Raw genomic sequence first — 288,358 nt, forward strand, 5'->3', positions numbered from 1 at the left:
TTTATTCTTCTAATGTTGCATGGAAAAATACATTAAATGATAATAATTTTTTATGCACAAAGGATTTACATAATGCTTTCCATTATTTAGGCAAAACTTTCAAAGTCACATTCCCTTTTGTTTCTCCTGCTATTTGCAAGGACAAGCATTTATGGTCCTCATTTTTAAAATAGTCTGGTCAATGGGATAAAATGCCATTAAATTCTTGCTTGGAGAAGAGACTCAGCTTTTTGAAGTTCTCTTAACTCTTAGATGATTTAGTTTAAGGCATTTGCCATGTGAGGAAAAGGTTCAAATGAACAAAGGTTTTTAATTATTTAAAAATTATGAATACGTTCATATACCCCAAAAATCATGCTAATTGGACAACTAAGTTCCAAAATTCCAGAAATATAAACACTCAAACAGCTTGTTTCCTTTCTACTTGATTTCTCAGAGTTGGGATCACTATTATTTTTCTGACTGCATTTCTGCTGTTATTATCATTTGCTTTGATCAAAGTGAGGCAATGAGGATAATTTCCTCTTCACTGTTTTCTCATGTTCACGAAATTTTCCTGTGAAATTTTGAAATTGTAAATCATAAATAAATGCATGCATCAAAAAAAAAAGTTTATTCTGAGTTAAAGACTTCTATTTTTTACAGCAACTTTTATGACCCTTTCACACCTCAGACATATCACTTAATAAATAATCAAGGGTCACATCATTATCATGTCTTCATGAAGATTAAAAGGAAGAAATATGGGATAGGAAATTATTATCCTGAAAACTGACATTCTTACTAAGACAAACTTTAATATTAAAGTAGTGACTGATAAGGGAAATTGAAATACAGTAAAAAATCAAGTCAAAATATGTTTGACAAAATGGACAGACTGTAAGTTTGAAGAAGTTTCTGTAATTTCAAAGACATGCAATGGAATGGAGGAGCAGATTTTGAAAAATATTGTCAACAATTTTGACTTCTCATCGGAGAGTTTAAAAATGATAAAGTTTTTAATGGATGTGCTTTTTACTGTTTCTGTATTCATAGGTACAGGATTCAAGGATTATATCCCGAATCTTTAACTGCATATGCGCTTCAGCACTAAAATTCTAATGGACTTAACACTGCCCTAATGAAATGGTGCATTCTCTGAAACAAAACTCCTTATAGAGGAGGAAAACGTAAACAGACAAGCTAGCTAATTTTTATCTACTATATAGCAGATTATATTTTTTTAGGTGATGTGGTCTGATCTAATTGCTCATATACCTCTGCATGCTAAACTGAGATGTCAGGTGCACATCAGATGTCTAAAACTCTTACCATGCCGTGTTTTATGAAAAGCCACTATTTGGTGGTTGGAGCAATTTCTATTTGTAGCAGTAATACATAGAGTTTTCCTGTATCTGAGGCATATTCTTTCCTTTCCAAGCTAAGCAAAATGAGGACATAAAAAAATATTAAAAAATAAAACCTGTCCAGCTCACTTGATAACAATTGATGAAATGAAAAATTGGTTAAATGTAATGCAATTAGATTTCAGTAACTATATGAAAGTCAGAAAACCAGAAAATCATCATGATACACATTACTCATGTGCATCTCTGAATAACCAGAAAGTCTCAAAATATAATTAATTCTCAACAAAAGATCTTGGTGAGTGGGTGTGCATCTTAGCACCCCACAGGGAACAATTCCTGGTTCTGTTTATAAGGTTGTTAGCCAGCAAAACAATGAATTCCTTACTGAATAATTTTGAAAATGGCACAAATGCAAAATACAAAAAGGAATGGGTAACACATAAAGAATGGCTTTTTTTTTTTCAGTCAGGTGGTTAAAACCAAACTTTGCATGGCATTATGGCAAAGCTTAACAAAGCAGGAAGTACTTACAGAATGGAGAATAGTGATAAGCAGTGGCTCCGAAGAGTTAAAACTCGTGATACAGAAAGATCTTACAAACTTTATATCTGCTTTGAAGGTGATAGTTACTAAAATTCTGCATCCAGTTTTAATGTTCAAAACTGAAAAAAACTAGAGAATGGATAATGGACTAGAAAAGTGAGATGAAATACTTCCATTCATTTTTTCTGCTGAAAAAAGAATTTTTGTTACTTTGTTTACAGTTTCTTTATCAGAATGTATTTGTAAAAATATTCATATATTGCATTCTGAATTGATAACATACTAAACTTATTGGTGATGGCAGATGAAATATTTTTCATGGCAGTCATATTGACTAAAAGGAGTTATCTTGTTCCAGCTAATAACTAGGAAGATATATTGATTTCTTTTTTTTTTAACATAGCATTAAAACCCCTGCTCATAGCCTCTTATTTGGTTTATTTGTGTTTACCAGCACAAAGGATCCAAACTAATTATCTATGAAATGACAATATTTCTTAGACCTCCTAAAGTCTGCCACATGTATGTCATCCACAAATAAATAAATAAATTTTGACTTTTCATCTTCGTTACAAACACAAATTAACATACCTGTTTCTAAGATAAAACTAATTATTATCAGCCTAGAGAAATACCATAGATAAAATTAATTCCCCACTGTTAAGAATTTAAAAATAAATACAGATTTAAAATAAATACTTTTCAGAAAAATATTTCTACTCAAGGCTCAGGTCCCAGGCTTAAAAAGGCATGTATAAAGCAGAAAACCTTATGCGTTTCAAAAAGTGAGAATAAGTCATGGTGCTTCTTCCTTAACTTCAAAAGGATTTTTAAAAAAAATTTAAAGAAAAATACACCTGTTATGTTGGTACAGAACTTTTCCTTCACTTTCCTTCATATTTTTTCATTGTACTCTGAGGAGAAGCTTTGTAGTATCTAATAGGAGTATAATGACCTGTCAGGCCTCTAAGGCAGCAAGAAAGGAAAAGAAAGGCAAGCAGGCACTGCCTCTTTTTCCTTATGAGTATGGATATTGGTTTTAGAGTTCCTTCTTCTAAGCTGAATTTGGAGTAAAATTTTGTTCTCTCTCTTTTCCCTGTGCAATATAACTGAAAAGACAAACAGAATAATTCTGTCTTCTCCTAACACTTGTGATTCCACAACCAGACGGTGAAGGAGCCCCTCAAGGTAAGCATCCTCCTGAAACTTCCTTGCTTCTGCCACCGAATTGTTCAAAGATATCGTGTCTGGTTGCTGTCTTTTGCACTACCTTTATGTAAAACACATAGATGCCATACCTCTTCAATTCTAATCTTCAACTGCAGTTCAGTTATTTTATGAAAAATTTCCAAGAATTTCAGGTAATTATAAGATGCCTGTGTGAACAGTTTTAGACGAATGGTTGAAGCTTAACATCATCAGAAGAAACCAAAAGATAAGATTTTCAATGAAAACTATTTAAAATAAAATATAATATTGTAAATTTCAAACAAAACCCCAAACACTCAAATGATTCAGTATTTTAAAAGAAAATCAGTTGTCATCATTATAGTTTTTATTCTAAGCCTGAATACAACATCCAAAAACTCAGGATTTTTAATTTCTTTTATGTTTTGGTTTCTGAAATTTCTCATTTTCTTCCTACCAGCTGGCCTAATTAGTCAATATTCAGTGTCACAGATCCATAATAAGGACGACTATGATTGAAATCTGAATTTTTCTTTTCTTTATTAATCATTAGTCTTCAGCATCACAAAACTTATTGCTTATTAGTGTTATGAAACCCAGAATGGATATTTAGCTATTTATTGGATTTTGACAATATAAAATTCAAAGACTTTCACACCCTTCTCAAGGCAAAGTGACTAACACAGCAGTCACTGACCTGCAGTTAATGGCTCCATTATTGGCAACTGTACTTCAACAAGATCCTATATCTCACCCAAAGAACAGCCAATATTTATGTCCTGCCCACTTGAACAGGACAGCCCCGACACAAAATGAGAAAAATGGTTTGAAAGAGAAGTAAGCAGACAATTTCATACAGGAATAGCAGCAGCAAATTTAGATGCCAGGTCCATAGCCCTTCCAGGTCTAAGAACTCATTGGCTAAGTTAATTTTTGCTTCTTAATCAGCATGGCACACTTCATTTTACATTTGCAACTTCAGCCTTCTTTACTGGAGTCCAGAACTAATTATCTATTTGTATTATATTCCTGCCTGTAACTTCTCTCACAAGCTACGATGCCATTGTAAGTAATACTTGAAAAGCACAGAGCATGATGGATCCCACTTAGGACTTTACAAAAAGTTTGCAACTTTCACAAGTAAGTGATGGATATCCAGCAGAGGAATACAGATTGCCAGGGGACTGCACGGAAATAATGAGATGGTAATGATTAGAGCAATGGGGAGCAATGTTGCAGAATTCATAGATTCATTGTAGGAAAGGGAAACTTGAGCAGAAATTTGAAGGAATCAGCTTTGTGGGTGCTTCTCTTCAGGTCCTGTGGAAGGCGTCAGAGAGAAAAGCTACTAGTAAAAGACAGTTATCTCTTGGTTAATAAGATTGAGGTTGAGGGCTGATCAGAGGGGAGGTTAAATAGTGAGATAAAAGTAGGAAAACTACAAAGGAGATCTGTCATCTAAGGTTTCGTGCAAAAGATTACAGGATAGGAGGGAACAATGAAATTGAAGTAGAAAACAAGATAAAATTTGGCTCGTCCTGAGGTATGGAAGTACTAGAAATTAAGACACCTATTGATGGGAGTTTTACCTGTAGAACTGTCAACTCAAGCATTAAAATTAAAACAGTCTGATCACAGCAAATGTGTATATAGAAGCCTGAGAAATCAGGTAAACACTTAATAGCATGGAGTCATAAAGGGAAAAATCTCAAAAACAGATTCCTTACCCAAATTCACACCTCCAGCGCACCTCAGAATACTGCATAATACAGTCCTTTCCTCACACAAAGCAGTCCCTTCTTTATGAACTTATTACATCACTTCCACCTGTCTACTTATTGGACAGGGAGTGACATAAAACTGACAGACTGCCTGGTTCTCTTCCCACTTTTGGAGTTGATGGATTCCTCTTGACTACATTGATTTCTAAAGTTTAGAATGTATTTCTGGGTTCACCATCAAAAATTGATTTTATACTTTTAAGCAGTCATACCTTACAAATTATTGGGATAAGGATCCCAAAGAAATTTTCAGGTGTTGCAACCACCTCCCAAGACTCATAAAACTTTCCACATGTCCATGCCTCTTCTGCCGCCTAAGTCTCTCAGACTGATCCAAAGAGAAAAGAAATGCAATTACTGTCTTTAAAACAAAGTGATTTGTTATTATATCTTTAAATTTTCCTGATTCTCTGAATTAAACATCTCTGAAATATCCAGGGAACAATATCATGATTTCTGGGAACAGTGGTTTACCTTTCATATTATATTTGAAGTGGTAACTTTGATGGCGGTGTACAGCATAGCCTGAGACTGGTAGTTTAAACTGAGTATGCAGTAAATGCAGAGAGTAAATTCCAATGGTAATTTAGCGTAGGCAACAAGGACTCTGTTGATTTGCAGCTGAAGAATTTGGACTTCTGCCTTGGGACTGACTGAAGGCAGTTTCAAAAATCTCATGATTGCATAAATTTATAGGAAGTTATTTTGTGATTGTCTCCAGTTGATATGGTAGCTTGGCAATAAAGATATGATAGAAATTTTCAGGAGCTTTAACAGCTAACGCAAAGTGGAACAGGAAAAGGCAGAATACTAACTTACATTTGAGAACCATCCTTGCAGCGTAAGGCAATGATTCTTCCAGCACATCAAAGTGACAGAATTTTGGAAATATCTCTCAGTTTGGAAATTTGGGCAGCATATTTTGCAAAATAAAAGTTGAGCTTAGTTTTTAAGAGTATCTTCCCTAATTAAAATTAAGGTTGCAGCCTCTTACAGCAGAATGTGTTGGTATTTGTTTTGAAGAAAGAGAGAGGAACTTCCCCATGATTTATAGGTAAGAGCTGGTTTAATTACTTGTGTAACTAACTGTTCTGTCTCTCTGAGGCAGTGTGAGCCACTCCAAACAAAACAAGGAGCAACATTTCTAATGAGAGGATAGTGACAGTTCACCTTCAGCTGGCGCCAAAGTTTAGGACGCTTTGTCAGATGTGGGAATCCACACACAGACATGGATGACCACAAAGTCTCCTGGGGTTCTCAACTGGGCACTGCAAAATGCATGGAGCCTGACATCAGTACCTGCCCAGCAGCAGCATCTGCCAGTAAAACCAATCAGTGGATCTGGGCTTTCTCTTTTACTGAACATGTCTTACTGTCTGTGATCTTAGTTGCATCATATGTGGCTTTGTTTTGGGAGAATCATTATAGAACAAAAGGATTTAAAATGCTGTCAGGTTCTCTGGGCTAATAATGATCCTATTATTACACATAAACACATTGTAGCCTGTGCTGCTATGTAGAAGGTTATGCAATCCTCTTATCTGTTCTATATAACAAATAAGAAAGAGAAATCAACTTCCACTGTCCCTATCAGAAAATCCAGTTTTATTAATTTATCTCCATTAGTAATTTATCAAATACTAGTCATATTCATAGGCAAGTCACACAATTTACACATTCTGGTAGAATTTGCTGACCATGCCAATCCATATTTTTCTGGCAACATAAGAAGAAGTGAATGGGCAAGGCAAGTGCAACAGAATCAAAAGAAAATTGAGGACTTTATCAGTCTAAAATTGGTTTCTTTGAGAAATTCTTAAGAAAGCCAAAGATAAGTTACTTTCCTATTCCAAATTTATGGCCGTCTGTTTTACAGATAGGTGATGATACTCTATAAATAAAATTTTAAGAACTTCTTCTAAAACATTTTCTTTCTATTCTTTGGGACATAATTTCTGCTACTCATTGCCATCAACCACAGCCTGGATGCAACTTTCAGTGGTTAGAGTCTTTGAAGTTTTTGTTTTGCAACAGTTTTTATGAGGAAGTTAATCAGACCTTTTTTACTTTGATTTTAAAACATTCAATTATCATTCATTTTTTTTCCTCCTTATCCTTCTGTGGAGGTCTGAATACTTAATGACAGTGATATTGGCTGTGCAACAACAGATGACAGGGTAAAGAGAAATTTTTCTTTATTTACAGCACTTTGCTGAAAGAGGATGCAAATTATTTGTTTCAATAAAAATGGGAAACAGCATTTCAAAAGCTTGTGTCTGGATTCTGAACTACTGCAGTCACCTATAGGAAATTTGTTCCCTGGAGACTGACAGAAGAGGAAGATAACTAGCAAACACTGAGAGCAGTGGAACTAAAGGAGTTTTGGATCGAGGAGTGCAATTTCTGTTTGAGCAACAAAAGGACAATAAGTCAGTGAAAATCTTTCCCTCACCATTTGCCATGTTGCTAACCCCTGAGAGTTCACCCTAGTCCTTTGACATTTGGCTCTTTTGCAAGGTTATGCTGCCATTCTTTCCTGAATCAGCATAAGTCTGCCAAGAGATCTGTTTTTATAAATTTACATTTAAAAGTAAGCACAGGCCTGAGATGCAGTTGATACTTCAGGTGCAAGAGTTTGAAAAACCTCAGTCATATAAGTGCCTTGTAGGGACTATCATGAACTTGGCAGAGAGCAGAGATGATGCTCATAGTGGTACTGTGCTACATGTTCTTAGGGGTTCTAGGCATCAGGAAGCTGCATCCCTGCACAGGGACCCAGTATTCTATAATTTGGTAAGGAAAAGGTTTGTGTGACTTTTAATGAAGTTGTAGCTGATGGAAACAACTGGAAATAAAACAGGGAATAGGAGAAGTGGACTGGTAAGGGAGATGGGCCAGGCCTAAGTCGCACAAGACACATACAGATAAAACAGGTTGTAGATAGAACAATCCATTACAAGGAATAAGAACTGTAAGAAAAAACCAAAAGTAATAAACAGTAAAACACATTCATGCAAGTCACAAAAGCAGTGCATGATAGCTTCACATTTTCTGATTTCTGGTAAATTTTATTTGAACTGCTTTTATTCTTCTAACATAGGAATTTAAAAGATTTTTTATAGAGTATTGGTACATGTGAAATACCGTAGAAACTGGTCCTCTGACAAGTAGCTTGCAGCCTGGCTGAATATGCTACTCCAGGATTCCTTCTACACTGCAGAAATTACTTAGGCAATCTTATCTCCAATTTCTGTCCTCCATAATCTTTGTTCCAAACGATGTCTTTTCTACTGAAGTTGAGTTGCTAAGCTTTCTATAGCTGTTACAGTAAAAAATAGTTACGAGGCTATGATACATGAATATTGTACTGAAACCAGCTACTTAATAACAATGGTTAATCAGCTGCAGCATTGGTTCAAGTGCATTAATTGCCAAAAACCATAACCAGATGCTTAATAGAGCCTTCTAGTCATTATCAGACATTAATTGCTTTGATTCACAAGCACTTTTCTCTTACATAACATTACTTAGAGCATCAGTATAGGTGTGCTGAAACATCATTTTTGAACAATATCAGTGCTTCATGTTGTTGCTGTAAAAAAAGGCCAAAAAAGTGAGGCTTCAATAACTAAATGATAGACAGACTCTCAGATTTTTCATGTTCCCAAGTGGCAGAGGTTGAAGTTTCAGGGTATAGATGAAATATACATGATACATTTCTCAGCTAATTATTTGTCAGTATATTAATAAATCACACCATTCCCTGCAAGGCTATCTAAATTTAGAAGGTTCATGAAATGTAATACATAATTAATACCCTTAGATTGGATGGCTTAAAGGCAAGTGATTTCCTGATCTCATATGAAGTAGAGAACATTTATCATTGTCCAAGTCATGAATTGCCATCATGCCTGCTTTTTGGGACTGTATATAAATGTTTCAGTCATTTATTCTGCTTCATGAGGAGAAAACAGAAAATACATAACAAGCAGAGCTAGATTTTTTTTTTTAACTCATTAAGTTGTGTTAATGAATGATAAAGGAATAAAATCCAATATGTGCACATAAGGGTAATGAATTGACATTTGATCAAAATCATCAATGGGAGACTTACCACTGATATCACAAGATTGTTGTCAGGTTACAAATGTATGTGTGCAAATACCTGCATGCAAAATTCCCCAATTATTCAGGCATGTGACTTCACGCTCTCCAATCTCTTCTCAAAATGTTCATCCATAACATTACAGGAAGATGGTCTTCACAGCTTTCCACACTGCACCTCTCTTGCCCTTTGCTCTGTGGCTCTCCTTAGGAGTCTTTACCTGGTCTCATTCTCTCTACTTGTATGTTTTATTTCTGCATGTCATTATTCAAGTGGGAAGAACCACAGTGTACAGAATTCATCTTTCCCCACAGGCAAAGAAACTCAGTTCTTGCACAGTTTGCTAAACCTTGCTAGAGTGACACGCTCTGCAATGGCTTTTACATATCTGCAAGGCTTTTACAGGCAGGACTGCAGACAAATGTACAGGTTGACAGGAGAAAGTGTCTTTGTACACTTCTCCTCCACCTTCCTATCATCCACAAAGGCAAGCTTTACTTCTGAGAAAAATTGCCAAAGAGTACAAAGTTACAGAATCACACAGAATCACAGAATAGAGTTCTACAATAATGCATCTGCTTTTCTCCATAGACATGAACTTTCCTGTCCGAATAGAATAATACCTGACTAGGAAAAGCATGCCTTCAGTATCAGGTTACCAGAAGCAGACCTCTCTCCTCTCCTTCAGACATTCTCCAGTATCTTTCTGACCACTGTGAATAGCACAACCATACAGTCTTTCCCACTGTGGAGAAAAGAAGCAAAACCTACACTGATGAGGTTACTTTTCCCCTGGTCTGTGACAAAATGTAAGCCATCATTTATCTAGTATTATTTACACAATTAATTTCTCAAAACTCCATCAAGCAGATGACTTAAAATCTACTGAAAAATCAGTGGTTAGCATAATCTGTAAGTCCAACTGCAACAGAGCCGACCCTTTTTATCCTGTCTCTTGGGTCACATGTGACCCACTCCACTCAGAAAAGGTAGAGTGCAAGCAGAAAAGGTAGAGGACATCAAGAACCAGAGGTAGAAAATTAAGTTGGTAAATTTTTTATCACATAATAAAAGAGGAGAAAAAGTAACCATCTCCAGGCCAAGGAAAAGGAAAATAAATACACAGCAAATGGCTCCATAGTGACAAGTGTGAAAAACCAGATTTTGAAGTGGAAATTCCTTTCAAGCTAACTAATTCCTTGAAATATTTCCCAAAATATCTCTTCTGAAATTGAACATATCTTTAAAATTGCAACTTAGGCCACTTCTTGCCTGTGCAGACAGATAACCAGGCAATATTGAATATAGACTCAGTACCACTGGAGAGGAGGGCTACCTGGATAAAATCCTGTATCAGTCTGGTGTGTAGCTTTAGTATGAATCTCATCTCTGACTACACCTGATGTCCTGGTAGCAGCTGGGATGGAATTCATTTTCTTCTCAGTAGCTGTTGCAATGCTGTGCTTCAGATTTAGTACGAGAATGATATTTATAATACATTGAAGTCTTTGGTGTTGGTCAGTAGTGCTTACCCAAAGTCAAGGACTTTTCAGTGTCATGATATGTCAGTGAAGAGGTTCACAAGTAGCTGGGGGTGAGCAAAGATAGGACAGCTGTTCCAAACTGGCCAAAGGGATATTCCATGCCTTAGAATGTCATGCTCAGCATATGAACTGAGGGGAATTGGCCATGCGTCAAGGACAGCTGCTCAGGAACAAGATGGGCATTGGTCATTGTATGGTGAACAATGGTATTGTGCATCACTTGTTCTTCTTGGGTTTTATTTCTCTCTCTCTCCCTCTTTTTCATTATTATCATTTTTATCATTAGTATTATTATATTTTACTTTGTTTTGATTATTAAACTATTACTGTCTTAACACAACAGCATGGGAAAGAGGGAGCAAGAGCAGAGGTAGGGCACTTCATTGCCAGCTGGAGTTAGGGCAGGACACCTGCTTTCATGGCACCTATTTTCCTGGCTTTCACATACATAAATTTATTCCAAAAATATTCATAGATAAATGATCAGAAGAAAATTTGTTCCTGTGGGTTTTTTTTCACTGGATCCTTACTTTTTACCTCAGAAAACCCAATATATGGGTAACAACAAAACATTGATTTCAGGTAGGAAAAGGGCCCTGTTTCCATGTTACCTCCTTGCTGTCTTTACTTTGAAAGATGTTTTGCCATATGTGCAAAATAGAATTATGTTTTTTATCACCTCCCTTCTGACATCTTCAATATCTGTTTGTTTCAGGACTTCAGGACTATAGTAAAACTAATGATGGCCTCACTGTTGTCTGTTACTCAGTGTTCTAGGGTGACTTTATGATGCTTATGATGCTCAATTGTCTGTCCTGCTTATGCTGGGTATTGAGTTCTGTGCTTTTAAAACTAGAGCTGAGGATGAAGGCAGGGGGAGACGGAGAAGTAGTGGAATGTCTGGGGCAGCTGTATTCAAAAACACAGTGATAAGAGCTTCAGCTTTCTTTCTCATGGACTGTGTTGTCTGTAGTACAGACAGTGGGAGAGAGCTCTCCTTTTCTTCTTTAGTTGTTTTTGTTTGTTTGTTTGTTTGTTTTGGGGGGTTTTAGGGGTTTTTTTTTAGCTAGCTGAGGCAGAAACACTCCCTAGACTGTGGTTTTTCTTTTTCTTGGAACTGATCAGCCCTGCTCTGGACCAAAAACCCAGAAGAACACCTGGAGCTCACACCTGTGGACCACCAGGGCTGGGATGCAGAATTTTCCAGTGCAGGAGGGATTGATGAGAGACTGAGCGAGCCGAGCTGCACCCCATGGCAAGGACTTTCTGAATTTGCCATCTCTTCAGAACAGCGAGAAGTTCCATATTACTCATTATTCCATGTTTGGGAGTACTTTGCTTGTTAAATAAACAGGTTTTTCCACTTCTCTCAAAGGAGGTTTATGTCTCCCCAACCGGGGGGGAGTGGCCTCTTGAATTTGCTTTCTAGAGGGACCCCATTCAGAGGCTTCCTCCCAAATTTGCCCTAAACCAGGACACTCAGAAAGTGCTCCTTGCTGAATGTAGAGGCAAAGACTACAGGGGGAATCATTGACATATTCTGTCAAAGACGTCATCTTCAGTATCCCTGCCTACAAACTTATCTTGCCCATATTATGGGTGAAAAATTTATCATCCTGCCTTTCTTCTCATGTATTTCATGAACATGCTTCTTATTCTTTTATGCAACTGATGCTGGAACTTTGAGAGGGTTTTCTGTAATTCCCTCCTTGTTTCCATCAGTATTTTCAGAAGACTCTGCCATAATCTATTAGTCTAGCATCGATATTATGCAAAGAATGTTTTTATCTGTTACCCTTATTTGGTATTGTTATACAAAATAGAAATATTAGTTTGTTGTTATATTTATTATATTTGATTAGTCTTATTGTAATGTAAAGAATTGAATGTACAAATCTAAGATAAACATATTTGAACGGATTAGTTGCTGCTTCTTCAATGATCTACTGCTTTTGCAATGTTCTAAATGGTTATGTGATTTGTATATCTATCACACACTAATCAACATTGAATACCTTGTTATTTGAAATAAATGCCTATATATCTGGTCAGTAGAGAAACAAAGGATAAAATATTAAAAGCATGAAAATTACTTTTCCTCTTCCTAAAACAGCCATAAGTCTATATGTCAGTCTATAATGCCATTGCTTTTTTGAATGCAGAATTTCTTGTTATAGTAATTACAATAATCAGACTGAAACAATTACAGTAATCACATCTTGAACTTTACATATTTCATTATAGAAAAGGGAAAAAAATTCCTTCGAGAACTTGCAAGCAGCCTCAAACATATATTTTAAAAAAGTTATTTCATTTTTATAATTTAAAAATTATAAAAATTTCTCTGGTCAAACAGGTCAGAAATGTTTTTCTTACTATAGGAATATTTTGTATGAATGACATATCTCTTGCCCAAATTTCTCTTGAACATAAAATTGTTTGTGCACTGATAAAACAGTAAAAAATATTTCTTAAGGGGTTCTTATATTTTCCAACATATTGATTTAAATTTTTATTTCTCTTCTATGGTTTAACTCTGGAGATTTTACTACAGAATTACAAAAATGTTTAAAACTAGATATTCAGTAATATTTTAAGAGATATATCTTTAGAGATATCAGCACGTACACTTGGAATGTTTTAAAATTACAAAAGTACTGTACCTGAAGGTGATAGACTGAGTTCCTTGATCTCTCCTCCCCTTTTTGGTTGAAGGGTAAGATCAGACACTTCAAATGTTCCAGTAGACCCAGGGGAAAAATAGAATGCTTGTTCTATTACGTACTTGAAAAGTGGAAGATTTATTTTAAGAGAGATTGATGGTTAACACCACAAGGAAAGGGCAAGAATAATACCTAAAAGTAATGTGAAAGAAAGGGTGATAGATTTAAGATATTTTGTTTCAGATTTTTGTATGGAGGGAAAGCATGCCAATCTTTTTAAATTGTTTGCCTGTCCTTGGGTTTACATTTTGTCTTATTGTACTACTTAGGATCATTCAGATCAGCGCTGAATGCATGTATTGTTTAACAGCATCTGTGGATTATTTTTCCTATCCAGAACACATCACCAAAACAAGCAAGGTGCTCAATCAAACCAGAGACAATGCATCACGGAAATGCAATCTAGACAGTGAACAAGTTCATAGGAAAAAAAAAGATCATCTTTCATTCCAGCTTTATAATCTTTGAATAACAATTGCTAATTCAAATTTGTTGTACTGCAGCTCCAACAAGGTAAAATAGCTGAAGTTAAAAAGAAAAAACAACTCTGAAATTATATACTTACATAATTTTTCTCAGCTTCCAATTTGCAGGAAACTGTTCTATAAAAAAATACATTACCTTGTAAACAATCTGTCCTTTTTTTCTGAAAAATCAATCTGACAGAAAATCATAAAGAAGTCATAGAGGTCTTTTTAATCAAGAGACACAATTTTTTGTATTCACATTGTGATGATAGTCACAGCCACACTGTGAGGACGGGTTTCTTCTCAGACAGATCACATCCTAAGTATGCGCTAACACTCCAGTCCCATGGTGCCTACACTCTGATCCAAGGTAGAGTCATACCAGTATAAATCTTCTGCATATTCTGATGTGTTGATTTTGGCATAGCTAAATAGATATAATTTTTGTTTTAATGAAATAAAAATATTACACAGGAAAAAACATTATTACCATTTATAAGCTTGAGACCCCTTGTTTCCGTCCTTCATAGGTAGAAACAGACAAAAGTTAGTAACAAAGAGTGAAGAATAATTAAATTTTTGGGCATGTAACTCCAACAGGAAAGGAGCTATGGACAGGATGACTACTCCAAAGAACATTGCAACTTCATGAGTGGCAAAGGGAATTCCATGTACTCCCCTATAAAGTCAAGGTCAGACAAAGAAAAATGCTTCCTGCAAAAACTGGTTATGGAGTACATAAAATATTTTGAATATTTTTAAGAAGATTTAAAAAATAAACCAGCATGGAAGGATGGAGCAAATTTATTTTGTATTACTTTAATCCCTCCTTTCATGGTATGATTACTTTGTGATCCTGAGCTATCAATTTACTGAATGTTCAGTCTTGAATAGGGATTAAAGTATAATAAACTATTCAACACAAGCACCCTGTTTGAGGACCAGCTTTGGATTTCATATTCAGGACTGTGAAGCAGAATGAGAGACAGAGATTCCTCCTCTGACCTGTTCCAGTTCTACCATCCTGCACCATACTGCTCAATTTCATCCATGGCTGAGAAAAGACGATAGTCACTTCAGACTGTGCTTCACAATGATAATTGTATGGTGTATTCCAATTTATACTTGTGATAAAAATTATTATTTACCTTTGTTTCAGTCACTCTATAACTTTCCAACAGTGAAATCATATACTCAGTTTTACATAGAACAGCCATTTAGGGAAATACAATACAACACCTGTAAATTTATAGTTGTAAAATTCTTGCAGTGAAGAATATGATTGTTTTAAATTCAATTTATCATTGAGTATGTGTGGCTTTCTTTTCCATACTATTTTTTATCTGTTTGATTTATAGTTTCAGACCCATAATCAATAGCAAGTAACTGTCTAGAAAAAAATGTCCTGCCATTGTTGGAATTTTTGGAGGAAGAAAAGTCTCTCTCTCACAAGTATTTTATTTAGATTTTTCTTGCTTTTGCTAAACTGAAATCAATACCTATTAGAACCGGAAGCCAAAATTAGGATGCACTCACCAAGAGTGAGACTGGTGGCCCTCATTGCACAAAACACAATTTGTGTGTTTCCTGAGAAAAACAGGAGGGAGAGACAAGAGCCTCTCACAGCTCTTACCCACACAAGCAGCTAACAGGGAATTTGTGAGGAAATACATATTTTGTATTATTTGTATATATATGAGGTACGTATTCATGCAGTCCACAGGCTGCTGGGAAGGCTCCACACACAGCCTCTCCGCACTCAGCCCTTGGAGACTGTGGGGATGGCTGCACCCCTGGCTGATGCACACCTTGTTGGTGAGAAAACCAAAGTTCACATTTTCTAAACAAAACAACTTAACTTTGTCAGACAATTGGGTACTTGTCAACAGAAGAAAGTCAAAACACATGAGCTGATTTGAGGTGGCCTCATGCCATTTCCAGGCACACAGAACTTTTCCAGATATTTGGACTAATACAGCTAAAAGTGATAACCATAACGACAGCATAACTGTAACTAAGCTTTTCTGTATCCACATTGTATCTGCTGGGTCAAATACACTGAAAAATTGATTTCTAGATGCCCTCAAGTGATACTGGGCAAATTTCCTCATTTTGCTGGGAGAAGGAGAGGTTCAATAGGGAACTTGCTTCATTTATACAGTAGCATGGCCAGATATATAAGCCAGAAACATCACAGCTTGTCTGCCAGTCTGAAGTGAGCACTTGAAGAGTTTATATCATGTTAATGGCAAGTAAAATAGCAGCTTTTCAACCTTACCAGAGTGATTCCAGATGAAACATATAAACAACAGTGCTTTCTTAATAAACAAGAAAATGCTGTACTTGCCCACATTTTCTCTTTCCCTATATTCTTAAAACCTTGTCAGAAGCCATATTAATTTTCTCAAATAAAGAGATCAGGGCTAGGAAATTAACTCTCACCAACAATGAAACCAAGAGATAAAATAGTAGGGAAATGCTCTACAAAATATTTCAATTATAACAGCTTAAGAATTTGAAATAATCAAGCTTTTAATTATTGCTGGCTCTAAGCAAAACTGTTGCTCATTCATAGTTTGCTATCCCAAACAAACTAATAAAATTGGTGCCTTAGGACATATCAGAGCTAGCTAGCACCAGCTGGGAAGTAACATAGTCAGTTTAATCCAGTACTGAAGCTGAGTTTTCAGCTGACTTGGAATACAAACAGATAAAGCTTATACCTGATTAGGATGTGGGTCATATCAATATGAAGGGCCATGTAAGTTTGTCATCCTAGAATATGTGATACAGACATTCTCTTTCTGAGGTGTACAGTCCATCCTCTTACATCTTTTTTTAGACTTATAATTTTTCCTAAGCTCTCTAATTTTCCTCCCTGTTCCTTTCTAGATTCCTCCAAGTAAATGCTACATATGGTGCATTATTTCTTTCTTATCACATCATAGAACTTATTTTGTCTACACTTTCTCATCTGGTATTCTTTGCTTCAGGTTGAAAATCCTGTGCCCTTCCAGCCAACTGCAGCCTTGAAACACGTGGCTGCTTGCACATGCCTGCAATGAGGCAGAAGGAAGATATAAACAAAGAGGTTCGTATTCAGACACCTTCAACAAATAAGCCAGATATAGAGAGACCAAAATTACACAGACAAGTATTTCATGGGGCATAAATCTGCGCCCACACAATAAAAGTTAAGGTTGAGTGCTCTTTAAAAATGTGTTCAGAATAAATCTGAAAGCTGGAAAACAGTAAGTGAATCCTTAATGTGTCATTAGAAACAAAGATTTTAAAACTTACAAAAATATATACTGTTATCAGGAGCACTCAACACAGACGACTTAATCCATTTAGAGGTATATCTTCATACTGTCTTTCTTTTTGCCCATCTGTGCCTGCACAAATCTTTTCCTGTGGGATTGTAAAAAGCACCATCAATGCTTTTGGAAATGATCAGTTCATTAATACGAAGCCCACCCAGGTAGTATGTGTGCATAAATCCTAGAAATAGGTTTTCCCCTCTCATGGATTTAAGAAGCATCATGTCTATTCTGCATACAGAATTAGGGACAGTGATCACTGTTTAAAATGGAGTCTTTAAAAGCATAGCAAACTGCTATAGAGTAACTTACTAAAATAAATAATACTAGCCACATTAACAAATTCTCATGTTATTGTCTGTGTCTGTTTGAGTTTGGATTTAGGTTTAGGGAGGGGGGGTTGTATTTTTATTTTTTAAATTTTAACTACAGACACTAATTTTTAACAAACATTTTTAATTAGCTGTTAGGAGGACTTAAGCATATATGCAGACAGTTCTGCTACCAGAGCATGCAGGGCCTGAATTCTATCTAAATTCATAATAAATAATTGCGTACTTCTATATTGCTAAACCATGACTGGAATAACAAACTTCAATTATAGCCATATTTTGAAATAGATATAATCTGTGTTTTTGGATGAGCTGTTATTTCTCATAGTTCAATTTCCTGTAATGATACTTAATTTAACCCAAGTACTTTAAAAGCAGATTTTTTGATGGATACACACTAGTAATTGAAATAGCAATCATTTAGTTTAAAAATGAGAATTTTAAGTTCATTATCTGTCCCCTGCAGAATATGCATGGATAATTTAGTCCTACCCATAACTCACTCCTTGAAAAACTCTCATTTTTACTATGAGAGACTATAAGAACCATATGTCCTGCTTTTATTTAGACTTTGATACAAAACACCTAATTTCTGGCACAATCAGTTATAGTCTCTCTAAAAATTAGATCCTCCTTCCTTTTCTTTCCATGTGCCTTCATTTGTGCATGGGAAAAATTATTTTTCAGATCAATATTTGCTGAGTGGCATTTCTGTCTTCTTCAGTTTTCATTTTGGAGCTAAGCTATTTACAGAATTTTTGTTGTTAAAAAACACGTTTAATGATCCTAACGATGTTGATCTATGTGTACAAGAATAGATGGATATAAAATTATCTGCCTACAGAATTTAATAGCTTTCAATAAAATTAGGTCCCCTGACTTTATGGATACCAAAGAAGATTACTGAAACAAGCAGACATCTCAAGTCCATCACATAGACAGAGAATTTAAGGCTCTGCATCTCAGAAGTCAAGTCAGTGCCAAAAAAACAGAACTCAAGTGTCTGGAATTTCTTTTTCACACATTTAAGTCTTGATAAAATAAAACCAGGGCCATCCTATGGAATCACTGCATGTTTGGGGTTGGAAGAAACCTGTGGAGATCATCTAGTACAACAGCGCTGCTGAAGCAGGGTCACCCAGAGGAGACTGCACAGGATCGCATCCAAGCAGGTTTTGAATATTTTTAGAGGGGACTCCAGAACTTCCTGGGGCAGCCTGTTCCAGTGTCCTACCACTCTCACAAAAGGGATTGCTCTCCTCACATTCATATGGAGCCTCTCTTTCAGTTTGTGCCCCCTCTCCCACAACTTGTTGCTGGGCACCACTGAAAAGAGACTGGTCTGTCCTCTTGACATCTGTCCTTAAGGTATTTGTATGCATAAATCCTCTCTCATTCATCTCTTCTTCAGGCTAAAAAAGCCCAACTCTCTCCCGCTTTTCTCATAAAAAAAGGGATTCCAGTCCCCTCATCATCTTCACAGCATTCTGCTGGAATCTCTGCAGTAGTTTCTTGCACTTCTTGTACTGGAGAGCCCAGACACGGACACATGACTCACAAACAGCCTAACCAGGTCAGAGTGAAAAGGTAGGATTGTTTCCTTCAGCAATGCTCTTCCTAGTGCAGGCCAGGATGCCATTTACCTTCTTGGTCACAAGGGCACACTGCTCTTGGACAGATCATTATCCACCAGGACACCCCAGCTCCTTCTGAAAAGAGCTGATTTAATGGTCAACCCTGAATTATGATGAGTTTGTCTTGCATAAATTTAAATACACATTAAACACTCTAGGGTGGGAGAGAACAACTGTCCTTCTGCCAATCACAGGTGTTTCATTATGGTATGTATGCACGGAGCAGCTATATGTAACTTTTCTTTCAAATTCTTGTATTATCAGGTTTTCAGGATCTGATTGAGGAAAGCCCTAGGCAACCAGGTCTAATTTCAGAGCTGGTTCTTTTACAAGCAGGCCTTGGACACCTCTTGAGCACCCTCCCAGCTGGGACTAACCAATGAGTGCATGGAAAACAGAATCTTGGAGCTTGTAGAATTTAGTGGAGGAAATTGCATAACCTCTTTTACACTGGAGGGCAGCATAAAAATCCCCCCTGAACCTGAACTTTACAAATCTATGAATCTCAAGAGCTGAGTCTAAATAAGCACTTTGGTTCAGAGTACTACTGTTTTGAACTTCATTTCCTGAACATATCCCCTCTTACAGTGCCTTAGCTTGGTTCACAGGGCAGTTTTAATTTATGCAAACTATATTCCTTTAGGAGGAAAATGGAGAGAGAGCTCCATAACAGGCATGCACCAAATACAATCTAAGAAGTAATGGGATCATTAGTGTTCCAATCAGAGGTCTGTGCTTCAAATGACTTGAAACTGTATGTGGGGTGAAGACGTTTGAATCAGGGAATCAGACTAAATCTGCTTTAAAAAATGCCCCAGAACAGTGGACAGGACAGCACTAACTAGTTTGATCTGATGATGTGTTTCTCCTTTGTACTGCTGATCTAGACATAGCCAGTACCAGAAAAGTTAAGCTGCCTGGCAAACGTACAGCTGGAAATCAATGCATCAAAAGAAAGAGAAATTAAAGGAATACTAATAACCTAGGTGAAGACCATAGCAAAATTCTAAAACTCCAGTCTTACAGAGTTTTAGGATATTTATTAATTTGAAGTTAGGAATGGGAATTAGTTCTCTGTTTTTCCAGAACAGTAACACCAGCTAATGAAAGTTTTGGGTTTAATTTTTATGTCCTTTCTCTTTTGTATTTTCAGAAACTCCTCAAATATAAAAAACACTGAAAGCAAATCAATGTAAAAATTCTGAGTTCTACAGGGAGAAAAATATGCAGATAAGCAAAGTTTCAATTATGATTTCAATGTTATAATGTTTAGGAATATAATAACCATCCATTTGAAGTTCCATGTTAAAAAGAAGTACTTAACCCAGAACGTGGGTCAAGATGTGCCCTTATGTCCTATTTATTTCATTTTATGTTTACAGAGAGTATTTCAAATTAATACCAAAGCATATAAGCACAGCATAACAAATAAATGTAGCATGCTAAGAACTGTTGTAAAATAGTAGAAAAGGAGGTGGGGCAGGAGGACAGAAGGGAGTGTGCTTCTTAGGAGCAATAGGTAATCTTTATAAAATTTCCAAAGTTTCACACATGTTATTTCAGTAGGTTAATAGGTGTCACAATCAAACCTAAATCACTTTATATATCATACAAACATATGATACATGGCATATCCTTCTCTACCCTTATCCTTCCAGAAATCAACAAAAACACCATTAGTGACTCTGGAGTAGCTTCTCTGCAAAGAATTGTTTGCATCACCCTGTTGAATATGAATCCACAGCAGGAAATACATTTGTCCTAACTTTACTACCAACTCACTTTCAATGATGTCTTGAATGAACAAAAATTGTAAAAACTTTTCTTGACCTTAATTTTTTCTGGTGGCTGAGGATGGACTCAGTGACAGAAAGTGAATGGAACTTCCCATCCATCCAGTGCCTCAAACTAACACAGTCCACAGTCTATTAACAATTAAGCAATTTCTGTCAGTAGTGATTCTAACAGTGTTCACAGCAGCTTTTATAAAAACTAAATTTTCTTTACTTACCTTAAAGGTAAGGAGAGACTGACACAAAACTCAGAAATTTTGGGCAACATTACAGTTGTCAGAAATTTACTTTATCTCCACTGAGTGGATCTTTTTTAATTCTAGCGTTTTCTATAACATTAAAAAAATCCCCAAAACAATTAATTTAAAACTGTTTTTAAATATTAAGATTTTTTTCCAGTTTTCTGCATAGATTAGAGTGGCACCTAATCAAGATAAGTAAGTTCCATTTCAGTAAAAAATTTAAGGTTCTGCATGGTCTTAGGCAAATCCTTACTAGTCACTGAATTACTTTGTATGCTTAAAGTAAAATATGCTGATGGTGTTTTGCTGAATTGAGACTGCTTTTTTTAGGCATTCAGTAGGGTTATAGCAGAGGAATTAGAGGTAGCATCTTATTTCTTGATGTAAACATCAGAAGAGGGAAGATGTGCAACCAAGAATGCAGAAACACGTAAATCATCAATAAATTAATATAAATATTACCAATTTTTCATAATAATAATAATAGGAACCATCTTTACAGACCTATTAGAAGATAATTTTTTTCTGCTCTGATGACTTAAAATTGGTTTTTATTTCTTTCCTTTTCCCTTTTCCCTCTACTGATCCTTCCACAACACTGATGATGTTAATCATCATAGTACTGTTGATTAGTGCTGTTGTATATTTTTGGTTAAGAGACAAATAAATGTGAGCCATCTTCACTTTCAGCAAGTAAATTAAATACAGTTTGTTAAAAAATAAGCTTAATATATAAAAACTTTAAGAACATGCTAAAATTTGTAGGTCACTGCTTTACCATCCATGCATCTTTCCAAGACAACCTGTTTATCCATCAAAAGATCCTATGGGCTGGCTGAAACATTGTGAACCAAGTGTGTGAGCGTTGAGGACAGAGTGAACTTCACAGTCCTGAAACTTAGTATATTCATCATTATCTTCAATGTAAAATTTATCAGTCAAAAATCCTTCCGCTTTCAGTTTAGTCAGTTTACACTGACTGAAATATTTTTCAAATCTAGAGAAGACTGGACAGTAATTTCCACTATACAACTAAGTACACTTTGGTGTTATTTAAAAAAAAAATCTTTATTTATTTTATGATTTATCAAAAATCATTTTTCTTAATTTTTTTAAAAAACTGAAACCATCTTTTGTTCACACAACTGCAAACTCCTTTCTATATTGTTATGAAAATTACATTCCATAATAAATATCTTTCAAATGTATGTAATAGGTATAAGATTGATAGCTCTGAGAAGTTATTTAGCACAAAATTTTTTAACTAATATATAGATGAAGATGGTAAGACTCATGTATATATGGAGTTACAAAAATGTAATGTAATAGGAACCTAGAGACAACAATAAATATATCTCAACTAAATAAATCCTCCATACTTTTACATTCTGAATTCCTATAATTTTCTACGCCTGAAGTACAGGTATGCCCATAATCCTGAAAATGCAAGTTGTGGCCTTACTGAACCAGAAGAACTCATTCACTCAGTAAATAGGAAACAAAGAGACCCTTGTGTAAAATACTTCAGCCCTACAGGTTCATCTAATTCTAAAATGAAAAGCTAGTGACCTAATAGGTTCTTATTTACTTTCTCCTTTTGTTTTTAATGGATTTTTAATATCTGACATTGGAGAAAAACTGGTCCCAACCATTCTTTTGTCACCTGAAGTTCAGTGTTGGTATTGATATAAGAGTATTGTCCAGTGTTTATCACAAGTAGCTAACATTGTTTCCTTGCCCAGACCATGGCTGGAGTTCATAACGCTGTAATATCTTCTTCCCATTTACTTCTTTGTTTAGTGGCAATATAAAACTGCAACTTTTTTCCCCCCGAAAATCAAACTAGATGATACTATACTTGTAATTCAACACAAGCCAAGGAAAATTAAAACCAGCAGAATGTGGGTTTAATTAAGCTTCCTTCTCCCCATTAAAGGGGTTCAGAGGCCCTGGATCACTGCCTGAGACACCCTACAGTAAAATGGACACTGCCAGGGAAGCTCCCAGACAGACATAATAGCCATCTGAAATTTAATAATTCCCAAGAAATTCCACCAACTATGAAAATAGCATGTGTCATTAGTCTAGGCACATTTCTTTTTGTTCTTGTTTATATTAAATTTCCAGGGAGACTTATCTAAACTGCTAGTATAAAATATGAGATTATAAGAAAAATACTTCATAGAAATGAACATCATTGTCTACACAGACTGACTACCCAAAAAGAAAGACATTTGTCTCTTTTCTGGTTGTTTCTTTATTCTTGTACCTCTTTATAGCAAAATTCCCTCCGGAATCGCAGTCTTATTAAAATTTATTCCTTTCTTTTCTTTTGTCATAGTGAAATAGAAGTATTACATTTTTACATAAATTATTATCCACAACATTCCCCATACGCTGAAAAAAACCCGATTTCTATTGATGATTCAGTACAATACAAACGGTTTTGTACAAAATCTTTTATGTAGCACTAAAGATTTTTTTTAATGTGGTAATTTTTTACATAAGCTCAATATTTTGAATTCAGCTGAGGAATCACTTTGCTGTTTATTCAATAGCTTTCTATTTTCTTTAAGGAACAAAAGCTTTCTCCTCTTTGCATGATTTACTACCAAAAAGTTCATCTGTTACTAAGGACAGTATTATTCACAAAGCCCAATGGTGAAAATATTCATTGTGTCCTCAAGACAGAAGTACACTCTCAATAAATTGTATTCCTTAATACCATTTTTTAGTCTCACAATAAAATCAGTACTTATTTCATCGAGTTGAGATCAGTTTATAACTTTTTAATTAGATACACAATCACTAAATCCAAAATAATTTTGGAATCTTTCCCGAAAAAAATTTAAAAATTAAACCTTTGTGCCTTATGCTGGACAGCACTGGCTCCTCAAAATTTCAGTGCAAATCTTTGAGAATTGACTGCTTATGTCACTGCTTTGTTGTAAAAGTAACTCAAACCAAGTAGCAAGAAGAGGATTGTCATGATCCAAAGAGCACCAAAAAACACACACATGAATTTTCTACATCTGGACTTTCAAGATATCTCAGGTTTTCAAAATTGCAATAAAATTGATATCATAGTAGATCTCTACTGCTTTTCTAGAGCTTCATTAGGATAGAAATCTTTGTACCTTTACAATTCTGTAATACAGGGAAAGAGTGAAGAATGAAAGAATAAAGCTGTTAAAACTTACATATTCCTTCAAATTCAGTTGAAGATGAGATATTTCTCAAATAAATGCTTCCATCAAAATACATGTCCACACCCCATCCCTGCAAATTTTATGTTGTCATTACATAGTTCCATCATGAAATTTGTCAGTGGAAGCAGTAAAAGCCGCTGACGCTTGCTGTTTAGGGAACTCACTTGGACCACAGAGCAGCTCTTCTGAGAGAAGAGTACTACGTTACCAGAATCACTGTCATTGTCTGAATAACTCACAATCAGTCATAACTTTTGTCTTTAGTCTTTAGTTAGATAATTTTTGCTTCAGAAAAGATTCCAAGAATATTAATGCAATGTTTTATTATGTTGCCGATTCTTGAATGGTTGCCCAACCAACAATGGATGTTGCATTTCAAATTGTTTGAGAGAGGGCTGGGGAGGGCAGTTGAAGACAGCAAGATCAGTGGAGGGAAGGCAATCCAAGTTAATCCAGCTTGTTTATTCTCTTTCATAAAACCATTCTGCTGCACAGATCTTGTGAAGAAGCAGTTAAGTACACCAGGGTATTCACGGACTTATATGCACTGCCTAACTCAATAGGGAGTATTGCTGGATCTGCAGTCTAGAAAATACGTGGCCTATTCCATAACACTAAATATAAATGAGCAAAGGCGCAGATACACACACGTATACCTCAGTGAAGTGGATTGGCAGATGGGAAGAAATGGGCCTGAGAGCAAAAGCTCTGGGACAAAACAGAACTGACCACATTCTTTGGCCAGTGAACCTGACCTGTGTCAGGTCTAGCAGAAGTCAACTCCTCAAAAACTTAACTGACTGTTGGCCAGGGTCCCTTACACCAAGGAACAATGTTTAAAAATGGCACAGAAACTGTACAGAAAGTAACTGAAAGACATATGAGACTGCTAATCCAAGAAAAATCTCTGCTGTTAAAAAAATGGGGAAAAAACCTCTAGGTTCCAAACACTGGTTCAGAATTCAAAAGTATGCCTAAAGATAAAAACGAATCAAATTAAAATTGAATTTGATAATAACATCTTAACTGAGGCATGGTCAAAACCACGGAATCACACCCATCCCCAAAACATCATTCATTCTCCCCTAGAGCAAAATCAGAAAAATATCAGAGAAACAGGAAGGCAGAAAGGAAGACTATTATTTGTGTTATATTGTTAATCACTAGTGAGGCTGAAAGGCAAGTTCTCCGTGGAACAAATCTTTATATGAACATACATTAACTACATGCCTATTGTGTGCATGTCTGCTCTAGGGAGTTCTACTATATAAAGGTTGTTGTTGATTTTCTCTGTATGCTTTATTGTGGAAAATACCATTATAATACACTAAAATCTGAGATTTTGAGACCTTTAACTTCATCTGACACTGTAAATTTTCATTTTTTCTATGTAATAAAAGCTTCAATTTTCTTATTAAAACTTGCTTACTTTATTGTGCACTCAGATTACCCAAATTGACATTTTGAATTCTGTAGTCATCTTTGTATCCCTTTCTATCCTTTTCACTCCTTGGTATTTCTGTCTTCCAGCATGCCATATTTTGGAGGTCACATCTGGAAGTAAGATGGAATTTGAAACTAAAATGAGTAAAACTGGTCTGCTTAGCTCAAAAATGAGCTGAAGTCATGTACAATTTGCAACTGTGAGCAAATATATGGTAAACTCATTCAAGATTGTATAGAGCAATACATCATCGGTTTGAGAACCAACATCTGCTTGCTTTCAACAAATGACTGCATAGAATCTGCTCCTTTATACACATGAAATTCTTAAAACAAATGTTGCAAAATGCCTTTTGAAGCAAGTGTTAAATTCTATTTCTCTGAATTGATCAGTTCTTTGTGGGACACTCTATCTATTTTCCTGGATTTGATTTTTCCATTCCACCCTTAAAAAATTGTTTGGAGTGTCAAATGAATTATTTTATTCTCTGACTCCTCCCATTATTAATCTTTACCTGTCAGCTGCCTTTGGACAGATTTGCCCTGGATTTTGGTCACAACATCATTGTCTGTTGGTTCACCTCTTTCTTCTCAGGTTAATATTTAATTTCTTATTTCTCTAACCAGCTTTCTTAAAAGACCTCTTATGATTTTTCCCCATGCTCAGAAAAAAAGCATACTGAAGAAAGAAGTACCTATGGAGAGAAAGAACGGAGAATGTCTCATTTAACGAGGTGGAATTTGCTCTGATTCTGGTTAAGGTAACATGAAGAAGAGGATGAACTTTTTTATGAGACACTAGTCTCATTAAAAGATGCAAAATATGGAAAAATTATAGTACGCATAATCTTCGTACAGTGTTCAACCATGAAAGGCATTTTTGAAACCAGTAATATTTTATTTGTTTATGATTTTAACATTTTATGATTTTATATGCCACCTATGGTGGTCTCCATGGTCCAATCCACTTGAAACTTAAACTAGTCTAGGACTATTAGACCTCATGCTCACCAGTTTAATTGGACAATGACTATGTATCATTTATTTCCAGTGATATTTCCTTAACCATTTTCATTTAGATTACAATTTTTAGTAATTTTTAAGTACCCCAGAGAAAGAAGCCAAGTTTCACCATCACAGGGATTTAAATAAGCAGCATACTAGATTATATTACAAGTGGGATGGTTTTGAAAAAGCACTTTTCCATGTCTACAAAGAAAAACTGTCAGTGTTTCATAATGTCAAAGCCTGCTTCGTAAATTATCAAAATTAATGAGGTAAACACACCCTAGTGCATAAAGACTAGCACTTTCTTTCTGCTACCTTGCAACATTTTCTTCTCTGTAAGAGAAAAGGAGTAGTTCAGAGAACAGCGGTAAATATGACTTCAAAATATCAGTGATGAAGTGGTATGTTATAATTTTACTTTCTTATTATAAATAATGGAAATTCTAGTGCCCTTAGACTTACTTAATTAATAAATTAAGAAAGGCAATTTAAAACTATCATTTGTGATCTGATCACACTGTTCAAGAAAGTACTGTGGAATGGGGGAATACGTTCATTTACCTGGGCACAGACATTCATGGGCTTTCTGGATGACACAGGATGGAGCAATTGTTGAGTGACAGAGCTTAAACTGACATTTTTGAGTAATGCTAGGATGAAAGTTTAAATTTATGTACTGCTCTACCACCTCCTCCTGCTCACACACACACACACACAATGAATGCAAGTAAATAATGAACTTTTAAATAAAAATTTATAATACCATATTACTTTATTAAGTGGAATCAGTATCAGGACCACACGGTCTGAAATTATGAACCTACTAATAAAAAGAAAATATATCAATTTCAGATGAAGAATTATGCGTGGAAATAAGAAAATAATTTTCTCTTAATATCTAAGCAACAGAAATCATACAAAATCTTTTGCCTGCTTCATGCTAACTGACCTAGTGAAGTCAATAGAATTAGTTGTGCAAGGAAGGAAAGCAGATTTTTTTGATAGCCTAGATCATCAGAACAGAAATTGATGATCTTAACTGATGATCTTAAAACAGAACATGGTCCCTCAAACTGAGGGTAAAATATTAAATAAATTCAACATACTGAATATTGACTAAAAATGCATAACCCAAAGTTAACAGAAATGGTCACATTAACTTATAATAATTGACCTTTGCCATGAAGTTTTTGCTAGGACTTTTATTGCCACATGCATCTTTTTACAGCACAAAATAATTGTGCTTTGCTTACATCCTAACAAGTTACCATTAATGTTCCTAGCTAAAAATCCCCACCCACGCTGGCTAAAGAATCTGATTCAGACATGGATGATTTCCTTGTGGTGACTTAGTGGTTTTGATTCTCCTCTCTCTGGTTAGCATGAATGCATGAAGCTAATTAACAGTCATTTTGCATTCATAGTTGGTGACTCATTCTTACTTTATTTTGATATTTGTAACATTAATATCTGAATATCACACAAGTTTCCACATACTTATTTTTACAATGGTCCTAAAACTGAAAAGTGATTTATTTTATTTTTTTTTCTCTATTTTTCCTCTGGAAAATGAAGAAGAGAAATACTGAAAACTAAATCCACAAAGGGTTTGTATTGCCAGTCAAAACTCGCAGCCTGAAGTTAGACTAATTATCCCTTCTAGAAACACAGGCTTCACAAATGCTAGTGAGGTGACAGGGTACTATTTGTGCTAGCCTGCAGGTGTTTGGTCTTTGCTTGAGCATCCCAGTCATAGCATAGTATCACAGAAATTCAGATACTCACCCCATGACCCAGGCAAGAGAGCACTTGTCTTGAAGATCATGCCAAGTGCCACCTTCCTGCTTGATGAGAAACACTTGATTTAATCTCAGAACAAGTATTTGATCTCAGCTTTTTTATGTCTGAGGAGAGTACCCCAGCACCACATCTGTCAGGCATTTCTCTAAAAGGAATTCATTCCCACTTCACATGAATGAATAGGTGATCCTATCACTCAGATGAATCTCTTTAATATGAAGCTCTGCCACTATTTTGGGGTCTTTTAGTCTATGTACCTTAGCGAATGATTATTAATACAATGTAAAACATTCTCACCCAAACAGGCTGAGGTAATATCTTTAGAGTCTGAGGACAAGTCAAAACAGAAAATGTCTAAAATAGGTCAATGGAGATCTCTCTGACCAGATAGTTATTGACTTTCAAAGCTGGTGAGAGGCCTGAAGCGACACAAAACAACCTTTTAGGTCAACTTCTCCAGATAACATCTAGTTCTGGGAAAAATGTTTTGATTTCAGTGTAAGGAAGAATTAATTTTGTGGCAGCAGGTTATTCAGTCACTTAGCCATCTAGGAATTCAGATTAATGAAAACATGGAGTATACTTCCTCATAGTACAGTGCTTCATGTCAGAACAGCATCACTCCTTCTGCTGGGCAGTTCAGCTCAGGCAGAGCAGTGAACAATATGGCTTTTCTCAAAGATTCCAGACAGTTCATTAGCAATGAGCTGAAATACCTCTGCATATCCAGTAAGTGAACTTTTTCTCCTGTATTTATGTTCTAGAGAAGACACTGAATCACACTCAACAGTCAACTAACCATGGATCCATTTAACTGAACATGTGAAGAATCATGCTCACTAAAAGAGAACCAGAAGAAACCATAATTCATTATAAGGGATTAGAAGTGACAATGCAGCACACTGATTTTTTATCACAGAATTCCTCTTCACCCATTAGCCTTATATTACCGTGATTATTTTAGGTCACTTTATCCAAAAACTCTTAAAAAATCATTTGTATTCTAACCAAAAGAGGCAGTTATCATTCATGTTTTAAATGGAAAAACTGGCTACAAAAATGCAATTTTACCAGTTAAACTTATCCTCATTACATCTTTCTTTCTTATCCTACAAACCAGCAAACACCTTTTCCTCTTTTAATCATAACTGCAGGTGGCACTAGTAACTCTTGTTGTTCTTAGATGTTCAGTGCCAATGATTCAGCCTGCATAATTTGAGTTGGAAAATGAGAATGTACAATTTAATAAGTCTGCACTCTGAAAAGATTCCAAAGTAGTTTATTCTCTTGCAAAATAGGTAGATATCCAAATAAAAATAATTTTTTTAAAAAAGAGAAAAAAGTGGTCAATTCAGCCTCTGAGGCAGCAATGGAAGTGTCTCTTTCTTCTATAGCCAAGCAGAACAGGTTTTTGTACATGTATTTCTTACCAAGATTATAAGTGGGAATAGAAAGACTAGGGATCTGCCAGTGTATGTTTGCATTTGTGGACATGAATGCACATGAAACAATAAAAAAAAATTAAATATGCTGTTAAAGTAAATATTTCTGTTTGACACTCCACCAGGAATGCACTGTTTCACTTGACTATCATTATTACTGAAACACTTCATAATTTTCTCACCATTTCTCAATGGAAAAACCTAATTGCAATTCAAAGAAGTGCTTATTGATAAAATTACTAATCAAGGAATTATATGATGATTATATCATGCAGGATGATTATAACATGCGAAATAAACTCCCTAACAATTTCCAATCCTTACTAAGATTCACTAAAAGAAAGGGAATTAAGAGGCAGCTCTGCTTAGTCTTAGCAGTCAACAGTGAAGATGCATGCACATGATTTATTAAGACTTCATAAAAACTTCTCCCAGAAGGTACAAACACAGAGACTATTTTGACTAAATTCACTAGATGATCCATAAAAGTCACACATTTCTTCATTCTGAGCTTTATCTGAAGAGGAATGTCTAAGTCATCATGAGCACAAAAAAAAAAACCAAACTTGTACACAAGCCCTTTGCCTTTTTCCCCTCTGTGGATCTGACATTCAAAATCATACAACTCATTGGAAAAGGAGTAGTTGAAGGAAGAAAAATTAGCGACAATTTCCTTTCTCTGTTAAAATTTATGGGAAATATTTCTATTTCAAAGGGTTCTCAGCACTCTGAAAGCAAATATCTTTGTAGGAAGGAAAATTATTTTTTTTTTATCTTCAAGATATTCCAAAATGATGGTGCTATCTGAATGAACTCATCTGCTTTGTTTATCTCGACAAAGGAAAAAATATCAATTGCAAGAGCAGCCTGAAGAATTTATGATTTACTGTGGTACTCTGAGAAGACAGCTCATTGGTCTAAGTAGGAAATGACTCCATGTGAAAAAGAATAAGACAGTGGGGTAGTACACAAAGTACTGATTACATTCTTAGGTCCCCAATTTGAAATATTCATCACTTATTCCCCTCCCATGAGTGCAGGCCAATCTAGAACACAGCAGGCACATCCTTTTGAGTAAATTTGCCAGTGCCAGCCACATGTCAGAGATGATTAGTGAGGCAGAGATGCCAGCCACCTTCTCTGACATCAGAGGTCAGACAAAGGAGAGTGCGACAAAAGCTAAAAAGCATCAACCCTGTAATGACGATGTGGCTGACCTGGCACACCTACTATTCCCATCATTTCTCAGTATTCCTTTTATTGGCATTACCTGCTGTGAGAAGAGTCTCTCTGGAACTAGCAGCTTGATTTTGGTCTTAGGAAAATAATCATAATATGGAAGGACTCAATCAGACTGCCAACTCCTGCCTTTCAAGTAGTGAAATGCACGAACTGCAAAAGGGCAGATAATATTCAACTCACAAGTTTCTCAGATGGAGCAAACATTCCAGATAGGTGTGAACCAGGCGGGTTCAGCCTGCTGCTTTAAAAGCATGCATGGTTTTCCCCTCTTTGTGAAAAACAGTCTGCAAAACAGATAAGGAAAACAGATATCTTCCTGGGTGGCTAAGAATTCCATTAAAAATCTATGTTAGGGCTTCTGGGCTACCAACATTTGCCAACAAATGAGATTATTTAATTTTATGCTATGAGAAAGCTGCTGCTTCTACTGTGGAAATCATCTTTTATACATGGGTTGTATAAGTAATGTGCATATAATTTATAATATTTTTCCTAGAAGTTCTTTTTCCTGAGTAGTTTTTCTTTTGTTTCCTTTTCCATTAAAAGTCAATTCTTAGGCATTACAGAGTGTTGTTTTATCAATAATTGTGGCATAACAGGGTGTTTTCTCCTAAGGGGATGACAACCTGGTGTAGAGCCTTGCGTTTAATTCCATTCAGAAGGTCTGAACACACTGGCTCAAATGTCATTCTTGTGTACAAATCTGAACAGGCTTGTTTGCAAATCTGCAGTCTCAGAAAATACTGACACTAAATAGGTATTCCAAAGGCCAGCATTACAGTTCATGAGACATTTTCAAACTTTGCAATGATTAGAGGGGGGAGAAAGAGAAGGTCATTCCCTCTGGAAATTTTTTGTGTTTGGGAAGTAATAGGGTCACAACTTCCTGAAATGTCCTTTTCTATTTGTTTGTGAAAATTTAGATTCAAGAGAGGTACCAAAAATTAAGTCATCTTAGTGTTACTTTACTTTTCATATTCTTCAAAACTCACAGCACAAAAGTATCTTATTTGCAAACAGAACTCCAAGCAGTGATCATCACAAGCGATTGTTGAAATTCATCATTAGTATATAATTATCTTAAATCCATATTCATACCAATCAGATTCCAGCAGCAGTATAAACCATTTAATCAACACATTTATATAAAGATATTGGTAATTTCAAAATTATTTTGAAGTTACTAGAGAATGAGATGGAAGGAATTGGCTGGATATTGCATATCTATTTTTAATTAACCCACTGCAGAGGTTATTTAAACTGAGTAAGCCTTTCTTGCTATATAGTGTTGAGCTCAGAGAAACAAGAAGTGCTTTGTGCTCTTTGCTGTCTCTGCAGAATTAGTCCATTAGCAAGCACTATTTCTTCAGATTGTGCCAACCTCACTGGTGCTGTTGGTCAAAAATACCTTTTCACCATATGTCTGTGCTGCTGTTTATGAAGGCAAATATTTTCATATCAGCTCCATTCAGATTAAAGAAAATAGCTTACAAATTACTATCTCTAAAGTAGATAATGTGTTTTTTCTTGTACATTAGCTTAGCTGTCTCTGGGTTAAAAAAAAATAAATCTGTGAAGTCCTAGCTTTCAGCTTCTAAGATGCAGTAAGTTCTCATAGTGACTCCATATTGCAGTAAGCAAATGCAGGATGCATAACTCAATTTTAATTAAAATATTTATCATATTTCAAAATAACTTGGTTTTCAGACCTTACGCATATGCCCTGGGTTTTGTTCTCATGGCTAATATTTCTTTTAAAAGCTTTTCCCTGGAATCATCTCAAAATGCTGTGCTCATACAGTTAATTAGTTGTCCTATCACTTCCTTTCTCCATTCTGTCCTTTAGCAGACCCAAAATTCCCTGAGGATGCACATAAACATCTAACATGGGGAACATTCACATAACTTCAATAGTACCTTTCAAAGTCCTAATCACATTTTTACTTTAAGGCACATTCTGAAAAGTCAGTTCCATTTTTCCACATTCACACTGGCTCAAGTTCCTTAATGCTGCTGCTGCTGAGACAGAGACAGCTTTATTTGAACTGTAAACATGAAACACATTGGCATAAGAAATAAAATTATTTTGATTGCACATGCTCAGCCAGGAGTCCCATAAGAACTCAGTAAAATTGCTTATATTTGCTTATATAAAAGAAAGATGATAGCAGGCAAGATTGCTGCAAAATATTCAGTAGGTGACTTTTTAAGGAAATATTATATTCTTAAAATACATTGTAACAGCAGGTATAATGATAGGTATCTGTAACAATAAGTATCTCACAGTGAAACTCCTAATCATCTCTAATTATATAATATTTCTAAATCTCTTAATTTAGCAGCTTTTTTTCTTTGATTAAAGTCATCTCAAAGAAGATGGTACTGACACAATTAAACAAAGTGCACACAGACAAAATAAGCTATCCTGATGTTATTACAATGTGGAATCTAGAGGTTATCTTGAAGGAAACACTAAGTTGCAGCTTATTTTCCCAACACAATTTGTAAGCATCAGTGCCTTTTTATGTTTTTTCACTCCTGAGTGTCAGTAGACACAATTAACCTATTGAGAATGGTTTCTTTTTTACAGCATACATGATTGTGCATTTTTCTGCAAGCACCATGTATTTAATAAACCTGCAGATAAATACATTAAAAATGAAAAAGGGTTTTAAAAGCAAACAATGTTAGGAAACAATCAAAGAACATGAAAGTATGCAAAATTCATAACTCAAATAAAATAGTACAGATTTTGAAGTCAGATAGGGTTTGTTTGTTTTGGAAACATCTGGAAAGATATATTCTTCCCTCAATCTTTTCTTCGGATATAGATGAAGAATTTTGCAGCAATTAAAATAATAAAGAACGTAATAAACACAGACAGATGAAAGAATTTGGTTTGGAAAATTCTTTTTCAAGTGTTAAAGGTGGCAAAGCGATAGACCATTAAAATGGAATTTCATAATTCTCACCATATATCTTACCAGATTTTGTATTACAACTGGCACTTGTAGTAATAAACAAGGGGAACTATTTCTTGTCTCCCTTCATGCACAACTTCTCAGGCTTCCCAGAGAAGCTGTGGATGCACCATCACTAGAATTATTCAAGGGCAGGCCAGGCAGGGATTTGAGTGACCGGATCTAGTGGATGATGTCCCTGTCCATGACCAGGGGGGCGGATTGGCAGGGAGTGGGATGGAGAGTGGTGGGGGGTGGATTTGGACTAGGTGATCTGTCAAAGTCCCTTCCAACTCAAATAATTCTGTTAGTCTATTTATGTTTACCTGTGGCTCCTTTTGGTGGAAAAGATGTAATGCACTCATAGGGTTCCTAGACAACAGAAATTATAAGCTTCCTGTTTGATATCCTATTGACATCTCGTAGCAGTGCCATAAATCACAACAAGGGATTCTTGACTATTACTAAAATCTCTCCAAATAATCATATCTGAAAAAGGTAGGAGTTCTATAATAGCTGTACAAAAAAAATGTCAAATAAGGCCCAACAGTAGCAGCACAAAACTCACCTTTTCTCTTCTTGTATAAGAGAACAGAATTTTGGCTCTCGTTTTATAAATTTGAATATTTCATCCTGAATTATGGCCCCAAAAATATTTTACAATGCTACTCCTCCTCTGTGTCTAATTCTAAATTTAATGTTGGACAAAGATTATCACTCAGAAATTTACTTATTCCTTGATGCGGCCAGCAAGGACTTAAAATCCATAAAAAATATGATTTTGTGAGCTGTTTCCATAGCCTTGCTGCCACATCCAAATAATTTCATAATTATGGTGCTCCCTCAACAAACCCTTATCATTCCTTGTTTCTGCTTACACAGATGCTGTGGATGTCTATTTTTATAGTCATTCTTACTTGGAGATTTGCCCACAGTTAACAACTTTGGGTCTCTGTTAGTAACTGAAGGCATTTTCCATGTCAAACTCCACATTTCTGAGACCGTAACACTTGCCAGTTTGAGAAGATTTTTAGTTGCGAACTTTATTGGTGAAATTTAACACTGTAGAAGAAATTTCCTTTGTCATAGATATGTGAGGGGCTGAAGTGAAAGTCCATCCATCTTACATAGAGAAAAGTTTCCAGAGAATGCAACTTACTTTTGAGAAAACTTGAAATACCAAGTGTCAGATAATCAATGCTACACTGGAAAGAGATGCATTAGGGAGATAGCATGGCCTAACAAACTGAAGGCTTTATAAATCAATGCAAGAATCCTGCAGTAGACCTGGTAGTGCAAAAGGAATTAACAGTTCACCAAATAATGATGTAAAAGACTCTGCATGGGACACACTAAGCCAGCAGTCAGGTACATTGGCTGAACGAGATCAGCCCAACAGCATTTCCCTGAAGGGCAGGGAAATGTCAAGTTCAAAGATGAAATGCTCTGCCAAGAGCTCTATGGCTTCACAGAAAATCAGCAAGCATAGAGACAGAAGCTTTTGTCACTCTCAGCAAATCGGAAGATGAGGATGTATATCACCATCTGGAATGGGGAAAAGGAGCAACCTCACTGTGGAGGGTTGACTTTGGCTGAATTCCAGGTGCTCACCAAGCCACTTTATCACTCCCTCCTATCAACTGAACAGGGGAAAATATGGCAAAAGCCTTATGGGAATTGCTGTCAGTTCATCATACATTCTCTCTGCTGCTCCTTCCCCCTCACTTGTCTTCCACTTTTCCAACATGGGGTTCCTCCCATGGAAGAGAGCACACCATGAACTTCTCCAACATGAGTCCTTCTCCCAGGCTACACGTCTGCATTAACTGTTCCAGCTGTCCCTTCCACAAGGTCCATTCCTCCAGGACCAGGCTGCTCCAATGTGGATTCCCCAGGGGGTCACAAGCCATGCCAGCAAACCTGCTCCAGTGTGAGCTCCTCTATCCACAGGGCCACAGGTCTTGCAAGAAGCCTACTCCTGTTGACACTTCCCCTAGACTCACAGCCCCCTTTCAGATGTCCACATGTTCCAGGGTAGGGTCCTCCATGGGCTGCAGGTGGATCTCTGCTCCACCATGGATCTCCATAGGCTGCACAATAGCTTGTAGGGAAACCTCTGCTCTGGTGTCTGGAGACCTCCTCCCCCTCTTTCTACTCTGACCCTGCTATCTGCAGGGCCATTTCTCACACATGTTCTCACTCCTATCTCCTGGCTGCTGTTGCACTGCATTTTTTTTTTCCTCCTAAATATCTCTATCCCAGAGACTCTATCACCATCACAGATGGGCTCAGCCTTGGCCAGCAGCAGGTTCATCTTGGAACCAACTGACATTTTCTTTGTTGGAGAAGGGGGAACCTTCTGGCATCTTCTCACAAAAGTCACCTCTGTAGCCCTCCACTATGAAAACCTTGACACACAAACCCATTATACTCATCTTGCTTGCAACTACATGAAAATATAAAAACCTAAGAAATCAATAGGGAAGTGTGAAAAGGAAGAACTTGCTGTTGTTGCCACAGCCATGCAGCAAGATAAACACTCAAGCTGACATCTAAACCTAAGCTACTCTGAATCAGATTTTCCATTCTCATAATTGAATTTTATAACAAAAATAAATAGTTTCTTTAAAAGTATTCATTATTTTCACACAACTCTGCTAATCATAATGAGAACAGTAATTGCTTGACATAGGATAAAGCTCTATGTCTCCCTCGTGTGTAGATAATAAATACTGAACTGCTCCACTAAGACTTTACACTCCATCTCAGCTACTTGTCTAACTGCTGCTCAGCTTAGAAAATATCACAAATCACCCATTCCACATCTTTATCATTATACAGGAAATAAAATATTTTCCTATTATCTGATAACAAATTTAAGGTGAGTCTTGTGCAGGCTGCTGTCTCCTGTACTAGACTTCTTCAAGAGAAACCTTTAGAAGAAATTGATACCACAGAAATATCAAAACCTATGTAAAGAGAGGGGAATATGGGGGAGTAGGAAGCTCTACTCATAGATATTTTTACATTTAAAAGGTGTAACAGACAAGGCCAAGGAAAAGTAAACAAACTTTAGAAAAAATATTGTAAAATCTCCTCCATCATATTATTTCTGTGAAATTTTGGGCAAATTCAATAGGTTACCAATACCTCCAATTCTTCAGTGAAGTAGCATAGCAATTCTTGCAGCATGTTACTCAGAAAGCAAGGAAAAACTAGGAAATAAGACAGATAGACAGATTTGCAAGTATGGATAGATATTTAACCTGAATCAGTTTAATACAGTGTTACATTTATAGGTGTTTGGAAATCAGATTACTAATTTGCCTAAAACTAAATCTGAGCTGGTAAAAATTAGTGGTGATCTCTCATTAATACTTTTAATATATGCAAGAGAAGTGGAACTCTCAGAGACTATGAGCTGGAGCCCCTATATGAAACATCAGAATCCATCTCCAAGCAACTTCAGCTGAGATGGAAGGATGAAAAGAAAAAATTCATCATTTTTTATATTACAAGGCTAATAATTAATAAGGACTTAAAATGCCATTGAGAATATGGAAACATCTACTTTGCATGCAGTCAGAAGAGAGAATTTGGTTTAACAACTGTAATTACCCATGATGAATCCTCCTCCTGTTACTGTAATTTCTTCAGAGGATTATAATGTACCTGTTGGCCTTTTCCTATGCAATAAACCTTTTCTGGGGAAACCTGTAGTTACAGTGGATTCATAATACTAAAATAAACTTTGTTATCCAGCCCCTTTGGCCCCATTAAACTATCTAAAGTATCTGGATTGATCTCTTAGTAAAATAAAGACTTTGGCATTCTCTGGAATCTGTTCCCTGCAGCAGACTCTTGGCTGTATCTCAAAGTCATTTCTTCTCTCACCCTTCCTTGACTTGGAGGTCACTTTTTCATCAGATTCAGTTGAGAAACTACCATGAGGCATGTTTTTATTCGACAATCTGTATTGTCACATAGATCACAGGTGTAGTTCAATCCTTGTGCAAAAGAAGTTTCAAAACTTAAGTCTTCAGAGCTTACAACTTGTCTCTATGAAATAGATGGTATTAAATATTTCTAGAAGAGTAAATATTTTATGAGAAGAGAAGAGAAGAGAAGAGAAGAGAAGAGAAGAGAAGAGAAGAGAAGAGAAGAGGAAAGGTAAAGAATGGATAAATTGAAACTGGTCTTCAACCTGCAGGCTATCCTCTAATACCAAGGACATTTTAAATATATGGAAAAAAATTTCTTCTCATATTTAAAAACATTAAAAGCAGCTAATTTTAAATATCAAACAAAACTGACCTCAATATTTTAAAATTTCAGTGCAAATTGAGCCACTACTCTCATTTTGCAAATTAAGATATCCTAAGAACACTGCATAATAAGAAGCCCTAATATACATGAACTTTTGAACAACTATTTTTATTACTGATTATATTTTTAATCCTGTCCCTGAATTATTTAAGAATTAAGTTTAAATGAAATTAAAAAAACCTATGCAAATAACATGACCCATTAAAGAAATATACAGCTAATCTCTTAGCAAAAGTATGCCTTCACATTATTGGTAATAAAAGTATTCTTTTATTTTTATGTAAACTAAGTTTGGTTTCAGCACATCATAGAATTAACTGATATATATTTTTAGAGTAGTAATTAAATGCATAGATTTCTTTTATTGAGTCTAAATCTATGGAGAAATTATGTAACACCTTCAAAAATAATCAAAAATATTATAATTACAAATTAAGTTCTGCAGGGATAGCAGCTGGGTTATTTCGTGCATACAGTGTGCAAAGACCACCTGGCAGGAACTGAAGCACATATTTTTAAATACCTAACACACTTCAGAAATAGTGGCACTGTTTTCCCCCGGGTCTTCTCTCCGTAATTTCCATGTTTAGATATAAATTGTCAGGGTAGGAGCCTTTGTGTTCACTAAGATGAAGTTTACCATACTGAAAAATTAGTATGTTCACTACTTCTATGTTAGAACTATATTTAAATAGACATTAAGAGGAAATGTCCTCGGATGAAAGAAATTCTGCTTACCTCAGGGACACCATGAAGACTACCACAGCCTGAAGGTTAAAACCCAGTGACCCTACAGTGTAACTTCTCAAGTTAAAACTCATGAACAATTATTTTTTTCAGGCTTATCTTCATCACAGATGATTTTCAGATGCCCCGCTCTGTTCCCCATACATCTCCACACAAGTCAACACTTAGAAAATGAGAGATATCTTCTTCAAAACTTTTTACTCATCTCCATTTCTCTCTTAAATTGACCACAACTAGTCTCTTCTTTACTGGTCTTCACCTGGGTTTTCATTTTTTCACTCAATTTTAAATGCTCAGGCATTTTAGCACACACTGCTTACCTTCTCCTGAATCTCTGAAGTCTTGTGCAGTGTTATGTGACTCTGATTATCTTGCACATTGCTTTCAAATGATCTTTAAAAAGAGTGCAGTGGAGAGCCTGATGGAAAAGGCTAAAACATAATTAGCTTTTTTCTCTAACACATTTTGGTGTAAAGAGCCTGTAGAGAACACCCGACTCACGAGTAGCTATGTGGGATCAAGTGATCTCAAGGTGTCAAACTGAGGAATAGCACACATGTCAGCTCTCCAGCTGCTGTCACCAAACACCCTCATGGGCAGATTTTACAGTTTCTAAGATTTTCCAAGGCAGAGAGCAATTTGAGAGCCTACTTTTCCATTTAAATGTGTGAAAATATCAATAACAACCTTGGTATTATCACAAGTCCACCAAGTCCCTTAAAGATGTCTCCCTGCTTCAAGTTTCCCAGGGAGATGGTGCAGTCACTGTCTCTGGAAGTGCTCGAGAGGTGTCTGGATGTGGCACTTGGCGATGTGGTTTAGAGGTAATTAAGGTGATGCTGGGTTGATACTTGGACTAGATGATCTTGAAGGTCTCTTTCAGCCCTGATGATTCTGTGATTTAGTGATTTGATGTTAAGTTTTTGAACAGAACACAAAGAAATCTAAGAAAACCCGTTATAGAAATGCACTCCGCTAGCATTTTCACTAGAGTAATATGTTGCACTGCAAAGGAAATGAGAGAAATTTGTAGTTTTCAGGATATAGAAATCAAGAATGTTTTTCCCTTAGGACAGATGGGGAAAATAACAATTTATTTAAAAAGAAAGTTAAAGCAACAACAAAAAAAATAAGAACAAAACCACTATTACAGCCAGATTTTAAAAAATAAAGCTTAATAACCTAATTTTCAGGCTTAGACATCTACATTAGTATTTTAATTCTATAATGAGAAATGTACTCACAATGGGACCTTAATTACATGTATCTCTTACTCCTAATTCCCTTTCATTTTACCCTGCACTTTAAAGAGAGTTGAAGGGTATTACAGAATTCCAGGGAACAGGAGATAATTCAACAAATGGCAGTAAATTGGATTTTTACCTATAAAAAAGCTGAGCTTAATTCAGCTTCATAACAATTGCTGTAAAATACTCAATGTGGCGTAAAAAAATATATCTGTCCAGTTCCTCAGGGAAATAATTTTTAGAATTTAACAGTCTAGATGGCAAGCACAACAGGAAAATGGGTGACTTAAATGGCTTGTCAATTGAACAATATCTTCAGCATTGTGGTTTACATACACAGCAAGTGAGCAGAAAGAAGCTTTCACTATACTCATCTATGTTGTTTGCACTCTGCAGCATCACAGAAGATTTAGCCTCAAGTACTGTCTATTTTCATTTCTACAAATCATAAGCTGTTGAAAAGGTAGACATTAACAATAGGAGAGAAAAGAATATTACTCCTCTTTCTCAACTTTTATTAATATTTGTGCCTACAGCCAGAGTGAAGGTCAGCATACTACCAGGAGAGATTCTGTTTGAGCAATACAGACACACTACAGCCTGGCAGTGGAAAACAATCCAAACATTAGGGTGACAGAGTGCATGGGGTAAAAGCACTGCATTATTCTCAACAGTTCATTCAATTTACTTTTTGAAAAGGTACAGCAAATAATGATGTTTCATTTCCACAGAAAAGAATACAAATACCAAACCATGCAACTGGTAAAGCAAGCAAAGAAAAAATTAAAGTGGTGACAAAATCAACAGGGAATTTTTTCGTGAAAAATGCTAAATCACTTCAGGCCTTTTGGGAACCTGAACACTGAAAATAAAAACATTTCCTGAGATACATCAGTGGTGGTTTTACAGGGAAGTACCACACCTTTTCAGCAGGTGAAATGCCTGATTATCATAACATTGCTGGTTTTTAACTCTCCTGTTCCATTTGAATGTCTAGGAGTTCCTGGCTTCATTAGCACTTGGATAGAAAACTACTTCATGGGTGGGTTCAGTAAAAGTAAGGACGCATAGTAATAGAAATCTATTGCCATTTTTTTCTCCATTGTCTCCTTTCTCCTCTTACGAATACTATAGAATCTAGATGAGTTAGAAAAATGGGACTCTTACTATTTGTCAAAACAGAACGTTTGGAGTTAGAAAAGTTAGAAGGGGTAGCCCCAGTGTTCTTTTTAAATTACAATTACGTTTCAAGTCATTGCATTCTGCTTAACTGAGATCCTACAGTAGTTTCAGTCAGGTAAGCCACTCCTCATTTTACGTTCCAGGGCAGAGCTCATAGAAATGACCACAGATGAAGCCATTCACACATACATAAACCAGTTTTTCACTGACCTGTAAGTAAAATAGTCACATTGATCTTATTTGGGTAATTATATTAAAAAGTTGAAATCCACAGGAGTTGTTTTACCTTTGGCAGCAGGGGGCTGCAGGAGTGTCTGTGTGAGAAGAGGATAGATGTCTGTCAGATATTACCAGTTCCACAGCAAAACCACGGGCATTGATAAAGCTGATGGCCCCTCTAGGAAAACACAGTTATGATCAAAAAAAGTTCCAGAGAGAAGAGAGAAGAGTGAGTAGGAAAAAAGTATGAGAAATCACCCTGAAAACACATTGGGGAAGAAGGGGAATGAGGTGCCCCAGGCATCAGAGAAGGTATTCATGTGCAGCCCATGAAGGAGACCAGAGTAGGGACAGCATTTCTCCCCAGCAGGCAGAGAGGATCCAGGCTGGTGCGGATATCCACACTGAAGTCCATACTCAAACACATGGATATTTCCTCAAGGAACTGGGGCCTGTAAAAACTGAAAAAAAACCCTGCTGTTTCTGAAGCAGTTTCAACCTAAAACCCCCAGCTTTTGTGAAGCTAGCAAACACTTCAGGTTTATCTTCAAGGATTGTGCATGAAAGCCCCTGACAGAGTAGGGCAATAGTGTTAGGAGGAAAGAGCAGCAGAGAGAAATGCCAAAAACTGAACGTATTGCTCACATTCTCCATCTTCCCCTGTGTGGTTCATCAGGGGGAAGAGCAGAAGAGACAGAAATGAGGAAAGAGTTTGAGTCTGGGATGAAATGGGGTTGGGGTGAAAGAGTTTTAATTTTTGCATTTGCTCCTCACTCTTTAAATCTATTTTCATTGGCAATACATTAAACAAATTTTCACCGAACTGTCTCTTTTGCCTATGGTGGTAACTGGTGGGTCATCTCCTTGTCTTCTTCCCTACCCATAGTTAATTCACCTCAGTTTCTGCCCCTGTCCCATTGAAGAGAGGGAGTGACCGATTTGGCAGCTGGCAAAGTCAATCCTCCACAACCTTAAACTTTTGCTTCAAATTTGGTAGTGATTCAATCATCTTCATATTAAATTACATTTTTATTAAGCAGCACTTGCATTCATGTGTATAGGAATTTACACTGTGACTGCAAGTCTTGTTGATTGAATTAAATCAGTCACACTAAGTTTATTTATGTGAACCGTTCTGTTTGAAGATCAAATCATTATCAATGTCTTGAATTTTTTTCCTTTCCATGTTTTTCAGGCCACGGTTGTGTTTTCAGTATGACAAGTGTTTCTCACAGATGTTTTCCATTTTTAGCTCCAAATATATTCTAGATAGGTAAATAGAGACATACTCAGACCAGAAGTGTAAAAAAATTGAAATGTCTACTCACTAACACGTGAACAAAAGCACCACATTTTTCAAGTGAATTTATAACAAGTTCATGTGGGGAAAATCTTCATATTTTGTGAAAAAACTCCTATTTGAACATTGGCAATTTAGCCCAATGTTTAGAAGACATAACGTAAAATTGCCAGAAATTCAAGGGGCAAAGCATTATTTACCTCCTCTGCTTGGTCAAGAAGTGAATAGGGCTTTCAAGTGGCTTAATGTACAGTCTACCTACCTAATTCTCTTGAAGCCATGACAAGTATGCACAGATTGTGGCCTTGGAGAGAAGCATTTCAAAGGGTAGGGGAAGGGGAAAAACCAACATCACCAAAACAACAACAAAAAAATTACTCCTCTAAGATGGTTAGAAGGCAGTGTCTTCCTGTGACATGAGACAAGTAGCTGTCAGAACTGGATATAGCTTGACTATTTGGATTTTGTTATGTGACTGCAAGGGGTGATGGGTGGGTGAGATGTAATCAGTCAAGGAACTGATGGCTACCTCTGGAATACTTCTAACTGAACATAGAAAATAGTATTAAATTTTTGATTTAGTGAAAACTCTTCAGTTATGGAAGTTTATGCATTTCCAAGTTTCGGCCACAATCCTTTCCCCAAATATTTTCTTCACTCCTACAGAGTCTATGAAGGGAAAATTCAAAGGAGCAACATTCAGGATTTTCCAGTTTATGGAGAGCATTTAGGCTAAACTCATGTTTTTCAAGGAGCAGCATGACAACATTGTTATTGGCTCTTGCTGTGAAACAACTACCTGAAAGGTTATCAATAAAAAATACTTTGCATAGCAAGTGTTAAACAAGGTCTCTTTCAATGTGCATTAAAAACATCCTGGAAATTTTGTGCTTTTTATCGCTGTGGTGTTTATAGAAGCAATTAATTTTTGGTGGCCCTGGGGATGTAGTTTCATCAAGAATGCTGGAGAACACACTGAAGAAAATGCAGTCAAAAGCAAGAAAATCTCCTGCATTCCATGTAATATTATTGAAGAAATTCTTGCCGACCATTGCCTGCATGTGAGTTCTTCACATTTCCAAAATGTTCAGGGATGCAAACAATTGGGATATTAAAATATACCAAAAAGGCCTACATCTCTTGGAACTTTTCTCCCTACTGTTCTTTGTCTTTGATGAAAATGAAGAATACTCAAAAACTCTCAGAATCAAGCTTCTTTGCCCTTTATATTTCTTTTATTTTCTTTCTTCCCAAAGAGAGCTATGGACCTTACGTTATGCTATTTACACTTAAAAAAAAAAAGGCAAAGAAAAAGAAGCTAAAAGATACTTACATGAAGCAGAGTCAAGACAAATCTTAGAGAGTAAAAATAAAATGTTTCATTGCAATAATAAGCTCCTCTTCTATGCAATTTATGAAAAGCCAACTGTCAACAAAATTCTTAATTTATAATGTTCAACAAAATGCTACTAACTGAAAAGCATTAATCAACATCACCAACCTAATGTGCTTTTGTCAAACTTCTCAGTCTCTTCTGTCAAAGAAGAACATTTTTGACAAGTAGATTGATTGGTGAACTAACAGTGTTTGACTGAGGGGGGAGTGTACAACAAGAACTTTTAAAAAAAGATGGTAGCAGTATGAGCAAATAGAATTTGCTCATACAGAACAATATTATTATTTTGCAAAATACGTGTCAATAAGACTGATAAATTATTATTTGGTTATAGGAAATTTTGTTTCAAATTGGATTTCATTTTCCTTGTGAAATAATTCATAAAGAGTCAAGATGTGCAACTAATATGAAAGATGCCCATTAGACCTGACTAATAATCAACTAGAGTGCTTTGCTAGCTCAAGTGCTTAAAAAATTTATTGAGATTCTGTCTTTCAAGCTTAAGTAAGTAAAATGAAAAATAGTATGCTTGCTTCTCCTTTGTTAAGTGTAATAGATACTGCAGATTTAAGATAGAGAACAGCTCCTTTTAAAAAGAAGGACTAACTGAGAATCCCATACTTCCTCAGAAAACAAACCACCATTATGTCTTGTTTTTCCTAATTCTCAAGTATTCCAGCTATTGCAACTGGACTTTTTTTCTGAAAGTGGGTTGGAGGAAGGTACTGAATTTTATCACAAGAGGATTATAAACAAGATCATACACCTGTCTCCTCATGTAATGCTCCTGCTGTTTGGAACAAAGACTTGCCCACATGCATTTTCCAAGACTGAGTGGAAATAAGTGGCATAGAATTGACATAGGAAATTTTGCGCCAGACACATGTATCTGTGTGAGTAAGCATGGGAGAGTGTGGCACTGAAGTGTCTCTCTGTTGATCCTGAGGCAAAAGGACAGCACACGAGGTAAAGCATTACTCCACTGATGTATTTCAAGTATCTCCCAAGTCAAAAGAAAAACCTTTCTGGATCAGACCCAGGGATTTACCTAGCTTTCTTTGCCTTCAATAGGAGCCATAAAAAGGTGTCAAGGAAAAAAAAAACACCAAACAACTATGCAATGCTTTAGCATATTTCTTCCTGTCCTCTGAACCAGTTTTGGTTCAAATTTCCTGAGCATGTTGTAGTTTGTCTACTTAGTAACTCCCAACAATGTCTCATTCCAAGTCTTTTTACCCTCATGCCTTTGAGACCACATAAATTTTCACATCTCTTAGGAAGGTGTTGAACAGGTAAAGGATCAGTGTGGGAAGTCCTACAACACTTTTCAGGCATCATCCCACATGGCAAGTGAACAGCAGTCTTTCCTCTAGCCACACTACTTGTATTATATGCAGGGTTTTTTGTAATGTAGCCATACGAAGTAAAAGTTTGTAGGCATTTATTTATCTGTCCGTCTACTAGAATGCCATACTAGTTTTCAGTTTAATTAGTATTTACTCTTTTTTTTTTTCCCCTTGGCTTTTGCTCTTTGGCTCATCATTAAAACTCATCAATGAATATATCGAAAATCTATTTTTGGTATTTAAAATTCCTCCAAAAATTGTTTGCATTGGTTTTTAGCTCTCAGTATATTAAAATGGAAAAAAACAGCGTTTTTCTACATTTTAATCATAGCACATAGCATGTGTTCCTGCAGAGTCTGAGTGCTCACAATTTTGGCACAATTTTTAATAACAAAACACAAGAGACAACTCATGTCAGCTGGCAGCAGCAGAAGGCTCCCAGTGAAGGGCAAGAGGCGCTGGGAAACAAGGTTCTTGGGAGGGAGGCTGGTGTAGGGCAACCCCTTCATCTACAGTACTTCATCAACAGAGCTGTTCTTCAACAAAGAACCTATCTGATATTCCTAGCACTGCACATACTTTTGCAATTGAAGTCTCCGTGAAGAGATTTTCTGTTTAGTCCTCCTGGAAGGAGAGGATAAGATTGGAAATCAAACAAGATAAATGATTTTACACAATTAAATGAGCCAACCATGGGCAATAGACCATAATGCATACCTGTGTGCATGGTTATCAAGGTAGACTTTCATAATAACACTTGTATTATTTTATGTTAGCCCTGAGCTAATAGTTTTGGTAGTCCCAATTACAGTGAGTTAACTGACTTGTCCAACTTTGTTAACCTCTAATGAATGAGTTGTTCACGTGCCCCAGCCCCAGGACAAGGTCAGCAAAACTTCCCAGGAAAAGATCACAATTCACCTTCAGCCTCTGCCTCTCACTCCACCAAATTACAGAGGTTTGCCGCTGATAATGGAAACCTCAAGTTACCCAAGAGGAAAAGAAACATCTGTCAGAGAAGATAATGTTAGGTAACTACGTGGCTATTAGGAGGCTTAGAATACTGGAAAAAGAGCAAAGGAGATCATTATTGCAAGTGAGAAATTTGAGTGTTCTGTCTTTTTTTAAGTTCTAGTGTCACCAATTATTACAAGCCTTACACAATTATGAAAAATTTGAAATCTCTCATTCGCTGAATCAATGCCTAAGGACATTCTCAGAAGAGAAGTTAAGAAAGCCATTCAAGTTAACAAGAAGTAGAAAACATCAGAAAACCAATCTTCTCACAAGTGTTTAAAATCAAATACTTTTAATTTGATCTTGGAATGGAAGAATAGTTTGAATTACTATTTATGAAAGCTAGAAGTTTGTTAATTTTGTTAGGTTTATGTGTGGTTTTAATCAGCAGTCTTTCACATAAATAAGTCAAACCCTTCTTTAGTCTCTAGCAGAATTTAAACTTCTTTGCTCTTTCAGTGAGAAAAAATAATCAAATATATGCATTTCAGCTTTTTCTGGAAATTGGTTCCAGAAACTACCACCTTTTAATTCTCTTTCAATGGAAAATATATCCCAGTATTTTTTCTGAGTAAGAAGTAATGACAGGACAAGACCTCAAATATTGGGATATGTCAATAAGTCATATTGCTTTCTTTAGGATAATCATTTTCTTAGCTTCAATAGGATAGTTGTAAAAATATTTGAGGTCTAGGAGAGGCAGCTACATGAGTCATAAGGAATGCATGTGCTTCACATACACTCGGCATTTTTGTTTCATCTTCTGAGCTGCATCAAAAGAAGCATGAACAGCAGCTCCAGGGAGGTGGTTCTCCCCTCTACTCCACTGTTATGAGGCCCTTCCTGGAACGCTGCATCCAGCTCTGGGGGCCCCAACATAAGAAGGTCATGGACCTGCTGGAGTGAGTACAGGGAACAGCTGTGATGTCCAGATGATCAGGGGGTCAGAGTATCTCTCCTGTGAAGACAGGCTGAGAAAGTAGAGGTTGTTCAGCCTGGAGAAGCAAAGGCTCCAAGGTGACCTTAGAGGACCTTCCTAAAAGGTGACTACAGGAAAGCTGGGGAGGGACTTTTTATATAGGCCTGGAGTGACGGGATAAGAGGGAATGGCTTTAAACTGAAAGGGTGGGTTTACATTAGACATTGGAAAGAAATTCTTTATTGTGAGGGTGGTGAGGCACTGGAATAGACTGTTCAGAGAAGTTGTGGATGTCCCAACCCTGGAAGAGGCCAGGTTGGATGAGGCTTTCAGCAACCTTGTCTAGTAATAGGTGTCTCTGAACATGGAAGGTAGGTTGGAAGTTTAAAGTCCCTTCTATTCAAAACCATTCTACAATTCTGTGATGTAAAGACATACTGGAAAAATATGGTAATGACAGGAAATACAGATATTATTGTTTTACTTCATATTAGTCTACCTGAAGCACTGTAAAAAGAAAATTAATTGAACTATTTTTCCCATAACACTACATGTATCTTATTACTCTACACATTTTATGTTTCATATAATACTTAAGGGGACTTATTAACAATGAAAAATACATTATCCTTAAAAAAGAAAGTTATGAAGTACTGAACTTGTACAACTAAATATGGAGTTAAAAGTAGCAGCAAAGACTTCCTTCTTCAATCTTATATTTAAATAAGAACACCAAGTGGGCAGCAAGGAAGGATCCTGCAATATCTTTAAAAGGGTAGAGCTACAAAATTTTCGTGACTCACAACTCACAAAATTACAGTACAGAAAAAAAGTAACCTTATGATTCAGACTGTAATTAGCGGCTTAGAAAATGCAGAAGAGAAAATGAGTCAAAAACCACAGCCATTCAGGGCCTTAAAAATAAGGGAAAGAACTTTAAAATCACTGCTCTAAATTTACAGTAAGCCTGCAGTGAAGAGAATTTTTAAAAGGGAGATATTTATGGAAAAGAAATCATATACAAGTTAGAGATGAGAGACTTTTCATTGAAAAAAAAATCCTTTTCCTCCAAATAATATGACCTGGAAATTCAGAAAATAAGGCAATCCTTTCACTGATCAACAGTTTCAATTTGTTTACATTAGGACAGCAAAATCAGATACCAATAATTTTTCCAGAATCAGCATTTCTTATGGCAAAAAAATACCATTAGGCTGCACAGAAAGTATGACACAAGAGTTTTATATTTGAGCAAAAAGAAACAATTGTTTATTAAGGAGCGTACCTGTCATTAAAAGTCTACTCCACTAGCAAAATAAGGAGTGAAAGCTAACAAGAACTGTGCAGCTGAAGAGGTGAAATTGCTCAGCTCTTCATCTGAGTCTGAGAGGATACACAGAAAATTCTCTTGAATACTGTTTTCAATTCCTCAGCACTGAGAGGAGATAGGAAACCAAGGCCTCATACTTACCTCATTTAAGAGTAGCAGTGTTTCTTCATTGCAAGGGAGAGGCTTCCTCAAGGCCTTTCACAGTCAAGACACAGAAAAGTCACAGCGACTAGAAGGGATTTTCAGCAAACAAACTAATAAAAAAGAGTCCTGCAAGCTATTTCCCACTGCTTTCTAGGGCAAGCCTAGACTTTTCCTTATAAGTAATCCAAACAGCACGATTCTGTGCCTGAAAAACTTTCTACTGTTTTTCTATACAGTTAGTTTGTCTGTGTCTGAGGTCATCTCCCAAAGGTTTACTCTCCACCTTGTTTTTAGAGGGCATGAAAATCATTAATCACAACAAAGAAACAAGGGATGGTGTTAACTTTGTAGTGACTTAACATACATAAATTCATACCAGTATTTTCAGGAACTTGTAGGTGTCTATAGGATAGGACAAAACCATTTTCCACTAGGTCCTGATTCTCTACACTTAGTTATTCTTTAATCTGTTTCATGCATCATCTTGGGTACTAGAATATGTACACGTACAACATAAGTCTTTCCCTAGTTGGCTATGAGTTGCTACCCTCTGCAATCAAAACCAACCGTCAGTGACTACAAAACAACAAACAAACAAACACCACACTTTTTTTCTTTTCCTTTTTTTTTAAAGATTTCCATGGTTTTATGTGATATCCACTGAGCTAGGGGCAGCTGGTGATACTCTTGTGATGCATTGCCTATAATGAAATGGATTTACTGAGACCAGACATTTCCCAAAAATCACAGGGGGTTTTTGTATGGATTTTTTCCAAACATGACAATGTGTATTTAACATAGCATGATTATATCAAAGAGAAATAAGAAATGGGGATTTTTTTGATATGACATTAGGCCTAGAAAACATTTCAAGAAAAGGAAACTCAGATATACACAAACTGCTCCAATTTTCAGTGGGGATTTCTGAAGATATACTAAAAGATAAACCTAATTAGCTTCAAGGAAATGACAATAAGAGATCAGAGGAGTGAATAGACTGGGTAAATCTACACAGACTTCAAAAGATCCTCCACAGAAAAATGCAAGAAAAAGACTAATGAAGGAAATTAGCAACTGTGATATAGATAGCAAAATTCAAATTGGATTCCAGAATACCACTGTTAGGTTAATGATTTGTTGTATAGCACATGTAGGGAGCAAGGGTTTCTGAATTATAAAAGGTCTAACATTTAGCTCAAAGCTGTTGGAATTACATTATGTATATGCTGCTTTCCACCCCACTTTTTGCTCTAGTGGATCAGGGTTGTGAGTTTACCCGATCTTGGTTCCTGCAGCTGCTTATTAGCTGTATACTAGTAATTATTGGATCAAAACTGGAGCCTGGCATTTACAAAAAATTACCTGAGGAACCTGGAGAGCTCCAAGTTTAAACAGTGATGTGATGGCAATCCTGAAAACCTGCTAAGAGGTAAGTGAACTATACAGATTAGGGTAAAACAGAAGTTGGAGCACAGTCAGCCAGGGAGGGAGTCCATCAAAAAGACAGAAGGATATGAAGGAAAGAAAAAAAATAACAATTTTGCATGTTCTGCCTAAAGCAAAATATTAAAATTACTTTAAAACAAGTAACAATTAAAAATAGCAAGCAAAGGAGATAGTACAAAATGGGCAAAAAAAGAGATTGTTTATCAAATCTTAGTTCAAAATTTAAGAAAAACATGGCTTTTTAATGGAAAAAGATATCATGAGGACTGCTCTACAGCTATTATTTTGGGGCACAGAGCCATCAACGTAGGACATGCCATTCCATATGAGTTCATAGCCACGGACTGAAATATCATTGTTGTTTCTGTCTGAACAAAATGAAAACCTGGTCTTTCTTTTAAGTTGAAAATTCACATAATCTTCAGTTCAAGGTACTTCAGTCCAAGCAGTGCCCACAGAAAATTATTCAGTTGCCTAAATCTGTATTTATATTAAAGAGCACCCAAATTTCAAGGTGCCAAATAATGAGGTAGAGTTATACTAGCATCAGCATTAGTCAACTCAAATTATGTTTGAAAATGGATTAGATTTTTTATAGTGGTCTGCAAACAATATTAAATTATGTACACTTTGCATATTCTGGACTTATGACATGCCCAGCTTTCCAAGGAGGTGCTGTACACAGAGGTAACATGATCTAAGCAAAAGGCAGCACAGTGGGAAAAGGAATGGCAAGGTGAGAGGAAAACAGACCCAAAGTCCTACATGGGGATCCTTATCTTCAGCTCCTGGACAGGTTACAACAGTACTAATCAAACCAATACAACAGTACAGGTATCAAACCAATTTTTGATACCTGAAATCAATCCAACATTTATTATACTAAGGTTAAAGACAATCTAAAAAGTAATTATGACAAATTCTCTCTCAGGTGTAGCCAAGCAGTAAACCCAATGTGATTAACCAAATCAGTTGTAGCTGAACACTTGAATGGAAATTTCCAGCTTTCACTAGTGGCAAAGAGCAGCATAATGCAACAGCTTATCCCGGAGAATGTCTCCTTTTAGCACCACAAAAGAGAAGGAAGCTCATCAGATGTACACTGGAAAATGCATACAATAGAGACTTTAAAACCTCTCAAAAACTGTAAATAAATATGCAATGCCAATTTATAACTGTTCTAGAAGACAATCATGGGAAGAAAAATAAGGAATTAATAACTTTTCCAGAGTGAGAAAGAGTTAATCTTTGATATATAGAGAGAACACCTTTTCCCCCTATCAAGCTTTCTCATATAAAGACAGAAAAAGCTAAGGACTCAAATATATGCTTAATTTTGATGGTACAATAATTAACATCAGACGCAGAGAACATTGGCTCAGTGCATGAACCATGACATATCCCATAAAGCCGTAGCATAATTGTATGTGAGCTCTGTAGAAATGTCAGTCTGCTGAGTTCTGTAGAAGTTAGCAGAGAAACACTCTCAAACATGCTATTAGAAGTCCTCAAGCATTAGAAAAGCTTCTAAACCACTCAGCTGAAAACCTGTCATTCTTGAATAACTATAACAAGCACAATAATAGGTGTATAGTCTCTGAGGCTGTTTGGAAAACTACAAGATACTTTGTTATTTTTTTCTGTGAATGATAAACCTCCAGTAATGTGTTGTTGGCCATTTATATCACACACAAAATAAAGAAATCAGTTTAAGGAACCACGTTTTCCACACAAGTCCATTAGCAAAGAATAGATGTAGAAAGACATAATGGACTGTCCATGACACTTTACGTTGAGAAAAAAAGCAGTTACCTGGGGACAAGCAGCTGTATTAAGCATTGAATAAGATTCAGACAGCCTTTTATTGCATCATTTTGCATTCTCACAACACCACACACCCTGACCTAATTAAGGTTCACAGTTACTTCTTCATTATCTTTGGGGGTTTAATCGTAAGTTTATAAACACAGAACAGAGATATAATGAGGACAATATCAGTTTAGTAGCAGGTCTCCAATTAAAAATTTTCAAGATATCATGAAGGATTCAGAAACACAAATCATATTGAAAAACAGGCCCTTTCACTGACAAGCCACCATCCTGTGGGATATCTAGCTCATAGATATTTTATTGATGTACCCTAGGCATGTCTTTTTAGATGCTGAAAGGTTTACGACAAAAGCAAGTCACTTTACCCTTTTGACTGTATGGTGTATTTCATTTTCAGGTACTACATTAGTTATAATACTGGCCTTAATAAATCACACACAGAATCACACACACAGAATCACTAGGCTGGAAGAGACCTTTAAGACCATTGATTCCAGCCCAGCCCTAACACCTCAACTAAACCATGACACCCAGTGCCACATCCAGTCTTTTTTTTAAACACATCCAGGGATGGTGACTCCCTCATCTCCCCAGTCAGGAAATCCTGATACTTCATCACTCTTTCCATAAAATTATTTTCCTAATATCCAACCTAAATTTCCCCCGGTACAAGGTACAACTTAAGGCTGTGTCCTCTCATTCTGTCAGTTGCTGCCTGGAGAAAGTGACCAACCTCCACCTGGCTACAACCACATTTCAGGGAGTTGTAGAGTGTGATAAGGTCACCTCTGAGTCTCCTTTTCTCCAGACTAAACAACCCCAGCTCCCTCAGCTGTTCGTTGCAGGGTTTGTGTTCCAAGCCCCTCACCAGTCTCGTTGCCTCCTCTGGACATGCGCAAGCATCTCAACGTCCTTCCTAAACTGAGGAGGCCAGAACAGGACACAGCACTCACATCTGTCACAAAACACAATGCAACTGAGCAAACATCTTTTACAGCTTCAGTTATTTTCCCTGGGTCACCAACACTGCAAAAGAATTAAGGTTACTAAAATCTGTCTACCTTTAACCAAGTTAAAGCATCACATCTAATAAGCATTGGTTGTGTGTGTGAAGAAGATATACAATCAATCTAGAGTCTGTGATTTTTCAGTTTATTGTTCCTCTTGCCATTATGTCAGCTGTTCTGCAATCACAGAAGTGAATCATGTCTGTCAGTGCAAGTGAAGTCTGAGCAATCATCTTAAAGCATCTGTCTGCAGCATTGCTTAAAGGTTGTTTATATATTTATATATATGATACCAAGATTAAAATTAGATTTTTGTCCTTTACAGATATTTCCCATTGTATAACTGTCTTCTCTCTCAGCATATCTGCCAGGATATAGTGTGATATGTTAGAGTAACCAGCTGTAGAAACCAGAAGTTTGCATTGCTCCAGTCCCTAATGTATTTTGTTCTGTAAATGAGAAAATGAACATTTCAGTGTCAGTCACTTGAAAAGCTTTCTATCACTTCTTTTAGTGATTCATGTAGTCTGGGATTGTAGATATGGATTAATTACACATTTTGGAGAAGCCAGATGCAGAAGCTCCCATGAATGAACACTCCACTATATATGTTTAACATGAGGCAACCTTGTTCAAAATCATTTTTTTACATTATGATTAGAATTCTGATATTTCACCCACTTTCACTCTTTTTTTGGTCTTTTTCAAACTGTGGGTCACACCTAATAAAAAGTTAATTGGGAATAATCATATGTTGGATTATGGACTGTCATCAAGATGTGCTGGTTCCAAGTAACTTACATCTCCATGTTTTCATGCCTACATTAGCACTAAAATCAGCAAAAGAGACATCTGGGCTTGCATAACTGAGAGTAGTTTAAATACTCAGTATCATTATTTTACAGTATGCTAAGTTTCTTATATTTGAATACTTTCTTTCAGCATAAATATTTAGGCTTTTTAAATAAAATTTTTCATATTAGGCTAGTGTCATGAGGGATGGAAAAGATATAAAACTTTGGTCAGCTTTATATCTACAATGTACAAGTCCAACAGAAAGCTTGTTAACACAACATTTAACAGGAGAGTAACATACCTCATCCTTACAAGTGATTTTATTCAGGTAGTACAGGGAATTCAGTCTGTATCTCCCATGCCCTATAAAGTCTTTTAAATTACTGTATTTCCTCTCAATATGATTAATGGAAAGTGTTTTCTTCTAACAGAAATATTCCAAGATATAAATTACTGTGTTAACAATTTTAATTAATATTCCTAAGCAAACAGTTAGGCCTATTTGGACTCATTAAGTATATCAGTTTCAGATTAGTTCAAACCCAACACATTAAAAGAACTTCATCTGCTCAAAGCTACCACAGACCACTGTAACATTATAATACAATGGACTCAATCCTGCATTATTTTCTGCTCTGCATATCCAAGGTTTCTTAGGTTGAATAAAAAACTCTCTATTGACTTGAATGATTTTCAGGTACCAATGGAAAAAACGTTGTGTTTGATAACAATACTGACTTTGTATCTAATCCAGTTTTCCCAGAATTATCATCATCAATGACATATTTCAGGGCAGTTCATTTATAAGATTTTAAACTTTTAAAGATTAGCACTGATATTTCACTTGCTCAGACTTCATACTATACAGTTCTCGCAAGCTTTAATCTAGAACATAATATGTCCTTATTTCCACTAATTCTTAGCAACTTAACATTACTTGTGACAACAAGAAAAGAAGAAGGAAAAGAGCTATAAGCCCTGAATACTTCACAATGTTTTAGAATGAAGAAAAAAAAGTAAAGTTTCCGCATCACATTAAAACTCAGCTGGGGAGAGTTGCAAGTCTGAGCTCACTCATTTCACACACATTCCAACAGTTTAGCACTTTCCTCTCATACATTAGCTTTCATCAGAGTGTTTGCATGTACAAAAGTCAGGATGTATCCCAGTAATGAAGTGTACTCTAATGTGGAAGTTTATGGACTAAGGAAAGTATGCTGGGAACTTACTTACTGTATAATACATACTGCACCCTGAAAGTCAAAAATTATTTCTATTTCCTCAGATCTGTGAAGCATTAAAAATGGATAACTAATAGCTAAACAATTTCAAAAAAATTTATGCAGAAAAATAAATAATTATATTAAACATGGGCTATAGGAATTTCAGAACATATACAGAGTTCTGAATACATTAGACCATAATTTAGAAAATTGAATTATATGAAATAAACATAGAAGGCTGAGAAGAAAAATTTTTTGTAATTGAAGAATCCTGCATTTGTTTGACAGTCATGTTATCACTTTGAATAGCATCTAAAACACATCTATGTTGGCCACACTTGCTTTGCTCTTTACTGCTATTTACTTTAAAAGAATAAATATTTGTTTCCACCATACATTCTATTCCTTTTCCACTTCTTTTCTTTTTTCAAAACCTTTTTACAGAATTTCACTACTTGGTCATTTTTCTTTGATGTTCAAAATTATCCACTGATATTTTATTCTTTTTATTATATGTACAAACGTTTTCCATTTTAAAATTGTTCTTCGTAATATGCCCAGAATATCAGGACTGAGCCATTTCCACATAAAATTTCTCATAATTTCAACTAGAAGACATTACTATTCGACGTTTATTGTGGCCCTCCAGCAACTCTCATGGGAGGTCATACAGAACTGCATGACAGCCATGAAATTATGCTGCATCATTAATAAATAACTTACCATAAATGTCAAAATCCCTCAGCTTCTAAAGACTGCTTTAGAAATTATGTTACACTAATCTTAAAACAGTGGAATTCTGTCTTTCCTTTCTTCTTTTCTGTACCTCAAATTGTTGGAATATCTCCTACTTATCAGCAATTTATTGTGAATGAGACTACAGAGGTTTAAAATTGTTAATGCAAATTAAGTCACTTGACAGCTTTAGAGTGAACAAACACTAATATTTTTTTCTAATTGCCTAATACTTTCTCTTGAATAACTTGCAAACATTTGAAACACACTTCTATCATTAGCATAATATAATCATAATGTTTCCATTTAATTACAATTTTTTTGAATGACTAATCATCAGTTTCATGTTTTAAAATAATGGAAACATTTTAGAAACTGTAATGTAATATCTGCCTATCAAAGCATTAGTATAAAGACAAGCTGTGATACATATGGCTTTTATTAGCCATTGTCTTTAAAAATATTTTCTACTTCTTTTGCAACCTCCGTGACAGACTTAGAAAAAAAAAGTAAGTTTGATGCATGTCCATGAATGATGCAAAGAGAACTGTCTCCCAAGAACAATTTATCCAAACTGTTGGGTTTCTTCCAGACTATGCCACTAATAACCTCAGTTACTGGCATCGTCCCAGTAAGAATGACTCATCTTAAATTTGAAGGATATCAGCTGCATTTTTATAGCCGTGTTAAAATGAAGGACTTTATATTCAAACACAGCATCCTTTCAATTGCATCTTTGCAAATTTATTTAAATGATAGAAGAGCAAGACATAGAATGTCAGCTGGGAGAATTGAAAGAAAACTGTCAGGATCAAATCTTCCATATTTTTCATTCAAGCTGTCACTCCTGTTTCAGCTTAGATGCATGTGCATCAATGCCTGTTTTTTGCTATTTGCAACATATTCCAAATGCCTATGTTGCCACATGCAAGTGAGAAAGAGCATTGCAGGTCAGCACTTTTTCCCCTACACCCCTTTCTCTCATGTCCTTCCCTCTTCCACATGCTCATCCTCTTCATTATCACATCTGTGCGGGGACATGCACCAAGGAGCTGTCAGCAAGATTCTTGCTAAGAGAAAATGCTGCTTGTAGCCTTGTTGTGAAAGCCAGACACAAAGTCTACTCATAGGAGAAGTTTACCACAGTGACTAAGGAAGTAAAGGATCACATTTTTCTTGTTTATCCAAAGACTTCTGCACGTGAGAGAGAATATTAAATGGTGGTGAAAAAACTCTCTCTCAGTAAGAGATTCAAGCCCAAATCTAAAATCTCAGTCAAAATATTTGCTAAAAGTGAATCTCCTTGAACAGAATACAAGCCAGAAGCCTGACTGTTATTCAAGGAGCTTCCAAAACCTGCAGATGAAAAAAGGCATGTATTTACTATATGTTTTAAAACTACTTAAACAGTTACTTGTTAATAAAAACTGTCCCTGCTGCTGGCAAGTATGATTTCAATGTTCAACCTCTTAGCAACTTTTGCTACAAGAATGTCTTTCCTACTAAAAAATATAAATAATGGGTTAACAGATGGAAAGTTAAAGCAATTTATATGTCTGAAATATATAGATCCCTAATCACTTTATGTTATCTTATTGTGAATTGCCCATTCATACAACAAAGGCTGTAGAATTACAAAATTGACTGTCATAGTGCATTCCCCACTAGTAATTCAGATCATGTCCAAGTTGTAGCCATTAGCATAAACTCTTTTAATAAATCTACCAGTTCCGTATGGCTTCTGTAGGGGAATAACTGTCTCCCTTAAGCACTACTAAAAGTCTTTAATCAATCTCAGAAAGCTATCACACATTTATTGCTCTTATTCTTCTTATTAGAAGTAAGATTTCTCCCATCATAATTTGGGGTGGGTTTTTTTTGTGTGGGCAGGAAAATTCTTCATAGATAATTTGTTTGCTAGGGTAAATTTTCTTATTATGCCTGTGTGATAAGTAAGGACAAACAGAGGTGGGGTTTTTTGCTATTGATCTTTGTTCTGTTTCACCAACATAATTTAGTTGCTTTTTACTCCATGCATATTCATATCCAAGAAAAAGTTGGTCTGGACTTTTCACTCACTCTCTCCCCTCCTCTACTCCCTCTTTTGGTATATTTTTATTTTAAAGGCAAAATACATATAGTTCTGAAAATTAAAATTATAGTAATGGAACAAGTATCTTCTCTAAAGGAATTGAAAGTATTACTATTTCTGTTAGAAGATAAGGGGCCATTTTCCATGTTCAAAGATACAAAACAAGAAGGAAAAATAAGCTAAAGCATGACAGCAAATGACTGATGTGTTAGAAACAACAAAACAAGCCACTCAATTCCTCCAGGTTCTTCAGTCTCAGCTTCCATTTACACAGATTCTAGAAGAGAAAATCTTCCCATTTAGATCTAATTGCAGCCAATACAACTGCCCTATTTATGATTTTTGTGTCAATCTAGAACAAGAAAGTTCTGGACTAAAACATTATTTTTTTTGTTGAAGGGACATCTGGATGTTAGCTTCCTGCTCAAAGTAAGATCAAAATTAAAGGCAAGAACAAAATTGGATTTGGTTGCTTGAGGCTTTGTCTGGTCAAGTTCTGAAGATCTCCAAACACAGAGATGCAAGAATCTTTATGAGGAATTGTCCTACTTATAAGCAGTCTCATTGAAAAATAAAGGTAGGGATGATTAAGCTAATTTTGGGCATAGTTTCTGAAGTCTGATGATGGTGTTCAAACATAGCCTACTTGGGTTCAGATATTTTGGTACTTACTCTTTTTGTGGATAAATAAGAGTGTGAAGCCTGTAGCAGCTGGAAATAAACATCTGTAACAGAACAAATGGTGAGAAAAGTACAGAAAATCATATACAAAAGAGATAAAAGAGAAGAATAGGAAAATAAAAACAAGGAACAGAAATACGATTGTTCTGATAGGATAAACGTACAGAAATATATTTTCATTGTGTAAGAGAAAGTAACAGCTGGAATACATAATCCTACTCTGCAGCAAAGTTGTGTATTTAATTTCTTGTGGAAACTTCCTAGAGCTTGATTTTATATTCAGGACATTTCAAATATTAGAACAACCTGTTGTAGTCCACTGCTTGAGTCTGTTTCCCTACACTGGCTGTTTGCAGCCGGTTTATGGGGGTTTTTTTTGATCCATTACACATCCTTCCCCTGGTCAATGATGTCCTCCCTACCAACCCAGTCACAAAACTCAACAGTTATTTCCTAAAGCCTAGTTTTGAACTGTATTTTTTGCAACCAAATTCGCTTGATTCCAATATTTATCCTTAGCCTCCAGGAAGCCTTAGCCTGACACGGGATGACTTTAAGTCTCTACCCTTAAAAGTCAATTATAATGCATGGCAGTCAAATTAGACAAATTGTGGCTTCTCTTTCTGAGTACATATAGTGCCTGTCCAAGGTGAGTATCTCCTTTGATGGCTTTGACAACTCTGATTTTTCCCTTCTGGCTGTTCAGAGATGCAAAAAATAAATCCATCTGATCACATTCTCCTTTGTAGTGCCATTGACTCGAATACCTTGTATCTGTGTTTCTGCCATATTTGACTTCAAAAGACAATGACACTGTACACATGAAAAGTTTGCCTCATATGCCTTTTTTGAAGATCAAATCGAACTCTAGGCATTAGTATTACAATTTTGATATATGCTACTTGCAAGAAATAATGGAAGAAAATCACTACTTCACTGTAATAGATTTTTCCTTTTAAGAAAAATACCAGGTCTTTTGTTCAAATGAACATGGTTTCTTTTAAGACTGAAATGCCAAACAAAATCTGAAATGAATGTATACACCATGACAGGCCTCTGCATTAGCAGAAACTTGCAGATTCCAACCAATTTCACTTTTTTTGTAGAATTTGCCTTTCATGTAGTAACTATATTGACTATATTTCCACAGCTACTTCTACAACCTGTGGTTCTGCCTACTTTTTCAGAGCAAGAAACAACACTTTACATATTCTTTTTCCCCCCTCAATTCAGCCACAGCTATAAGTTACTAAGAGTAGGGTAAAAATAGTGAAGATTTTAAGTATTTGAATTCCTAGAAGGAAAGGATTAATTTGACTTTCAGTTAAAAATAAGTTGCTTTTAATATTTCTTATCGTTGGGTATTGCCTCCCATTCATCAGTCCTCATTTCTAATCTGCAACATTACTGCTGCAACAGGGATCAGCAAATGGCAATACACATTATGTTTCACTTGGTAAACAATTCAACTTTCAAGTATGAATTAGTTAATTAGTAGTGACATTTGAGGTAGAAACTCACTTCTGTGGATAGAAAATATTTGCCACAATCATTAGATAGAAAGCAAAGTATAAAAGTTTCTAATATATCTATTTGTGACATCCCATCCCCAAGGGGAAAGAGGTACCCAAGATTCATAGATGCTCATGGTTGAAAGGAACAATGTAAGTCAAAGGGTCTGCAAAGCTCACAAAGTTTTATAAGTTAATTACACAGGTGGCATGGAAACTGGGATATTAGTCCCTGCACTCTGAGTATAAGCACACTACAATGGGCCGTGGATAAAACTGTAGGGTGAGAAAGAAAAAAAGAAAGAAAATATTAATTAAAGATGAGGGAGAGAGAGTCACTGTATGAGGGATGGAGAGTTCTGAAAAAGAGTATTGCCCTTGCAGCTGTAAACCTACACAAGTACAAGGGCTATTCAAAGTAAGATACTTGTTTCAGTCCATTCAAACATGGGGACTACTGAAATAACATTAAGAGCAAAAGAACACTGGATGTGCCATTTCCCTCACAAAATGTAGAACAGCAATGACCTCAAATAGTCCTAATCAAAAATAAACAGGCAATAATTGAGATCTATAATTGCCTTTAGTGGTTTACCTTGCAACAGTATGAAAGCCGGATGATTCCCTCAAAAACAGGTAACAGGCTAAAAAATTGGCTAATCACTTTAGAAAGAGTAAAAGCCTGCCCAGAAACGAAATATTTAGAAATTGATGAAGAAAAAAGAGATCAGTGCAATCTTAGAAGGCAGAAATTTACATTCTCAAGCCACTAGCACAAAGGTCCTGCTTCCTGCCATGTGATTCCACCACTGAAAATAGAAAACTGTGTTAGTCTATTCTGCTCAGTTGAAGAAAAAGAAAATATTGCAGGAATCAGATATTCTGTTTCAAAAGAAGTCCAATCAAAATTTAAAAAATGTGGTAACGTTCTATAATCATAAACAGACTGCTTTCTTGAAGAAACCAGGCATCATACTTTAGTGCTTGAAAAAACTACTTGTATAGCACAGTCTCCTTCTAAGAGCTCATCTGTGGGGCACAAATTATTCCTACTTTAAAAACCTTCTGTTGTTCTAATAATTTTGAGAACAAACCAAGAGAACTCACCTGCCAACAGACTTCAATTCCTGAAATTGCTGCCAAAGAAAACCAACAGTGACACTTCCCTGTTATTGTCGATGAAAAGGTCAAGGATCCTGCTACAGGATGACTACAGGTCATGCACCCTGTTGCAGAATGACAATTCTTGCAGAACCCTGCTGCACGTTGTAGATAAGTTCTGGATTTTTGCAAGTTGATCCTCCTTTGTCAGTGTTAATTTCAGTTGAAGTGGCATTAGACCTGTATGAAGGGCTTTTATAACTGTCATCCATCAATACCTCACAGTTTATCTTGCTCTTGGCTCTGAGGAACCCTACCAAACTCTTGGACTCTGCTTTTGCATTTTTCTTGTCCGCTTTTCCTTCCATACACATTCTTGATTTCTGCCAACAGTACAAAACCACTCTGAAACTAAAGAAATAATTACAGAAATGTCCAAGTTGACTCTATTCTTGTGACCTCATCTGTATGACAAAATAGCAATGAAATGTGAATTTTTTGTTCAGATATGTTTATATTCAGCAAGATATGTTGAATTATGTTCCATAAACTTCTTGTTTACTATGAGCAAAGTAGCTGGATTAAAACTGGATTTAAATTGCCCAGCCAACTGCAGCACATACCTGTCCATGGTGAACACAAAAAGTAGTTGTTTCTGGAAGCTGTTGAAGAAATAGAAAAGAAATCCAGACATCCTAGCTTCTGTTAACATTGTGAAAAAAGAATTTCTACATTGTGAAAAAGATTCAGAGTTTCTTGGCTGTCGTGTCATCCATGACAGTTTTCTATACCCTTCTAAAGATTAAAAACTTGCCCAGTCCCATCATACTTTTTCAGTCAAAACATTTTACCAAGTCTTCATACTTCAGAAGTATCTCTCCCAGAAATATAACAACAGCATGAATGTAGGGAGAAAAAAGAAGATATTTGGTTTCAGTGTAAATAAATGTAATGGAAAAAAGACCCTTTTTGAATAAATAAATTCTAAATGCCTTATGTTGAAAGGACACTGCATAATTCAATTTTCCCAGTGTTCACACTCTGAATTAGTTTATGAACACATATAAATCTCTTTATGTTTGTTGTGGCATGATCTACTGAATATTACGAACATTTTATTTTAATTAAACTCCACCCCCCAATAATAGATTATTTATATTTATCTTCCATCCTTCCATGTATTTAATGTCTCTTTAAATTAAATATTTTTAAGAAATAAGTGCCCTTATTTCTCACTATGAAAAATATCATGCTATCTGTAAAAGGCATATATCAGATTTATCTGTAGCTTTATACATTTTGCCCTTTAAAAACTCAGATAATTGCTACTCATGTATGACAGAAAGATTGGTCTCAGCCACCAAAATGCATATATATCTTTCCCCTAGTTCAACCCCTTTGTGTTCCCAGAGAGTAGAAAAAATTTCCCAATGACACTGGTCACCAGTACCAAAACCTCTTCTATAGATCACTGGAAAATCCTCTCCAAATACCCTCTTCATTTCAGATACAAGACCAACAGAATGACCAAACATGACTCCTGAATAACCCAGATAAATTAAATTTGTATGATCTCCACCTCCTTCATGTACAAGCTGCTTTCTATATCATTTAACTAGCAGGGCTGAAACTCTCCAGACAAATGCTGGGATGTATCTCACTTTTCCTACTCTATGGAGAAAACTGCAACTCAATAGGAATCTACTGCCATCTTCCCCTCCTTCACCTGACTGTAATCACTCCGTCTGATCCTGCTGTTTATGTCATGATGGTCATGTTTTGCATCCCATGAAGAAATTGGAAGAAAACCAGAGTTTCTGGATCACAATTAGACTAAGGCATTAGGCCAGAAGCTTAACTATGCATCACTGCTAAGACTGGAGTTGTTCTGCAAATGTTTACAGAAACAGCACTTGGAATCTGGGAAAATACTTGTGTCCAGTATTAAATGCCAGCTGAGAAAACTCTTTCTAAAATTTGGCTTGGGACATAGACATCTGTATCCAATAAAAATTCTAGCCATTTTTATGCTACAGCAGAAGTCTGACTTGAAAGGCAAGAATTTGTGTTATACACATGACAATGTATTTGGGAGTATATGGCAAGCTAGTGGACAAGAAGTGTACTAAGCCTGTAAGGCAGGATAGCATGGAACAGACTTTCTACTAATACTAAAGAATAAACTTTCTTCATCAGGCTGCATTTACGAGATACAGTAAATAGAACATAAGACATCCTTATAGGCACCCCTTTAATAAAGAACATGTAAGTTTACATCATCTAATAAGTAGATATGCACACTTTAAAATGTTGAGGCTGAAACTTCACTGCAAAAAAAAAATGTTTTAAATTAAATAGACATGACTGTTCAACTAATGTGTTTAGAATTATGCATATTTACATCCATTATCATTTGCATATATTTAGTGAATATTTATGGGCTAATTAGTTGCATAACAATACTGAGCATTTAACTGCATTTACATGATCACTGAGCTGTAAAAATATTGACTCATTTTTATCAAGTAGATCCTAATGAAGGGCAAGAAAATGAAGTGTAACATGTATCATAAATATCTGCTTATGAGACCTGATATAACACCACCTGTTTATTTATCTGATTTATACAACACTTCTCACACCTGAAACTATGAAGCAAAACCAGAGCATTGTAAGAGAAAAGTTTATGATGCATTAGAAAAATTCCATTCCTACCAATGTCTGTCACCCATAAATAAGTTCCTGGCTCAGTTGGGTTCAATTGGGAATCACTTCATCCACCAAATGTACACTGCAAAATAGATATTTCTAGGAGGATGGCTGCAGATATTCTTATTCTTTATTCTTTCATTTTAATTTGTATACATCATTTCCCCCTGCATTACAGAATAGTTTCTAAAATACAAGTTACATGAGAAAGAGACATAATATTATGGTCCACATATGCATTGTTAGGAATGCCAAACAAAAAAAAAAATGAATGTGCTGGGAAAAAATGTGGAAAAATACATTTACAGAAATAAATATTTTTCATTCTATATGACACCCTCATTTTCAATGAATATTCTTCATTTTTCTTGGAGGGTGGAGAAGGATATAGAAAGGAGAGGTTCACGTTTATATGGATTATTTTAAATACCAACATCCAAGGCCTCTTTGAAATATATTAATTTTCTTCACAGCATGTTATTTGGTATCCTCATTTATATCCTGCCACTGTGACTGCACTCATACTTGCTTTACTTTAAGCATGTGACTAATGGAATTTTGTAGGTACTTAAGTAACTAAAAAAAAAATAAAGCCCAAAAGGACGAGTCTTACTAGACTGTCATGAGAAAGATAATACTAGTAATAGTGCTGAAAAAATACAGTTAACTACTTAATATTAACATGGGCAGAGTTGAGGCTCCAAATCTCATTATAAAATGACTTTGTAAAAACAAAATAAATAAAATGGGAAAAACTTCAGTCATGTAAATAACCAACAAATAAGACATAGTAAAAAAAAAGCATGGGTGCTGATATTAGAACTAATCTCCCACAAGCCCATTCCCCTCGCCCACTATTCATGTGGAAGATCAAAGGAAGGACATTTCCAGGAAGCTTAGAGCTCAACAACTGCAATATTCTAAGTATTTTGTAGTAATATGGTGGCACTTGCACAGTAAGTCATATCACTTCAGAGTTTTGTGCTGCCTCAGAGCTTATTATCCAGTCTGGTCCCTTTCCTTCCTTTACCAAGAAACAGGGTGATTTGCTCAGGCAGCAACAGCAGCTATGCTACATCCACATTGCAGCTAAAGGTAAGGTCTCAATTACCCAGCAATCGTATAATTCTGCTCCCAGAGTGCTGTCAGTACTCTGCTTTTCCTGGAACTGCCAGGACAAATGTGTTGCATGCCGGATATAAACCTAATTTGTAGATATAAACTCTGGAAACAACCCTCAAACCGAATGCAACTCTACGTAAATCTAATGAATTTTCCTACAGAGAAGAAAAAGTACCTTTAATTGCCAAAATGAAGTCTGTGAATTCATAACACCCAATAAAATTATATGTGCAAGACTCTTATTATACAGTCTTTGCACATATCAAAATGCGAAGAAGAGCCTATCAAAGCCAATCCTATTAAAATTAATTGGTATCTTGTCTCAAATACAGTAGGTCACAAGGAAAAGCTCAGGCTATATATAAAATGTTTGAGACATTCATACAACATACCATTTTTCACTGCTTTTTGCAATCCCTAAGTGGCTTAAGCAATCAGTGACACACACTAAACTGCCAGTGAATTCACGGCTGCATTCCTATTAATTGTGACTAAAGCATGATCAAAGGATTTTTTAAATGGTATAGACTGTGAAACTGCTTCATAATCCCAGGATCCATACAGAAAGAATCTCCAGCTTTAAATGCACTTTACACAGACCAATTTGAAGGGATTGTCTGTTCCCAGTTCAACCACGTTCCTTTCACATATCATATGCATGAGAAAAATCAACAGAAGAATGAAATAAACACTTGAACTTGAGCACTGAAGTGAATATGCAAATAATTTCACTATTGGACAGTGCAATAAACTTCATCATTCCCAACAAAAGTATAAGAAATTTGTTACATCTGGGAAAATCTACTTCAAACATCATTCCATATAATAATTTAAATATCATTTCACATTATATTTTTGGTCTGTCATTTGAAAAATTGAATTGACCATCCAGTAAAGCATTCATGGGACTATTCTATCACTGCTTAAGTGTCTTTAGTAATATAAAAAGAATTTAGTACTGGATGCATAGACCTTAATTGAAAAGATTGGCAAAGATCTCAAAGAGTTGAATGGTCCAGACTTCATATAACATGTCTGGCATGCTTTCAGTGAATTTTGTTTTGTTGTGCAGAGTGATATATTTATCAAAGACCACACATACATCTTTCATCCGTTCCGTAAAAATTGATCTCGTCTCTTTGGTTTTGCTTTTAAACATCTTCAGTGAATGCAGAATTAAAAGTTGGGAGAATCCAACCATAAAGACATATGCCTTGGAACTAAAATGAAAAAGCCAAAATGATTCTAATAAAAAATTTAATTAAAAAAAAATCTCCAGTAAAAACATTATGTACCAGACTTTTTAACTGCACAATCAGAAGTCATCAACCATGGGAAGAAAAGGATGGAGAAATACAAAAGCAGAAACCACCATCCACAAAACTTCTATGCCAGACATACATAGCTCCTGAAATTTTGATGTTTACACCAGAGACAAATCTGAATCATACTACCTCTACAAAACCTACTAAAAAATACTTTCAATTTTCACCAGTGTCTTTAAAATTCCTACAAATTATAGGCATCTGGAGAAGTCAAGATATCATCCCAAAATATCTTTAGTTAGTGAATTTCAGTAACAGAGTGTTGGAATTCTCAGACATCCACTAAATGCTCTTTAGTTTTAGGCTGTCTCTGAGCCTCTCTACTGTTATGTCAGTCCAGAACAATGATACATTTGCCTGGAGAAGAGAAAGAAAGGAGAGAGAAAAGGGAAGGAAAGGGAAAGGGAAAGGGAAGAGAATAGATTTTAGTTGAACAGGGTACACAGTGATTATTTAGTTCAATTTTCTGATCACTTCAGATCTGACCAGAAGTTATAGCATTTTGTTAAGGGCATTGTACAAATGTGTCTTAAACACTGACAGGCTTGGGGTGTCAACCACCCCTCTAGGAAACCTGTTCCAGCATTTCAACTCCCTCTCACCAAAGGGGAAAAACCCCAGTTCTGTAGAGTTTTAAAAAATGAAAGGACTGCTTGCGTAAAACTGCAGGCGGAATAGTGCATGATTGATTTTGAGTTACTGAGCTTGAAGCAATATACAAGGTTTCACTTCGAGTGTCAGTGACGAATCATGCTGAGCCTGGCCTGGGCTCCCCATCTGCATGCAGGGGAGAGTGTGTGTTCCCTGTTCTGCAGAGCTCTTGTTCTGTTTCGGCAGAAATCTGGTCTCAGAGATGGGGGAAAGACAGTGTTGTGAACCATGTCAGATTTGTATCTCCTGATGCTGCCCTCAGACACCACGTACTGTCTTGAGGCAGACAAGACTGGTTACACAAGAGGTGTCTGTCAGAGGAATGTCAGAACACAAAACTGGCTCAGAGAAGTAAGTATCTCGTTTCCTCTGATGTGCAACAGTAACCTCTGATTTTCATTCAGTGTTGCCATGTACTTGCAGGAAAAACACATGTTCTGGGTTTTGAGCGTATTAGATTTGTATGGAAGGTTTTGGTAGCAGGGGGAGCTATAAAGGTGGCTTCTGTGAGAAACTGCCAGAAGCATCCCCTATGGCCAACACAGACAGTGCCAGCCAACTTCAGGACTGACTGGCCACTGGCCAAGGCTGAGCCCAGCAGCAACAGTGGTAACACCTCCGGGATAACATGACTAAGAATGGGCAAAACTGCTGTGCAGCAGCAATCACAGCTGGAGAGAGGAGTGACAATATGTGAGAGAAGCAGATTCCCCTGCAGGCCATGGTGCAGACCATGGTGCAGCAGCTGTCCCACTGCAGCCCATGGAGGCCCACAGCAGAGCAAAGATCCACCTGTAGCCCATGGAGGATCCATACTGGAGCATACGAATGACCAAAGGAGTCTGTGACCCTGTGGGGAGCCCACGCTATAGCCTCCAGGCAGGAGGTAGAGTAAATGGGGAATAAATTTGAGCCCAGAAAGAAGGGAGAGAAGAGGAAACTTGTTTTTAAAATTTCGGCTTTTTTTCACATTATCTGACTCTGATTTGATAGGTAGTAAGTAAAATTATTTTTTTCCCAAGTCAAGTCTGGTTTGCCTGTGACAGTAATTGATAAGCAATCTCTCCCTGTCCTTATCTCAGCTCCCATAAGGCATTAATGATATTTTTGTCCTGGTCGTGTTAAGAAGAGGGAGTGATAGAGCAGCTTTGGTAAGGATCTGGCATTCAGCCAGCATCAACCCACCACAGTCCTGTTAGTTAAAGTAGCAACAGTTGCACAGAATTAGCATACAATGCATTTTCTGGAAAAACACACACACATGCTCAAAAAAAAATATATACAGTCCCTGTTTCTGAAAGACTGCAATTAAAGGTGCTAATCGTGCACTTAGCTTTACAGAGACAAATCTCAAAAAAAAAAAAAAAAAAAAAAAAAGAAAAAAAAAAAAAAAAAGTAGAAACTCTCCTTGAACTCAGAAGCACTCCTTGCAGCTGCGCAATTCCAGCCACCTGAAAATTGCTGCATGTTTAAGGGGGAAGGCTGAAGAGGCTTCAGGAGTCACTGAAACATCACAAAAGGGATGACATTTACACATGTGACTAGGAACAGGACAGGAATGGAATGAGAGAGAAGACTGAGAATAATATTAGGTGTTAGAAGCCAACAAATAGTGCACATAGGCAAAATGTAATGATTCCAAGCTAAAAAGACAGAAGATGGAAACCTCAGGGCATAGGAGATTATCTTGACAAAGCCAACATGTAGAACATGCACTGAGATACTACAGCACTACGATGTCTAGAGTTGAAAGAGAAATGCAAAGCTTAAGTTGACTGAAGAAGCTGTACAAGGCCCATAGGGGGGTTAAGAAGAGAGCTACCAGTGTAGGCAGCAGGCATACAAGTGATGGAGAAAGACTGCTAGGCACCCTTTACATAAGGATGCTGCTGAGATAAACTGTGGGAAAGGGGAGCCTGCAGAGGAATGTTGGCAGCCCACATAACATTGTGATGATGTTTCTAATGTTTCCTTCATTTCTATGATAAAGCAGCAGCAACAGAGTCAGAACTGCTGAGAATGAACGTGAAGAACAATAGCATGTCACTGAATCTGTAATGGATCTAATGGATCACTTTCATCACTGAAGGAAGTAACAGCAGAAGAACCCTTTATCATTCTGTGGTTCCTCCCAGCATCATCTCTTGTACTGACCAAACTGCACAGTTCAACACATTTTTGATTTAGCCTTACACAAGTAATCTCTTAAACTAAACACAAACATCATAGCCTAATGATAGCCTTCATAGTGTTTTTGTACAACTATAAGGTGCACAACATAGTAATGGTGCAAATAAAAATAACTGCAGTGATCAAAAGAAAGCTTTTGAAGTGGAGAAAAAGTCAACCTTCCCCCCACCCAAATGCTTTTCAAAGCTGAAATTCATGACCTGAGTTAACGTAATGATAAATGTTTTCAAAATATAGTTTATGGGGTGATGGAACTAAAAGAATGTTTGAAAAACCACTTTAAAAGGAGCTAAGACATAAAATGTTTCTAGCGTTATGACTTTTCTTTTCCAATTCTAGTCAGAATAGAAAAGGAATGAAGACTAAAACAGAAGAGACAAAAGAAGCATATTTTTCTTCAAAAGGTCATTATGGTACTTTGCTACATTTTTATACAGAAGCAATTTCCTTAGCAAATAATATGTTCTTCGTGTCAACTCCTTAGCAAATTGAATTAAGGTTCCTTCTGTAAATACAGTTATTCACATTAAGTCAACTCATTAAAAACATGGCTGAAGAGTTCCATTAGTAATGAAAACCATTTATGGTGCAGTTTGCCAAGTAGCCTAAATTTGTGAGCTGGGCTCAACCCAAAAAAATGCTACCACAAACCACCCCAACTCAGGTATTTGCATTGCTTTATTAACATTGACACTTCCCCATACTAGCTGATGTACAGTGTGCAATAAGGAATTTTACTTTTGCTATCTACTGTAGCTGAAAGCATTTCCTTCTTAATTCAAGAAATAATGAAAAAAATTATGATCTGAATTTCATAAAGTGCACACAATGTCTAATGCCAGGACACTAACAGATGGTCAGATCTCATTACAGCAGTGTAAGATGTAACTGCTCTCAGCTCTCTCCCCACAGACATGATCTTTCCTCTGCTGTTTCACAGCAGAAGCAAACACACTGTAGATGCTCAGCCTAGTCAGCCATTCACAGGCTGAAGCAGCATATAACAATCAAGCTGGAAATAGAACGCCAAGAGAGGTTTTCGAACAGTGAACTTCACGTGGCAAAAAGAATACTCAGCAGCATGAACCAAAATCCCTTTGTTGATCCTGTGTGAAGTAGACTGTACTAATATTCTTGTACTAATGTTTTTATACTCATGTTTAGACTAGAAATCCCAGTGCCAGCACATCCAAAACAAGCAGGGTGCTTTCTAGGAGTGGATGGGTATTTGGGGGATGAAAGCCTTAGACAACTAAAACTTAGAAAACTAAAACTAGAGTTCAAAAACATACTACCAGAAAAAAAATAGTTTTACAGAAACAGGAGGAGACAGCTGGGAGGCAGTGTGGGAAATAATTCATAAGAAGCCTAAAGAAAGGTTTTAGTGCAGCCACAAAAGGAAGAGACCAAGGTGTGGACAGCAGAGTCATCAAAATCTTGGGGAATGACCTCTCATTTCATGATGCAACTTTGCACATCTACTTTCTGTTAGATAATCCACTCCTCTGTTTCTATGTACTCTGCTTAAACCCTGGTTTGATGAAAATTGGTGTTATTCCAGTTGATGTAATCTGTTCTTTTTATTTGTTTCATTTTAGTGGCTATTCCTGTTACTTTTGCTCAGATCAAATTTCTAGTCTTTGTTCCAAGAAACTACTACTTGCTGAACCATGTCTTTAGAAAGATAAAGAGTAATTTTGACATTTTTCTGTTCCATTAGTGCAGTAAGTCATCCCACAAACAGAAACTTGTTGGGGGGAGATTTGGCAAATCATTCTGTCATTTTAATTTTAGTAGGAGTTATTATACTAGCCCTATTACTGAACAATTCAGCCTCCATCTGTGTGATTTCTGTATTAAATATTGCCAGTTCCACATGGATGTCGTACAAAGCTGTGCATTAAAACAATCATTTCTTCTACTTACTGGTGCCTGCACTGGGCTATTTTATCCCCTTCTTCCACACCCCTTTCACAAGACGCATATGCCCTGAATCCATCCAACTGCTTCTTCCCTTTTCCATTCCAACAATTTTTTCTCAAGGTCACCAATCAAGAACTTAAAATTGCTTTTTTGACTTAAACAAACCAGCAGCTTTCTAGTGCTATCTGAGGGGGAATAAATAGGACCAAAAGTGGTTAGGAATTGCTTATTACATTCAGCAACTCTGAATTATTTTACCAGCGTCATATTTAATACTAGTTTGTTTTAGTTTGGTTTGGTTTGGTTTTTTTAGCTTGCTTAAATTAATGTTTTTATGCTTCTGCAGTAGGTTTTGAGAGTTAGAGTGGGGGGTTTGGTTTTGTTTTAATAAGGTAGTTATGACAATCCACATTTATAAAGTAGCATGCTCTTTCATCATGGCCTTCTCAAACAACAATTTTTCTATTGATTTATCATAGAAGTTACTGGAAAAAAAATTCTAGGCTTTTAGCAGGAAATGTCAGGTACTGAATTAAAACAAGGTGCTCTGAGTTTTCTTCCTGACTGCAAAGTTTCTGTTGGTTTATTCTTAGCTATCCACTACATCTGATGAAGTTTATCTTAAGGAATACTATTCATCCTTGAACTTCCATTTATGATACTGAGAATTCTTTATAGAAATGACCACAGGAGGATACAACAGCGCCAAAGCATATTAGACTGTGGCTCCCTCTAGACATGCCATTTGTTTTGCAAGCAGCTAAGTAAGCCATATATTCTTTTCAGGCCTCTTTAAGCTCACAGGTGCTCAAAAAAATTGTTGGAGAATTCTCAGGGCTCATATCTCTATGCAAAAAAGCTATTTTTATATATTTTATTTCTATTTGACAGATGAAAACACAAAGCACTGTGGCTAAATCCCTACAGATACTGAATTAAAACTGCTCTGCCAGCTTTTTTGAATAAGTACTGAGGCTGAAGCTCACATTTTTATTTGCACTGTGAAAGCAACACACAAAGAAATTTCACTAACAGAGCCCAATAAGGTAGAAGAGCAGTCTCCAAGGGCAGAGAGACACTACTTACTTTTATTTCAGTAAATACCACATTTAAATACCACACTTTCAAGATACACAGCAGGAACACCAAATCAGCAGCAACAATTGTCATCCAGAGGTCAGCATTATTCTGAAGTCCCTGGAGGAGCTCTCAAGCTGTCCTCCTCTCTGCATCTCTGCCAGCAAGTGGTTCCCTATCAGAGGACTCTGCAAGCAGAGCTAAAAAGAGAAAGAATCAGGAGTGCTCCTGCTGTACTAAGTAAATTAACTCAGGAGGACATTGATGATTACTAATTTATTTAACACATACATTGCATTCAGAATGGGAATACAACTTCATCTGTTACCATTCATCAGTTACATATTGCCTAGGGCCATAAGCCTGCTCATAGCCTCTTCTTTCTCCTTGTTTTTGCCCAATTTAGTTTCACTTTTATTATTCTCTCCTCTCCTGTACTTCATTTTGGACTGAAATACTTCTAACATGAATGGTCTGGTTTGTAACAGTCAATGTACTGTCACAACATTTACAATGACAGATGCCACGGTTTTTTTAAGTAGAAACAGGTTTTTTATTAGCAGCTCTAAAAGTCCTCTACACTGTTAAAAGAACTTCTTTCTGTTAAACAACAGTGAGAAAATACCTTTTCACTAGCAGCACTACCTTGACAGTCTAGATAACCTTCCTCAAGGAGGAAATATACTTATATGAGTGAGTACTTGAGCTACAACTGACCAGTGACTCCTTACCTTGTGACTTTCATCAGGTAGGCTGGAAATTCCTGAAGAGACCCATGTCAACAAAGGCAAAGCAACAAACATTCACCACTAATCCCTGCAGCTTTCAATGTCCTTTTTGTGTTCAGAGGTCTGCAGAATAAATTATCACCTGAATATGTAGATCAGTCTTCAGCTACAGGTTTTAATAAATTATTTTGTTTTATCAAGGATTGTGGTAGAGGAATCGCTAATGTTGTTTAGCTTGGGAGTCCTGAAGGGCATGCAGCATGCAGCCAAAGTGGCAAAATCCAGAGAGGACTGGCATATTCAGGTAAAAGAAGAGAAACCAGCTCAGACCCACCTTCTCCTCTCTCAGATCAAACATTACTCTACAGGCACGGTTGCCATACCAAGCAGGATCCCACTTCTGCACAGAAATATTTTTGCTTTCCTCGCCTGATACTGTTATCTAGTAAGTCAAATTACAGAAGAAAACATTGATCAGCGGGTGCCTCTACACCAAATAACACAGTTTTCTGTTGGATGGAAAAGGGACTTCAAACTCCAGAGAAGAATGGAAACAAGTCTGAAGACTGAAAATTAGAAAAATAATTTTAAAAGAAGATGTGTAAAGTAGCATAAAACAGAAAACCAATGGGGAAAATAAACAGCAAGCAACTGAAAAGGGTTAGAACAGAGAGAGGAAGAGAACACAGCTACCTGCCAGCATCAGGGATGCTAAGAAAGGCAGAATGGCCCTTCTTCTGCCATATACACCTCCCTTAAACACGAGCTGAAGGAAATGAACTTTTCCTTCTAGTACTACTGCTTTCAGTGAATCAATATGAATGTAGTACCACCTTCTCTAAGAAAGCACATCACTCTGAGGGTTTCTTATATCTTTCTTGTGCTCAACAGCTACAAAAATTCAATTTCTTTGAAGACAGTAATTTTCTGATCAACTTTTCAATATTTGCTTTCCCTCTACTCCTTTTACAGCTACTTCCTTTCAGGTCCTCCTTGCCTTCTTCCTTTTCTCAAATTTCTTGTGTTTATTCCAGTGCTCCCAGGTCTTTTCCACTCTGCTTCAAGACAGTATTATCAACTTATCTTGAAACACATACACTTGTGACACCAACAAGAATTCACTGCCTGTTCTATCACAAGGAAGAGATTTTTATGTAGTATTAACTTTAAAAGGAAATCAGAACAGGCAATTCATTAAAAAGTTTACTTTTCCAATCAAATGGAAGGTTAATGAAGATAACATTAGAAGGAAACATCCTGAAGACAAAAACCAGGTCACCGAGTTCTGATTATTGCTTTTTATGCAGCCTGCCCCTTTTCAGCAGAGTAATTATTCTTAGATGTCTATGGCTTATAAAATGTTTATGTGATTCAGTTCAAGAATAAACAATGTAAAGAACAAGGTTTTTGCTTTCACTCTTCATTCACGGGAGTGAGGTACTTTTATGTGTGGGATTAGAATATGGGAATAGATTAAAACCATAAGACAAAGCTTATTTTTTGTCTTATCACAGCAAATTGCGAAAATTCAAAATTCAGCTTGAATGAAAATTTACCAAAAACCTGTTTCTGAGGGCAGTAGAAAAGCTTTTGGAAATGGTAAAGGATTTTTTTGATTTATTTTTTAATGTTGTAATATAAGTACCTTAAAACACACAGCAATCTAGTGACCTTTGTGACTTCAGCCTAATGTTTTCACTTTATTCAATGTATGCAGGAAAAATTGAGTGCCATCATATCCACTTTTCCAGAAATATGCATATTTCAATGATGCTGCCTTGTTTGTGATTTCCTTGAGTTTGCATTATTTTTTGACAATTTTATGAGAAAAAACAATAGATTCCTGAATTTATAAACAAAAAGGAGACAAAACAAAACAACAAAACCACCTGCATTTCTCAGTTGAAAGCCATTAACGAGAATGCATTTACTTTTACCCAAGTGCTCTAATTTTAGTCGTTATCCCTGGGTCTGTCATAATATACAACCTATGAATTTCTCTTAATCCATTTGATGAACCTGCACAGAAAAAGATTGTTTCAGTTGGTCATAGACAACATGTCCCTCTCTTTCTCCATTAGCTGTAGAAAGCCCAACAAATCTAGGCTAGGGAGACTTGACTGACATGTCTCTAGCTGGATAATAATGTTCTTCTCTACCCATTGAATCAGAACAGTTTTTCTATTCCATCTATTTATATCTGCAATACTCTGAAATGAAAGATGTCTTACTATGGAAGTCTCCAGTCTTGCAAAGAAATATACCCCTACAATTGGCATGCCTGGTGCAGTGCAGCTCCTAAAGGCAGGAACACCAATACAAAGAATTCCTGATCTTGGTTGTTGCTTTTAATATTTTATCTCACCTAACACAACTACCATCCCAAGTTTAACATGGGACTTTCTGTCACAATAGCTGTATGTAACTCTGTATTTTTACCTCATTATTATAATTTTGATTACTTCAGTTATTCTGGAATTGTCACAAAATTTTACTCACTCAATGATATTTAGTTTTTGCCTTTGTGATCTCAGAAAATAAGCCATGCTCTACCTGAGTACAGTAAATTATTAAAATGTAATTCCTCTCCTTTCTCCCAAGATATTAAATGTTATTTTGCATTTGACAAGACCTCAGGCTAGCTCAGTGATTGCCTTTGTACCTGCCCATGACTGGGAGAACAGAAGATTTTCTGATTGTTTTCTCTACCAGTACTTACACTGTTGAGGTGGGATCACTTCCAGTTTGGCAAAGAGACAGCAGGCAAGCATCTGTATAGAGTCCCAGAACAGATGCACTGTTGAATATAAACTGATACCGAAAGATTAATTTATAATAAAAATTTTAAATCATCAGATTAAGACCTCCTTCACCTGCCGAGGTTTTGATGTATAAATGGAATGTTAAATGGGCTGCATTAATATAATTAATTTACCATCATTATAAAAGTACATTTAGTTTGTAGCTCCATTTTCTAATCTGATTTTTCTTATTAAATTGACATCTCCAGATGACTTTCACATTTCCACTTGGAATAACTAACTTTTTTTGGGTTTTAACCTTTAAAATCTACAAGCAAATTAAATTTTTCATAATCCTGTAACCTCCAAAATTATTTTTTATTCAGTGAAAGTATGAATAGGAGGAGAAAAAGGAAATGTCACTTTGCTTTTCACTGCAAGAACTAGAAGAAAAAGTCTAGTAACATATGCAACCTGATAGGCTTTCATCATGCTCTTAAAACAGTTAATTCAACTGGATCTCATGCATGCATTACCCCTAGATAGATTTCCCTCATTAACTTAAATAACAGCAGACATAAATCTTGACATAATCTTCTCCCTGAACTTTACTGTCCATAAAGCATATGGAGCCTTCTTTGCCAGAGACAAACTCAGTCATTTTTACACTCCTGGTGTGGAGCCAGGTTTTTGTATCTGTGTGGCTGGCAGGATGAATCAGCAAAATAACTCTACCTCTGTGACTTTTATTTAATATTATCAAATTACCAAGTTTTTAAAGGTTCACCAACTAGGCCATAAATTTATAATTGAGGATAAACAGACTGTCAGTCACCATCAGTGACAAACCCATACTTGCGTACCAATGTGAACATGACATGACGAACATCATCAAGATCTAATAGTCCCTCTCTTGGCATTCATACACCTGAATCAGGGCTACCAGAGGGGCTGCAACCAAAACATTAATTTCCTATCGTATAACCTTTCACTGAGTTGTGTACCTGCGCATGTAACTCATTTATCATTTCCGTGTCATGTTATTTGTGGCAAGAAACAAAGTTTTCTCAGCTGGAAGAGGGAAGGAATTCTGCCTTCAACATGAGTGAAGGAAAGTTTAAGTATTTACTATAGTCATCAGCTAGTTGCACTGTGAGAAAGTTAAGTCAAGAATCCACAAATAAAAGACATACAGGAGTATGTGAAGATCAGGGAAAAGTCCGGAAAAAGCAAGCCCAGAAAAAAAAGTAAATTTAAAAGGCTTAGAGACACTATCTGGAAAAGACTAAGAAAATACCCAAAGCAGTCGAGGATTTCAGTAATATGTTATACTTGGAATTCTGCCAGAAGCCAGTGTGCAAGCAAGAGCAGGGGCTGACAGATGCTCACTGGGGACAACCCTTTATTATCAGTTCCAGCGGATTACCTTTCTCACTGATTGGATGGCCAATCTGAATTTTCCAATGGTTTAACCATCAGAATCCTGAGGACATCTGAATTTCTATAATCTATTACATTCTCTAGATATATTTCTAAATTTTTAAGACTCCAGAAAATGAATGAGACTTAAGTATCACTATCATTTCATGGGAAAGACTGTCATGATCCTGTTGCCTCGTATAAATAGACAGATATTTGGGCAGACATTTATATCAATTGCAGTTTCCCTTCCATGTCCCCACAGACCACCTTTTAAGAAAACTGTAAAGTATATAGAGACAGCACATAGGCAGATTTGTAAAACAAATTAGACAAATCTTTTTTGTTCATCTTTTCCACAGCTCAAGAATGCTCATATCATCACTGCTCTAGGTAAAACCTGTAGACAAGATAATTTTTTGTTTAATTTATACCCCAAGCCCTCTGGGCACACGGAGAATAAACAGTAATAAATGAGGATTTCTCTTCTCAGTGAGACACAGACACACAACAAATCACAAAAGGAAAGTTCCATTGCAAAAACTGGAAAGTTAATAGGTTTTCTCAATGTCTTTGTTGAAAATTAATCTTCCACTTAATCAAACCTTTATGGATAAATAATACTTTTCCTTTCAAGCAGACTAGATATATTCAGATTTCTTATCTGGAAATGGCAACCTGGAAAATTTAGGCACTTTTTTTCTATTTTCACTTTTATTGTAACATAATTTTTTGTGTCCTATATCATCTCTTGGTCTTACACTCAGGCCAGACCTCTTAAGCAATTTTGACCTACATGATTCTCAAGTCAGAATGTTTCTGCCTATTTAGAGCAGAATTAGTGAGGGACCTGTCAGCAGAAATCTCATGAGTTTGATGTGCCCGTTGAGTAGAGGGCCTTTCAGAGCACAGGTTAAGACTCAAGTCCTTAAATTTTACCTGTTTTAGGTGGAAGTCCTTTGTTTCAAGTGGTCATCACTAACAAAAAGATGTACATCGCCCTCTCTAGTTGAAAGCTCCCTGTTGCAATACATGATGGGTATTGCAAACTTACAAGCCTTAGAAACTTTCAGGTTTAGTATTGCATTCTTGCATGGCTTGAAAATTTTGTTTCTTTTCTTCCTGTCCAACTTGCTGTGGGTCAAACTCTGCCTACATTTGTTTTGTTTCAGATTTTCTACATCTTCACATGTGCTTTATGTGGTTTCACAAGGCTGAAAGAGGAAAGCTAAATTTGATTTTTCAGATACGTGGGGTAGAGATTCACCCCATCACACTTTTGAAGCTGGCATAATCAGCAATGGTTTTACTGAAGGATATGTTCTGAATAAAACTAGGCTGTATGCTTACAGGATAAAAATACTTTATAAATACAAATATAAATAATATAAATATGTGCCATCTGTGTGAATGTAAAATATCACAAGGATTCCATTCAAGATATAATTTTAGACAACAAAATATTTGTCAAATTCCTGACTATGCTCTTTAAATATCGAGAATATAGGGATCAGGAACAAAAAAGCATGAGCATGAAGTCGATTCAAATAATTTTCCACCTAAATTTTTTCTCTATGTGATATGATAAAATGATAAATATGATAAATATTATAGATATTATAAAAGCTTAAGAGAAAAAAATATATCAACAGAGTAGCTAACTGAAATACTTCTAACTGTGTCCAATAAAATACATTGCAACAGCATCCCAGTAAATATTTGTTTTCCACAAGCAGTTTGTAGATATGGCACCAGTTTCTAAAGTGAAACAATGGGACAGAATAGTAAGTCAGGAACAGATTAATGCTAAGAACTGTGATGGAGGAAATACAGTAAAGCTCCCACTGAAAAGGCTTTCTATATTGGTTTTCTTGGCTGTAATTGCTTGTTGTCATACTCACAAAGTTCCCAACAAGAAAAAAATAGATTGAAAACTTTAGACTTGATCTCACGACAGGCTCTTACATCTTTAGGTAAATATTGCAGAACTGAACTTAAAATTTTAATTTTTTTTTTTTTTTTTTTTTTTTTTTTTTAGAATTCCTCATATTTTTTCAGATATTTTACCTCCTACATAGACACAGTGACAAGCAATCTTCAGATATGAACTCACATATAATTTCCTCTGCATTCCCATCTCATTTACTATACAGGCGGTGGATTATAAATCTGCACAAAGTTTACAGATGTCATTTAATATTCCTCAGATTTCATCTGTTTGGTACTGTAAACAAAGCAACATTCTTTCAAATGCCTCATACATATGTATCATAATTTTTATTTTCCAGTAAATAATCATCTTTTTAAAAAAGAGATTTTTCCCATTTTTTCATGAGCATTCTGCTTAATTTTCTCCACATTTACAGATAATATGGCTTTTATTTTTCAATACTTTTCAATCACCTGTTGAATTATTACAATTACAATACTTCATATTTTACATACAATCCTGGAAATCTCTATTTTTTTTTAAGCACTTGGAGTGATTTACAGATACTTTTGAAAATACCTATCACGGGAAAAAATAAGCAAACTATGAATTAAAAGTGAAAAATACAAAAAAAATAATAATTAAAAAATCTCAGCTTTTATCAGGTCATGTAGACTGAGGCTTTAGGGGAAAAATCTTTTCTAATTGCAGCTCAGAAGACAAGTTTGTGACATCAGAATTGAAAGAAACTCTGAATCAAGCAATTATCTAACTTTCTGTAGCAGGCCAGCATTTGATTTTGTCTTTTATTTCTCCAAGATTAACTGAAGAAACTGTAAAAAGGAGGCTTTCTGAATTAAACATTAAAATGCATGGCAGTCCAAACTGTATGCAGCAATTTCACTTACTTTAATATTTAATTCAGCACCAGAACTACGTTGCTAACTTAGTTCATTCTGCCACATAAATTTTCATTCACTGTGGCATTTATCTTGGACTATACTTCATTCCTCTGCAGTGCTCATCCAAATGGAAGAGAAAGTCACAGAATCCCTGTGCTAGGCAGGATATTGAGTTTGTGCCACAGGAGCAGGAATTATCTGTGATTTATTTATCCCTGTGTTGGTAAATTAGTGAGAGGTCTGCTTATGTGGATCTCTGCTGAGGAAACAGCAGAGTCAGACCATGGAGGTTTGGAATGAAATATTTTATATGGCACACATCTCCTCTGCACTTGAGCAAACCATCCATTTCCCTTTGTCTTGATTCCACTCTCTAAAAGACAGGGTAAGCGGTCCCTAGTAACTTTCAGTACTACAAGGTACTATAGTACTGTAATACTTCTTTTGCATTTAAAAATACAAAAAAAAAAAAAAATCCTAGTTCTTTCTAACAGAGATGGGAATGATACACAGCTTGAAAATAGCAGCAGTTGTTTATACCACACAGAAGGAAGAACAGTGCCACTCTGGGCTGTTCCAGGCAAAATATTTCCCATCCCCTTTGCACTATTTTTTACCCCAAAGCCCTTCACAAATATGAAGCTTCAAGCATTTAGTGTAAACTGGGAAAAATGGCAGGAGGTTGTGAGCTGATGCGTTAATATGGGGGAGGTACTGTGCTTCTTTTTTTCCTTCTTACTCTTGGGACCCAACCCTCTAGCTATCTCTTTCTCCCCTTTCCTTTTCTTCCTCTTCCTCTTCCTTTTCCATTCTTTCTTCCTCTTTATCATCTAAAATTCTTCAGGAAGGCAATTTCCAAGTCTTCTTGTTTATATTTGTATTAGGTTGGGCCAGGCAACCTTGGCCTCTGCTCTTAGGTGCAACTCAAAGCATCCTGCAGACACTCCGTCTGCCAGTTTGGCCATCCCAGGGCTGGGAGCCTTGCAGCTGCCTGGGCACCACTCCACACTTGTGTTAATTAACCCAGACACATGCTGATGAAGCTGTAATGCTTTCAGAGCCTGACAATTATCTCTGTTGCGCTGTGTAGTTAGAGCTGTTATAGTCTGTTACTCCTCATTGTCACAAATATCTTTGCATTATACTTTATAATGCTTTCATTGATTAGTTGCTGCATGATCCACTTGGTTTTATCTTTTTTTTGTAATGTCAGTCTTCCTATCTTTTCTGACTTCATCATTAAATTTTTCTTTTCTTCTATGACTTACTCTCAGTCTTCCTTCTCTAGTTTTGGTATATTTGTTCCATTGACACCTCACTCTTCTTTTCTTCTTTCAGCACTTTTAAAATTGATTAATTTATTTTATTATTACTAATTTTAACCTTCTCTACACTCTGGTCTTTTTGAAAAAAAAGCTGAGTACAGGAGCACAACTGACAAAAACAACACTGTTTTTCAAGAGGAAGTCAGCACTTGAGATCTGTAGTGCCATTAACCACTGCAACACATATGACTTAACAGCAACCTTTTTTCTCTCTTTTATAGTTATGAAACTCAGTTTCTGCTTTCCTGGAAAGTGAGTCTTAAGGCAAGAGGGGAAGTCCTAACACTAGACCTGCTGCCTTCCATAATTTGGAGTATTTCTAGACTAAGAAGACAAAAAATCCTTGTTCCCTGGTACCTTATGGTGTTTCTCACAGACAGAGAGAAGGCTGCTGGCAGCTGCTTCCTGTGTTTGCACCAGCTCTTGGCAGTTCTCTGCTCCCAAGGAGCGTTAGTTGCATGCATCACTCTCCACAGGCTCTCTGATGATGGAAGAGCACTGCTAAAAGCACAGCAAAGAAAGCTGTCTCTAAGGGCCTCATACATTCAATAGCTAAAGGACAGTCTGCAGCTCCTTTTATTACTGTTGAATTAAGAATTTCAGAGAAATTATTAAACTATCCTAGCAATTTCCATTCTACTTTTGCTCTACCCCTACCAATCTTTCTCTGTATGGTGCACGGACCACAAACATGGCAAATCAACAACTTCTTCTTTCTCTGCAGAGGTATTTGTAATAGAAATGTTAAAATTTCTAGGAAGGGAGAATGCATGGGTGTGGAGGCCCCAGAAGGAATAATAGAAATGGATTAAAGGATGAAAATTTTGAATGACACAGCCCATCATGAAGATCCCAGAAGATCTATCTACACATGATTTCTCAATAACATCCAGAGTGGGAAAACAAAGGACACTGTAAAAGAAAGGACAGACCATAGCCATTGGAGAGGATGGCATGAGACACAAAGAGAAAAAAGAGTTTGTCAGCAGTGCCCTCTGAAGATTCTCAGGGGTTGAACACGATGGAGACACGTCATCCACAATTCACATCCAGAAACCAGCCCATGGTTGCCGAATATGCTAACTAAATGTTTCTTCTCTCTTCTCCTTCTCCAGCCCACTCCACACAAAAGGAAGGCAGTCATCTCCATAGAGACTGCCCGGCCCAAGTGTTCACCATCTTAAACACATAGAAAAGATATTTTAAGGAAAGCAATCTATCAAAACACAAATCCAGACACAGCAATTTAAACCAATACACTTCCACAGGTGTTAGCACTTTTCTAATTTTACTCCCCTTGGAGCAAATACAAAAGATACAATAGGAAGTTTGAAGAAAAACTAATCAAAACTTTGTTTACTAAAGGTTTTAACATTAACTGGAACAGCAAAATGAGAAATAAGTCCAACTCTGAATATGGCTAAAACAGTCTCAAATATGAATACTTAGAGAAAAGACTTCTACCAGGCATTTATAGAGTCTCTGTAAAAGTCAGGACTCAGTCAACCATTTACACAAATAGGCTACAGTGTCAGAAAAGCAAAGATGGCTGGCCAATAACTTCTGGCACAGCTCTTACACTGTAATGAAAAAATTTTCCAAATGGTTGTTTACATGGTAGAAATCATTTCTCTGTGCAGATATTTTGCAGGATTTTTTTTTCCCTTAATCAACCCCTGTGGGTGATTTCAATAATTTATATCAGGCTGAAAGACAGGTTCAAACCCCAGCAAAGATCTGAATGCAATATTTTTAACAAATTTACAGCAAGTGCTCTAAACTAATGGTGAACCTATATCTAATGACAAACCCATTCAGTAATTAACTCCTCTGCTTTTCACTTTAGGCAAAACCTTTTATGTGATGCACTGGTGCTGAGTGGATGCCTTGTTGCAGGGTACTGACTGGGTCTGTTTCACAGATATCATTGTAGTTCTGGTTTCAATTGTTTGGTTCTCAGAAAACTTACCTGAAAATAGGTTGCAAATAACAGAATTTGGAGAGCAGGGCAAGAATGCGTGGGTGTATTTTTGAACCTGCATTTAGGTAAATTCTTCCATCACAGTGCAAGATTTTGATGGCACTAAAGAAAACTTGCATCACAGAATACTGTGAGAATGCCTGGGTATTGGAGTAGCCTCCTGAAAAATGTCTGTAAACATATATCCCCCAAAAGACCTATTATTGGGCACCTTCAGAATCAAAATTAATTCTCTCATATCTTTGGCCAACACACTAGCTGCTTTAGAGGTTAGAACCAAGACCCAAAATTAACATCAGAAGCTTGAAATCAATGACAAATAAAAGAAAATAGATATTATAAAGATAGCATTGTAGGGAAATATGCAGAACAATTACGGATTCAGAAGGTCTTAAAGACTTGAATAATTATCATTACTCTAAAGATGTGGTTATAGAGAAATTAAGTCTGAAAAGGACATGCAGACATCAGTAACAGAATTATGTAAAGACGAGGAAAATTTCAGAGCACTGAAATCTTACAATTACATCAGGGAAACTAGAATTCAGCTTCCTAAACTACTTCTATGAGACAAGAATATTAAAAAAAATAAATAAATAAAACACCAAACACTAAAGAGATGAAAAAAAAACTAGTAGTCAAACACTTAAATTAGAATACCAGAGAGAAGATGGTGCATCTTGCACCTCTCCAGGTTAAAACCGGTTTGCTTTTCCTGAAGTTTTTGCAACTAGTTTTTTTTTTCACCAAATAAACATTGAAAAGCAATCATTCACCACCATCACCACCACCTCCATCCTCAGTTCCCAAGGGTAGCACTACCAAGGTGAGAACTCCATAGACAAAGCTTACTCACGTGTGTATTGTTTGAGGGTAAGAAGCCTCCTACTCTACACACTTTGGAAAGGACCTTGACAGTCTGTTGAGGTACTGGGTGACATGCTGCTGCAGGACAAAAAAAAAATTGCTAAATGGTACCCGCTCCCCCACAACATTTAGTACAAGTAAATTTTACATCCCATTGAGTTCTCATTCTTTCTATAACAACACAGAGCCTGGCATTTCTGAAGAAAACATTTACAGCACAATTGGAAAAGGGCTTCCATCTTCCGTCATCTATGTAACACAGAAGTGTAGCTCCATTTATAAGCTCCTTACCTCAATCTACTAGTGAGCAAGTTGCAACTGTGGGACTGCACACATGGGTGCTTTAGACTATGCTGAAACTGAGATATATACCTTGGCTCACTAGGTATGCAGTTTTAAAGAGGAAAATATCCTTAATCCCATTTGCAATAAAGTGTTCCCAAGAGAAGTTATGGTTGAAATGTTGACTGATAGCCCAAATCTTAGTCCTTTGGGATAATTTGGAGAGGGTGCTGTTTCTGAAGAATTTAAAGGAGAGAAAGTTTTTCCATTTTTTTGTCCTGAAGCTGATGAGTTAAAGGGAAGTAGAAGATATATGAACTCAACTGAGTTCTCATTGATTTATACCTCACAACTGACCCTAAAATGTGGCTATCTCCAGGAGGATTTGGCAGCCTCAGGCTGAAATAGCATGAATTCATCCAGAAAGAGCATTTTGACAAAAATTGGTTTACAAGAAATCACCTTAAAGGTAGTTTTCTTATTCTCTGTTTCTGTAGAAGCAGAGACAATATTTACAAGTCCAAATGGTAAAGTAATATAAAATACAAATATGCAAGTCGTCTGTCCTGGGGTGACATTGTGAGGTTTGTATCCCCAATTGTCTGTTAGGTCTCTGTTGGATATTGCCCTGTGTGCCTTTGGCGTTGGGTTTGGGAGCAGGGGGAAGGGAGAGGCGGGCGGTTTGTTTTCAGAAACTTTCCTCCGCTGGCTGCCCTTGATAGTCAGATTCAGCAACACACGGCAAGGGACGGAGAGATTTTTTTTTCCTTCAGTAGTTAGCTAGTTAGGCAGTAGCTAGCAGAGGAGGAGAAGCTTCACTTCTTTTTCCTCTCCTCCTGTTTTTTTTTTCTTTTTTTTCTTTCCTGTTTTTTTTTCCCTCTTTTTTTTTGTCTTCCCTTGGAACTATTAAAATCTCTCTGCACTGAGGACTCGGGGGAGCACCGTGGGGGCCCGCACCTGGAACCCACCAAGATCCATCCTGTGCAGCATTTCCCAGTGCCAGAGGGACTGAGACAGAACAACCACCTCCAGGAAGGACTTCTTTTTTAATCCTGTCATCTCTCCAGATCGGCACAAAGTTCTTGTCATCTGGTATTGTCGAATTTATTGTGCTGGGGAGTGCTTTGTCTGTTTAATAAACAGGGTTCTTTCCACTTCTCTTGGAAGAGGGTTTTTCTTCCCTGAACTGGTTGGGGGAGGGGAGCGAGGGCCCCCTTAGGAGGTTTCCTCCCAAAAATCTGCCTTAAACTTCTACATTGTCATAGCCTGTATCGTTAATATGAAATTTCTAAGTTATTTCCTCTAAGAGAAACATTTAATACTAGTATTTGTAATAGTTGTCTAAAGCATTATCTCCTGTATAAATCCACCAGATTGACAGAAAAGGCAACTCTTCAATTTGTTTCAAGAACTGTAGACATATTTGAAACTTTAATATGTTATAATAACTTAAGGGGTTTTTTTTTAACCTCTGTGTAATTCTCTGGTATTTCCCTAGCTTATTTAAAAACTGTTTGTTACCAGAACTACCAGAGTCTTCACAAAAGGGTTATTTTGTTTTGGTCTGACTTTTTTGTTTGAAGTCAGTACATTCCAAATCAGTTGAAATATCAAGGGGACAAAAAAGTGATTGTATATAGCCCAATATTTTGGGATTTATTTTGTACAATAGATTAATATATCCCTGAAATATTAATTTTCATTTAAGACTTCCACAGCAGAAATTTAAACTCAAAACAAATTATGCAAAACGTAGTAATGATACCCTTTAATACGCTTAAGTCTTATTTCTTTCTGTATACTTTCCTGCACTAAGATCAGGCAGAAATACTCAATATCATCAGTAGATAGCAAAATACACATGACAACACTTTATCAAATTTTCATACATACTTTGCATGGCAATAATAATGGAGAGAAAAGGTGAAATTCAAATCTATTTCCTACCGTATATTCTGTTGATATTTATCTCTCTTTAATATTTAGGTAAAATTACATAGTTGCTTATCTTACACCATGGAATCTTTGATAACATGAGGTATTTTCCTGCATAAATACTGACTACAATGACAATGTACTTGCCGTCATCCCACACAAGTCATTGTGTGTTCTGAATTATTGAACATACTGTTCTTCTTACAAAAGTTCTGTCAGTAGTTTTAACAGGAGAACTTATCCTGAAAGGTAAGAAACACCCTCTGAATATGGAAAAACTTAGGGCTGGAAGAGGCCTCAAGATCCACAAGTCTGCCATTCAGTAGGAAAGGAAATTAATGTAGATCATCTCTGAACAATATCATATTCTTTTACTCTATACAGCATGAACTGAAGGAGGTTCCTTGGTAGGCTATTTCAGTGGTTTATGAGCCTTACCATTTAAAAGTGGTTTCTTCATTTGTTAACAATATCTACAGATTATTTCTATTTTCTCCTGGGGTGTGGGGAAGCAATTTCCATCTTTTTATAAGGGATATGCATATCTTGCAAGAGAGATTATCTCTTTTTAAACTTACCAGAGTGGAATTCTTCCATGATTTTCACTGTTTTCCACCTGTTGTATTTCTTTTCTTCTGGATATCCTTCACTTTAGGTATACATTCCTTCAAGGATGATACTTAAAGCTTCACACACTGTTCCAGCTGAGAGTTTTATTCACATCAGAGAATAATAATTAACTCCCATGTGTTACAAGCAAAACTCCTGCTACTTCATTTCAATTTAAGACCTGTGATTTTACTCTTACAATAAAAAGAAAAACGTTCATATGACCTTTTCCTTATTCCAGACGTTCGGCTGACCATCTGTTGCAAGCTGCAATCCTCCGCTGCAGTACCAGTGATTAACTGGTTCATCATTTCTCAAAGTTTATTCTGATGATTTCTTTTAATATTTAATATATATCCAACACAGATAAATCCAGAGATGCACTGGACATCTATATGTTGCATTCTAACAACAAACTTGAATGTGAAAACATTAGACAGAGCTGTGCTGAGGAAGACCCTTTCGATTTGAGAGAAAACCAAAACCACAGAGTGTGGGGTGGGGAGCAGGGGATCAGCCAGTTGCACACATACTGATCAGCAGTTTCACCTGGGCAAAGTCACTGGTCATTTTGCTCTTATCACATTAGGCAATACCAGAATTCTTATGGGGGAAAATGTCACAGACTGCTCTATTTCTTTATCCACTAGATGAGCACTTTCCTCTGAAGAAAGTAAACAGATTTTTTTTTTTTTGACACTCTTTGCTCTTGTCAAATTCATCTGGTAGTTTTTTCTTATTTCATTATCCTCTAAGTCCTAAAAATTGTTCCTAAATTCATTTAGAGCATGTTTTTTCTTCCCTAGCACTTCATATTGTGCTCATTTTCTCTTTGCCCTAAACTACATTTTCTATGTACTGTTTGTTCTTCTTCAGTCCCCTAGGATCTAACCTGTCTTCCATCATTTCTCAAAAGTAATTAATGATTCAAAAAGTTCCTCTTTCTTTTTTTTAGCCCTTGAAGAGAAAAAGACACTACAGTTTCCCAATTAAAAACCGCCAAGTTAACAAAAATCTTAAAACTGTTTTTTCTCTGCCCATATTAAAAATTAATGCATTAGAAATCTAATTACCATGTATCTTCATTCTTCCAAAACAAATGCTTTAATGCTATCATTTGTTTGAAGAGTGATGGATGCTTTCCTTTTTTTCTCCAATTTTTCCATGAATCTTTTAATCTTTTTGCCACTTAGGAAGCTTACATACTAGTTTGGTTCTCTGTATTATGTATTCACTTATATTATCTCTTTATTATAATCTTTAGCCTTTCTTCTGCCCCTCAGATAAAATCCAGATGCAGAAAAATGATTTTTGAGCACACAGAAAGTAAAGGAAATACATTCTCAGTCATTACTGATTAAATTTGAGAAGCAATGGAAGAAGGGTGAATGGCCAAGAACTCCAAAAGAGTAGACAAAACACATTGAAAGTATAATCAAGAAATGAGGACCACAGGAAGCACTGTGGAAATACTGAAAAGACCCAAACCAAAGCCAACCGACCAACCAGAAAAGCGACAAAATAGAAGAGAATAAAACAGACCCAAAATAACAAATCTTCCAACCTCTCCCTATGCTTTCATATACCTACTTCTGCACTAGTATAGATTGTCACTGTTTTTTTTTAACATATTCCATTTTCTCATAACATATTTAGAGAAGGCGTGAAGAGAGAGCTTTATTACTTAGCTGTTTTTCCCAAGAGACCCTGCCTGTCATTTCCAAAAGACAGATTTTCCCAAGTTTATTAACTTTACTCTGCCACTCTATTCCTTTCTGTGAGATTGGGAATGTTGTCATTTCAGAAACTCTTCCAACATTTTAATAGGTCACTTATATTCTCACTCCACAGGGAGAATGCAGGGAGAAGTTAAACTTAAAATAGACACATTCTGTACCTCCTCCACCTTCTGAAACAAAAGCCGAACTGTCAGTGTGGCTTTACGGTGCCACTCAGACTTGCTGTGACCTGTCAGCCTGTTTTCCCTCAATAATTGAAGTCTAACATTGTCATTATCTTCTGTGCTTCGGATAGCTCTTTAAATTTTTCACAATCAGACATATGACAAATAGAGGAACTTCTTGTTCTTCTTATGTTTAACCAGTGATGTGTACTTGAGTAAGTTTGAAGAGCAGATCAAAGTCTTGATGAGCTAGTGAATATAACAAGTGGAAAAACCTGCCGTTTAGACAGACTTTTCCATTTTTATTTATGTTGATAGTACTTTATTCCATAACTGATTGCATTAATTTAGCTCATTACTCCAGGTTTAGGGATAAATAGTGCCAGAAAGAAAACTTTGGCTGAAATAACGAGGGGAGGTGAGAGTGTGTGAAACCAGTGACATGGCACTTTACATTTCTTAATTAAACCGTTCTCTCTGTAGCTCCAATTATGGGACTTGCAATTAAAGACTGTAAAACCACGTTAATGATTTATTCATGTCCAATGAGTAATTTAAACTGCTTAGACTAAGTATTTTTAATAAAATACAAATAGAGGATGAAAACACATTAGATAAAGCAAACCAAGATGGATAGCTACTGCTATTTACATAGAAGTATGCTGCAGCACAGTTGATAAACATGTGTAACATACAATATTTAATTAAAAATTTAATTGGGGAATACAAACTTTCACTAGAAAATTCAAAGGTAGGATTCTCTTCAGTGTGACTTGACTCTTATAAACATAAAATGTAAGAGAATAGAGATCAGCTAGGCACCAGAATGACACATATAATAGGATACTCCGGAGACATTTTTGTCCTTCACTACACAATACCTACAAATAGAAAAGAAATAGAATGCTGCCTAAAATATTTATCTAAAGTAAAAAATTAATTTTGAAGCATTCTTTTCTCTCTATTCACTATAAAAGACATCTAAACTAGTTTCAGGGCGGACATGAAAGTCCTCCAAATTATGATGAAATCAGCCCTCTACAAATTACCAGTTTTTCAGGTGTCTTCTTCAAAGCTCACACATAGCTCAAATAATAATTTCAACCCAAAAGGATAATTTCAAGTGCATACACAAAATAAAGCAATAACTGATTAATAGAAGTCTGTGTAATCCTAGGAGTATAAAGACTCCCACAGGGTGAGCAGCAGTGAAGCAGCATGAAGTAAAATGCTAAGGTGCAGATGTCAATGTAGGCAGGTAGTTGAGAAAGAGAGCATAACATGAAAAAGCTGCTGATAAATGAAGAACACTTGGTCTGAAGCCATACCTGTGCATCAAGTCTAACTAGGAGAGTCTGTAGTTTTCTGCAGTGTTTGTTACCACAACCAAAGGGGTAGTGCTCTCCATCTGTGTGCAGATGCTATTGCACTACAGCTCCATGTGGAGATTTGGCTCACAAAGCATAGATCTTCTCTGCTGACAGGACATGGCAACCACCTCTTGGTTGTTCTCTTGCCTGAGGGCCCAGCTGACATAGGAAAAGCCTCAGTACAGTAAATGCATACATCATATCATGAAGAGGAAACGTGTACACCAGGAAAGTTGGAAGCTACACTGGTAACTTGCTCCTGAGACTTATTGGAGCAACATGGAAAAGTAGCAGAAAAAAGCTGAGGCAAATGTTATGGGCTAGAAATAGCCACGGCCGAATGGCTGCTTCTCCCTGTTCTCCATATTCAATAACAAATTAAAGCAATTTTAATGACCTACTGTGAGAAACTGAAATGCTATGGCTAATGGCTTAAATATTGTTATAAAGGATCTTTTGCCCATTATGACAAAGCTGTATAAAGAAGCTGTGACCACCAAAGGCTGCCCTTTTCTGGATCTGACTCCTTTCTGGAACGTTGGACTGTGAACGAAGCCACCTAAGGGAACTTGAGATAAGATAAAAGTGATACATACTATTGTCCAATTATCTCAGGTCTGGGGAGAAGCAAACAAGACTGAGAGAGAAGAATGTATCCACAAGAAAGCCATGCCCAGCATCTGTCATGAAAATCATCTCTGGCCTGGTTCAGGGTGGGGGAGTCCATAGCCCATCTGCAGAGGCCAGGTTTGCACACACTTCCCCCCAGCCAGGAGGGGGGAGGAGATGTTGCGTAGGGGACTTTTTGAACTATCTATCAGATGTAAATAATATTTTCTTATTTTCAGTACTGGACAGAAGAACTTAGAACAAGATAATATTCAGGGCACAAAGTAGTGAGCTAATCATCATTAAGAGCACACTCAAACGTGGGGCAAGGGAGCAAAGCAATTGTGTGAGAATTTATAAACATCTTCCATAGGTTAATGAAGCTGTTGGAACTTGTTGCATATGACAGAAACAAGGGCCAAGCTAAATCCTTTTTATATTTTAAGGTCTTAGAAGTAGGGAACATTAACAGTGACAGACATTTGAAGAATAATAGGGCTATTTAGGAAAATGTTTCCCTTCGATTCATATGCAAAGGCTTTGAGTTGTGCATAATACATAAAGGTAGAGCACACTAATGAGCTAAGCTGATAGACTGATATTAATGACAACCATCAGCTTTCACTGATGCAACCACACTGTCACATCTAAATTTCAATAAAAACTAAAAAAACACTCTTAGCCCATACTATAGTATGCCATCATATTTCCACCGCATGGTCAAGTATAGTGCAGAGAACTCTGCTTTTGCAGAGTCAAAGGCACTGTGTTGACAGTGATTCAAACAGACATTCTTAACAACTTGTACTGAAGCTAATTGTCCCTTTAAAAGGCAATAGCACTTGTGACTCTTTAGAATTCTAGGATGCGTATTTCTACAACCTATTTTGGAGTAGACTTCAAAACAGGCATCCACAACGTACATACATAGAAAATTTGAATGGGCAGAAAGATCCATAGAAAACAAGAAGCTTAAACACATTTTGTCTACTACTATCAGCTAAATTCAGAGCATGTTTCAAATGCAGACTGCTTTTTTAGTCTCAGCTAAATTCCACCTCATAGTAGAGTTATATTAAGAGACCTACCAAAACTGAACACTCCACTTCCAAGTGAACTTTAATAGTCCAAATTTAGAATTCTATAGATTTAAATTGCTGACAGAACTTTGAAAATAAGATTAAAAAAGAAAAAAAATATAGTGGACATCAGAGCGGTTACTTTGCATACACAACTACCAGACATAAATGCACTCCTTCAAATTTACTTATAATTAAACCAGTATTGGGGTATCAATACAGGCTGAGGGATGAAGGGATGGAGAGCAGCCCTGGGAAGCAGGTCTTAGGGCTAATAATGGATAAAAATCTGGACATGGGCCAGCAACGGGCACTATCAGCCCAGAAGACCAACACACCCTGGGCTGCATTCAAAGCAGTGTGGCCATCAGGGTGACAGAGGTGATTCTGCCCTTCTCCTCTTCTCTGGTGGGACCCACCTGGAGTGCGGTATCCAGGTCTGGCGTCCCAGCACAAGAAAGACATGGAACTGTTGGAGTCCAGAGGGGAGCCACAAAACTGGTCAGGGGGGTTGAACAGTTCTCTTATGAAAAACATCTCTGTGCTGAGAGAGTTGAGGCTGCTCATCCTGGAGAAGAGAAGGCTCTGGGGAGACCGCATCGCAGCCTTTCAGTGTTTAATAAGAATTTAGTAAGATGGGGACAAACATTTTAGCAGGGCCTATGGAGATAGAACAAGAGGGAATGAACTTAAAATAAAGAGGACAGATTTAGACTAGAAATAAGGAAGAAATTCTTTACTGTGAGGGTGATGAAACACTGGAACAGGTTGCCCAGAGAGGTGGTAGATGTTCTATCCCTGGAAACATTCAGTCAAGTTGGACAGGGCTTTCAGCAACCTGATGCAGTGGAACATGTTAGTTCCCATGGCAGGGAGGTTGGAGTAGATGTTCTTTAAAGGTCCCTTCCAACCCAAACTATGTTATGATTCTGTAGTCTGGTAATACCTAACTTCCTAATTGCTGGCCTTTGCTCAAGTCTCACATTCTGAAAACTGATTGCTCTCTGTATGTTTTCTCCCATGACAGTTCTATGGTTCTCTCATACTGTTCCAGAGGATACCATAAGTCAGTAGATTTTATATAAACAGTGGTGTTTACTTGCATTTTTTGGTGTGGTTGGTTCTAATAAAAATCTGCCTGGTGCTTCACCCTGTGTTTATTCTTTGTCTGCCTTAGCTAGGAATGCCCCACAGCTGAGGAAAAAAAGCAAGATGGGTGAACCACAACTAAACTTCATGTTAACCTCCATGAGCCTCCTTCTCCTACTTCCCATAAGGTCTCTTCAAACTTTTTTGAGGCTTGCCAGCAAGTACAAAAAACCTGAAATACATACATTAGTGCCTGCACTACTTAAGTAACCAAGTGAAAAAAAATTCCATACCATTTCAGTTGCCTCTGAAGTGTTACTTCAACACTCCAGATCAGGGTACTACAGCAATTTAGGTAATGACCCTGTTGGGCTCTGTGACTCTTTGTGACTCTTTTTGACCTTCTTAAGTTTCTAACAGTATGAACGGAACTGCCAGCTTCTGTGGCAAAAGCAGTGATCATTCCCCATTTATCTACAAAGGTTTTTGTGCACTTAGCTGTTCACACGTAGACCACACTATTCTTAGACCACATTTTGAATGGCAGGCTGTAAGTCAACACCAGGGTAGCATTTATATATTTCAGAGTTTCTACCTATGAAAATATTCATACAACAAATTTCTCATGTGGCATCCTCCAGAGATGTTCAAAAGTGTTGTGCTTTGCTGCTGGGTATGTTACAGTTTAATGGGACTATACACTCATCAGTAAAATGGCTACCTACCGAAAAACATTAATAAACCTTCAATCAGACATCACACTTCTCTAACAAACATATTTCAAAGCCTTAGTTGCCAGTTAAAAGCCTTAAAAATTGCAAAATCTACAATGAGCTTTGCAGTACAGCAACTTACAAAATCTACAATGAGCTTTGCAGTACAGCAATACAATTTGTTTTCTTCTCTCAGTGATCTACTTCTCATGAATTGCCTGGCATTTGAGAAAGACCATCATGGTAGCAACAGCAGGAATATATTTTGTTTTGTTGTTTTTCTGAAAGCTATTCATTTCTCAGCCACAGATTCGCAGCTAAATTTCTCTCTTTTACTCATAACAACATCAAATGGCAAGAAAAAAAAAAAAAAAAGGCATTGTTCCATGAAATTTGGGAAAATATGGATCATCCTTTTCACCACGTTCCCAATACAAAATTTATCAAGATACAAGAAAATTGTAGGCAATCCCTGTATTTCAGGTCCAACATATGTGTTTGTGTATGTTCTGGAGCAATTTGGATGTGCTGCAGTGATACATCAACAGTTTAACATATTAAACATGAATAGGTCAGTTTGTATATTGCATGTTAATAACAGGAATAAACAAGGGAGACCTTTGTATACTACGCAAATCTAGTAAATAGTAATAAAATAACTAACTCCTTGGAACATATTTGGCAAAAAATATGTAATATTACTTACTATTTCTACATTAAAACTTATCAGCCACACCAATAACTGTGTACCATATTGCCTTAGGGCCATGTTTTAGACAAAAATTTTTAGATACCCAAAGTGTATATGCCTACCTTTTGTGACTCTACTTTCTTCACGTGTCATTCGGTGTTCAATATCCAGTTCCAATTCCATTAATCTAAATTGTCTCCGAACTATTATTTAGTGACAGAAAGACTGGAGATTTTTGTTAAATCCACCTTCCTTTCCTAGAGTGACAATGAAGATAGTTGAAAGATTAATTATGGCTCAGTTAAACCATCTCTAATAGATATAAATATGCTTAACTATTTGTATTTCCTGCTGAAAAATATCAATTAAATGAATGAAGGAATATTAAAGTAAATATGCTGAATATTCATTGAAATATAAAATATTAAAATGACATTCTGACTTCATTTTTTAAAGTGGTAGTATAAAAGACATTTCTAAAAAAATAAAAATTATGGTAGTGTCCAAATCAGTTCCAAAATTTTACTAAGTGTTTAATAGCAAAACCATTTATCAGCATCTGTGTTGCTCAAATAAAGAGTAGAATTGAATGGAAAAAAATGTTCCTCTGCCATGTTTACGCTTACTAGGAGTTAAGAATGGTATCTGAGAGTGATAAACCTTTCTATTAAAATGCTAATTAGAATAAAATGTCAAAGGAATGTTTTACTCTCTTTAGAAAAGATGAATCTCTTAGCTCAATGTGTATCTTTTGGCACTCTTTAAAACCTTCCTTCTTTACTAATATTCATTAACTTTTGAATCTTGTCAGTCAAATCTGGCTTCATGGTCCCCCATAGCATTCATGGATTATTAGAAGTGGTTCTGGGTTTGATGCAAAAAGGCATTGAAAATGTGTGCACCTCGGACTGTTTCTGTGCTGTTCATATTGTAATGACATAATTACTTTTTTAAGAAGTCATTGATGTTTAGGCTGCAATTGACCAATTTTATTTTAGGTCATATTCAGCTGCAAAGAAAAAGAATAGGAAAAAACTTTAAAGAGTCATTTGAGCGTCATTTCTGACTAATAACAAGGTGAAGCAGACACAAGTTATCATGCAAAAACTATATCTTATACCCCAAGAAGTTCATTGAAAAGGAAACTATAAGCTCTGGTTTAAAATTAGGCTGAAATCTTCAAGATCACTACAGCATATTAAATACGGGTTTCTGAGTTACCAAGAAATAACATAAAGAATGATGAGTCTGGCAAAAACACCCCAAACATATAACTTAATTCAATTCCTCTCTGAATATCCTTAAATATTAGAGGATATCTAAATCTACTGTTTCTGTAAATCACTATGATCAATGAGTATGCAGTGAAATACACAGATATTCAGCCAAGTTTTTTCTTCTTTTCCCTCTGCAAAACAACCAAACCAAACCCAAAACCAATGACTAAAAAACCAACCAACCAACCAACCAACCAACCAAACAACAACCAACAAACAAAAAACAAACAAACAAAACAAACAAAAAACCCAACACTACCCACACCAAAAAAACACCCCTCCGAAAAACCCCTCAACCCAAATGAGAAAAGAATCTTAGACTACACCCAAGAGAGAAGAAAATCAAACCTATGTTTACTTTGTAACATATTTCTAACATACAAGTAAGCTGAGAGAGCAGCCCAGGTAAAGCCTGTGAAAGAGTTAATTCCATCCACACTGTTAGCAAGCAGTCCCAGCCTTACAGAAAAATACTTCAAATATTGGAAAAGTTTAACAAGAAGACAGGATTCAATAGGTTTACTCAGAGGCTATGAAAAACACATACATGGATGAGCAGCTAAGATTTCCTCCATGGATTTCAACCATTATTTTGTCCATATTCCCATTTTCTTTCCCCTTCTCTTTCTCCCTAGAGGATTTTCTGCAACATTCTCATTCCTCCACAGACCTTGTAACTCCATGTGAAACAGAAAAACATTGTTCTTATTGCTGCACCAAGCAATGCTTCAATGCAAGCTTCATTACCAGCTCAAATCTTAACCTAGATTTATCAGCATGTTAGTCAAAGTTAATGAGCCTACATTTTAACATCTCCAGACCCAGTCAGGGTTTGAGTGTCAGTGAAAAAGGCATGCAAGGACCAAGAAGGATGCTTGACTGTAAATGAAACTTGAGTAGTTTCTGAATAGCACTTCCTTCATCTTTCTAGACAGGATCTGTTTCTCACTGAAAGATTTATTTATTTTAAATTTTTTTTTAAGTAGCAATAGTGCCACTTATTTATGAGGCATCATAAATCATTCAACTGTCAGCACGTCTCACAATAAGAAGAAAGCACTGAACTCGTCAATCTGTATCAAAATCCTTCTTTTTCTAGTGCTCAGTTTTGACTACAATTTTAACATCACAACAAGTCCCAAAACAGACCTTTTAACAGAAAATGCTTTACTTTTCCACTAGCTGCATCTAATCCACAAAGAATTAGATGATTGTTCTAAATGCTCAAAAGATGACTGTACCGTGGCTGTTTTAAAAGGGCATTTTCAACCATGGAACAGTAAAAAAAAAGTTTATAATTTTAGGGTAATGTATACCTGATCAAGCTTTTCTGAGTTTATCTGAGTTGCATTAATGTTGACTCTTTCAGGGTATCAAAATCCAAGATAAGTATTTACTTACACGCTATATAACTTCACTGTGTACTTTGGGTACATATTTAAAGTAAATAATAGTGATAGCACTCCCTCTAAAAAGAAAACTTCTAAAAATATATATCTCCAAAATTTAAACATAATCAGTTATACAAAATATTTCCAAAAATTAAAAAAAGCTGCAGGAAGGAATGAAACCACACACACTCACAAATGCACACACGCAGCCTGAGGGGGAACTACATTCCACTACGCACTCCTAAACAACATAACATTTCCTTACAAGAAATAGATCACTTCGTGCAAGTCCTCCCAAAAATACCAGTATGATACGATTTTGGCTTATTTCAGAATTAAGTTAGATAAGTATGCTTAAAGTATTTGCCTTGACATTGGAATTTGTTAAATGAACATTTTATTGGACAGGTGTCAGAAAAAGACTTTCATTTTAAAAAGTGAATCTTTAAAAAGTATTTCACCCCTAATATCGGAAATTATAAGCTAGGAATATCTGGGGTTTAGTTCTCAGTATGTGAAGGAGTTTGTCCTGCTCATTTAGTCTGACCGTGAAGACTGCGATCTCACTGCTAAGCAGCACCAAATGCAGCCTTTTGTTCCTGGAGGATTTCCATTGAATAAGACTACAGTATCCTTTCCTGTAATTTCCTTAAAAGTATTTATTAATCTTGCACCAAGAGGTGCCAGTATCAAAGAGATAAGTGGCAACATGCACCGATATCAAGCTGTACAAATTCAATTCCCAGTGCTGAGTTATAAACCTTTCTAATACACAGGATGAACAGACTATTCTTTGAGATTACTATTGACACATTATTTCAAAAATAAAAAGAATGATAAATCACTTCCATAATTATAGAGACACCTGACTTTTATCAATAGCAGACAAATTTTATCCAGATTAATACTGAAGTTCCCATTCAATCATAAGAGCTGTCATTTCACTTGAAAACTACTATGGATTCCATGATAAATAAAGCATCATGGGGAAGATCCATTAAACTTGAAAAATTCAAGAGGAGTGCCAAGAAAACAACACAAATCAATATTTGATATTTATCAGTTTGACAAAAATCATTTGATAGAAGGCACAGAAGAGGCTCATGAACATTGCTCAACCCATTTAAAAAAAAAAAACAGTCATATAATAGCTCATCCTCAAATGTCATGTACAAAAAGATAATGCTTGAAAAGAAAATCTAAACGACATGGCCTACTCTCAGCAGTGTCAGGTATGTCTGTGGTTTTGCCCTATGTTTAATATCTTTTCAGTTTTGGCAAATAGCAGCGAGATCAGACCTCAGTGCATCTGCTGTCTATGATTCAGATGGCAGACTGTGTGAACTTTGCAAAGGGCAAGTCAAAGCCAAACACTACAGCATCTATTAACAGTGTTTTGCTGATGACTGTGAAGTACAAATAGCCTGTTCGTAGACAGAGTGCTCTTAATCATTCCTCTGAAAGTGCAAAGCACTGAGCAATTTATGGGCCAAATCGTGACTGGCTTGTAAGTAGTATGAGGCCACAAAAGCCCCTAAGGCTAAATAAACCAGCTTTGCTTTCAGCTTTGTGATCCTGAATATAGCCAGGATCCATAAACAAAGTTCTAGGTATAGAAGTTAAAGTTGATTAGAAGCCAAAGATTTTATACAAATAACCTTCTCCTTCATCAATGTCCCCTTTCTCTTCCTACCAGCATCCCGAGCTACAGTTAAACCTCCTGTGACTGCTTTAAAAAGAAAAAAGAACAAACAGAGATCCTCTTAGAATCATAGTATTGTTTAGGTTGGAAAAGGCCTGTAAGATCATTCACTATATCCGTTAATCTAACACTGCTGTATTCACCGCTAAACCATGTCTTTAGGTACTGCATCCACATGTTCTTTAAACACTTCCAGGCACAGTGATTCTACCACTTCCCTGAGTAGCTTGTTCCAATGCCTGGCCAATCTTTTAGTTCAGGAGCTTTACATAACATCCAAGTTATCTCCTCCTCGCCTGCCACTTGTTACCTGGGGGAAAGGATCAGGCCCCACCTTGCTACAGCCTCCTTTTATGTGGTTGTAGAGGATGATAAGGTCATCCCTGAGCCTCCTTTTCTGCAGGCTGTAAAGAATCCCAGCTCCTTTAGCCACTCTTCATGAGACTTCTTCCAAGAGAACAATGGAGGAGGGAACTTTGATCTGATGGACTCCACCATGGGCCCTGATAACCATTTAGACATCTCACACATTGGGACACTCTAAGATCCAACAAAATGCAACGCTCTGCAGACAGCAGGTCCTCATGACTCAGCCGCTGTGGTCAGCAGTCCACTTCTGCAGAGTGACAGAAATATGAAGGACAGCCACCAGTGTTGTTACCATCAGTCAGTCTTTCTCCTTCCTCTTCAGGGTGTGGAATGACCTACACCAGTTCGTACTTTATATGACAATATGATACAGTTGAATTAAAAGTGTCTAGTAAAGGCTGGGTAAACGTGTAATATATGCACATGATGGTGTGATATAAATAGCCTGATGGTCTGCTGAAATTTCATGTGCTTAGGCCAGGAAGTACACTGAAGTTTAGTAGCTGCACAGCCCTACTCGCCCCAGTGCCACAGCTTTGGTGGAGAGAAAGGACTGCAACATTGCTTTGTTGAGAGGAAAAAAACTCTGTTTGTCATATGGACTTCCTGGAGTTCTCAAAGTCAGGCATGGACAAAGATATTAACAGTAAAATTTCGGAATAATGTTAAAGAAATACTTGCATACATTTGATTTTTCATAGAGTATAGACAGTACTTCAGTAGCTGAAAAATAAAAATGTGCAGATTTTTGAAAAACTATTAAGATGGATTTTTTTTCATTATACAGTAAATGACTCCAAGACTGGAATCCGAGCCCAAACATGAGATGATCATTCTGAAATAGACAGCATGAGAAACAGATCATTCTGATAGACAAATAGGCTGAACCTAAAAAGTGCTAGGAAATTTCAAGAAATCCTGGACAAGTTCAGGTGAGAAAGTTGTGCCATTGATTTATTTTTATTCAGGAATTTTTTCAGGGAATTCATGGAGGAAGAACATTTTCTTAGAAGAAATGAGAATGCAAAGAGCAAATGTTAACAAAACGAATAAAAAAGCCAGGGAAAATCAGAAAAGCAGAGGGTCCATTAACAGTGTGGAATTAGTCCATCGTCTATAGCAGTTGCAGGTAGTGCTATTGAGAGTTTTCTCTGACTTCCACTAATTCCTGATTTTCAAGCCTTTAGCAGAGTCAACAACTCAGTAAAAGTTTACCATTTACCTAAGTTTCCTACTTTTTCTGGTCTAGTTAACAAAAAGGCAAAAGAGGGGAAAATCGCATGCAATTTAACGGAGTGTGAACTTGGTGACACAGAAATAAGACTACCCTCTTATGGGTGGGTTTGTCCCTCACGAGTTCCTTTAAGGTCTTTGTCAGTACTAAAGTGTCAGATCAGTCACACACTCATAGAGAAAACTTGGAAACAAATATACTTTGAAATTTAAAAACAATAAAAAATAAATAAAAAAATTAGAGGTATAAAGGATGGCAGAGAGGGGTTAGAGAAGAAAACTCTTCTCCAGAAACTGAAATAGTCTGGAGCTAAGATACCCTCATTCTGTGATAAGCCAAACTTATTTTTAAACTTAAATTTCAATTTCAATTAAATTCAATAATTCTTTTTTCACTATTTTCATGTTTAATTTCAAATGTTATAAATTTTTATTATAATGGAGTTACTAGAACTATTTTCTATTTTGAAAGCAAAAAATATGAAACCTTTAAATTTTTTTCTAAAACAAGTATTTGTTCTAAACCAAGGATTTCTCAAAACCAAGGGGCTTTGCAATAAGTTTTAGTCTCTATGAGTCAGTGTTGTCTAAGAGAGGTGCATAGCAAAATAACTTGCCAGCTCCACTAGGTCATGAAGGTTGCTTTCTAAGAAACCACTTGATTTACTGACTGTAGTAGATGAATTCTCCCGCTCTTTCTATGTTGCAGGGAAAAAAAAAAAAAAAAAAAAAAAACAAACAAACAAAACAAAACCTTAGTGGTAAACTGTATGTGGTGAGTGGTAAAAATTCCATTTTCGTCTCACACCCAGCTCCAGTTATGCAAGATCTCTGAAGCACAGCAGAACTTCTCAAAACTGAGCATGAGCACAGGATTCTTTGCTGAGCTTAAAACCCACAAATGGATCCAAAGGTAAGGAAGTTGTAAATATAGAGGTTTGAGCTGTCCATCAGCCCAAAGCTTCACACTTTCACTGAGACACCACATACCCTGTTTCAAAATGCTACATATTTCTGAAATAAATACTGACAGTATTAACCTTGCATATTATTGATTATCAAACAGTTAAATGAATGTATGAGAGATGAAATTTTTCCTTTCTCCTGTCTGACTCCTTTTAACTGTTCCACTATTCTTCACTTTTTTCCTTTATCAATTGCAAAAGGGAGAAAGTAATGAAAGAAGAAAATAAAACACTTTTAATTTACCAGTGAGTCTCCAAGAATATAAGCAAGCCTTTTGCACAAGTTAAAGATATCCAACTGGTTTTTAATAATATATATCTATTTATATATACATACACACATGTTACTTGAAAATAATCTTCTTTTAATACATTGCAAGATTATGCATTGTGTATAGTTGCTGGAAGGTATCCCGTTCTTGATTATCACAAACATTTTACTGAGTGAGCAGCCAAAAGAAATCATAGAGTTCAAGCAGACACAGTAACAGTACCATACTGACAAACCCTGCCTCCTTGTCCAAAACCATGTCACAGGAAGATCAATCACCTTGCCAAAATGTTGCTTTTTATGAATAGCACAAATTTCATATAGAGCAAGCTGCTTTATCATTCACCCTTGTAATTTAGCACAGAATATTTGCTAAATATGTAATTTAGCACAGAATAGCAGCACCTACCTTCTGCAGAACAGCAAATCTCTGGTCAAAATTTTACTTTGAAATTTTCCTCTGGAGAAACCATAACAAATTTTGTGTAACCATAGGAACACTGGAAACGAATTTAGGGATACATCTGTTATTTGACACTCAAATGTTTTGGGCTTGAAAATGAAACAGATCTGCCGAATATAGATTTGAGGTTGACTTCTGTCTCATCAGCATGTTTCTCTTCAGCATTTTCTCATGGCTTTCCCAGGCAGCCAGGACAGAATGTTCTTTTACTAAAAATTATATATTACATGTCACTCTAAGTATCCTTGTAAGAGCTTCTGTTGGAAGAATTTCCAGCAATATCTGCAGCTCTTTCATCTTCTCAAAGTCATTAATTGCCCATGACTTTCTAGTTCTCCAAGTTCCCTAGAAAGTGTAATATCAGCATATCTTGACCTTGAACTTCATAGCAAGACAAGAAAGTAAATGGTTGTTCATCATTATTTGAGTAATCTCAAAGTGTGAGTTAGGGAATGAATCTCATATATTTGCTACCTCTTCTGGTCTACTGGCTTACAAAACAAAAATATTCATTGTAGCATTAAAAAAAACCAAACAAAAATCCAAAACAACTAAGTAAAAGAGAAGAGCATTCCAGTGTGCATTGTGAGAGCATTCCAGACTTTGGTTGAACATTGGTTTACCACCAATATAAAAAGAGTGTTTTAAATAGACTTGGCAATTAGCTTTTTTGAACCTAGAATTGAAAAAATATTTGAGGAAAATAGGTCAAACAGAGGAACTCCAACTTTCAGGCAGAACAAACATTTAACCAAGTATAACAACTTTTCAGTATATTTCATGGCCTGCAGTACAAGCTTTTATTGCTTCATTCTTTCATCCAAAAAGTGTGTATCTATATCAGACAAAGAAATAATTGATATCAACTCTCATATTTCCTATCTTATACACCATACACTCAAATCTAAGATGCTCTAATGCTCAGTTGGCCAACTTGGAAACAACAATTCTGCCTAGGGAAACCAGTCTGAAAATTCCCAAGACAGTGTAGAAAGGGCTTTACTATCCTTCACTACTTTTATTGTCTCCCTTTCCTGTCCCACTACCTCTCAAAAGAAATGCTGAGGATTCTGTGCTGGTTTAAAATAAAATGTGAAGATATGAGAAAGTGTTGCTATATCAAATTTTTTTTTTTTTGACAGGACCAGGTACAGATTCAGATTTGATTTTTGGATAAAGAGAAATCTTAATATTCCTTTTTACTTAACTTTACTTAGCATTAATTATAAAAAAATCACTTTGATGGTTAATTTGCATCTACCTCAAATTATAATTTTTTGCCTTTCTATCAAGCTTTTGGTGTTCTGAACCTTGTTTAACAACTTAAAGATATTTAGATAAAATGTCTGTTAAAGTTCATTAAACCTTGCTACTCCATAATTGTGAATCTCTTTACATTAATTGTTCCTTTCCGATGGATGATGTTCTACTCACGAATACAAGCCTTTGAAGTAATTTAACACTCATGATGCAAGGTTTAAAAATTATTATGTTTTTCATAACTGCCAAATTCATATTTTAATGAGACAATTCTGCTTGTATGTCTCCCTCACAGCGTTTAGTTAAAATATGAAAAGAGGAAGAAGACCTTGCAGATAACCACCACCCATGTAATGACACATGTCAATAAGTTTATCTTGAGGTTCTTTGGGTAGAAAAATGCCTTGTTTACGCTATAAAAAACCACTGAAGTTTTCACACTGAAATGCTTGGTATATTTGGTATTAATCATTAAAAATAAAGAAAACAAGTACACTTCCATTTACTGAAGGGACTTTTGTAGACTTTACAGTGAAAAGACACTCACACAGAACATTCCCTGTATGGAGCAACAGTTTTTTGATAAATCCTATTTTCAAAATGCTCTTGAGAACATGCAATACATGCGTCTCACAGCATTTTATGACATATTTACATATTATAATAAAGATATATATTTATATATATATTAAACATATTTCTAAACGAAGCACTTTTTTCCAGAGTTCCAAAAACCATAACCATGTTATCAAAAAATTGAACAAAATTCAGGCTATGCAGTGTTAACAATGAAGAGAGGCCAAACATCTTACCACAAGCTTTGTTTACAGAAGGATAACAGGCATGATTTAGAGACCAAATTAATGAATGTTCTGAAAGCTTTCACATTTAAGGGACTCTGAGGAGTGTTTATTGAAGGCCTGAAAATCTGTGTAGCAGGTCTGAAAACCCTGAAAATCTGTGTAGCAAATTTTGAAGAGAATTGTCAGGTGGCATACTTTCAGCTTTAACATTTCATTTTCATTTTAATATTTTTATATAGTTTAAATTATATTTATTTGCAATTTTACTCTCTAGCATTTTTAGAAAAATTCCATGTAGATGCAAAAGAACATTCAGCCACAACAATTGCATGTAGCTAAAAATAAATTGGAATCCAGTTTTGAAAGAAACAAGCAGATTAGCAGCCTAGTGATCCACAGTGTTATGTATTTAATATGCAAATTTTACAAAGACATCAAATTAATTTAGATAATATCTATATAAGTCTTCCTTTCTAAAGCCTACTCAAAAATCCTCATATTTAACACTGCAATATCTCAAAGTAGTTTTTTGAAATCCGGAAAAACTGAGTTAATAGAAAACATCAGTGTCTTGGCAAATTTACTACTGGATAGATAGATAAACATTTAAAAGTGATAACTGCAGATGCAAATAAAGGTGGAATAGATTGTTAAACTTCAGAATAGCTGCCCAGGGAGGTGGTGGAGACACAGTCTCTGGAGGTGTTCAAGAAACCACTGGATGTGGCACTCAGTGCTACGCTTCAGTTGATAAGGTGGTGATCAGTTAAAGATTGGACTTGATGGACTTTTCCAACCATAACGATTCTGTGATTCTGAACTCCTGTATTCACATGGTGGTTAATGGTAAAGCTGCATTATATTAAATTTCCCAAACTCTCTGTGTAGTTTCTCTAACATGAAACTGATCCAAATTCCTACCTTCTAAAGGATTTCAGAAGTCTGCCTTATGTCTTTGGTCTTTTCTACCTTTACAAATACTGACAGGTACTTTTTCTGCTCTATCTAACCACAGCAGAACTTAAATTAGCCTCTTCCATAACATTTCTTCACAGATGGTGCTAAGTGTCTCTGGGGACCAGCAGTACGTTCATTCTCACTGTTCTGGCATGTAGATACCCTGTGGCTGACCAAAGAAACTGGAAACGTTCCAGATAGCCTCCCACAGTGTAAACTGGATACAGAGTGAACAAGTCAGCGATGCCTAAGATTGCAAAAGAAAGTTAAAATCCTCACCTTTTAAAGGGAGAAAGAGGTCAGGAATGGGAATCACACTCAAAAATCTTCAGAGCAATTGCTTGAAAATGATTAGGAAAACTGATGGAGTAGAATATGTATGGGGACAGCAGACACAGTATTGTCACTTTGGGATTAAACCCCAATACTGCCTAAATACACAGAGCACATTAACCAGGTAACTAATTACCACTAGCTAGAGAAAAATGCCTTTTGCAGAGTGGCAAACATTAGAAAGCTGAATAGAAGAGATATTAATTTAGTGATCTTAAAGACGGTCAGCAAGTTTGAAAGCTGCACATGCTGTAACCACGTAGACACAGCATCTGCTTAACCTAAGTAACACAACAGTAAAAGCATGCATGACGAGGTGAGAAAAATCCATTCAGCAAGGGCTAGACATGTTTTGAGGAAGTTATTGGACAACATCCAAGGATAGCAAGTTAACAGCTTCACACTCATTTTCTTCATGATACAAAAGCACTACAGTAATTCATTAGACAGACGGTTTCAAAGCAGAGAAATCAGAGGGGAGAGAGAGCTCACAGGTTTGACTACATGAGCCAGAAAAAGGGCTGGCAAGAAGAGCTGGAGAGGGTGGAAGCTATTTGCCAAAATGCAGGTAACAAACTGCTAAGAAAGGATGAAAACTACACAAGAGGCTTCTATCACTTGTTTGCAGCCAAAGCCAGTAACATATCTTCCCCACCATTAGCACTTGTATACTTTTCTGTAAGCCAAATTTCATAAGGGAATTTATCAGGCTGGTAGATTCACCTCATCAGCTCCAAATCACCCATTGATCCCAGGTTTTCAAGGGAAGCACTTTAAGCTCTCTCTGCCATACGACTGAAGATAGGTAAGAAAATCCTGGCACAAAATTGCAGAGGCTGTTTACATATCAGAAACTATCTGTGAAGAAAATCAGAATTAACAGAGAATTTTTTTAAAATAAATATAAGAATCAATTTGACCTTATGGGAAAAAAATCCAGTACCAAGACCCATAAAAAACTATTTTCAAAGACATGGAAAAGGATTTTTCAACTTTTTTCCTCCCCTCCTTCAAATCAGCAGAGAAATCCCTAATAAAAACAAAAGGAAATTGATGTTGGTTTACACTGGCCACTGGCTTTAACTAGACAAGTTGGTTGTCTTTTCCTTCTTACAAAGGCAGCACAGCGTGCTGAGCATGTTAGTGATTAGATTATCATCTCTCCTAGAGGTAAAGTCTACATCATTATAAAAAAAAAAAATTTAAAACACTGACATGAATGTAAGATACAACGGAATGGAAGACACAATCCTCCAAAAACTTAATGACTTCTTCATAAAGCTTTCTGACTCAAAGATTATTCATTGTAGTATCCTATGAGTGTGTCATTTAAACTTTTTTTTTCCTAGCTTTACAGCCATGCAAAAGAGGTAGCTAATTTATGTACTGACTCAGGAAACAGAACACTTTGTGTTTTATATTTTTTGTGTTTGCTTGTCTGTTCTATCTTGCTCTTTCATGACGCTGAGGAAACACACAGGAGCTTACATTCCAAGAAGAAATGTCACTTTTGCAAAGTAATTCAAGAAACGAAGAAAAACTTGGGATTACTTAGACGTTTCTTGAAGAGGTGAAGAAACTTCTGAGATTTTTCTACAAAGTTTGCTAAGATTAAGTTGAAGATTTAATATCTTCCTTTTATTCAGCCCTTTTATTAATAGGCTTCTTTGTGTTTGAAGTTAGGGCCATTCAGGATATAATGAGTTTTTCTGTTGACGGGCATTTTTCATTTCTTGGGACCTTCTCTCTAAACTAACCCACAAAAAAAACCCCAAACCAAAAACCAACCAGAAAAAAAAAAATATATATTCTCAGTAAATACCAAGCAGACATGATTTAAATGGTTACATTAAAGGAAAAGATATCAAAAACATGCAGCAGCACATCTAGTGGAGTTTAGGACTACTTCATAGAGTCATAGAATTCTTTATGTTGGAAAGCCTTTCCAAAAGTGGGTAGACAATACATTGTCTTGCTCAATAAGGGACACTACACACCTGGACAGCCCTGGGTACAGTGTTGCTGCAGCTCTGCTCACAAGTTGTAAAGAATTTTGTTATGCAAACTCTAGCTCTGGGCTGATCCACAGTATTCAGGGATGTTCATGTATTTCCTGAGAGAGAAGAGAAAAAACTCACAAAAGTGGGAACAAAAGAAAATTCTCTAGTTTGAACAGGTAAGTTACTGCATATTCTGGATGAGAAAGAGAAAGGTGTTTCTGTTTCAGCTGAGGCAGAACGAGGAAGGAAAATACAAGGGAGTAAAATGAGTTTGCTGCATCTAAGACAACAGGAAACCTATGGCCATGTCTGCTGCTAAAGTTTTAGGATCACAAACTTGGATTTCATTCAGAGATCCCTTCTTAACTTGTGTGCATTAAAATGCTGTGGTTTTAACTAGGCTCATTCCCACATTAATACAGTACACAATAAACATTAAAAAAATACCAGTTATCTACCTTTTCACCTAACACAGCTTCTACTTCCTTCCACCTTACCCAGCGATAGTAACAAAATTTGCAAATAAGGTCAAAAGGAATCAATTCAGAGGATAAAAGTAATGTGAATACCTTTTTTTTTTTTTTTTTTTAGGAATAAAGTCTACTCTGAACATAACTCATTTTTCTCAGATGTTTAAGGTTAAAACTACAGCATAAGTAATATTGAATCAGATGTTAGAAAGCCATGCCAATCTGCAAAAGAAAATTAAAAAATAAATCTAAAGCCATTTTAGAGGCTTTGGATTCTAAGATTAGAGGTAAGCCCTGATATATGTGGAAGAAAAACAGAAGGATTATTTCTCAATAAAAAACAATCCCTTAGGGAAAAAAAAACCCCACACCAACATATGACCATATTTTCTATATTTTTATCTGAGTATTTAACCTTTTCATATGAGAATCAGTCAGAAACACAAAGGAAAGTCTTCAAGATTGCTTAAAAAATGGAAAGAAACAAATCATAGAAGCACTATTACATAAAGGCTCAAATTCTTCCATTTACATTGAGAGATTTAAAACTAAGGAAAAAAACCAGAAGTTGGATAAAAGATTAAATAAGATATTTAAATAGATGGTGGGTTATGTATACAAATTATGACTTGTGAAATCCATTCTTATAGTCTTAGGATCAAGGGCAGATTAGTTCATTGAAAAACCAGACCAAATAAACAGAAAACCTCTAGCGATCTGCAAGTAGGGGTAATAATATTTCCTTTCAGGGCTTCTTCCCCATCCTCTTCCCTTTTTCTCCGGGGATAAGACAATATTCTGAGTATAGATTTCACAGCACAGAAACACAAGTAAATTACTCAAGGCACCATGTGCCCTTCGATATGCTATTGCACTTTGCAATTGATAGTCACAGATAATGTCACAGACTGTTGAGGGAAATTTATGAAATTTAAAGGACAGTATTTGCTTCTTATCACACTTCACTGTTCTCCTCAATCTAAAACTGACGTACCAGCTGCTCTTTTTTTTCTTTTTTTTTATGCCAAAAGAAAGAAGATGGCAGCAGTTGAAACCTGAGAAAAGGGGAACAGTTTTGGAGAAGGATCTTACCCAGCAGAACTCCACAATCCATCATCCATTCGACTTAGCCACTGTGATTTCAGGTGGCCTGACGAACATCAGCAACATTGGGCAATCAGACAAAAAGTTATTCAGCTCACCCAGGAAGAACCAAGATTCATAAATCCATTTTTATGAATGGAGTTTTCCTTCAACTATGTATTCATCCAATAAATATATTTTACTATTGTGTATAGTTATTTAGTCCATAATCAGAAAGGTATTTTTCTGTATATAAGGTAAATTCATCAAAGATTAAACTTGAAAAAAGCTTGATTTGGTATTTGATTCACTGTTTACCTAGATTTTAGTCACAAATGTCCCCCTTTCTTTGTACAATTTCTTTTCTTTTGCCAGACACGTAGCAGCATTCACAAGAGATGCTCTTCCACTAATTAATAACAGAAATTCCTTGGCCTATCCCTCATAAAAATGTTAATTAAAATTAGTAGTAGCAGAGGACCTGTGTATGTGTGTGTATTTGATTAGTTATACTGGAAGGAGCTAATTAATGCCAGATAAAGTACATTCAGTAAGGTTCTCCACATGCTTAGATTGATCTTTTTGACCAACAACAGATGCACAGGAAGCCAGAAGGTCAGTAGTCAGATGCCTAGCAGTTGTTAAAGGAGTGGCAGTCAAGGTCCACTGATCATGCCATTTTGGCAAAGCTGGAAAATCTCTCCCAAGAGAAAGATTTGTTGAAAAAAGGGCTGTGAATAAGGACACAGTGCCTTAAATGTGGAAGTCAGAACTGTAACTTGACAGCTGGTACAGCAGCCTGTGCACCAGCCTTGCCTGCCTGTGGAGAGCTCCGTTACAGCCTCTTGGCCTTACAAGATGTCAGGCTCTCCTCTCTACTACAGTAGAGACTGCAAGTTTCTCCAGAGACTTTCAGGGCATTTATCAAAGGGGAAATTGTAGTATAAACTACTACTGATAAAGAAGATAAAAACAAAAAAGAAGAAAACTGAAGTTGATTGTGGAGTGGGAGTGTAAAAGGTAAGCAAATGTGCTGGGCAGTCATACCAAGAGATTTCCAAGATTTCCGCTCACTGCTTGTGGATATTGCCAGAATTTCACACTCCTGGTGGTGATAGTCTGTCATGACTGCATGGATTCCTGGCTGTGTTTCAGCAAATGGCAGGACACCTCAGAAAAATTGCATTGTAACAACAACAATAAAACAAACAAACAAAAAAACAAACAAAGAGAAGAAACTTTCCTTTAAAAACAATAAGAAAAATCTGCATTCATTCACCATAGAGGATTATATCACCATTACCCACATCACTCTTAATCAGTCTCCGACAATCTCTCTGTTGATACTATCTCTATACAGTTATATTTTTCAAGAAACATAAACATTCAGGGTAGTAAAGGTACATTCCCTATTGCATCATGATTCCAGAGTAAGTGATCAAATTAAAACACTATTCCAGAATATGGGTAACATATGTTACCATATGTTTTGGCAGGGACAGACTTAATCTTCTTCCCGGTGGCTAACATGGGGCTGTGTTTTTGGATTTGCTCTGAACGAAACAGTAATAATGTAGAGACTTATTTGTTATTTCTGAGCAGGGCTTACAGAGAGCCAAGCCCTGTTCTAGTTTTTTGTACTGCCTCATTGTCAAGGAAGCTGGGAGTGCATGGGAGGCTGGGAGGAGACACAACCAGGGCAGGTGACCCAAACTGACCAAAGGGATATTTCAGACCATATGCTCAGTGTATAAAGTGGGGAAGAAGTAATGAAGGGGAGTGACATTTGAAGCAATGGCGTTTGTCTTCCCAAGTCACCATCACACGTGACGAGGCCGTGCTCTCCTGGAAATGGTTGAATACCTGCCCGCTCATGGGAAGCAGTGAAAGAATTCCTTGTTTTGCTTTGTGTCCATGGCATTGTTTTCCCTATTTAACTGTCTTTATCTCAACCCACAAGTTTTCCAGCTTTTACCCTTTTGATTCTCTCCCCGCTCCTGCTGGTGGGAGAGTGAGTGAACAGCTGCCTAGGGCTTGGCAAATGGCTGGGGTTAAAGCACGACAGCAGTAAAAAGCATTCAAGGATAAGGTTGTAATTTCAGCATCATTTTAAACCTATCCGAGTGCTGACAAATAGGAAATTCCCACAGACCCACCTCTGCTTTTCCCCAGCTTTCTTCTCTGTGTACCTTATACCGCTTAAAGGTGAAGCAACATAACACATTCAGCTCACTAAATCTGACATTTCTTTCTGTTCTGACAAAACTGATTATTGTATTTCTTGATCTAATTCAATGCAAACTTATGAAGAAGAAAAGTGACAGGGCAGAGCTACCTTTTGGGAACCTGACTGAACTTAAACCTCCTTAATGCAAAAGGCTTCAGCATTACAATATAAATCTTAAAAATGTTAGTGGGATTTTTACATCTGAATTTATTGTAGAATTGTTTATGTATGTGTACTGAGACTATGTTAAAACATATATTGCAGATATATTTCAAAACATTTTTTAGCCTTCTACCTGTTTAAAAATTATGATCTTTACATTAGTTCAAGTAAATAAAACATAATTTGGCACAAGATAAGCCTATTTTATATTCTTTATAATTATATGTGAAATTACAGCTGAAAACCAGGATGAAGGAATATAGAGAAATATGCACCTGAAGGATTTTAGACAGTGAAATAACCATCTGTGGAAATAATTCTGTAAAGACTCCACAGCAGCATTCTCTCTCCAAACAGTTTATGTGGAATCAGAAAACTTGAGAAACACAGGACAGATCTTAATCTTCCTATACATTTATGAACCGAACTTGGACGAGCTAAGAAGTCTGTTTTTTCAGTCTTAAATTTCAGAAGCAGAGTGTCCTGGGTTGTGGTACAGGATGTGCACAAAGTATTCTATCACCGTCTTCATAAACTGTTGAATCCAGGTGGGGCAGTGTTTTTCCAGACCCCCTCCCTCTGGGCCATTATCTTCTGTCAATGGCTTATCAATGCCCTGCCCATGACTTATAGATAACTCCCTCGAGGAGCTATCTATGTTTAATGGGTCATCAAGGACCCCCTGCATGACTCATCATCCCATTGTGAGATGCTCCGCCCAGGGGGAGGAACCAAGCATTCTCACCTGGATATAATCTGGGGTTTGGGACAGTACAAGGAGCCCATACCTACTGGATTCCCAAAGGACCAGAGCTACCAGACCTTTCTACAGGATCACTGCTTCAAGAAGACCACCTCATCTGGACTGCATCCATCAACCTGCTCAAATTGTATTCTGACTCTGTCAGTGGTCTTTTGTATTATTGCATCTATTTTATTTTACTTTCTTTCCTTTCTTCCTATTAAATTGCATCTCTGACTTGGAGCCTCTCATTTGTTTTGCTTTCAAACCACTACACAGAGTTAAAAGGGAATTGTTCTCATTGCAGCAAATTAGTCAAACTATGACATGAAAATGTGCATTTAATAACTTTTGCTGTTTGTGAAAATACTCCAGGAAGGGAATGAAAAAGGAAAGATTAAAAAATTTAACTCACACATGGAAACATCTTAGATTGAACAGAAAACTGTTTTCAAATGAAAAATTATAACCACCTGTAAAAACAGTGTAAAATCTTTCATTAAGATAAGAGCTAGAAAGAAAGAACTGTTTTGGCAAACCTAGAATCAAAGTTCACTTTTATTCTAAGAGGAAGTCAGGTCATTGTAAAGCTTTTAATACCAGTCTAGCTTTGGCAGCAGTCAAATACTTTTCAAAAATTGACACATTCATGTCTAAAGAAAGTAAATTATTTTTGCTATTGGTTGGTCCACTCTTGTCAAAATCCAACTCTCCCTTCTTTCTTAGAATGTCATTTTGCAGTTGTCAAAAGTTAATCTATATGGAAAGAATGAAGTTACTGGTGTACAAAGCACACCTTTTTAAAAAAAGAGAGGAAAAAAATTACAAAAAACTATAAAACTGTACCCACGCACTGACACAGAAATTTAAAGTGTTCACAGAATCATTATGTAACACTATAAAACATAACCATCTTGAAGGAAAACAATTAGGAGTTTTGTTGAAATCCTTATCATTTAAAAAATCAATGTTTAAAAGAGTGATGAAGAAATAACAAACTGAGGATGAATTAAAACCAAAGGGAATTTTCTTTACTTGCCAGAATTGCATTTTGTATTGTCTAATAAGACTTCCTGTCTCTTGGGTTTGGTCAAGAGAAGTGTTAGGAGAAAAAAGGATCCACCCCTCTTTCTTTTACTCACTTCCAATAGAGTTACCAGTGCCTCCATTAAAAAGTTGTTAGAAGATGATTCTCTATCAGCACAGCTATAACCAGTTTTAGGGATGGAGACAGTAAAATTTAATCCTAAAAAGTGACATGTGACTAGAGCCTCCTGCAGGAAAATTATTAATAAAAACATGCACTAATTGTGTTATTACTGAATATGTACTACGACTAAAAATAGCTAAAACCTTTACATGCAAAAAGCCATTTCCTTTGTAGCACAAAAGACATAGGATAATGGAAACAATTTTCAGCTTGTACAAGAAGTGAATTTATTACTTATTTCATGACATCTTCTATATCATTAGCAAGAAGTAATATTATTAATATTGATTATTATATGATTGCTATTATTATTTTATTTAGAATCAATCCTTCCAGTGGAATAAAATACTTGCCTTTAAACATATTGGCAACAATATTTTAAGTAGTCTTGTAGTATCTGGCCTTTTTTAGCAACCCTGAACCTATGTGGAAACATACACAGAGCTGGATTTGAGCCTGTCCCCCAGAAGTTTGCACTGAATTCTGTCACACTAAACTAGTGCATGGAAGAAGATCTCTAGTGTGGGATCTTCTTCAAGAGCCCAAACATCCCCACAGCAACATTACCTCTAAACATCTTTGTCTGAGAGACATACCTTATGTCAGAGTCTCTTCACAGGTATTAAAAATCAGAATCCCTTCACTCAAAGTCAGAATGGATTCCAATACCTTCCTCATATCTGACCGACCAGAAGCCTCAGCCCTGTCCCCCACTCACACTCCATTTAGCTGATCTATTTTGAAGGTTTAAAAAAAAATCACTGGATCCCCAATAAGGCTAAGATATCTTTTCCCTAAAAGGACCTGCAATTTCATAACAAATGTGAAATCACCTTAAACAGCCTAAAGGAAAAAGAAACTTATGAGTTCAGACCTGTATTGCGTAATCTGACACATCAAATTAATATACATCAGTTACCCTTAGATAAAATGCAACAAGTTAAAATAAGAAATCACTGCAGCATTCCACAATAAACTGCAATGCAACATGACATGAAAGTGAGACTCCTTTCTTCACAAGAAAAAAAGGTTTTGAGAAATATAAACAGTCTCTTAGCTGCAAAGATTTCAAGTTTGCTACCTACTGCTGTTTTCTGAGCATGATAAATAGCTTGTTGTGCACAGGATTGAGATATAATTCCACTTCCCATGGCAAAACACAGGCATCCTTATCCTTCTAGCATATATCTGGTCTCCACACATTGCTGTTTTCAATATCCTCTAAATCCTAAGAGGTCTGAGCTAAGAACATGGTAGGTAAACAGATACAATTCTTTCCCAAAGGGACAATCAAGGAAATGGTTGCAAAGTATCTTCAGTTCCAGAGACTTGCTGTATGCTAATAATCTTTTAATTCCCTCTCACACCTACCTCCTTGCTTTCAATACCATATTAAGATCTTTCACTTGGGTCAGTTGAAGAAATACAGCAGAGGTGACCTACTAAAATGGAACAGAAAAAGGACATCAAGTTAAAGGAAAAGCAAGAATCAGATTTGCTTTTTTTTATAAAGAAAATGAATGATTCTCAAAACAAACACATCATTTAAAAAGCCGGGTAGAATAGTGTAATTTTTCATTCAGACCTTTACCACATGTTCAAGATCTTAGCTTAATATTAGGTTCTTTAACTGAAACCAATGCAAGAAGTCATTAGCGGTGACAATATAACTTCAAAACAAATAGGAGAGAAGCAAATTAAATCCTTCTAAACATTATCAGAAGCTGCAAAGTTGAATTGATTTAATTAGTCTGACTTAGTACCAGAAGCAGAAGAAGGTGTTAAAATTCTTTTAACAATACCAGAAAAACATTGCTTTCCAACAGTTTTTTCATGCTTTCCCATCAGTAACTGATTTTTAGCTGCAAATCATAAAATACCATATCAGCAACACAAACTGCACACAAAGTACCTAAAATGAAGCCAGAGCCAAATGAAATCAGTGTTTGCCTGTCTGGTCTAGAAAACCATTTTCGTCCCATGTGTCTAAGAGATCTTTGGAAACTCCTTCTTTTCCTGGTAAAGCATTAGAGCCAATAGTGTCTCTTCCTGGAAGGGCTGCCTCCTTGTCAGAGGGACACACATCTCAATGTCTGCTTCCCAACCACTGCCATGAGGACTTCATAAACTGCACGACAACACTGCAAAACTTCCTATCTGCACACGCCTCTTATAAAGGTCTCTTCCAACCCAAAGCTATTCTAGAATTCTGTGATTCTAAGAGTGGGCTCAGCAGCTGTGTGTTTTCAAACTGGTATCCATCAGTCAGTTTATCCATAAGACCAAAACAAAGGGGAGCCTTCTTCCCCAAAAGCCCTGAAATCTAAGCATTTGCTCAGAGTGCAGCTTTTGTGCCATCATTGAAAGGTGAGTTTACGTCACATCTTTTATTTGCAAGATGAAGCCATAATAAATAGGCTTTATTCCAAAGTGTTTGGTTTCTTCCAGATTTCTTTGTATCTCAAATGAAAATCCAACACTTTGCTTTCATAGTTGAAGGAACTGGAAAGATGATTAATTTGGATAAAAACTAACAAAATTATCGTCCTTTAAAAAGAAAAATAGCCAACAATAACAAGGCATTTCAAAGGAAAGCAGGAAAACTCATAACAAAAAGAGTCTGATCATTGAAATTATTTCCTTCTAGTCTACTAAGCCTCAATTATAAACATAATAAAACCCAGCACTGCTACAAAATTCACTAACACAACACAAGTGACAGCACTGCTAGTTGCGAAGGCCAGAGCAGACTATGCTTAAGGTTATTTTGATGTCTCATTAAACCCCATCTTATAAATATATTACTTTTTTTATCCACCAGTTGGTGTCACAGAATTAATTCAAAAATTTTAAATTATGGAAGCAAAAACCAGTGGTATAAAAGCATACTACTCATTTGGAGCTCCAGTTTGTTTTTCTTTATCTTCTTAAAAAGAGAGTCTTTTTCCAGTACACACATAGAAGAGCATTTATAAGAGAGCAGGGAGAGAAAAAAGCAGAGAGAAGGCATGTATAAGGGTTACCCTAAAGCGGGGTTTTCCTTAGACACATTTGCTATGTTGGCCTTGCTGAGTGCATGCAACTGAAGGCTGAACATTTCATAAGTTGCAAAAAAATAAAATTTCTTAAATCACAAAAATATCCATGTTAAATTGAATACTCTCAATTTGTAAATAAGACTGTCATAGAGATGTATAAAGTGGCCTTTTAACCAACAGTGAAATTCAGTATTCCTGCACTCAATACAAGAGAAATTATATCCATTTGCAATCATTCACACATCCTCCATAAGTCAAAATATTTTTAATATTTTTTCTAAAGTTAATCCTGTTATCAGGATTAATTAGTAACAAGTTATCAAGTAATATCTTATATTTGGTTACTTTATGAGGGCAAAATATGGCAAGAAAATTCTGGGAATTATTTTTAAGGTAAGCACATAATAAAGCTGGGGTGAGGGAGAAGATGGAGTTTTTTTAAATTGTGATAATGAGTAGTGATCAAGGACATTATCTTTTTTCAAACAAAAAGTATTTCTGTGGATCCTCTCAGGGCGTATAGTGCTATCAGGCTCAGAAAAATTTGTTTCTGATCATTTGAAAAAAAGTAGTTTGCTATGCCACAGTTTGAGTTTACCCAGTATACAGTACGTGAGAAGGATTCTTCACTTTAACACTCGTCCTGTTTTTAGAGTGTTACTAAATTTTGCTTTTGCATGACCCATGCATCTTAATAGGGCCCTCTAAGGAATTAGACAGATACTGGAAATGAGCAGACAGCTCCTAATAAGAACACACCAGGCAGTGTGTAGGAGTAGGCACCATGAGAAAATGGATCAGGTTGTGTAGGAAGCCCTACCACTTTTCCTCACAGTCTCTTCTTTTGCAGAAACCCACCTGTGACAGACTGTCTTTTCCTCCTCCTCCTTCTCCTCTTCCACACCTGGCAGAATGGAGCGATGCAAAAAACACAGTGCTGCTGTTGACATCATTAATGCCACTGCTCCATCAGATGCAGATACACGTTTGTATTATGCAGTTCACCTACAGCAACACGGCATGAGAAAGAACCAATAACTCTGCATCCTTACAAACCATTTCCAGACAGTGAAATGCGAAGACTTAATTAAGGCAGGTCAAAGGAAAAAGGGCCTTAGTAAAGGTTTTTGAAAAAAATGCCTTCTAAAGCTTTTACATAGCCTACTACACACTCAACAGCAAATTTCCTGATCTTCAGTTTCCTTCTAGGTTATTTAAAAATATATTCAACATAGGTTTCACTTCAAAGAGCAAGCACAAAAAAAAAAAAATCTTTTTCTTGTTTAAAATATGGAATGGTACTCAATAACTTCATTATTATTATTATATTATTGTATTATTATTCTTTTCCTTCACAGATCTTGCCACAAAATGAGTGTGGAAATGGAGCTCACAGCCTTTCCCTGCATTTTTCTTTTCTCTTGGTGGGTTACAGTTTCAAATGGATTCTGAGGATAAACTAACTTCAGATGATGAAGCAGAAAGAAGAACAACTGCAAGAAAACTCGAACAGTTTTGTGCTGACATAACTTTCTGTGTTTGACTTCATGTAGGATCAGCCAAAAATCTGTATTTGCAAAGTGACTGTACTAGGAGGGCAGTAAGGTAAGACCACCACCTTCAAAAGTCACAGAGAGCCACATCAGCTTGACTGTATCACAAAACCATAAACTCCAGCTATGTTTGTGTCCTGGTTTGGGCCAGATTTGGGAGGGAACTTCCCAAAGGGGTCTCCTCTAGAAAACAAATTTCAGCAGCCCCTCCCCCAACTGGTTTGGGAGAAAAGGTTGGGAAGGAAGTGCATGAGCCATTTCCCCACAAAAAAAAAAAGAACAGAGAAGAGGGCTGGCATCCAGTAAAACTTGCCCTGATCTAGCAGGGAACTTAAAAGCGCTTCTAGGTTCACCAGTCTAGAAGTAAAAAAAACAAAATTATGTCTTTATCCTCAACAAATCCCAGCTTTACAGCAGGAACATAACTGTAGAACTAGCTTTTTTTTTTTTTTTCAAGTATTTTTTAAATGTAATAAATTGTGAAAATAGCAATATCTACATCTTAATATAGACTTTTCATATGTAAATACTATCTCTAGAAGGTAATTCATGTATCAATACATAAAGCCTTAATAACTTACAAAAATATATGTCACAAACTGGTGATAAGTGACTTTAAGCAAATCTCCCAATGCCTTAGATAAGCATCAGGTGCACATTTGCCAATCCCAGCCCAGAGCTTTATCAAGAAAGCACACTTACTTCGTGAGATTTTGAAAACTATACTGACATCAAAAAACATGCTCCTTGGGCCTAAATCATGACAATATTGATGAAGGCTGATAGATTTCATGGTTTTCAGCTTCTTCTCTGGCATTACCTATTCTCCTCATATTTGAATTCTCTTGTCCAAACAATCAGCAGACCTACACTAAGCCTTCACAATAAGGAGCTTTCTTCCCACTCCTGTAGTTTTGTTACTAGGAGCATCAGTACAAGAATGACTTCTCTCTAAATGACACAGGGCACTAACATCATGCAACAGTGTATGATTATTATTATTACTACAAGCATGCTCCCTCTTTAAATATGGAGGTAAACAGGGGAGGAGGGAGAGAGAGACATTGATCTTCAGGAGTTTATTGACTTGGTTCCGTGAATCCTGGTAGTTACAGCTTCTGAAATTCTCCAAGGAGCTGAACAGAGCATGTACATGATTTTTGCACCCCATTCCCTTAATGCATTCATCCAAATAAATCCTCTTGATGAAACAAAATTACCCTCTACCTTTTCATCCAGTGAAAGCAAACAGAAAATTGGCAGTACATGTCCCATTACAGTAAGAGCACAGGCATTATTTAACTGCTATTAGTAGAACTGTACTATATTCTACCTGTCTTCATTTCTACACTGAAAGCAAACACAAAACCTTCTCCAGCCTCTCAGGAGTAATTTTATTTCAAAAAACTGAAGGAATAGCTACCTCATAAATCATTTTTCTTTAGTATTTTCCATTTATCAACTGGCATCATCCAGCCATGAAAAAACATTTACACAAACATTAAACATTTTCTTCCCCACTCTCAGAGAAGTAAAAGAAAAACAAAAGATACATTAAAGGAAATAATTCTTAACAGTAAATAGCATTTCGGATCCTCAACTCTTCCATTTCTCTTTACTAGAGAAACATTTACTAAACAAAATTTTAACTTGACTGAAACTTCTGCTTCTGCAAGCAAAATCCACAACATAGAAACAAAAGCCTATTTATTGCAGAAAAATGCTTTTTTGTCATTTTTTTAAAGTCAAAGTTCTAATCACATCATCTATTACAGTTCTTCCTGAAGTGCCACTCAGCAGTCGCCACTATCATCTCTGAACTTCAGTACCTGTAAACAAGACAAATTTCTTGCATGATAAGGCTATGTTTATCCCTTGCCATTCAAAGGAACCCACTGTAAAGTCACTTCCAATTTAATTGGATTAGCCTGCAAAAATATCACTCAACACATCATTTTTAGCTCTCCCATCTCACCAGAAAATTCACACCTAAGTAGATTCATTTTAAAGAGAAAACCTCTCACAAAGATCCACAGATTGAGAAAACAAGGGGCTTGGTAGCCCAGGGTAAGGAATCAGTAACAGTGTAGACTTTGCAACTGAAAGGCTGGATTAACTGAGTTATTTTTCCCTGTATTTATCAAATACAGAGACTGATATATCCCACAGGTGCATATTCCTAGGGAAAATGTGAAATGTCAAGGCTTTACCACTTCACCAGAGCAGATAATTAAGTAATTAGAACAATTAAACGTTGACAGAGCACCAGAGACTCCCAGGTGAATTACAGCCATGAATTATGAAAGCATAAGCAAGGGAAGAGGGAAGAGTTTGGCACATATGCAATTATAGGACTGGGTTTATGCACTTCCAGATAGGTTTAGTTTTCTACAACTTCTGTTGTCAAACTGCTTATTTAGATGTCAGGGGCAAGCTCATGTAGGTATATTTTCTCTGAAAAAACAGTGAATTAAAAAGTAGAGTATATATTAATCTATTCCTTCAACCTTTTACTCCACATGAAAGGGCTGAAACAGTAAAACATTGTTTTAACAAATCTGCATCCCTCTCAGTAAAATACATCCATCAGTCGAGGCACCTGGGAAAGGGAATGTCAAAGGGTACCTTTGCAGGAAACGTACTCAAATCATCAATCACTAAATTGTGCCAGAGGCTTATAGCTTCCATCACACCTTTTGCAGGGACTGTCTGCTCGTCAGTAACTGCTCATATGCAACATGCAGGAACACCCTATTTGCCAAATAAGGGATGTGAGCAACACAGCCATCACAGCATGAAGTTCAGGGATAATTTGCTTCTCTTACTATTAAGGCATGTTTGTTTTACTTAGTTTTTTGGGGCTAAGGAATTTGGTTTATAGTACATTAGACTGCCTGCTGTGATAAACCAACTCCAGGTAGAACGAGGTGGCCCTGGAGAGTGGATGCATTATGTAGATGGAAAGCAGGAACAGAAGCACAATTCCTGAGCAGGCACAGCTGCAAAGTGAGGGGAGATGAGTAACACATGAAATTCCCACTGGCTGTGAAAACTTCAACTACCAGACTTGTTGAAAGTGAGAGCATGTGAACATCGTATATACTGCAACTTTTTTACGTGGAAAGTTGCTTTAAAAATGGTGAGAGAATAGGAAAAAGAAGAAGAGAGACCCACCAAAAAGCCAATACTAAACACGCCACATACAGGAGATTTCACACTTTTGTTTGTCAAAAGCAGATCTAATATTCTTCTGCTCTGAAATTGTTAAAAATACTTCATTTCATCGCCTTTACCAAATGAAAAGAAATACCCTAGAGAAAATAAGATTAAAGACTCTTAACCATTTTTTTCTAAAATGAATTAAACCATTTTATAATTAAATTATAGTAAGAAAGCATTTTTTCACATAATTGAAATATTAAATATGCAATTAAAAACCTAATTATGATCTCTCACAGCAAAGTATATACAATCCATATTTTATTTATAAAATGCCTGTTGTAATATATATATATTTACTTTTTAGAATTTTACAGCTTCAAGTCAAACCCTATATTGATATGGTTTAACATACATTGCTTAATTTAAAAAAAGTCTAAATTAGCTGATGACACAAAAAGAGTAGAAAGTATAAAAGATTATAGGTTAAGGAACAAACCTTTCAGAATGGTTTCTGTAGATTAACCGTGTGGGAAGATAAGTAGCTCTCAGAGTTCAGGGAAGAGAACAGAGCAATGTCTATGTAATGATCAGAAGTAGGTGGATGGTTCCAGTTCGAATCAGAACATCTCCCACTTCATCAAAGCTGCTGAAAATGATTCATTCCATGGTACATTTCACATGCCACGGACATTCTCTTGGTTTTCTTTCCTACTTGTCAAAGCCGTGTACATAGTCAGAGGAGGTGGCAAAGAAAATGCCCTTTTAATTATGTTCCAACATTCTTTTCTTTCATTAAAAAAAAAAAAAAACCAAAATAAAAAATCACACATAAGTTTGGAAACAAGGAAAAATTAGGAAACTCGAGCCTAAACTGAATTCAAGCCAAAAGAGAAAAAAATACAAATCTAAAATATGGAATTGGGAAGAAGACACTTGGAGGGAATGCAGGGGAAAATAAAAACAGAGAAGGAAACTCCAAAAAGCAATATTACTGAGAACACTTACCCTGAGTTTATATATCAATCCTTAATTAATATCTAGGTATTTAGCTGCATTATACCTTAGTGAACATTCTTCTAGAAGTTTCCACAGGACCAGCATCCATTCCTCAGAAACAGCTAGAAGAAAAAAACCATCAGTCCTCCATTATTAGTCCCCAGAATCTATGCAGCTCCCAAAAAGACAAGAATTCTCTGTATTATACTTTACTAACAATACCATAAATGCTCCAACACAGATCACTAGTTTAAAAGAAAGTAGAAAAGCGATGGAAAGCGCAAACTGGTAATTCATAGCTCTGTGAAAAAAACCTTTCTGAACTTGCAATAACCACTGACAGTGCTGAGCTATAACCCGGCTATATAACTGAACTGACCATATTCTGCCTCTCATTAAACCTCCCATTATGCCTAAAAACATACTGAAACCCATTTTCACTGAATAGGAACCTAAACATATGTTTAATTTTGAGCACATGCTCTGCTAAATGCTGCAGAACAAAAACCATATCCAGTGTAGTAAAGGAGGTTAGGTAGAGTTAAGAGCTTTTTCAGATCATCATCTTCCACCATGCAAGTCTGTTGAATGACTTATGGATAGGAGAGTTTGATTAGTACCTTCCAGGTCCATCCTGTATTGCTAGCAAAGTTATCCTAGGTTTGAGGCAGAAGGCTAGAGGTGTTCTTTTGAAATTATTGCAAAAATTAATTTTCAGGAGAATTATCTTCTCCGTTAACATTTAGTTGTCTTACAAACTAAGCAGAAAGAAAAGAATGCATGTCCTATTTAACTGGAACTAAAAACCAAAAGTGTGGCTATGGAGAATGTTCACTGAAAGTGGAAAACCAAATGGAATCCTAGGGATTTAATCTAGTCCGCTTGGCAGACTTTGTATCGCACATGGGGACTAGGTGAACAAACAGGAACATTCTGAATTCTGACTACTAATTCATAACTATAAGTATAGTCATAACTATACATTACAACAATCAAAGAATCAGTGCCAAGAAATGGCACTTGAATTTGGGAGATAATTCAGAAAGACATAAGAGACATAAAGAAATTAAGATGGTAAAGGTAGTGATAAAGTTCAAATATAGTCAATGACACTGAAAGTTATGAAGAAGAGATTAATTAACGAGTTCAAGACTTAAGCAGATATCATTCCCTGTATTTGCAGCTTTGAGAAAATTGGAGTGGCTAAATATTAGAAGCAGTCACTTCTATTCATCAGAGCAAGAAAGTTCTCATTTCTTATTGGAATGAAACATATAGGCAGTACAAGAAGTCATTTGCAATTAAAAAAAAAACCACTAACAATACAATATGCAGGGATATACATTTTCTTTTTGTCACAATCCCACTAAACAACAGGTTTTAGCAGACAAACAGCACATGCATCATTTTAATGGCCAGACTGACCAAAAGATAATTTTCAGTTATGCTTTCTTCCTCTTTACACAATACTGACAATGTGCACAAGCTAATCCTTAGTGTTTTAGAAATTAAAATGTAGCCTCTCTTTCTTTGCATGCATATAACTTCAGTATATGTTTAATTTTGTCTTTTGTGGACTCCTCACATGTACTGTAGCCAAAAAAAAAAAAAAAAAACAGTCCACAGGCCAATTTTACAGTTGGGTCTAAATTTATTTACAAGGTAAAAAAATCCACACTCTTTATATAAAACATATGGTTTCTGCTTATCACTTCTCCAGTCTCCTTTTTTTTTTTCCTCAACTCTGTCAATTTACAGGCCTCAAATTCCACAAACATTTTGCATAAATCAAATTAACTGATTTGATGTAGCTATAGATGTAAAATGAATCTGTACAAAAGTCACTCTTTAAGGATTGATCTGAGCCTCTGACAGGAATTTGTAAAGCTTCCTAGCAAGGGTCCTGTATGTTTCACTTGTAATTTTTCAAGTTTTTTGGACTACCATTCACATCTTCACAAGTTTTTGAAGTGTACTCTGTAGGGTACTTGATACCTAAATAGAAATATGAAACACTATCAATAGCCACAAGTAAAAGCTGCTATTTTAAAGCTTGATAATTTTCTTTTTTTTTTTCTTTTTTTTTTCTTTTTTCTTTTTTTTTTTTTTTTTTTTTTGCTTGCCCAGTGAAAAGGCACTTTCGACCAAAAAACTAAATAACTTTTGGTTTTTTGAGCTTTCTCCAGGGCAGGATTAAACCTCTGGCATTAAAAATGAAAAGAACTCAGAACTTTTGCAAACTTCACTGCCTTTTAAATGCAAAGTGTCTTCTTTGATGTGTCCTACCTGAAAGACACAGCAGGGTATTTGTTTTCTAAAGGACTTGTGTCAAAATGAAACCTACCACAAGAAAAGGAAAAAACTCTCCTTACATGAAGAAGATAAGAAAAGAGTAAACAATATATGAAAGATAGGAGTTGCATTAGCAATATACTTCTGGAAGACTTTGGCATATTCCAGAGAAAAACAGAAGTATATATATCTTGTGATGGGGAGAAGAGGTAATAACCCCTGGGGGGGTGTGGGGGGGTACATTTTGTGTATACAAATATAGACACAATAAATAAATAAACAGAGTATCCCTAAATATCCTCTCTAGCCAACATATATTTAGTCAGTGGTGGCTCTGATGACATTTAGGTGGTGATAATTTGAACAGAAAGTTTTACAGTAGTTAATGCAGCTAACTCTCTGACTGCAAAATCAGCGGCAGCTCTTCCCTGGGGAAGATCCGTTCCTAGCAAAGCTCAATAACCCTTGGTAAAACATTTGAGGCTTTTTTTTCCCTCTTGCATTAAGGAAGGATCCCAATGTGCTACCAAGCCTGGCAGTCCAAGACACAAGCACAGGAAGCAATCTGTGCCCACACAATGGCCCTCAATAGCGAGTTCCCTGACTGCCCACATGGCCGCAGAACGTGACAAGTGATAACTCAAGATGAGCATGAGCAGGGGGACTTAAGAGAGAATGAAAAGGTTATTCACAATCTACCAGGCAATTTGTCTGCTTCCAATGGGTACCAAACAAATATTTCTAGCTTATTCTTATTATTTTTACAGTGAATAACCTATATGGATCTTACCCAATGAATGTTGCCCTCCTAAAACTCTGTTGTACAAGACTACTACAAAATTTTCTCTTGAGATATCCATTACCTGAAAACGTTACAGACAACAATGGTTAAAAGGATCCTTCATGATAAGGGAGAATATACGGCTATAGGGACTTGATATCTCTGCTTCATTTCCCTTCATTAGTTCGTCAAATTTCACTTAATAGAGGATACGTAATTTCTTAGTCACATCTTCCAGTGTTGAGCACAATAAAGGGAGCTTGGTATTCTCAAACACCATGCTGAGAATCTCACACTAAAAAAGAAAGTATACAGCAGGAAAAGGAAGCATTTGTGAGAGCAGACATGTTTATGCAATTTTTGTTCTGTGGATGAAATGCATTTTCCTGCTACATGTTTTGGAAATCTTGCATGTGTTTCCTGAACACTAAAGAAACAGAAGCTGCCAAAAAATTTACCTATTATTTGCACAAAGCTAAAAAGTTGCCCTTTCCCATCTGAGAGCTGCTATCACCATCTATAATGAAGCAGTGCAAGCATTTTTTATATAAGGCTAGACCTTACAACCAATTAAAAATATAGATATTATCTAAAACATTTTCATTTTCATTAAGTTTTATTCATGTGGGAAATAAATAACCAGACTTTCAGTGAATAGAAATCCATTGGCTTGTCCAGGATCTTTTATACAGAGATTTTTCTGGTTGGCTGGCAGCTCCCTTAGAAACTGTCCTTTAACACTGTGCAAAATGAGATGCAATAAACCAAGCACTCAAGATAACATCTACCTACTTCAGCAGGATAGGGACAATAACAAATGCAGCTTTTGTTATGATTGCAGGCTATTTTTCTTTGAAGGGCCCTCTCTCAGAGCATAAGATAAGTACATTGTAAGAACAAGTAAAGATCACGAAAAAAGCTTCCATTTTTAGAGCTCCTGTTTCTTTGTAAGGATTAGAAAGCAAAGATAAATAAAGAGAAACTGGAAGAATTTACATAGAGTTGCTGTAACTTCGTGCCCTCTGGAAAAGCAGATCCCATTCTAGCACCTTCCCAAAAGATCCTGGGTGGGGCTAAGCAGATCACTTAAGATGATTTCACTTTTCACCGCAGGTAACTAACAGTGCAGTCTTCACAGCTATCTATCTACAGCTTTCTATCTCTAGAAAGTCATCCACAGCTAGAGCATACTGTCGATTGATTTTGTGAACTCACTGTAAAGAGTTCCTGTGATTGGTAAGAAAGAAGATCAGACTATCCTACTTGGTGACTTTCAACAGCACAGCATGGCTCCTTAGAGAGCTTTGGCAATGTTATTAGCCATGTTATTGTGCTCAGTCTCATGCAAGAGACACCTGAACTAATTCTCCCACCTGATGGAAACAGAAGGAAACTGTAGTCCTCAAAGCGGTCTTGCTGTCACAAGAGACTCAGCTTCAACCCTTCATCATAAATCTCAGTCAGCTGAAAAAAAATTATGACTAAATGTATAGTCTAGATACACTGAAACCCTTCTGTATTTGTCACAGGGGTTCATAGAATATCCTGAGTTGGAAAGGAATCAAAAATGATCGTTATCTGGCCTGTGTTAAAAACTTCTGTGCTTGGAACTTTTGGATGAGGCAGCTGAAAACAGATCTCTTAAACTGGTAGCTAGGGAAGATTCAAAATGCTGAGAATTAGTCTTTCTTAACATTAATATGTGTTCTACTTGATAATGAAGAGTCAATTTGCTCCTTAGAACATGTACTGCTGCCTGTTCATCTCGCTACCCTCAGCTGCAGCAGAAGCTTATGAAGAAAAATAACACCAATTCAAAACACCATTCAAAAGTTTGAAATGTGACAGTTCAGAAAACTAATTCAAAACACAAAAATGCAGACAGATTCATAACAGCACTCAGACTACATGAGGATGTACCAAGATGTTTAAACAGCACTGTACACCTGCATGAACTATTTACTATTGGAATATGTAGCAACAGCTTTTGGAAACAACTGGCTTTTAAACTCAAGTATGGCTCTAAATGCAGCTCCTTCTAAGTATAAGAGAAACTTCAGATGAAATTGCAAGAGGTACAGGTAAACAAATCTAACTACCCACCTTTCTTGACAGGCAGAGAAGTCCAAACTCATCAATTACCTCTCCTTAAACCACTCCACAAGCCTGCGCAACACTCCAACATAGTAGGAAGTTAACCCAGGGAGAAAGAAAAATAGTTTTCTACGTAACAAAGTGAAACGACTCACAAAAGGGTTTAACAAGTTTAAAAAAAAAAAAAAAAAAAAGAGCACCAGCTTAGCTTCTTGTGAAAGTGCAGTCTAAGCTTCCATCTATGTAAGTTTCTTCTCAGTACAACAGGAATATTCATAGCATTGTACCTCAGAGGAGTTTGTTGGAAATGTATTCAAATACATGCCTCAGAAGCACTGAGAAAAGTATGATGCAGTATACTGAGTACTGAAGCAAAGTCCACGAGGAAATTAATTATTCCACCTTCACTGCATGTTTTTATAATTTGAAATAAATAAAATATAAGGCAAAATAATGAATGAAGAAGATAAAAGTAAAAAATTAAATAGCTGGTCATGAATGGTGAGCACCATTCATCCTGTATGCTAAACAACTCACTGGTCCTATTAAGTCGACAAACCAAAAAACAAAACCCGGATAAGACTATTTAATTAAAACTTTTATTAAAACTCAGTTGTACTGACTGTTTTTATAAAGAAAATAGGAAAAGACAACAGTAGATAAATTCTGAAAGTGGTGCCAAAGCTCACTCTAAAGCTAATAATGCTGAGAACACTATGGCTGGTGACGCTCAAACTGGCCAGTCTAGAAACTCTCCAAGGGATGGTCTTAGTTGAAAAACATGCATTTCAGGACTCCCAAACCACAAAGCGAGGCACTGTGAAACGAACAATATGTTACAGGTATAGAGTCCAGCTGTAGAGACCTACAGTACAGGTGTAATACAGTGGAGTGGTAGATAATGAAATCAGACTGAGAATCATGCCACATAACCAACAGAAAACCAGCCCCCAGTGTAAGGCTGTAGCTAAGAGGCTAAACACAATGTTTTGGTGTATAAATAAGAGAAATACAGCAAGGAGATGACCCTGCAGAGGATGACACAGAGCAGGGAGGTGACATTGCATAAGAACAATGTATTACTGACCTGGTGATTCTCTGTTTCTGAAATTCAGCAATGAAGAGTAAATGTATTGGGTACTCCACACCAGCAAAAGAGTTTTATGAGCTTCTGCAGTTGAGCCCTCCCACCTCTGCCAAAGAAACTGGTGGAAATGGTAAGGTTCTTGTTTATCAGCTGTGAGAGCAATCAGAACAGAAGACTTACTCAGACTGATTTGTTACTGTTGGTGTTTTCCTTCTTATATCTGAAAGGTTGAGTTTGGGTAGCTGGTTAGTAAAACCAAAATTTAAACAAAGAGAAAGGCAGTTGTTAAATTCAAAAATATTCAGCAAATGATGGTTAAAGTCTTTGGATGTGTGATCCCACTGCAACAGGGATGTTAGAATCTGACAGGTTCTACAGAAAGCAAATGAGCAATGACAGATAATACCAAAGTGTCCAGGCAAGGAGGTGGCTGAAGAATATCTTCTCAATCCTCTCAGATTTTTCATCTGCAGGGTATGGAAATGTATTTGTTTCTGGATGTATATTTGTGATAATAAAGTGTTTGGACTTTCTCTTTTTTACCTGGGCAATCTCACCCATATATTCTTATTTTTTCCTGTTTAGCAAATACTAGAAGTCATTTACTTCCACAAGTCTATCCATTAGTAAGAAATTCCTGTTCCATTTTAGGAACATTTTGGGCATAAAAAGACAAAAATATTTCCTAGATTATAGAAATTCTACCAGGTACCATTAAAAACAGATTATGCATTTTGTTTCCAAATGTATCAACAAAGACAAATCAAAGACAATTTTCATCCCAGAGGGACATATAACAGATAAATTATTCATTGAAAAAAGATGTTGAACTAGAGAAAAAATGGTTGAACCAATTACAAAAAAATATAACCCTATATCAAATCTTATTTTATATTGCCCTAGCAAAGGAAATATTAGCAAGATATAAAAACTCCTTATGGAACTAAGCTAGTTTAGATGACCAAAAGGGAAAAACAGAAAAAAATATTAAATCCGTTAAATCTAATGTCAATACCATGCGAGAAATCATTTTGCAGACAGGATGATTTTTTTTTTTTTTTTTTTTTTTTTTTTTAACAGAAAACAAGCAGGCAGCATGTAAGAATGTTGACTTGGACTGAAATTCCCACCTGGAAACACTGCAGCTATGGAGAAATTATTTTTCAGATGAATTAAAAAAAAAAAAGTATTTTGCCATTTAGAGTCTATGTGTTTCAGAAGCAAAAGAAACATTCAAGCTGGAAAATTTCACTCTTTGCATCAGTCTGAGCTTGATTGAACTGACAAAATCTTGTTTTGGGATGTGAGTTTGCTGTTTGCATATTGACCTACATGTTATTTTTCACTTTTTACTGCTCAGATGTTTTCATTTGAAGTTTTAAGCCCAGAGAAAAGTTCTAACAATTACTGTATCAGCTTAAAACTTCTTGCTCACCCTTAGTTTTTTCTTTCATGGGCAAAAACACAAGGTTTTAAAAAGAAACCAGATTAACAGCTTTTTGAACTCTTGAGGAACTCTGACAATCAGAGTATAGGTTTTTCCAGTAGTATTATTATGCAAAAAGACTAAGAGGTAGTAAATCCAATGTACATCCTAGTAAAAGGCTCAGGCTCTAGATTGAGTAAAGTGCTTAAATGCCCCAAAGTGTCATCTGATCAGCAAAAATTCTTTAGTAGCTCTAGGGAAATCAGGCTGAGTTCAATGATGCCGGTAGAGAAATTGACTGGACAAACTGAAGAAAAAAAAAGACACCATGTCTGACAAGACGACGATATACAGAGAAACATGTTGCACACAGAAAAGCACGTACCCAAGCAAGCCAGACATGCAATTTCAGATACACACACTAGTGTCTTTCTGGAAACAGAGTGAGCAGAAGAACATCAGCTCAGTCATGTTTTCATGGTCTGACATGGAAACTGCTATCATCACTATATAACTGTACGTGTCAAACATAAGATATAAAAAAATGCCTATATTTCAAACAATCTGTTGTCAATTAAAAAATTAAATAACATGCTGTACATCTCACTGAGGCCCTTTTGCTTCCAAGTCTGTTCTATACTCAGGACCCTCCTGAAGCTAGTAATATAACTTGATGATGCAAATAGGATTTCATCAAAAACCCTTACTTTCAAAGAACAAAGAGGAAGCCTTGTTTCCTTATGCAATGAGAGACCTAGGAAATAACCCTACTTGGCAGTTTCAAAAATGCCTTTCAGCCAGCATAACTTTCTGCATAACTCACAACTTTCTGACCTGCAACTTTGCAGGTGGGATTTCTGCTCAGATATCCACCAGTTGCTCCAGCAGCTGATCCCCTGTGGTGACATATTTGGTGGGCCTGACTGGGGAGCTGTGGGAATGGGCTGCCAGAGGATCAGGGTAATAGTGGCCATGAGCCAGGAAATAGCCAGCAGTGGGAGTCAGGCAGAGTGGAATGTGGTGGCTGATCTTTCATGACCCTTACACAGATCAAAAAAACCAGGCATCTCAGAAAATGCTTTATTTTTATATTTATTTTAAATGCTCTGTAGATAATAGGTAATACTTTGGTCATTCAAATATTTACCCAGAGGGGTAAAGTTTGGTTTCATGTCTTGCTCGTCCTCCATCTCTTAGAAGAAAAGTCACCACCCACTAGGCCATCAGTTTAACATAGGTGAATTCTGTGAGTCTCTCATAAAGAGAGAGAAAAAAAAAAGAAAAACAGAGGTAAAAATTCTTAGGTGAATTCTTAGGTGAATTAGTGGGTCTCTCACAAAGAGGAAGAAAAAAAAAGAAAGAAAAAAAAAAAAAAAAAAAAAAAAAAAAAAAAAAAAAGAAAAAAAACAGACATAAAAAGGAAGAGGAATAGGCCAAGCAAAAAACAGTAGAATGAGTAAACCAAGTCCAAGTTCTCATCATTGGGACACCAAATGAACCATCATCATAGGATGAGGAAATCCGGATTCTGATTCATGCTTACAGAACAATCTCCATAAATGATTGTGAAAGCAGCACTGATAGACAAGATTCCCCACCCTCACTCCTCACAAAATAAGGGTCCTACTTGCTGGGCTACACAGCTTGTCCTACTCTCCTCCCTTCTGCACTTCCTACAGATCAGTAGATAAAACACACCACTTGGCAGAATGGTTCTATTGCCTAAGTCTGTCTTGACGGATAGAAGGAAGATAATGCTCCATTCTTTCAAAAATAATGCCAAAGCGTGTCTTTCTTAGGATAGCTTTTAGTCTTCATACCTCAAAGCAGATAAGTTTGTAGCATCTGGAGAGAAAGGAGCACTGAGACATACTCTTGCACTTGGCATTTTCTCTGGCTTTTAGCCCAGCATTCAGGATTTTCTAATTGTTTTTATGAACCTTTCAAATACCTCAGTGCTGTTTTTGAATCTGGGTTCACAGAACTGCAGAATGGATAAGGTTGGAAGGGACCACAGTGAGTCATCTGGTGTAACTTCCCTGCTCAAGCAGTGTCATTCTAGAGCACAGATAGTTCTTGAATACCTCCAGTGAGGGAGACTCCACACTCTCTGAAAAATCTGTTCCAGTGCTCGGTCAACCACACAGTAAAGAAGTTCTTCCCCATATTCAAGTGGAAATTCTTGTGCATCAGTTTCTTCCCATTGCCCCTTGTCCTATTGTTTGGCACAACCAAGAAGAGCCTGGCTCCATCCTCTTGACCTCCCTCCCTTCAGATGTTTAAGGTCCCTCCTCAATTGTCTCTTCTTAAGACTGAAAAGGCCCAGCTCCCACACTTTAGATTGTGTCATTCCTTTGCCTTTCAGGAAACAATACCTTAAATCTGGGTAATGTTTAATACATTAAGGTTTTAGGCCATTTTTTTTAATTCTAGTTCCTAGTATAGCAAAGAATACCTTCTATTGTCTCCACATCTCTTATTATTTATTTTGTATTCCCATGATTTTTACCAAGATCTGAAGACACTCTGTTCACAAAAGTCAGTCACATTTTTCTGTTGTAATGAAGTACATTAGCCCTCTTCACCATGTAAAGGATTGAAAGGTTCATCAGTAGTAAAATTAAAGTAAAAACTATTAGAACTGGATAACTGATACACTCCAAATATTATCCATAATGAATTCTCCTCTCTGCAGATTCTCATGCCTTTTTCTAGCAAGTCCAAGTGAATTTACTAAAATATCTGAATAGACTATTCACCATATATACAGTATTCACCATGCAATATCTTTCTGAAAGTGGACCAAAAGGATTCTCCTATTTTCTTTAAACCTTAGCTTGTAAACAGCTGATGTTACCTTGATTAAATTTAGCTTTTTAAACGCTATCAAATCTGTCCTGTCAGAGATGTTATCCTGCCAAAACAGTCTCCAGTATCAATAAACTGAGCTATAAACTCATCTACAGGAGAATCATACTGATGACATATGTTAGGATAAGGCAATTGTCAAGCATTCACTCAGCTAGAGAGTACAGAACTAATGGTGGAAATCTGCAGTATTTTCTGCATGCAAAAATCTGTTCATATATTTATAAACAATATTTTCCATTTTCCTGTTCTTCTATCTGTTTTAGTTCTAATGTCTTATTTCTAAGATAACTAGAGACATCAAGAAAATTGTAGTTTTATTTCCACAACAAGCATAACATAGAGGGGAATAATAAATCCAATTTAACTTAACTTAGTTTAGCATATAAATTGAACTATTGCCTGTATGGTTCATCATTAGACCTTCATCTGTGTCCATTTTTTCCTTCATGTGCTTATGAAATTAATCAGATTTACAACTACTAAAACTATCACAGCTCACAGCCTGCAAAGGGCCATTAAACTAGACCAGAATAAGCTTTGCCAGCTGTGAGACACAGGAACACTGACTGTGAAAAAAAACAGAGGTTCAAGTGTGTGGCACTACTGTTGCCTCCCTCTGTCAAAGGTAACATTCGACTCTGATGTGCTAAGCAGCCCCCAGGATGCCTGTGAAGCTGACCCACTCCAGCTTCCCAGCTGCTGAGACACTCCTAGGGGCTTTCACAGGCCAAGAGTGTATTTTCCAGTTGCATGAGAAAAGCAGACTGGCACACCCAACAGTTCTGACCCATTCTCACAATATCCCTTTAACTGCAGAGCAACCTAAACCTGATATCACGTTTTTTTTCTGATACAAAAGACTTCTGGGCATATAAAAGCAAATTACATCAGTAGGCTACAAATTACTTGATTTTCCTGGAAAGGAATAGACAAGAGGTAAGAAAATGAATTTTTTTTTAAAAAAAGGCATAAATGTTAATTTTGTTTAAAGGAAAAGAAATGTGTTTTAATGTGGTTGATGTATAAGCCTCAGAAACTGAAAAACTGCAGTCAAGACACATAAATTTATGAAATCAGAATCAAGTGAATTTCTATTTATAAGCAAAACTAAATCAACCAGTTATGACAGGTGTGAAATGACCACCTTAAATGCATACATTTAGTTCCTGCTAGATAGAACACTGATGTTAACATAAAGAAGAGAAATATTATTATGAAGGAAACTGGAAAAGTTAGAATTCTGGAAATATATTGAGGAGACAGTCAAGTGAAATGTCAGTGGGCAATGAAAGTCAATGCAAAATAATTGTACAGTAAAAGAAGAAATGCTGGGGGAAAATAGTATTGACAGTAATTTATGCACATGTAGGACTTGACATAATGAGAAAACCAGAGGAAGGAAATGTCTTTTAATCGTTAGCAATAAATAATGCCAAGATCAGCACAATAAAACCAGGTAAGAAAAGAGTAACACATTATTACTGAGAATGGAAGATCTCCTGCTGTTAACATGTTACTTTTCCTTCCTCTACCACCCAGAAAACCTGCTGACAACTTGTTACAATTGGGTTTAACACTGCTTCTTGAAACAGAAGTCCTAGTCTTGTTACAAAAAGCTCCAGTTCACATTCCTTTTCAGAGACCAGCCAGGAAGGGCCAGATTGACCAGTTAATACTCAGGCAGTGAGTGAAGTCCTTAGATATTCGTTACCATGCATTATGTAAAGACTCTGAACTAGAGACAAACAAAAAGAAATCACAAAAAAAAACATTCTGATTAAGAGACACCATTAAGATAAGTGCTTGTTTTTAAGGTGTAATGATCAAAGAGAAAATCACTTGCTTACAATTACAGGAACATAAGCTAGAGAATCAAGTAAATTTCCGAGATCACAGGTAATTAAAAGTAGCTTGGTTAGAGAACAAAACTGATGCAATATGTGTTTTATAGTAGTCGAGTATAAATTTCAGCAGTTCATAATATGCTCCCTATGGAAAAAAAAATCCAATTGGAAAATTCAATGTTGGCAAAATCTAGGTGTAGACCAAGAAGCTTTTCTGTTTCTAAAACATATGGTTCACAATTGTACAAATACTGGTTTAATGACATTCTTTCTCAGATGTTTTGCAATATAAAGGCAGACATCACTGGTTATCTTTAGTGGGGATATGAGTACTGTGCACAATAAAATGGTCAATAGACAACTTTGCTAATTAGATCCTTTTTAATGAGTGTTTGATAATGAGAATGGCTCTGTAACCTGATTCTAAGAAAAATAAAGGACTCTACTTTGAAAGGTTTTGGGGTTTTTTTATATTTCAGCAAATTATCTGGTGTGCAATTTCAATCAGGATGTTTGTGTACCACTGGAAGGCAGATACTAGTAATAAAGATGAGAAAATACAGGCAACAGTGTAACTATCAGCTCTCACTAGTCATGACAGTTTTTGCTACAATGAAAAATGTAATAGGATACATAGATAATGCTGGATTTCTTGTTTTGGTTTTACATTCTTTACTTGTTCAGTGAAGTGCAATAAAGCCAAAAAGACACAAAATGACTGACATGGAGAGTTCAAACTTATCTAGTTCTTTCAAAGTCCTGATTTCTCTCAAATATCAACAAGTAGGGAAAACAGAGAAGGAAAATTAGACAATGTTGTTTCTTTGCCAAGATCCAGTCCCTAGGTCAGAGAACTCTCCTTTATAAGGCAGCATATGATGCAATAAGAAAAGTAATTTCTAAAGGCACTTTCAGGGATTCAGGTTGAGTTTTGCAATACCCACTGTGGGAACAGAAGTCTCATTAATAAAGCCCAATAATGTACATTGGAAAACAGGAAAGAAAAACATTGAACTCCAGCTTTAAAAACGCCAAAATACTGCTGTTTCTGTGACCCAAGGGGTATGCAAACTGTGACCCTTATCACACTCCCATGGCCAAAGCTCTAATTCACAGAAGAGATTAAAAGTGACGGGTTTTTATGAGAGGAGAGTGTAAAAAGCAAGGGTGGACCCTCCTGTGAAAGAAAGGAAATTAAAGGTGATAGGTTTTTCAGAATCAGCCCTGAGGAAAATAACCTCATAGAATTGATTCTCTTATGCTCTACCACTACACAGGAGGCTGAGTAAGGAAACGAGTAGAAGAGCTTTTAGTCAGCTCTGTATTACATTTGGTAAGCCTGTTAACAATGCAGTATGCTCCTGCTGTAAACCAATGGCTTCCCAGACACCTTTCCAAGCCACAGTTTTACACATTACCTGACACTTGTCCTTCCCTGGATCACGTGCTGCTGCTTCCCACAGGATTTCAGGCACACTGAAGATACTTCCCATTGCCAAGTTAATTCAATTTACTAAAGCAGCAGCAAACTCATTTTCCCTAAGGAAAAGGAAACCCTGTCCAACTGAGACAGCAAACTGAACTGGTTCAGAGAAGAGCTGTCAGTGAGTTGTCACTGGAAGGGAGTGGGGTTGTCCTGTTTGGCAGTGAGGAATCACGAGCTTAGCTCAGCTGTACATACCTTCAGCTAGCAATGCACTCAGCAGCAATGCTCCTTGCATAGAGGGTGTTTTTAGGAGCCTTTTCATTCATCTTAAAGAACCTTTAAACAGAGAAATAGAGAAAAAGCAGTAAATTAAACCAAATCCAAACAGCTTCCAGATGGTCTAACAAAACACTTACAAAGGCAGTCTTTGCTGCTGCTGACTCCAGACAGATGACAGCTTGCAACTTGAGCCCTTGTTCTTGGTAAAAGTCTTCTGTAAAAAAGGAAAATGCCCTGGATATTACTTTGCTTTTAGTTCAGAACAACACTCAAGAATCTTGGTGGACCACAGCTACTGAAATAAGGACTAAAAAGTAGCCTACACTGTTAAGCTTCCTCTTCACAATAAATTCAGTCAGCAGCCTTTGGTGTCTCCACCTCTCCATTTAATAAACTCTGCATTAACAGAGTGACACAGGTGTGTCCTATGTATTAGGTTCTAGATACTTTTAAGTAAAATGCCCCAAAACAGGTCAGGTTCAAACCAGGAGAAATTATATGAACAAAACACCAATTTTTCCTCAAAGTTTTCCTTGAAGATAATCATGGTAAAATCTCTTAGATAACATCACATCAATAAAAATGTTTAAAGCACAGATATTCAATGTCATTGCTATGTAAAAATCTTACAACCAAGAAAAGATTTTTCATAAGAACTGGGAAAGAAACCAGAAGATAAAGGGATATAAATGTTATTATCAAGAAGGAACATGCAAATGTAGAGTTTGAAGACAAAAACCGTCTTTTCAAGTAACTCATCTGTATCAGTTAAAGCCCAGCCTCCAATATATTTACAGTTTCACATACATCAGGGGGGCAGCATTTCCTTCTGTAGCAATATCAAAGCAGACAGAGTTGGCCACCTGTATCAAAGTAACCACATGTAGCACCAGTCACTCTGGTGCCATTAACTTGCATGTTTCTATTCCGTGAAACCACTTGCTTTCATTCCTGTTAATGCCAGCACTTATGCATTACACAGTGCTTATCAAATGCTAAAATGTTATGTTGTATTGAAAGCTGGAATCACTTTCCTGTCATGCTGTTAAGATCATTACAGAGAATTAAGGAGGGTTTCAGCACAAAATATATGTATATACAAACATTTCATATATTTAAAAACTCCACAAATCTCACTGAAGTAACACCCTATGGGTACTCAAAGTCATATGCACATGCTGCCAAGTGGAGAATGCACAAATTCAAACCAGCAGACAAGGGAATGGAATCACCTAAATTTGCTGCCATAAGAATCATGCTGTCATTGCTCTTCTTGAAAGTCAAGCTATGAGTAGCCTGTAACAGCTGCAGAGAGGTAATCAAATTGTTCAATCTCAAATAAGTTGGTCCTGTACAGTGAGAAACTCTCTTTATGAAAAGGTGTATATGGGAATGGTACATAAAATCCAGAATGGCCTTGGAAAGTACAAGCAGAGTTACACATTATCATGGGGAAAATGGCCCAGACAGCAGGGATTTTAGATCCTGCAGTATTCTAATGCAGCACCTCACTATTCCTCCTCATGCAGCACTATCACTCCAAGGACAGAGCGAGTCATGGACAAAAGACATCCCCTTGAAGGACAAGATGGAAGTTTTGCCAGTGGATAAGGAAAAACACATTCTGGGGCATTTCAGGCACCTTTTTGTAGTTTACTGCAGTTGAAACACCTTCCAAATCTGGAGTTTTGAAGTGCTCCCAGATTCCTCTCCCACACTAAGCCAACACATCCCCCAGCTGCTCTTTTCTTTGGCTGAAAAATCCATCCTGTACTAACTTACCAGTCTTTGAACATGTGACTACAGGAGAGCTTTTTCTCCTCAGTTTTGCATATGATCAATATCACAAATTGTTTGAGGCTTTTATCTACAGGAGTTTTACCCTAGTATTACATAGAAGTATGGAGACAGTAAAGAAAGGTATTGCAAGAAAAGATGGCAATCCCAAGGTGAGACAGAATGAAGATCTGGATTCCATCCTTGCATTTTAATCAACCAGATAGGGAGGTCACTTATTCTGGGTTTCTCCCAAGTAATCAGGAGCAGCACATTATTTTATTTACTATTATTATTTTATGTTCAGCTTGAGGCATTAAAATCTGACTAATTGCTTAATACCCCAAAGTATGAACTGAATAAAGTAAGGGTAAGAAATTAAAAGTGGTGGATATCCAATCTGGCCTTAAGATGCTCTGTGTCCCCATTGTGATTTTGTATGCATAAGCCTAGATGAGAGCTTTTGTTTGAATTCCAGCTTTACCACTTTAAGAGCTGTGAAGTTTCTAGGGCATAGGGTCTTGACACCCTCTAGTTACCAGAGGGAAGCATCCCATTGCCCCAATCACTTCTATGAAGGGAAGCAAGAAAAAGTGCTGTAGGGAGCTTATCCTTATTGCTATTGAGTTCTTAGTTGTTTTTCAGATCTAGTCTTTCGTCACACTATGCCTCTTGGCAATAACAGACTCTTGCCAGTAATAGGCTATTGCTGCCTTCTCCCAGGGTCCCCAGCACTTCAAAGCAGCATATTGGAACAAAAGATTACTATGGAATAATACATATATTTTTATGTGACACCAATGTTTTAAAACATTCCAAACAGTACTCCTGAATCCCATTTCAGCTGCTGATTGCATATTCATGATGAAAAATGTATTCATTGTAGTTTTAGTTGTAGTATGTTCCTCAAAGTTTTAAATTTTTTAAATAAATTTACTTATGCTATACTAGATATAATTCACATAATTTCACTTTTTCCAAATAATGAGAGGTATTACTGTGAAAAACAAGCTCATTGAGAAGTTCCTGCCCCTCATCCTTCCACACAGCTCCTAACTTAATATCAGAAACAATAACACAGATACACTTCTGCCAGAGTCCAGATAAGGAACTGTTTTCCTAATTCTCAAAGTCATGGTTTGATTGATGAGCTGATAGGTTTCAATGATTATTTCTTCATACTGACTTGAAAAAGTATTTGACACAAAAAACTGAATGGACAATACCTTTTTATCTTCCTGGATGTTTCTTACACAATCTCCAAGATTCTGATCTAAGGTGCTATTCAAATACCAGAGGTGTTACAAGCCCAGTGGCACATGCTGCTGAATAACACTCCACAAATGTTTTCTTTGTTGATCTTCATAAGCACTTCACTTTTGGCTCCAAATGCCTCAGGATTGGTTGGGCTTTGTTAAGTAATAGCAGATATGGAGACAAGTGACTTTGTACTAAGATATGAAGGTCCTGTGATTATGGTGTAGGAACGTGATCAGGAAATGTGCTTCAGCAGGCAACAGTGCTATAGATTTTCAGTCAATTACAGTCTAAGCTCTTGAAAGATAAGCTCAGAAAGCTGCTTAAAGATAGGTACTTGCTTTAACATTTCCTTCATGTCAATTCCCCTCATCTGTTAAATGGAGGCAACATAATTTCGTTACAGAGACTTACAAAGGCAATTTTTCAAGGCTAGTTCTTTTTTATACAGTCATTATGTTTCTTCAGCTTACCTGAGGGTATACATGTAATCTTTGTGCCTTTTAAGACTGCTGCACCTTGCATTCAGGAAACTATTGTTGTATAGATAATGGGATTCTAAAAAATAGGGTCTCATCATTTTTTCATAAACAAAGAATATGGTTTCCATTTCCACAAGGAACATGCATCTTCAGACTATTAGGCCTGTGTCTTTGAAAAACTATGAGCAAGTAAGGCTCACTTGTTCTTCTTATCCTATCTCAGAACATCCTTTAAAGTTTTCAAAATCCTAATATTCTGTTAGACTGTGTGGAAGAATTTTAGAAGTGAAATGCTTGGATGTGATATGTTCTTACAATAGGTAAGTATCTGGACTGCATTTTAACTACCATCTTTGCCACATCTACAAATATGGGCTCCCATATACACATATGCAGAGTTTATAAATATGTCCAGTGTATGTGTGTGAATACTGCACATACACGAACTATGCTATCGTCCCAAGTTCTCCCAGTGAGTGAGAAGTGAGTAGGTAGATTTTTTTTCAGATATTGGCATCAGCTGGAATTGTGAGGAAAATCTGTGGCAGTCAGATGATTCTGAGTCCATTGCTTTCCAGCTTACATACTAATTGTGAGCTGAGGAGATTTTCAGCTACTAAAACATGACCATGTGGCACATCATAGGATTAATTTAAGATCTCAAAAGTCCCAGCAACATTATTTAAAGATAATCACTCAGAAATGTACATCCCAAGTCTTTCTTTTCTTTATACAGAAACATTATTAACCAACAGTTTCTGTAGCAGATTTGTATCTGAGCTATGTATACCAATGTATTTCTATGTTTACTCCTTCTATTTGTTATAATGTCCATTAATCCAAAGCAAAGGAACATGAAAGAAGGAGCTGAGACATTAATCTCAGGGCTCCAAATCACAGGCATAACATTCACTTTTAGTATTTAGAGGCTATGGAGAACCTCTTTCATCTCCATAAAACTTTCCATCATTCAAAAAAATAACATAAAATTTATAATAGATGACAAATAGACATTTGCTACAGGAATATGCCAGGAAAGACCACAGGTAACTTTGTGTTTTCCACCCCTGCAGCAGAGCATGAGGACATCAACCTAGGCACTACTCATGATCCTGTAGACTACTGAAAGAAAGGAGGAAGGAGAATTTCCTATGCTTTTTTCTTCTAGACAGCTCCTAATGTGTACACAAAGAGACATGGAAAACTATGGTCCAAATATAGGACCATATATAGGACCAAGGAAATCTCTACCAACCCATAATAAAATCAATCATGTCTAACAAAAGGATTTGCTTTGCAGTCACACCCCATACTTACTGCATAAGCCTGTGCAGTACAAAATATCCAAGTAAAGCTGATGTAAAGGAGGAGACTGGATTTACTTTTTTCTTCCATCTCATTTCTCCTTCACTGTTCAAAAATTACACCTCTTAGATGTCAGATATCTTTTTTAAGTATTTGGTCACTCTTACTGCATATTTCAGTACTAATCACAAGAAATTCACCTGGAGGTCTGGACTCTCATTTTTCTTCCTATCCTTTTGTGTGCAAAAACCAAAAGAAATCTAAACCATTTCCCAGGCCCTGATGGGCAATCACCTCTGAGGTCGAAGAACAACTGTTGAGACAACATAAAGTACGTCCTTGCACATGAATTTAGTCTGAGTTAAAGAAGATCTCTAGAACCAATTATAATTGTAGGAAGAACCAGTTATTTATAACATCATTATCCATAATTAATGCCCTGAGAAATAACATCAGCTTTACTTCATCTTTAAGATCCCTTCTGACACAAACTATTCTATGATTCTGTGATCATCTAAGGGAATCTCACTGTATAGCACAATTCTAAGTGATGTGACAGAACTTGTCATTGTCAGCTCTACTTCAAATACAAAAGTAAACTTTGCTGAAACTCTAATTGTTTTTTGATCTGAGAACTTTCCAATTTTGTCTACTATGGAACTATGAATCAATCTGGACATTTATAAGAAAGAAGAGATATTGGTGCACCCTAAAACTACCTTATATCTGACAACCCAACTCAGATTTTATGACTTATATTAAAAAATAGTTTATCATGGAAAATGATGCGTCACCATTGATGTATAACAGCCAAATGATGAAATGCTTGAACTAAAGTCTCAAGTGAATGCTGGCTTGCCATAGGTTCTAGATAACACAGCTTCTTCACCTCTGTCTCCTAACTTCATTTTTTTATATTCTACACTAGCAAAAAAGCAAAATTCTTTCATTTTATTATTCCACTGATACCATTGGGCTATCCCATAACCCATACCCACTAGTGTGTACACTACTGTGTCTTTAAACCCAGAAGTGTGTACAATCACTATGAGGAAAATTTTACTTTATCATAACATTATATGACAAACAAAGTGATGTGTTGTGTTGTTGAAACATCACAATTAAAATGTACAGAAAGGATTTTTCTCCCCTGTAGATACAGAGTTCCTGAATCTCTGATGAAGGATGAGGGATTAAACTACACTCTCTTCCAAAAAATCCCATCTCAAGTAATGGTATTCCTGTGCAACAGAGAAAATACATCATTTGAAAGAGTAACAGTTTCTCTGTTTAAGTTATCTTCTCTATACCACTTCAAGTAGAAGTTAAATATTGGAATATAAGATGAACTGTATCAGTCAAATTAATATATATTAATATATATTATATAATACATATACACATTGAAATGTGTATACACTGAGAAGTGAAGAACATCTTCTCTGTTTTAAGATGTTGAAGAATCATTTTCCATACAAAAAACCAAAACAAAACAAAACAGAAATAAACAGTACCATAAATCAATTTTAGATTGGAGGGCTTAGTATTAAAAAGGACAGAAAATGTCTAATTAAAAATTTACCAATTTTTATTTTCACTTATCAGTACAAATGCAGCCATCTTGATGAATCAATATATATCGAATATTCCAATAATACTTACCTGTAATATAAATACTTACCTGCACGGAAATCAGAATTGGGATGAATAAAAGTGGACCAAAATTATTCAGGTAATGATTGGAGTGGTGAATGTTGCACTGAAATTAAAAAGACAAAATTAATTCTCTCAAACAAATAAAAAACCTAAGTCTATTGTTAGTATATTGTATATGTATTGTTTTCTAGGATAAAGGAAAACGTGGCACAGCTTACTTGAGAAAATAACCCCAGAATGCAGCTAGATGCCCAAGCCAATGGCAGTGGGTGAATTCTGCCAATGTTGTCTGTTTATTTTTTAACCTAACCACAACTCAAAGTAACCGAATGTTCCTCTTATCTAACTCTGAAAATACAGTAAAACAAGGAAACCAAAAATTGTTTCAAAAATCAGTCTTCGCCTTCTCTTATATTCTAAAAACTTCAGGTAAAACTGCAGTTTCAAGACATGCAGAAGAATTGTCTACAAAGAAGCACCAAACCATCCTTCTTCAGTACCGTCATTTCAAGAATGATTTGCAATATTATGATGATACTCATTGAATTATTTCTGTCTTGCAAAATGCATCCTCTTTTTCACATAGTTGTTTGGAGTTACCCATTCACAGGGAACATGAATTAAGAAGAAAGAAAGGGAACCAAATAAAGAAGCCAAACTCCGCTTTCTTAAATCCAGCTAACAGTACAATCCTTCATTATCAAAGTAAATTCCCTGACTGAAAAATAAAAAACCTTATTATCTGGTGTTGTCCGTATAAAAAAATTTTTAAATTGATGATTTAGAGATATCAGTTTGAACACACAGAAATATTTATGGGACCATTACAAAGCAAACTAACTACTTGGAGTTCCTTTCACTGGAAACAGGAGATCCTTTATTTCCACTGCACACTCAGATACTGTCTTTTCTTATCATATCCTTCACTCTTTTCAACTCTTATATCTTCTTTTCAGATTATTTCTACGTTCTCTTAAATCATGAGAGTATTAAAATATTTCCTGGTCATAAATGACTTTGTAAGCAGAGCTACTTACATGTAGGGCAGAATCTAAATATTAAAATGAGCCAGAAACATTCTTGGAAATCATATGAGAGTCTTCAGTTAACAAAAGAATAGATGGTATTTATTAACATATGTCCTCCTACAAGCCTCTTCTCTGGAACAGTCACAAAAGATATGCTAAGGAAGCCCCAAATGATGGATGCCCTGCAGGGACTAAGGGAACAGTTTTCATCGCTGTGTTCTTAAACTGCTTTTCAATGCCACACAGAACTGAACTTCTCTATGACAGTTTTGACCTTCCTCTGTGGTAGGACTTGCATTTCTGTCAAGTAGTGCTATGAAAGAACACGGTCACCAAAGAGATCATTTATGTTATTTTACCACAGATGAGTCTGAATTTCTATTTCCACAAGTGAAAAGCTAGAGCTGCATAACAATTTTCTGTAACCTCAGTGTGAATACTTGGAAGTCATTGTCTCCCACATGTCGATACACAAGGTAGAAAGGAAAAAATGTGAAAATACAAAAGCTTAGCTTTTCACAGTACAAGGAACCAAAAAGCACAGTATTAGGATGCAGAGGGGAGTCTAACTAGCAAAAAAATAGAGCTACTGGATGCAGCTCAGGTATCATATATGTTACTGACACAGCCACCAAGAAGTTAAAAAAACAAAACGAAACAAAATGAAAAGCAACAATAAGAAACAACCAAAACAGTACTTATTCACATGGAAAGACTACTAGACCTCCCTTTCTGCCCATTCTTGCTGTAACAACTCCAATACCAGGAGTTTGATTCAAACCTCAATTCTGAAAGCTCTCTATATATGCAGAACTTCTATGCATATCAAAATACGGTTTGACGAACAGGACTTGAGACTGCCTTGTTTACAAAACAGCCCATTTCAGAACAGCCAAATGGAATTCCCTGGTTACTCAGGTTTTTGATAAACAGGACGTTGCTCAGATGCTGCTAAAGAGTAATGTTGCATTTCATCAATTAAAAGGAGCTGGTTCCACCAGCCTGAGTGTTGTTTGGAGATGTGTGAGCAGGTGCTCTGCCCTAGCTGACTACAAAAAAGGAAACTTTTGCCACCACATTGACTCTCCAATTCCAACATTTCAGTCTTAAGTAAATATTGAGTCATATCTCAGGAACTGTAAGAAACAGCCAAGCAGATGCACTCAGCCAGCCTTGTCAGCTTTTCCCTTGTGCAAATCCAAATGTATCAAAGTTTGATTAGCACTGTAGAGAAAAAAGACCATCTGCTGACAAACCAAATGCATGTCTCACTGCAGAAAAAGAAGCAAAGAGCTATTAGATACCTGCAGTGCTGAAATGCAAAAGAAGCAAGAAATTGTCATTTCTCTCAAACAACTGTGTGCCCGAAATAATATGGTAAACTGTGAAACCAACACAAAAAAGGTAAAATCACACAATCAGAACACTTTTTCTTACAGTCCATTTTTGCTTTATGCCAAAACACAGGAAATACTGCTGCTGCATCCAGTTTTCTAATCAGATTAAGGAAATCCATTATTCACTGGATAAAATGATCATGATTATTTTTTTAGTTAATCCTAAACAATTTAGATTAAATTCCTAAGCCTGCATCTGCTTAAATTCCTGCTGAAAAGCTTTTGGAACACCCTTTTTAGCCATATGCTTAAATGGATAATATAAGGTCACATTCAGTAGAATTCTTCAATGAAAAGTATAAAATCTTTTTACAACTCTTGATGCTTTTGAAACATTAGCTTGGGGTGAACAGGAAAAAGAAAAAATGTCTTCACATCAATTTTGGTTCTGTTTATCCAACAGCTATTGCTCCATAAAGATTGTTAGGAAAACACAGAATTTGGAGTGATATTTCCTTCACCCCTGCAATATCTATTACTTCATGAAATAAATGACCCTGCAAAAATGTCAATTTATATATTTTGAAATGAGTTTTAATTTAGGCCTCTTGTCACAGTACAGAACAATATCATAATTAATGATGTGAAACTGGTAGCTAAGATGTCATTACACATGGGAATGTCACATTGAATCAAGTTAAACTAGCCACTAAAAAAAATTCAGCTCTGGAATATTAGTTTTTATATGCACAGTATATCAAATAAATCTTTGACAAGCCAAAAAATGGTATGGATTAAATATGATACAGGATGAGCAACTTTGGAACATAGCTGGCCTGGAATCTCAAAGTGTCAGCAAATCAAGGCCCGTGGGTAAGTCAGGCTATTTATTTGCCAAGCTGACCTACTTCTGTTACTCATATCATTCTTCTGAATACCATTTACTAGCCTTTCTGCCACAGCAAAAGACAATGTTAATTCATCAGTGGTCTCATGTAGTTTCGAAGAAGGCTGCATGCCTCCTGAAGCTGTTTTTACAAGGATTTATAGGAAGTCCACTGCTCAAAGCGGTTTTGCTGCTCAAAACCATTATCAGCAAGATTTTTTTAGATCAAATTAGCATTATACCTAAAAAGTAGTTGTAAAATCTAATAAACACTTATGCCAGAGTTAAAAATCCTTTCACTGTTGTTTCTCATTACAGAAATAAACTCCTTAGTGCCATAAGTTACTCCTCATCTAAATAGTCACTACAGAATTTTTAAGACACCATAACATAATTGAATCTGCCTGATATTCTGGAAGAATGGAATCTTCTAGAACTAGTTAGGAACCACATAGTCCATTTCACTTGTGGCTGTGTCCTTGAGGTTCCTATGGGTAGGTAGAGGAGGTGTTGAGGCATGTTTACCCAACAAAATTCCCAGCCCTTGGGACAGAAGTGGAATACACACTAAGAATCTGAGCTGCTGCTCTTGTAAAAGTAATTTGTGGCTTATCTTTATTCCATTGCATTCAGTACATCTTCCCTCAAACAGCACACATTATTCATTGACCAACAGGAACAGAACAAAGTCATTTAAAAACAAACAACTACAAAATCTCCAAGTTTTACTTATTGTATATGCATCAGCTTATGGCAGAAGACAATTACCTGTCTGCTATTAGCATGTTCTGATATATAGCTGTTCTTACAGCAACAAATGAGCACATATAAGAGCCATTGCAGCACTTATGCATGTTGGTGGTTTTTGTTCCATTTTGTAGATGATTTTTTTTCCCCTTAATAATCCTCCTTTATTAATCTTTTTTTGTTTAAACTTTATTTGTATGTTTGAATCAAAATTTCCTCCACCAGTACGGGCTGTACTCCAGTGAACAGTTTCTCTAGCCACTCATGCTTATGCAATCAGACTTTGCAGCTACTGGAAGGCCTGACTGCTCCCTGGAGATGTAACTAGGCTCATTTTGAACTGGTTTGTTTGGACAAAAACTTCAGTGAGGATTCAATCTCATGGGCTTCCTCCTGACTCTCCCCTCATATATCCAAACATTTCCACAGGCTTATATTTAGAAGCCCACACTGCTCCCACTGCAATCATCAGCTGCTTTAACCAGAAAGAGCTGTTGGCTGCAAAGCTAGGCATACAGCAGTCACTTCTCCAGTGTTTTATAGATTCACCTTTAGGCAGTATAAATATTTAACAAGGATCTTTTGGGAGCACCCCTATGGTGAGTGGTTTTTTGCCTCTTTCTTTTCCGACAGATATCTAACTTTCCTCTCATGGAACCCTGAGTCTCTGCGTCTTATACTCATCACTTAGCTCTAATGAGTTCTTTGGTACAAACACACTCAGGCAGGACTTGTGGCTCAGAAAACATCTGAGAGTCCATCTGGTCCATATCACTCTTTGCTGCCTTGAAACACAGTTCAGCTCCTGAGTTTGTGATGTGACCATGGCTTTGTGTGGAAAATTTGTGTAAAAAGTTACATTAATGAAATGCTCAACAGTGCTAAGTGATGGCATGCAAGTAACTGCACAAATTGATGCTTTTTATTCTATTAAAAAAGTATTTTTTCAGCAGTAGTTGTATTTTGGTTCACACATTGCCCCTTTTTGTTATGATCATAAGGGTTTCAACACTACCCATGCAGTCCTGTAGATGACTAAGAAGAAAGGATAAAAGAGAATTTTATTTGCTTTTTCTTCTAGTCAGCTCTTAATGTTTTCATATGTCTTTAGAGACATCACTGCTATAAAAGGTAAGGTAAGAACAGTTGTATCTATACCTGAAAAAAGTATTTCGTGCTGTGCATACTGTCTCAGGTCACCAGTTATCTAACTTGTACTCATTTATACTCCAGGGGACTTTTCTTTCATTTTTTGTTTCTGTAGGAAAGAGCAGTTAAAATCAATCAATCAAAAATTTCACTGATTTTAGCATACTAGCATCAAAGGAAGGGTGTAAAGAAAGGCAAAGGGATGGGATTCAACAGCACATCACCACTAATATCATCTCCAGGGAAGACTTGGTGCACTACTGTTGCTTTGCTCTTACCCCTGTGAATATAGGAAATGTACATTTGTAGGGAAAGGATGTATACAAAATGTTAGGCATAGCCTAGTGTTCACAGATAGGATGCCAACCTCAGCTGATGTTCCCCCTCATATCCCACAGTCTTTATGCCTCAAGTATGTAAGGAGAGGGTGAAGCCATTACTTCTTTCTTAATTACCTTTTCTCTAACCTTTTAAAAAGGGGGGCTTGGGGGAGGATGGGGAGGGTTGGCAAGAGAAATGTGCGTTGATTTGCTCTATAATGGTTTTCATTCCTTAAAGTAGTGCCGGGCAGATATTGAACAGGCAGGCTTTTAGTGTAGTCATTTATTCTGTACCTAAAATATCTCACTATGGAATAGGAAAATGCAAAAAACAAAGACTCTCACTGCTCACTGCAGTAAAGACATCACAAAGAGTCTCAAAAATCAGTAAAGTTTCTAGGGCATGCAAGGGATAACAGACCATTAGTGCGTGCTTTGTATTATGCAGTGTGCCTTCTCCTCAAGTACCATACAATTGTCAAATCTAACAAAAGTTAGAATTTGGTTCAAGTGACTAAATGAAAGTGAGGCAGGTCAACTTGTCAATCTGAAGGCATTTATGGTAAAACACTGGGAGCACAATTTTTAAGGTGAGAGAGGAAAACAAAGTGAACATATTTACTTTGAAATTCAAACTTATTCAATTCAAATACCCAAGAGGATATGGACAATGTATAGAGGTTGGCTCTGTGTCAACCACTGCAAACTGGAAAAGGCTGAGAGACCAAATTATTCTCTTTGTATGCTGAGATGCAGAAACTATGAGAAAATATTTAATAGTTATAAATAAGGATTAAAATATTATTGTATCAAAATATCAACTCTATCAAAGGGCATCTGCTGACCAAAAAAAGGCAAGTCTGAACAGCACTCAACAAAAAAAAACCAGCCAAACAAACAAAACAAAAAAACCCACCAAACACAGCAATTCATGCTACCAAGATAGTTTACAGAGAGACTGAGTAACAAGATCTGCACCATGAAGAGCCTCCACTCTCAGCTGACAGCTATACAAACCAGGAAAAGGAAATGCAAGAACAAAGAAGTATGAGGATACACATAAAGTATCATTTCAAAAAACAGGAAAAGCCCAAATATAACTTCACTGCTCCTGAATGGAAAAATCCTTCACTACCTCCTCCCCTCCACGACTTTTTGCCTCACATCCTTACAATGTATCATCCCTCCTGCATCAACTTCTCTTCTGCCAGAATCAGAAAACTTGGAGGGGACCTTTGGAGGTCATGTGAACCAGCCCATAAACCTCTGCCCCCTCCTTTCTCCAAGATAATTTGGCATATTGCAATACCTAAAAACTACTTTAAAAACCCAGAAGTGTTTTTTTATCATCTTAATGAGTCAGACCACATCCCAAAATGAATCTCTGAGGTCAGATCTTGTTGTAAGGGTAGAACCCCAAAACTGGGAGAGAAGAAACACAAGCAAGATTCCTCCTTCTGAACGAAAAAAGACATTATTTAAATTCAACTACACACACAATCATCCCATCCTCTCTGATTCACCCCTTGTGGAATATTACTACATTACTTTTAATTTTATATTTTTCTTCTGTTTCAAATAAACTAGCAGAGTAAGTTCAGGGAGGTAGCGCTCTGTGTGTCTCTCTGAAAGCATGCTGTCAGAAGCATTTTTATTTTGCTGTGCCGTAGGAACTTGTCTCTAGCTAGGCAAACAGACATGTTTACTGATGCTGCTAAGACAACTGCAAATGAGAGATTAAAAATCCATGAGATTTGTCCCCCTAAATCTCATAGGTATAGTTCAAATACCCTGTTGTATGACTCTTGAGGTCATTTTCATCTAGCATATGCTTCTATATCTAAGCTTGCTGCTCTTTGAATGACCTCACTAGAAGCACTTCAAGGGATTTTCTCTGGTGCTACACTTCTGATATAGCCAAACCAGGAGGGATTGCACTGGGAGCCAAGCCAAAGTAGGTGCTACAACCAGCCACTGCTACGTGCTGCAGACTGCATGACTCTTATCTACTGTGAGCATTGCTTTCCTTTTGATTCCTTAGCTTTAAAGATGTGTGGGTGTTTTCTGGCTTGTTGTTGTTTTTATCAATACCCACTACTACCTTACTTTTACCATAACCAAAATGTATTTCAAAGGTAGTGAAATTTTAGGCAAATAAATTTAATTCTGCCTTGCCCCTGATTCAACATTTATTTTCCCCTTCTTTTAAGGCCATCACACTGGGCTCTCAATTCCATTTTCAAGCCGATCTCAGACAAGTACCAGTTCTTACCCTTTCCCAGACAGGTGGCCAGCCAAGAGATTTTGAAGCATTAGTGCTCAACTCATTTAGACTTCTTTCAAGACTGAGTGATTTCTGGGAGGGAACTCAACCTCTATGACCTCCCACTACACTGTACTTTGCTGCTAATCTCTCTGCCACCAGTCCTTGAAACGCAATTTTGCATAATCTGCACTGGGCAAAAAGAATTACAAATATTCCAACAAACCTGTTGCTCTACTTCTGCAATCAAGTTATAGTGTTACTTATTTTTTAACCAAGCATTTTCATCTACCTTTATGTACAGATAAAGCTCTATATACATACATATTTTTATCTTCATATATATGCATATGCATTTTTATGTGCCTGAAAAGACAACTCATTTAAAGACTGTGGTGATAAATTCAGATGCTTAAATAAAAAATACTAAAACAGCCAAGGCATCCAATAATACATAATGGAAAGTTGAAATTTGAATTGAAAATATTTAGACTTTCTTCAGTATGTCACATACACTAATCTGTAATAATCCTAAAATCACAAGATAAGAATGACATTAGTGGTTTGAATGAATATTGACCTCTGCCTCCTACTTTCATAAATCCCAATTATAAACTGCATGTTGGAAGTTCTGGAGGCTCCAGCTGCAGCAGCTGTTTAAAACATATGGCTCCTTCTCCTCAAATTACCAGCAGTCCCTTGCAGAAGTTGCAGAAGGGATCACAACAGTGCCTCATTTGCCTCCAGCATGTAGAGCACTGCCACCTGATAAGGGGCCAGCACAGCCACACGAACACCGACAGCTCTAAACTGGAGCAGCTGAAAAATGAATTCATACTACTTCAGCTGCTCCTGCCAGGGAGATGGTAGCTTTTAACTGAAAGCTATTTCTCTTAAACTACCACAGCTGTATTTCTCCAACTGCAGGAAAAGTGACTGCAGTTTTTTGGTGGTGTTACTTTACAGTGGGTGTCTGGTGATACTCAGGCCTGTCACATAAGATTTTAGTGATAATGTATACAATAGCTGTGCTGTGTTTGAGGATACTTTGCCATTTGAAATCAAATATGGGAAACACTTCTCTGCCAGAAGAGCTCAGGAGTCAAACAAGATCATGCCTTTCTTGATAACTTTATGTATCCCTCTCCTGTGTGCATTACACTTCATCAGAACTGAGCAAAATCTTGCATGCAGGGGTCAGGGCTGAATTTGGGGGTGCCCAAGAGAAGTTGGAAAGGAGCAGAAGGACCAGTGGATGTCAGATGTAGTCTGTAAAGTAAAAAGCAAGTGACCAAGGGAAAAATGAGAAAGCATCAATGGGAAAGTGTAAGTCAACAAGGAAGAACAAGCTGTCAAAGGATGATTTTTTTTGATTGTGGATGCTGGTGTTTCCACTACTTTCACCAGAATGAGTCATAAATGGTCAGCAAGAGTGGTTCTCTCTCAGGTTTTGGCACTTAAGTTCAGAATTCCAGACCAGTGCTACTGCAAAGAAAGCAAACACCCTCAGGATAAGCATTGCATTCATATTCCAGCCACCTCCTTTCACAAGGGAAAAAGAATGGTGTCTGCCTTGAGTTCCAGAGTTTGACAGTAACACTTAAATGCTCTACAAGTAACAAGTGTGCAGTTAGAGCTGCAAAGGAAATATGGGGATCCTCACACAGCTTTGGACTGATAGTGGCAACACTCTGGCATTTTAAAAACCTAATGGAGAAAGGCAAAGCACAGAGAACCTCTTGCTTTTTTTGAAAAAGCACAGCCAGAGAAGGGGTTACTACTCAAGAGAAAACAATAAAAAAAGTGTTTGTAATATGTGCTGATAATTGAAGAACTGCTTAATCCTGTTCATGGGTCTCATAGCTTCTAAGGGAATTTAAATAAGTTAGTGAGGTTTAACAATCTTCTGGGAGATGAGCCTATGTATAACCTTGTATTTAATAATTAAAAGTCTTTTTGATAGGACCCAGAAAATTGATTATAGTAAATTACAATCTGAACAACCAACCACTTGATGCTATGAATAATGCAAGAAAACTTCAAGACTTCTCATGTCTGGATGGTCTACTGAGAATATGGGGCAATGGAGGACTTGGCTGAATAAATGAGAACCACATGCTCTTGAAGAAGAGCTTCACCCTCCTCCTCATTAGCACAAACCACAGAGTGGAAAAATTTGCATCATTTTAGCAATAATGTGAATCCTATTCTAATAATAAAAGAAACTTAATCCCTGAACTGGGCTGAATGTCTAAAGAAGAAAAAACCTGCCAGAAAATTAAGACCAAAAACATCCACAAAAGGAACTGGAAAAAAAAAGGAGATTAAATAGGTAGAATGAACAGGCTTTGTTGTGCCTAAGAAGTATCAACTGGGTAAAATGAAGGGAAATTAGAATAAAGTAATAGCTCAACCTAAGACACATTGACATGAGCTATTTAACTTCATTAACATATTAATTTCTTTAGATTAAATATTTTATATGTTATTTCAGTAACTGAGCTAGCTATAAACAGATATAGGTGTATACAAGTAGAAAGAATATTGACGTTTAAACATAAAAACCTTGAATCTCTACCTTTCTATCCCTCATCATCCCCCTTTTCCAGAAATCAATCCCTTTATTCCAGAAGATTTTATTTCAAATTGGCAAGCAAAGAGTTTGTCAGTAAAGTAATTATGTCAAAGCTGAACAAAAGAAAACATTATTGGGAAATACAGAAAATAGAATTTCAAAAGTAATAACAGTGTAAAACTATTTTAAAGCAAGATCATCTCAATACTATGTCATGTGAAGGAAAGCATTTCTACATTTCAGGCCACTCTGAATTCTACAAACACAATAGTTGTCCTTTATCCTCAAGCACTATTCACAGAGAAAATACCACATTCTCAGCCTTTTTGCTGTTATTGAGCTCCAAACCAAAGAGGTATGCCATAGTTTCCTACATAGAGAGGAGTGATAAAACAAAATTACTTCATTCAGCCCTATTTCCATTCCCAAGTAGCTTTTCTATGAACCATTTTGAACAATGTACACTACAAACCCAAAAAACATTCATCGACAACCAGGGCAAGGTGTAAAAAGTATTATAGACAGAACTCACGCTCTATCAGCTTTACTAGATTTTATTTCTTAAGGAGGTTCTATTTAAGGATGTGTCACAGTTTAACCCCAGCTGTCAACTAAGCACCATGCAGCTGCTCACTCACTTCTTCCCTCCAGCAGGATGGGAGAATAGAATTGGAAACACAAAAGTGAGAAGACTCATTGGTTTCCAGCGCAAATCCAAAACATAATCCCATAAGTAGGTACTATGAAAATTTTAACTCTACTCCAACTCAAACCAGCACAGGATGTTTATAGGTGATTTTTCTGTACAAAGATGAAACCCTGAAAGATAAGCTCTTTGATCTTAGACCTAGTTCATAAATAGAAAGCTTGAGAAAAACCTTGGTTTAAGTGACATGAAACCATTAATTTTTGGTTTAAATTTTGTCAGCAGTTGAATATTGACTGAAAAATTTGTAAGAGATTTTTCCATAGATTACTTTTATAGACATTAAACTGAATTTTCCTTTTTTTTTTTTTTTTTTTTTTTCGTAAAGCATAAAGCATACCACAACTTTTGGGGGTTTGTGGAGCTTTCCTTAGAAAAGGTAAAACATGGAGGAGACACATGCCAAGCTTAAAAAGCAAGACTAAGATGAAAAGTCATTCCATGTTTTCTTCAATAGAATTGTATACTTTGATAACTGTTTCCAGTTGGCTTTCTCAAAGGCAACTGTCTTTAGCAGTGAAGATGTAGATATTTTTATTCTGCAGTTCAGTCTACAAAATAAGTTTCATAATCTCTACACCAATTTATATATAAGGAGTCATAAATCTCTTTCTCTACATGTCATTTTAATGCTGATTCCAATAATAACACCAGATAATAATCTTTCAGAGCTCTTGTGGTGTCCCACCTCAAAGGGGAAGGGAGCACTGAGGATTCACAGATGCCCACAGTTGAAAAGGAATGTCATAACTCACAGGGGCGGCAAAAAGTTACAGAGTTTTATTAGTAAATGACACACACAGAATGGAAATTGGAATAAGCTAGTCCCTTATCTTCTGGTATAAACACATGGTGGTGGATTTTGAATAAGCAGTAGTGAGAAAGGAGAGAGAGAGAGATTGAAGAGAGGGAGAGGGACTAAAGCCAGCACTGGACTCTAGCAAAAATATTAAAATGTGCTATAGGTAATTTTTGGCTGGTAAATCTTATCCTGTGTTTTCTCATTACAGAAATATTTGATATATGTGATTAGAATTTTCCACTATGGGCCATAGCAAGGTCAAACTTCTACTGTAGCCCTGCATTTTTTTTTAAGTATGTGTTAGTAATTTTACTGCTGCATACACAGCACACAGACAAATAAATAAGAAGAGCATTAAACAGAAGCTGGATAAGAGGTGATTGCTGAGAGCTGTGAACTAATGATAATGCTTTTTTCTGGTTTTCAGCGATGTACTCAGCAGCATATCTGCAATGACTAAAGTAGCAGAAAATCCCCCTACCTTCTTGTAGAATCCCAAGGATCCCAATTATTGTCAGAGGGCTACATTTTTAGCCCTACAAATAGCATCCACTGACTTCAATTTTTCCCTCTTAAAAGGGTTGAAAATAGCGACATCTCTTTTACACTTTTGTTGTCATTGCAAACTTATGTCTGCCCATACTACATCAATATGATGGCTTTTCTAATTGGATCTATTTGTGGGAGGAAGAAGGATCAGTAGCAGAGAGACATAGAGATAGATTTTCAGACTTGAGCTAGGAAAAATATTGAAGTTGAAGTTTTATCAGTATGACAGGAGTTCTGCATCTAATTTCCATGAATATGGAAAAATAGAAAATCTTTCCTTATAAGAGCATATTTTTAGAAAGAGATGAACATTTAACTAAATCAGATGTTCTAATTATTTTTTTAACCAAAAGCAAAGTCTCAAAGCACCCACTAAGAACATTTAACATTTAACTAAATCTCTGAAGATGTACAAATTGTTTATGAAGAACAATGGAGAGACAGATATACAGCCCATGATGGGCAGCAGAGAGTGACCCAGCTGACCAGAGGCTGAGCTCTGTATAGCCTACATCCATTCTCCACTCTCTGTACCATGACAGTGAAAAGTCTAGTAACTTTGCTAGAAATACAGCTTCTGTGCTGGCTTATTGCATCAGCCTCTTTACAAATACTAATGTCCAAGTACACAAAATGTCTTTAAAATTGCTCATTTTAATGCAGCAGAATAGAATAAATAGCCTTTGCCTCACTTACGAATTCACATGAAATACAGGTATTTGGTAAGGAACCATAGAAATGGTTCAGCTCATGACTCACTGACTGTATTACTCATGGATCTGAACTTCTGCCAGTCCCTCAAAAAGAAAAGTGGTATGTCTTTTGTTTGGTTGTTTGGGGTTGTTTTGTTTTGTTTTGTTTTTCTTTTGTCTAGGACATCAGCACAGAAAGATATTGGTACCAGAAGTTGTCAAAGTAAAACCCCAAACTGATGCCTAAAGAGGCTCCCTGGAAGAGAGGATAGACAGAGCTAAAGGAATAGAGTAGATATTTATTAAAAAGGCCTTCAAAGGACACACCTTGGACAGTACAAGAGCCTGGCCAAGGCTACTCCCAAGATGGATGACAGGTCAAACGTTTTCACACTTTTATAAGTCTTGGTCCGTTTACATATCGGGGTTAATTTTCCAATTACAGGTTCACGTTATGAAGTCTCATCCTCTCAGTTTGCTCTCCTCAATTTGCTGTTGTTTGTACTTTTGGGGCCTGAAGCTGCAATGGTGTCCTTGGTTCTCGGGCTGGAAAAGGATTCTTTTGTCCAAGTACACTGTGAGGAGAACGTGCTAACACTTTTTATGAAGTTCAGAGTCACACATTAAGGCAATACAGAATCTGGAAAATATGAAAGCTAAAACTTAAGGCATCAAAACCTCTCCCTCCTATCCCTCAAAAAAAAAAAAAAAGGTATGGGGCAGGATGGTGTAGTTATCAAAAGTACAGTTGACTTGAAATGGTTCATTGTTTTACCCCAGACATACCACAAGGTTCAAGTTATTAAAAAAACAAACCTGCCTTTTGACATTGTTTAGCTCAATGGAGTAGAAATTAATTGTTTGGAAGTTATAGTTTTACATCAGGTTATGGGAGACGAAGATCCTATATACTGCTCATCCTGATGGATGGAGAATTCAAAGCTCATACTTTTTACCCTGAGAGTGACTTGACCATTGGCTAAAAGAGGATGATGTTAAGCTCCTGCTGTGAAAGCTAGTCCACTCTGTAAAAGCTACAAGTTCAGTGGAAGCATAAATAGTGCATAAGTGGCCCAGCTTCCAAGCAAGATATTTTTAGCTCACAGCACCTCTCAGATTGCATAATGTGAATTTTGACTTCAAAATGCCATAGTTTTTGCCTCATCATCTTAAAACAAGATTTTTTTAAGTCTTGCAAAGCTAAAGAAGAATAAATTTATTTTAGTTAACATGTCTTCCTATTTCTCACCAAAATACATAAACTAAAAATTTCAAAGCCTATCTATTGTTTACCATAGTGCAGAGAAACAAGATAATTTTCAAAATTTCTGTATTTTTCAAAACATGGGGGGGAATAATGTTAATAACTTGTGAGTAACCTTTCCAGTTGCTGATATTTTCAAACAGTTATTTTTGGTTCACGTGTTTGAGGCATAGAAGCTTTGTAAGGACAGTCTGAACACATTGCTATTGCTTACTTGTAATAGCATTTCCATGACACTGTCATTTAGTTCTCCTAAGTGACTTCACATAGGGGGATATGCTAAAATTTTTGTTTCACTGTCTTTAGTTCTGCTTCATGCTAAATGCATCTCGCACAGTGGCATTCCTGCCAATAGTGCTTACAACAAACATCTCCAAACTTACGAGATAAAGTCTGGCTACTGCTGTGGTGCTACATGAATTCCTGTTTCAGATAATAAGCTTCTGAATCAGCAAAAAATTTTATATGCAATTACTAGAGTCAAGTTTCAGGGTAATATCTATATCTTCTTTCACAGAATTTTGTTGCTGTGATTTTTGCAACTTGTACCTTCTATTAAGGATGTGAATTTTGGGGACGAACTTTTTAGGGCCTGTTGCAAAAGGGGTAATGATTTTAAAGTGAAGGAGGGTCTATTTAGATTATATACAAGAAAGAAGTTTTTTACAATGAAGGTAATGGTGAAAATTGGTTCCCAGATATGTGGTAAATGCTCTTTTTCCATCACTAGAAAAATTCAAGGTCAAGTTGGATACGGCTGTGAGCAACCTGAACTAGTCAAAAGTGTCCCTCCCTGCTCGCTTCAAGGAGCTGGAAGCAGATGACCTTGGACAGGGGTAGTAAGTAACAGCATTGTGTCCCTGGCTGGGCACCGAAGCTGTCAAGAGTGGGACAGTGAAAATTGATGTTTAGCAGTTCTTTCCAAAGATTTTCCAGTATACATAAGTCCATGGGCCCTAATGGGATGCATCCATGTGTGCTGAAGCAGCTGGTAGAGGTCACTGCAAGGCCACTTTTGATAATCTTATTGATTATGTTGACTGGCAGAAATTTTTAAAGACTGGAGGAAAGCCAGTTTTAGTCATACTGTTAAGGAGGGCAAGAAGGACAATTAAGGGAACTACAGGCTGGTCAACCTCACCTAAGTCCCTGGAAAGGTGATGGATCTGCTAATCCTGGAAAATGTTTCTAGATACATGAAGAACAAAAAGGTCATCAGGACTAGTCAGCAGGGCTTCTCCAAGGGGAAATCATGCTTTACCAATTTGATTAACTTCTGTAACGAAATGAATGGGTTTGTAGATGAGAAGAGAGCAGCAGATATTGGCTATCTGGACTTCAGAAAGGTCTCCCGTAAGATGCTCATAGACAAGCTGTTGGAGTGTGGACTGGACGAGTAGACAGGGGAATGGATCAAAATCACCAGGCCCAGAGGATGGTGATCAGAGCCACGAACTCCTGTTCATAGAGGTTTTATTAGTGTGTCACAGATACCTAAAAGGAGGTTGCTAAGAAGATGGAGCCAGGCTCTTCTCAGTGGAGCCCAGTGACAGGGCCACAGGCATTGGGCACAAACTGAATTACAGTTTGGGGAATTTTTAACAAAGTTGATGGAAAGAAGAAGAGTCAAGAAGAATTATTTCTCATTATACTTTATTTAATTGCTTATTTGGTTTCCCCTGGGCATAGGGGAAGGGAAAAGATAAGCAGTTTACTTTAATCAAGTGAATTACCTTTAAAGTCTGAAATTATCAGATTACTTCCCTTACGATTAAGGCAAAATTATTGACAGTATCACTACTAATAGGTTTTAAATTGTTCTTGGATATGTTTCTAAACTAAATGTAGGACAAATGCTTGAACTCCAGGGTTTATCCCAGCACAATTTATAAGTCATCTCACCCAAGTTAGATCTATGACTGGGTTTTTCTCAGCTGCAACAGTGGTCATCAGATTTCTCTTTAAAAGTGGTATGTATGAGATTTATATTAAATCTCTTTTCTCTGCTACTCTGCTCTAATGTACAATCAAACTGTGAGAATGGAGAATGGAACACAGAGGCCCAAAGTTGGACTAAATGTTACCACAGAAGAAAACAGGACCTCTCTTAATTAGACAAGGACCTGTCTTAGGTAGAGGAACCTTGGAAGGAAACACAGTGCCTAGAGCAGCTCACTGAAGAGGCCTTTACAGCTTCTAAGCAAAACATGTGCTTCTCACTACAGGAGTCACAATCACAGTAATAGTGGGTAATTCAAACAGAACTGGGGTAAATCATGGTAAGCTCATGGATTGCTTACAGGAACGGCTGTCTCATCTGGACTTCCACAAGCTCCTTTACTCAAGGCCTGATGATTCAAATCGGCAACCTTAGTATCAAGAGAGAGGAGAATGAACATATTTATATGCACAAAAGGAATTTTAAATCATTCTAGTTTTATCAAGTCACATATACTTATGCCTTCTTAATCTGAACAGATAAGGAAGTCCCTCTTTATCTTAACAGCAATCAAGGTAACAAATATTTTTCTATTTATTTTTCATTAATAATTTCAAATTGAGAATTTATATTATTTTCTTCGTCAGGATCACATACCAACCATTTTTACACAGCTTTAATGATGGCTTCTAAGATACTGTCTGCCTGAAATTCAAAAGCTCCAGAGGTGCTATGTTTTCAGACAAAAGCATCATTAGTGACTAGAGATTCTTAAAAACAAATGTGATAGAGATAAAATTATAAACTTTAGAAAAACCACATTTACCTACCAGTGTAAGTTCAATTACAATAACCGTGATTCATGTTATAGCTGACTTAATATACAAGACAATGCATTTAAAATAAAAAATTCCAGGTTTCAGACAAGCTTCTAAATCCTCCAAAGTAAAAAGCTTAGCTGTGTACATCCAGAGAAATAAAAGTTGCAGGGTTTAAAATATCTTCATTTCATCTGTACAATCTCAGCAATCCTGGAAAAGGGAGGACCCCTTTCAAGTATCATATAGACCTTGACTACCAACAGTGTTTGGACAGGATCTTTAAAATTTCTCAAAGGAATAGAAATAATGTCAAAAGACTTTTAGACAAAGGTTCAAATGTATGTGTTTTATTTCCTATGACACTTCTAGATAAATGGCATTATTTTAATTTTTGTTTCTTGGTACTAAAATTTTTGGAGGTTTACTATTAGAAAGGTACTTAAACTGAAATCTTTAATATGTTCATTTCCTATAACATGAGGCTTCAAATACTAATGTTTTATAAATAATTTCCACACCAAGAAAAGGTTTTCTCCCATTTCTCTCAAGATTAATTTTACCTCTTCTAGCTCACCATCCTCAACTGCTTTACCCTACTTCCCCAACCTTGAATGCTTACCAGATGTCAGTATTTGTGGGAATGTTTTCATGTCTCTTAAGCCTTTAAATACTCTTGTCTATTAATGCACCAATCTATTACAGTTGTGTACAAGATAAGTCCACAAAGGAGCTTTCAGTGCCATGCCAAAAGGAAAAGATTTCTCTAAGACAACAGTTAGGAGCCTGTCGACTAGTAAATTTTATTTCTCTCACCTCATTCTTACTTCTTTAAAACCCTTTATGTCTCCTACTACTCAAAGGAGATCATTTAGACTATTATCCAATGTACTGCACAGTTCTTGATGACACAAATAGGAAACTATATCTAATCTCAAGACCCTAAATTCCTTTTCCAATAGATCTAAATCAAATATATTATGCTTTCTTAGTAATAAATATCAACAAAATTATTGCATAATAATATTTCTCTTGCACAAGAAGTAATCAGGATGTGAATTTTCCATCTTCATTATACATTTCACCAGTGTCTAAAAACTAATATGATAACAGCTGCAGGCTTACCTGGCTTGCAGCTTTTGTTTTTCAGCCAGCACAAAGAACTACAAGTACTGTTAATATGAGAAAAGAAAAACACAAAATTCAAAGGAAACACTTTGAATCCCAATCCTATTGGTCTGTTCCAGATACTGCAGGGAAGATACACTCTCATGATTATCAATAATGTGAAAAGAAAGGAAATTCAGTTTTTCATATTTTTTCTCACATTAGGCATCAGTAAGTATGATTTTGTATTTGGTTTTTCATCTGATTTGTATGACTTTTTCTTCTAGATAAGAAACATGAATCCTGGATCAATTAGAAGTATTAGCACAATATAATAAAGGATAGAAGACTTGACCCACCCAGCAGTTACTATCTCCCTAAATCATATGGAGAAATGCGAGTACTGTGGACAAAGCTGAAGTCTTACTAAACAAAGGGACTAGTGCAAGGTCTCATGCCTTCTGAAGTGGAAAATTCTCAGGAAGGGAATTCACACAACAGCTCCAAGAAACTTTTTTAATGAAGGTGATCTGCAGTCTTTGAAACCTTTGTTGCTATAAAATCTCCTGACTATTTGCTCTACCAGAGTGTTTATGCAATAAATACTGATATCTCTAAGGGTTTCTTACAGCACACAGATGCCATATTTTACTACCTTTCTGTACAGAACCACTACTATTTATGATTCTCTGTTTAAATAAGAGTATTTTTTATATTACATGGCTAAGCTACCAATCAAATGAGATTCTAGTAATAAAAAATTGGAAATGTCTAGTAATTTTTATCTGCTTTGACTTCAGCATGATCCATCTTACCTACCTGTGCTTACAATCCTTTCTGTTTGGCCACCTATTGATTTCACTGATTTCCTAAATTATGCAATTAAAAAAAATCTTCTATTTTGTAGCTAATTCTACCTACAATCTTTTTTGCCCCCTTTAACCTTTAGACTCCAAAGACTTCAAGTGAATATGAGACTCACAGAAATTGAATTCTGCAGGAAATATTTGAAACTGGCCAAAAGAGAGAGGTGATTTCCAGCTCTTGAATGAAGGGATGGTGAAGGCTGCAGAAAGCAGAGTGCCCAGTTAAAATACTTACAAAATAATATATTTCAGAGGGTTTTGTATTAAAAATTCTGGTGTACAGATAATTTACAGTCATATATCATGTTTTTATTTCTCTGATGAATACCTCAAAAGTATTGCTAATTTTTCAGAGACATTGAACAGCTCTCAACAAGAAGCAGTCAAAATACTCTTTGAAGCATCACCAAGCTCTGCCTTCAGGAGAGTGTATTCTGTCTGGCAGATGATCACAAAGTGGAGAAATAAGAGTAACATACAAACATAATAAACAAAATTCAATAGAACCTAAACACCATTCATATAAATTGTCTCTCACTTGGGCTAAGAAGCAAATACGACCCCGTGAACATCATCTGGGGACTAATTTATAGCTATTAGCACTTTGCTTTTGGTGCACAAATGCTTGATATTTGTTGATAGTCATGCTGTTGATAGTCACCACTAAAATATTATAGCATACCCATGCTTTAAAATCACAATTCCCAAAGAGCTTGCCATTATGCTCACACAGAAGTCATTAACACACTAACAAGGCAGCAAGAATACTACAGGGAAAAAAAATTTGACTTTGTTATCAGCTTCATAAAGTACATCAAAGAGTACAGATGTTTAATAGATGTAGTGTATAAATTCATGTATAAAATATTGTATGTGGTAAATTTATAAATTGTCACTAAAATTTGGACTCTCAGAAGCAACTCAAGGGCGTCTCCAAAATTCTAAGGTCCATTGTGCAAGCTGTGAAAACCACAAAATTTGCAAAAGAACTGATGAGGCTGGATTGGAGATGGCCCATTCATCAAGGGGGGACCCCACTTCATGGCTACTCAAGATTTGATATCAATCTTGGTGGAGGATCTGGAAGATGATTGAATCAGCACCCCAAAGAGTGGATATGGGAGGATTTTTGGGACGTCTTTTCATACCACCAAGAAATCCTTTCAAACTCCACTTGGAAATATAGGAATACATGAATATTTGAACTTTCAATGGACATTGCCTCCAGGCAGAAAAACTGTATTAAAACCGCACACCGAGATCCAGCATTTGTGGCCAAGGTTGGAAGGCACCCTTGTTGCTGTTCCACTGTCCACCCAACATTCGATCGATGTTGACCAATTTTATTGTGGTTTTCTCAAATTGATTTTGGAAATTGCTAAATAAATTCTTTGATTTTGGATTGGCTCTTAATCATTTATAACAGATGGAATGACTGTTCCTGTCAGTGCATTTACATGGCCCCATTTATTATGGCTTTCCTACAGTATTTTTTATTTTGTTCTTAGCTTAAATCAGAGATCAGCAAGCAAGGTACACCATGAATTCACAAATTTATCTCTCTGATGATACAAGAATGATATTGCAGAGAGTATGCCTGGGTTGGGGGTATGATTCTTCACGGCAGCTTGTACAGTGGTATGCTTTGCATCTGTGGCTGCAGAAGTGCTGGTGCCACACTAGCATTTTGCCTGTTTGCAGCAGTGCTCACACACCATCAGGGCCCTCCCTCCAGCTCCACACCACCCAAATCCAGGAGGCCAGGAGTATTCCTATACTGTTGATGCTTGCTGGTGTTGTGATAACATTACTTTGATTTTGGTGTGAGGAATTTTTTGTTGTTGCTGCAAGAAAAAGTCATTAAAAGTATGCAATGAATTTAAATCTTCTTGATTACTCATAAATGTGTGTTTCTAAGAGATGGGAATAGAATGTATTTGATACAGGTGAGGTGGGGGCACCTCTGGGAAACCATATTTAAAAAAAAACCACAGGAGGTGTGGGAGACAGGAGTGAGTAAAAACATGGGTAAAACAACTCTGCAGATACCAAGGTCAGTGAAGAAGTAGGAGGAGGTTCTTCAGGTTCAGGAGCAGAAATTTCCCCTCAGCCAATGGTGAGACCACATGTATCTACCCTGGAGAACTGCAGCCTTGGGAAAGACCCACACAGGAACAATCAGTGAAGAACTGGATATTCCAGGAAGGACTCCATCCTGAAGAAGGGGAAAATTTTCCCCAAATCAAGACTGTCTTGCCCATGATAGTAACTGGTTAGGGATCTTCCATCTTAGTCTCAACCCACAAGCCTTTCCATCCTATTTTCTTCCTCTGTGCAGTTGAGGAGGGGTAATGAGAGAGAGGCTGAGTGGGGATTTGACAACAAGCCAAGGTCAATACAACACAGCTTGTTCAGGACATGGACTTCTCAATCCCAAATTTTCACTGTGACATTAGTCCATGTATCCGGTGTGCATATTATCTCCCTAAAAACAGCTAGGAGAAATGTGACAGCAAGAAATTGTTGCCATTCCACATTTATTTCCCACCCACAGCTTGAACAATAATTTCACTCTGCCATGAACATAGTTTCAAAGGTCTAAATGTCACCAGTAAAGCTTCTTCCTTAGAAATACTGATATTGAATTTCAGTGCCTTTTGCTTCATCTGTCAGTAGAAAGTAATATTTTGTCAGTAATTCAAGCAATTCTAATTGAAAAAAAATCTGTGCTCTTAATGTGTGTCAGTCAGGCATCATAATTGTAAAATCAGTTTTCACCAGAACCATCAGTATAATGTAATGAAAAATATTGCAGAAAGACAGCATAAGACAGAGAAAGAAATTAAGTGGTAAAGGTGAGGAAAGTTTTGAGATTCCCAGCTTACTGAAAGACAAGTAAAAGTTCAGTACCGTACTAGTTATGGAAACATTTGGGCATATAAAGCATTTATTGCCATCCTGTTTTGTACTTAGTCAAATACATCTAACAGAGCAAAATTAAAAGGAGAAAAAAATTACTGAAGTTTGTATTGTATTTCTAGCCTGTACATATTATATTATTACAGTTTATGATGTAATACATCCATTTATATTCTAGCCTATAATTTATAATAACACAGAAGAAAGCTTACACTGTGCAATAAGTATAGCTAAGAGCGATCAATACCTTATTGTACAAAATTTATTTAGTGTTTGAACTGAAGTTCAAGAGAATTGCAAGATAAGAAGGTTCTGGGAAAGTACCAAGCATATGCAAAATTTCTCAATGTGTTTTGTTTTGTTTCATGTGCAGAAAAAGCCACTGAAATATGTCACCAAAATGTGCTTCACCCAGATCAAGCCATTACATGTACTCCCCTTGTATTCAAATATATTTGTAGTGAGGTAAATTTATGTTAATCTTTAAATTTTTTAAAAATATAACATCTTTAAATTGAAAAGTATCTCAAAATAGATGTGAGCAGCATTCATTACATATTAACTAAGAGTTTAAAAATTATTTCAAAAATCATCTTTATGGTATTACAATAGCAATTTTCTTTCACTGGGTTAATAAATCTTGTAAATACATGTTTGTGTACTCTAAACTGGTGCCTTAGTAAATGAAAATAATGGAGGTTGGAATGGGATTTTGCATCTATATAGTATTGCCCTAGTGCTAATCCCAAATTTTATAACTGCTTAAAATACTGTATGTGGTTTTAATAGAAAATAGCCACTTAACTCACTTTAATAGCTGACAGCTCAAAAAGGTTCTTGCTTATCTCCTGAAAAATTGAAACTCTGACAGTATATGGAAGCTCCTTTTCTATATCTACTAAGTCACTATTAATATTAATTCAATTCATATCATCCTTGCTGTCAGTCAAACAGGAAAAGCAAAAGAAAGTATCCACATGCCTATAGGCAATAAAGAAATACTAAAGGCTCCACAGAAATCAGCAAGTAAGGGTCTCTCTACTACTAAAATTTATGTTGAAAGCAAAAAAAAACCAAACAAAACCAAACACACACACAAAAAATACCTCAAATCCTTATATTAATATACTAATTAAAATAGAAACTATATATACAGGTGAACATTTTGGCCTGTACTATTTATTACTGCCTGAAGAGTACAACCTGGAAAATCCCTGACTGGACAATATATTCTTTACTGCAGACAGTTCTGGCAGCTTATGACCATGCTTCTTTTTTAAGACCTCTTCCTTTTTCAAATAGGAACAGTTCTTTTGCATATCTCAATTTACTCTATATTGGTCTGAATATAATGAAATATGGGAAACGCACCTTTTTATGTCATTCAGTCTTACCTTAGAAATTATAGTGACAAATTTCACAAACAGTGATGAAAAATTTCATCTGACTGAGTTATTATTCAGTTGCATAATTTATTATACACGTATCTATTTTACATCAGCTTAAGTAGGTCTTCAAAAGACAGTTATTATCTGCCTTCACAATTCAAGATAAGTCATTAAAATACAGTGCATATTATTAGCCCGTATAGAGCAAAAACAAAAATCTAGAAAACATTTCTCTTTTGCTATTCACTTTGACATTTGACGGCATTTTGATCTCAAATGTGGAAAGTAATGCTATCCCATTTTTTTCCTCCTCATCCCTTCTCTCAAACAAATAGTAAAAGTACAATACTTTATCAAGAAGGAAATCAGGACTACTTCTACATGAACTCTAACATGTGGTACATATTTATCATATTTTATTTGCTTAAAAACTGAAGGAACACCAAAACCCAGAGTCTTTTATCAGGGATTGAGGAAATCTGTCCTATGGTCACCCTCCTTGCAATACCTTATTTAGTTCTGTCATTATTTCATACTGAGAAGTTATTACACAAAGGTATTTGTAAAACTACCAGTAAGTTCATTTTCAAAAAAGAAAAAAAACCCAAAGCACATTTCCAAGTACAACAGAATGCTATGCGCTACTATTAACTGCAAATCTGTTTTTAGGTATATTTAGCAATTTCCTCTGAAAATCCTTTCCAGTATATAACCAACCTAGCCATTCATCCAAACTGTCAAAATATTACAAGAGATAAGAAAAATTTGATAATTTCAAAGAAAAAATAACATTGATTTTAGTATTAGATGCTTTCATATCAATCCTATGTGCTCAAATCTTTATCAGAGAACAGTACAAACTTAAAGAAGGATTGTTTCAAAGCTATAGTCTTTAAGACTTTCTTCTTAATTGTATAAAATCTTTAAATTTATTTATAGTCTCCTCCCCCTGAAGAGAAGTATAATTCTTACATAAACATTAACACAAAATATTCAAAATATTAACCAAGCAGACAAAATACACTTTTTAGTACAGATACTCTTTTTTACCCTCTGATTACTCCCCTCTGAACCCTGGACTACAGCTGGGACAATTTCATCTCATGCACAGAATGACCATTTTGAATCTCTTGTGCTAAGCTTTAGGCAATGTCTAGGAGTGTGCTTGCACACATCACCTTCATACACACTCCCATCCAGGTGAAACAAGATCCAGCCCTGCTTCAGAATCTACATCATAGTAGCCGAGTACCATGTTGCTGATCATTGCCCGTCTTCCATGCATCTTCTTAGTTTCTGAATTAAAAGTTCTTTTGGAGCATCTTCTGATTTGACTCTCTCTGTCCAAGTGCCTGCTAATAAAGTAAAAAACTTTAAAAAGCAAAACTCTTTAAAACACATGCTCAAATTCCTAGCTTAAAATAAACAAATTCGACTATCAGACTGCAAATTTTTATAATTTTAAGTCCAGTCCTCTATAAAATAGTTATTAAAACTAGTGTCTATTTTATTTCTCTTCAACTGATAATCAAATACAAAATTTTATATTAAGCTTGTGGATTAGAATTTGGGTTGCTACTTTACCTTGCGTCTCTTGCTTAGGGATGACAGGTGAGATTGAACCTTCAGGGGCCAGGAGGGAAAATGCACCGGACTCTAAGTCAAAACTCCAGGCAGCTCACTTGAACTCTGAGTATCTCAGCCTTAATGAGTAGCTAAAACATATTAGAATTAAAGCTCACACAAAACACACAACAAGAATAATGTATAAGAATCAAAACATAGTTACTTTTCATGATATCAAATTATTACAGCCTGTTAAAAGTATGTTTCTTCAGTCTGTGAAATTTTGTTGAAGTTTCACTGACAGCTGAACCAAACTGGAACCAAAAAATGCTATGGCCATATGTGGTCTTCCAGCAGACCCAATGGGTTATTTTGAATGCATACTGGAACCGGTAAACAAGGTTTTCGACTATTTTTGGCATGCATTCAAGTTAACTTTTTGTTCCACTTCCTGAGTATTATTGTCCTCCTCGTGGTAATGCAAAGTCCTCTATCTGGCAAAAACACTCACACAATAAATATAGACTACGTGTGACCGTAATATACATGTCTTAGATTGTAAAACAGCCTTTTCTGTCAGTTTGGCTGAAAGTATTTGGGTCAAGTGCACTGTGGCAAAATAGGAAATATATTTTCTTTTTTCCCTGCTCTATCAGAAAGGTGAAAGTTTTATTGCTACTTATTGCCCTGGAACAGGCCTCTTTCCCTGTCAGGCTAGCATAAAATTCAGCAAAAAAGAAAATGTAACTACATATTCAAAAGAGAAAAAGTCAAGGACAGATTTATTTTATATCACTTAAAGCATGACATGAATAATTGAGTGAGTTATTTTTCTCTTAAGTGAGAAGAGAAAAATGTATAAATCCCAGCATTTGGAGTGAAACACTACCCCCACTCATATGCTTACAGATGTTATTAGAAACCATAAAGTCAAAATCACATGCCTGAAGATCTATTTTTTTAAAAAATTGTGAACTTGTGAAGATCATCTATTAATTACATAACTTGCCTTGGCAGGACTGGAAATTGTTTATTGGTAAATTAAGAACAAATAATTTTTTTTTCTTTGGCCTAAAACTTGTTTTAGGCTTCAGTTAGTAGCATAACATTAACAGACCAGAACTCTGTTGTGAAATGTTATTGAAGAAAACCTAAGAAATTATGACACTGAATTCTACTTGTGTAAAGAGATATAATATAGAAAAAAGAATTTTGAAATACTTGCACCAAAAATGAACAATTCTCAATCCATGAATGAAGGATTCGGAAAGTTCATTATAGATGTATTTGATAAAGTGCATTTATACCGAGCTAATCTGATTGCTTAAAGCAGTCCCAAGATGCTCACCACCATCAACACAAGAATACTAAATAGCCAGGCAGTTTTGCTCATAACTGGAGTTTTGAAAATCCGGAAAAGCTTTTTAATAAAGCAACTCAGTCTGATTCAGAATGGCCCCTGATGCTATCCAAACTGATGGCTCAGGCTTCATTACTTTAGGAAAATACAAGAGCTCATACATAGAATACTGACGTCTGACATCTTAATGCAAATGACTCCTGCACAGCTACAGCTGTAGCTCCAGGGACTGAATTCCCCATTGTTAGCACTGAGTCGTTTGCTTGACTGGCACAGTGCTGGCCAGCTGGTGACACAGGAGCTGGACCAATGCCCACAGGAAGCTCCTGGCTGCCAGCTCCCTAGAGGATACTGCCTGAGAAGCCAGTCCAGGAGAAAGGGGCTGTCACCACAGCCCAGACCACCAGCGGCACAGCAGTGACTTGGCAGCAGTAGCTGCCACTGCTACCTCCTCCATTTCATCCCCTTTGGCAGTAGCAGCCCACATCCCTGTGACAGGCAGAGCACACAGTGATAGACACTGGCAGTGGGAAGAGAGACTGGAGAGAGAGAAAGGTAAGGGAAACGTTAATGAAGTGCCTGTAACATTCTTGCAGCAAACAAGATTGCAATATCGAGCAGTAAGACCAAGCAATGCTGTGTGGCAGAAGTCCGTATCATCCATCAGCTTCAGGAAAATCATCAATATAAGACAGACTCTTAAAAGCCTGTTCACGGAGGCTGGCCATTCCTTCAAAATTCGCTCAGGATTCCTCATACCTTAAGTATGGGGTGGGGGCGTGAATGTATATATACGTGTGTGTGTGTGTGTGTATGTATATATATATACACACACATATATTCTATACATGTGTGTGTGTGTGTACATACATATATGAATCAATACACCTATAGGTATAGGTGCATATAGAGAGTGTTCCTATTCCTGCAGAAAAAGGGGGGAAAGATCAAATTTTTCATCCATTACTGAAAGACATCATTGGAAGTACTTACATTGGATGCATTTACATTTCTATATGTGGATGAGTTTTTTAATCCTACTTCATTCCCCTAGAATCCCAGCAACACACTCAAATCAGGGACAGAGCATAACTATTAGAAAAAAAAAGTATTCAAAAGAGTTCACCTGAAGGGGTAAAGAAGCCAAAGAGTGGGATCAAATCCTGATAGTCTCTAACCTTGCAGAAGTTTGAAGCACTTTGCCTGCCCTAGCATTCAATCTTGAGCCATTGCATGAGTCTGACAAGCCCTCCTTTCTTTTCCAGTTCTACATAATTCAAAGTTTTTTGCTTGATAGTTTGCTGTATCCAAGCTCAGGATAAGTAATAACCAGTAAATTTCAAAAGGTTTCAAGGTTTAATTCAGAGAAACATCTGAAAGCCTTATATCCCTTCAAACCTAATGAGCTGAGTAGTTCATGGGAATCAGGTCTCTGTCAACATTTCCAGTAACTTGATTTTAACAAGGACTGAAATATTACAACAGCTTCTCCTTTTGTTTCGATATTTCTTTATATTTTCCTAAGGAAAACCAGACACAATACACAAGGGATGTGAAGGGGGGCATAGGGAACAGAGGGGGAGGATGGACATAATGAATAGCAGAGAACTGAATTAAAGGAACAAAATTTAAAAGTGCCTCAAGCTTTAATCAAAATATTCAAAGGTTTTTAGGTAGCTAGCTAGTTTTCCATAGTTTCCAATTTTGTTGTCAGTTTTCTTCCCAAATGTTTTAATCAAGAGTGATGAAACCATCTGACATTGTATCATAAAAATCACATCTTTGGCATAAATGTGTGATCTTTTCTCCAGTGCTTTTTTACTTGAAATGCGCTTGTTTAAGCTACCAAGCCAGACTAAATCTGAGTAAATTACCTGGGGTAACATAGTGCTTGTCTACAAAGAGTACTTATTTTCCACAGGTGACTGCCTGATACCTAAGTTCTGCTTTAGTCTCAGTATGGACATAATACAAGATTGCCAGATGTATCACTGATTTGCTATGTGCAACCTTGAAATCCGGTCACAGATAGGGTTCTTATTTTAGACAAAGATTCTGTTCATATACACGTTAGCTTTTTAGAACAACATTTCTTAATGTACATTTTTCTTCAGTTTTAGGTCTTTGCAAAGTGTCAACCTTTGTGATTTCCAAATCATGTGACAGAATTACTCAGTGCTCACATACCTGCCTCTTTAATAATTCTACCCCACCAGGGTTAACTTCTGTTTAATAACCAGTTTAATTCCTGTTCTCCTTGGACTGGTTGTCCTCTACAGGTATTACATCACCCTATGACACAGTTAAGGCAAAAATGCATTCTGGAACATATTGTTCCCTGCTGCAATTCCTCTAAGGCCAACTCATTTTCTTCAAGGGTGAACTCAGATCACAGTCTTTTAACACGAACTCCTCAGAATTTATTGAAGGAAATCTAAAGAATCACCTGTTTCAAAAAATTTCTCATGAAAATTTTTGATATACCACTGGGTACTGTTTCAAGATCAGAATGGTTTATTTAGAGTATTAGCTTAATCTAAAACATACAGTAGCTTCTCAACTTTCCAAGACACACTTATCTTTTAAGCAGCTGAAGTGAAAAGGTCATAGCAAAACTTCCTTGGTGGATTTAATAAATCAATAATAGGTCTAGGTCTCCAGTTCTTAAGTTTGGCTTGTATTTGGTTCTTTACTCCTAGTTTAGAGAATACAAAGAGGTTTACAAGTATTACTTTATCAAATGTTAAACTACTTATTCTTACTTTTCTCTTAAGCATAATATCCTTTTTACATTACCTTTCATTTTGCCTTGTGTTGCTTAATTTTTTGACATCCGAATACAGAGGACCGGAGCTATTACAATTGCATTTTAATATTTTATGGTTTGGAGGCTCTTTTTCTGTGTCATAATCTGTCTCTGTTAAGGCTAGGGGGTTGCATTAGTCTCAAGAATACAGGAACAGCTTAAGGTTTTGTGAGTGTCACATCAAATATACCAATAGCCAAATATAATACAAATATAATAGCAATAGCTGAAAAAAAATTCGATATTTTATGCAGTGTCAAAAAATGAACCATGCCACTCTACTTGAATTAGAAGGGGTATTTATGTAGTCTCATAAAATCCACTACATTTTGATCCAAGATACATTTAGTACTTCAATGAACCAACAAGGAGGCGATAGCCACGCAAATTGAAAACATATATAAGATGATATTCCTCTCTGACAGAATATAAAAATAACAGGACAAGTATTAAAACCCAAGGAAGGTCTAGCATGATATGGTCAAAATTACGTATATGATTAGAATGGTTTTCAACTTGAAAGCCAGATGGTTTATCCCTAATAAGACAAAAATTTGTTTTGAAATATTCTCCTTAATATTGATCCAGCCTCACCTTGAATGTTCTGTGCAGTTCTGGGCCCCACAATTAAAAAAGGATATTAAGATACCTGAACTCATGAAGAAGAGAGCAACAGAGTAGATGAAAGAGATGAAAGGAATGACCAAGCAGGCTGAAGACACTGGCTTTGCTGGCTTTGGAGAAAAGGAGGCTGAGGGGTGACCTCTGCTCTCTCTACGTCTTACGAAGGAGGTGAAGTGGAAAAGGAGAGTCCTGAGCACTCTCCCTGGCATCCAGTGACAAGACACATGGGAAGGGTTCAAAACAAACATATAACTGACGTTATGAAACATTTCTTCACTGAAAGTGTGGTCAAACAGTGGAGTTGGCTTCCTAGCGAGGTGATCAATGCCTCAGGCCTGTCAGTGTTTGAGAAGAATTTAGACAATATCTGTAATATACATACAGTTTTGGTCAGCCCTGAAGTAGTCAGGCAGATGGACTAGATGATATTGTAGGCCCCTTCCAACTGGAACGATTCTATGTTTTTCAATTCTGAATCTTAAAATTTTCAAAACCACATAGAATAAGACAGCTATCTCCTGATAACCTACATTCAAAAAGAGTTTTGTCATTCATTAAAGGGATAGGACTTGACCCATTTTTATGAAGCAAAGAATGGTAAAAGCCACTTTTCACTCATCAAAACAGCAAGTGCTGAATTTTATCTTTTCACCTCAGTCATTTTTCCAAACATGCTGCAATGCTAGGTCTGCCAAACTGGTCTGTCTCTTTCTTGTACTGTTCCCAATACAGTTTTCCCCGGAAGATGGACTCAAGCTTCAAAGTATTGGCACTGGTCTGGCAGAGGAGTGGAGGATTATGAGGCAAACTTCCCTTTACTCCCTCAGCTAATTCTACTTCTTAGTCATGTTGCAAATGGTGTGAATCAATTTTAAACAGAAAAGGCCCTTACACTCTGGAAAACATCCAGGTGACATCCACTACTTGTGTTCCAGGCTGTTCAACACACAGACTTGAATAAAATAGCACTATTTCAGACAAGCTATGCTTGAGCAGAATAAGCTCCATTTTCCCCACCTCTTCCTGTTCTTGATGATTCTCCACAGTAAGCACCTAAGTAGAAAAATTGAGCAAACATATAAAAGTACATTTCCTGAATATTCTCACAGCCCTTAACCTCAAATGGAAATTCTGTGAAAATTCTGGTTCTGTCCAGTGAAATCGCGTATCCCAAATCCTTCTAAAAAAAGAAGGAAAAAACCAAACTGAACCAAACCAACCAAACAAACAAAAAGAGACTGAATTTTACTGGCCAGAATTAATTACTGTGCTGCTGGGGTAACAAAAGGTAATAGTCAATGGTCAACACTCCATATTATACAGTCTCTAATCACTTTTACCATCAGTCATGTAGCTTCCGATGTCCATATCTCATGTTTACATAAAATCAGGAACCCAACAGAATTGCATATCCATTGTAATAACTGGTTGTTTTATTTCTTATTTCTCTAATTAAATAGAAGAATTAGATGCACTACTTTTTAGTGTATCTGACCAAGGCTAAAAAAATGCATCAAAATATGGGGTGTTTCCTTGAAAAGAATACACCATTAATAGAAAATGCTCTGCAATTAGGAATAGATTGGATATTTAATTATTTGGTACAAGCTTCAAAGTGAACACTGACCAGGCAGAGAGATGATTCCTTGATACCAAGTCAAGTTAGGAACTTGGCTTGAATTTTGTACTAAGGCTGCACAAGTAACTATCATAATTCTTAACAAAGCTACCACTTCTTATGTATAAATAAAATATTGAGACTCTACACATAGCATTATTTGGACATATGCCAAAGTTCCTGATTGTAACTGGCTGATTACCGTATGATTTTAGATACTGCAGCATCCATTTTTAATTTTGTCACTTGTCTGCTATGCCAAAATCACTCACAGGAGTAGAATCTACAAGTAAAACTTCTGCAATATGTAATGAGTGGCAAGAATGTGTATAATGTGTATGTCACAGAGTAGACGAGGTCAGCCTTTGGACTACATGTTTCCTGAATTTAATTGCTCCGCAACAAGGTTTCATTGCTTCCCTCCCACAACATCAAAATGCTGTCACCTGTGACAAAGAATGAGTTCACTCCCACAGAAAAAGAAAGAAAGGGAAGGAAATAAAATTAACGTTGCTGTATACACAAGACACTTCTACACCATCATGAAATCAAGGTAATGAAAATGAAAAAAGCCTGTCTTGTACTTTAAATATTCCACAGTGTGCTTTTACACTTCTTCATCTGACACCCAGCCTATTAGGAGTTAAGGAACTATATGAGAACATCAACACTCAGTAATTTCTAAAGTCCCTGCCTTCAAGGCTGAAAAAACCACTTCAATACGCCAGAGGAGTATAGTTTAAGAAGTCGAAGTCAGAATGCTTATTACCCTTTAACCCACACAGCAGATTTCCTCTCTGCATATTTCTTTCAGGGCACTACCACTCCTGAAGGAGCAAAAGAGAGTCTGTGAATCTGGGGAGACCAGAATACTTTAGTGATTTGTGCTTACTCAAGGTACTTATAACTTTGCTCTTGGAAGAGGCTGCATGGCAGTGTTTATCATGATTGAGAGAAATCCATGTGTTTAGGCCAAGTGAAAGTGAAGATATTTTTAAAAATATAGAGTTACAATTCCTTCAGAGATGATTTAATATTTCCATCTCTGCTTAAGAAAGTGTCAATTACAGGCAATAACGCTGTCTCCCTAGAATGTTTTGACAATGTAGAAACATCAGAACATTCCACAGTACACTCCTGTAACAATATTTAAACATGTACCTTGAGAATGGTTCGTCCTGTTCATTCCAGGCTCTAGCCTGGAGATCCCTCTTTTTCTCTAAGGACTGCATGCTTAATTGAAATAGCAGCAAAAGTTACAGGAGGAAAATGTGACCCAAGGACTCAGTCTTATGTATGACACAGGCTCTGATCAGTCACTAGATCTGAAGAAGAAAGAATCCCCAGGGCAATGACTCTACAGATATACAATTAACTGCCTGCTGAAAGAGAAGACAGGCACCAAAATATCTCTAATTCAGCTGGTAATAAACACGTAAAACAAAAACATGCATATGAGAAAATCTTCCATTTTAAGAGAATTTGAAGTGCTTTTTTTTCTGGTTTGCCATGCTTCACTCAGAAAATAATGCACCTGTATAAGCCCTAATTTATACAGAATGTGCACTGCCCATATAATGCTTATCACAAACAAACAGAAACCACCACACATATTTCAAAAGAGTATTTCTAGTATTAAAGTGCATATAATGATTTTCTGGCTTTGTGGTGATGGTATCTCCTTTCCACAATTACTAATTCTCTAGACTCTTGTTCTAATTCAGCTATTTGATACTTAGGTTGAGAAGTTTACTTAAACAAAATTAGTCTTGCCTTGCATTTTTTTTGCTTGATCATTTATAATTAAATTAAAACCTGAAAAGACATAAGAACCCAACATCAATAAATTATTTCACAATCAAGGACTTAGACCATCTGAGGTACTCAGGTTGTAATGGAAAATACTTCGGGATTTTGATTAGACTGTCTAGAATACATTCTTACATAGAATTCATAATTACCCTTAGATTAACCCCGTTTTTATTTTTATTTTCACATCTTAAAAAAAGAAATAATTTTCTTTAAGGAAAAAAGTCCCTAGTTACGGCTAAGATCGGAAGAGAAGCCAACCAAGAGCTTATGGGTCAGGATTAAAGAGAGGGCAGGAAAGAATGGGGGGGACTGCTACTGGTTGACTGCACATGAAGACTGGGCAGGTGATGCTGCTGTGACAGATAGGAATAGCCTCACATTCACAATCCCTGGTCTTCATGAGGGACTTCAGCCATCTCACCATTTATTGGAAGGACAACACAGCAGGACACAAAGTAATCCAGTAAAGAAATTCTTTACTGTGAAGGTGGTGTGGCCATGGAGGCCCAGAGAAATGGCGGATGACCCATTCATGGACGTGTCCAAGATTAATCTGTGCTGGGATTTTGAACAGCCTGGTCTGGTGGAAGGTGCCTCTGACAAAGGTGGCAGGGTTGGAACTAGATAACCTTTAAGGTCACTTCCAACCCAAGCCCTTCTATGATTCTGTGACTCACCAAAAAGTCATTCATGGGTATAGCCGCTGTGGAACAACAACAGAAACAACAGAACTTAATGCTTATCAGAAAGAGATCTTAGTACCAGCAAGTGAACAGGTCAGTACCAAAATATTACTGCTAAAAAAAATGTTTTTGAAGGAATTGTTCATTTTCTTTTTGGATTATCATCACCAATTTATCATCATAGCAGGAAAGCAGATGGCAATACCCCTCAAGAGATCAGTTGTGCTCCTGATGAAACAGACTCAAAATAGCAGACGAGAGATCAACATTAAGAATTGTATGTGCTAAAAGCAAACTTCTTGCACTGTACAATGCTATTCTTCACTAGACTTAGAAGAGGAAATTTTCAACATCAAGTGTTTTTAATGTCATCCATTATCATTTTGGGATGTGATAATTCACCAGCTAACACTACATGAGAAACATTAAATGAAAACATACTATTTTCTTTTCTAATGTAAATAATAAGAATAATCGTTGTCCCACTGCTGCCATTTCCCAAAGTCAAAGGAAGAGAATAGGTTCCAAAAGCTGAAATGAAACAGGAAAAATAGGAGGCAAATTTCTCATTTTAAATTTTGTCTAACTTCCACTGAGGGTGAATTCCTTCTGAGAAATTCAGTTCTACCCATCTTCCCCTATTCAGCTCTGTCTTGAAAAGGTTCAGCAGATTATTTCACATAAAAATACCTTCAGATTATCTCCTAACTAACTTCTCAGCATTTAATTAAGTATTTAGTCTTAACATATACCTAATGTTTTGCCATGATAAAAGTTAACTTTTTTCATTAGATCCTATTATGGTTTTTAATACTTACTATACCTACAAAATCCACCAAAATGAGCTTAATTCTCCCTACTATAAAACTGAGCTGTCTGCTAAACCTATTTCAGAGATAATTCACTAGATTTATAGTGAGTATGTTCTAAATCGATCTAATTAGAGTGTCTTTGAGAATAAAGGTTGCAAGACCTTTTATGATTAAAGCACCCATTTTAGCAATTTATGTGGGGTGTCTTTTTGTCAAATAAACTCCTTTGGAACTGCAGTTCTTTATTGTTTTTCATCAGCTCCATAACTTGGGGAGGGGGATGGTACAGTATCAGTTAGTTATCCTTACATTTGTCTTTGGAAATTATTAGAACCACTACAACTTTTTGTGATATTCAAAATATTCTTAATAAGTGTACAAAAAAAGTTTGTATTTCATGACAATATCCCATACTAAATGGGAGGGAAGAATTATTTATTGTTGTTTTTTAAGAGAGAGATCTCCAAATTACATAAGAACTGTTAAAAGTCAGTTCTTTTTTTCAGTTTTGGAAAGGCAACAGCTTTTTTTTTTTTTTTACTGCTGCTATAGAGTGACAGCTAAATAGACGATGCCATGTGTCTATGGTAAGACTGAGAGGAGTTGCTTGGCAGGGAGTGGATCAGGAAACAGGAACGATACTACAAAGTGATAGCACTCTGGGTGAGTTATCTTCCCGGGATTGCTGTGCTTCCTCACTTCGTCAGGGACTTAACTCTGCAAGGTACTGGGGGTTTCGGAACTGATTCAGCAAAATACCCTGACATCAAATATGTCTTTAAATGTATCTAAACAACACACCCAAGTGTAATATTATACGAACCTTTAAAGCATTTTAATCACCAGGAGGTGTCTATGAAAGTCGTTATGTTGCACATAACCTCAGTCCAGAAAGGCATCAGACTGTAAGTTTATGTGAAAGTTTCAGGTCAAAAGTGGGCAGAAACACTAATTTGTGAAGTGGTTTCAGGTTTGCCAATTTCTGTATCCAAGTCATGGCAACAATTAGTGTAGTGGTTTGAGTGCCTGCTAGAATTATTTACTCTTTTTCTGCTGTGAGATAAGATTAGGATAAAAAGCAAAGCAGGCTCAAAACTTTAAAGGGTATAAAGACGGGTTTACTAACAAAACAACAAGAGAGGAAAAAATATTAATAAGAATCAGAACCTTCAAAACACTTCCTGTCTTGCCTACAAACTCTTTTCTTTCTGTCTGACAACATGCAGAGACAAAATTTAGATTTTAGGTTAGTTACCACCTCTAAAAGAGTCTTTCAAAAGAGAGTTCTCTCAGAGAGAGAAGTCTTTTTTTGTCTGCCATGGAAAAGAAAGAGCAGTTCTCTTATGGCTTTTAAGTTCTCATAAAAGCAGCCACGCAGGAATCTACATTTGTGAAGTCCCTCCCATATCACACAGCCTTCCCACAGCTCCATAATAGGCCATGTAAACTCATGGGGTACCATTTTAAAGATGAATGATTAAATAGCAAAGGTTTCCTTCATCTCTAGGAACAGAGATTTTTGTCTCTCTCCAGGGGCAGTTCTTCATCTTCATCTCATCTCTCTCTCTCTCTGTTCAAACTTCTCATAAGATCACAACTACTTCAATATTTACTTAGTTCACTACAAATGCCTTTGCTCAGATCTACAGTTTGATTACTCTCATCTCCCCATCCATGCCTTCCATGATTTAGAGGGATATTCTAGTATATCATTGTCCATTATCATGGCTTGCAAAAGAATTTCAGCCTAAAACCAAGGCATCTTCTCATTCTCTTTCCATCTAAGATTCAACTCCTCCTTCACTGACTTTGATACCTACATATTGTGTCTCTACATGTCTTCACTCTGCCTTTTTCTCTCACTTAAGGGAGGATTAGTGCTTTGCAAGTTTCATCTGTGCAAAGAGTTAACATTCTTGCAGGTCTGCAGAGGGCATGATGGTTCTTCCAGGCAGTGGCTGAAGGTGGTAAATTCAGGCTGTGCCAGGTCTGGGCCAGGATCTCAGGGGTTCTGGCTGCATTCAATTTTCAGCTGCAGGGCTACTCTGCATGGCTGCAGAGGTGACCCTGGTCTTGGCTGGATGATCTCTCGAGCGGGTGGGATTCCACCCCCTCTTCCCCTGCCTGGCAGCCACTGGCCATGGGGGAGGAAGGGCTTAGCTGCATGAAGTTAACACCCACTGGAGCCTGATCCAGCTGGGATAGGGCCTTCTCCCTTCTGCCTGCACAAGAGCCGCCAGGGACCCAGGCCCAGCCCCTACTCCATGCCTGGCAGGTTTCCCAGGAAGGTGCCAGGCCCTTGGCAGGGGTCTGCTCAGCCCAAGCCGTTGTGGCAAAGAGGAGGCCAGGCCTACTTGTTACCTCTTCTCACGCTGGAAGGAAAGAAAATTTCCCAGGATTTTTCCCGATTTTTAACCTTTTAGTCCAGAGGTGTATCCAGCTCTTTTGGTCATACAGGTTGTCAATATTCAAAGCTAGTCACTGATTGGTTTTGCCACAGCTTTTCTTCAATCAACTCAAAACCAGCACAGCTTATGACACCTGCACAAATATTCAAAAGTACACTCTGTGGGACAAATTAGTCTGAACTATTTTCCACACTATGTCTGAAAATACCACCACAATGAGATGAAGTATTCTTATACTATACTCCACTTTCCACTATTAGCAAGACATGAAGTAATAATGTCAACTAGTGAGGAATAAAAAAATGAAACAGAGTGAAACAAACCCTTGAAGTGTGCAAACCAAGACTTCGCCTTGTCTAGATGCTTAGATCATTACTCCACAATCACACTCACACTGCAGCGTAAGGATGCCTCTAGATATGTTAACTATGCCTCTGGACCCTTCAGGATCACTAACCATTAAAATTCAGCATACTGCATCAACAGCCACTAAACAGAGAAAGAAGGCACCAAATGCAGATGCCCTGAATACTGACCATACAAAGTGTTGATGATTTACACAAACTCTGAAAAAGCAAAGCAGTTGTGTTTGTGTGAACAGCCACATAACAAGGCTACTCTTGTGAGTGTACATGGCTTAGTTGGACAGAAGGCTGTTTCATGTTCTATTCAAAAATCAATATACTTACTAATCATTGCTGACATATCATCTGACACTACATAAGAGAATCCTGCATAAATGAGAAGATATACATTCACTTGCAAGTGGAAAGGCTGAAGATAGACTCAAAGTATTTAAGGGTTTCAGACAAGGCCAGGATAGTGAGATATCTGTAATGAAGAAACTGAAGTCCACGGGGGTTTGAAGAACAGGCAGAACTAGAAAACAATTTCAATGTTTCTCTTTCTTTTCCTCATCTCCTGTTATAAGCAAACAAATAATCTTAATTCTTCCCCATTTCACTGAGGAACTAGTGAAAAGTAACAGACCAACTTCAGAGAAAAGCTGTTGCAAAATAAATCACCTTGGACAGAGAAGATGCAAGCAAGAGGCTTCAGTATGAGACGCTGATAACAGGATCCTGGTACTTATTCACTCTTTAAGCTTATCTAAAGTTATTCAGGGTCTCCAGCTCTAACTGAAAATTGAATTATTTCTTCTCAAAAAATATAAACAGGAATGAAATCTCTCAAACAATTTGCTCATTCCTGTTTCCACAGTTCTTCAGTAATTACTTTCTAACTTGAAATGAAAGGGCTTTTAGGTTATGACTTGAACAGTTCTTTTGTTGGTTGAAGAGATGGTGGATGAAGCACTAGTAGAAGGACCTGCTGTTGGAAAATCTAAACCACAATACCTAAGCTTAAGAGAGGTAAAATTGCTGTGCATTAGCTGTATTGCCAGACTCACAGTAAGTGCCCAGGATATGGTGACAGACATGTTTGAATATCTTCATGGTACACCTTCTCTTTATTTCAGAGGTATAAATCCTGGTAATATGGACACATATTACCTTGGTAGCTATTTAAAAAGTTTTCTTCAGTTTCAAAAGCCAGCAAAATTTGTTAAGATGTCTTAGTCAAAATGGTTCCCACAACCCACACTGTTCCACAACACCTACAGTACCAAAATATCCCATGTAAAATCAACCAAAATACACCTATATGACTTGTAGCCACATCTTGCAACCTGAGCAGTGATGGGTTATTTATCGTTGTTTTATATTATGAGAGGCACTTTTACAAAGATTTTTCAGATCTTCTACAAAGACCTTTCTTCTAAAACAGGTATAAAAAAGACCTAGCAAGACAAAAATAGTGCATCACTAATGATGCAAATCATTACCATTTTTATTTCGTTAGATTAATACATACAGCAATTTCTAATATCAAACCACTCAGCACATACTACACAAGTTCTATTACTGTTCTTTTCACTCACATGACACTTTTTAAAATAAAAAGTCCACATATTACAGGTCTACAAGGGAAGAAGCAATAAAATGGGTATCCTGCCAGTTTATGAAACAGATAAACAGATTTTTTGGTTCATGGATAGTTCACGACACTATTCACCTTCCAGTGTCAATACTAGTAGACTACTACGAATAGTAATATGTTTCTCAGAGTCATATGGCATACTTTTTTTCTAGAGTATAGCTCATAGGAAGCTCTACTAATAAATAAATTGGAGCTGAATTTCCCTCCAGTGAAATTGTGTTCTGAATACTGAGTGAATAGAGTATGTTAGAAATTGGGATTTATTTCTTTTCACTTAAGAAACATGATGTATTTCAGAAGGCAAAAATTCATCTCTACAGTTTACAATTTAAAAAAAAAAAAAAAAAAAAACAAAAAAACAAAAAAAAACTCAAACAAACAAGACTACAGAGGAGAAAGAAAATCCTCTTGGGTGACCTCACATTCTGGTGCATTAACAGTGAGCACAGTCAATACAGTGAACTATTCTTAGTTAGCAGCAAATTCACAAGCATCAGCTGAGGAACAAAGAGACATGCTCCACTGAAAGAAGAACTGAGGCACTAATTGGAACAAAATATTACTTTGCTTGAAGAAAAATCATAGGTTACAGCCACATTACTGTTTTGAGTCACAAGTTAGACCTTAATAAAAGGGGTGAGTTTTAGACTCCGATGGATTTCTGGGTGCTGTGCTGAAAAGAAAGTATTGGAGCACAGTCCACCCACAGCGCACTTTAAATGATTCAGGGCTGACAGGCAATAAAAGAAATATTATTCCTTTTCTCATTTAGTAGAGCAAGAATAGCTGTATGCAATTTTATTTCTGAACTTGATAAGTGAAAAATGACTCATTTTATTAGATAAAGACCATTTTAAAAAGCTTGCTCCTATAATTTGCATATTTTGAAAATGAAATTAGTTCATCACGAAATGGTTAAATATAGCATTATGAGATAGGTGAAAGCCTGTAGAATATAAAAATGGCTACACACAGGAATTAAATAAAAAGGAGTATGTACTAAAAAGGAGAACACGTCTTGAATTTTATGCACCTTCCCTCCATTTACAAATGGATGTGCCAATCAAAACTGCATCTGCAAATTACTTTATCATACATGCAACTCACAAAGCATATAAACAGATGACCTTGTAGCTCTATTGCTTTGCTAGTTGTGTGCCCCAAATCAGGCAGGTAATGAAGATTTTACGGGTTGTGAGGATGTCCTTGAATGTATATACTATCATCTCTCTCACATACTCACACACACTTTTAATTAATGTATATTGGCTATGTAGTCATCTTTCCTCCCTCCATCCTTTTCCCAGCTGTGCCATCAAAAAAGAGTGAGTGATGAAGATATGATTACACACCCAAGCCAGTTCTGTCAGGATGTTTGCCTGGGTATTAATAGACATGTAAAGTAAGATAGATTTTGAAAAATCACATTGACACCGTTAAAAACTCACAATAGAACTGCTACTTTGCTATGTACATTCAAATTATGAATATCCTCTCTGTTGCCAGTTGTTTAATTTTAAAAGTTTAATTTAAGGGTAATACTGGGGGAAAAAATAACTTCTAGGAGTCAGAGTAAGAGTCAAAAAAGATAATTCAGTTTTTAAGTCACCAAACTGGAATTCAGGACATGCAGTTCAACCATGTTCACTGCAGACTATTTTGAGTATTTTTAAAACCATCTAATTGAAACTCTCCATAAATATCTTTTGTCTACAGCTTATTCAGGCTATATACAGCTTATTCAGATCTCTTTGGGGAAAGAAGCTGGGGTTTATGTGTGTGAATTCTGTACATAGCTCACAAGGCCTTGCAATGTCCACTTACACCCAGAAAATGAATAATGAGGTTGTATGGCCTTTCTGTTTCCCCCATTACTCATGCCTGAGAGATGCCCCTAGTGAACATCTACAAAACAAATTCATTATTTTTCTCCCCAAACCTTCATCCCTTCAGATGCTCACAAACAAACACAATAGTACCCAGAGGCGGCATGCTCAGAAGCCAGTGCACCAACCGGTATCATCTTGTGTTTTGTTTTACTTTGCCATTTTCCCTTAGCTTTTAAAAGCAGATATTGTATCTTTTTACTGTGTTTTAACAATGTCTACAGCAAAGGGAATCCTGATCCACTGGGATTATGGTGCTTCTGTGTTGCCAAAAAAGTCCAGTTCCAACACACAGCCCTGCTGATCCCAGGGGAGCCTCTGCCCCTCCCCATCCCTACAGAGCCCTCAAATTATGCAGCACCTGGCTGTGATTTCGGCATATCACACTGCCCAGAGAAGTTGTGGATGCCCTATTGCTGGAAATGTTCAAGGCCAAGCTGGATGGAGCTCTGGACAGTCTGGTCTGTGGAGGTTGTTTGTGCCCATGGTGGGGGGGTTGGAACTAGATGATCTTTAAGATCCCTTTGAACCCAAACCATTCTGTGATTCTATGATTTTTACACATCTGAAAAACAGCAGTACAATGGAATCCTGTTTAAGCCTCCTAGCATTACAGTAATTTACATTAAAATAAATTTACATTCTACAAAAAATTGGTAATAATAAGCACTAAAACTGGAAGCATTTGGCTAAAAATTATTTGACAGTATTATTTCTCTGAATTTTTTGTGATACGTAATCTCTACTTCTATTGAGTCCCTCATTGGAACTCAACTCAAAGTACAGCTATCTCTACTTCTTTGAACAGTGTGTCAGGAGAGAGGGAATTGTAATTAAAAGAATTAAATTTTTTTTAATCTACTTTTATATTTCTTTCTAAATAAAAATCATTTTAGTGCTGTTTAATCTAGCTAATAAAATTAGTGTGAAAGCATAAGGTAAGAAAATGAGCACATCTAGAAATGCGAAACAGTGGATTCAGACAAAAACAAAGATGAGGACGATTGGAAGAAAATGGATTAATTTTTTCAAGGAAGTTCACTTCCCCCTTAACACATTTTGAATCATTACCATTGTCCTGGGTTGAAGTATATTCTATCACCATCTTCATGAACTGCTGAAACCAGGTGAGGCAGTGCTCCCTGCCTCCTCCACTCTGGCTTATCTTCTGTTAATGGGCCCATCAGCACCTTTGCTACACAGCTCACAGATAACCCCCTCCTGGGCTATCTCCTGTTAATGGGCCCATCAGGCCTTATCACATGACTCACCATCCCATTGTGAGATGCTCCGCCCAGAGGGAGGAACCAAGCATTTCAGCCTGGATATAAGCTGAGACTCTGAACACCAGAGGGGCGCTTACCCACTGGATTCCCAGAGGACCCGAGCTACCAGACCTTTCTACAGGATCACTGCTTCAGGAAGACCACCTCATCTGGACTGCTTCCATCACTCCGCTCAGGTTGTATTCTGACTCTGTCAGTGGTCTTTTGTATTATTGCATCGATTTTATTTTACTTTCTTTCCTTTTTTTCCTATTAAATTGTATTTCTGACTTGGAGCCTCTCATTTGTTTTGCTTTCAAACCACTACAACCATATATCGTGAATCATTTGCATGAAGATATTAATAACTTTTTACTGTCTATGTGATGCAGAATTCTAAACTTTTAATATAGAAATTCCTGTTAAATTTTATAATGCAAGATTCTTTTCTTAAAGAATGAACTTAAATGTTAATAAATTTGTTTTGGTTTGTTTTCATCTGGGGAAAGTTACATATATTAAACCAAATCAGTGGCCCAAATATCCATTAAAGTCTATGAAGGAAAGAGCAAAACTGTAACACCTTGGAAGCCAGTCTAGCTTTTCCTAATGAGATCTTGCTGATCTGAGTAATTTTGTGCTTGGCCTATGTAAGAAGTTGGAGAATAGTTATTGAATTGATGTGAAGTCAAATTATTTTGTGTAATTTCACATGTGATCTCTTACATTCATTTAATGGCATATAAAATATGCAAATTTGTACAACAGCACAGAGTGAGGTGGAGTTCTGTATCTAGAACAATAGCCCATAAGTTAAGGGTTCTGTTCAGAAAATTTCTCTCTCTTTAGAACATTTATAGAAAGTGCAGCAGATCTGAAAATAATCACATTCAAATTCGGAGTGTAGATGTTTGGTGATTTAGGTTCTGTCAGTATTGTTTCCATTTTAAAGTTTGCAAATGGGGTGAAGGCTTGTGATTGGCACCAATTATTTCAGTAGTATAACAAATAACTCTGATTTTTAATTCCAGCTCAGTAGTTGTTGAAACTTACCTTTAAACCTCATGCAAGTATTGCAGACAGTTATTAGATAATGAAAGTTCCTGTTTACAGAAAAGAAAATATCTTAGTACTGACTAAGTGATCTTTACCTTAAATTAAGAAGCAGCAGAGTTTTTATTTATTGTGATAGTCCAGAAAACTGTCTTGTGATGTTAGAGATTCAGTTTTGGGTTAGAGTAAACACTGCTGAGAAAAGCTTGAAGGAGCCCTGCAAGTTGTTCTGGATATGCACAGCCATGTTTCTTGCAGCCTTGCTCTGTGTATGTGACTGCTGTCAAGGACAGCTCCGGCCACAGATGAAGTCAAAAGCTGCCCAAGGCAGGGTGCTACAGAAGGCAGCAGGGTACCATAGGTACTCTGTCTCGTCAGTCTGTGACAGCTCCCCAGTGTGCCAGGCTTGTATTACGCTTACCTAACAAAGAGGCAGAAGGTCTTTCTTTTGTGGTAGGAAAAAACATTATATAAACATACATGTATTTCCACTTCTTCCTCATCCTTCACCTTGACAGTATGTTTACATCAAACGAAAAAGTTCAAAGACAGTTAAACATATCTATATATATAAATCTAAAAAAAAGGAAGAAAAACCAACTAAACAAAAACCCCTCAAAATGTGAGATCCAATTTTTGATCTCCAAATTAGGGTCTCAAGCTATAGTCAACACTTTTCAGTTAGGAAGACGTCAAAATATCTGACTCAATCATAAAAATTGTCATTTAAATATGTATGTCCAATATACAGGGCGTACATATCTCTTTTTTTCTCTAATATAGGCCAGATGTTCTTCGAATACTAAGTTCTGTGAAAACTTCTCCATCAAAGGGCATCTCATTTTAGATTAAACCTACCTTTATTAAATCAAGTTCTTTTAAGGACAAATTGTTCACTATTGACCCAATTATCTAACTTGTGTGTGTACTTACCTGCCCACATGTACTCTGGCAAATGCTATAAATATCCTGATGAATCACAAATAGAATTTACATTTTACCTTGCAAGTATCGGAAAGCAGTGACTAGAGCATGACTTGATTATATAAATGCTACCTTATTTCCAGGAATGACGACAGAGCTGGTAAAATGTGTTGTTAAATATAGCTCTAAATGAGCCACTCTGTTTGGCAGATAGAGAGAAAACAAAAATCAGAAAAACAGAGTGAAAGAAAATAACAAAAGAGGAAAGACTTTTTAAAACTCACCATAATCTGATGTAAAAGCTGGAAGACAAAGGAAACACCAATAAGCTGAAATTTTTAAAAGTCTGTGTAGGAAGGATTTTAAAAGTGGGAAGACAGAAAAAAATATTACATAATATAATACTCAACAGGCAGGAAACACAATTGTGATTCTTCTCCTCCAGTTTTCTTATGTACTTACAGCCACTCATTTCCACACAACCTGTACATATGAAGATACTAGAAAGCCCCAGCAATTTCTGCCAGTGTTCATTGAAATTTGCACTCAGCAGAACTCAGTGTTCTTTGCACTTGCACAACCCTGAAGGGCACTTGTTTCAAATCCCTGTGACTGAAGGAAACTAATTTTTTTTCTTATAAATATGTAGTTTCATGGCAAAATCGAACTATGTTATGTCTTCTGACAAAGCTTCAACCTGTGCAAACCAGAATGCAATAAGGACATGAAACACTTGTAAAGCTGTTAAGAGAAGTATATGAGACTGCCCTTGAGTTCTTTACAGTAGGATCCAGTGGATAACACCAACCTTGCTTTCCTTTGGCTTTTCTTTTCTGAAAAAAATGTTAGAAAATACTAAATTTTAGAAATTGATCAATGAACTTCCATCTGTGGCTTAACTGTAGCTACACCTCCATACAGTGGCATCATGATTTATGAAGGCATGTTAATTTAGAAAGATGTTTAGGCAAATACTTCATAGGAATTTTTCTGAGAAATAAGCATTTTTTCTGAAACAGCTACTGATCACCATAATAACTTCTAATCTACCTTGGAGTTATGAGGTTACCAACCAAAATCTTTTTTTTTCTTAATACAGATTTACATTTTCTAATTATGAACTTCAAAAAAAATCTAGAAAAATAGTATATATTTGAACACAGTTTAGGTTCCAATGCATAGGATTGAATTGAAGCTCTGGTTCTCACTTTTTAAATGTTGATTCTTTCTTTTTTAATCTTCATTAGAATATATTAGTGGGGGGAGGGTTTATTTTGGAGGGGGTTTAATTTTTTTTAATTCTTTATTCTTTTTAGGGGAAGAGGGCACTATTTTACCTGGGACAAATCCAAGCCTGGCTTTGATAAGAACACGCAAAAGCAAACAAAAAAACAAACAAAAAACAAAAACAACAACAACAAAAAAAAAATTTTGAAATTTAAGAAGGCTGGAGCAGAAACTAACATGGCTTTGTCAAGAACAAAGCTTGTTAAACACACCTAAACACCCTTAGGGCAGGGTAACAGGCCTTACAAACAGGAGATGCTGTAGGTGCTGTGCAGCTCAGCCTCTGACACTGTTTCATGTGGCGTTTTCAAAGCAAGCTACAGAAAATCAGTCAAGCTGAAATTGATGTTAGTTGGGTGCAAAATAAAGAAAAAAAATCACTTGGAGAATTTCAGTGGTTCACAGCAAAGCCGTGATGAACAATATATTAGCTTATAGTGGTTTCTGGTACTGTTCATTAAAGACTGTGGTAAAGGTAGTAGGCTTATGAGATTGAAAGATGTGAAGCTGGAGCAGACTGAAAGTACACTGAGAAAAAAATTATTACACCAGAGAAATTAGAACAACAACCTGAAAAAGAGGAATACAAAAATCATTAAAGATACCTTCCGGTGGGAATAAAACAACTCACACAAATAGAGAATGGCAAAAGTGATGTTGAAATTTAGTCCCTAGTGAATTCTGACCTGAAAACAGTCAACAGGGTGTTGTAAAAAAGCTGCAAAACACAATGCAGTATGCAAGAAAAGGAGTCTAACAGACAAATAATGCATCTTCTCCAGTCCATATTATTGAGTCCTTAATAATAAGATCTTAGCCAGTCAGGATCCACAGCTCAGGAGGGGCAATTGATGGTCAAGTGTCCAGAGAATGATCCAGTATCTCAAATCCATTCTCTGAGAAAAGGCTAATAGGAAGGCTGAAAACATGAAATATATAAAACCTTACTTCCTTCATATCTTGGGTCAAAACATCTCCTGAAAACTGATGCATTGGAATTCCTCCCACCCTCCTTTACCATTATCTATTCTTCAGTTACAGTAAGGTCATATTTTCATAAGGAAAATAGTTTTGATTAAATACATGAAAAAAATCCAACTCTTGTTAAATGCAAAATGGACTGAAAACACAATTTATGAGCAAGAGGAGAAAAACGTCCAATGTAAATGGTTGCTTAAAAGTTTCTATCCAAAAACCATAACAGAAAAGATCAGCTAAATATTATATTTTTTGTAATATCTCTATTCAACAGTGAGAACAATACATACACAAAAAAATGCCTGAAACTCTGATAATAATTACATTTAAAATACAGACAAAGGTTCTAGTTTACTTTCAAAATCTGAAGAGCTTTTCTTTACATTCAAAACCAATTAAAGATTTTGTCATCACCGGATGTTAATTAATGATTTTGTACTGACCTCAGTGAGCGCAAATGTTTTACAAGGCACATTCTGTTAAAAGAGATTGATAGTCTAAACAGTTCATAGTAATGACTTCTGTCTTCATCTTTCCCATCTATCACATAACCTGAACTAATTAAAGATAGCAGTGTTTACTAGTAATTTAATCAAAAACTCAATAATCTTCACAATTACTGAAATTGCTTTGACTCAGCACAACACTTGGGTTTTCCAAGATGATCTGTAAATTAAATAATAAAGACCACTGGATATGAACAAGCTTGAAATGTGAATTCTAGAGCACCTACAATCAGAGAAGGTGTAATCATTCATAAATAAGAAGAGTGCCTATGGGAAATTGAGAAGAACCTGTAAAAAAGCAGCTTCCTTTCATAAAAGGAAATCTGGAAACCAGAGCAGAAACTGAAATAAATGAAATTGGAAGATATTTAAAGAAATTTAAATTCAATGGAATACAATTTTTAAAAAAATACAGAAAATAAGTGGTTGTAATCAAAAGTATTGAGAGGACCAGAGTCACTCAATTTTGGAAAGAATTTCAAGTCTCAGAATCTATGGTGGTCTATTGCTTTAGATTTTTTAAATGTTCCACTTGTGAATGAAATCCTGAAATCAGAAAACAAAGACAAAAAAAAAAAAAAGCTCGGAAAGTACCTATGATAAAAAAACATAACTGAAAAAATCGGAAACTTTGGAAATGGAATAACTGCAACAAACAAACTAAGATGAAATGAGGGGCAAGGAAAACAAATGAATGGTGCCAAAATTTTCCTCATTAAAATCCTAAAATCAGGGAGGAAACATAAAAAAAGAGAAAGGAGGAGAATATGAAAAAGCCAAATGTTAAAAAAAAGAAGAAAAATTCTGAAATCAAGTAAAAGCAAAAAAAGGTAATGGGATGACAAGAAGTGCAAGGAAATGGTTCAAAGCTTGCCACATTTATCCTCATTGAAATTACAAGATTTCGTTCCCTTTCCTGAAAGGAAGACTTTTCTTTCAGGAAAGGGTACGAAATCTTGAAATCAGAGAACCAAGTCTCACAAATGCTCTGGAAAGGAGATGTCCTAGGGTGATTTTATGATGCTTGTATCCCCAGTCATCTGTTCTCTTTGTGCTGTATATTGAGTTCTGTGCCTTTAAGACTGGTTCTGAGGGTGAGGCAGGGAAAGAAGAAGCGCACAGTTTGTTTCGGATAACAACGTTTACTCCTCTGCATTTTCTTCTTTCTCAGGATGGTGGTGTTCGTCTGAGACATGGACAGTGGCCAGACAGATATTTTTTGCTTTTAGGTAGTTTAGGTGGCTGAGGCAAAGAAGCTTCCTGGACTGTATTTTTTTCCTTTTTCTTGAGGTTCTTTAAACCTGCTCTGGACTGAAAAACCCAGAGGTGCATCAGGGACCTCGCAACTGCAACCCACCAGGGCCTGGACGGACCTCCAGAGGGATGAAAAAGGGACTGATCGAGTCGAGCTACACCTACAGCAAGGACTTTCGCAGTTTGCCATCTCACTCCAGAACAAGAGGTTTTACTTTTTCATATTATTCAATCTTTATGCTTCTGAGAACTTTGTTAAATAAATTGTTTTTCCACTTTTCTCAGAGAAAGTTCTTTTCCTGGACCAGATGGGGGTGAGGGTCATTTGGGTTTACTCTCCAGAGGACCCCTAAATCAAAGGTTTTCGCCCAGATTTGCTGTAAACCAGGACAGGAGATATGATAAAATAAAAAGCAATTTAAAATAAATCAGAAATTTTTGGAATAAAAAAGAAACGGCAACGAATGGACTGGGATGAAATGAGGAGAAGTAAAAACAAACTAATTTTAATAAAATTATTCTAATTTAAGGTCAAAAATCAGGGAGGAATGGTAAACAAGGAGAGAGGAGAAGAAACAGAAGAAATGAAATGTTCAAAATAAAATAAATAAAAAATTGGACATGAATTAAAAAAATAAAAGTGAATGGGATTACAAGAAGTGCGGGGGAAAGCACTAAAGTTTGCCCAAAGAATCTTCATTGAAATCACAAGATTTCAACAGGACTTTTCTCAGAGTCCGGAATGGAGTCGGTTGCAGGGAAAACACAGACTCAATTTTTCACAGAGTCCGGAAGAGAGTCAGTTGGAGGGAAAACCCAAATGCGATTTTTCATTGAATCTGGAATGGAGTCAGTTGGAGGGAAAATCTGGATGGGATTTTTGCCAGAGACCGGAATAGAGGGTTGGACACAAAACTGGGACAGGATTTTTGACAGAATCTGGAATAAAGTCCAGGGAAAAAACAGGTTGGAGGGAAAACACAGAAAGGATTTTTCCCAGAGTCCAGGATGGAGTCGATTGAAGGGAAAATGAGGACCAGATTTAACTCAGAGAGTGGAAAAGAGTCAGTTGGAGGAAAAAAACAGGATGGGATTTTTTCCAGGAGTCCGGAATGGAGTCGATTGGAGGGAACACCTAGATGGATTCCTCCAGGCATCTGGAATCGAGTTAGTTGGAGGGAAAACCCAGACCGGATTTTTCACAGAGCCTGGAAGGAAGTCAGTTGGACAGAAATCCAGGACCAGATTCTTCCCAGAGTCCAGAATGGAGTCAGTTGGAGAAAAAACATGGACAGGATTTTTCCCAGAGTCCGGAACAGAGTTGGTTACAAGGAAAACCCTGACTGGATTTCTCCGGAAATCTGAAAAAGAGTCAATTTAAGAGGAAAAACAGAGAGAATTTTTCCAGGAGTCCAGAATAGGGTCTGTTGGACAAAAAACCCAGAGCAGATTTTTCCTGGAATAAGGAACACAGTCATTTAGAAGGAAAATTAGAACCACGTTTTACCTGGAATCCGAAATGGACTCAGTTAGAGGAAAAACACAAACGATATTCCTTTCAGGAAAGGGAACGAAATCTTGCGATTTCAATGAAGATTAATTGGGCAACTTTCGCTGCCTCTCCCTGCACTTCTTGTCATCCCATTCACTTCTAGAGTTTTCACTTGGTTTCAGAATATTGCTCGATTTTTCTTTTAGGATTTCATTTCTCTAGTTTCTTCTCCTCTCTCTCTTTATTTACATTTCTTCCTTCATTTCAGGGTCTGATTTGCAGTCATTTTTTGCAAGTCTTCACCTGCTGCACTGCCCCTCTTTCCATCTCACTCCATTTGCTTGCAATCACTCCATTCCCACCTTTGTTCCATTTCACTTGCTTTCAAAATTTTGCCTGTTTTTTGATTTTAGGATTTTTTTTCTCGAGTTTCTTCTCCCCTCTCTTCATGTACATTTCTTCCTTCACTTTCAGGATCTGAATTGTAGTAATTTTGGCAAGTCTTGGTCCTTTGCACAGCCCCTCTTTCCATCTCACTCCAGGTGCTTACCACCACTCCATTCCCATTTTTTTTTCTCAGTTTTTGCAATTGTAGTCTTTCCCATCGTAACTCCTTTCCAGAGCCTTTGTGAGACTTGATTCTTTGATTTCAAGATTTCATTCCCTTTTCTGAAAGGAAAGTCTTCTTTTCAGGAAAGGGAACGAAATCTTGAAATCAGGGAACCAAATCTCACAAACACTCTGGAAAGGAGTTGTTATCAAATAAAACGCATTTGAAAGAACGTCCAGAAAAATCTGAAATGAAGTCACTACTTCGAATTCAACTGAGATAAAAGTAGGTGCATGGACAAAGACCAAACTTGCCAAAACTACTCTAATTCATATCCTTAAATTTGAAGGAAAGGCCAATCAGGAGAGAGGGGAAAAAATGAAATATTAAAAATTATAAATTAAAAAAAAATCCAAGTGAAAACACTAAAAGTGAATTGGATGACAAGACATTAATGGAAATGGACTGAAGCTTGCCACATTAATCCTCTTTCAAATTGCAAGGTTTAATTCCCTTTCCAAGTTATTATAACATGCCAACCCTATGCCAATTCTTAAGCCAACTGGACAATATTCAGGCTGCCTTTTTCTGGTTGAATCTTTTGTAGTCTGACCAGACCTTCCCACATAGTTAAGCTGTCACTAGTGGGCCACTAATTCTTTTTTTTTTCCCTGTTTATGCAAGGTAGCGTTTCAGAGGGATCCAGTCCAGTGTCCAGCACCCTTCTTAGGTACTAAGTTCAAAGTACAGATTTACGGGACGTAATATCATTTCAGGTATTCTCAAAGGCTAGCTTATGGATGCAAGCGCTGCAATTCAGACTGTGCTAGGTGGGGGAGTGCCATTTTCTTTTCTTCCCCACTATTAAAGTGTCAAAGTACAAGAGATTTCTCACAGCTCCTTAGGTAATCATCTATCCTTACTATTTGGCTAAGATATTTGAATGCATCATTAGTAATAATTATTTGGTCCTTTCGATCCTTAAAACCATAAGATCAAACACCAGAGCCCTAAAATAATATCAAATTTTCATTCAGCATGCAAAAGTGATAAATCTTAATTTTTTTTACTCTGAACAGCACTTCAAAATGTCAATTTTTTCTTACATACACCCTTTTTTCCCCTATAGCTCAAGTTTATTTATACTTCTTTGAATACTTGGATCAAGTGGCATCTTATATAAAACAAGTCAGGTAATCCAAAACCAGGTCAAAGGACTAATACTATTTTTCCCTCAGTGGAGCTCCAGCAAAGCAGCCAGCGTCACAGAATTCTTCCTGGGATTTAATCAAAGAAGGCCTGAAAATGCCACAAACATAAACAAGAGATGCTGGAAATTTCCAGAGGGACATGTTCATGAGTTTTCTAACTTGACTATAGTCAGCTTTTTGTATTTTTCCAAATAACATTTTGATCCCTAGCTACAATGAAACTCTGAAGCTGGAGCACAGCACCTGTACTTTTTCCTCTCCCCTGCTTGGTAACAGCTCACTGAAAACCACCTGTATTTATGCCAATTTTTTTAATGGCAGACAGCTTTGGCAATCAGGCAGCTGAACCAGATGTTCCAATGCAATTTCTGAAAACTGAAAATAATAATATAGCTATTTAGAACACTTATAGGAAAAGGACTAGTACACTGGTTTCCTGTAGGAAGAGGTTTGGGGTTTTCTTTAACCCAGGTTCCTATCAGCAATCCTGATTTCCAGTGGAATCCGCACATAGCTGCATCTGCACAGTAGAAAATATACTGACCCACAGCAAAGAAACAAGCCTCTGGGAAAAGAGGAAGATTTTGCAGACAGAAACCAGCTCACCACAAACCCATGCAATGACACTGAGCTCAGGGTTTTCTATATCACCCTTCCATTTGTCCTAGAGATAACTTGTTAAAAAATGCATATAAAAACATCTAGCTTTCTGCAATAAATAAACAAACAAACAAACAAAACCCTGTTTATTCCCTAGATTTCAAAATACTTTAGCACTCACTAAACATTAAACAAGCTTACATCAGACAGTGGAAAGTATTTTAGTAATGCTAATGAGCTTTGTATTAAAACAAATAAAGGTTCCTGCCATTATCACTTGTTATTACCTTTTATGTGTAGAGTTACATTCAGACATTCAAAACAGAGTATAATTAGTTCCTAGACTTGCTTAGGATCACTATCACCTTTTTCCTAAGGGAATCATAAGAAATATTTGATTTTCTAGGTGAGTTTATTAAGCTCTCATGCATTTTTATTCCTTTTTTTTTTTAACATGAAATGATAAGATTTTTACGGAGTATATTTGCCATTGGCACTGATGGAAAAGGGTGTTTATTACAACATGTGTCGTTTCCTTCCAGTCTCCCAGTTCCAGGTAGCAATTTCATCCATTGCTGCCTGTAGCTGAATAATTAGCTTTTCAATAACTGAGCTTCTTGCGGAGACGGAATGGAAGAATTAGCAATTTGCCTGCACACCTTCAGTGCAAATGTTGCCTCTCAGGGGAATATTACATCCATTTCCCAAGTGTAGCTAAAAGTATGCATCCAGCAAAGGAAATATTTACAGAAATACTGGCGACCAAAATCACACCAGATGCTGCAGCAAATTCAGTTTAAATCACTGTCTTGGCAGTGTTTCGGGGGTTTTATTATTTGATTAATAAAAAAAAATATCAATGGAAAACAAAAAACTGCAGCATGGTAAACACTGATGACAGATATTAGATATCAAATAAGATTTTTTTTCCCACTTCTAAGGGACTATGGCCTTGAACAACTCTCACTGGGACAGGGACACAAGGGCTAAGGGACTGCAGCCATGGGTGATGCACAGGTGGGGCAGAGGAAAACCAGTAGGAGCAGAGGAGCAACAGACACGAAGTGTGACACAGAGTCCCCAGCCTCCTGCACCAAGGGTTTGTGAGGCACCAAGTGCAACACCCAGCAAAAGGGGACGTGAGACTATGATAGGGAAGGAGAGGTGTAGGACTGATATTGAGCCCAGAAGAGGGAGAGTTCTTTCCCAAGGTGCTTGATTGTTTATTTTCTGTCACTTATAACCTGAATCAGTGATGAAAAGTCTGTGTTAACTAGAAATAATTAGGAAAAATAAGTAAAATTCCTCCCTGAGCTACTTTTGCCTGTAACGTGTAATACAGATACTATGCCCATATCTACCTATCATCCAGATGCCAATGTTGTACGACTTTTAGAGCTTGAGTCAAGATTTTATTCCATTTCATGCCCAATTCTCATGACTACCATTATCAACCAAGAGGAACACAACTTCTGTTCAGTCCACTCAAAAGAAAAAGGACCCGAAGTGCCAAGTTCAGACTAGGTGTAAAGATCTAGCTGTAAAGAACAGGGATTTTCCTGTCCTGGTATGGTCAGGCTGCCCAAATAAGCTTCAGCTGATCCTCTGCCATATCATTCTCCTTGTTATTAGAGATCTCTTAAATTATGGTTTATATCATCTGTCTGGTTGATAGGAAAAAAAAAAAAAGAAAGCTCAAAAACGTGAAAATTGACAAATGATAAATAGATATTTTAAACATGGTGTTTTGCTGATCAACAGAGAATTAAAGCAGGATATATAAATTCAATTTTGAAAAGAAGTTGTCAATTCTACTTCACCAGCATTTTGGGATAAGATCAGTTTTACAAGCCTCAAGTCACTAAAGCCGCAGTCCTCATATAATTTTTTTTAAATCTTACGAGTGTGAATGCTCATTTGTTTGAAATGTATTAGAATGCCAACATCCAAGGATGTTTACTGAAGTCAGCTCTCAGAGAACTACATAAGACAAAATAAAGCATCACACCCTTTCAGAAATTGCATTCTCACTTGTATTTCTGGGATAGATTTTTTTCATGTATTTGGATCTAGAAGTGAGAGACTGTAACCATAATATATAAACAATGAAAATAGCTGAAACTTGAAAGCACAATAGGACTAATTATAAGAATTACAATTGGTGAGATGTAACTAAGAATGAAAAACCTGAGTTGTTTTAATTTTTTTCCATATATACTTTTGGGTTCAGAAATCAACTTGTATAATTTACTAGCACAGCCATCACAAGGGATTTAAAGGGAGTCTGTAGTGTAATTGCCCATTTGTTGTGAGTACATTTTGCTGTCAGCCTACAACAACTTGCAACTAAAACGGTACGTGGTCACCAAATGCCTTTGTGGACATAGGCATAAACTCCTGGGAGTTGGTAAGGACGGTCATGAAGAACGGCCACAATTTTCGAGGAACTTCTTCCACTTTTCATACTAAACATACCCAAACCATACACCCCTCAGGAAGACAAGTACTCCATACTCACCTCATGAGTACATTTGATGGAGACTTCCATCTAGGGCAGGATTCATCTTTTTCTGCTTCTTAGAAGTTCAGTCATTGGTGACTACTTGGAAATCATCCCTTAACCCTGAGCTACTGGTAACATGATCAAATTCAGCATAAAAGTTCGCAATTATTATGTATTAGAGCTCACTTGGATTAAGTCTGCATCAATCCAAGAGGTTCATTACCAATTTTAATTTCATTTTGAAACCAGCTTCTTTCCCTCCCATAGTGGTCCTCAAGATGTATTCATAAAAATAATAGTTTGACACATTACATAGACATAATTAAAGCTCTCATACACATGAGGATCTTGATAGTGATTTAATTCTACATAAAATATTTACTAAGAGTAAGTTAAAAATCACTACAATACAAGCAAGATTTTGTCTACTTTCAAAAACCCAGATTTAATCCATCCCCTTCCCCCTCCTCTGAAAAAGCAATTAAGATAGCAGCATACGTAGTCTAAGAAATCTTCATTATATTAAAAGCCCAAATCATATAGTAGATAAAATCCAGAATTAAAGGTAGAATAACATGCCAGAAATTGCAACTGTAAAAATGGGAGTATTTTCATGTTGGATGTAGAAATGAAGATCATACAAAAATTTGTCATAGGCAGGAGGGGATACAGGGATAAAGTAACTAGGTAAATTTAGTGCTAGATTCAAATGTCATGAAGATCATACTTCTGCACTAGAAAAAAAAAACCTCAGTTTTATACCCCACACTACTAATGTTCAGTGTTACAGCCAGCGTAGCTTTAAATGCATATTTATCCACATCATAACTCATTTTGTTTCCAGAGATGCTCATTTCTAATTACAAAAATAAAAAAGGTGTTCACTATGCCTTCACAAGAAAATAACAGGGATTAAAAAAACAAGATTTAAAAATTGAATTTACATTGTAACATTTCACTGAGTGTTCTAAAGGATTACCCTGGTGACTTCAACTATAAAAGTAACTCTACCCATGTCATTTTATGTAAGGCTTACTATTACAACCAGAAGATCAAATTTAAAAATAAAAATAAAATAAATTAAAAAAAAAAAAACCAGCACCTTTTAAAAAGTGGAAGACATTTAAATTTTTAAGACAACCACTGGCAAACATGGCCTGAGAGAAATTTTGCATCCGACAAACATTTTGGTGCCTTTGGAGGATTTATTAGAAATATCAGGGATAGAGTCAATATAGATAGCAAGAGAAAGTCCCAGCAAGGGCCTGCAAAATCTTAGTGGGAACTTCAAAAACATTTTTTTCAGCAGAAAATTTGTGGATACTATTAAGGTACAGAAGAAAAAGGACAGATCTGCAAGTGTGTTGGGCCTGGGAAGCAGCAGCCAAGGAAAAGAACTGGCTGCAAAGGGACCTGTTCCAGGAGAAAATTTGGATCACGGCCGTGCATCTTGGACTCTGTAGATTTTTTGGGATTATTTTTAGAATGTGAGTTGAGGCTAAATTAAAGCCTTCATTCTACTCTGAGTGAATCTATCAAGCACTTGTACTCTTAGGTGTGTGCTTCCTCTGCCTCTGAGCTGAGGGAAGCTTTCTTTCATTTATTGAATTACTGGGGCGTGGGGGAAGTCTGAGTTTGTTTAAGGTAAGGTTGTTCTCATGTTTCATCAGGTCAAGCTCAGCTATATCAACTGTATTCTCAGAACAGGCCAGTCATCACAATCTTGGTGGACTTGACCTTTCCTCTGCTGCACTTTGTTTGATACCAATATTCTGCTGTCAAAAAAAAAAAAATGCACTGATCGTTTGACTTAAAATTCATCCATTTGTTTTGCATTTTCAGCAGTTAAATTCGCTGCCTTCCATCATTTTATACTATAAATTTTGTCCTAAGACAGAAACAGAAAGGGAGATAGGAAGCCCTATTTGTTCTTTGCAGTTAAACTCTCATTTTAGTTACAGTGGCATCAATCTGGTACATTAAGTAAAATAGTGAAGTTATTATAGTGAGTAATGGTTGAAAACTAATTCACATTGCCTGAAGCATAGCAAGTGACAGGGTGTTTCAAACAGTTCTTAAATCAACTCTCCTCTGTCCCAAGAGGCATTTTCACCTGTATCATTATGACACTACCTACTAATTGGTTCAGTACCAGTAAGAAGGATCACCATTGGAAGATAGACTGTAAGGGATATTCCTAGCAGCACTCATGCTTATTACAGCCTGGCCTTTCCAAAACCATGATTCCCTTGTTGCCTCTTCCTGGGGTTCTCTGCTGGATGCTACACAGGCACTTTCTTCAGTAACCATGGGAACAAACCCCAGAGCATCTTTTGGGATGCAAAGGCTTGACCAATGTTTTTAACTCACATTGATGCTTTGTTTTAAGAATCCAGGCCTATTAGCATAAAGGTTTTTACAGATTAGTCGTTTTCCTACTTGAAAAACACAGTAAAGGTCAGCTGTTGAAAATATTAATTCTGCATTTCAAGCAAAGATTTATAGTTCTGTGTAGAAAACTGTCCTTTTCAGTGAATAACTGCAGCAGTAAAAGAATAAAACTATCTATCATGAACACATGAATTTTTTAGTGATCCCATGACCAGTTTAAACAATGCATCCCTGCAAATGGAAATCTCGAGTTCTCTTTCTGAGTAACACGTTGGCTGTTAATCTTATTTGAGACAGCTAAACCACCTGTGCCTCAGTGTCTGCATTAACCTACATCAAATACAAAATACCTAGTTACTGAGCCATTTCATCCATTCAGGTTTGTTAAGCTCATTTCCTATACAGAAGTCATAGAGAAAATATTAATATTAAAAGTTTTGATTGCTCATAGTGAGATGCCACGGCTAAGACAACTTGAGCGTAAAAAATCCTGTAACCTACAAAATCTCCTGAGCAGACACAACTGGATATCTAAGAAAAATGTGGTATCATCTGAAATTTATTCCATATTCTCTGCTTTGTTTGGACCATAAATATTCCAAAGCACAGTCTCTTCCTCCATTTGAGTCTCCATTGCTTGACTGGCAAAAATGCTTGATTTTTTTTTTTTCATTTAAAAGAAGTTTTGCTTATATTCAATTTTTTAAGAAAAACTCAGGACTACTGTCTAGTAGATTACATTTAAATGACTTATCCACTCTTAAGGCACATTTGGAATAATTACATTGATGTTTTCACCAATACATGAGCAGGATATATCAAGTGAAATCTAACGTAATTTAGGCAAATTTCGAGTTTATCTGTATGATTCCTTTCTGTTTTCCAGCAAATATTTAACTTACAAAAGGTGATGCAGGCACTTTTGCATTAAGAAACAGTTGTATCTTGTTGTCACCTCAAACCATAAATTTATTTGCGATGGTGCTAAAATCCTGTTTTTACTCTGTAAAAATGTAAGGCAAACATTTTTACAAAGGGTTATACAACTATACACTTATTGCATTTTTTTTATAATTGTTGATGGTGTTACAATGTCAAGGCTAACTTCTTACAGGGCAGTAGCTGTCAAGTCTGCATTTACTCTGATTCTAGTCTGATTCTTCTAATCAAGAAGCCAAACCAAAGTTTACAGGACCAAGTTAAGAAGTCAGGCAGCAAGTGTTTAAAATTAAGTTGATGTGGTAAAAATACAAGCTCCTCAATTATGGCCTTTATCCTAGAGAAGGAGCTATATTCATACCTGATGTTATTTAACAACTCAGAGAATTTCAGAGATGAAGGGTTTTCTTTTCCTAAAATCAAAACCACTGGCTAACATCTTTATCCAAATGCTGGGACTAAGTAAATAGAATGAACGCAAATACTCTGTGTGTTATTTCCAACATCTTATTTCTATTATATTTGTAAACTGTTTGGCATTGCTTTTCTGGGTATTTGGATCTCCTTCTATCCTCAAGCATTACCATGACACACATACACCCTTTTAGTCAGAACCAATCTTGAAAAGCACATATAAACATATAAGCCATTCTTCACCGTGTTGAAATAAATGTTACTAAAATCATAGGCACTACTGTAAAGTAACAAAGCAACCCAAGATTTTTCTGTGGAGTTCTTTTACAAAAGAATAACAATTTCCTTGAGGAAAGTATTTGTGAATTCATAGTTGTACTACCTCTTCCAATATCCCAGGTCTGTGTAAAAGGCACAAACTAGGCCTTTAAGAGCACAAGGTAATAAAGATCAGTAGACTGCATCTTCTAGTGCTGGAGAAGAGAGGAAAAAGGAAAAAAAAAAAAAAAGAAAGAAAGAAAAAAGCTTTCTAGATGTAGATCCCAAAATCAGAATTCACCCCTGGCCCTCATATCTGTGCCTTCATTGCACAGAGGCATAATAGGGTATATATATATTACAGGATGGTGTGCCACACCTTTCAAGCAGGCCTTGTCTCTGACTAGATACTTCAACCAACATAAAGACAACAATGCCATATGATTTGGGTGTTTCTCATGAAAATCAAGCCAGCATGAAGCCATACTGCTTTTCCTGCAAATCCTTCAGTGCAGATGCCAGGGTGCACACCTGTGTTCAGGCAGACCTGGGCAGTGGTAATTGTCAAGAAGACGTGTCAACACATCCTGCTGTAATGACAGAGCAATAAGATCATGAAAGTTTGATTTCTATTTTCTAATTCTGTTATTGTTCCAGTATTTTTAACCAGTCTTTCCTCCTGGTCAGGCTACTATCCTTTGTTTTTTATTTTTTGATTTAGACCTTTCAAGAGAGGAGATCTCAAGAACATCTTTGCTATGGATCCTATGCACCAAGTTTGGACATCCAAGGACAGACGCCCACAATGTTTGGGTCCAAAGCAGCCCATGAGAGTTACTGATCTTTAATGTATCAATAACATTGTAAGAGCCTAAAGAAAATACAGCCAGGTTCACTTGGATTTTTTTTCCACACCCATCAGTGAAGAAAACAGACAACTGACTGCAGACCTTACTTGTTTTCTGTGTGCTTTTCTTTCTTTTTTGTCAGAGAACTACTTAATCTCCACAGGTTTCTTGTGTTCACAGCAATTCACCTCCAAGCAAGGCACAGGAATACTCAGGAGAACAGTTTACAGACCTAATGCAAGGTTCAGCAATAAAAGATCTGATCACAAAGCAGTGCTTTTAGGGAAAAATGTTTATCCCATTTGTCTTGTGTTTAGTACCATCATTTAAGTCATTCTGTTTTGTGAGCTTGTCTCCAAAGGAGCCACTTTCCTCCACACAGGTGTTTCAAAGGATCCTGCCACTCCCATTGCATCTGTGTGTTCTCTTTTACATGTTAAGTGCCATCAACTGTTATCAGCAGTTTCAAATGACTCTCCTATGAAAACTACAGTTTTATAATACATAGACTCCAACTTTATTAGCTTATCATGAATGTCACAAGAAAATAATGTTTCTAAAATGAGAGGTAAAAACAACAAATGCAAGTAAAACAGCCCAACTATTGCATAATATTTTTGATAAAATATTGATGTAAAATTGGTTTTTACTGTATAATCTACAACGTAGAGTTGCGTTCTAAGATTCCTCCACTGTTATGAATTGACATAATGGTGAATAGACATTTACAAATCTGTCCTGTACGCAAACTGTGAACATCACAATACTCATTTTTAGCTGCACAAAACAAGCCATGACAATATACCCACTGCTAATTGTTGGCTCAATTTGGTGAAGAATGAGCTGGCATCAGGACATGACACCCTTAAACAACAGAGCAGCTTACTTAAAGTGACATAACTTTCATGTCATTAGTAAGAAACAAATATCAGTTATGCTATACAGGAGGGAGACCTCTGGAGTTTTTTCCTTCCCTATATCAGGGAGATACAAAGTCCTACAGCTATCTTGGAAAAGAAATCAACATTAAAAAAACAAAGCAACCTTTTATTTATTAGAACATAGCGTGCAGGTTGTTTTCTAAAAATTTCCCAGAAAGGAATGATACTTGCATGGATTTTGATCTTGCAAGATTTTGTCTTCAAAAGGAAGACAAAATCATAGAATCTTTAATATCTTAAAAGACCTCTTAGATCATCAACACAAGTGTTGTTTTAAAATGTTCATCCAAGGACCAGATCTAAAAAGTATACCATCTCCTACATCTTTTATTCTGTGGTGATATAAACACAGCTTTTTCTTTAAAAACTACTTCCACTAAATTCTCCTGTTAATTTTTTTCATTTTTTTCATAACAATATTTTCAAACTAATTTCAGATAATATATGCAAAGTAGCCATTTGCACAAAATTATGTGTAAAAACAAAGTGAATCTTTGCAGATTAATTATTTAAAACAAGTGCAATTCATTTTTTTCCACAGGCTTGAAATTTCTCCTACCTATGACAAGTGTGTGGCAAACCACAGGCCTCCCTCAGGTTTTGCATTTCATCTTCTGATTTAGCTAAAATTTCCTAAAACCTTTAGTAACACAGCTTTCAGTTGCCTTCATAACCTGTGTGACTTTAAAATGTCTCTTACTCCTAGTTTTAACAAAGCCATTCAGCACTTAAATGCCAAAGTTAATTTTGAGTAGCTGGTGTTTAAAATATCCCTGATAACAGGGGAGAACTTTTTGAAAATTGGCATTTATGAAAGGTATAATTCTTCCAAACACTATTAAATACCAGACATATTTTTCTTCTTAAGCATACTCAGCACTGACAGCACAGTGAATGAAGGCTCAGTTTCTAAATTTAACACATAATTCAGTCATTGGTCTGGTGTCAGAGCGTACTTGTTTCAACAAATGCAACAATATATCCACTCCCTTTCTTCCAAACTTATAAAGTCACAATATAAATTAAAAAAAAAAAAAAACAACAACACACACACAAAAAAACCCAGTATTACAAATTAATGCACTGAAACATTGTTTTTTTTCTGAAAGATTAGATTTGCAAGCAGAAGCAGAATTGCAGGTGTGGTTGGTTTTCACTTGGTTAATATTTGTTTGTTTGTTTAGGTAGCATATTAAAAAGGAAAAGACAAGCTTTTGAAGACCCATGAACTCGATGTCTGAAAGAGAAGCAGCAAAGTCCAAAATGAAATACATTTTAAGCATAATTCCATCGAGTCTCCAGAGTCACAGTCAAACCACTTTAAAGAAAAGAAAGTTGGAGAGAGTGGACATAGAGAGGCCATGCCATGGTCCATTAATTCTTGAAATCAATGGAACACACAAAAAAGCAGTAGGTGAAGAAGAGTATACTGCAATACAAAATTTAGGGTCCAGCAGAATCATTAATTTGATATTCTGTGTTTGGTTTTAGATACTGTTCTTCCTTTGAGGATAAAGAGCAAGAGATCACATCTGTTCTGTGAAACATTCGCCCATGGGTAACTTCTTTTTTGATTGTGTGTGATGCTTTACTTTGGTAAAAAACTGTCCTGCAGATCCATCCATATTTTTTTAATGATGAAAACCACCCTAACTCCAAGAAAATGTTAGATTCAGTGACTGACTCAGAGTATTCTCAAGAAGACACTTTCTAGTGCTGTTCTAATAGCTGAAGTATTCATTGCTTCTCTATAAGGTGAAAAAATATACTTTAAAAAATCCTAATTTTCTTATTGATTTACATGAAAATAGCTTTAGCATTTATGGGGGAAAAATGCATATTAAAAAAAATAATAATTATGGAGCATTTCTAAATATCCTTTCAAGAACAGAGATCTTGCCCAGATAACCAAAACCAGTAAAACATCTGCTACTGAAGAGATAAGAGTTACATTTTACCACTACATTTTAGATCCACAACTAGAGAGTTTTGTGGTACCTGGCATATGTTCTTTGCTTCCTATTAACACCAAAATAACCAAAACAATTTGCAAATCTGAAGGCAATGACACAGTGTCTTGCAATAGGACAAACTGACTTTTTTTCCTCTCTCACAGAGACAAATGACAGGAAAGGAAAATTTGGACTCCATAGACAGCTTCACAAAAGAAAAGAGCAGAGGGAAAATATTATAGATTATCCTCAGTTGTAGAAAGGAAAAGGAAAAGAGAAAGAATTAAATAGACAGAAAAGAGGGGGAAAGACAGAAAGCTTTCCAGACTCAGTGCTCCATTCACCTACCTCCTTAAGAGAGATTAAAACCTTGGTAGTTAACCTCACATCAAATATCCCAGAAGTTTAACTTGCTATGAATTCATGGGGTCAGATCCTTTCCTATAACATACACATCTTGCCCAAGATGTCTGTTGGGTTCACTTACGACATAATTTTATTTTCCATGCAACAGCAACCTCTTTGCTGTATCCCTTCTTGCACTAACCAGTAAATTTCACAGCAAGGAAAAATATGTTTGCAATATAGATTGGAAGTACAGAATTATAGTCCTCTAACATGCTGGGGGAAGTTTTAGGCTTAAAGAAGTCAAAGAAAATGGGCAGAAAATAAATAGTAATTCTAAAGGAAAATACCATCGGTCAGCATATGAATTCATTTATTTTCTGGTTTTGAATTTCCTACTGCTTACCAAACAGAAACATCGGGGTTTGTTGTCCAAAGAAGAAAATGCATTTGAAGGAAAGCGAAGGCTGAAGCCTTTTAGCAGATGTCAGGTTATTTTGATATATCCTGGTCATAAAGACAATAAAATAAATTATTATATATAAACAGTCCTCACACTCCTAAGAGTCTGCAGAAAAATGTGCACATGAAAAAATGATTCAGCACATTCACTGCCAGACTTTAAAATTGCTTTACATAATTTAATGAAATTTAAATACAATTAACAGGTAAAGATTTGATGTCCAGACTCTTGTTTCAGTATTCTCTCTTTCATGGACTAGGCAGAAAAACCTAAAAGAGAGCAGCTTTAATTAGCTTTACTCAATTTAGATTTAAAAATTAGACAAATAAGTGACTCAGAATGTACCTATTTAGTTTAGAACAAAAATAATTACATAAAAAACTTGGGATTGCAGAATTTCCTGTAATGCAAATAGTCAAGCCTGTGTGCCAGGAGACCTTATATCAAAATATTCTAGTAAAGATTAACAAAACAAAGATTTTTAAGGGGTTAGATTTTTTTGTCACATCCCACTTTTTATTTTTCCTTCACTTTTGAGCAAGCCAAGTAATGCAGATCTCCAATCAAACTATGCTAAACAAATTTAGTTCTCCTGAAAATCACAATTTGCAGTGAGTCCATTTGTGCACTTGAGCCTCTCTTAGCTCTTCCACTCTGTGCTGTATTGCCTTTTCAATGAGAAACTGAAATAATGTTTAGCAAGCCTGGGACAGGAAAACTTTGGGGGTTTACATCCAATTTAAAGCCCTAAGTAGAATAGAGCTCAAATTCTGGTTCAGAGTTACTTAACAGTAATAAACAATTCCACATTTACTTCCATTTTAGGAATGGGAGCAACAACTCTTCTAATCTCAGTACAAAGAAGAAACATAAAAAACTTTGGGAAGTTTCTCAATACAAATTGCCCACAGCAGCAGGTGCCTGTTCCTGGCTACAATGTTCCTTTATTGAGATGCACCAGCCCTCAGCGATCAGTTTGAAGCAGATCTCCTCAGAGCTAGCTCTGGCTAGAACTCTTCACCACCAGTTTGAAGCACATCTCCTCAGAATTAACTCTGGCTGGAACTCTTCACCACATACAGCTCCACTGTAGCTGCTACAGGAGGTAAGCAGCTGAGGAACATACAGAAACAAGGAGTGTATCGTGCCCAGGGACTCTAGCCTGGTCGTCACTGAAACACTTCAACTCATTTTAATTGCATTAGAATTATTAGCATCAGTTTTAAATAATGACAATAGGTATTTCCTTTCCTGAGCTTTTCAAGCCACCACACAGGCTCTGCTCCTGTCTCACTTGCAACTGAGTGAGTCGCAATTTTAAGTGAATGACCTTTTCAAGGTGGCAGATGAGCCATATAGTGGATATTGCAGCACCTCTAATATTTTTTCTGTACGCTGTCATTGATGAACAAGACATCATACAAGCCTTGATTCAGAAAAGCACTTGAGCTGACCATTTAATCTAACAAAAGCATGTACTGTCTTGAAATTAAAGGCACATTCCACTACTTTGCTATTTATCAGTGAGATTGTTTACCACCACACAAGGAGAAACACAACCCAGTAAAAGATATCCCTGTTTTGTGTAGAAAATTGACTTTCTTAGATTTAATCCTTGGAGTATGCTTGAACTTACTTCCAATTTTCACATATTCCCTGAAGATGTTCTTGAGAGCAGGTCTTATTCGCAACTGCACTGGGGAGAATCAAGTCAAAGGTTTCTTCAGGCAGCTCTTCATAGTAATTTCTTTAAGTATATAGAACCCAGCAGATTAATTTAACACAAATGTCCTCTCTATTATCCTAAAATCCACTAATCTCATTCTTCTGCTCTCAATTTCAGGACCAATTTCATTCCACATCTCATTATGCTAATAAAAGGGAAAACTTGTTTAACATAGAAAAATTTAAACTTATCAATCATGTCAGCCCCAAGTAAATTGACATTGCAATCAAAATGCTCTACCCCACCAGAGGCTTATAAAAATAAACACTTAGATGGAAAACTAGATTTTGGCAACAGAAATAAAATACCGGTATTTTGAAAATCATCTATCCCTTAAACTGTATTTTTCCATTTGTTATACTACTAAAACTAAACTGTTCTTGTGAAAAAAACTACTTAGAGGAGTCTTGTGTAAAGAATATTCTTGAAATAGCCAAACAATTCTTCTCAGTAAAGATTAGCATTGATTTGGAGGGCTTATTTATGAAATTCTAGAGATTAGACAGATAATCCATGCCTGCAGTTCAAAAAAACTCTCAAAAAACCAAAGAAACAAGAAAAACAATCAGGAATTATATTAGAGACTAGAAGAGAACACTGGAAAATGCCATAAAGGAACAAAAAAGTGGTAATGTCTTTGGGATGAAGTGCTTGACAGCTTGTCCAACTGACAAGTACTAAATACCACTCAGTTTCACAGATCACTGGTAACCAGACTGGTAACTTGAATCTCCACTGAAACAGATAATTTTGAAATATCTGAAAACCTGAAATATCTGGGAATGTTTTTGCCCATCTCCCAGTTTCTTCATCCCAGCCATGCATTACAGATCCTGGCTTAAAAAAGAACATATTATTTTCATTATCTTATTACAGTGAAAAAAAATTTCAGTTCTAAATTGGACAGTGTCAACTTAACAAGCTGAAAACTATCTGTACCATTTGTGTCTGTCCTTTCTAGAAACAGCCAGCTAAGATCCCAAGTCAGTATCCCCACACAGCAATAAATAGCATTAATAAGTGGATGTGTGAGCTACATTCTGATGACTGTACCAGCGTGTCACAGCCCATAACTTTGTCCTGTAAATATCCACTTCCTGCAATGAACAGATCCCTCCATTCTCTGCACAGCTCCTTCTGTAGCCACTCTACTGACTACAGTAACAAAACCAGAAACAGACCAAATGAGACCAATGTGTGATTTCACACAGGCCAACGCAAACTTTGACTAAAGAATGTTCTGTTCATCAGATTTCCTTCCTTATCCCACTAATAGCATACTTTCATGGAAGGTATTTGACAACAGTCTCAATTTTCAGCCTGTACAAATAGATTCAAATCAAGAGAAAATTGATAAGGCATAAATCTGGAAGAAACTAATATAGTTTGAAAAGTAAAGCTGCTTATGCACTTTTGCAGATGTCTTTATGCTCACCAGCTTTAGAGAAAACATGAGAAGGCAGGAAAGAGAGCACAGTTAGCTACAGAGCTCCAAGAGTTTCATCCAGCCAATACTGGCTCAGGGAAGAAAATGCCAACACCATCCTCTCTGCCTCAGCAAATGTCCCTTTCCCTCACACCACCCACAATATGAGGGCAGAGGGAGGAGGAAGGAGACCAAGTGCAGCAGACAAGATTTCATGGAAATAAAATACATGCAATTTAACATTTTACACCAAGATGCACACTCTAGAAAATTCACCAAACTCTAAACATTGTCAGCTGGCTGGGATATCTTTTTTTAAACAATATAGTAAAAAAAAAAAGTTACTCAGAATGTTTCAAGATTATTGTTGCTGTTGTGGGGTTGCATTTGTGATTTAATGATTGTTCACAAGTTAATATTATATCGAAATATGGTTTGTTCCTTGTACCGCTATTATTTGCCTTTGCTTTCTCCCTGCCCTCACCCCAGATACAGTTCTATGATTGGTTGTTCCTTAGTGACAGTTATATGTCAGTCATATGTTATATAACTCCCTGGTCCTGTCCATTACCTGGGGGCCCCTCCCTGCGTCTAGAAGATTCCAGGAGAGGCATCGAGTGATTGGGCAGGATCCAGGCTGCCCCCTCCCACTTTGTACTGATTGGTTGTTGTACATGTCTGTTATGTTGTGAGCCACTCCCCTGTTTCTCCCTATTGGTCCCTGGTTGAACCCTCCCCTGTGTTACACCCCCGTTTAAAAACTGCTCCCCTGGGACAGTTCTGGTCTCTCCTGAGGCAGACGTCTTTAGGTGAGGCCTTCATGCAGGATCCCAATAAACTCCCGTTGACTGAACCTCTAGAGAGTCCCTCCTTTCTCCTCCTCGCCATCGTCTCGCTAACGCTCCTGACCAGCTAAGTCCCACCGGATTGCAGTGGTGTCAGGGCTGGCTGAGCTTGATAATGCAGGCACCACCGCATGCTGTTTTCTCCATTCCCCTGCCTGCCAAACTTACCACTTGGAAGATGGTATGCACTCAGAGACACTGTAAGAAATCTCTTATATTTGCTTTTTGTTATTCATCTAAAGTATGTAAATCCCCCATAAAGGAAATATTTATACTTTGTCTCTATAAGACACAGTTTTAAAAGTGATTCCAGAGACAGAGAAAAACCTATGTAATAAAATGCAGAAAATTACATACTTCGAAGCAAAAATGGGAAACACTCTGCTGCTTACTTTTACAAATTGCACTTTACAGCATCATGCTAATTACCTGGTTTTTTGGAATTATGCAAGTACTAGCTGTAAAAGTCCCCCACTCTTATTGGGCTATCAGCTACAAAACAAAAACGAATTGCAAGAATTATTGAACTTTTGAAATGACTGAGACCTAGTTAAGGAAACACGTACACTACTTTGATTATATAGCAGCCTCTATTCCATGTTCTCAAGTAGGAATATACTGTAAAACAAGACTTCAGAGAACTTACTAAAAATTTAAATACAGTATTCCTGCATTATATCTGATTGGGCTACTATATCCCATGTTATGGTCCATGGAATTTTTGTGCTTTTTTGTGTCATCTACAGAAAATATTATGGTATTTGATTTGTCAGAAAGGCGGAGACACATCGAAAAAATGATAGCAGATCCGTCGTAATGGCTTCAATGCATAATTAGCTTATCTAAGTGTTTGCAACCAATCTGAGCTATCACAGAAAGCTTATCAGTTTTTCAACCCTTGGTATCATACAGTCATCATACATGGGGGGTTTGACAGGATCAGAGAAGCCTTAAAGCCCAATTAAGTCACTTTATGGTCAAGCCACAGTCACACCATCACCATTTAACTCTTTCAATCCAGGCCAGATCACTTGACTGGAAGAAGCAGATTATCAAGAGTCTTGAAACTGGAAGGAGTATAAGGCTTTGCTATGCCTAACTTCAAAAACCTGCTCTGCTAGCTAATCCACAAAGCTTCTTTTAGTATCATTACATGCTTGCAGAGTAATTATATTAATTTTATTAATTAATCAGTATGGGTAAAACTTCTTCCCATCCCTTTCCCCATTATAAGCTGTTTGAAACCCCAGAAAAAGACTTAACAAGTCTTGGTAAAATTTGTTTCTCTTTGGATTCCATCCAAGCCATTTTACACAATTCCATTAAAGCACAGCAAAGAAGGCTAGGCATTAATCCATAACTGCAGTAGACTTTATGCTGTCAGCATGGATTGGATTCAGACTGGCTCCTTCCCAGAATTATGGTTTTAAAAGCTTATTTAGTAACAAATTACACAGAAGATAAACACGCAATTAACCAATTTCCCAAGAAGCTAACAATCAAAATACTGTGTACTGAAATATTAAACATATTATGCTGTTGCCTTCCATCACCCTCTATCACTATGGTTCTCAGTATCTATGCTGTGTGACTTTCTGCCAAAGCCATGGTTAAATAATGTAAGTGCATGCAACAATTTCTCAGTTTTAAACTCCATGTTTTGAGGGTTTTTTCCATCTTACATTCCACAGCAATATGGAATGCAAGATGGAAAACAGATCAAGGAATGCTCCATATGTATGTTGTCATTTTCACAGTGCTCAGAAGGGAGAAGCCCACAAGAACGCTGATCATGAGTGTGAATGTATGTGCAAACTGTGGGATATGAGTGACTTCCAGTGTTACTACCTGAATTTATCACCTTCATACTGCTACTAGTTTTCATTACCTCAAAATTAATACAAGACCAAACTCTAACTGCTTTATTCGTACAGTTACATTAAAATCAAAGAGATGAGGCAGCTTGGAGTTCAGACACATCTCTGTAAACTTTCATTAGATTAGAAAGAAAGAAATTGGAGCCTAGTTTCTTGTTTCTGAAGAAGTTTAGGAATGAAATAGGTAGATTTTAAGGCAGTCACTTCTTGGTATGCTCAGAACAGGTCTTTATAAACTCAAAGTCCGTGGGAAAATCTGGAGCAATTTTTCAGTCCTTATTTTGCATGCTTTTAAGTTTAGCAGGAATCCAGATAGGAAAAGTAGTAACATAAAATAGAATAAGTCACACAAACTTGTCTGTATGGCCACATGAGAAGGATTTCTCGACTTTGGGCTCAGGTCTGTCAGGTTAAGATTAACAGGTAACTGCTTCAGTCAGACAATACATTTGTCGTATAATGTCTGTGAGGTGATACTTTATACTTCTGTGACTTGTCATTACAAAGTATCAGCTATCTTAGCCTATATCACTTGAATGCATTTTTGTACATCTACTTCCTCCCTCTAGACATCTTGCTTTCTCCTTTTCACAGCTATGCCACGACTGATTTTTCCAAAAATCTCTTATGTGTAGTTTCAAGACATGAGCTTGTCTTCTCCTCCTCTTTCAAAATCATATGGCACTGAGATGTGTGAATTATTCCAACACACCTTTACTTGCCTTTTTGACCAAACTCTTGTTCACGGATGCATGCTGTTATAGCTCTTGATTTTCAATTTATCATCAAATTTCTATATCTTCTACTTGTTTTTAAAAACCCAATGAAGCTACTCACATGCTTGTTGCATTAGCATGACATTGTTTCTATTCTTCCTATGGAATGTATGCACAAAATTATTACTTATATTTATTGAGGCTACAGTTACCAAACCACAGCTATTGGTATTGGGATAAATGACACATTGTTTAAAGGTAGAACCCTGTCCAAGGGGTATTCAACCAGCCAAATTAACAAATTCCACTTTCCAAATTCCACTAGTCAGAGGATAGTCAGGAGTTGTATTCACCCATGGCAGTTTCTCTCATTTTGTCCCGAGAAGGCACACTTATCCAAGCATATTTTCTTTGCAGGATACTTTTCACGCTATTCCAACTTGTGAAAAAAATACCAGTGGAGAATATCGGCACTAAAAAAACCCCAAACACATAGTCTCAAACCACTAAGGAAATGAATGTAACTTTTTTTTTGCCACTGAATGTTGCATATTCTTAACATGGGAGGGGAAGAATTTACTACAAGTTTAGAATAACAATAGTCAGAATGAGACACAGAATATAACAAATGGCTTTTACAATCAGGCTTCTCTTCAGACACTTCAGTTTAGCATTCTTACAATAGAGAAGCTTTGACAGAAAGATTCTAAACAGCTTCAAGGCACAAAGAAAATGACCAGCTTTGCAGGACTTGAGGAAAGAAAGCAGAGACAACACATGGGTGGATAGGTGTATACCACTATAGCAGAAGTGAGAAATTTCTAAAAGTCCACCTTGAAAGTAGATCAACACCCCTCTAACCTGTAGCTATCATACCTTGATACAGTGTTCCCAATAGCTTCTTTCAAGCTAAGGTCTCTGTCCATCCATCCAGTGTCTAATCTTTAGGAGCTCTCTGAATTACCCTCACAGAGTCCTGCCTGGAATACTTTAAAAAATATCACCCCACACTAAACAAAGAAAACAGAATTTGGAAAGGACAGATGCAGTCTATTCCTGCACCGTTTCCTCTGGTTTTCATATAAAAATATTTCTTTCCAACTCTCACCTAACACTGTAAGTGACAGAGAATAATATCAACAGTGGATCCAAATCTGTTTTATATGTGACCCCCATCCAAAGACAGCCATCAACTGCCACCCTGCATATAAACAGCTCCTACCTCACCAGCATCTCACCTACTTCTCACTCAGCAGCTGAATTTGATACTGGACAAAATTTGCTGGAAGGCAGTGAAGCCTGGCAGGTTTGGACATTACCAAAGTGACTGTTATACCAAACACAGATATACAGCAGAGCCAATGCATGGACACACCTACCTGGGACCACCTTCCAAGACAACTTCATCCACAGAAAGGATCTAGGAGCTCCAGACCTGAAGACAATTATGAGGATTGTGAATCCACAAGGACAGTCTGGCTACAGTTCTCTTTTTTTGAGGCTTCCCTTTTGATGGTCCACATAGTCTTTTCCTCCAAGTCAGCTGTTACATCTCTCTCCTTCTCTAACTGCCCCTCTAGATGGAGAGATCTACCTGTTTTCTTTCTCCAGGCTCTGACCCAAGTTGACCTCATCTTTCTGCCTAAATCTCTCAGTTCAGACAGGGGCAACCTGTTAAAAAGGCAAGTAAGCACCACTGACTGTACTCTCTGTCCCGTGTGCCACACTGTGCCCTGAGAAGAAGCCTAACCCCACACACTTTCAGATATATCCACCACCTACCTTCAGGATGGGTCCATACTAACTTCTAGGCACTTCATGTAATTAGAAACTATTAATCTTCGCCAGGAAGTTTCGAAGCTGTCTTCATAAAGTAGAAATGCCAACAGTCAACATGAAGTTTTGGGACAGGGACAAACAGGCAGGGATACTATTATGCCTTAGCCCTAAGTGTTGGGAACAGAGCATCCTGCTCTGTGAAAGCTTTCAGCTGAACCAGGGAGTGCAGAAAAAGGACTGACAAGCATGGTCTATTTGAGTTGTCACATTGACAGCAAATATATGCTCTAGGGCAGCATGCAGAAGGTTGCTAGCTGACATCTTTGGGGTGTTTCAGGGACAGTTTTCTGCTAAGGTTGTGCTGGTACAAAATTAAAGAAACCCCACATCAAAATAAGCAGTGGCAGATAGGTCACAGCATACTCGTGGTACAAAACTCAGAAGTAAGAAAAGTGTTGAAAGGACCTGCATGGTGCTTTGACCCTGGTTGTGAGTTGCCCACTAACGTCACTCTACCACTCCCCTCCCTATTACTGGACAGTAGAGAGAGACTGTAATGGAAGAGTAAGTGTTGAGATAAGGGCAGGGAGAGATCACTCACCAAGAACCACCACAGGAAAAACACTCAGCCAGGAAAATTAACTGAATTTATTACCAAACAAGCTCAGAGTAGGATAGTGAGAAGTAAAACAAAACTTAAAAAAACACCTTCCCCCTTCCCAAGCTTACCTAAATTCCTGATTCTCTACCTCCTTCCCCTCAGCAGCTCAGGGAGACAGGGAATGGGGGTTACAGTCAGTTCATCATCTTTTGTTTCTGCCACTGCTTCCTCCTCAGAAGGAGGAGTCCATCCCCTGCTCCAGCATGGGTGTTGGGTCTGACTATATGTAAGGCAGAGCAAGTTATCGTGCACTATTTTTTTTTTGTTATTATTATTATTTTTCACTGACCTTTTCTGTCTGCAAAATTCTTAGATAGCAAACAGTAGCATCATGCATACACCACAATTATTGGGGAAAACTTAGCTATTCATACTAAATTGCTGAAGTACAAAAGTAGGATACAGGTAGCTACTTTTTTAATCTCCCCTTGCAGCTTGACTTCATATATACCCTAGGACAAATGCATTCTGGAAACTGAGATTACATCCATTTGCAAAGTCAGAATGATAATAGCATGCGGGGGTACTACAAGCATAATGGTCTGATGTGTGCAGAACAACAAGACAATTTGTTCAGCAGCTCTACAGCAGTGTCATTTGCCCATGTTTTCCCTCACATATATCTTTGCACTATGTTATTACTGACAAGCATGACAGCTCAAGAAACAGCCTAGGTGCAGCAAATGCAAGAGAATGTCTTTGAGAAGCTGAAGGGCTCCAAGACAGCAACATAACAGCAATCATTCAAGGATTGTTACACTCACTTTTCTGCATTTTTTCTGCCAAGAAGGAGCAGGAGCACAACTAAGGAAATCTTCAGAGGTGGCCTTACTGTGGCCACTTGGAGCAAACACATACAAAGAGATCTTGTTCTCTCCCCACTAGGTATTATCCAAGATTTCTACAGAAAAAATGCACCATGCCTGCATGTCAGAATTCAATTGTACCATATAGATAAAAACAGATAATGAAAACTTTGAAACTTTGCAATTCTGTAAAGGCTTTCCATGTGCTAATGTTGCCCTCAGCAGTAGTAAGGTAGCAAATTTTTTATGGTAACAAATTGTTCCTTTGATACAAAGAACTCTTTCAAAATCAGGCACGAAAGTCATATCTTTATCTCACTAACCTTTTCCTCAGGAAAATGCACACTGTTGTCTATATCTGAATAACTAAAGAAGTCTGAAGTTAGGATAAAACTATTTTATCGCTTACTCTGTAACCAAGAACAGTGCCTTTTGCAAATCTTTTGCTCTCTTCTTATTAAGTAAAGCAGCACAGAGCATTTGGCCAAGTTGCAGCAACTAAAAGTGAGACCTTCTGAATGTATCCACAAGAACCAGTGCCACACCAGGTTCACCACTTCAGAAGACAGATAAGGGCATGCATGCCGCAGAAAAGCATGATTCACCAGAATCATCAGCTATTCCTTGACTATGTATTTACAGGGCATGAATTTCTACTTTAAGGCTTTCATTTCACTTCTGTAAAAAGTCGTTCTGACAAGAGTCTGACTTACTAACAGGGTGCTGTTCTTCTCATTACCGAGCACACAACAGAATAAGACGATTTATTTTTGCAGAACAGTTCCAAAGATGAAAAGTCTGCTCTTGCATTCTTGCAGTTGTAAATCATTAGATTCTGCAATACAATGGTCATATTTCCACAGCTCCCTAATTGGAGTGACAGAAATTTTTCAAAAACATGTCAAAACATTTTTTTCTTAATGCTTTCTTGTGAATCTGTCTGGCCATCATTCAAGTAGCTCTACCACGCTACACTGTACAAACAGAACTAAGATATGGACCCTATCTTGCAATTCTTACTTGCTTTTAGAATTCCTTAAATTATTCCATTATAGAAACTGGATCTCTCCTCCCAATTCATCTGCTCTACTGGATATCCTGTACTGGTCATGTCCACATATATTGTCCCACTTATTGCTCACTCACTGCTGCTCCTTAGTATTCCAATAGCAAAAAAACCAAACCAAACCCAACCCCATATTTACATAAGAAACACATGTAAGGGAGCAAGTATACATAAGTTAATATTTGTACCAAATGCCTCATGTTTTTGCCAGTATCAAGAACTGAATCCTTGAGGCCAACTGCATGTCATCGTAAACATTTTGACTATGTTACCTGTTCATTATTCTGATACTTAATCTCCTCTAAAGACAAAGAAATGCATTTTGTTTCTGGTTTTAGTTTCACAGGAAGAAAAAGTCTCTGTATGTTAGACCCCCATCCCCTTTAGCTGGTACCACTACTCCATGCTGGGAGAGTTTTAAAATTGTTCCTGCCGCAAAAATTTCAGGGTACTGCCTTTTGGTGATTAGAAAAAGGACTGAATACATTGCACAATCAAGGTTAACTCTTACACACAATTTCACCCACATAATTAATACCTATATTTTTTTTTTACTTTTCCATAAAAGTGGGACAAAAATTTATAAAGTTTTAGATATTAGTTTCATAAGAGCAGGAATCCTACAAAAACACATTTTTATGCAAATAGGCTGAATAAACAAATCTGTGAAAAAAACAGTAGAAGAAAATCGGTTGGTAGAAGAGAAATATCATCTGGTCATAGGACATGAGAATACACATATATATTCATCTGGTTTTTGCCAACTGCACACACAACTTTCTATAAATTTTTTGTGTCTTTTCACACAGATTAATATGTATAAGGTAATAGCGTTGTTTATTAAAACCTCTGAATTTCATATCCAGACCCATTTGCACAGTTAGAGGTCACACCACATGGCCTTGGCCAAGCCACAGTGTTGCTCTAGTTCCGCTTTTACAACCTTTCAGCTGGCAAACAGATAAGCAGAGATTTTTCTCTTCTACTAATTTACTGTAGCAGGTACTTTCCTGCTCTGCTACACTTCTGCTTAGATGTTGCTATCAGGTGCTAACAACCCTTATCTTAAAATAAAATAAATAAATAAAAGCTTAAGCTTTTAATATTCACAAATCTCCAAGATTTCTAAACAATGTGTTTCTAAAACATATGGTGCACACAATAAAAAGAAAAAAAAATAATGCTGACAAGTACTTTTTTGCATTCCAGAGCATTAAAATAAGATTTAATGCAGTGTCACTCCACTGTAAGGAAACAGAAAAATATAAATCATGACAGCCTTTTAAAATAAGTTAAATTTATGTTTTGTATTGTGTGTTCAGACCTTACTAGTTTTCATAATTCATGAATTTTCAGAACTGCTAGAGACCTGCAGAGAAATATTCAAGTAGCAGCCAGTGTCTTTGGAAAGGCTCTTTTCTCAGTAAACAAGTCACGAAGCTGCCATTGCTGATAAGAGGTAGCCTGATCTATCAAACCTCCTAGCAGTAAAGCCAACTTTTCCCTTCCTCTTCTCATCCAGAGGTTTAAAATCCTTTGATCATAGAGCTAGGAGGATGTTTACTACTTTCCCCAGGTAGCCAATTTCTCCCTTATCCTTTCCTATACCTGAAGTGGTGTCCCTGGCCACTGACTGCACCAGCAGCTGACCAGTGAGGTTGGGTTCAGTGATGCCAGCCAATTTCTGAAGCTCTCCTGCTCCCAACAACATCTGCTCTCCTAGAGTCTCCATGCTGCTCACGTCTTGTCCCTGTTCTTACTTGTTTCCACTGCTTCTAAGCTGTTGCTGCGTCTTTTTCCCTTCATTGTCGCAACTCCAAAGCTCCGAGACCCCAATTTTACAGGTGACTTCTAGGGGTATGAGGAGACATCAGAAGAATATTCTTATCTACATTCCCTCTCTGGCACTACCTCCCTTATCTTGTGCCTGGCTGATGGGAATGTTTCTCCACAGGTTCTCTTACACTAGTACCTCAACTGCTGATGGCAAAAAATGAGTTTGAGTATAGGCTTCACTATGAGTGAGGTCAGTATTTAATAGCAAAATTTCTCCTAGTTTCACTGACATTGACAATGTCAAAGCCCAAAATTCAAGGACTGACAAATGCCTCCTGGTTTTGAAGCAAGATTCTTTCCCTTCGTGCCCACACTGTTGCCTTCTTTCACAGACTGAAATAAGAGCTTTTGAAATAGGCTTTTGCAGGTGATGGGAGAATGCATATACTGACTCCAACTATAAAAAAGGTTGATATATACCCAGACCAATAAAAATCAACATCTCTGCCATTAACAAAAGAAATGTAGACTCTTCTTGGGTCAACAGAAGTTTAGCTATTTGAATATCATTAGAATTTAGCTATTTGAATATCATTAGAATTAAGATAAACTGCAAACACCCCCCTGGCACAATGGTTAAAGGAATACCACCTACTTGGGATTTTTCATCCTGAAAAATGTCATCTCTTTAGTATCATCACCAGAAATTAAAATATAATGCCAAAACTAAAATACTATGGATGATAGCCTGTGGAAAGAATGATCAAGTATTTAACAATACATGTAAACCTTATTTCTGTGCTTTACACAAAGTACAATCCAGTAAAGAATAACCTTGCACAACAGCAACATAAGTCCTCACACAGGAAATTAAGTAGGATGCAAGGACTGGCACCTAATTTTCACCAGGTTTTCAATAGACTCTGAAATGTTTTGAAGTATAACATATATGATTTTCTCAACTGAAAAGGAAGCCTGAACTTCATACTGTCTCACACCTTACCCTCTCATCACTTCTGGGTGTCTCAGACGTGATTGCTGAGATTGCCTGTGCCTCTGTTTAGAAAACTGTGAAGGTCAAATGGTCTAAATGCTATGAAAAGTGGCTTACTTGGGTTTTTATCTAGTAATCTGGCAACTGGGACCAAGGAATCTTTCAATTTAGAACTCAAAATGTTACAATCTGGTTCTCAGAATTATTAAAAATATATAATTGTCACTGAAGAAAAACCCAGTTTAAAGGGTCATGGAACAGGAGGGAGTGTATCCCTCTATAATACTTAACTTCCAAGTTATCCAGCTTGGCGTCCTCTCACTTCAAAATGTACTAAATACTTAATCTTTAAAACAAAGTTCATAAAATTAGAGGGAAAAAATAAAAGCAACCTTCAAGTTTCACAGTTCTTTTCTCATGGCAGCACTTGAAAGAACATTTTGGCTTCAGAAGAGATGATATTATTCTCTAAAAAATATGACTTCAACTCCTACACTACCATAAATACACAGCTCCCATTGGGTAATATCAACACAAGAAAAAAATCCAGTTTCATTTAACATTTTCTACATTCCTGAAGATTTCCCAGAACACCATGGCTTTCTCTACAAACTTCCATTATATGTGAATAATGTTATATTAATATGAAATTTCAAGATAGAAAAAAATTAGTCTGTTACCCTTTAGATACTGTTACATTTGAGATTTTTCTCTCTCAAATGCTCTTAACAGCCTTAAGGGTATTCTAAATAATTTTGTTTAATGTAATCCATTTTTCATTGCTCTCTTCTGTTCTATTACAATCTCAGATTTCCATGGGGATTTCCTTGGGTATATCAAGACATGTCTCTCCATCAGTGCTGCAGAGGACTGTCACTTGCTACTGGTATTACATGTTTCTTTGCTAAGTTATAACTGGAAAATCAACATGGAATTAGCTGAGATTAACACAAGAAAGTTATTATAAAGAAGCTCAGCTTAGTAGAAAGTTGTCTAGAAGTGCCTTGTTGGTTCAACTGAAGTAAATGTCACTGATTTTTAGAGAGGCATCACTTCAGAAAAGTGTCTAGCTAGAATAACCCATTAATTCCAACCCAAAGCCAAATAAAGCTCCTGTTTAAAAGAAATGGATTTTATTTTTGGATAACATTTTACCCAATAGCACATTCACCAATAAAAAGTGCAACAGAAAGCTTTATTGGTAGGTTTTAATTAAACAAAGCATGCACATAGTACCTATGCAGAATTAAAGCCTACATCACTGTAGCAGAGAGGTTTATGTTTCATTCCAAGCAATAATGTAATAGTTGTGCTTTGACAACTCTTCAGTCTACACAAGTATGTTATTTAATTCAGATTTTTACACTGAGATACAAACTGCATGACAGACTGTTCAAAAGCTTAATACGCAAAGTTCAGTTTGATGCAATTATTCCTTCTGAAAAAAAAAAAAAACCAACCAGAATAATGCATACACCAATGAGAATTTTATCAAGAAGGTATTAGAAGAATTTTTGTTCCAAGATTTATGTACAAAGCACGGTATAGATTGGGTTTTCTCAAAATGGAGATCAAAATTGGCTACAATCACACAATCGTTCTCTGGTTTACTACTTTTGCAATCTTACAGTTGGATTTTTTGGAGATACCACTACAAAAACAAAATCACATATGCAACAAACACGAAGAGTTTCACTGTTGTTTAAAAAAGGAAAAAAAATCTAAATCTCAGAGGTACCTATGCACTTGTGTATATGTTTAAACATCCCAGCTAAAATTCTGACATCAATCATGGCCATACCCATGCTATTGTTTCAGATATACTTGAAACGAGATTCCAGACAGTATATCTATATCATTCAGAACTAGTTCTAGTAAAATTCCCATTCAAACACATCCAGCTGAAAAGCTACCATTGAAAATATGCCAGAAATTGCAAGGAGTAAGGTGATAAGCAGATTTTTTAAAATAAATAAATAAATAAATTAAAAATCCAAACACAGGCCCAAAGAGGTAGGAGGATTTTAACAAGTTTTATTTCCTAGATGCTAGTTCAGTATTTGCAGCAGAACAATCTTTACTTGCAAGTCAACTGAAATGCAGAGAAAAGGTTTATTCTCAGACTTTACCAATTAGCTATTTCGATTTGGAGGTGATGTTTTGTGCAAGCTTGACCCCATGGGTTTCTATTAATGGTACTGACAAGAAAAACTGTCCTTAGCTGTGAAACTTCTAAAGCAGTTTTCTGAACTCTCACTTTAGTAACAGTCCATGGCCTTGGCCAGCTCAAAAGACACAGTTTATGGGAGAAATCAAACACCTCTAAAAGTAGTAACGACTCAGGTCTCAGTGTAAACACTAAGTTAAAAGGGAAAAAAACTCATAAGCAGCTTTTTAATCTGAGCCCAAACTTTGATTTATGTGATCCATCTCACTAGTTTTGGTCTTCTCAGAATCCAGTTTGTAGGGCCCTGCACATGTAAGTTAATATACAGGCACTGGAGGCAGATTTTGATAGAGATGGAGATATGTGAGGAGAAAAGAATTACTGACAGCAATGATCCAAGAGTCTTCTTGAATCGAATTTGGAATTTTTGATAAAACCAGCTTAAATCCAAGCCAAATTTTAAAACATAAAAATATGTAGTCCAAAGTAGAGAAGTTTTTAAAACCTGAATACTTACAGGTGTTACATTAGCTTCCTTCATGTGACTTATTAAGTGATCAAATGAAAAAAAGATAAAGAGATGCACACTAATATTTTTACTTTACCAATTAATCCAAATATTTTTTTAAAGGCCTTTGAAGAAAACCTTGTAAAACAAAGGTTACAGCTACACTACTAAATATGAGAGACGTGGGACTCCCCTTAGGAACCAAGCAGCACATATAGCCGCACACAGAGCAGTAGTATATACCTACATGGCTCACTGTACTCAGCTCAAAATATCCCAAAGTAGCCACAGCCCAGCTCCATGCTGGAAACAACTCACAAGAACTGTGCCCAGGCAGCAGCTAGAAGAGTGCTAGTTGGCAGGAACCAAACATGGCAATGAGCAGTGTAAGCACTCATTCTCCAAGGTCATTCCTTTCTTTAGCAGCAAAGGCAGAATTGAAGGTTCTTTTCAGCATTCACTGTTAGTGCAGGACTCTAGAGAGCACCTATACAATCCATGCAATGAGTTAAGAATAATGTCCATTAGCAGCTTATTCATCTACTTACTGTCTCAAAGCTGCTGGATGTTTAACAATATGTACCAAATTACATTTTTCTAGTATTATTATATGCTCTTTGGGCACAGTCAAAACTTTTTTTAATTTTAAATTTAATTTTTAAATGCACTTATTTAATGGAGAGTCTTTTAATCTTTTCAATTTTAATTGGTCATTCCATATTATTCGCTCCAGATGGAATTTTAAAAATTCATAATTAGCATGAAATAAGCTCTCCATAACTGAATAGAATTCCAGTGAAAACTGAAGTTCAGTGGGAGACATTTTAAGAATGAGCAGTGAACTCAGAGGACGATCATCACATTATTTCTGACAGTCTCCTGTTCTAGACTCCTAAGTCTAGAACACTGCAATAGGTCAAACATTCACTTAATTAGGAATTAAACAAAAGAGGGAAAGGGGACAAGAGGGTGGATGACAAATCAAAAGCTGCCAAAATCTCCATAATCAGAAAATTTTTGCCAACAAGATGCTTTTACCTCCCACTGTTAAGATGACTTTGATGTCTTATTACTGAGTATTCACATTTAAATCAGCAGTGGGGAGAAGATTAATAAAAAAGAAAGCCAGTCACAGGACAGCTAATTTTTTTTTCTTTTTTTTTTTTTCCCCATGAAGAGCAGCTGTTTAAAAATACTAAACTGGCTGCAGTAACTTTTAGCATGTCACAAGAAGGTCAATATGGTACTAACTTTATAATTCTCTGGGTAATTGATGAGACATGTTGAAACAGATTTTGGTTCATTTGCTATTATCCTCATTATGGCTTTATCTGGCATGAGGGATCAATATTTCTGAACATTACACTACTCCTGAACAGACAGAAGGACATATTGTTTATTTGGCTGCCTAGTGATTTCTGACACAAGAAGCTATGAATTATATTATTATATGAAAACCAGTGCCAACTTAAAGGACTCCTAACAGAGCACCATGACGTGGTTACTTATGAGCTGATTATTCAGTAGCAATCAAAATATTAAACCTAGAGAATATTTAATCTGAGGCTAGCTCTGTAGCAATCTCTGTTTCTTTTAACCTTGCAGGCTTACTTATCACTGACTTCAAATATTCATTTTTGAGGTAGTGCAAGATTCCCCACAATCTACTTGATTCCAGCTGGCAACAGTTAAAGCCTTCAGCAAGAATTACCCATTTAAGCAAATACAAGAGCAAGGCAGGAGATACAATTACATTACTTTCCTATAGTTAGTTATGTTCTTGCCCAGTGTGTCCATTATTGTCCAGAAGATTTTGCAAGCACCATTACCCCAGATCCTTTAAAATTTGCCTGTGATGCAAGGTTAAATATCTCAACTGCATTAAATGTAATTTCAAACAACCTCATCATTATTACACATGCATCACTATTACAGACACTCGACTGTGCATCCATAGTTGAAATTAAGTTTTGGCTTTATAGCAAATATCAGGTGCAGAAATCTGATCTGAGTCCAAAAATGTCTACTGGGATCATCTGGATCCATTTGTCCAGACAGGAGCAGACACCACATTTCATTAAAACAAAAGGATGTTTTGCAAATTCTTACTGCCCCACCCCTTGCAATGAAAACCATGTTCACTCACTGGCTGAGATAGACAGAATATTCTGAAGTGACTTGAAAAAGAAACCTTAATGTACATAAGGCAAAAGAAAAGAGACAGGATGAAACAGCCTAATACATGTGATATACTTTCAGGAGTGAGACCATCTGTGTTGAACTACTTTCCCTAATATCAAGTCTTTCCTCTGCATCTCCTGTGATATTTGAAGATCTTTTAATACTTTTATGATATATAATGAGCTGCATCTCATACATTCTAAAATATGTAACAAAGGCCAATTAAGGCTTCCTACATATGGAAAAAGTGTAACATTTAACTAAGACATCTGTCTTTGGAGCACAGAAATAGCAATGAGGAGTCAATACAATGGACATCATCTGTTTTTTTCTTAGTTTGAAAGTATTATCCAGTCAAAATGGGTACAAAATAAGACAATCACAGAAAGCCCTCATGATGGAGTAATAAATTACTTCTTCTCTGTAGAGGATGCTAAGAGACAAAAGCTTTTTAGATTTGGATGAGGCACACTGAGTTTGACATGGGAAAAGCCAGGCTATGAGACTAAGGATGGAAAAAGTCTCCAGCACTGTAAAGAACCTAAGGCATTTCTGACTGGAGCAGGAAAGAAACACAGCCTGGTCCTTCCTGGTGGACTACACACCATAGGAACACACAGACTTCACTGGAATACAAAAAGCATTAAACCTTGCTGTCAAGTCCAGACACAGGAGACAGGATAGACAGAAAGTTATCCATAAAACTTTTTTTTGTTTTTTTTTTCTAACCTTTTATTTTAAAGTTAACTATCAAATTTTTCCTCCCAGTAAAACCTTTTCTGAAATTTATATGTAGAGTCGTACAATCCAGGTTGGAAGGGCCACAGGTAAGTTTTGGGAATCCTCACAGTAAGGAAAAATAAACCCACTTCACTTCAAAGCATAAATGTGGATTCTCAGTCAGGAAAAATAAATTAAACAACATAAGCATAAGATTCAGATGCTTTAACTTGATGCTTGATTCAGATGAACTAAACTTGAACTCACTAACTTTGTTTACCAGATAGCTTGGAGGAAAACTCCTGTTAAAGAAATATCAGAATTATTAGGTCCAAACTTAATGCTGTAAAGTAATTTTTCTTGTAAAAGCAATAAACACAGTTATAAGGCAAGGTTTCCTTATTCCTGGGATAAGCTTATTTTCCCCTTCTAATAGAATCATGCCAGAAATTTTTATCACCTACTACCTATTGTATCAGTCACACATAATTTAATGCAAGCCTTCCTGTTTCTGTCACAGAACTCTCTGTTTGCCCATGATTCTTACCAAACTGAGCAGAAGGGTGGGCAAGGATCCACTGCTGTTTCACTGTAATTTTACTGTGTAGAAGTAGATGCATCACTGTACTTTAAACTGCCTTCTATTACAGTACCTTTTGTTGGAACACATTTACACTTTGGCTCAAACAGTCAGATTTATTCTTTCAAAAATCATGGCATGATTTTGGAAAGGTTAAAGGAAACTGGTCAAGGGGGTTTTGAACTAAAAGCATAGACTTACAGTGCTTGGCAAGTTTACACTTTTCACATGTAAATAAAAATCAGCTGTTATCAAAACATGCATAAATTTTTGAATGGATCTTCAAACAAGGGGTGCAGGGACATTTTAATAGAAAGGCATTGCTCCTTGTAACACTGCAGAATTCAGCATGGCATGTTAGAAAAAGAGAAGAATCTTCCTAAATAAGTTACGGGAGCAAATTTTCCACAGATATGCTTTCTGCCACAATCACCATCATCAATATTCATCTGCACTACTTAAAAATAATATTTACCATGGCTTGTTTGCTGTTATCTCTTATGTGATAAAAACAGGGAAAAAAAAGCAGTTACAGAAATGCACAGGAGCAGCCTCCACTCTCATTCTTTTGTCAACACAGTGACAGCTAACCAGGTGGAAAAACCTCACTGAAAATTATTACATCCACATGTCTTGGAATCACAGCAGGAGTTTTTGTTAAGGTGATAGCTGTTCAAAACACAGACTTCAGAAAATTTTTCTGTCATATTGCCTATTTTAGGCAGCAATTAACAGAGCTGCCAAACAAGTTAGAATATGCATTCCTTGGAAAAACTAATACAAAGTTTGGGTTACGCTAGCTTCTAATAGGGTTATTACAAACAACAATAAAAACAACAACAGAAAAAAGTGAAACAACCCACTTGTTAGCTTCTCAACAAATGAATTTTCTTAGCTTGGGAACTACCAGTAGTACTCCAAACTACATAGATACAAATTTTGCTGTCCTATTTTCTTGTCTGAAGTACTTGTCTACTACTTCAGAGTGCCCCTTTCTCAGGATATTTATGGAATAAGGCAAAACACATGGCAAGAGTGGCATTTGTTGGTGACTGAAATAAACAATCACTCTCCAAAGTGCAGAAGTACCCTACCTGTTTCTGCAGAGGTCAGACAGGTTTTACAGATCTGCTAATTGTTTCCACTAGGCCTTCACTTCCGGTTGCCACAGCTTTCTGCCCCTTTCCATTGACAGAAGCTCATCCTATGGATTTCATTCATTCCCTTTTTTTCCTGTCTCATATCTTAAGGACAGCAGAAGCAGAGCAGCTGGGACATTAATGGAGCACTAAATAGAACAGCAGGAAGGTAAATGGAGCCACAGTCACCAAAGAACGAAAAGATGAGAGGAAAAAACCTGGTGAACCACTTCTTCCTCTCCTTAGCACTGAACTACATGAAGGTAAGCAGAAAAGTGCTTGTTTATTACAACCCATGTGGCATATGGGATATAGGTGTTATTGGAGAGCAATCTCTTTAGATTTGGCAAAGATAGTCTAGACCAAGGGCATCAATAAATTCTACCTAAACTTTAAAATTTACTTGGGGTGATCTGGAACCAAGAAAAAAAAAAAAAATCATCATCCACACTGTTATTTCAGTCTCTATCCCAATACGTAAGATCTCTCCTGTTTCTCTTTTCCCAAGACGGGAATTAATGACTGTTTCAAGGTACAAAACCTGGCAAAACAACAAAGCCAAATAAATAACTTGCAACAAATTATGCAGCCAATTCACTTGCAATGAAGACTTTTTTACATATACATATGAAGTAATTTTAACAGCAATGAGAGCAGCAAAAAAATAGGCAGTTGTAGATGCTGTAGCATTTAGCTGCAACAATAGATTCTGATGTTTTGATATTGTCAGAAAATTTTCAAAACTGGTAAGTGTGTGTGGTGTATTTTTATAATTCTCTTTGGACTTTATGTCAAAGTTGAAGGGTTAAAAAAAAAAACCAAAAAAACAAAAGGCCTACAACTACAACTTTTAAGTTTCTTGTGTACAGCTGTTACTGTAATTTTTAATACATCATTCCGTATGTAAATCTCTAGATCTAGATGCCACCAACATTTATCTCTTTTTTCCCCATTGTCACTGATACTTTCATACTGAAACATTTCCATTTGTTCTTTCTTTATACCACCAGCAACAGTTCTATAGTACACTTGTATCATCCTTTTACCTGAAACTTAGTCTAATGTAATTTCTGCTTCAATCACACAACTCTACTGAGAGAGAATCAATGTCATTCTTTCCAGACTAAAGCCTTGAAGGAAAAAATAAAGTACGTCACGAGCTGCCTAGAGACTTTCACTTCCTCAGAGCGGTACTAAATCTAAATGTAGTTCTTAACAAAATAACCTATTTTAAGATCAACTTTGTAAACTATAATAAATGAAGGGCAGTAGTTGGCATACAGAAAGGCAGAGATGTTTTTCAGAGACCCTGAAAATTCCCAGATGCTAAAAAAATGACCCTACAGAAACCTCATGAAGTTTGACAAATACAGAGTCCTACATCTAGAAGTAACAGAACAGGCTGAAGAGCAGCATTGTAGAAAAGGACCTCGGAGATCTGGTGGACAAAAAGTTGAGCCTGGGTCTCTATATGTCTTTGCAGCAAAGACAGTCATACTCAACTGCCTTAAGAAGAACATTTCCAATCAATGAAATTCCTCCCCATTCAGACTGCATCTGGAGCACTATGCCCACACATGGAGTTTCAATCAAGGAAATCATTGGTGTTCTGTAGCAGTGGAAAGCATCTGTGAAGATGCATGGAGTCAGCCGCCTCTCAGAAGTGCATAGTGACAGAATAAGAGGCAAAACACATAAACTGTGACATGGAAAATTCCAATCAGGATTCAGGTAAAAACTTTTTAACCAAAAGACTACTCAAAAAATTGAAGACTCCAGAGCAGCAGTGTTATTTCCATCCTTGGAGGTGTTCAGCATTCAACTGGATAAAGCATCAAATGACCTAATAAAATTTGACCCTGTTTGGTGGTTTCCAACTTAAATTATCCTATGAATACCAAGGACATCTCTAAAATCAAATCACTCCGTGTAGTCTTGTTCATATGAATGAAATCTGACATAAGAATACAGGTAGAAAGCTTTGGTTAAAAACAATAATTATATTGTAGTGGGGAAAAAGAAAACCGAATTACCTAATTTGTGTCAGACATCTGTATTCATGACCATCCTACTTTTGATGTCAATTAGCAATTTTCCAGATATTTTCCAAAGTCTGCATTTTAGTTTCTACTATCTTCTTCCACATACCTACAAGGTGTTTTCTTTTAAATGAAACAGTTAGAGGGGAAAAAAAAATCTCATTTAATACAAACTTCATAGTTACATTCAAGTTCCAGGGGGGCAAAAAACAAGCAACTTCATAGTTTTCCAATTACATCAATTTTTAATTCTAGGGATGTGTATGAGTGTCCCTGTGCACCTGTGACAGGTTCCAGGAGGGGGCAGTACAGAATTTTTATCCTGCTGCTATAGTCTCATATCTAGCTTCTAAACATTGTCGTATTAGTATTGGTATTTTCAGTGAATGCCAACTAGTTGCCTATTTGGCTAAAATGGCAAAAGAGTCATTACAAGAGTCTAGAATTGTAAATTTTCCCAGCAGGGCAACAGTTACTCATAGACAATAGATTTCTAACTCTAATAACCTTGTTTTTATCAGACAGCATTGGGAAAAAACCAACCCTGACTTCTCTGTTGTGTTTTGAATTTTTAATACCCTAAACTCTAGTTTAAGATAGAGTACCTTCAGGGGCTATTTTAATTTATGCAACTCATACCAATTTTAATGGTAAATTGTTTTCCCTTGCTTTTAAACAACCTAATCAAGGGTGTAAATCAGACAGACAGTATCTTTTCCTAGCCAGGGGTGGAAGATTATCATCCCAGATGATTCCATCTCTTATCAAGAGATACTCATTCAAGAGCTGCCAGACCTTGCTAAAGAGGAAACCTAGATGACTAGATCTTCTCAGATAGATGACATTATATGGTCACACATTCTCTGAGCCTCCCTGGAGGGAAGCAAGGTAATGTTTGCCTGAATAAGTGTTGGGGCAGAAACTGGATACCACCTCTCTCACCACCACCAAACATTCCTATACCACACCACAATCTCAGTGGATCCCATTACTGAGAATGTTCCATTAGGGTTTTAATTTAGGTTAGTTTTCCCTTATGTCTGAAGGAGTTAGATCTTACTACAAATATTTGATTTTCATCTAAATCATTTCATACTATTTTTCAATGTCATGATAGCTTCATACTACTCTTGGAGTTACTGTTATTATATAGAAGCAAGAGTTAAAAATCACTAGTCATTTTTTTCTTTACAAAAAGTGCTTACACTTATAAATCAAAGCCATAACTACAGTGTATTACAACATTCATCTATATCTGCCCTACTTAAGAACACAGAGGTGTAAATCCAGGAGCTGTATATTAATTTAACAAATATATCTAGCTTCTTAGTATTCAAATGAATACTTATCTCTATATACAATAGATAATTTTTGCATGTGCTCTTTAATCCAATCCTCCCAAAAGCCTATGTAAGGCTTTGTGAATTTTATGTGGATGAGATACTAGGCTTAGTAGTATCAACAACTGACACTGATAAGAGTCAAAAAGAGACATGAGCAGAGTCAAAAGTTCTTTTCCTTTCTGCGTTTCAGTTCTGCAGCTGTAAAAACTAAAATCTACACAAAATCAACACAAGGTGTGATATACCATCAACAGCATCCAGAAAATACTTGCTATTGCTCTTATTTTTCTAGTTCCATACAGCAAAATCTAATCTTTATTAGATACCTACTCTGGGACTATTCAATTGGTTGGGAATAATTTTACACGAATAAGCACAAAAAATTGTATGAAAATTTACTTCTAAAGCCTTCAGGAAGTTAAGATGAGCAAGCAAAGTTAAAATGCTTGAAGTCCTAAAGAAGACTTAAAAAAATTACTAAAGTGACATGTCTACTTGTCACTGAACTTCACTGATTTTAGGAACTTCCTTCCCACCCATTGAAAAAGCCAAATGTGCAGACTCCTACACAGGCACTCAGCTTTCTGAAAAAATGAACAGCCTTCATGAAGTGAAAACAACTGCTCTCTACTTTTGAAGTGTTTTCTCAAATTAAAAAAATTGCCCAAGTAAAGGCCTAAATGACGATCCTTTCTAATTTTATGAGTAAGCCTAATGTCACTACCTCTATGCTGCCCATATGTATTTGGAACAGATTTACAGAACAGTGGGAAAAGCCTATTTGAAATCACGTGAAGATCAGATTTAGCTTTTAAAAATTAGGTACATATAATTAGGTACATATTCTCTGCCTCTATATTTTAACAAAGCTAAAAACTGCATTTCAAGTTGACACCTGAAAGCAGACAAGAGGGAGAAGAAAGAGGGAAATATTTCTTCTCCCTCATCCTTCCCCTTTTTATTTTTTCTGATATATTGGTGATTTTTCATCTGTCATTACAGTGTTCTGGCTGTAAGGCTCTGTCAAGGGCTGCCATCCAACTCCCTAAGCAAAGGTCATCAGTGGCAGGGATTGGGAGGTATTAGAGGGCTTACAAGGAGACAAAGATAATGACAAAAATTCCAGTGTTTTAAGCTCTCTGCCATACCCCTCCCACAAAATCCTCATAATGAACTTTCTATGCTACAAGGTTTGGGGATTTTTTTTAATTAACACTCTGTTGTAAGTTTCACTGAAAATAAATTATATCTTTTGCTACATCTCTTCATAACCTGGTTCAACGCTTTGGATTTTAGCTACCAAGGCACAGAACAGATTAAAAAAAAGCAAGCCCAAATCTCTAAAATAATCTCTATACAGGCCACCTGATACACGAACACGCCTTTGCCTCAGAATGTAAAATCAGGTCAGTAGTGAATTATGGTTTAACCTATTAGCATCCCAACACACCTAATAACCAACAGAGTACCCAAGGAGCCTATAACCATATGTGTAGATCAGAAGTTAAAGGAGTTTTCACTGTGCATTGCAGCAAGAATGCCTAACAGCTTTACAATAGGAACAAAGGTGAGGCAAAAGCAACTGAAGGGGAAAATGCCAAATTATAAGCTTGAAACCTCCAACACTTAAAGTGTTCCAAGAGAAACCAAAACAGCATTTGATGAGTTACTTGGTTGACTCAACAATAACAATTATTGTGGAAATTATTCAGGTGACATGCAGTTAGTTGGCTTGCTTCCCACCTATAGTGTATTACTTCCCTGATGTAAGGCCCTATAGCTATTATACTAATGATAAATAATACAATTACTATATTTGTGATGAATAATTTTGCACATGGTTAGTTATAGAAGCTATTATCAAGGTAAATTAAAAAAATAAATAAGCAAAACTTTCGTCTTGGTGATTTCCTTGGGAAAAACTGCTTAATCATCTTGGTGAAAATAGTAGTGATGAGCAGTGACAGAGTGCAGAGCTGGAGCCTCCATAACTCCAAACAGCAGCTTGAAAATATGCCCTGGAGCATCAGGACAAATCAGAGGGCCAATCCACATTCCACATCCAGCCATTGGCAACAATACAGCATCACACTTTTAGAAAACCAAAGTGTGAAAGAGATACGGACCAGGTTTCATTGCTTTCTGGTTTTTCTCAGAAAAAAATTCTCAATCTCAGTCACTTCCTCACCAGAGTATGTGCCAAGTAAAGTCAGCAAGCAAGAAAAAACACTTCTCCATCCACCTCAAATCACATCATTAAGAGAGGAAGTCAATTCGTTTTCAAATCTATCTTAACCTTACCTCAGAGTGCTTTAATCAAAGTGCCTTAATTGAAACCATATTGTTATTTATAAAGCGAAATTAAGCATATGTAAATGTTTTATTCATCCAAAGCTCAGAACTTTGGAACAAACTTTTGCCCTTTTTGAAGTTAATGCTACATTTCCTGCACTTGGAATTGATTTCCTTAACATAATTACAAAGCCCCAAAATAATTTCTCCTGTCAAAATATTGAAAGGTGTCTTCATTTTAGCCATTCTGCCATATGTCTGCAGCATAAAATCCCATGCCATTTTATAATCAGTAAGGAGAAAAGCAAAATTAAGGATATAGATGTTCCTGCATATCTTATTAGGTAGAAGTTGGCACAGAATACTGCACAGGAATTTTTCACTCCTAATTTACCATCTATCTCCCTCTCTTCAAAGCAGGCTTCCCATGGCATAACAAAAAGTGTGACGGAAACTTTTACTTTGGTCAGAATTCTCAGTTTCTCCTTAAAACGCAATGTGACCCTGTGCCAAGGACTTAGGGATATAATTCATTTAGTCTCTGCAGTAGTATTCAAATTAGGTACTCCACACAGAGAAGAAAAATATTTCCTTACCCACCCTCATATTATAATATACTGCTTGTAATTTTTGTATTTTGTTTCCATCAATATATTCGTATTCATTTTGCTAACATAAATGTTCACCAAAATCTGTATCACTTTGCTTACAAAGAAAAGATTGTAAGACTGTGCCAAATCTTTAAGTAAAATTTGGCATTTACAAATACGTACTGTATTAGTCCATCACCTCGTGTTCCACTGATTGAGCCCTAAAACTAATTAGTACAGTATGAATGACAAAGTAAACCTACCAGCTATGTCCATTTAGTAATGTAAATTATAAACTACCCTTACAATGCACTGGGTGTTACTTAATCTACTATCCCACATGAGATTCTCAGTGTGTTTCTGCCTAAAGGAGTCAGAATCTGAACACTACATTTCCTAAAACAGCCAAAGCAGAGCTGTACAGCTGACTCTGCAGGACATGAGAAATATGAACAGAAATGCGATAAGGTCAACTGGAAGTGTAACAAACTACTCAGCAAAATATTTTTTGTGTTGATGGTAGTTCAAGGCTATTTTTTATACAATTTGAAAAATGCAAATAGAGGAGAAAATGAAGCTATTAAGTTGAAAAGACAAAGGAGAACAGTAAGAACATCCTCAGGTAAAATATTTTTAGATGTTACTGAACAGTTGCTCAACAGTAGTGCTGGGAACAGAGTTTTGGAGTTTGTGTTCCAAGATTCAGTGAAAATCCAGCACAAGCAAAATGGTGTCTCTTTAGGCAGTTCTAAATCAGCTTACTGAGTGACAGCAGTGACTACACGGCCTCTCTGATATGTTAGTGCATTATTGAAAGCTAGGAAAAATTCTAGATCAGAGATGCATTGACTTGCTTTAAATAAAAGCAAATTATTTATCCAATGATAATTTAAATGACCTGGAGCTTTTAATTCAAAACATTTTCATTAATTTAATCCAAAAAAATATTTCCGTTTGCACAAAGTTATGTAAGTCACCATAGCATAAACATCATCTAAACCAATGAGAAAAAAGAAAAAAAGTTTTTGTTAAATCAAAGCAACAGTTTAATATTTTAATAATTTGTAAAATAACAAGAGTATGAAGAAACACCTGTGACCTTAAGGAGCCTCTTTATGGATGCTGCTATTCTAATCTATTATTCTACCAGCTCTACCTCATTATTCTACTAATACTAATTCCAGCAAAGAGAAGAAAGACATGCAAAGTGCCACATGTTTTTTTCATATCCAATACTCATCTTTTTCCCAAAATCAGCCTGCTCATACAGGGCTCTGTTTTCATAAGACAAAGAGATACTTGAAGATACTTCAAATCATTACCCACTGGTGGGTGAGCCACCTCAGAAGGTACGAGTGTAGTGCAATTCTCAGGAAAGCACAGAGCAGGGACCCAACCCTGAAAAAAACCTTTCATTACAGGATATTTCTTCCTTTCTGCTGTTTCCTCATAGTGACACAGAAGTTTATAGTTTAAAAACAGCACAGAATGCATTTTCGTATTGAGCATCTCTTCTTGCTCCCAGATTAAAAACACAGATTCTATTTTCCTGCTCTTAAGATCAATTACCTTTCATGCTTCAGCCAGATCTTCAATTTGTAAATTTCATACAATTCTCACAGTCATTTTTGTTAGAAGAAAACAAATAAATTCATGCAAATTTCTTCAATCTTAGCATTAACAGTTGTTATGTTAGGCTAAAGTTATTTACATTGATATTTTAAGTTGGTTCTTAAGGGGAAAAAATTTTTAGAGGGATGATCTGGTCTTGGCTTCCAGAAACATGCTATACAACAATTCAATTTTTTCATTTATGGCTATAAAAATATATAATTCGTTGTTGCAAGTCAAGAAATACTATAGTTACTGATTCTTGGGCCTTTAACCCCAAAATCCAAGAGAAAATAAATAAATATTTTTAGATTTATGTCTCATATTCACATAACACCTGCAAACAGCAAGAAGAGTGCCTTATTCTATCCATCAAGTGTGGTGACAGAACAATAGGAAAAGATATAATGTGAACAAAATACTGAAAAAAATCAGTAGTGTCAAAAACTGTGATTGCATTCTCAAGTGAATTTTTGCTTCCACAAAGTTACAATATTAGCATGTCACAAAATATATTGTATACAGAGCCAGAATGACATTTGCATCTAATGATCAATGCTCATAAAGGATGAAAATGTCCTCATTACAGAATTTATCAAAATGCCTAAAGGCGACATCAAAGAACAGGTAATAGGGGAATCACATGAAAAGTTGTAGACAGCCTACTGCAGGGGGTAGGGGAGCCTGGAAACACTGATGGCATGCCAGGTTGTGCTAAACATCCCATTCTCCCTTGGCATTCTCTGGTAGTGTACAAACAGTGGCACCACTGTTCCTCGGGGTGTGCGGTGTCCACACAATCACGCAGGCACAGAGCTCAGCATCTCTGATTTAACTTGATCTCTTAGCACTTGACCTTCTGCCCTCTGAAGGAGCTTCCTTTGAGTTTGGAAGGCTTTACATTAAGCCGTCACATAACTACCACATGATCAACATGACATTTTTCACACACCTTTAACAGATTTACTAAAAACTGACAGAACAGACTCACACACACTATCACAACAATGCATCTAAATACACCTCCAAATTAAAATTACATTGGAATTGATATTAATCAGACACATTAAATAGAAAATAATTAAATTATTAATTGATAAATAATTAAATAACTTTTAGCATGTCAATTACATCTCTCTAAATAAGAGAAAAGTTTGCTGGATTTTAGATTTGTTAGTCATGAAAATGCATTGTTACTGTGCCTCTACAATGTTGTGCTACCAGCCACTGAAAATTTCCATGAAAAAGTACTTTCTTCCTCTATCGAGGTCAGTTTGTAAGCTATAATTTTAAAAGGATAGGATTTTTCCTAAATAAAAAATAACCATCTGCAAATGAAGCTGAACAAAGATTTAGTAAGTTTAAAGAGTTTCTGATGCTCCATTAAGACCACTAGGACCACAAAAATGGTCTGACAAATACTAATGTTCCAAAAGGGATTGTGTTTAAATTGATTTTAAGTCAAAATAATAAATTACTTTTCTTGTACATTCTAGGGAAACTAGTGAATCTAAGAGCACATTATGTGATCTTGAGTAGAAAACTGTACATTCTTGGAATGTGAAAAAATTGAATTCATGCTTAAAGGGAGTTGGAGATCATTATAACAACATTATGAACAAAATAATTTATTTTGGTTTTACATCCTTTTCTCCTCAATATTATGGTAATGCCAGATTCTGCTTTAAAATTACAGACTTTATGTAGACAATAGAGAATTACAAAAGCAAAAGTACAAGTTAGGATAAAAGGAACAAAGTTGTGTAATTTTGCAGCTTTTTTTAATCCAGAAAAATGTGTGCTATTTGTCTAGATTTTTGAGATCCTTGTCAGTGCCATTTCTGAACTTCTTACATATAATAATGGATTTTCTCTCCCCAAATTGGTCCAAGACAGAAATAGAAACTGCCACTTTACCAGAGGATAAATAATACTTTCTTCATCCAAAGTCACTCAAAAATACTTTGGTCTACACTGGAAACAAAACCCACATTCGTATGTGCAGAGCTTGTTTATGAAGTCAGTTTTTCTTCATAGTAAGGATGGATGTGGCAGCAGAGATGTAATAACACTTTACATGCATGAAGTCTCAGTAATAAGAAAGGAATGGCCTCAAAAAAGGTCAAATCTATATCCATCCAGGCACTTAAATCATCACCAGAACTGGAAACAAACTTCATTAGAGCTTATATCTTTGATATGGAAAAGCATTCACAAGATAACTGCATTTATGCATTTTTTAGTATTATCTGGCCAGGAAAAAAAAAAAAAAAAAAAAAAAAAAAAACCCACCACCAGCTTTCACCGCTATTTGAAATAGAGGCTTAGCCCAAAAGAAGGAAAGAAGATGGAAGCAGCAGCCACATTTGCATGTTCTACCAAAGATACATTTCTGCTGTTTAAAACTGGGGAAATTAAGAGAAGACGAGCCCTGAAGGTGATGTATTCTGCATCTGTGCCCCACATTTTTTGTGCTGGCTTGCATGCTTAAAATGCCTATAATCCTGAAGTTCTACAAAGGTGTAGAAGGGACAAAGGTGTTCAACAATGAATGCTTGCTTGTATTATTGCCTTTGTGAATTGCAGCAACGGCTGCTTTTGAGAAATATCCTTTTAACCTTGAAAAGGATTGATGTCTTCATGCAGTGATCTATGGGGATATATGCTCAATAGTTATGAGCAATCACTTCACCTTGCAGGCTACAGCTATCTGTAGAGATCTATGCAGTTTCAGGAACTAGTTAATCACTGCATAGTTTGGCCATTGTCTGGATTTATAACCACTGTTCCAACAGTGCAGTTGAATCCTGTTTTTATGTTTGGGGAAATTGTATCACAACTGTGACCAAATTAGAAGTTTCAAGAACAAAAAAACCCAAATCTCGTTATGTTGATTTGTTAACATGATGACGGAATTCTGCTACCATGACAAATTTTGTTGCATGCAATATTAATCCAAATAACAGTTAAAAATGCTACTGTAAGATTAAAAGAAACACCTGACAAACTCTACTATACCCATGACTCAGATGTAAAACATCAGACTACCTTTCCATCCAGCAATGACCCAAATTACTCAAAATGTCATTCTGACTCCTTTTTACACAGCTTCTTACTTTTGCATGCCACCTGATAATGAGCTGTTCAGAGCAGCAAAGAGGTAGCTCAAAGAATGTGCTGCAGGAAGAATACAGATATCACCAGCAATGAAAAAGCAACAGAAAATATATTAGTGCTCTAAGATGTCTCAGGATAACCTGTATTTTAGCTTTTACTCACTACATTGAATCTTGAAGTCCTCAAGTTTTTCAACTATTGATCTGGGAAAATAAAATTAAAACCACTAAAAGCAAACTCTGTCTTTCCCAAAAAGCAAACAACCAAGCCCAAACTTTAACACAACACTCCAACACCCACCTTAAATCTTCTGTAGTATCAAAAGACAGGGTTAAGTTATTTAGCATTCTGTTAAGGTAGTTAATGTTCTGTTAATTCCTGTTCTGTTCATCAGAAACTGATACAATTATTTCTTCCTCCTCTACCTGCCCAAAAAAAAAAAAAAAAAAAAAAAAAGTAAGTTATGGACTGAGCTGCCTTTGTCCCCTAATTCTTACTGATTTATTCAGCATTCTTAAAGCTTTCTGTCACACTTGAGATGAGTTTGACACATATTTAGAATTTCTTGGGTGTATTTTGTCTTTCCACTTGGATATTTCTATTCCATACATTACATATGTTCAACACATCTCATGTATCTGAGACACGACGGTATCACTGTTCACTGTGAAAATATGAATGTGTACTTATTTCCAGACAAGAAATCCCAAAGAACAAGATACCATCGTAGGAAATTAGGAATGGGCCGATATTTTTCTTGCTACAAAGCACCATATTTAGAGAGCAACATATTACACTTTATCTCAAAATAACACCAGCAGAGAACTAGGCCATATGTGCCAAGCAATTCTCCAGCTGAGTAGAGTTGGAGAGAGTGAAGATAACCATGTAAATCTCTACCCAGAAAGCTTTCAGAGAGGAGCACAAGTATAGGTTACACTGATTGCTAAGGTTCCAAGTAGCAAGGCACAACAAGGTGAGTGAAATGGACAGGGTGGAAAGAAAGTACGTCATAAAGTTAGTTCAGTAATGCTCAAGAGTAGTCTTTGGCCACATGTATGTGTTTGTCTGTCTGTACATTGTGGATGATCTTCTCTGTTGTGAAAAAAGTAATAACTCCACCAGCCCTATGGAAGAGCAGCCAAACAATAAGGGAAAGACAATCACTTTTCCTCACTATAGATGGCACCATCAGCATGAAAGAAGGCAATATTTTTGTCATTACCTCTGCAGAATCCAAATTTTCCTCTGACCCTCTGAATGGTCAGCAATTGCCCTAATGTCAGGGCTCAAAGAGTAGAAGAGAAGCTGTAGAACTGTTGAAAATACATGAGCCATGGACAGGGACCAAATGAATGAATGCTATGTATAAGGCATGAGATTTGACAGATCTGTAGACACTGCTGCTAAATGATTCACAACCCTATGAGAACCCAACTGACAACTTCAGCAGTCTTTCTGAGAAATGCTACTTTTGTCAGCCAAATTTCAAGAATTTCTAAAGCCTTCCTAAAGAAAATTAATTCCTCAAGACCACACAATAGTAAGAGCAACACAAGTAACACTGCATGATCAGAAAGGCAAAAACCAAATTTAAAAGTAAAACCTTAAACATGACAGATTTAAATCCACTTAGCTAATAACCAGAGGGCAATAATAAACATAAATAGAAAAACATAAATAAAAAAGCTCCATCCCGATGGCTCTTCGGGTTAAGCCTTAATAAAACTGAGATGACAGCAGAACTGGAACATTACTCATTGCTAAAGGCAAAGTTATGTATGTTAAAACAACAGTCAAAATGCCATCACCTAAAACGTGTCACAAGCAATGTTCCTCAGCAACTGGTTTTATAATCCACTCTACTGAAAGGAGCTTCTCCAAGTGCAGCAATGCATAAAACATCTCCTAAATTCTGAGCTAGCATGACAGCTTTGTTACCACAGGCAGTATTTGCTTGTATATGAGGGTAAGAGCTGTAGATACTGGAAGCACTTGGTTCTTTAGATACCTGCTTTTGAAAGAGTGTCTCAGTCTGTTGTCTCAAGGCAGAAAAGCTCATGAATATATTTGCCAAGACTAATAAAAGAAAAAAAGGAAATAGTCTTTCATTCCATGTTTAACTACTGTTACCTTTCCCTAAAACAGAATATAAACATGTAAGAGTCCCAGCTAATCTTGTGTTTAGAAATGTGCATGGAAATATGCATGCCTTTGAAATCCAGATTGCCTCTCCCTCCTTCAACATCAAAAGCAGAAACAGAGCCTTAATTCAGCATTGGATTTGGTGCATTTATATGCATTATTTATACTTGCTATCCCTGGGAATAAATATGTCACTACTTCAGCCAACCAAACATCCAGATCACTTTTCAGTGAACCCTTCCTGACATGATTCAGCTGACAAGAACACAGATGCATTCAAATTTAAGGGACTTCCTAGGTAAACACTTGCTTAAAGACCTATGCAGAGAGCTGGGGAAATTATACTAATTGCACTCACAGCAACCACTTCTGCCCATCTACAACTTTAGGTAAAACAGTTAAACATTTCAAATTTTAATGAAAAAAAAGAGTGAGCAAGGCAAGTGAACAGAATAACAAGAATTAATTCCTAGAGTATAAGTAAACCCATAAAATTTCATAGTCTTTCCCTCTGGAGAAGCAAATGTTCATCCAGCTGGTTTCTTTCCCTTCACCCCAGTAACCACCATTCACAGTGTGACACAAAAGCATTCTAGAGATAGCAATGTCTGATTTCAGTGGAATTGATCTGTTGGTGCAACTCACCTCAGCCCATCACTTTGCAAGCCATCCTCAATGTCACCATTGCCATTGGCAGCTTCCACCAGTTATGCCTTGCATCCAAAGCTTCTCCAAACCTCACACAGTCCCATCAGAATTTCATCTTTCTTTTCTAGACTGTTTCCTTTCCACATTTAGATGAGTGGCCTACAATTTTTCATTTTTCTTTTTGCTAGAAATACATCTTAAATATGTCACCACATCTTGAGCAATGCAGCAACGTTTCAGTCCTTTTTGCTAATCCTTTCCTTGTATCACCTCCTCTCCCCCAGATACATCAACTGTATCTTCCATCACCACTCCTCTTCCAGTCTCCTTGGGAAAGCTGAAGACAGGTTTTGCTTTTTGCTCCACGAGCCTGGTTCCAAGTCTTTCATCCACTGCCCTTAAAACATTTATCCTTCCTTTTGTCACCCAGGGCTTTCACATGAAGGAGACCAATGAGCTGCAGAGAAAGCATCTGATTCAACCATCCATATGCATTTGCACTTGCACCCAAATTCCTAAATATTTTTTTCTAAAACAAAAAGACTATTTTTATTAGGTATGAACAGACCAATTCCTGCCTGGACCACGATGCACTTGGAATTATTTTCTTTCACCCATTAGGTCTTCTTTCACTCGTTTTCACATTTGTCAAAATAAAACAGTTACACAAAAGTGTCTTCAAGGATTCAGATAACTTGTTTGGTGTGATAACTGGTTAAAACACTGACAATCTGCTTCTATCACTAATATGATAATGCCTGTTTTATTGAGGAAACAGAAATACAATTCTTTAAAGTCTATTTCAAAAGGCAGTAAAGTTGTGAAAGGTAAAGAAGCAGCACTGTACAATCTGTAAAAGCATTTAGGAGTGGTATAACATGTTCTTTTGCATCACAGAATTCCTGTTCAATATTTGGAAAAAGCAACTATTTCTGTTAAATTTTTCATTCATCAGTATTTCCCAGTTATCACATAAACAGGCTAGCAAGATTTCTAATTGTGAAAATTATGTATTAATTACCATTATATACACAGTTCCAAGACAAAAGTAAATATTTTGGCTTGTTTTAAGGTCCTGAACCAAGGGAATGGGATAAACACTGGAGAAAAAATAGCCAAAACCAAAAACTTAAGCCAAAAGGGAGAGTTTGAGAGGGGGAAAAAAGGGTAAGATCATTGCTACATAAACTGCCATCAGAAACAAGCCAACTTTTGCATTTTTGACCCTGCAATGATATGGATTAGCCAGCTTGGTAAACATTATTTGATATTTACCATCAGAGTCTCAAAGGAAAAATCTCCATGGATATTTGAATCTCCCTTTATTTCTCAAGCTTGTCAGTGAAGAAAGATATCTCACGCTTTTAGCCACCATGAACACAAAAAGATAAAATTGAATACATCCAGCTCATTCCTAGCAAATGCAATCTTGAGAACAAATGGTCCTTCTCTTCCATACATGCACATTTATCCCTGGTGACAGCAATACAAAAAAAAAAAAAAACACCCCACATTTGAGCATACTTACAGAAGAAATAACAAATTATTTAGTAAGCAAGTTAAAAGTTCTCAAATATGTAAAATTGCCTTGTCTGAATCACATACAAAAGCCATTTAAAAAACTAACAATGTAAAATATGGCTAGGTTTCCACATTTAAGCACAAACAGGAGCACTGGCTAATTGTGCCTATACATATTTATTTTTGCTTATAGAAGTTTGTTGAGAGTTTTCTTTTTCTGCAATAAATTTAAACATGTCACACAATATTCAGTCATGGCATACTTGGTAAAAAGGACTACAGTAGAATTGTACCTTGTATATTGAAGTTATGAGTCACACAAGATGCCAATTTGGTAAGCTGAAAAAGACAGCAAAAATCGGCCTTGTTTTGTTTTCAGCTATGTGAAGGAAGCAGCAAACAGAGTTATTTGCTAATAAATAAATTATTTACTGATGGTGGGGGAAAGAGTGTTGACTGAAGGAACAACATCACTAACAGCAGTCATTTCATCTTCTTAGACAATGAGAGAATTTCAAACCCTTAGTATTGCACAAAGTACAGGAACCAAACCTGTTCCCAAAATTATTTATGCCAAATAGAAAATTGTTCCACTACAGCCAAAGCTCATAAAAATGGAAATTTAAAAATCACAATTTGAGATGTAATTTTTCAATAAAATAACCTGACATGTTTAAAAATACCTTTTTTTTTTTAATATATGGACATAAACATTCATTTTGTTACAAAAATGTAAGACAAAATACGGACTGTTTCACATTTCCCAAGCTGGAGAACTACAAGCAAAATACAAATATATATCTGCGAAAGATGGACACATGTTTCCCATTTTCTAGTTCAATTTAAGACAAACATTTTGCACAAAGCTCTGTCCACCAGCTCATTCTTTCATTTTTCAGCCCCATATATAAACCAACATCTTTGACCTTACTGGTTAGGTCCAGTACCATTTCCTAAGCCGGTGGTCTGGAACTGGGGAGCTGGATCCTTACTTCAGTAAAAACTTTCTAACAAATAGGTGAATCAATTAATAGTAACTCATTAGGTGAGTTAATCCCATACTTTACAGAAATCTGTTACAAGAACCCTGTAAATTTTGTTGCCATGTAAATTAATACTTATCATCCTGAGCTTGATCCTTGTCAGCTGAGAAACAGGAATATGGGCTGGAGTTTGGAGCGTTCCAGTGGTCATGCAGGACTAAATGCTCTTCACAGCTCTCTAGAAGAATTTAATCTAAGAGGCATGCACAATGGATGTTTCATGCACAGTTCAAGAATTAAGCATTTTAAAACATTAGGGACAAAAATACTTCGGTTTCCCAGTGGCTGGAATACTTCTTTTATCCAATACCCCAGTGGCTAAATCACTTTTTTGGGAAAGCACTGAACAATGGTGTCTCTTCAGCCTGAGGGGGCTGAAATATATGTATTTCCTGCAGAAAGTACATCCCTGGCATACACAGGGTGTCTGGTGTGACATAATTCATCTTCCTGCTACAGACACACCACTGAGCTAACCATGATTTGTGATTTACTGAACCGGAAAGGGGACTGATTCATGGCATGACTGTGACCCTCTCCCCTGGGGATAAAGATGTTCTCTTGGGAGAATACCTCAATGCCTTCACCCGGGCTTTCTGCAGAACCTCATTCAACTGAACAAGCATATGACAGTCTGCTGTCAGCATATACTTGACCTTGCTTATGTCTGTATGAGGCCAAGAGCTAACTAAGCTTGATTTTACCAGTCAAAAATATAATCTGAGTCTGTGATACTACAGCTAATAATACTGTTACAAGAAAGAAAAAAGAAGGATTCACAGGGTGATACTGAACACTGAGCACTAAATGTAAAAGAGTCCTCACTAGTCTCATTCTCAAATCACAGTGCTTGTGGTAGATTGACCTCAGCAGGCTGGTAAATCACTTAACCCCCAACCAGAACAGGAGAGAGAATTGGAATGGCAAAAAGTACATAAAGGATCAAGATACAGACAGTTCAATATGTGATGAAAAAGAAAGGAAGAATAGCAACCTCTCACCACCAGTGGACTCATGCCCAGACAGAGTGATGCCCCAGCAACAGCTGTCCTGGAAAAAAAATCTCCCCATCTTCCCACACCCCCCACTCAAACGCACACATTTTACTGCTAAGCATAACATCATATGCCATGAGGCATCCATTTGGTCAGTTGGGGTCAGCTGTCCCAGCTCCATCCCCTCCTACCATCTTGCCCACCCCCAGAGTTCTCACTGAGGTGGCAAAGTGAGAGAGAAAGCCTTGATGCTGTGCAAGGACTGTTCATCAACAACAAAAACATTGGTGTGTTACCAGCATTAGTTTGGTCACCAGCCTAAAACACAGCACTGTGTGGACTGCCATGAAGAAAATCAGCCAAATTTTCCACCCTCAGCTGAACTCAGTACATGCTGAATCAGCTCAGAGTGTCTTCACACTTCTTTTAATTTCCAGGCCCCTACATTTGTCTTCTTTCACAAAACTAAATGTGCAAACAAGCAGAAACACCTTAGCATCCTCAGCTCAGGAAACAGATTTTTCGCTCCCACTCATGAAGACTTGGATGTTTAAGAGCTGGCTTGAGATGCTGCATCCAGCTGCTATAAATCAAGATTTCCTTTTAGTCATTTCCCCTGTTATTCAGCCAGTACCCATGGGAGCACAGGGATGCCATGAGATGAGAAATAATAACATGTGGAAAAGTTAAAGGTGTATTAGCACACCTGCTGCTATCACGACAGCACATGGAGAGCAAATGAACTCATTTCTTCACTTTCCATATGGGTATAAATAGTCCATTTTGGGGGGGAAAAAATACTATCTCTAAACAGAAGATTAATATGTTATAGGAAGGCTATACTTTATAGGAGGGACAAGGAAAAGTCTCATTCTGATCTAAACGAATACCTATAGAAAAATCACTTGTCTCCAAACCCTGAGAGTATTTACAGTTGGAAACAACACTGCACCTTCCAACACCCCACTCACTTGTAGGGTGCCCCAAGACCTTGATAAGTGGATCCTGCAGCTGCAAAACATTACAAGTCATTTACAACATTACAAAATGTTCCACAACAGTTGCAGCTTAACAGCAGAGACTCAAATCTGTCAGCACAGGCTGCAGAACAAGTGCTCACCCCGGCTCAGTTCCTTCAGAGGCATTTTGGCACTGCCACCAGGCTGACAGCTGCTCTGGCTGATGGTTTGTAACACATAAGGAAGCCTTGCGTGGCCCCAGCACATCCCAGCGGGAGCAGGGACAGCCCTCCTCCCTGGAGGAGGGAGGAGAGACCATTGTCACAGACAGCTGATCTCTGCTTGCTCCACCAGCCCTAAGGAGTTTTTAATACCAGAAGGAAAGGCACCCCAGCCTGTGACACAGAGTTATTTACAGTGGTAACTTCCCATGGCTGCAGCCAGCCACAGACAACTACAGCACAGGTCCGCTGTTTGTTTGTCATTCCTAGGCAAGCTATAGCTGGATTAGATCTACAATGTATTCTAACTCCAAAAATAATAAACCCGCTTTCACCTCTTGCCAAAGAGATGAACCAGGAAGACTGCAGTTAGCATTCATTCTGGCACACATCTGCAGAAGGGACTTCCCCTTTCAACCTAGAAATCTTTCCTGCATTTCAGAATCTTTTTACAGAAGACATAACATAGACTGCAACCCACGTGATGCTACTGTGCTATTCAAGTGAATTTGAATTTTTCAAGTAGGATTTCCTGCTACATGCTACCATGTATTTCAAGATATATTGAGGATGTTCCCATTATTCCTTGTTGCTGCCATCAGTAAAACCAAAGTTTTCTTGGCAAAAATTTTCTGTCTGTATTACCGAGCACGTTGATTAAATACATGATGTAGAAAATTAAATGGGCAGTGAAAATATAGATGGTTCTTTTCTAGAACAAAGTGTTTTCAAAAGACATTATTCTATGCAGATTTAACTTAGTAACAAAGACAAAAATTTGCAAATTTACTTGATTAGTACCTCCTAAGCTCTGTTAATAAAGACATCTTTTCATGTTACTTATGGGATGCATCTATGAACATAAGGTAGGATAAACAAAACACCGTCTGTGAGATGATAGACTCCTAGCTGAGTAAAGTTTTATTAAAGAATATTGAATTTTTCCAACTACAGAAGCAAGCTGAGTTTCTTGAGCACAGGAATGTTATATACTACTGCTTAGATCCAGTCTCCCCCACACACACACTTCTGTTGGATTTCTGTACCAGGTGCCCAAATCTCTGCTGCGTCCTTTACAAAGTGAATACCAGCTGCCTGTATGTAGCACATAGGAGGAGAGAAGACACAGGCATGAGGCCCAGCTTGCAGAGGTGTTTTGAGGAGAGCACGGAGTTCCTTTTATGCCTCTTGCCCCAAAGCACAAGGCAGAGCTGACTGTGCAACCACCATCCCTAGGGCCTGATTGTCCACTCCATTTCACATGTCATGGTTGTGCAGTGGAAATCAATGAAGTTATACAGCCAGAAAATTGGTGAAACAGAGACTGGTCCTCACCCCCTGAAGGGGTTTCAGTTCACTGATGGGAGAAACAATCCTTGTTCATACATTTGTCAATCTGATCCCATTCATGTCAATTAAAAGTATTGCTTTTGACTTCAAGGGAGTCTAGTCACACTTGTGTACTGCTCAGAACGTGCTCTGGAGACTTTTCAAGAGAAAGACCTTTTTTCAGGTAGAAATTAAAACCTGTACACACTAATGATGAATGGTATTTAAATAAAGTTAGCAATATTCTTGAAATTAGAAGACGCAAGGTATTCAATGCAAAACAGCAGATTTCTGATCAATAATATTTTTTGAATGGCTATCATTAATTCTCTACATCTGACAGAAATGAAGAGAAGATCTTTAATCTAGGGTAGGTAATTTATACAGGGTGAAACTATAGGTTGTGTGCAAATTTACACATTCTCTTTTACAAAAATTCATAAATTCACATGAAACAAAAGATGCCATGCAGTGACCTGCAGTTTAACAGCAGGGAGTAGGACCCAATGAAATGATGGCTACTGACCCACACAGTGACCTTTGCTTACAGTCTCACCAAACAATCACTGCTGAGATCTGTTACATAAAGGACAGAACAGTAACAGGGTACACTCTAGGTAAGATGGCAACCTCTCCCTCCACTTAAAGTTGTTTTCAAGTTTTTCACACTGATGCAATCAAAAAGTCAATAAACTGTGGACTTTTTTCATGCAAAATAGAAAATGTCTATAATTTAAATAAAGAAGATGATAATGACACTATTTTTTCCCTCTTGACTTAAAATAGAGAAGATCATGTGGCATTGCCTGGCATGTAAACTCAATCTAGGAGCTCAGTTAACTGAGCAATGCAGCATAGGAGTAACATTAAAAACACTTCGTGTGGTTCACTCTAAAACAAACAACAAAGAAGTTAAACATTTTGCAACAAAAATTAAAAAGAGAGGTGGATGTAGAATGAGACAAAGTTTTGGATTAGGAAAGAGCATGAAAAATTCAGAAATAGGCAGAATATACACATGCAAGAACAAAAACAACAACAAAAAAAAAAACTCTGAGTGTTTTTCATTATGTCATTATTTCAGATTCTTCCTAAAAGGAGAATCAGTTCCTGCCAGAAGAAATACATGGTGGGTTTTTATTCAGGGGAAAAAAACCCCCTGTTAAAACAGCATTGTAACTCTTTTAAGCATAGAAATATGACAATTAGAATGTGTGCTTAACAACACCAAAATTCTTTGATTTACAAGAATAACTATTTCACCAGCAGAGAGAGTTTTAAAAATAATCTACAGCACTGTAATTTTGAGAAGAAATTCTTCTATGTCAAAACATAAGATTTCATTCTACCGTTACGAAGTATTAGTGCACAGTTCTTCTGTGTATTAAACAAGATTTTAAAGTTATGAGAGTACATTGTGTATACATAAGGGAACATTATGTGGATTTTTCACACTGACCTGTCATGGTTTAGGAATGATATCCCTTAATTTAGTACTCCCATTTAAAAGAAAACCACAAGCCTTTCCTTCCCCTGAGAGACACAAAGGGCTGAGATTGCAGGTTGAAATAAGAAGACTACTGGAAACAGGATTAAATAATCAGGACATCTTTTTTTAAAGGTGCCTCAGATTAGAAAGGTTACTTCAATAAAAACTGAGTGTTCAGACCCCTACCAGCCAAAGTGGTATCCCCTATTAGCCATGTCCAGCCTGAAGCAAAGTTAGACTAAGATTCAAAGCTTGAAAAGTTCAACTAGTTTTGAATGGAAATTTAATCTCTTTTTTTTTTTAGTGTTTTTTTGCAAGATCCTATCATATTACAGAAATTCTCAGAAATAAACCTTTAACAGCAAATTAACCACAGAAGTTTATCTTTTTCAGGAGGACAGAGCATCTGCTGTGCACAAGTAGCTTCCAAAGACCATGATGAAAATAAAAATACCCCAGAATGCAGTATGTGGAGAGAAGCCACATCCACTTAAACAAATTAGTATGTATTACAGCTTGATTTTCTTTTTTTTTTTTCTTTTTTTTTTTTTTTTTTTTTGGAAGAGCACTGCACACATGGAGCTCAGTGCAGGTCTGAGTGCCCAGTGAATTACTGTCTTCATCTAATGAAGCACAACCACTTTCACATCCTGTTTACAGGCACAACATGGTGATGTATAGACCTTGCTAAGGGCAGAATTATATAGCTACACTCTTTAAAGAAACTCAGATGAAAATATAGGTCTTATAACAAGTTGGGCTGCTATTTTCTTGTGATTCTTCCACTGATTCAACTAAACATGACAGAATTTTATTAAAATATTAAGTCTTTATATAAATCTTTACACATTTCTCTCTATTCAGCTTCAGAAATGAAAGAAAGGTTTTGATTAAATGTAAGAAATAAGTTACATAAGACAGCTTCTGGTCTCTGTCACACAGGAAGGACTGCAAATAGGTTTTGTCTGAGCTTGCACTGTAACCTCTCACCTTTGAGCACCACCCCAGAGACCTGCTCATCAAGATAAACACTGCCCTCCTTTGAGCACAAAGGGAGATCAGGGCTAGCTTGCCACAGGCAGCCTTCTCCTATGATCACTGAACTCAGAATGTTTTAGTCAGACATGAAAGAAGGAAAGATGAGTAAAAACCAGCCTGACCTCCTCAGCATTCATGGGGAGACTCAGAAACTTCGTGTCATCAGTGCAAGGCAGGACCGTGATACAGATGCTGTAATGAGACTGCACAGTGGGTGGCACAGTCTCAGCCTGATTTTTGATGCAAAAAAAGCCCCATTCTCTGGGAAAGAAAAAACAGAGATGACCAGAGCTGGTAAGTCATGTTTCCCTTCACATTTTGCCAGAGCAAAGAGGACAATCTCTTTTCACTCCTGACGCAATCCTAGGAACAGAGAGGATAACAGTTTGTGTACGATTCAGTGTCATTTTCAACAAGGCAGAGGGATTCAGATTTATCCTCACTGTAATTAAGTACAATTTGGCTTGTTAGGAAATCTGAAAAAGTACCAATGACCTGGTAAAGTCCACTCTTTATGCTAGGAAATGCATCCTTGTCAGAGCTGGAATTTATTCATGGCTGCACCGATTTCATTTTATGGGAAGAGAATCGCTGTGCACTGGCTCTGTGCTAATGCAAAAGAAAACCACCTTAAAACCTAAACTTTCTGACAACTCACAGAACTTCTGAAAACTTTTCTAACTGCACTACGGAAAAAAAAAAAAAGAAAATTAAACCTATGAAAAAGTTTAGAACATGGAGTATTGCCAATATGACTGACATTTTATGCAGTGGGTTCCAGCTTTAGTGAAGGTATATGCATTCCGGCTTCCTTCCACCATGGAGAATAAAGCTAAGATTTTCACACGACACCTCTCTTTTTTCCTTTCCAAACAAAGCACTTCTATGCAAAACACTGATTAACACTCTCCTTTTAAACAACAAAAAAACACTCTACCTGGAAGCAATCCAGAGTTTTATCTTGTAGATCTATCACTCATCTCATTCTTTGAGCTTCTTTGCTCTGAGACATCTTAGAAGAGGTGCTTAGATAAAAGCTTAGCCCAGCATAACGATGCTACCACAGTAAGTTATAGGCAGGTAGCATCAGCACCTGGGCACCAACACTGCAGCAAGCCCCATGCTCCTTTGGAACAAGGAACCCAGGTTGCACAAGACGATTTCACCAACTGGTAGTTTGGAGTGCTTACTTTTGAGTGCTTAAAAATCCTATGGTGACAATTCCAAGAGTAAATGGACTTTATTAATATGCTATTACAAGCATTTTTATATTCTTTTTCTCTCCATGCAGCCTTACAATCACTTACCAATTGCACCACTCCAGGGGCATAGTCTAGTGCTGTCTCAGTGGGAATTAGTGTTGATTGCCCCACTGCACATCACCTATGCTAGCTTTTCTTTAAAAGGTTCTCACTTCGATCCCGCTGTTTTATAGTTCAACTTAAGTCCAGCTGTTTTGTAATTCAGATATAGTGCACAGAAGGATTTGGGTTTACCCTGTGATATGTTTTACAAAACTGCATTTAAAACAAACATTCACTTTTATTGAAATCATTCATGCTGTAAGTTTTAGTCAGCTTGAGTGAAAAAGAACATAATATTTCTACAGTGATGAAATACAGAAACCTTTTCTATGCAGAAAAAAAAAAGGTGTTCCACAATAAAAAAATTCTACTTAAATGCTTGTTCAAATTTTTCTCTTTGTAAATGTAGAGTACACCCCTTTTCTGAGGTTCAATATACACAGCGTACATTTTGTAAAAATTAAGTCTTACCCAAACTGTGCACACACAGATTAATGTTACTGAACAGCCTCACTTGAAGGGGGGAGGATTTGCTTTGTTCAACAAGCACCAGACACTGGCATCTCATTTCAAGCATGGCATTCACCACAGAAAACTAGGAGCTGTGAAAATAAATCAGTGGGTTATTATCACATTTCACCCTGCATTCTTACAGCATTTCATCCAGTCCTTTTGCGAGCCAAGACATTTTGATCCACAGCCTTCTGCAAGTCAGCTTAACATTTACCAGGGTCTGCATGAGAAAGGTGCTGTGGCTCTGCCTCTCCTGATCAACCCAGGCTCAGCTGGGCCACGGAGCTGAGCTGCAGCTGGCCCTGGGAACCCCATGCTGTACTGCTCTGTGCGTGTAGTGCTATCTAATTCTCTGCCAAGAAAAAGCCATTTGAGGGAAATTTAAATGCCTTCTGCTATTTCTGGCACAGGGAAGGATGGTGAGGCATTGTTGAACCCACCTGCATTTTCAGCACTGAACAGCATGTTGTTTATTCCATGTCAAGCATCAGATTTCCCCAAATGAAAGGCAGGAAATACCTATGCAGCCAGAGAGACCCTTTTAGATTGAGGAAAGTAAAACAAAATCACAATAAGAACTCAGAGAGGAACCATGCTGGGTCACATCTCTTGACAGTTGTCTATAATGAGCTGATCACAGAGTGGCTGCCAGTCTGCTGACAGCAGCAGAGCTACCAGAGCAACTTCTATAAAAATAAAGGAACAAAACAACAATTACAGTAACACTGATAAATCCATTAGCCTCTTACCAATACATTATGCCTATGGAGCATAGAGGTACTTGATGAAGGTGCTGTCACTGCCAGGAAGATTTTCTCTCTGAGATATAGCATGAATTAATTCATGAGATGCAACACAAATGGACATTGCTTTTGCTAACTCATAAAACTTCACCAAGTCTATGACTGTATTTCAGCTCCTTCTAACTTCTGGGTGACTGCTTCTCAAATGTTTTTAACATATTTTGCAAAACCTTTTTTTCCAAAATCCTGAATGTCTACACAAAACATCAATATAGGGGCACTTACATTAAATTAGACTTTCTAGTCTTGAGTTAGTAGATTGTACTCTACAGATTCAAAATTAAACTCACAATACGTGTTTTAGTTTCCTGCCTAGGAAACTACTCAGAAATACTTGGACACTTTAAATACCCTATATCCTACTACCTGAATCTGAAAGAGCTGCTATTTAACACATATTAAATTTACACATTTAGAGATCATATACATACAATCCATGTTTTGTGCATACGTGTGTGTTTATACACACTGAACATATGTATCCAGTAAATGTCAGCTCAGTGCACAACCTACTTATAGAGAAATTACAACTGTAATGTAAGCTCAGTGCTCAACTATACTTATAGAGAAGTTACAATTGCTCCTTTACATTTATTAAGCCCTATCCATGAAACTCCAGAGGCTAAAAAGAGCTAGTGTGGACCTCATGCAGAGATGGCTGAGCCAAAATACACTCAACCACTTCATCCCCCTTGACAATTCTCCCTTCATTGACATTGATTGATACATAAACAGGGAGGATGTATCCAACCAAAGTGGCACATTACTAATTGCATCATCTTCATTAATACTGCATTATGTGTCTCTGTAGAGAATTGACAATGCACAAAGATGTCAAGGGTTTATCAAAATGTGCGTATAAATATTTGGTCCAATTTTTAACATGGCCATACTAGCAGTCTCTGTTTCAACAACCCAAACTGGAGAAAGGGTCGTTTATCAGCTGCTAACCAGGAACAAAAGGCAAATAGCCTTAATTTCCCAAACACTCAGAGCTATTTGCATCTTTCCTGTGCCCCTTGGAAAATTAGGCATCACTGCAGAATAAGATCCTCACTGTGCTACAGAGATATCTGTCTGTAAACAGAGCGCTTTCATTTGTAAAAAAAAAGTCTTAACAAAATTACAGATAAGGAGAGGTCTTTATCAGAGTCACACAGAACTTCAGGAAAATGACTGCATAAGGACCAGTCAGAAGGAAGATTTCTAGACAGGAAATACCAAAATAAATAGAAAGCCATCTTTTTGCCCAAGTGTTAGAGAAAGACTGCATCATATATTTGGGGTGTGTGTAACTGTTTAAAAATATCTAAATAAACATCTAACCTCAGTCAGAGTGACAATAGTATGTGCCCACAATCAATGTGGATTTCAATGAAAACATTTGTGGACTGTTTTCACAAGGGCAAGAGATCAAGATTAAATAAAGAGGTATTGCAGCAACTGTGACTGCTGCAGTGTCTGCAAAGGATCACTTATTTCAGCAAGTGCAGAATGGCAAGTTCCTCGCCCATGTACTGATTAACACTTTTCATCTCTGAGCAAAGCTTTATGTTTTTAGCAATGAATAAGTGCAAATAGGACAAATACAAGGAGAATGTACAGAATCTCTTTTGGTTTTTCCACCTTTCTCTGCTTCTCTTGGAGACTAAGAATTCGGGCACTTCAGCACTGGCAGTACATATACTATTACAAGTAACATGTAAAACTGTGACCAGCCACAATGTACCAAATAAACAAATATACAACTAAGTACAGTATTTTTCATCCAAGTTTAACTCTACAACTGTTTCAAAACAGAAGCAGCTGCTCCTAGAACAGGAACGAAGAGCTTTCGCAGAGTTTTTCTGCCTGTACTTCAAGCCTTTCTTCGCTTTTCCACTTTGGCAGAAGCCTCACTGAGCACTTCTTACACAGAACTGAGATCCCAGATGGCATCCTACCATAATTTGGGTAATACTTTTTTGTCAGAACTACAGTTATTAATAATTAGAAATTAATAACTCAAGGGACCTATTGTCCTGAGAAACCTGTCAAGCTATCTTTTAATCTTGTAATTAAAGTTCAAACACTTTCTGTCATGTAAAAATCTATGCATTCTAAGAAATATTTGTCATTAGTGTATAATTTCATTCATTTACAGACAGCAGTAGACTAATTAAAGTCAGCATGAAATCTGGAGGTTGCCTAGTAGTTTTTTGCCTTCCTCCTCATTTATTTCTGATGGTTATCTTTTATGCTGCTAAGATGCAAATACAGATTAATGCAATTAAAGTTTCCTAAAACCTGTTTATTTTCACTGGGTTTTCTTGGGACAAAGGTAACTTTCTTCATAGTAGCCTGCGTAATCTGTCCCCTGCATTTGAAGATGAAACTGTTTGTATTACACCAACATTTTGGCTATTGCTGAACTGTTCTTGCCCAGGCAAGAACCAAGGTTTTCTCTCCAACCTCACACACACACTCAGAGGCCAGCAGATTAGGGGTAGGTAAGAGGCTAGGAGGGGACACAGCTGGGACATCTGCCTCCACTGACCAAGCAGACATTCCAGTCCATAAAATGCCATGCTTAGCAATAAAATCTCGGGGAAATGGATAGGATGTGGGGATGTTCATGATGGCATTTGTCTTCCCAAGAAATCATTACACTTATTTGATAGGAGAGGGAGAGATGATTAGGGCAGGAGTTTTGCTGTGGGCTGGGGTCAGCCCACCACATCACTCCTTCTGAATATTTTCTGTAGCTATTATCTATCTTGCCTCCTGTGCATTTCCATCACTGCATACAAATCACCACTTCAGTGATCCAGCAAGAGCAGTACCCTGCATACGTTCCTCAGTGAAGGATAGGATACCTCTTCTTTCAAGTTGACCTTGGTAACCAAGCAAAGTCATCCAAATCTCAAAACTAAGCCAATAATCTGGAACAGGGGATACATTTAATTTGATACAGAGCTGTAGAATATTCTGTGTGGAAGAGTGATCCACAAAGATCAAAGTCCAGCTCCTGGCCCTGCACAGTCAGTGCAGTCCCAAAAATCACACCATGTTCTTGAGAGTATTGCCAAACCCTTCTTGAGCTCTGTCAGGCTTGGTGATGTTACCACTTCCCTGAGGAGCCTGTTCCAGTGTCCAATCAACCTCTGGGTAAAAATTTTTTTCCTAATATCCAACCTAAACCTCCCCTGACACAGCTTCTGGCCATTCCCTCAGGTCCTATCTCTGGTCACCACAGAGCAGAGATCAGTCCTGCCCCTCTGCTTCCCCCGTGAGGGAGCTGTATAGTAGTTTATCTATATAAATATAGAAAAAAATGTTTTTCAAATATTGAGCTTTTAGCATTTTTATTCTTAAACAAATATTACATAGGAAAAATCATGTGTTTCTATTGAGGGTACCAATATCACCTTGCAATTTTGGTGCAAACCGATCAAATTCTCCTGCTGATCACCAATTGAGCAATATTTACTAGAAGAGTATGAAGAACAATTTCAGTAGTTCTAAAAAATTTGAAGGACTACTGAAGAATGTTCTTGTGCATGGACAAGGCTTTCACAGTACAACTGTTTAATATTCCAGAAATACCCATGCAGTGATAATTCTGTTTAAACATTTACATAAGTGAGAACCCTGCTCCATAAGAGCACAATACACTTGGAAACAAAGCTTCTCACAAGATAATAGTCTGCTTCTGCCCTGCACCCCTCTGACACAGAAACAACAGCTTTCTTTATTGACAAGGTACCCAAGTAACTAGGCAAGATCTTGAATCCCAGTGCCCAATCTTGCAATTTTGACAGGCAGACTGTAAGGAGGGAGCAACCAATTTCCATCAGAACACAAGCAAACAGGCTGAAGAGCAGAATATTCATAACTAAGCAGAATGTGCCAAATATTGAGCTATCATTAGTCGAAAGCAAATCTTCAAATGCTTTGAAATCCCAAGCCGTCCCCCTTAATAGCTACAGGTAAGCCATTTTCTCTCAGTTCCACAACAAACCCAACAGCAGTGAAAAATCAATACATGTGTTTCAATAGTCAGAGTCACAAATACTCACAGAAAGAAGTAGTATTATTATAAAGTCCTGGTGCAAAGCAAATAAGTGGGTTGGAAACTATTTAACCACCAAACATACAACTATTATTGAGGAAAACTGACGGCACAGGAAATGTTCCTTTGAAATTGAAGTGAGGTACTGGAAAAGGAGTTGTGCAAAACGAATGGTTTGATCAGTCTTTGCCATTGTGGCTCAGTTTTCCTCCTCTATACTCCAAGTCTCAAAACCTAAACAAAGAATAACAAAATCTATTTGATGGGTTGCCATCAGGGCTAGAGAAATACTTGTGAATAGCATTGCCCATTATTGTTCTCTATCGGCATGTAGCACATCATGCTAAATCCAATGCATGCAAACAATAGAGTGGATTCCATTTCCATGAAAAAAAATCCAATTTGTTGTGCTGACTGCACACTGTATGGGATGGAGGGGAGCGAGAATCAATGAAAAGCAGATTATATGCAGAGATTTAACTGCTGACACAAACATGTGTTCTTCAAAATCAGGTGTACAAAAGGCTTCAATTAATCTTTTGAATCTTTCTTTTAGTGACTAATAACAATAAAAGTGGCAGTGTCTGGCTACATATAGATTATAAAAGAGCAACTACAAACACTAACATTTCAAGAGCAAAGAAAAGGTTTTCAGTGTTTCTTTACTAACAAAGAACACAGGAAAATAGAATTACAAAGATCTTTACATAACCAAGCTGTATTACACTTGATGACAATAGCTTCCACCTTTAACATATTTTCAACACATCCCAGAGGTGAGAAGTAGTGACCTAACACCTTAAATATGGAATAGAGACAAGTAACAGACACTTGTCTGCTGCATCCATTTATTGCTGCAGTAATGTAATAGACAACACCACAGAAACAATAAAATGGCAAGATCTCCTCCAGGAAAAGATGCATAATGCCATGGGAAAGCTCATTCACAGTATTTTATTTACATCACAGTTATTCCTAGAGTTCCCAAATACCACTAGTTCAGGCATCTGCAGAAGTGCATAACTGAACTCTGATTCACCACCTGGTGAGTGGTGGAAAAGGGGAAATAACACCCATATGGCCTTTCCCCAGTGAAAAAGATTCTTCATCCTTTAAAAAAAAATCCTAAAAATAATTCACTCTCTTCCAGCATATCTACTCCTCCCTAGACAGAGAAGAGTTTCAAACTGAAAGTTCTGCAGTCTGAATAACATCTCATATCTTCCATCCTAGTCCTACAATCTGCAGCAGAGATATGAAGTCGACAAACCAGGAAAGTGTAGACAAAAAATCCCAAATTGCACATTTATCAAATATCACCCCTACTCTTCCCTTGTCTTTCATGTGGAGAATAGTTAGAAGCCCATACTAATAAAGTTATAAGCATTTGCTTGACAGTATGAGGTGGAGGGAGTAAATATGGCTTCACTTTTTATTTTTTAATGTCGGGCCCCCAAACAGTCCCCAAAGGGACTCCTTACTAAGGAATAATCATGATTTTGCAGCAGAGACAAACAGATATTGTAAAGGTTAGTTTGGAGTCTGGTACCTTTCAGAAGAAAAAAAATCCAGAAAACTCAGTGTCTCATTCACATTTCTTAATATTCTGTATCTAACAGTGAAAAAGCTTTCATCCCTCTAAAATATGAATAAAATCATATTAAACAAACCAGCTTCGTATGTGTTTTCTAGCAGAGCTGAAGTGTTTTCACACTGGCTTCAGCTCAACAGAAACACATCAAAAGTGAAGAAACCATGCAGAATAGTAATACACTGAGCACTTTTCAGTAATAAATAATCCCACAGTGGTTAATTTTGGGGTGCTCAGAGACAAGCAACTGAGAAGAACTGAGAAATATCTTGTTCAAACCAACAGGATTTCTAGGCTGAGCTAGATCTGGCCTAAGCCCTGACTACAACCCTGCTTCTCAGGGTCCTTGGGTCTAATCCTTTGCACACTTTATCTTTGTTGGCTCAGATTTGCTAGCAGTTTGCTGCTTTGTTCTGGTTTTAAAAGACTTTGAAGCTGGAAAAAGCAATCATTAGAATATTTCCAGTAAAACAGGTTAAAGTTTTCACCTGGAAGATATCCAAGATACAGTGGGATTAGTTTCTAGCTAAAGCAGGTGAAATTAAAATCTTGGCTTTTCAAAACTGAAAATGGGCAACTTCTGTGCAATTTTGTTGTGCAGTGTCATCAGAACACTCCAGTCTTGTTCTAATGTGGAAAAAAAGGACAAAACCTGTAACCCCAAAAAACTGCTGAGAATCAGAACTGTTCCCTCTGTTCATTTTTTGTAAAATACTCATGATACTCAATACCCAATAGTGTATGAAATTAAACTGCTCTGTTATTATAATTTTGAGAGGGGAAAAAAATGAAGGAACCCATTAAACCATTATTTAAACACTTGTTCTTCACTGCAAATACAGAAATTGAAAGCTATTTTCAACTCTACAATTCTAAATCCTTAGATAACATTTTGAAGTAGAACCTCAAGGACTACATTGCTTGATCTCATCTGAAAGCATGGCAGCAGCTTGTTGTGAGGATGTAGCAGAGATGGGCTCACACCAGCACACAGATGTTCTTATGCCAGAGACATCACCAGACTCATGTGCTGTATCAAAATAAGGATGAAGGGAAGTATTAACTTGGGACCTTCCTTTGTTTCTTTCTGCTTTACCAAGATATCTTCCTCTATAATTTGCATAAAACTAATTATGGGCTTTTTTGAAGTAAAAGATCTTTTTTAATCAGGTCTTCTGGGCTTCGCCATATATCCATTTCTTCAAACTTTAAGCCAGGCTCCACATTAGCTCAGTCACCACTTAAACATAATCGCCTAACAATCTGGAAAAGTACCAACTATATGCAATAAAAGCACGAGCACAAGAAATATTATTACTTCTAAACATAAATCAAATACTAGTGATAATTCCCCATAGTGCTGAAAGAGTGTGTGTAAGGAAAGAATGATACAGCCCTTAAAAATTACTGTCCTCATTTATTAAATCCTCCAGATGTATTTCATAGACCTTGTCTATCCCTAATCATCTTCTTTTATGTTCCTTAATGTAACATTGCCAGATAGTCAAAGTTTCCAGTGGGGACACTGGCATGCATTTGTACCTAATGTACCAAACTACACGCCCATCAAAAAATTCACAAATCCCATGGAGGTGCTTACATTTGAAAACCAAACTCAGAGTTTGGAGATCAAAACAAGTAATGAGCACATATGACAATGTCTTTGCCACATTAAGTGATTTTATCACATCCTTTGATTAAAAAAGAACAGTGAGATCTGACACTGCAGGTATTTTGCAGCACATCACCTGTAAAAAAATGGTTTTAAAAGCTGCATTTAGAAAAACACCCCAGATTTTGCAACTTTTTTGAATCAATGCTGCATCTAGAAATTCTTTATAATCTATACATACTGCTAGTACCACAGATATGGGTAGGCATGGATCATAATATACCAAGACTTACAATAAAAAGACCAAAAAATTTGGAAGAAGGAAAAGAAAAAAATCCATAGCACTGCCAGTGCCTTAGCCCTGCAGGAATGCCAAGAACTTGTTAATTGGGATCCCCAGGTGCTCCCTGCAGCTGCCCATGCTGTACATTACAACACAAACTACAGCTCCCCCATGGTCTCTGCCAGACTTAGCAAATAGAACAGAAAGGGAAAAAGGATTGTCTCTCCTGATCTTAATATCTGTGCAACAGGTTTACACACCAATACACCAAACCATCCCCACAAACAAACCCATGTCTATTAATTGTTAAGTTTGAAGCTTCACAGAAAGATTAACACTGTCATCCTGACCATCACTACAGCTGAAGGCAGACGCCCCCACTCTGGCTGGATACAGGTGATAGAGCCCTTACACTTTTATTCCGTTATTGACTTGTGATACAATGAACACAGACTAGCAGAGTTCAAGTCAGGATTTCACTGCATTTCACCTCTCATTTCCCCTCAAGTCGTCACCTTCTCAGAACATTGCAACAAATCTGACAAGATTTGTTCTGCAATTTCTACTACACATACATAGTTCATTAAATACTTGTATATTCCCAGACCTTTACTCTCCTGTTTGTACTTATTGATTTCAACTCTTCTCTCCTATTATTGCCTTCTCACAACTGAGTTATTGGTATGAAGTATTTCAAACTCATCTGTGTGAAAGAGCCAAGGAAAAGCAAACCACATTGCCTTAAAGGTTTGATAGTTTTATGCAGTCACAAAAGAATTTTCTGCTAAATAAAATATGAAAAGTGTCCACTATAAGTAATGCTGGGAATATTAATCTCATTCCACCAAAAATAACATATTCAAAAGTTAAAAATAAAGTCTTTCAAGAAAAATAATCTAATTAGGGGTACAACTTCCCCCTCTCCTTTGTATTCATGAAGTTTAAACTTTCTCTGTAGGTTTAAACCTCTTCCCACTCGTCTTTTCTTTTTCAGCCAGAAAACCAACAGCTCTGATGTCCCAGTGATGAGGAATGACTCACCAGCAAGTGCTGAGTCACAATCACACCAAATACACTCTTACATCTTGATGGAGCATCAAATTCAATAGCTTTGCTTAGTCACTTGAGCTTGCCCTAATTCCAATGATTCATTCAATTTCAAAACTTTGATTTCTGATTTTTTGTTTTTGTTGGCAAGATATATTCAGTTGTATAACACTTATACAACTCTTAAAGCAGAATTGTTGCAAGCCAGCACTAACCCTCAGTCAGATCCCAGGCTTCAGACACAAGGTGTGTCATCAAATCCAAGCGGCCAATATGCCACAGGGCACATTGGATTAATTTGGAAGTGCTGATCTCCCATTCCTTGCACACCTACAAAGAATTCCAGCTGACATCGGAAGATACATGCATTAGGATTTCATCCTGCCCTGACTCATGCCAGCAACAACCTACCATCAGCTAAAAGTGTGACCTTTCTCTGGGAGGGCTCCTCAGCCTGACAAGGTAAGACACAAGAAGCAAGTGCTCAGCAGTTTATGAAGAGGGTGAGGTATTTCACCATGATTAAACAAGCCAGTGTTGGAGTGACAGATTTCCAATTCCTTAGTCATTTCAGCTTTTTACCCTTTGTCCCGTCTGAAGGTAAAGAAAGCAAAATTACTTTACCCAAGTGTTTATCTGTTTATCCAAATACTTATATATAGAAGAAGGAAAGTTTGGCCTGAATTCAATTGAGGTAATAAATTTATCTCTCTTCACAGAAACTGACAGCAATGTTTTATCTAATTACTCCTACCATTTCAGCCATAATCCAGAGAACTTCTCTAAGAGGTTGCAGTCAGGTTAGCGTGGGGGGATGAAGGAAAGTCATCATGGAGAGAGGGAAAGGCAGAAACAGTGAACAGGTTTCTGATGACTACCACACTGCAGTACCTACAGGAGGCAATTTTCACTACACTTATTTATTCTTCTGTCTTCAGGCACAGTTTTTGTGCTTCCTCTCTGTGCATTTCTGCAGCAGCTGCACTCACAATTGTTGTCCTGGATTAGTGGTTAATAAGCCTGTTAGTGCTGAAGGCACTCAGCCAGTTAAACGCATTCAGAAAAGTTTCCCCTATGAAAAGATACTGTGAGGAAGGAAGGGGTCTCTGGGGATTTCTGGGGAAAAAAAACAGACCACACAAAATCATACAGAGTTCAAAGAAATCCTACAATAAAGGTTATATGTCTTTTCCCTTGCTGAAGGAACTACAGCTTTGAAGCTTCTTTGGCCTGCTATTCTGACTTGAAGAATAGCCAAGAGTGGTCCTCCAGGTGTTTACTATGATACAACACCTTTTAAAGAAGCTTACCCTAGTTACAACCTCTTTTCTCTAAAATATTGCCCTTCTCCATTTTATATTCTAATGTAAGTAAATTAAGGGCATATCTTGATCAGTCTGCAAACTGTGATCAGTTGATCAGTTTGCAAACTAAACTCTGCAAAAAGCACCTTTCCTACAGGTACCTGAGATTTATAAAACTGTCTTGACACTATTGGTCTAGACATCCAAGATCAATCCCTAAACAGAAAGCAAAAACAGCCATGACAAAATTAATTCTACCTCTCCTTTCCCACCTTCACCAAGGCCGAATTACTGAATGTCTGTATCAGTGTGAGCATGAAACAAAGTGCTTCAAGAGGAGAAACAGGAGATCCACCCCAAATCAAATCATAATGAGTGTCTTAACACTCACCTGGTTCTGGTGACTAGTCTAATGTAGGTAGGGGATAAGCTTGAATCCAGGCCTCACACTAAAGAAAGAATGCTGTGGTAGGTATAATAAAAGCAACCTCGGCACGCGCATGTCCTTTTAAAATTCTACTTTACTCTAAAAGCTGAAAAAGTTTCATTCAAACATGACTATCTTGAAGCTTTAGACAGAAAGAAGTCAATTTCTGACATTTCTGTTTCTGCTGAGAACAATATTTCACCAGGAAAATACCAAGCAACTTTATCGAAAACTACCACCTCCTTTGTACAGAAGTACACAACACCACCCTGCTCAAAGGATATGAACTTGTATTTCTAATTATCAATGCCAGCAGCAGTGGGGTAGCCAATACCTCTCTTCTTTACAGAGCTTTGACATGATAAATGTTGGAAAGCTGCTACTGATATCAAAACTGACCAGCAGGACCACAGCTGGAGGGAAGAAGAGGCAGAAAATCAGGACAAAAGTAGTAAATACTAAATGTATGGCATGTTTTTATATGCTTTATTTATTCAAACTGTAAAAAGACACCTTCTAAAATCCTCAAATCCTATTTTTGACACAGCTGTCTGCTCATGCAGCTCAGTGACCTTGGTGCACAGCAAAAACCAATACAGTTACTGAAGACTGATTTCAATAACTCTCTGGAAAAGGTCCAAAGCAGCTTCTGCAGTCTCTGCATGAAAAACACCACAGAAAAAGAAAGACAAAGTAGCTGCTCTTAAATCTGACATAAGACTTGCGCAGTTTTCTGCAACAATTTAATTATAACATATTTTCTATGGGCAGGTGTCCTGGTTCCAGCCAGAACAGGGTTAATTTTTTCCAGTACACAGGAGAGGGCATGGCCAGGTTATTCTGTACTACTCACATCACTGCCACGGCACAGGAAAAAGACTCTCTTCCAGGGAGAAGGGGTTCCTTCCTTGGCACAGAGAGCTGTCCAAGTATTTTCTATTATTGGTTGTGTTTTCCCTGTAAATTGTTTCTTTTCTTGCACCCTCTGTCACTAGTATTGTTGCTGTTACTGTTTATTTTTTGTCCCATTGCTGTTTCCAGTAAATTGTTCTTATCTCAACCAATTATCTTTGCCTTTGAGCCTCCAATTCTGCTCTCCATCCCAAAGTGGAGAAGGCGAGGGCAAAAGTGGAGGGAATAAGCCACAGCATGGTTGTGGTGGGAGCATTTAATTGGGGAATACCATTCCTAAACCATGACAAGACTGTCAGGCAACTACACTCCACCTGCTACTTACCATGGCTACACTTTAGGGTTAGCAAAGAACTACCACATTTCTATTCTTGCATCAAACAGTGTTTGCTTAACTACAATTTATTCTAATCAATGGAAGAGTTTTATTTCTGAATTCTGGCGTTTTTACCATTATTGTCAGGGGAAAGTGCTGCAATGCTGTTTCTTCGTTTTTTAAAACACTCCATTACTAAGTATTTTCTAGTTTAAATATAATTATCCATTCAGCTACCAAAATGTTTTATTCTACCACTGGACCCATCAAAGCAAAGAGAAAAAAAGAGACAACCCAAACCCAACAACCAACACTGGTAATCTATGCAGTAGCCAAGTGTACCAGGATATTAGTTTATACACATAAATGAGGATCTTCTTATTCAGAATGCAAATCTCTTCAATCCTTAAGCGCTCCATCAGGAGTCTTGGACTGCACCTCTCTGCACACAATTTAAACTGCTTTCTGCAGGATGCCAAATATATATTCATAGAGACAGAGCATTACTAAAACAAGTATCAAGGCACAAACAAAACCAGACTTTAACCAATGATTGAACAGAGTCAGTTCAGTCTCTTCAGTGATAGAAACAGTCTTGATGTCTCTTCATATCTCATTGGAAACAATTTAAACAATGGTCTTTTCATATCTTTATTCACACAGATCTTTCTGTGAAATACTGACCCATGACCAAGTGGACTATATTGCTTATTTGTGATTGGTCAAGTAGTGCTTTTTGTGTTCACTGGATGTGCAATGTTTGCAATGAGCTTGAGGTACAGAAGCTTCTCAAAACTCTAGAGAATAAAATCTGGAAAGATCAAGGTTCACCAGTCTGTTAGCAGGGGGAGAAAGAAAATTTACAAAAAAAATACAAAACAACACAGCTTTTAAAGATTTCAGTCCTGGCTTCAAAGCAAACTCCTTTAGAAAGATGGACCAGAAAGACTTTAGAACAGGTCTAAGAGACATGACAAATCAAGAATTCATTATGATGCTGATGTCAGACCTCTTTTCAGATGTGCTCATCTAGGAGAAAAGACACCATGGTTACAGATAAGGTCTAAAACCTGCAGTTCATTCCCTTAAAAACTGTCAAAACTACAATACTAAGTACTCATCATTATTCCTGGGGGCTTTCTGTTCTGCATTTATTTTAAAAAGCAAACAAAACAAACCAACATTATGGCAAAAAAAACAACAACAACAACCAGAAAAACCCAAATCAAAAAAATAACTTAAGCAGGAACTTGTATTTCTGAATCAAATCACAACTTTAAATGCTGTAAAGAGGAATCTCTCTATATGGCCTTTTAATGAGTTTCCAAATTTTGTCTTTTTGTCATCAGACATTTCCTTTTCAGGATTTCATGGGCCTGAAAAAGAGGGAAAAAGACATTTCTCAAGCAGAGACAGAGTGATGTCTAACCATGTCAGCTGATTGGCAGAATTCTGACAGATGTCACATACATATTAGCAGGTAGGAGATAGGAATTAGGGGAGAAACAAAAGCCAGGAAGTTCTTGTTGAAGTAATTACCAAGAATATTGCAGCCAAAACTAACATTTTTTTTTTTACCTGCCAGTTTATCACCTCCCTCAAGTTTCCTGTCAAGAGGGATTCTGCTGCACATTTTGCAAATTTGAAGTTTGGTTTATTTTACTTAAATGGGAAGCAAATGCCACACTTTAAGAGATATCACAGAAAAATAGACAAGATGTCTCTACTCTTTTATTCTTGAAGTTGTATCTTGACTATGTCCTTTCTCTTGACCTGTTGATATGAGGCAGAGAATAATAATAAGGAAGCATTGCTGCAAAACTGAGGTCTTCTCGAAAAAGTCACTGTAACCACACTGCTGGTTAGAAAAGTTTTATCAATTCTGAGTCCAGAGCTTCTCTTCTCCCACACCATTTCCAAATAATAATGAATACTAGCTAATTATAAATTGCAACATGTATTGCATAACAGCAAAGAAAATAAAAAAATCTTAAATACAAAGTCATAAAGATATGCTTAATGACATGCTGCAAGCACAACTTAGCCAAGGCCAGGAGTTTCATCATGATTTTATTTTGCAAGTATAAGATCACTTATATCTTTCATCACATTTGCTCATGCACGCTCATCTTTCTCATGCGTTGAGATCAGCATTTACTACAAAAATTCAAACATTACTACATCTTCCAACACGGACTCCATTGTTTCACCTTCCAATAAGGTTAAAACAACATCCTGCCATCATTCTTTAGGATAAAATATTATTGCTCTTGTTTTCTGCAACAATGATAAAATCCTAGTTTTTTGATTCTGTGCTTGTTCCCTTTTATGCTCCAGATAACTCATTAAAACTTAACATGTTCTGTACTCAGTATAAACCTAACAGTCCAACTTTTCCTATTTTCCTACCTTCACTGTAGGTTAAAATATTACGCAGTTAAACTCCTAAATACACTCTAGGCACCAGCTAACTCATTTTTACAACAGTGCAAATGAATCCAAGTGCTGCCACACTACAAAATCAGAATCCTTCCAATCCAGCAAATAAGAAGGGTGTTTTTCGAAGCCCTCGACAAGAGGCAAAGGATCCCAAAACTTGCATCTTCACCATCATGATATAAATTTTTTCCAGAATGAACTTAAAGGTCCTTAAACAACATCTAGAGGGCACTCGAGATTAAAAATATTATTTTTTTAATGATTAAAATTATCCACTTAGATGGAAAGAGAGAAAATCTTAGTACTTTAGGACTAAAAATCTTACATAGACAAAACAAAAAAAAAACAAACAAAAAAAAAAAAAAACCCCAACAACCAGCAGAAGCGACAACCTTTTGTAATGGAAAATGTCCTAGACAAAGCAAAGCACTATTCAAGTACTTTTCACAGTGCTGAAGATGCGACAAAAAAACAAGTATAGCCACAAAAAAACCAAACCCACAGGGGGAAAAGAAAAAGAGATAGGAAGCCAGTATTTTACATTCCTTCCAAAATTTTGAAACTGTAGAGGCATAACACAGGCTTTATTTTTCTGGCCCAACTGGAAGTAAGAAATACAAGAAGAAATTTTGTGTTAGGTAGTTTGCATGAAACACAACACCGAACTCAGTTTTGTACATGTTAAAGAAAAAGGTATTTATGTAAATATTGAAAGCAGAACTGATTAAAAACACTTATGGGCTAATTGCAGTGCTTCTGTCACCCTAGAAGGATCCATTGCTGTTTATGTCACCACATTACTGCTCCCAGCACAAAAGAGCAGCAGCTCTTCAAGCCACCACCTAAAGCTGTGGTGGATACATTTTGTAAGTAAGCAGGACAAAATCTGATGAATAGCCAAGTTATGACAACCTGAAAGAAGAGCAGTAATGATGACAATTCTGATGACAAGGAGACATCTCCGGCAGGAAGAAATGTGCCATCATGTCACTTTCCAGCTGGGCTCTTCAGACAATGATGCTCCTAGATTTTCTCTTTTATCCAAGGTGCCATTGATTTCTCTGATCTGATTGCTCAACCTAAGTAAAAAAGCTGATGGAGTACTTTAGCTTTTTTGTTCTCCGGGTTATTATTGAAACATTTCAATATGCTTCAGTAACAGTATTTTTTTGTGTTACTCCTGTTTCTTGTTCACCCCCAGGTTTAACTGTTATTCTGATAAATCTGTTCTGTACCTATAACAAATGGCCCAGTTACAAAAACTCCTACCTTACTGTAGGGGGCAAAACATGGCCTCTTATTCAGAAGTTGCAGTAAACACACCAGTACACCATGTAAAACATTCATAAAATCATAGAATCACAGCAGCTGGAAAAGACCTTTAGGTTCAAGTCTAACTGTTAACTCATGACTACCAAGTCCACCACTAAACTATGTCCCCCAAGTACCACACCTAGATATTATTGAAACACTCCCAGGGATGGTGATTCCACCACTTCCAAAGCCTGACCAATATCCCATCCAAAACTCCCCTGCAACTATATATTTGAGACCTCTTTAGGTGAAGAGGTACATCACCCTCACATAACTTTCACCTCCAACTTTCATACTGTATTTTTACTTTTCTTCAGCACATCATCCATCAGTCAGTCATAGAAAGTAGCAAAAGTCTTTCATCTTACATGAACACGGTAAGATATCAGCAGTCAGTAAGTTTTGGGCAGAAGAAACTGATATCAAAAACAAGCTTTACTTTTTTTTCAAAAGAAAAACCTACGAACTACATTGTGTATACAAAAACCTGACAGTGTTTTCTCATGTCCACAACAGAAACAAAGTGCTGGAAAATTTTCCAGAGACCATCTAGCCTGTCTTAAAGATGGATTATTTATATCTAGAGCAGTATGTACCAAATGGCTAGTTCAACCCACTTACAGAAAGTAACCATTTCACATAATTCAGAATATATCTATGCAGTATGAATGACACTGAGAAGAAGGCAGCAAAGCCCTAAAAGAAATGGGGGCTTCAGAGTTAGACCATCAGGTATTATTCAGGGACAGGATTAAGGCTTGCACTTCTGGAGGCTGAAGAGAAGAGCTGACAGAGGTGACAGGTATTTTCCGTTCCAAAACAGCCCATTTTTTTTTTCTCCTCCAGTGCTGCTCCTTTATTCTCTAACTTACTCCTTGAAAAAACAGAACTTTCTGAGGTGACTAAGAGATCAGTCTGATACTTCTGGCACTCCAGCCCCCTCTTAAGTTTTATCTGGAGTGGGAGGAGCAGCTTGGGATGGTGATAAGGAAGACAAGCAGGAGTAGGAAATTAGGTATAGAAAACTAAATGTTCTGCTAAAATATCAAAGTCTGTGCACAAAACTTTTTTCAAGGAAAACCAGAAAATCTATTTACTCTAGAAGGACTTGAAATTCTTGGTTTTATTTTTCATTTACAGGCAACAATCATAGAGGGCAACATTATTTGAAAATACACAGATCTGAAAGCTACAACTTTTTTTTTCATAAAGCTGGTAGGGAAAGAGACAGAAAGAGACAAAAGGAAGTGGATTTTCCCTTCTTACAAAATTTTCCCTCATTTTCCCCATCACAGTCAAAAACTGTACAGCTAGCCAAGCCACTTGGATTTAGATCAGCCCTAACACTGCTACATGCAACAAAGCAAGAAGCTTGGACTGTCACAAGAGCTTAGAGAGGCACATTAAGACACTGTAGCTTTCCTCAGTGGCATATCATGCAGCAAAAACAGAAAACGGGACTGACTTTGGAGAAGAATCAAACCAGTGGAAACTTTCCTACATAAATGCAGCTGCAGATGAACTTTTGCCAGCACCACCAAAGGGACACTCTCACAGCTGCTAAAAGAAAAATGATCTCTCCTCATTTTATGTCACAGAAGAAGCAACTGTCGATAGTCAGCCTATGCCAGTCCAGCCCATCTGCTCAACACTTACTGCAGAAGGGCACACAGTGAAATACAGAGAGGGAAAGCAGGGGATCCCCACAGGCCATCCTTTGCTGAGGTTATGACAGAGACTCTTGTCTCTAGGCCACGAAGCGGGTCAGAAATCAACTGGATCCTTTACTTATGATTATTTCCATACATTATGTTCTCACAAAGGTTTTGCTGTCCATGCAACCCCAGACTAAAGGAAATCCTCAGCAAACAGTTCTTGTTGTACAAAGTAGCATCTGCACTCAGGAGAGAACATGGCAAGTGAAAACAGGTTTTTCTGCTGTCACCTTCCCAACGCTATCTGTTCTTCTCACCAGGAGCAGAAGGGTCCTTCATCCATGTTAAGTACTGTTTGAGAAAATCCACACACAGGTCTGGATCCTGAGCAGCCCCTCCCCCAGCTTGTCCTTTAGGCACTGCCACCCTCCAGCATCTCTCTTGAGGTGTGTAGCAAACATCCACAGAGAGTGACCCCATTCTCAGGGGACTCCGAGGAGCCAGCTGGGTCCACAGGTTGACAGTCAAACCTTCCCCCAGGAAGGTGACATTGAGTACACTTCTCCAGCAAGACAAACCGAGATGGTTTTCACTGGAGATGATAATTCTGAAGACACGACCTTATGCTACAGTGAATGACTTTGCACAAGGTGTCATGCAAGCAGTCCAGAGGCTTAGTTTGCAGATGAATGCACTACCATAAATTCATAATTAAGTCTCCTGTATACATATAGAAATAACTCTTCCCACTGGCAAGTGGTCCAATAGCTCCTAAACAGCAAACATGGTTTACTTCATGGAGCTGTCTTGCTTTTTTTCTCATGCCTGTCTCAGAAATGCTGAGGTTCCTTCAAACTTTACTTCTAAAACACACAAACTATTTTGTAAGCCAAAACTAATATATTTTCTTCTCCCCACCCCCAATGAATTTAGCCTCTATCAGATAATGAGGACTCTGAAAAGAGTCCTATCTTCCAGCCTGAGCAATTAATCATCTTAGTAACAGCAGACTGGAGAAAGTCAAAGAACATTTTGCACAAAGGAAAATCCTATATTTTACTATTTTTCCTTTTGGAAAACAAAGAAAAAAAGCTAAAAACCCAAAACGCAAGCCAAACCAATGAACTCTGAAACAATGCATTTTCAAAGGTTTTCTCAGCTATCAAAATAGCAAAACGTACTGAATGATTAATAAATGTGTTCTGTGACCAGAAGGATGAACTGCTAAAGGCAGCTCACATTTTGTGCACCAGTTTCTTAAAAAGCCATGTTAAGTAAGGACATATTTTTTATACACTTACATAAAGATACAACTATTGCTTGAATTGATACTGAATACTAAATTATCAAGAATTGCAACCAGCAACCAAAAAAAAAAAAACCTACACTTCAACATTCCTGTTGCAACCAGGCAAGCTCACTGAAATAAGCTGTTTGCTAAAAGGCTATTCAGGGAAGACTATTGTCAGTACTTAATAGCTGATACAGACCATTGAGTAGGCAAAGCATCTATGCTCTGCAGAGTGAAAACTGCTTACCTGGGACAGATCTATTAGGCTGTGCAGCTTCATTGATGGGAATAAAGTTATAGACATGACAGTACCACTGAGGATATTAGTTCATAAGGGAATGAGGCTAAAAGATTACTGTAGTAACAGATAGACTGTTAAGGCCTGGAAAGCCTATTATTTTTCTCACTCCTGATTTCTTAGCAGCATTGTCATTCCAGTGCTAATTACCTAATTAAAGGAGCTGTGTGATATTAACAGCACATCTACTTCTTGTGAAGAGCTGAGAAGGCTGAAGATTAAAAACACAGTCTCTCGCCATCTTTGGGGCAATGACAAAGCAATATTTGCAAAAGAAATAACATACTCTTTGTTGAAAAAGTCCCTAAATTCTCCAAGAATATCAAGTCCATAACCTGCTGACAAACAGAGCACCTGTGATTGACCCCCAGCCTCACAACACCAAGCAAATAGCATTTATAGTGAAACACAAAGTGTAAGAGGAAGAGAAGAAGCAACATTTGGGGAAACAGGGAATTCCCCTGTCATTTTGGGTATCACATACCACGATTCACAGTGTCAGCACACAAGTGCAAGTTTCTAGTAAACAAATTGCAAACAACAGTTAGGAAAGTCCTAGAGAATATATAGTGCTCTCTATTGGCTGCAGGGGACCAGGAATCCTGGAGGCAAGATTATTTCAAAGATGTAAAACAGCAGCAGAACTTGGTGCACTGCTTGGACTTGAAACACAGTGTGTTGGTGTTTTTCACAAACAGGACAAAACTAATAAAATACATTCTTAAGCTTTATTACAACATCAACACTATTATACAAGTTAAGACAATTTAAAAAAACAAAAAACAGCTCACATCTTACCAACAACAACAAAAATCTCTTCACTACAAGACATTTTAAAAGTTTTCCAACCAATAACATATTACTAAAGCTTACAAACAATTATTCTAGCCAATCACTAAAAACACATACCGACTTATACTTACTCATATACTTTCTATCAACAAAACACAATACTCCATTATTAAGCTTAAAACCTTCTACTGTCTTACTAAACATATTTTTCTACAATCTTAAAGTCTATCTTTGCCAAACCTAAAAAACTCAAACTATTATTTCATGTCCTTACTTACTATACTATTATATCTTTTCTTCTTTCAAGCTTGACAACTACAACTAAGTTCTCTACTCTTTTTAACTGGGAAACGTTCCTTGAGCTTTATTTTGATATCAGCCTCGTTACAGGTTGAGACAACTGAAAGATGGCAACAGCTCATATCTTGCCAGCAGCAGCCAAAGATCTCTTTGTTGCAGGGCATTTTAAAAGTTTTCCAGCCAATAACACATTGCTAGAGCTTACAAACAATTGTTCTAGCCAATCACTAAAAGCACACATACACCCGCTTCAAACAATGCTTGCTTGTATGGTCTCTATTGACAATATTCCACAGTGAGCTTAAAACTTTCTACTATCTTGCTAAGCACATTTTTCCACAATCTTAAAGTCTATATTAGCCAAGCCTAAAAACTCAAATTATTGTTTCATGTCCTTGCATGCTGTACTATTGTAACTTTTCTTCTTTCAGGCTTTGCAGCTGCAGTTAGCTCTAAGCTCTTTGCTCTGTTTCTAAGGCCTGCTTTCACAGCTTCTAAAAGTCTTCTTACCTTTACTATTTCCCACAACACAGCATATGTTAACTGGAGATCTGTGTGAGACAACTCCATGCAGAGGAAGCATGAGAAGCTTTCTGGTTTGAACATGTTTCTGGCAGTGTGACTGGGTCAAAAAGTGGCTTGAGTCTTCTAAAACAGTCAAATTTACTAAAAAACAAGACAAGCAAACAAAAAAACCCCAAACCAGTAGTTTTATAAGCACTTTGTTCCTATCCACTTTGTGCTAAAATGATCCATTATCAGCTTATTCCTCAAGCTTGGCCTAATTCATCAGATTCTACTAATGATACTGAGAGGCTTATTTTTCAGATGTTCAACTAGCATTATCTTGAAAGAATAGATTTTTTTATTATAGGCAAAGCAGTAATTGAACAACGAATATAAGACAGAGAGCAAAGAATATAATACAGGTACCCTGATGCATAAAATTGATGTATGCCACTGTTATAATTGCTTTTAAAAATGTTGGCTTTAGTGTTGAGAAAAATAAGCAACCATCAGGGCAGTTGAACACATTATTTTAGCTGAACTTACAAAAATTTCTCACTTTACATTCTACCATTTCCTTCTACTCCCAGTCTTCTCTTGCCTTGTCAACAGCCCTTTCAAAGCATGTAGTCAACATTACCCACAAAGTTATTCAAACAAACAGAATCACAGTACTTGAACAGCTATTGATCCCATTTTTATAATTTTTAGATTGTGCTCAAGAACCAAGAAATGGTTTTCCTTTGATTGTTCCATGGCAAATAGCACGCTTCACAGGCTAAAGGACTGATGCAGGCCATCATAATATATTTCCTTGAATTTCTTAAATACTGTGGAATTTTTCATAGTGTAATCACAAAACCATTTGAGTGCATAACCATTTGAATAAATAGGTAATTCATAACAGAGAACTATACTTTCAGTTTTATTCCAATTCAGAGGTATGCATTCTGCCTTCATGAATGTCAACTTAAAACTGCAAACCAAATCCTTCCAACAACTTGCCCCCTAATATTTTTGAAACATATTGTATCTGATCCTTCACACCAAACGTTTCCAAGCACAGCATCTAAAAGCTGCATTAAAAATCTGCAACTTATCAATTTAGCCATGCTGAAGAATGTTTTCAGAGCAATTATTCACAGCACCCCAAGGAAAATAGCATTTCTCAGACAATATTCAAATTAACCAGAGGCTCTTAGTCCTTAAAGTATGACGCCCTCTGGTTTAAAAGACAAGTTGGAGCACACTGACATCTCAAAAGGTCCAGTTGCTGGCGACCTTAAAAAGCTCCAAAATATTTTGATCAAGCATGAAAGACTAGATTTGTCATAGTATTAGTCTGCACTCTTTGGGTAGACAAGATTTAATCTAAACGCATATTCAACCATCGAGCAGAATAGCTGCATATTTACTCCTAAACTCATTGTTTTGAGAACTGTAGCAGTTATAGTTGGCTCTGAATTCTACGGCTGACATTACCAGGCTTCAACTCTCACAGAAAAAAAAAATTAAATCAACCCAAGCCGGTAATTTGTGTCGGGAGCCAAAGACTTTGCTGGAAGTCACAAACCCCAAAATCTATTTTTTCAAGCCGCCGTCTCAGCAGGATCGTTTTTCTAACTGCGCCATCTACTGCCCGAATCCCACAACTGTCTTCACTCGATTTCCCCCGACACACCGATTCTGATACTTCAGTGGCTCTCAGTCTTAAAACAACCCTTGAAAGATCACAGTTTCTGTGAAGATCATAAAAAGCAATTAGAAACTGGAATCTATTTTCAGGCTTAAATCAGCTGTTAGTGTGCTCTCACCTCCACTACAAAAGGGAACTTAAATGAAAGGAACTTGAAATCACTTAGTTCAACTATTAAAATAGTAGTTCTTCCTAACCCTAGCCCAAGTCCTCACCCTAAATGAGCAAACAAAGAAAAAAAAAAGTAAATTAATAAAAATAACAGTGCATGGTTACTGGAAAATATTATCACTCGTTTTTCTTTTTCATGTATTTAAAGCTTTTAACTCATATTCATATCAAATCAGAAAAAATAAAAGCAAGCAACTAGGTCCTCACTATACCATCAAGCTGATAAACTTCAACCTGTACATACATGGTATCAGTAACACCAGTGACTTATAACTGGAGCTTCATAGCAGAAACAGACCACTGGTAGGCTTTTCCACAAACAAAACAATAGGTATCTCTCACTACCTTTCCGATTTAAAAAAAAAAAAAAAAGTTTCAACTCAATCTGTCTTAAAGTGTATAGCAACAAGAACAGCAAAAAAAATGCAGCTCATCTTCAGGAGAAGTAACTGAACACAGTCAATTTCTTCTTTCATCTTTATTAGGTCATTTACACCCATATCTGTCCTTGCCTGTATTTTACTGGGCTCAAAGTCTTCCCACACACTTGTCTGTAGCGTCCCTATCATTCTTCATTGGAAAGAAAGAAACCAAAACACTAGACGAGTTCTCTGCCTCCTTCTCTCTGACACATCATAAGATCTCATCTCTTCTGCTTGGAAGGGACATTAGTTCAAAAGGGTCAGCTTCAGAAACATAAAGTGAAGCTTCTCCAAATGAAGAAACTCATATAGAATTTAAGATACATTATGAGAAAGCAATCATATATTTTTCCTGTATCTAAGAGCCTGGTTTCTAAATTTCAAGAGAGCAAAAGACATGGTTCAACTGGATAACATCAACAGAACCATCACGTTTTTTTGATATTAGAAAGAAATATAAGGATCTGTTAATTCAGTGCAATACATGGTCACATTCAACACCTTTGGTAGTCTTCTGTAACTCCTAACGAGAAGCACCCTCAGGCAGAATAAATTCACACAAAATGGCTCTGTCAAGTGCACAAAGAGACTTTTCTGTATCTAAAATGAGGGACCTAGAAATGCTTTTGAACTTACAGTAACTATCCACACCGTAACTGTACAGGTTTGTAACAGAACAGATTGGGAGGACGGTTCCATTTTTCCTCACCTGCGAGCCTCATTTTTCTTATGATGAGAAGCACAGAGAAGAGGAACCACATGCTCTGGCCTTGATCTGGGTCAGAACACACTACAAGACAAGACATTGAACAGCTGCACTGTAGCACAAGGATGTTCATAGAGGAGAATATAGTCACACTGCCCAGAAAGATCATACAGCTTTTTGCTGGGACACAGGAAATGCTGGATACTGAAGGTCAGTGTGCTGCATTGCTTTATTGCTAGGTACCTAGAGAAGGCTTTGTGAATACTTTCCTCTCTCTCCCACAAACCATCCATACCAGCAGCTGACCACAGGGACCAGAACTTTGCTCAGGTCAAAAGGAGAAAACATAACACTCATACGCAGATGCAAAGAGAAGCTAGTCCAAGCCAACCATAAGAGCCCAAATTTTAAAAGGCTTGCATCTTCTTCTGTTGCTTTGGTCACTGATCCAAGCAAAATACAAAGTTAGATAAATTACTGGCCTTCTACAGGAAGGCAAGATCCATATTCCTCAAGATCTACATTACAAATGGACTGTTTTTACCTCAGAACAAGGGACTAAATAGTCTTCCTACACACACCAATTGCCACTAAATTACCATGAGATCTACTCCAACCCACACAAAAATCTATTTGTATCCTCACTGCAGTTTTGGCAGTACATCAATTACTTTGACAACCCTCACAACTGTAAGAATATGTATAAACCTTGATCCAAGGATGAAATACTGCTTTCATTAGCTTAAAATAGCACTAGATAAGCAAACCTGCCAGCCATATTAGAACATTTTGCTGTTCTATTATGTTCTAGGGGAATCATCTCCTCCCTTTTATCTCTGTTTTTCTTGTACTTTGCAGAAATACACCAGAGAATACAAAAAGTCCAAACCCTGCAGTGGCCTTCTGGTGCCAGCCATGCTAACTACTCACTCCAAAAGGCTTTTATTCAAATTTAGCAGCTTGCAAACATTCCCTGTCCATTTGCTAGGTAAAGGTAAAGTGACGATCTCTTGCTCTGAACAGTTTTAAAACCCAGATAATTGCAGACAGATAACCACAGGTAAAGCCTGTACCATACCATCATGCCTGAAGAGCACCCTACTGATCTGTAAAGAGCCAGGAATCAGGGTCAAAAAGATGCTGCCTTATGAATGTAAAAGGCTCCAGGGGAGCAGGAAAGGAGGCACTCCCTACTTCTCCATCTTGATTATAAGAAATTATTTCTGATGCCTCCCTAGTTTGAAATACTCAATGACTGAATACATGCCCTTGTCCCTCCTATCTGTGCAGCCTAGTCATTTGATCCCCTACAAAAAGTAATGCTGTCTTTAAGGATTCTCAAAAAAATACCTGACACACTACATATCCACTAGTTCACTGTAGGTGTCCCTAGAGTGCAGCTCACTGTTTGCCTTCACAGCTTCTACCCACTGCCATCTTTTCCAAACTTTCCAAAAGTATCCCTACTAAAATCAAAGAGGCTTCTCTGCCGTGGTCACAGCCCTGCTGCTCCTACTGTCCTGAAAAGGTTCCCCTTGCTGTAAGGAGCAGCAAACCTTCAGAGCAGAGTGACACAGCTCTTCAACTTTACAGATTTGGGAACCATTATCTTAAAGGCTGAGGTATGAGTCTCTTCTGTTTTCATGTCTGCTCCTTCACCATCACATTATCCAGGTATTTCTTTTTGCCTCTGGTCTTCAACTACCTCCCTGCCTCTCCAGCCTTTTACATTGCCAGGACTCTTTTTCCCTTCAAAGTAGGCCTGCCTATCACAGCTAACTGGAAAGTGACAAAGTCAGAGGGTCAATCAAAAGTTGAGAATTAAGAAAGTGGATATATTCTCTCTCTGGCATTTTCAAACAATCCAGTTTGGAAGGCAGGAGAATACAGCAATGCAAAATAGCATTAAGAATAGTCCATCCACTTGCTTTTCAATGAATTATGCAGGATTTTAAAAACAAAAAAATACAAATTTTAAAAAGCTTTTATACGTCTTTTATTGACCTTACATGTCGAATACCATAAAAAATTTAAATATTGACATTGTAGTAAGACTGTTAAATACCACCCAGTAAAAACTTTGCAGAAAGTAAATTATCAAAGAATATTCAAGAATAAAAGATAAATAGAATGAAAGGGGGAACATCAGAAAAGATGGAAAAATATTAGTGACAATTCCCGTGATGCAAAAGTATTTCATTATACAGTTAAAAAATGGCATTTTCACAATGCAGTTATGCCACAGAGTAGGAAAGATTTCACTAGAAATTCACAGGCTTTGCTTGCTAGGCTTGAGCAGGCAGAAAGAGCTGTTATCTCCATGCACCTTGACTCAATATTGCTACATAAGATAACACCTTCAAACTCTTTTAATTAGTTCCAAATACAACTCTGCACAGAACTGGAAATTAGGAACAGGAGGAATGTATTTTTCCCCTAAAGTCTTGAAAGAAGAAAACATAATTTTGTAAAGTTCATCTCTGAGTACAAGAGTCATGCTCTCACCTAACCTCCACTGGTCTCAGGAAGAAGACACTCAGTCTTCTCCTCATAAAAAATAATCAAGAAATAAGAAACTTATAGAGAAGAAAAAAATAGTAGATCTAGCCAGACTGAAGTTACACTAAAACTTAAGCAGTCACCTGTTATTTTACATGGATGTTCAGATTATTACAGCATAACAAGCCTTTTACCAGTGTCTCTGCCATTATGGTTTCATTAGAACGCAACATCCATCCTGGGTGTGTTCCTAGTCTCAGTGAACATTCTGGTCTTTTGGAAGGTGCCCCTACCCATGGCAGGGAGATTGGAACTAGATTGCCTTTAAGATTCTTTCCAACCCAAACCATTCTATGGTTCTATGAAGGATGAAAATAAACATTAACAGCTGCCTCTTTCACTTGCCAGTCCATCGAAACAAGGCAAGGTTCCAAATGGAAAGAGTTGCACAGATATATTATTGTAGAACGTGTGAAAGCACTAAAGGCAGCAAGGTAGCTTTACTTTAGATATTTCCTGCACTGAAGGGTCTACTTGACAATAAAGAAGCCTGTTCACAAAATAAACCCCTTAACTTTATAGTTTTTTGAGCGAGTACATAAGTTTGAAACCTCCCTCCTTGGCTCTTTTCCCTCTCCCTACTAAAGTAAATCAACAGACATTAACTTAAGGCTAAACTATTTGGGGGGTAGGGGGGAGGCTGTGGAATTCTACTACATCTCTATTTTTTTTTTTGAGTACATATGTATATATTTGTATGTGTGTATTTTCCCATAGAGGTGGAACAGTCCAATTTTTGTGAGCAGTCTAGAGAAGATTCCATGTTTGCTAGCACCTACCACTCACAGAGATCCTAAAAACCAGCTAGAGTTTCTAAACAAGTAGATAATACAATTATAAAAAAACTATTTCTATAAACAAGTTTTCAGAGTCAGCAATCTAATTTAACATTTTTCCTATCACATTCATGGCTGTCCATGTATGTCTACCATTTTCTTCAGCTCTGTAAACACACTAGCACAAAAGCAGTTTCCACTGGGAATATTATAGTAACAGTTTCTTCAGTTCTCAGTTGGTACAGAAATTTCAAACAACCATAGCTGATACATGCTTTCAGTGATAACCAGTGAAAAGCCTTGAGCTCAGAAATCTCCAAAGAAAAAATCTCCTGTGCCCTCTTAAGTGATTTTACAGCAGAAACAGAATTACTCTCATGAAGTGGTAGGTTTTCCACTTCTAACATGTAGTTTTATATCCTCCTCCTCTTCCAATCCTTAAGCCTGTTAGCTCTTTGCCATCTTAGCCTGTTTTAAATCCAGAAGAATAAAGTAGTAACTCACTTGAGTTACGATCCACAAATGTTGTAATACAAGTGATCCATATCCAGCCTACAAAACCAGACTGGAACAGCAGTTAATAGTAATTTTAAGACTCTCAAAAATTCCTATTAAAGGCTTAGAAGCTTTTATAACACAGTGATTTTCTTTTGAGGTTGAAGTACTCTGCTTGCAGGCAGTAACTGTCCTGTCTGGGTACCTCTGCAGCTTAAAATACCCTGAATCTGTCAGTTCATAGAAACTAAAAAATAAAATAAATTCTGGGACATTTCTACTGCTAGTGCACCACTAGTCAAGTGGTAAGCCTTCGTAAAACCAGAATACAGCTCTATTTGCAATAAAGTAGTGCCAAAACCAGATACAGCTCTGGGAAGGAGATGACCTACTAACCAGCATCCATCATGGATGACAGTACAAAGTGCTGCCATTAGCAGCCAGTACAATGCTCAGTCTGCTCTTGGAGTGTCCCCAGGACATTTCATGCCAGGCCCAGCACAGAATTGCAGCAGTCTATTGCAGCAGCTTTGATTGTGCATTATGTTTTGGAGCAATATTATTTCCATACAGATACCTTCTCGTATCATGCCAGAGAAAGGAAAAAGGCTACAATGTGGCAATGAATGCACAAACTCTTCCGCAGTAAGGAAGAGCAGATGGAGAGCAACTTTCCTGATAACAACTTTCCTGACAACAGTAAACCTGCTTGGGAAAGGATCTCACAGTAGGTGCAGTCTGGCCACTACTCCACAAGTGGCTGTCCTCTCCCAGCTAATCCTGAGACACATCAAGCAACAAAAAATTTCCCAAGATTTAGGAAGATTAATGGTAGCAAAGCAAGGATGGAACATATGGTAGTAATTAACCATGCTGAGCAATATCCTTTCCTCTTCACTCATTAAATAATTAATTTAGATACCTTTGCCCAAGGAACAGAAACAGAGTATAAGCAATCTACAAAGCTCCTTTCTGCTAAAAGTTGTCCAATTTCAAATAGCATAGTTGAAATATCAATGATCTTAGAATAATGCAGATCATTGAATTAATAACTAGACATCTGAATGTTTCAGAAGCTATTAAGAAAGCTAAAGACTCTTCCAGAGATAAGCTTTCAATAAGCTTTGAAACAAGCTTTGAAAAATCATTAATACATGGGAAAATTATCTATGCTCAATCATTTCTATTCAATTATTCAGAATTCAGGAGCTGCATCAAGAAAAAAATTCTCTAGCATGAAAACTCCACAGCAAAACTCCGTGCTTGGTTTTCATCTGCATGGTCTATTGTGTTTGGATTGCTGGGTGACAAGTACAGCACTTGGAGAACTTACAGCTAGTTGTCTAAGTCGGAGTGATGCTCAATCAAGTTTTCAGTGCAAGTCTATAAGTTCCTTAAAAAACAAATGCAGATAGACATTAATGCCTCCCACTAAGAAAGCACTGGTGTTATGCAGACAAAGAAAATTAGCTGCACCATGAAAGATTAATTTTATATACTGGCAGTACCTTCTGCAGGTATTGTAGATTTGAAACATTGATACTCAGTTGGAAGCAATTTGACAAGTCATGAGAAGGCAAAAAAGGAGCCATAAAGCAAGCACTGTAATCTGTTGATAAAATGGATAATAGCTGCTCTGCTGGATATTAATAAACTTAGCAGCACATTAGCAGATCATCTTTCATCCAAAGGATCTTCAGTCAGCTGCAGGCAAACTCTAATCCACACCTCTGTATCAAATTATACACACAAATCATTTGTGCATACCTGCAGACCCTTCTTTCATTAAATTGAAAGAGTCACCAGTATGACAACTGCTTAATGGCGTTAAGCATTAATGGCACTTTTTACTTGCATAGTGAATCCACAGACTTTCCTCAGCAGCAGCCAGATTCATCCCACGTTCACTCAGCAGGATGAGAACCTTGCTGTTTAAATGGCTTAGAGTAAGTCAGAAAATAATCTGTCCACTTACAGTTCTGCTCCAAATATAGCACCAGGCTCATTCCCAAACATTTCAGCAAGAGATGGACCAGGTGTCTTCCAAGTCTCATCTGCATCAAAAAGCCATAACTAATTGGTATTTATCATATTTAATTCATTTTGTTCCAGCTGCAGGGAGAGACAGAGCAAACTAAGGAGAGACAGTTCCATGCAGCAGCATTCTCTCCGACTTCAGGAGGGCCTTGTTATCTTAATAGATACAGGTGGCTCTGCAAGTCAGTAAAATAAGGAGCATATTTACTGTATTATTTCAGCTGGAAAGTTCTAATTTAATCTTACCCATCTAGAACATGGCTACATTTAAGCCTTTCCAGTACTTTGAACTAAATTAAAGTTTCTTTCTTGCCCCATAGAAGTACACATATGCAGCATTTTAACACTTTAAATGTCTCTCACAGGGCTTTGAATAAATCTGAGGTCACGTGTCAGAGCACTTGATCTTTATTTTTTTTTTATTCACTATTTAAAAGCTTGTCTAATTAGAAACTTCGGCAAGAGAAGAACAAATGACATTTGAAAACTGGACTTGCAAGAGGAAACACTGAACTGGAAATCACTGAACATGATGCTGAAAAGAAATACTTTCAAAACCAGATTCCTACAAGTCAGAATTAAGGGATGAAATCACCTACAAATAAAAAACTAAGCTCTCCCCTGAAGCAAGTCCACATCAAGACACCAAGAGGCGTGACTGCATACTAGGATGAAGAAAAAGATTTGCAAGTTTTCTGGGTTTGAAACTGAAATAGATGTATTGAAAAAATTTATCAAGTGTAGAACCAATCAAAGATCTGTTGTCAGACCTTTGCTCTCTGAGCAATCAGAATAAACCAAATATAGCAACCAAGAAGTTCTCCTGAACTCACTTAATTCCAGTTATGTTCCTCTTTTTCTTTTATGACAGTATATCATTGAAGAAAATATCTAAGTGATATTTTAGAAAAATCCTAAGAAATTACTAGCTGACAAAAATAAAAGACCTTCATTGCTGTAAATCAACACATAAAACTTATTGAAATCCAAGCTCAAGGTGCGCAAAAGTGTCAACTTTTGCACCTATGAAAATAAAAGTAGATAATACATAATAGTAGATAAGCATAAACTTAGGCATAAAATCAGACAGTTTTACAGTCAAATAACCAAACCCTCTGCAATTTATTGAGGTCAGCTACAAGAGCTTTAAAAAAAAGTAATCAAATATACTGTTGAGATACAAATATAATACTCTTTCCTAAACAGTTGAATATCTTTATTATGTGCTGGGGGGGAAAAAAGAGGTTAATACTAAGCAAGTCAGTCAAAAACCATGCATGAACTCATGAGTAGAGGCTGAGTGATCCAGCATATGACAGCATGCCCCACTCTGTGCAACAGGTTAAGCATGGGAAAATAACCCTCTTGCTCTACTCTGTCATCAACACGACAGATGCAACCAACAGTTCAGAAACCCCAAGGTCAAAGACAGTACACTATCTGTCTGTTCTTTAGAGTGAATTTCATATTCTTCCAGTGTTCTCCAGAAAATTCATCAGCATATCTTATATGAGCATGTAAGCATGGCTTACATTCCTCTGCTTGCCGGAAAATAAAGAGCACATGTACTTTCAACGATTATCTCAGATGGAATCCCAGATATTCCAAACAATAAAGCTGGTGGCATGCCAGGTCTGATAAAAAAGCAGTTTCCTGCAGTTCTTGCAACTGAGACACAATAAAAACAAATTTGCCCACACACAGTCATAAAAGCCTGCCCTCCCAACCCTTATATCTCTTTTCTTTCTAATCACAAGATCAACTTTCAGAAAGCAACCTCAATTTTTGCTTTAATGTTTTGAAGAAAAGCTCAAGGTAAGTCCGTGCAGTCTAAATTGGTCTTGTACAAGACTGAACACAATTCTATATTTACAGGTTTGGTGGAATTTAGCACTGCTCAGGGGAGCATTTCACTTTAGCACCTACTAGAGATTCCAAAAGACCTCTAGGATGTCATGATCCAGATCACCGCTCAAGCCGTGCACCTTGAAATTGCCAAAATGGTATGACCTCTCCTTCTTTAGCCTGATTTCAAGTTAATTCCGCAGCCAGAAAGTGATAGGTGGTACCATTCCCTTGCATAGAAGGCTAGTGGATGATCATTACCCACTGAACTCAGACAATTTGGTTGCACAACTCCACCAGAATGTTGGGACTAGAAATCCCAATTTCTATCACACAGGTGTCACCATAGCTCTCAACAGCTAACAATCTGTGCCCTTCTCAGCCTTCCAGCTTTCTGTTTTCAGGGCCCTTCAAACAGCACCTTCTCACAAGTAGTGAGGAAAGAGCCATTTAATAATAAATCTCTCTGAAAGAAAGAAGCTGAATGTGCCCCATTCTCCAAGACCAGCACTGTAGCCACTGAGGAGTCCTCTGTGCTCCCCTCTGCTGAAAAATCTTGCCCTAGAAGAAAGTCTTTCATTAGAAGTTAATTTACTTGCCTTAGATTTTGCTATTTCAAAGTATTTTGTTTACACAAAGGAAAACATCAGGAAAAAGAAACAGAGGAAAAAAGATATTTGCTTCTGCTCTTCTCACGCTGAAACCCTACCTGCCTCACTGGGATGCTGCCATAGGGGAATGCCATGTTTTAATACTGAAGCCAATGCTGAATGTCACTTTCTCCCTTGGCAGTGACAACTGCAAATGCAAAAAAGGCCAAATCTGTGTTGACATTTTGTGTCCTATTCACCCATTTATACACTTCATTTGCTGAACTCACTGTTTGTATTCTTTCATAATGAGACTGTAAAAGGGCTTATTTCATTTAGGGAAATGGAATTAAAACAGAAATACATGCAGTTGATTCAAGAGGAAAAAAGGTAGAGACTATTCTCAAAATATCAAGACTACTTAACTACTTTTAAACTTGGTGGCTTATCAATTTCCCCTGAGACTAGGTCAAAACCCATATCAACATTTCTGTCAAATAATGTATTTTATGAAGGCTGATAGTTACTTAATTTCCCACTATCACTGCCCCTGAAAACAGATAAAAAACCATTCGTTGTCAAAGTCCTTAAAGTTAGGTTGTGCCCTATACTGGCACTGAAGATTTTGTAAACTCACATGATGTTTAAATCCTGTCATAGCCCCTGACAAACTAAAGTTCTAACATTGGCTCTTTGCCAAAGGCAGAAAGATCTACATTTTGACTGAAGTTGAGCAAGAGCTTGAGCCTATGTATCCCAAATCGCAACAGCCAATCACCAGACTTCTGTTTCCATCTCTATTGCTTGAAATCTATATTCTTCATGCCTTCTCCATATTACCTGTTATTCTACTCAGATCAAATCTAACTTCAAGATGTCAGGAATAAATATAGTGTCTTCTACCTCATGGATGGTTATAAAGAAGATCCCACCATTTTCTCAGACGAGCACAGTGAAAGGAGAACAATAGTCATTAGCTAAGACACTGTAAATTACTGCTAGATATTAAAGGGAATATAGGCTCACAGTGAGCATGGATAAGCACTGGAACAGATTGCCCTGAGAGGTCTGGGGATCTACATTCTTGTAACTATTTAAAATTCAGCAGGAAAAGGTCATAAGTACCCTGACCTAACCCTGAAGCTAATTCAGCCCCTAATTCAAGCAGGGGCCAGATGACCTTCATTGGCTCCTTATCATTCCATAATTCAAGATTTATGGTCTTTACTTTTAAATATGATTGCCCAATATTATTCTCTAGACAAAGCTAGACAAGTTATTCTTTTGTGTTGACATGTGCTGAGAATGACTCTACAACCAGCAGGTAGGAAGAAAACCAAGGTAATTCCCACCCAGGGACTCACATTCTGGTGCACTCATGAACCAGAACAATGAGACTAGCGACAGCTGTCACACAAACAGGTGGAAGAGACAGAGCAATGCCTTATGTCAGGCAAAAACCCTTTATGTAAATAATTGTTGGAAAACGCATCCTGTCATTGTAGCCTCAGCTTTGTAGCTGATTTTAAAAGGACTTTCTTTCTTTCCCTGCAGATCCATTATCTAAAGCCATATTGTTTCCTCCCATGTCAGCCACACATTAGTAGCTCACATGCCAGTCATGAGTTATCACACAGAATATTAAGAACAGCCTGCACCATCTACTCAACCTTTCTATAGGTTTCAGTTAACTGCAGCTACCAAACTGTTTTTAAAAAAAGTTCAACTTCCTCAGTGCCCCTTGATTTTTGTAATAGACTTCAAAAAACTTTTGTTTGAAAGACAGAGAGTAGTGTCATTCTTAATTTGGTGAAATGAGAACTTAATTATTTTAAGAGCCACAAAAATGGGGAACATAGAAGAACTTAAAGGAACTGCCTTTTGCAGCAAATATCTTCTATATTTCTAAATTCAGTCTATCTGTTCTACCCTACCTGGGATGATACAAATACTTTATATCCCCAGAGTATCATCTGATTTCTGCAAACAAAAGATCTCTTCATTATTTAAAAACAAAGAAGCTGAACTAAACTTATTGTCTAGTGGCAGAGGTCCCATATCTTAAAAAGAGCTGTTGGGATACTGTGTCATCATCTAATTAGAGCAATATTCAGGCAAGTGGAACCCATGCCCTGAGGGGATAACAAAATTGCCTGAAAAACTCATTTATCTAACTTAGTAAGAAATATATCTATTAATGGATTTAGTCATCAGAATTAAACATTAATCCAGTGTTTCAGTGAAGTATTAAAAAAACCCCTTGAGTTTGCATTTGCATCCAGCTAACATTTATCCTATTTAACACAGTATTGGCTCACACTTCCTCTTCATTTCAATGAAGAAAATCATGTTTACTGATAAAAATTTGTTTATAAAAATGTATCTCTCTCTCTCTCATCCTGTCCACTAGACCAACTTACTTCTTGTGAAAGTCTAGATACTTCAATACATTTCTTGTCCCATTAGAAAATAATGCACACCTAGCAGTCAGAGCAAGCGCTTTTCTCCCACAAAAACTCTTATGATTGTTTCACAGATTTCTTCCAGTCCTTCCACTGATTAAGAAAATGTTCTGACAGCACTCTACTGGAAGAAAAGAAAGACTTAGCAGCCCTATGTAGAAAGAAATATCATTATTGAGAAAGTAATGAACAAGCACGAGATCAGTTGTTTAGCCTCAAGAACAAGTGACCATAAAAAGGGAAGCCAGAGCTCCAGACCATGTTCTTAAGATGGTATTGCTTCCTTACTCCCTGGCCCTTGCTGCACTTTGAAGGGCTAACCAAAAATCAGGTGACATTTATCTTGCCCCATGCCCACATTCTGCAACATGCAGAAGGTTCAAATAAAGAACAAACAATTGTCCCTTGCCTCTACAGGTTAATTCATTTCCTTAAATGAGTAAATGATGAGGACTGATGTTTAACTCCCTCCTCAGCTGAGAAGAAGTACACCTTCTCCTGTGTGAGGCAAATAAAGAATAGTATTACAAACTACTTTTCCAACCATTTTTGACATATAAACTCAAATCTGTCCAGCCACAACAGGTATAATATGAGACTCAGCTTTTGTAAAAATAAGATATAGGATACAGCTGAGCTCACAGAAGAACCAGACACAAGTAAGGTCTTCAGTTTAAGGCAGATGCTGACATGAAGAGTTATAAAATAAACTTCCTATAAAAAAAAAAAAAGGTAGTTCAAGCCTGAGAAAGTCAAAATGCAGAGAATAGCAACAGGCCTAGAATATTTGGGGTTCGGTACTTGAGAGGAGGTGAAGGCAAGGATTGCCTTATCCCTACTTAAGCATCAAAAAGCCTCAATTGAGATGCCTGATCTCTTTTTCATACATAGCTGCAGAACCAGTAATATAACAGACCAACATGGCAAAGACTTCTCAAGAGAAAGTTTATGGTAGCAAGAGGGACATTCCTTATCTAGTCATGGTTAAGAGCTCATCATTCAAATTTGCTATATTTCTCCACAGATAGGAAAATAATAATAATAATAAAAAAAAAATTTAAAAAACCCACCAGAACAAAAAAACACAACAGAAAATCAGCTGCCAGAGCACTGAACACAGCACTGTTTCCCTCCCCCAGAGGCCTTTGGACTTGTAAAGGCCCATCCAACAGAATACTTCACCAGGTTCCTGACAGACAAAGGAATTTTTGTTAACAGCATTTCCACTGCCAACTTTTGTTAGCCGAAGAGATAATAAATAATAAGCATCATGTAATTCCCTAAGGCAGAGGGAAAATGAAATCAATACTTACATCTGTGAAAGCATTATCATTTTTATGGAGAATCAGCTGCTAGTGGCCATCAGGTGCTCACCACTGCTGCTCAACAAACAGTTCATTACCCAGTACTATGACAGAGAACAAAGATGTTATTCCTAATGACTTCCAATCCTAATTTCCATGAGCTACTTGTGCAAGGCTGTCCTAGGGTGAAAATAAGATGATGATCTGGAGATAAGGGGTGGAATGTCCTGGGGTGATTTTATGATGCTTGTATCCCCAGTTGTCTGTTCTGTTTCTGCTGAATATTAAGTTCTGCACCTTTAAGACTGGTTCCTAGAGTGAAGGGGGAAAGAAGAAGCATGCAGTTTGTTTTCAGAAACCGCACTTGCTCTCCCACAGACTGTGTTGCCTGCAGCACAGACAGTGAGAGAGAGCTCTCCTTTGCTTTTAGGTTTTTTTAGCTAGCTGAGGCAGAGAAGTTACCTGCATTGTGTTTTTTCTTTTTCTTGGAACTGTTTAAACCTGCTCTGGACTGAAAACACAGAAAAAAAAACAGGAGCTCACACCTGTGGCCCACTGGGGCCGGGACAAAAAATTTTCCAGCACAGGAGGGACTGATAAGAGGCTGAGCAAGCCCAGCTACACCCCATGACAAGGACTTTCTGACTTCGCCATCTCTCCAGAACAGCGAGGGTTTTATTTTTTAATATTAGTAATTTTTTTTATGCTTGTGAAAACTTTGCTTGTTAAATAAACAGTTTTTTTCCACTTTTCTCCAAGGAAATCACCCGAAGCAGTAGGGGGTGGGGGCTGTTTGAACCTGCTTTCTAGAGGGACCCCTTTTGGTTTCCTCCCAAAATTTGCCCTAAACCAGGACAAAAGCTTATAGCAGAAAACCAAGAGAAAGAATCTTTGTTCTGCAGTTTTATGTATAAACCCACTGAATAGGATTTGGAAATAAATTCAAGAATAG

Source organism: Chamaea fasciata, unplaced genomic scaffold (genome assembly GCF_029207755.1).
Source record: "Chamaea fasciata isolate MVZ Bird 193981 ecotype frontalis unplaced genomic scaffold, bChaFas1.0.hap1 SCAF_1, whole genome shotgun sequence".
In the NCBI taxonomy this organism is placed as follows: Eukaryota; Metazoa; Chordata; class Aves; order Passeriformes; family Sylviidae; genus Chamaea; species Chamaea fasciata.